Below are 227780 nucleotides of genomic sequence, written 5' to 3' on the forward strand. Positions count from 1 at the left end.
GACAAGCATGTACTATGGGCTATTGGGGTGAGGTCTGGTTTGGGGAAACAAGAGCAGGTTAGGTGGCGATTGAGTTGGACTGTAAACTGGCCTGAGGCTAATGGGTAATATCAGACTGTTGAAGTAACACTGGTTCCCAGATTTCAGGAAACAGGAGTCCTAGTTAGGCATGGGCTGAGTTAAATTGTGACTTGAGCAGTGTCCAATAGGTATAAGATCTCTGAAGAAGAATCAAGCGTCCTCACTGGTTGTAGCTAAATAGAAAACTGTAAACAGAACAGTGTCCAAAAAGTCACTTGGGGCTGTTGGAGAATAGGTTCTGTTTGAGGGGAAACAGATGTCCTGAGGGACACTAGGCTGACTGGACTGTAACCTGGGCGGGTGGATGAGATATGACCTGGGCAGGTCCACGTCCTCATCAGGCGAGGATCTGGCCTGAGCCAGCCCGTCTGGGGACGGCAGGAAACACAGCTGGGAACAGGCCACCAAGGAGCGGCTCACCTGGGCGTACCTGGACCCAAGAGTCCGCGCGCTTCCGCGCCAGGAGAGCTGGCCCCGCCCCCCAACCAATGGCGGCGCAGAGGTCCGCGGAGGCGGGCTCTGATTGGGCCAGAGGGGTTGGTGTGGCGCGCCGGACAGCTAAGGCGCTCGGCCTGCGGGAGGCGCTGAGCGCTCGGCTACGCGGGGCGCGGCGCGGGCGGAAGTGGCGACGCTGGCGTCCCCTGGGCCTGCGGCTGGCGGCAGTGACGGCCCCGGCGCTGACGGCGGCGGCCCGGGGGGCGGCGTGGACGCCCGCGGCGCCGGCTGGGGCATCACCGCGGGCCTCGACCCCGAAATGGCGCTGCTGGCGGAACACCTGCTGAAGCCTCTGCCCGCTGACAAGCAGATCGAGACCGGGCCCTTCCTCGAGGCGGTGTCTCACCTGCCTCCCTTCTTTGGTGAGCGAGGGTGAAGGGGGGAGCTGGCCGGCAGTCCTGTCCCAGAGCGCTCCCAGGCGCCTGCATCCTCCCGAGCATTGCCAAACCATCCCTTTCCTGGACACCCCAACTCCTACTTCCCCAGGCGTCCGAGATCCCTTTTTCCTTCAGGCACCCCAGATCTCCCCTGTTCCAGACCGCTTCCAAATGCTCTCTCCCCGGAACGTATCACCTCCTTCATTTTTTCTCAGACATCTCCAAACCCTCTGTCTCCCCAGACATCTCACATTCCAACATATCCTTCAGACCGCGGCAGTTTTTCAGTCCCTGTGCACCCCAATCGTCCATCTCCCCACAAACACCCCTTACTCTTCTAAATCCCCAATTCTCCATCTCCCCCCTTCCCCCCAAGTCCTTCATTCATCACCCCATCATCCCCTTCTTCTCTCAAATAGCTCCCCTTAAAACGAATCCCCTCACTTAATAAACCCCACTTTTTTGTGTCTCCCAGCCTCTTCCTCATGGAACCTTCCTTGAGAACCCTTCTTTCCTCAGAATTCCCTCATTCCAGATCAGAGACACCCACCCCTACCCCCACTCCAAGGGCAGGAAGCCTGTCAAGATGAGGAGAGGGCTTTTGAAGATGGATTTGCAAAACTCTGGAGCCCTTTCCTGGGGAGAATCACCTAAAGTTTTCCCTCTGCTTGGAATAGGGGGTCTGAACCAGGGGGGGCTGCTCTGTGTGGTGACATCAGACACTGGATGCCTGGCATGGACTCTAAAAGAAAAAGACCCCTCCCCCATGTGTCCTGCCCTGGGAGGTCATAGGAGCCCTGGAGGCGGCACTAAGTTGGTTGCAGACCCTCCTTTCTCCTGTCCCTCAGCCCAGCCCATGCCCAGGACGGAAAATGGGAAATAGAAGACAGTACCATCTACCCCTGCCCTTTGCCTTTCTGGTCCTGAGTAAAGGGTGCAACCTGAGCTCAGCTTTCTTGTCTTCCATGTGGGCTTGCCCAGTGCCCCGCCCTGCTGGTTCACTTGGTGGCCTCCCAGGAAGAGACCAGTCCCCAGGGCAGAGTCCAGCTGAAGCCCGCAAACTCATGGGACCTTGACACTGGCTTGGACTGAAGGGATGTGGCACCCAAGGTGGTCACTCCTTTTACTCCCTAGTGGGTGACCAGGGCTTGCTGTGGGCATTAGTTCCTGCAGTGCTGTGGGCTCTGGGGTGGCTGTGGCTACTTGGAGGTGTATCCCCAATCCCCTCCTCCACCTCTTGAGCCTCAGCGGCCCCATCTGTGAAGTGGGCATGATGATCTCCTAGGCTAGCAGCGAGGAGTAAATGAATGAGGTGGTGTGTGTAAAATTCTGAGGCTTTAATTGCCAAATAGATCTTAGCTCTTGGAGTGGTTGTTATACAAGTTCTTGGATTCTGTTTTGTTTCTTTCATAGAATAGATGATTGATTAATCCATATTGAGTGAGCACCGTGGGCTGGTTGGTGTGATTCTCAGACCTGGGTCTTTTATGTCCACTGCTACATCCCCAGTACCCAGAAGAGTTGCTGGCACCCAGTAGGTGCTCCATCAGTACTTGTTAACAAAACATTCTTGTTATTGATATCACTGTGTTGTGATAACACTGAATCTCTTCTAGGCAGGAGCTTGGGAGCTGTCTGGTTTTAGCGTTGGGGCGTTCTCTATTTCTGTGACAGTCTTGCCCCCTTTTACCTCTCTAAACATTTGTCCCAAACAAGGATTCGGAATTCAGAATCATTTTAAGCTAGTCTTTCTCAACTGAAGGCAGCTTTGATGCTGCTCAGAGGACATCTGGCAATGTCTAGAGACATTTTTAGTTGTCATAACTTGGGGAGGGGGGCACGGGGAGATGCTCCTGGCATCTAGTGGGGAGAGGCCAGGGATGCTGCAAAATATCCTCCCATGCCCGTCACAGCCCCCACCATAGCTGAACAAGGTGGAGAAACCCCAAGTTCAGCTCTGCGGCCTTTTCCTCCCTCACCTGCAGCAAGGTTGCCCATCTGTTCTGCATTTGAGGCTACCTTCATTTTATGTGATTATCTGGAGGGTTTTAGAGGAGAGGGGGTAGTGGCAGCTGGAGCCAGCAGTGATCTGGTGCCTGGGCTGAAGAGCATCCCCCTCTCCCTTTCCCGATCTCAAAAGACGCTTGTCTTCGCTGCCCGCCGTGTGCTCTGGGGTGTCACATCTGTTGACAGAAGCACTATTTATACAGAAGCCTCCATGGACTGACCCACAGAGGATAATTCTTAGCACTCTTAAAAAAAAAGAGGGGGGGGGGAATAATGCATTTTGAACCATAAGTCTCTTCTGGGGATAGTTTCTGCTGAGGGTTTAAAGTTCGAGAATGATGCCCCCACCTGTGGCTTTTCTCTGGCACTCAAGATTCGATGGAGACTTGCCATCAGCTCTGACACCGTGGCTTTGTCTAGATCTTGGGAGCGTCTGGTCCTCTGGATGATCTGGGTGGCATGTGTGTCTCTGGAATGGAGCAGGCCTGGGATTATGGACACAGGAAGTCTGAAAGGCATTATGGTGCCAGTTTCCTCCAAATCAGTGTTTCTCCACTGTGGCACTGCTGACACTTGGGGCTGGGCCTTTCTTTGGGGGTTGGGGGGGTTGTCTCTTGCCTTGTCAGATGTTTAGTGGCCTCCCTATCCTCCTTCTACCAGATGCCAGTGGCACCTCCTCTCTGCAAATTGTAACAACCAAACATATCTGTGGGGAAACAGAGTCACCCCTAGTTGAGAACTGCTGTTCTTGATATAAATATAGCGGAGGGCTGAAAGCTCTGTTCTTAAAAAGTATTTAATTCTGCAGGGAAGATCTGCTTCTCAAAGAAAAATCGAGCAAGAAGAAATGATAAATTAAAAATCTCCCCGCCATTTTATTGAGCATTTACTATGTGCTAAGTCCTTTAGGTGGATTACCTCACTTAATCCTCTCACGACCTTTTGAGGCAGAATAGGTGGTAGCATTGTTTTATAAAAGAGACTCAATGCTGATATTTCAGAGTATTTTTCAGACTCATTTATATCTTTATCTGTTTTTAAGGGAAAATGTATAAGCTATTTCTTTCACCAGCAATATAGCATAACCACCTTCTTATGTCAAACATCATTTTGCATAGCTGCTTAGAATTTCATCATTTGAATGTGGCCATAATTTATTTAATCAGTCCCCCAGCTGTTGGCTATTTGCCTTGCTTTTTTTTTCTCTAATAAACTGTGCTACAGTAAACATTCTTGCATATATTTCTTTGCATACTTCTTTGATTATTTCTAATTTTTTAGACGGGAAGCCCTGAGTTGCAGGGTGTGAAGGCTTTTAACCTGTCAGCACAACCGCATTTCTTAAACTTTTGCTGGGTGTGGTTCGGGACAGAATTGATTGGGCGTGATGAATGCAGATTCTTTGGGCTTCAAGTCAGATGTGGCTCAGAACCTCTGACTCCTGGGCTAGCTCTTCTTCCACACCTCCAGCCTCAGTCTTCTGAGCTGTACAGGTTTTGCTATGTCCACTTAGAGGTCAGCGCTTTGTCCATCTTCTTTCTCCACTTGACCTAGTAATCGGATCTCACCTCTGACTGATCAATTTGCAACTGACTTCTGTGAGGCCCCGCTCTCTCATCTTTTCCGTCAGTTACACAGCTGGTCTAGAACATTAACAATTGGAGGGAGGGAGAGGGAGAGACTCAGTTATCTTTTAGTCTGGTTACTCCCTGCCTAGAAGCCTCAGTGGTTGCCTATTACCCCGCCTTGAAATCTGTGCTGTAGCTTTTCTGAATGGCTTGCAGCCTCACACGCCAACACTTGCCTCTGGTGCTTTACCTGAGTCAGCCTCTCTGCTTGGCGTCCCACTTCTCTCCAGCCCACCGCCTTCTTTTCACCAGGCTGGGTTCCACTTATCCTTAAGGAATCAGCCTAGGGGGCCACCTCATCCTGACTCCCATAGGACCTCTCCCATTCTGACACTTTTGAGTTATTTCAGTGCCTAGCACTTGGTGAGCTAGTGATGTTTGTCAAGTGAATGCTTTTGGTTCTGTTCCCATTTTCCTGGGTTCTTTCTAAACAGTGTTCTGCTTTCTTTTCTCTTTCTAAGTTAAAATACAGAACTCACAGCCTGTACCCATGGCAGACATTCAAAATCAATCATGATACTGTTTTTCCTTTTGAGTCTAAACACAGCCTCAGCGTCTTTTTTCTTTCTTTCTTTTTTTTTTTTTTTTTTTTTTTTTTGTTGTTGTTGCTTTTTAGGGCCACACCTGTGGCATATGGAAGTTCCCAGGCTAGGGGTTGAATCAGAGCTACAGCTGCCGGCCTACACCCCAGCCATAGCAACATGGGATCCAAGCCACGTCTGCAGTGTACACCACAGTTCGCAGATCCTTCACCCACTGAGCGAGGCAAGGGATTGAACCCGTGTCATCATGGATACTAGTCAGATTGATTTCTGCTGTGCCACAATGGGAACTCCCTCAGCATCTTTCTGACCATGACTGCTCCAGGGCCATTAGAGTTGATGCATGAGGTGACACCTGTTTGCTCTCACTGTTTAGGGAGCAACCAAAGATGCAGGGGCCGAAAGTGATGACTTCCACTTCTCAGTTCTTGAGATTCAGATTTAGGGAGTTATTTTACTTTCTTCAGCCTTCTTAGTTTAATTAAATGAATGTCCATAGAATCAAGCCTCATGCATATCTGACTCATTAAACAGCTCTAGCATAACCCCAGAAAGTGTGGTTTTTGCAGCTCTTTGGTCCATTGCTTGCTCTGTTTGGGGGTGGGTGGGAAGGGGCAATTCTCCAGAAGCAGAGAATTATCCTGTTTTGCAGCCAGAGAAACCAATGCAGAGAGGTTACGTGACTTGCTCAGGGTCACACAGGCAGTGAGTGACCACAGAGCCAGAACTTGTGTTGGACTCCTTATGTGACACTTTGCCCTTGTTCTGCCTACTCTCCCGGCTTCCTGTCTGGTTGAGGAGAAGATCCCTAGAGGAGCCAGCCTGCTTGGCCACTGAAGAAATTCAGGAGCTCTGCTGGCTCCACAGTTACTTATCCAAGATGCTGGGAACCCCAGACCAGATAGGCAGGTTTCCTCCAAGCTGTGTGTCTTATAATCATCTTGGGCCCATGACTCCTGCTTATTTGAATGCAGATTTGATGACTGGGGTGTGGAAGTCATCCAGTGGGGAGGCCCCAGACAGGTCAGTTTTTCCTTTAATTGAGACATCACATTAACTGCCTAGAATCAGCCCCACCTGCACCCCTTGGTCTTTAAGAAGTTGTTCTTCCATGGAGTTCCTGCTGTGATGCAACAGGATCAGCAGCGTCTCTGGAGTGCTGGGCAAGTTCAATCCCCAGCCCGGCACAGTGGATTAGGGTCTGGCATTGCTGCAACTGTGGCTTGGATCTGATCCCTGGCTTGGGAACTCAATATGCTGCAGAGCGGCCAAAAAAAAAAAAAAAAAGTTTTTCCCATTGCAACAAGCACTTTTTGGGACTTGGGACCACTTACCATGTCTCTGCAATGCTTTTTCTTTTTTTTTAAAGGTGATCCAAATACTTGTTTAGTTTTCATTTTGTATAGAATAACGCAAGAAAGAGAAAGAAGAAACTATACTAACCCCTGTCCAGTAGCAGGTTACTTATCATTTTGGTTGAGTGTCTGTTGAGAGCTGAATTCTGCCTGAACTGGAAGCAGACTGTGTGCCTGGGAGAGACACTTCTAGGAGGAAGAAGCAATGTAGTTGCTGAGGGCTGGGGAGAAGCCACTTTCTGCAATGAGTTTTGCAGTTTTGAAAGGGCCTGCTTGGAGTTCCTGTTGTGGTGCAGCGGAAACAAATCCAGCTAGTAGTCATGAGGATTTGGGTTCAATCCCTGGCCTCACTCAGTGGGTTGGAGATTTGGTGTTGCTGTGAGCTGTGGTGTAGGTCGCAGACACGGCTCAGATCCCACGTTGCTGTGGCTGTGGTGTAGGCCGGCAGCTACAGCTCCAATTCAACCCCTAGTTTGGAACTTCCATATTCCGCTGGTGTGGCCCTAAAAAGCCAAAGAGAGAGAGAGGGAGAAGGGGCCTGCAGATTCCTCTCATCAGTTGGATGTGTGTTTGCAAGTAGTGAGTGAGGATTCATTAGCCTTGAGAAGCACCTACTGTGTGCCTGATGCCATGATGGTGAGTCCCTCATGAGCTCACCTGGCCCTGTAAGATCTGGAGAACACCTAATAGAGGGATGCCACTGTGTTATCCTGACCGTCTGTGTCACAGCCCACGGGTTGACTGCTTTAGAGGCTTAGAGGGGAAAAGTAACTTTGAACTGGGGTCTGCTGAGGCCCAGGGACTGAAATCTAAGATAGATGAATGGAAAGGAACATGGACATTGGGGAGTTCCCTGGTGGTTCAGTGGGTTAAGGATCTGGAGTTATCACTGCTGGGGTTCAGGTTGCTACTATGGCGTGGGTTCAGTCCCTGGCTTGGGAACTTCTGCATGCCATAGGCACGGCCAAAGGAGAAAAAAGAAACATGGATATTGGCATCAAGCAGAGCCAGCCTGTGCTTGAGTGCTGGTTTTAAGATGCCACAGCTGTGTGTCTGTGCCTAAGTTCTTCCCATCTCTGAGCCTGCACTCCCAACTGTAAAATGGGGGAGTTGGGCTTCCCAGGAGGGCCAGTGAAGGTGACCATCCAAAATGTGGCGTCCACTGCCCAGAATCACTCCATCTTTTTGCACAGGTGGGAAAGACAGCCTTCGATCTTTAAAAATGGCACCTCTTGCCACACAGCCCTTGGGAAACAAGGATCTTACACAAGGAAGCTGTCTCTGGCTCTTGGTGAACAGCTGCCAGGGCTTGGGGCCAGCCAGCTGCCTGGCTGCCAGAGCACTTCTCAGGTATACCTTCCAAGGGCCAGCACAGAGCACAGACCAATGGCGCCCACCTGCTGCGTTCCCCCAGCGATACTGATTCAATCCTCTTAATTCTTTGGGTTCAGAAAAGTCTGGCCCTGAGGTTAGGGGCTGAGGTCTGGCCTCTGCTCCTGGAGGGAAGAGGATGGAGAAGCAAGAGGGAAAAGACTCTGCCATCCACTCTGTCACTTGCTGGCTCACCCAGCACCCCTCATTTCTCAACTGCCTGGAAGAACAGGGCCCCACTGTGAATTGCATCCCAGGCTCCAGCAATGCGCCTGGCAGAGCGTAGGTACCCAGCCAATGTGGAACTTGAAAGGGAATGGAAAGAATGCCTGACAAAGAGCTTTGTAAAATGTAATGCATGGCCCCATCACAGCTAGCGTAATCCCTGTGTTTTTTTTTTTGTTTTTTTTTGTTTTGTTTTTTTTTGTCCTTTTGCCTTTTCTAGGGCTGCTCCCTTGGCATATGGAGGTTCCCAGGCTAGGGGTTCAATTGGAGCTGTAGTCGCCAGCTTACACCACAGCCACAGCAACATGGGATCTGAGCCGCGTCTGCGACCTACACCATAGCTCATGACAACACCGGATCCTTAACCCACTGAGCAAGGGCAGGGATCGAACCTACAACTTCATGGTTCCTAGTCAGATTCGTTAACCACTGTGCCATGACGGGAACTCCATAATCCCTGTTTTGAGTGACTCCCAGGTGCCAGGCATTGAACTAGCCAGTGTCTCACTTCTAATCCTTATCATGACCTTATGCATTAGGAGGAATTGGTGCCATTTTATAGAAGAGGAGACCAAGGTTCAGAGTGGTGAAGGGATTTGACTAGGTCATTCAGCTACTAAGTGGTCCATGGGGCTTTGAAGGGGGCCAGCCCTGCAACAAGTCTTCCAGAGCAAAAAGGGCCTTTTTGGGCTGTTTGTAGGGGAGGGGAAGTGATAGGACTTTCTCAACTGGCATGACAGTGTGCTTATTTCAATGAGCTTGTTAGAATGGAAACAGTTGGCTTCTAGTCTTAGGTTTCATTGTTTCAGTTTAAAAATGGCCCAGATAGATGTTAACTCCTTGTGTTACATTCTTGCAGTGTTGCTTGTATCAGCCCCCCCTTTTAAATAATTGTTATAGCTTTAACTGCATCTGAGCTTTTAAAAGTCATTGCCACTGATTAGCCCTCTCCAGGGGCCTATAAAACCTCTGCTTTCCACCCCTGCAATTCTGTGGCCAGCTCACACTTCCCCTAGCTCAGAAATGATTCATTTTTGTCTCTGCTGTCCCCCAGAGATCCTTCCCCTTCTGAGAGCTCAGACTTTAATGGTCAAGATTACATGTCAAGTCCTTATTTTATGACTGGAGGGTTCCTGCTTATTTTGCCTGTATCAATCAATTGATTATGCCTTCTTTCTCCACCTCTCTCGCCTCCCTCTTTTCCATTCTTCCTTTTTTTTTTTTTTTTTTTGGTCTCTTTAGGGCCGCACCCGTGGCATATGAAGGTTCCTAGGCTAAGGGTCTAACTAATCTAAACTACAGCTGCCAGCCTATGCCACAGCTCCAGCAACATCAGATCTGAGCGGCGTCTGCTACCTACACACCACAGCTCATGGCTGTGAGCTTAACCCACTGATCCTTAACCCACTGAGCGAGGCCAGGGATCGAACCTGCAACATCATGGTTGCCAGTAGGGATTTGTTTCTGCTGCACCACAATGGGAACTCCCTCTTTTGATTTCTTAATCATTGGGATCATTCTTTACTGGATTTCTTCTCTAAAGAATGAGGATGTAATTCATAATAATCATAATCATAAGGAATATTTTTTTTTAAAGTTGAGCCAGAAACTATGCTAAATCCTCTATTTATACAACCTCATTTAAGCCTTGCAACAACCTTATGAGGTGGAGTCCATTAGTAGCCTCATTTTATAAATGAGGAAACTTGTTGCTCAGAGAGGTTAACTCAATTCTCCCAGACTGCACAGCAAGCAAGAGAAATCATTTTCCCATTCACATTCCTACATCAAAGCAGGTTTTTTTTGTTTTTTTTTTTTGTCTTTTTGCTGTTTCTCGGGCCGCTCCCGCGGCATATGGAGGTTCCCAGGCTAGGGGTCGAATTGGAGCTGTAGCCTCCGGCCTACGCCAGAGCCACAGCAACTTGGGATCCGAGCCGTGTCTGCAACCTACACCACAGCTCACGGCAACGCCAGATCGTTAACCCACTGAGCAAGGGGCAGGGATCGAACCTGCAACCTCATGGTTCCTAGTTGGATTCGTTAACCACTGTGCCACGACGGGAACTCCAAGGCAGGTTTTTTATTTTTATTTTTATTCTTCCTTTCTCTTTCTCCTTCCTTCCTTCCTTCTTTCCTTCCTTCCTTCCTTCCTTCCTTCCTTCCTTTCTTTCTAGTGCACCCACAGCATGCAGAAGTTCCGGGGCCAGGGATCGAACCTGAGCGACAGAAATGACAACACCAGATCCTTAACCCACTGAGCCACCAGGGAACTCCCAAGGCTAGTTTTTGCCAAAAGGGACAATGATAGACAAAGAGAGTTGGTATGTCATGGGGGTGATTTTTATTTTTTATTATCTATCTATTTATTTATTTAATTTTTTGATTGCATACCCATGGCATGTGAAAGTTCCTGGGGCAGGGATCGAACCTGCACCAGGGCAGTGACCCAAGCCCCTGCAGCAACAATGCTAGATCCTTCACCCACTGCATCAGAAGAGAACTCCATGAGTGTGATTTTTAAAAGCAACTTTTTTTTTTTGGTTTTTTTGTTTGCCTTTTTAGGGCTGCACCTGCGGCATACAGAGGTTCCCAGGCTAGGGATTGAACTGGAGCTAAAGCTGCTGGCCTATGCTATAGCCACAGCAATGCAGGATCTGAACCCTGTCTTTGACCTACACCACAGCTCACAGCAATGCCAGATCCTTAACCCACTGTGCAAGGCCAGGGATTGAACCTGCTTCCTCATGGACACTAGTCAGATTTGTTTCCGCTGAGCCATGATGGAAACTTCAAAAGCAACATTTTGAATCATTTTGTAAACATTCTTTCCTCTTAGAAGAATTTAGAGTGGGAACTAGTTTTAGGAAGATGGGCATTCTCTGGTCTCTTATCCCTCAAAATAGGCCTTATTGCAAACTGAGCCAACATACACACACACCCCATGGATTAATAAATGATTCATCTCCATCAGCTGTAATTTGAGTGCCTCCATTGTGATCCTTGTAACCCAGGATCTGTAAAGTTAATCTACCCCATGTGTTTTATGATGAAGCCTTATTATCCAGCTATTGGGAAAAAAAAAAGATTTTGAAATAGAACCTCTCCTAACCAGGCTCTTAGCAAGATGACCCAGGCATCCTGTTTTTCCTTTTTCAAATAAGTATTTATGGGTTGGGTCAGGTATTCCCACACTGAATCACACAGGCTGGAAGTGAAGCTGTGCGTCTTTTTGTTCTGAAAGGAGAATTATTCCTGAGATGAACTGGGGGTGGGGGGGAGGGGAAAGGTGGGAGTGATTCTGTTGCCTTGTTGCCCAACATTGGTAGCATCATCTATGGGAAGAGATGGTTGTGGGAAAAGGCAGACACTGAGGGGCAGCTTGGATGGAAATTTCCAAACATGCATGTGCTGTGGTCTTGTTGGGAGCATAATGGCTGGGGCTTTCCAACTATATTGAGGCAGAAAAAAAAGAGGAAATTAATCTGATTCTGGGTGGCATATGGTGACTGTTGGCTTGCAGGGAATTGTGCCATCCAGGTGACCTCAGCCATCTGAACTATGGCAGAGACCCTGACAGAACTGTCGCAGGGGTCATGTACAGAAGGCTTGCTTGCTGCCCATTTCCTCTTATTTTGCAGGAGATGCTGACAGAGTTGGCTCTTTGTTTTTCAAGTATCTATTGCAGAATCCAGGCCTTGCAGGGAAAGCAGGAGGAAATGACCATCGGCTGTCCAGAGAGGTTTTTTAAAAAACTATGCAGAGCTGCCCTAAAATCCTCAACACATAGCATGGAGAGCCATTTAGGGAAGGGTTGAATGGGCCTGGAATGTCACTGGGTCACACTTTTATCACAATTATTCCTTTTGGGGGAGTTCCCGTCGTGGCGCAGTGGTTAACGAATCCGACTAGGAACCATGGGGTTGCGGGTTCGGTCCCTGCCCTTGCTCAGTGGGTTAACGATCTGGCGTTGCCGTGAGCTGTGGTGTAGGTTGCAGACGCGGCTCGGATCCCGCGTTGCTGTGGCTCTGGCGTAGGCCAGTGGCTACAGCTCCGTTTCAACCCCTAGCCTGGGAACCTCCATATGCCGCGGGAGCGGCCCAAGAAATAGCAACAACAACAACAACAAAAAGACAAAAGAGACAAAAAAGACAAAAAAGACAAAAAAAAAAAAAAAGAAATGTCATCTAAAAAAACAAAAAACAAAAAACAATTATTCCTTTTGATGATGGCCTAGTTTAGAAAACTGTGAATGTCTTGCTGTACGAAAGCAGGGCCATTTGTGTTACATTTTGATAATTTCCATCCAGAATGGTTGAACTAGAGAGACATTTAGTGACTCATATAATTTGGTAGATGGAAAATATTTCACTGTTTTATTTTCTTTTTATTGTTGAGGTTAAATGTCTTTTCATTTCTTCTGTTAACTGTCCATATTTGTATAAGCTTGTTCTTATTGATTTGTTAGAGCTCTTTACATATTAGGGATAATAGTTTTTGGTCTATGATATTTGTTACACAGATCACCCCCCTCCCCCAGTCAGTTTGCAATTTGGCTTTGATTGGTGGTGAGATTCTGGGGTAGGGAGTCCCCTTACACCTGCAAGTTTCTGGGTTTTATAGTCAGATTTGTATGTCTTTTCCTTATGCCTCTCAGGTTGAGTAACACGCTTAGAAAAACCTTATACACTAAACAGAAGGGATCATTTGCCACATGTTCCAGACAACCAAGTCTTAACTGTATTTAGAATCCCTGCCCTTTGCAGTTGGTCCTATGAAGTAAGACAGTGGGATAGTATCTGATTTTTCTTTTGTTTTTGAGGCAACTTCCTTTCACCCTGGAGGTAAGACAGTGAGCTAGAGAACCACCAAGCCTTCTCCCTCCCTTCTGGCAGGTTCTGGGTGGCATTTTAGAGAGCCTGTTTGCCGAGAAGGAAAAACAAGTTTGGGAAAACTGTAAAACAGGTCAAACGAGACAGATGATTTTGAGGCAGGGCTGCATTCTGTAGGAAAGGTAAAGTTGGATAACCTCCCAGAAATGTGTTGCATCCTATCCAGAGTGGGGCCAGCTTGAGTTTAAACTCTCAGGCCACTGGTTATAATCTTCTGTTTTTCTTGTCAGAGTCCTCTCGCTTTTATTGAGTTCCACAAACAGAAGGAAACATTCTAGAAAGGCTAGAGGGAGTGGTGAAGGCAGCCTTGGCTTTATTTATTTATTTATATTTATTTATTTTGTCTTTTTGCCATTTCTTGGGCCACTTCCGTGGCATATGGAGGTTCCCAGGCTAGGGGTCTAATTGAAACTATAGCTGCCAGCCTACGCCAGAGCCACAGCAACGCGGGATCTGAGCCGCATCTGCGACCTACACCACAGCTTACGGCAACACCGGATCCTTAACCCACTGAGCAAGGGGCAGGGATCGAACCCGCAACCTCATGGTTCCTAGTCAGATTTGTTAACCACTGCGCCATGATGGGAACTCCAGCCTTGGCTTTATAATCATGTCTGAGTGCCTGGCTCTCACCAGGTGACTCTGGGCAAGCCGCTTGGCTTTTCTGGGCCTGCACCAAAGGCAAACATAAACCCAGAGCCTTCTACAGGGCATGGTGAAGCCAGCCTCAGCTCACCTGGAGCACCTCCTGTTTGCCCAGCACCTCGAGACTCTGGGAAGTCAGGGGCCTGAGCCCCAGGTAGTCAAGTCACTTGTCCAAAATGACAGCAGGGCAGAGACCCAACCCCAGAACCAGGGCTCCGGAGCACCGTGTCGCCCCTCGTCTGGTCGCTGGTGTCCCCTTTCCAGATGCTGTCAACCCGACCCCAGTGTGCACAGTGATACACTTCCTGCCTGTGCCCCCTCCTTTTCTGAGGTCCATTTCCACCCCCAACTCATCCCTCTCTATTTCTGGTCTATTCCCAACTCCAGAAGTACATTCAGGCCCCACATCTTAACCCACAGTTTTGGTTTTGGTTTTCATTGTTGTTGTTGTTGTTCTTTTGGGCCTTGCCTGCAGCACATGTAAGTTCCCAGGCCAGGGTCAAACCTGCACCAAGGCAACAGCAATGCTGGATCCTTAACCCAGTGAGCCACCAGGGAATGCCACAATTGAGCAGAAGCCATGTCCCTGTACGGTGGTCACAGTGCATAGGAACAGCTGCCTTCGGGCCCAGCTCCTGCCACCCCACCACAGCAGGCCTCATGACCTGCACAGTATGCTGTTAGGAGAACACAAAACAAAAAGCCTTTCTCCCCCCATCAGGGGGATGGCTCAGAGCCGCACAAGAGCTGTTTTCAGAGCCAAGGAAACCGAATAACATTCTCTGTGTCTCTAAGATGCATGTCAAGCATCCTGAGTCACCGGGAAAAGCTAGGAAGCCACCCACGTGTGGTTGATGATACTCCGTCACCAAGCCCTGGTTCTGCATCTCCTTCACTTGAAAACCAGCCCAGTCCATTGCTGCATGGTCAAGAGGGGACAGTCATTAGTGGCAGAAAATCTTGACTCTCCTGCATGGTTATTTAATTCTAGATTATGTTGTCCTTTGAGGGAGCTGATGGTAGGTGTCCTGGGAGAGAACGTGTTCCAAGGCTTGCAAACTACACAGCCTCCCCAGGTTGGCCTCACAGGAGGAGGTCAGGGGAGATTAAAGGGTGGTTGGAGTCATTACCTAATGAATGCCCTTGGCAGCCCCCCCTGGGAGGCCACAGCACCCAAGATCCGGTAGGACAGGCCACCTGCACCCGCCACCTGGCACCTCAGAGCAGCTCCTGTGGTCACCCTTGGGAAGGCTCCCTTGGGGCCCCATGGAGAGAGAAGTGCCCAGTAGCTGAGGAGGATTCTTTTCCAGGGAGCCTGGAGCAGGGCAAGGCAGCTGCCAGGCCCCACAAGGGCTTGGGTTGGGAGGCAGGAGAGTAGAGGTGGTGGGGGTGCAGCAGAGTGTTCCCACTCAGCGGAGGTCCTAGGGGACCTGGTGGCTTCCAAGCCTGGGTGACATTTGTGAGTCATGCCACAAAGTCATCAGGATAATCAGAGTTGGAGTTCCTGCTATGGCACAACAGGCTCGGTGGTGTCTTGGAAGCACTGGGACAAGGGTTTGATCCCCAGGCTGGCACAGTGGGTTAGGAATCTGGTGTTGCCATAGCTGCAACTTGGGTCTCCGCGGTGGCTCGGATCTGATCCCTGGCCTGGGAACTCCATATGCCACGGCAGCCAAAAAAGAAAAGAAAAGGAAAGAAAAGGATGATCAGAGTTCATTTACTGAGGGTTCACGCATTGAGCACACTCATAAACAAGTTCCGTGCGTGGATTTTAATCCCTACAACAACCCTGTGAAGTAGGTACCGTTAATGCCCTGCTTGGCATGTGAGGAAACTGAGGCACATGGAGGCCAGGAGACCTGCTCAACTCCATTCAGACCCGGTCTGTCTGGATTTCGACCTTCTTTCCACTGGGTTCTGGGGTATTTCATCTATAATGTCTAATGCTCTTTCTTCAATGCACCTCTTTTAACAGCTGCGATAAGAATGTTCCAGGTGGCCAGCCAGGTGTGCTAGGTCACCTTGGGTGGAATTCAGCTGGCAGGTGTCCTCCCCCGTCCTCTGCTCCCATGCAGTCAGTTGGCACGCACACAGAGGCCTGTGCCTGGCCTGTGAACAAGGGGAAGCTGGCGCTGGTATCTCCCCGCCATGGGTTTGGTACCCACTTGTGGCCTGCTCAGGTGTCTCTGTGCCCTGGGCTCTGTACTGGGGACAGTAAGAGGTGGTAGGGAAGCACAGTTGTCTCTCTTCAGGCTCTGAGGGTGAGGTCCTTGTTGAGTCCGCTCAGGAGAGAACCAGCCCTTCCCTGTTTCCTCCGTGCCCAGCCCTCAGCAGTGAGTTCTGGGCTGTGGGATGACTCTGGTCCCTGTGGCAGCCAGCTGGGGGTCACAGAGGAGGGGGAGGAGGAGAGAGAGACCACGGGCTGCTTCCATGCCCCATGGAGTCCCGAGTTCCAGGCATTGCCAGTTTCCAGATCTGCATTTCATCAACTCAAAGGTCACGTATTTTAAGATACTCTGTTGTTTTGTGAACCACCAAGAAAGGAAAAATGTAGAGTTCCTGCTATGGTGCAATGGGATTGGCAGCATCTCTGGAGCACTCAGACACAGGGTCAATACTCTTTCTGGCACAGTGAGTTGAAGGATCCACGTTGTTGCAGCTGAGGCTTAGGTTGCAACTGCCACTGGCATAGGTTCCCTCGCCTGGGAACTCCATATGCCATGGGGCAGCCAAAAAAAAAGAAAGGAAAACTCCTCCAATTAAGAAATTCTGATTCCAGAGGTGAACAAAATATGTGTCCTGGAAGTGGGTTGTTTCAAGTCATTCTTGTAGCAGCTCTGATCAGTTATGTTGGCCCATTTGCTAGATGGGAAAGCTGAGCCCACTCATACCCAGCCCACATCCCCCATGTGTGCAGAGCAGATGTGGAGCCACACCTAATCATGCTCCATTAAGTAACTGGGATCCCACCGCCAGTGGGTTCTCCCAGGTCTTCTGCAGGGTCTCAGAACCATGGCACCTCTGGGTTTCCAGCTCACTTCTTCCTCATAAACTGGTGAATGAGAAGGTCATCTTTCATAAATCTGGCCCCTTTCCTCCCACCTCTTAAGATTCCTTGAGCTGGAGTTCCTGTTGCGGCTCAGCGGGGTAAGAACCCTCCTAGTATCCATGAGGATATGGGTTCAATTCCTGGCCTTGCTCAGTGGGTTAAGGATCCAGTGTTGCCATGAGCTGTGGTGTAGGTCACAGATGCGGCTCAGATCCCATGTTGCTGCGGCATAGGGTGGCAGTACAGCTCTGATTTGCCCCCTAGCCTAGGAATTTCCATATGCCCTTTTTAGGTGCGGCCCTAAAAAGAAAGAAAGAAAAAAGAAATGATTCCCTCGAGCTGCCTCCTGGCCAGCTGATTTGTTGGTGGTCATCAGCCTTGTTGGCCAAGATGGTTTCTCAGAACATTAGTCTGCAAGATACGCTACAGCTGTGCTGTCGAGTGCAGTTGCCACCAGGCACATGTGGCTATTTAAAATTTAAATGAATGAAAATTAAATAAAATTAACAATTTCATTCTTTGGTCATACTCATCACATTTCAAGTGCTCAATAGCCGCATGTGGCCCATATTAGTACAGATGGAGAAATTTTGTCCTAGGTAGAGAGGGTGCTGTAGACAAAAGGATTTGCCTCCTAGATAACACAGTTGCATTTTAAAGGCTTTGACAAGGCCTGCTTAAGAAACCGGTCTCACCTAGATCCCAGCGCTCAAAATTTACTTGCCCACGAACTGTTTTAATACCTACAAAGAGCTCCACCTTTCCCTAAACACACCAAATGACCTCCCCTTTTGTTCCTAGGCCTTCTTGACCCACGGAGGTCCTATCTATTGCCCTCACTGAGAAGCTAAATCTCTCTTCTTGTTTTTGTCCCCAGATTGCCTCGGCTCTCCAGTGTTTACTCCCATCAAGGCGGACATAAGTGGCAACATCACAGTACGTATTTGGCAGCCTCGGTACCCAAATCATGAATCTAATCTCACCCTGGTCACCAGTGTCCTGTTCCCTGCCACAAGTTCCCCAGACCAAGGATGGGGAAGGAGACATGGAAAACGGGCCTGGCCCCCAGCCTGTCAGACTCATGGCTCGAGGTCCTGGGGCCTCCTTTGCAGCCATGCCTTCCAGCCACAGATGAACAAGGACCACAGTCCAAAGGGTTGACCTGAGAGGGAATTTACTGATTCTTGTATTCACTCCACCCAACAAGAAATAAACTCTAAAGTCCACTGGTGCCCTGGCTTGGCCCTTCCCTTCCCCAATCCTGAGGGTTCCCAATAGCGTCCCCCAGCCACTGACCCTCTCCCTGCAAGGATCTACCATGGGGCTGATTCTGGGTCGTTATCCCCATTTTACAGATGGGGAAGCTGTGGCTCAGAGCCATTGAGGGACTCACAGCAAGAAGTAGCAGAGGAGGGATTCACATCTGAACTGCTTGGCTCCAACTCAGGAGCCTTCTTCCCAGACATCTTTGACTTCTAAGAGCCTATTTCCTTTTGTCCACAAAAGCGAAACTTTAGATATTTAGGTCTGAGGCGCTGTCAGTAAGCGGTTGGAGGACGTGGACTCTGGGGCCCGGCCAGTGCTGGAAGCCGCTCCCATCTGCACCATCTGTGTGACCCTGAGTGTGTCCCTTTCCCTCTCTGAGCCTCTGTTTCCTCCTCTGCAAATAGTTGCTGTGAGGATCAGATGAGGCTGCACCCGTAAATCACATCAAGCGACCTGGCTTATGGGAGGTGGTCAGTCAATGCAGACAGTCATGGTTGTTATTGTTATGGCAAGCCCTCCCCCTGCTCTCCCCTGCCCCCCTCCGTCCCTGGTCCTGGCACTGGTGGGCAGGAGAGGGAGGCTCAGGTGAGTGCTCCTCCGCCCAGCAGGCAGGGCGGCCTTTGATGGGGGCGGCCTTCCCAAGGGGGAAATCCCATGTGCTCTGTTTCAGAAAATCAAAGCCGTGTATGACACCAACCCCGCCAAGTTCCGGACCCTGCAGAACATCCTGGAGGTGGAGAAGGAAATGTACGGAGCAGAGTGGCCCAAAGTGGGGGCCACACTGGCGCTGATGTGGCTGAAAAGGTGATGGGCTGGGGGTGGGCAGGGTGTGTGTGGCTGGCGGGCCTGGGGTCCTGCTGTGCAGAAGGGGCACGTCCAACCCCACCACTGCCCCCTGGTGTCTGCTCTGACAGGGCAGGACAGTCACTCCCATCCTTTCACGTGGGTGCTCTTCTTGTGCATTGCTAGTTAGTAGTAGCAAAAAAGCCTCAGGGGCCAAGGCCTGCCTGCTGGTGACCCTTCCTTGCTTGTTCTAGCCCCGGCAGGGGCATAGCAAGCCTGCGTGTACCCTGGGCCTTGTCTAAGCTCTTTAGATGCCTGATTGTACTTTGTGTACTGTGAGCTAGGTGTGATGATTAGCCCCCTCTACTAAGCTGCTGGAGTTTCTAGAGGCTGAACCATGTGCCCAGGGCATGGGGCAGAGCTGGGACTGAGTTGCCAAGCACAGTTGTGCAGGTTGTGCACAAAGATGTCCTGTCTAGTAGGGCTGATCATATCACACTCATGGTAGATTTGTACATTATGACAGCTTCTTGACAGAAATGCAGCATTTTGAGGAGAAGGAACTCTAATTTGCATAGACCTGTCCTGTGGGCTGGGGCCAGGGTGCTGCAATATAGGATTTGAACTCAGATGATCTTACCCCAGAGTTGACAGCACTTTTTTTTTTTTTTGTCTTTTTAGGGCCTCACCCATGGCATATGGAAGTTCCCAGGCTGGGTGTCGAATCAGAGCTGTAGCCGCTGGCCTACACCACAGCCACAGCAAAGCAGGATCTGAGCCTTGTCTGTGACCTACACCACAGCTCACAACAAAGCCAGGTCCTTAACCCACTGAGCTGGGCTAGGGATCGAATCCTCATCCTCATGGATACTAGTCAGGTTCATTACTGCTGTGCCACAATGGGAACTCCAACCTGAGTTGACAGTACTTATAACCACCATGTGCGTTGTACTCACAGCATATCCTTGAAGCCACATACAATTGTTCTCTTACAGATAAAGCCAGTGAGCCTTGGCAAGGCCAGGCGGCTTGCTCGCTGAGCTCGCACTGCCCTCTGCAGGCTCCAGAATTCTTCTTTAGCTGTGTACACACCAGAGACCCTTGGCAGTAGCTCCAAAGCCAGGGGCCCATTCTTTGCCCCACAGATGTTCCCAACGTTGCCCTTTGTTTGGAGCCAGGAGCCAGGAGTGGGGTTGTTCCCCCGTCCCTCCATCCTCTGACACGAACAGAAAGAGCCCACTCCTTAGAGGGTGCGGCCTGCGTAGGCCTCCACGTGTAGGTGGGCTGTAATTAATACCCTCGTGGCTTCTTTATGACTTGCCCCTGCGAGCTGCCTATCAACAAGAAATTCACCCACCTGGAAGGAGAAACGCCCCTGAGTTCCTTCATTGGCAGGTGCTGTAGTTTTCTCAGGAAGAACAAGGCAGTGATGTTCAGACCAGTTAGACTGTGTCCAGATCAGGCGTGGGCAGAGCCAGGTAACTGGGAGGAGGGCAGATACAAGTGGATGTCACCCAGGCAAGCATGTAATAATCACCTGCTATGTGCTACACATGGCGCTGTATCCATGGGATGCTGTGTGGAGAGACATGGTCCCTTTTAGGGTATCATGGCCCCGGGCAGAGCCTTAAGTGGCTGGGTGGATCCTGACCGCAGGATAGCAGTGCTTGGAGCAGAGAGAAGTCAGGGAGGGCTTCCTGGAGGGGGAAGCACCACGCAGCCTCCAGGACTGAGCAGGAGGGTTCCAGGAGGAAGAGGCCTCGCAGAGGTGGGAGGGCAGGAGAGGCACAGCATATATGCCCCCACTCCCCACCCCCACCCCACTCTAGGAGGGTCTGGTCCAGCCAGGGCTCTGAATGCAAGGCTGAAATAGGGAGGGCCCAGGTGGGGTTGGACAAGGATGAGTTGCAGCCTCCTCAGGACTCCTGGGGAGTCACTGAAGGGCATGAAGGCCAGCAGCAATGGCGACAGATGGGGCTTGAAAAGGAATCACCCTAGCTGCTGGGTAGAGGGGGTGGTCATTAGGCCTGGGAGAAGCAGGGAGGTGGCCAACCAGGGTAGGAATTGCACCACAAGCTTACTCCCACACCCCAGGCTGATATCTGATGGCTGAGGGTTATGATTCAAGCATGGGGGATTTCTCTTCCCCTTATGGGTGATAAAGCTTAACTTTATCCCCTCAGTCCTTAGGCCCAGTGCTCCTGCCCCTGAGAACCCCCAACCTGATCTCCACCCCCTGCAGGGAGGGAGCAGAGGAGACCAGGTGGGGAGTGAGACAGGCTGAGTCCATATCCCGGCTGTTGGCTGTGCCTTTTTGGGGGGTACCTGAGTGTTCCCTTCTGTGAAGTGGGCAGATCGTGCCAATCTTGGCCTCAAAGGGCTGAGGGGAACAGGAGATGAGATAACCTGGATTAAAGGGCTGGCACTGACCCAATTTTCAGCCTGGTCGCCCTGCCATAGCCCACCTGCTTCTGGCTCCTGAGGCATCAGCCTACCCCGGGGGAAGGGCTCAGTGGCCCTTCAGAGGATGCAGGCCATGGCTCACGCTGTGATGGGGATGGGGAGCCCTTGGGTCAAAGCTGCCTATGTTCTCAGCCTGTCCCTGATCTGTGGTCCCTGAGCCCTTTGAGGACCAGCGCTGTGGATTCAGTCCTGTACTGCTTGGCCTCATTCCTTAAGCACTAATGGCCACATGCCCTCAGAACTGGGCAAAGCAGGCCTAGACCTTGCCATTGTAGCCTTAACTGCCCAGCAGAGACCATGGTCAGGCTCTGGTATAGACAGGGTCCTTGGGACGTGTGCGGTGAGCCAGTGGGTCATGTTACACGGAAGCCCGTGTAGACATGACAGTGGAGGAATAGCCTCCCCCTTTGGTGTAAACATATGCCTGGCTCACAGTAGGTGCTTAATCCAGAGTCTATCCGGGTCTCCACTGGGGCGTGCCTCCTATTGAACCGGTGTGGGCAGGGTCCTAAAGCACCCTCTCCTTTCTTGCTGCAGAGGCCTCCGCTTCATCCAGGTCTTCCTTCAGAGCATCTGTGACGGCGAGCGGGATGAGAACCACCCCAATCTCATCCGCGTCAATGCCACCAAGGCCTACGAGATGGCCCTCAAGAAGTACCACGGCTGGATTGTGCAGAAGATCTTCCAGGTAAAGTGCCCCTCGGGTGCCGCAGGTCTGCAGCTCGCCAGGCCTGCCCTCTGCTCCACGCTCTGTAGCTGCAGCCCACCCCCCCACCCCTCCTGCACCTGCATGTGCCCCCAGGGCACAGAGGGCTCCTGCATCTGTTCTGGGGGTGGGGAAGGCTGGTGCCCGGAGGGACCCCGTCACGTGGTGGGCATTACTTTGGGTGCTCCTTGGTGGTCCTGATGAGGGGCCTGATTGGGAGGCCACGGGGGAAACCAGGGCAGAGACTGAAGGCTGCAGGCTGAAAGTGGGCTGGCCTCATTGGCCCCTTGGATTCAGCTGGGACCGTTGCATTGGGGTCGGGGGAGGGCCCCGTGCCCGAGGGGGCGGCAGATGAAGGGCCATTGACTCACAAGACTCTTGGTGGCTTGTGTTGGGGTAAAAATGACCAGCTAGGCTGGTGCTAAAGGTCTGTGCCCAGGACCTGTGTCACATGGCAGAGACAGGCCCCCTGCGCCAGTTCTCATGGGAGTGAGGATGGGCCAGCAGTGGGAGCTGCAGAAAAAAGGGCAGCCACTGTACAGGTTGGCGAAGATGAGGGGGCAGCGAGAGCCAGGGCGGCCCAACAGTTGTAGGGCACTCCTAGTTCTCTCCACGCCCGCCTTCAGCACGAGGGTGATCTTCACAAATGCACTGCAATACTGTCCTGACCTCATTTCACAGATGAGGAAACTGACGCCCAGAGATGTTAAGTATCTTGCTAGAGGTCACACAGTAAGAATTGGGGGCTGGGATTCTACCTACCTGAGCCTCAGTATCTTCATCTTGCAAATGAATGTAAAATAGACCATATTGGAGTTCCCTGGTGTCCTAGCGGGTTAAGGATTTGGTGTGGTCACTGCTGTGGCTTGGGTTCCATCCCTGGCCCAGGAACTTCTGCATGCTGCAGGAAGCCAGGAAAAAAAAATAGGCCTTACCTCACAGGACCAGAGCTAGTATTATTTTAATTCTTTTTTTTTTTTTTTTTTTTTTTTTTGGGTCTTTTTACCTTTTCTAGGGCCGCTCCTGCAGCATATGGAGGTTCCCAGGCTAGGGGTCTAATTGGAGCTGTAGCCACTGGCCTTGGCCAGAGCCACAGCAACGCAGGATCCGAGCCGCGTCTGCGACCTACATCACAGCTCACGGGCAATGCCAGATCCTTAACCCACTGAACAAGGCCAGGGATCGAACCTGCAACCTCATGGTTCCTAGTCAGATTTGCTAACCACTGCGCCACGACGGGAACTCCTATTTTAATTCTAAATGATAGTGTTATTTTTACTTTTCTCACCCTGTCAAACTTGTAGCCTAAGGTTTTTATCTGGGTGCATCTTTTTCCTCCTAGCTTGGAAATTCTGTGCACTTCTGGTTCTCCCGACTTTTCACAATTGTCAGGGAAGTTCTGATATTTAGGGAAGTGTCGCCCTCTGAAGGACAAAAGAGGAACAGCATAGATTAGTCCTCCTTTCCAAGGCTTAGAAGGTGGATTTCAGGACGAAACTATTCACCTACTCCAGAGCAGGAAACCCAGAGGGAAGAGGCTTATCGACACCAGACACCTGCTGTGTGCCTGGTGCTATGGGGAGTACTTTGCACACTCTCCTTTGTCCATACAAAAGCAGCCTGATTGGGTGGGTGCCGTTATTATCCCCATTTTACAGATGAGGTGACTGAGGCTCAGAGAAGCTAAGTAACTTGCTCCAGGCTCCCCGCTAGTCAGCGACACAAGCTGGAATTTGAACCCAGGTCTGTCTGTCCCCAAAGCTGGTGTCCTTCCTGCTGTCCCTCACGGGAGTAGAAGGGTGTGTCTCCCTTTGCCTCTCCCGCCCAATGCCACGAAGAGCACAGACCCCTGCCCAGTACCCTGGACCTCGAGGGCACCCCCTCCCAGAACCCTGACATGCTGGCCTGGCGGCTCTGGGGGAGGGGGACCTGTCCACTAATGCTGTGCCACCTCGCCTCTTGCCCGTCTCAAGGCAGCGCTGTACGCGGCCCCCTACAAGTCCGACTTCCTCAAAGCGCTCTCCAAGGGCCAGAACGTGACGGAGGAGGAATGCCTGGAGAAAGTCCGCCTCTTCCTGGTCAACTACACGGCCACCATCGATGTCATCTATGAGATGTACACCAAGATGAATGCCGAGCTCAACTACAAGGTGTAGGCAAGCCCTGAGTGGGCACCAGGCCGTCTTCCCCTGATACCCAGCCCCCCTGCAGAAACAGGCAAACCTGAATCACTGTGAAGCCAGCCAGCCGGCTGCCCCAGACCTACAGTGCCCCCAGAGCGGCCCGGAATCGGGCTGGGGGCTGCAGGGGGCCGGCCCTGGTTTTTTAAAAGTCATTTTTGGGGTCTGTCCTACCAGAGCAATAAAGAACCATCTTACACCCGAATCTCCTTGGAATTTCACAGCAGCACAGACTGACTTTATGCCTTCATTTCAGTGTGGTTTAAAAAAAATCGATTAATGTTTCTAATAAATCAAGTCCTAGGGTTTTTTGTCCCCCCCCCCCGGCCCCCCTCCCCACAGAGCATGACTCTGGGGGATGTGGCCTTGTCCACCTCACTTTCGAAGCAGGCACGTGTCCTTCTGTGGATCTGGCTGAGTAATGTTTGGGGTATTTTAAGGACCTCAGTGAGGGGCTTTGATTTGAAATTATACAGGGCCCCTATTGTGGGAAATTTTTGTTTTTTTAAAGCAAACTGATGTGTTTTCTCATGTGGTTTGCACAGCCCAGCCTCACAGCACTGTCATTAGAGAGCCTGCTCTTTCTGTCTTTTGCCAGACAGTGTTTTTATAGCTAAAACCAACCAGCAAGCCTTTGATGACCAAGGGGGTATTTTAAAGCTATCAGGCACAAATAATTGACCAGAGATGACTGTATTTCCATTCTTCTGCATAATTATTTTCTTCAGGGACAGCTTTTCCAACCTAAGAAACTACCTACCATGTGTATTCTTTCGAGGGGGAGAGGATGAACCCAAGAACATGCCCTGCTGCCTTAACTGTCCTTCCTGGCGCTAAAAAGAGCTGTATTTTTTAAAGTGTTGGGGCAAACAAAGCAACCCCCAAAGAACTGATGTATGTGAAAAACCCAATGAGGAACAATTGGTGATTTTTATGCAGAAACTAAATAATCCTTAATAAATAAATCTCTATTTTGGAATCACATTGGAGTCCTGTTTTGTTCCTTGATTCTTCTGGATCAGAGGTTACCAGTGGAGACTAGCCCAGGACCTGTTTACTGGCCTCCTGGTCCTATTTTCTGGTTAAAAAAAATAGAACTAGTTGGAGTTCCTGCTGTGGCTCAACAGGATCTGCAGCACCAGGACGCAGGTTTCTAGCCCCATCCTGGCAAAGTGGGTTAAACTGCTTAGGTTGCAACTGCAGCTCCAATCTGATCCCTGGTCCTGAAACCCTATATGCCACAGGGAGGCCAAAAAAGAAGAAAAAATGAACTGATTGCCACATTGAGAAACCGGGGACATATCACAGAAAAATCTTGATTTTTAGCTTCTTTTGAAAGATTAGATGGCCGGGCAGGAGCTGAGAGATGATGGCCCCTTTGGCTGGATGGGACAAGTAGGTGGATATCTTCCATTTTGCCTCAGTCCCCACCAATCCCTGTTCCCTCTCCAAGCCTGTGACCATTGGTTATTTGCACTTTCTCAAGGACTGATGATTTTTCTGATAATACAGTTAAATATAGAGGGAAATATTCTATACTTCATTTCTGTTCCTACAGAGCTTGTAATCTAGTGGGAAAGATGGACTAGTAAATCAGTGACTGGCTTTTTAGGGACGCACCCGAGACATATGGAAGTTCCCTGGTGAGGGGTACAATCAGAGCTGCCAGTTTATGTCACAGCCACAGCAATGCAGGATCCGAGTCAAGTCTGCCACCTACAGCACAGCTCAGGGCAATGCCAGATCCTTAACCCACTGAGTGAGGCCAGAGATTGAACCTGCGTCCTCATGGATACTAGTCGGATTCGTTTCCGCTGAGCCACGATGGGAACTCCAGGATTCTTCCCTTTGAATATAAAATTCTGCCAACAACATCTCAAAATTCTGTATATTCCTTTAAAAAAGAGCTCTTAGAGTTCCTATTGTGGCTCAGCTGAACCCAACTAGTATCCATGAGGATGCAGGTTTGATCCCTGGCCTCCCTCAGTGGGTTAAGGATCCGGCGTTGCCACAAGTTGCTGCGAGGGTCACGGACGGGGCTGGATTCTCGCATTGCGAAGACTGTGACATAGGCCTGCAGCTGCAGCTCCAATTTAAAAACAAAACAAAACAAAACCACCTCTTCTTTGTGTGTGTGATGCCGAGTGTATTGTAATGTGATCGAGTGTTGGAGTCCTGGCTCTGTTATTTATCAGCCGAGTGACCTTAGATAAATCACTTCCCCTCTCCGAGCCTGTTTTCTCATCAGTACAATGGGGATGGAAACTAACAGTTCCCAGCTCAATGATACTCAGTGAAACCGCCTGGGCAGGCGCTTGCCTGCTAGTCATTCAGTGTGGACCCAATGATCATTTGCAGATGCTTATACGAGAATGGAGGAAGATTCCACACCCCGGGTTTAGTTGATCGGTTGATAGGTTCGTTTGGTTCGCGCCGCCTTCTCTTCGGCCTGTGCCCACCCCGCCCCGACCCCCGCGCCTGCGCATTGACCTCCTGCAGGTCTTGCGCGTTCCGGTAGGTGGCGCTGTTGGCACTGCGCCGCTGTGGCGGCAACAGAGCTGGGAGTATCCGCCTGTCCGCGCCCAAGGTGTGTGTTCCTTGCCCTCCTAACGTGTTCGGGGTATTTTCCAAAGGCTAAGTGAGGAGCCCTATTTGAACAGTGTTGCGAAAGTTCGAAGCCTCTCAGCCTGGATGTTTTGGGTTTCATGACGGTTGCTGAGTCAAAGGTATGTCCTGTTACTTATGCTACTATTCCTAATGCTACTTCCTGCAGCTCCTAATTCTGCTACTACTGCTTTACTGCTAGCACTAGCACCACCATCATCACCTCACAATTTTGGGGTTCAAGTCCAGGTTCTATAACTTTGTAGCTGTGTGATCATGGGAAATCAGTCCATCAGTCTGAGCCTCAGTTTCTGCACCTGTACAATGGGACAGGAACACCTCTACCTTGCAGGATTCCGTCAGACGTGTGTAAAATGCCTGGCACAGATGTTCAGTAAGTGGCACTTATTAATATATTTATCAGGATGCTGTGGCCTGCCAGAAGCTCCTGAGGGGCAACCTGGCCCCTTATGCCGTTAAACCAAACCACGTCCACTTACTCCTTATTGTGAAAGATATGGCAAGTCTAATGTCAACACAACAGCAGGAAAACCCCAGAAAATATCCTGCAGTCTGGCTGCTGTTCCTGGCTCTGCCTCAGTCTTCTGTGTGATTCTGAGCAAGTGCTTTCTCCCCTCTGGGCCTCAGTTTCCCTGCGGATAAAGTCAGGAGATTAGACAGTTCAAAGCTCCCTCCCACTCTATCAATCTACAGTGGGCTGTCCCTGCAACCAGTCCCTGGTTCGAATTTGTAGTTCAAGGAAATCAATGCTCCATCCGCAAGTGAGCACATTGGTTTCTCCTTGTGACTCATAGTGAGACCACCTGTACAAAGCACTTAGCACGAAGCTTGACACCTAGAGGGTGCTTGTTAAAGGGCAGCTAAGATGATGGTTCTTGATCTATCTCAGAGAGGAGTGTCTGGAAGGTGAGTCAGTCAACTCTGGTTTCCTGAGCACCTACTATACACGAGTCCCAAGACAGCCAAGGGTGCACCCTCCAAGGGGCTCATGGTCCACTGGAAGAGAGTTAGAGGGAGAGGGCAGGGAGAAACCCTCTGAGGAGGTGACATTTCAGCTGAGATCTGGGGTGGGGGAGGGGAAGAGCAGACAATGAAAAGAGGCTGGCAACAGCTGGTGCAAAGGCCCTGGGGCAGGAGAGAGAGCACCCTATTCTCAGGACGGAGAGCAAGGCCAAAGTGGCTGGAGCCTAGTGATCAAGGAGGGGAGGACCGTTCCAGATGAAACCTAGTAATTCTGAGGCCAATGTGAGTTTGGTTTTTGTTTTAAAGCAAGGGAAGTAATAAACCTCTATGAGTAGAGAGTGACAAAAACAATTCTCATTTTAAAAAGCTGTTAGCTCATCTCTCAGTGGGTCTCAGCTGCTCGCTCCCTTGTCCAATCTCTGCCTCTTCTTGGCAGGAAAAATTGAGACTTCATCACTTACAAGCCAGGAGTCTGGGGTCCTAGACCTCTGTGAAAGTTCTGGGCCTCTCAGCAAAGGGTTTATTCACTCCCCTCATAATTTTGGTCACCACTCTGGGGGCCTCCATGGATCCCCAGGAGCCCCCCGAGGGACCCCAGTTAGGAAACCAGGAATTACTCAGCCCCCACTGGCACCAGCCCCCACCCTGCCCCGCCCTCTTTAGGCCGCAACTGCAGAGAAAAGCTATCTTTGAAATGCCCGTGGCCAGCTGTGGCTCGGCCACACCCACAGGCCACCAAGCCTGCTGCCCAGCAAACTGGAATCACAGCCGGTGGCTGAGGGCTGGGAGAGGCTGTGCCCATGGCAACGGACCTCTGAGGGGAAGGGCTTCCTTCCCACCTGGCCTCAGGTTTCTGCCCCAGGGAGAATTCCAGAAGAGCCTCATTGAAGGTCCCTGGCAGGGCAGGGCCTCCAGTCTCTGAAACAAAATCCGGCTATTTGTGGGTCAGAGGCGGACAAACCAGCTGATTGTCCCCAGCTTCTTTGTGTTCTGTCTCGGTGGCTTCTGGGTAATTGTGGGAGGGTGTGATCTCCTGGGGTCTGCTGTCCTTTGGGGACGCTGCACCCTCCCCTCCCTCGCTGTATGACCTTGGGCAGGTTCCTTCACCTCTCTGAGTGTGCTTCCTCTCCTGTAGCTGGGAGGGAACCATGAGGGTCAAGCCCTATGCAGCTCCTGGCACACAGCAGGTGCTGCATAAATGCACAAAAGCCAGCCCTGGTATGCCCTCTTCCCCCTTCCCCCAGTCGTTTCTTTTCTTCACCACCCCACAACCCCATGCTCCCCAACCTCACCCAAGTGGATGCGAGTGAGCAGGGTTTCTGATGTCAGAGGTGAGGGGATGGAGGTACACGAGGCTGTGCCCGGTGGCTGCTCTAGGGGCTGGAGGGTGCTGTTTGAATTCATATGGTCCTGGGTTCAAATCCTGACTGTGTCCTCAGGCACGAGGCTTTCACCATGTGGCGCCTCTGTTTGTTCACCTGCAAAAAGGGCTGGAGGAGACCCACGCCTCTGAGGTGTATCAGGAGGAGGGGATGAGGCAGCCGGGGTCTGCAGGAGTCCAGCCCCACGTGGTGGCTTGGGCTGCACACCCACAACTCTGAAAAGCACACCAGGTCCTGAGGACACCAACTCTTGGCCTGAACCAAGCTCTGGAGCTATGAGGCCACCAGCTGGGCCAAGGGAGTGCCCATGGGAGACGGGGAGGGGAGAGGGCAGAGGCAGAGCAGCATGGGTAGGGAAAGAAATTTCTGCCTGGGATTGAGGGGGCCCATGCCAGGGATGTCGGTTGTTTTCTGGATTCAGTAGTTCTCATCTGTAAAATGGAGACACTGATGTCAACCTCACAAGATTCCTGGAAAGGAAGATGTAAGTAGCGTAAGGGAGCATCCTGGGGAGACCTGAGAGTGCTCAGAAGGGGGAGTTAGGTGGTCTTGGTGGGCAAACACGGTGGCCTCAGAGGACTGTTGACTGAGCATTACTGTGTCGACACTGCCCAGCCCTCAGGAGCATGACCCATCGTGTTTGATCCTCCCAACCAGGCAAGGTTGGGGGCCGTTACTATCTCCATGTCATAGATGAAGAAGTGAAGCTCAGAGAAGCAGGGTCACCTGCTTGAGGTCACACAGCTTAGGAATGTGGAAGAGTCACACCCAGATCCATTTGACTCCAGAGACCATGTTCTTTTTTTTCCATTTTAAAAAATTTTGGGAGTTCCCGTCATGGCTCAGTGGTTAACAAATCTGATTAGGAACCATGAGGTTGTGGGTTCGATCTCTGGCCTCCCTCAGTGGGTTATGGATCCAGCGTTGCTGTGGCTGTAGTGTAGGCCGGCAGCTACAACTCCAATTAGACCCCTAGACTGGGAACCTCCATATGCCGTGGGTGTGGCCCTAGAAAAAACAAAAATAGATAAGTAAATAAAAATTAAAAAAAAAACTTTTGTAACAGTTCTATTGAAATACAATTCACACACCATGAAATTCACTCATTTACAGCGTCCTATCCAGTGTTTTTTGTAGAGTCACAGATGGATGCAATTACGACCACAGTCAATTTGACATCGTTTTCATCATCCTAAAAAGAAACCCCATACCTTTTAGCCATCAGCCCTCTAAGCCTCCTCTCTCCCCCGCCCCTCACAACCCTCTGTCTCTATGGATTTACCTCTCGTGGACATTTCATATAAATGGAATCATACAATATATGGCCTTCGATGTTTGGCTTTTTTTTTTTCCGAGCCCATGGCATGTGGAAGTTCTCAGGCCAGGGATCCAAACCCACACCACAGCAGTGACCTGAGCTGCTGCAGTGACAACACCAAATCTTTAACCCACAAGGGAACTCCTGATGTAGGCTTTTGTCACTCCGTGTAATGTTTTCATGGTTCATCCATGTTGCATCAGGTGTGAACACTTCATTCTTTTTATTTTGAGCAATAGTCCATTGAATAAATATATCGCATTTAATTTATCCGCTCATCATTTGAGTCATTTCTCTTTTTGGCTATTATGAATAATACTGTTATGAACATTTGTATACAAGGTGTTTTTTTGTGTGTGTGTTCATATGATTTCATTTCTCCTGGCTGTATCCCTAGGCATGGAATTGCTGGGTCATATGTAACTCTATATTTAACCTTCTGAGGAACTGCCAAACTTTTCCACAGTGGCTGCACCATTTTCCATTCTCACCAGCAGTGTATGAAGGTCCAGGTTCCCCACTGTCCCCCAATCCTTGCTAACACATGTTATGACCTGTCTTTTTTGAGACCATGTTCTTCTTGACTGTGTTACACTGTCTAGAGTCTGCTGGACTGGGGTTCCAATCCTACAAGCTACAGGATCTCAGGCATGTGGCTTCTCTGTGTCCTTTTATAGCAAATGCATAAGAATCCCTCCCTCCTCGGCTATCAGGAGATGAACTGGCAGCATCAGGGCTATCTATGCCACCTGCAAAGTGAGATGCTCATGTCTTTTTTTTTTTTTTTTGCTTTTTAGGGCCACGCCTGCAACATATGGAGGTTCCCAGGCTAGGGGTCGAATCGGAGCTGCGGCTGCTGGCCACAGCCACAGCCATGCCAGGTCTGAACCATGTCTCTGACCTACACCACAGCTCACAGCAATGCCGGATCCTTAACCCACTGATAGTTGGGTTCGTTTCCACTGAGCCACAGCAGGAACGCCATGTCTTGTTCTTATAACCAGGGGTAGGGACAGGCGCACTAGGTATAAAGTCTCTGAGAGGCAAACCCATCTCTCTCCAGTGCCTTGCACTGATTATGGAAGGCAGCTAAGTGCAGGCCCTTGGTGCTACCCACGAACCTTCCTTAGTGGATGTGGCCGAGCCCCCCTCAGGCACTTGGCCTGCCTGTAGGCTCTAAAGGACTCTCCACCCACTTTCTTTGCTTTGTTTTTCTCTTCTCTTTTCTTGGCTGCGCCATGGCTTGCGGAAGTTCCTGGATCAGGTGTAGAACTTGTGCCACAGCAGTAACAACCCCAGGTCCTTAATCCACTGAGCCACAGGGAACTCTCTCCCCACCTGTTTTAAGGGCTTTGAAAATTTTTCGTCCCTAAGAGGAAAGGTTCTTTCTGTCAAGAATCTCTCCTCCTTCCAAGGCAGAGGCTGGAGTGTTTCACCAGCAACAAAAACAGTGAAATAAAAGCAGTCACATCCTAGCAGTGGCCCTGTTCATAGTTAGTCAAACAGTGTTTGCTGGGTGCCCTGAACACCTCATTTTTCCTATTTCCTGCTTCCCTGTGAGGCACGCCTGCGTGCTTTCAATCAACCAGTATTTTTCCCCAATTTTTCATCTGTTGTGGTAAGATACACATAACAAAATTTGCCATCGTAAGCCATTTGGAAGTATACAGTTCAGTGGCATTAAATGAATTCACGTTGTTGTGTAACCATCACCACCATCCATCTCCAGAACTCTTTTCATCTTGTAAAACCGACAGTTTGTACCCATTAAACTGTAACTCTGTTCTCCCCTCCCTACAGCTCAACCAGTATTTTATTTATTTTTTAATGATTTTAATTTTTTCCATTATTGTTGCTTTACAGTGTTCTGTCAGTTTCCTACTGTACAGCAAAGTGACCCAGTCACAAAAACATATATACATTATTTTTCACACATTATCCTCCATCGTGCTTGATCATAAGTGACTAGATATAGTTCCCAGTGCTATACAGCAGTTAACCAGTATTTTATTTATTTTATTTTTCGACCAGTATTTTATTTTATTTTATTTTATTTTTATTTTTTTTGTCTTTTGTCTTTTTGTTGTTGTTGCTATCTCTTGGGCCGCTTCCGCGGCATATGGAGGTTTCCAGGCTAGGGGTTGAATCGGAGCTGTAGCCACCGGCCTACACCAGAGCCACAGCAACGCGGGATCCGAGCCGCGTCTGCAACCTACACCACAGCTCATGGCAACGCCGGATCGTTAACCCACTGAGCAAGGGCAGGGACCGAACCCGCGACCTCATGGTTCCTAGTCGGATTCGTTAACCACTGCGCCACGACGGGAACTCCTCGACCAGTATTTTAAAAGCAACTACTAAGTGCCAGGTTCTGGCCCTGCAGCTGCACACAAGACTCCCTGGGTCCTTGCCTTGTGGAAACTGATACCCATTTTTCAGATAAGAAGACTGAGGCACTGAGTGGGAGAGGCTCTTGCTCACGGCTCCCACCTCATCAGCAGAGTTTGAACCCACAACTGGCCCAGAGGCCAGGATCTAGCCTCCAGGCCCAAGACGAATCACTTCCTTGCATGGGGGCCTCAATTGCCCAGTCTGTGAAATGGTGATCAGGAGAGAGTTGGGATAGCCACGCTGATGCTTCGGGCTCATGTCTTATCCCCTTAACTTTGACAAAGAACAAACAGCATCCTTGACCCTCCTGCTCCCTCCATTGACCCTCTACTAACCTCAGTTATCCCTGTCATTTCCTTCTTTCCTTCCTTTCTTCTCCTTCCCCTCCCCCTCTTCTCCCCCCCCCCTTTTTTTTTGCTTTTCAGGGCCACACCCATAGCATATGGAGGTTTCCAGGCTAGGGGTCCAATTGGAGCTACAGTTGCTGGCCTACACCACAGCCACAGCAAAGGGGGATCCTTAATCTGATAAGTGGAGGCCAGGGATCAAACCTGCAACCTCATGGTTCTTAGTTGGATTTGTTTGCACTGTGCCACGACAGGAACTCCTCCCTCTTCTTCTTTTTAAAGAAGAGCCTATCTGCAGAAATGGACTCCAGAGTAGCTATGCTCATGACTCCTCTGCTCCTGAATCTGGCCCCAGCCCCAGCCTGGAAGGCCCCCAACAGATGGGCTTTCCATCAGGGAAGTTTGAGTGGCCGTGTGTTTACATTCCTCGTTACCAGACTGCTTCCTCTCTGCTCTGTTTACGATCCTGGAAACCCAGAGGGAGATGTTTTTCCTCCCCATCCCCTCATGGAGGGGCCTTTGGAGAAGCCATGCTGCCTTCCAAGCCTCAGTTTCTCACCTGTAAAGTGGGCACAGCAGTCCCTCCCTCACGACCTAATGGAAAGAAGTTTTATTTGCTATTATCCCTGCCCCCCATGCTCAGTGAGTTCATTCTTAAGGTTTATTTTTTGGTAAATGTTTCACACTGGGGGTTTGAACACATCACTTCCATTAAGTTAAGGTTCTTTGTCTCCAGCAATTCTGAAATTCCTCTTTCTAGACACTGAACAATATCCCATAGGAGCTATTTCTTCTTGAAAGCTGAGGAGGAAAGACCACTGTCTTCCCAATGGGGGGAGTCAGCTCAATTTAGTAAAAACAATAATGATAAAAAGGGAAAAGAATGTTCCTTGAACTCTGCACAGACCTTGTGCTCCCAGCATCTTCACCATGTCATGAGTGGGGACATAGCTACGCCTCACTCTACACAGGGGACACTGAGGTGCAGCAAAGGGACTGGCTGCTTAGTTGGTGAGTCACAGAGCCAGGTCTTGGGCTCAGGAAGTCCGGCTTGAGGTCTCCAACCAGTCCCAGCAGAAGTGAGCTGCCCGTCCCATGGAGGTATTCAAGTGTCTGGGGTAGAAGGTGAGAATGCAATGGTGGGGCTCACCATCACCACCCAATTTAAAAAAGCAAGAGGAGTTCCCTCGGTGGCACAACAGATGGGCAGTGTGTCTGCAATGCCAAGACGCAGGTTTGATCCCCAACCCGGCACAATGGGTTCAAGGATCCAGCACTGTCAGCAGCTGCGGCAAAGACGGATCTGATCCGTGGCCTGGGAACTCCGTATGCCTGGAGGTGGCCAAAAGAGAAAATAACCAAACAACAACAACAACAACAAAAACCACACCGTGATCATTTACTTAGTGCCAGACTCTGTACTAGGCACTGGGTAACCAGGTGAAGTTACAAGGAGCTCACCCGGATTTAGTCCTGGACCGCCCTGTCTGTAACTCAGGTGCCTCCCCTACTGGACGTGGAGCTGCCTAAGAGCCGGGACCTGCTGAAGGTCTGTCTGAATTTTCTGCTGAATGAATGAATGAATGAGCGAAGGCTTGGAGGAATCAGCGAGCGGCCCGTTAAAGGATGAGGAAGCCAGGCTGGCGAAGTCAGGAGTCCGAGATCTCTCGATTCCAGCCAGCGCCCCCTCCACTAAGCTCCTGCCCCTCAACTAGGGATGCTGAGGCCCACCTTCCAGGTGTGGAAACTGAGGCCCCGCCTCCCCCCCCTCAGGGGCGGCCTGTCCGGGCGCGAGGTGGGCGGGGTGCGCCCGGGGGCGGCGCGCGGCTGTGGAACCTGAGCCCCGGGAGGAGGGACGCGGCGACGGCGGGCGGGCACGGGGCGGCTGCCGGGTTTCAGGAAGCGCCGCGTTCTCGGGGCCACCAGCGCCGAGCCCTCCGGGAGGTGAGTGGGGCCTGAGCCTTCGGGGCGGGGAACCCGGGAGGGATGGCTCGGCTAGGACCCCGAGCGCCCCCGGGCCCATCCTGACGGCAGCGGAGAGCCGGCCTGGGGCGCGGGACCCGCAGGGGGACTCATGGGTCCTGCACCGCTTCTCTGGTCTTCGGTTTTATTACCTGTGAAATGGGCGCCCATGGTGGGCTCTGGGGTTGCTGGTCTCTGGGATGGAGGACTGGGGACCAAACGCAGGAGGCCCTGCAGCCCACCTCTGGCTCACCCCTTTTTGGGGGGCTTGAGGGAGTTGGGGGTGCTGAGGTTTGCTTTTTGCCTGGCGGAGAGACTGGGAGTCTGGAGCTTCCAAAGGCCACTTCTTGGTTACTGAGTCCCAGAGAGAAGGCCCTTCCCCCCAACCCCCCCGTGAGGCAGGATAATCTTTAACCGCCCCTTCAGCTCTGTCCTGAGGAGTCTGGGAGGGTCTCTGAGGACCTGGAGAGACCTGCCCTGCCCCACATGCCAGGTGATTCCACCCACAGGCCCCTTAATTGAGCTCCCCGCCCCCCACCTGGCCCAGGCCCAGCCAGTTTCTCTATCTGTCCTCCCCATTTTGCAGATGAGGAAACTGAGGATCAGGTGGGGGGTGTAGCCAGGTGGAATTTAAACCCAGGGCTGCTCCCTGCCTGGCGCCCAGGGGGTGTCTTGGAAGGTGGCGGGCGGGGGGTGGGGTGCTTATGGCTGCCCTGTGTCTAGAACAGGGGTTTCTGCTTGGGGCCATGGTGGGGGCGTGCAGTTGTGTGTGAGCTTTGCTCTGGGATGCTAAAACCTGCTAGAAGGTTTAAGCTTCACCACTTTATCTCTGGGGCGAGGACAGCAGGGCAACTCAGTGAAGAGGTGGCGGGGTATGAGGGTCAGGCCAGGGTCATCTGTGAGGCTAAAAGTGGGGCCAGGAGTTCCTGTCATGGTGCAGCGGAAATGAATCCGACTAGGCACCATGAAGTCTTGGTTCTATCCCTGGCTTCACTCAGTGGGTTAAGGATCCAGTGTTGCTGTGGCTGTGGTGTAGGCTGGCAGCTGTAGCTCTGATTGGACCCCTAGCCTGGGAACCTCTATATGCCACTGGTGTGGCCCTAAAAAGCAAAAAAAAAAAAAAAAAAAGTGGGGCCACTGTGGCCCTGAACCCCTGCTCTGCCACCCACTACTTTGTGACCTTGGGCTCCTCCCTTAGCTGAGGGACAGAGAGCTCATCTGCAGAATGGAGGGGGTTAGGCTGAGGGTGACTCCCAGGACCAGGGTGAGGACAGCTGACCTGTGGGGGCCCCACACGGTACCTGGGGTCCCTGCCATCTCTATGCTTGTGTTGGTGGTTGTGGCCCCAAACATCTTTTTTTTTTTTTTTTCCTCAAATGTCTTAATGGAGGGAATGAAAAAAGGTAATTGACCATTTCCACATTTCTCCAGATCATTCTTTTTGAATAATGGTGGGAACCAGAGGGGCTGGGGACTCCTCTTTCTCACCTTTATTGGTAAGTCACAGGAAGGAGGGGCTCCCCCAAACAGTAAATGGCAGTCATAGACCAGGCAGGCTCAAGGTTGTAAAAAGCAGGATGGCGTTTTATATATATATATATATATATATATTTGTTTGTTTTGTCTTTTTAGGGCCGCACCCGCGGCACATGGAGGGGTCGAATCGGAGCTGTAGCTGCCCGCCACAGCCACAGAAATGCCAGATTCAAGCTGCGTCTGTGACCTACACCACAGCTCACAGCAATGCCAGATCCTTGACCCACTGAGCGAGGCCAGGGATTGAACCTACATCCTCATGGATGCTGGTCAGATTCGTTTCACTGAGTCATGATGGGAGCTCCAGGGTGGGGTCATCTTGAAGTGAGTTTTCCCAGGTGTAGGGAATGGTCACCTGAGGAAAATGATGCGAGAGAGAGCCCTGCATTGAAGATGAGGCCTGGGATTTCCCAAGCTAAATCCAGACCAGCCGCCTTATATCCTGGCCAGGGTCTGTGGATATAAGGCGGCTCCCACCTCATCTGGTGTGAGCGGGGCTTCAGCTATTTACTCTTTTGTCCATCACACCCTCCTGAGAAGCCACCCTGGGCCAGCCCTGGGCTGGGCACTGAGGTACCTCGGACCGCAGCCTAGCCCCAGCCCCAGGGGCATGAACTGGGTGCTCCAAGGGAGCCAGTGAGATGGGAGGGAGGCTGCCCCTCCTCACGGCTGCCTCATTGGGCCTGGGATTGCCCCAGTGCCAGCTGTGGTCTCCAGGCAGGCAGTACCCACACCCAACCAGCAAGCACCCAGCAAGCAAGCATGTACAGGAGGTAATGGGAATTAGGTGTTGCCGCTGAATGGGGGTCAGGAGAGCAGGGCTGCGGGTGGCCCTGTGACAGGATGCAGGATACTCTATCAAGGTGGCGTTTCAGGTGTTCCCTTCGTGGCTCAGCGGTTAGTGAGCCTGACTGGGGTCCATGAGGATGAGGGTTTGATCCCTGGCCTCTCTCAGTGGGTTAAGGATCTGGCGTTGCCTTGAGCTGTGGTGTAGGTCGCAGATGCAGCTTGGATCTGGCATTGCTATGGCTCTGGCGTAGGCTGGCAGCTGTAGCTCCTATCAGACCCCTAGCCTGGAAACCTCCATGTGCTGCGGGTGCAGCCCTAAAAAGACAGAAAGATCTGGAAAGAGCATTCAGACAGTGGACCTGACTTCACCCTGTCACCAAGTGGTAAAACTAGGGTTTGGAGAGCTGCGAAATTGCCCCATTTGCCTAGAGTATGTAACATGAACAGGAAGGACAAGGGATCAGACAGGCAGGGGCTGGGTCAGACCCAGAAGCCCTAAAAGTCTTCCCGGCTAGGCTGGGAAGTACAGGCCGGATGTGTGGTCTGGAAAGGCCTGCAGACTGGGAGCCAGGCAGGGAGTTGGGTCCTGGAGGGGGGCCGGTTGGGGGGAGTCATCCAGGCCCAAGGCGTGAGGCCCCAGGTAGGGACGAGAGGGGGCCGGCTGGAAGGTGGAGGAGAAAGAGAAATGCGAAGGCTGTGGCCTCTGTGCCTGGCACATGGTGCTCAGTAAATCTCTGTCGCATGGTTGAGTGCCCAACCACATCCTTTTGAGAGGGCTGGAGTCCTTTGAGGTCCCTCGTGCATTCCCGGGAGGGAGGGGGCCACATGGAGCTGGTGGCTCTAACCCCCTCCCCCAGGCCCCCCCGACCCGCTCTCTACCTCAGTTTCTCGAATTTGACTCTGAGAAAGACACTCCAGGCCCCTCCCCAACTCATGCGGACCTAGGGACCAGCTCATCTTCTTGTCACATCCAGGATCTGGGGGGCCAAGGGAACATTTCATGCCAGCAGGCTCTTCTGGAATGCTCTGCATTGCCAAGCTGGGATGGAATTTACCTGTTAAAGATTAATTCAGATCTCTTGAGATACTTGTGGTCCTGGGCCCTGCAGCTGCCGCTCTGAATTCTGGGTGCAAGATTCTGTCCAGCTTCAGCTAAACCTGGGCTGCGTTAGTGGTCATTACGATGGCAGCAAGGATTTATTGAGCGATAGACCCTGAGCCAGACACTCAGTAGATTTAGATGCAAAGCTATGCTGGTACCCTCAGAGAGAGGACCTGAGGTTGGGGTGACGAAGGCACTTGCCCAGCGTTCTCTCAGCTGGCAAGGGCCAGAACTGAGATCTGACCTCCATTTATCCAGTTCTAAAACCCATGCCCTTAACTTGCAAGGTGGTCTGAACCCATCTGTGTAGACCTGGGGTCATGAGAAGACAGTCCAGAGCTTAGAGATAAGAACCTGAATTGTTCAGACAGGCCTGGGCTTCAGTCCTAGGCCCGCTGCCTTCCCTCCAGAGGAGCCTGGGCAGGTCACCTCTTTGCTCTGAGCCTCCGTTTCCTCATCTGTCAAATGGTGCTCTTCTGTCCCCTCTTTGCAAGGACAGTCCAAGGCACACGAGTGGGGCTCTGAGCACCATCTTCTTCCTCATCCTGTCCCCTGGCCTGTTCCAGGGCACGTTTTCCTCCAGCTTGTCCCCAGGGCACCCTCCGAGAGCCCCTCTGTGCCAGGTGGGTAGGTGGAAGGTAGCAGGGGCAAAGCTAGACTTGCATTTGGACAACGGTTGCTGTCTTTTCAGCTCTGAAATATTTACGGGCATTGACTGAGTGCCAGAAGCTGTCAGAGTTTCCTACTTTCTTGATTTGATGCTTAAAAACAGGGCCAAAACCTAGCTACCTGCTTCAAACCCTCACTCTCAGTGAGTTCCCTTCCTCCTTGTGCCTCAGACAGTCTCCAGAGCGATGCTGACTCTTCAGAGTGTAACCAGTGTCTCTTGCCTGACATTCACCTTGATGCTGTCAGAGCATCACCCCTACTGGAGGTGGGCGGGGCAGGACTGCTGAGTCCCATTTTACAGCTAAGGAAACTGAGACTCAGAGAAAGAAGCAGTTTGCCTAGGGATTCCCTACTGGCCTTTGGAAGAGCTGGACCTGAAAGCCAGATTCCATTGACTCTGGTCCTCTTGGGTTCCCTGAAAAGCCCAGTGGCTGGCTCAGCTTTCTTCCTGGAAAGCTGCTCGCCTCTTCCTTCTTGGGAGTATGACCCACGCCTGTTCACATCCCAGCTCAGCCACTCACTGCTGTGTGACTTCAGGAAGTGACTTAACCTCTCGGGTCCTGGGGATGCCACCTGGGGTCTGCTGGAGTTCAGAGCTCTGCCAGTTGAGGGGAGCTTGTGTTATTCTGGCTGCCACTCCTGCCCCAGCTTGGACTTGCCTTGCCTTGGGTGCCCTTGGGTCCCTGTGAGCTGTCCCCCTGGCTGAGCAGGAATGAGGAAAGGAGGCCTGGCCCTCACTTTTACTGTGACTCGTATTTCCTTCCCATCTCTGAGCCCCTTCCTGTTCATCAGCTTCCCCTTTCTGCCCTGAGCCCTACCCACTGCTGGCTGTGTGACCACAAGCAGGTCACCCCACCTCTCTGAGCCTGTTTCCTCATCCATGCGGGAGGGTCACAGACACCACGCCAGTGGCATTGGGGCCCCTCCCCACTCGCAGGTCTGCCCCAGATGAGGTCAGAGGGCGGGAAAGGCTATGGAGGGAGGTGGTGGCGTGGGGGGCAGACAGGAGGGCCATTGACCAAATGGGAATACTCTTATTTTTCTTTGAGTGGTGAGTAACGGTCGCCCCTCCCGCCCCCACCCTGCCTGCCACACAAAGCGCTCCTCAGTCTCACTGGACGCCTGTTTTTCCCTGAGGGTGGAGTGGCCTGGCTTCCATCCGGCTGACCTGGAGGGCTGACCACCTCTGGGAGAGCTCCTCAAGGGGGGTGTACGGGGCCCCACTTCCAGCATGTGTCCTGATGGGCTCCACAGGCTCGGGGTGGGGGTCCCCAGTAAGCTGGGGCCAATTGACCTCAGGCGGAACCTGTTGGCCGTTTCACTCCTGTCCCTGTGCTCCTTGGCAGAGAAGAGGGGCTCAGGAATGCCTGTGGAGGGAGCACCCTGGTGGCCTAGTGGTTAAGGACTCTGCATTGTCATTGCTGTGGTGTGCATTTGATCCCTGTCTCAGGAACTTCCACGTGCCATGGTATGCCCCCCCCCAAAAAAAAGGAATATCTGTGGACAGAGAAATGGATGAAGGAAGGAATAAGTGTGCACAACAGATGAGCCAACAAGGGCGGGGGGGCATCAGGAGAACCTGCCTACTCAGATTCAGACTTGGGCAAGTGCCCTGGTCTCTCTGAGCCTCAGTTTCTTCATCTGCAAAATGGACCCATGATAGCTGTTGCCCTCACTGGGGAAGGGGGTGAATTGAACCTCCTGGGTCAGAGAGCCCAGCATGCAGTAGGTACTCAATACATTAACTGTTGAAGGATGAGTGGGGGTGGAATTTAGCTAGCTGGTTAGTTGGGTGGAGGTTCAGCTGTGACCATCTGCCTGCCCTACGGAGAATGATTTAGCTGTCTTTGATTCATTTGTATCCATGAGTTCGTTCATTCATTAATCCATCTGTTCATTTACTCAACAAGTATGTCTTGGACATCTCTGTGCCAGTCTCACTGGCAGGCAGTGGGACTCAGTGGTGACTGGAGCAGAAGAGGTCCCTGTCGTCTGGGAGCTGTGTGTGTTCCCACCATCTGGGGTTGCCCTCTATGAGGCTCTGACACCACAGCATCCAAGCAATCCAGGGGTGGGTCCTGTGATTAACTCCCTTTTAGAAATGAGGAAACTGAGGCTCAGAGAGGTGCAGTGATCCGCCTGGGGTCGCACAGCTACTAAGTGGCAAAGCCACGATTCAAACTCTAAGTCTGTCTGTGCCAGCCTGCCCCAGGGATTCCAAGGGGTGTTGCATTAGAAGAGTGACCCCAGGGAGAGGGCTGCATAGACTCTGAACTCAGATGGGTTTGAAAGCAGATGCTTGGAATATTCCCTTCCTGTTGAGTTGTGACCTTGGCTGGGTCTCTTGGTCTCTCTGAACCTCAGTTTGCTCATCTGTGAAATGGGGCCCCTCACCTCCATTTTCCCCAGATGTGCTTTATTCATCCGAGAATGGAGACAATGATGCCCACCTTCCAGAGTTATTTTTTGGATTAAGACAGATAGAAGGGGCTGTGACAGGTACCAAGGAGGGTAGGCACTACCGCGGGCTTCCAGGCTCTCCTCTCAGCCATAATTCCAAGCAGTTAGCCAGAGACAGTAGACTACTTTTGGCACAGACTGGATGGAGGCAAGGTGGGCCGGGGCAGAGAGAGAATCTCACACCGGTTTTCTGCTGCCTGGGGCTCCCTTCCCGGGCTCCTGCCTGACCCCTCCCTTCCCTAGGTATCTGCTCTCTTCTCTGACTTGGTAACCTTGGGGCCTTGGCCTGTGGGTATGAGGGATGGAGGGCTGTGTGTAGGTCTGGGTGGGTGTCCTGTCTCCTCTGGGCCTGTCTCCCAGCTGGGGAATGGAAGGGAGATGGGAATGAGGAGGGAAGAAAACCCTTTCAGAAGGCAGCATCTCCTTCGGAGCCAGGACGTCTGGGTCCCAGCCCGGCCTCCACCCTGACATCTCCCTAGCTGTAAATTGTGGGAAGGTTAACAATGAAAAAGCAGCTGCCGTTTTTTGAACACTTACTGTGCACCAGGTGCTATCCTAGACTCTTGATCAGTGATTCAGTCATTTATCCTCCATTGTCATTCAGTCCTCACAACAGCCCTTTGTTGTAGAAGCTACCATTTTAATTAGTTTTTTGGCTGCACCTGTGGCATGTGGGCATTCCCAGGCCAGGGATCGAACCTGCACCGCAGCAGCGATCAAGCTGCTGCAGTGACACCAGATCCTTAACCTGCTGCACCATATGGGAATGCCCATCATGTTTTTGTTTTGTTTTGTTTTTGTTTTTGTTTTGTCTTTTTGCCATTTCTTGGGCTGCTCCTGCAGCATATGGAGGTTCCCAGGCTAGGGGTCGAATTGGAGCTGTAGCCGCTGGCCTACGCCAGAGCCACAGCAATGCGGGATCCAAGCCGCGTCTGCAACCTACACCATAGCTCACGGCAACTCCGGATCCTTAACCCACTGAGCAAGGCCAGGAATCGAACCTGCATCCTCAGCGGATTCTAGTTGGATTTGTTAACCACTGCGCCACGATGGGAACTCCCATCATGTTATTTTTTTTAATTTAGAACGTGAATGTACTATCCAACCAGTAATTATAAAGCAGATACAAGTTCCCCCTTCCCGGGTGGCAGTAATTATTTCCACCATTTTACGGATGAAGAAACCGAGGCCCAGAGAGAAGTGTCTTGCCCCTGGCCACTCCACTGGGAAGTGGCAGGTGGGGAACAGAACATAGGTTGGGTGGTTTCTGAGGCGACAGAATCTTCCCTGGGGATCGTCTCTGTGCCTGTGTCTGTCCTCTGGAAGAGGGGCCGGGCTAGGGAGAAGGGGCCTCCATCCTTCTGGGCCGGAGCTGGGTAGCATCACGTTCCAAGCAGGGCTGAGTCAGAGACTTGGGGGCTGAGCTCTGATGGGAGGGCGTGAGGCAAGGGAAGAAGGAGCCGGAGCCTCCTGGGACAGGGATGTCGCATCCTTGAGCCCTTTCTATGTGCCAGCCCCTGTGCTGGAGCCTTTATGAGTGTCTAACCTCACGACATTCCACGTTGCTCTAAGGAAATTGAGGCTCAGGGAGGGGAAGTGACCTGCCTGAAGTCACCCAGCCTGGTAGTATTGAGGTATGATTCGCATGCAACTCACCCTTTGAGCGCGTGCAGTTCACTGGTTCTGTAGCGTGTTCAGAGGTATACAGACATCACCTCTGTCTCAGTACATTTTTGTCACCCCCACAGTGAACCCCATACCCATTAGCAGTCACTGTCCCCCCGACCCCCCAGCCACTGGCCGCCACTAACCTGCTTTCTCTTTCTATGGATATGTCTATTCTGGACATTTCATGGAAAGGGGATCCTCCCATGTGGCCTTTTGTGTTAAGAGGTGCAAGCTGCCTCCCTGCCTCCCAGGGGCTCCCACCCTAGGGCCAGGGACCGTGGAATTGACCGGGGGCCTGTGAGTGCTCGGAGGGGTGTTCGTGTGCATGTCAGAATCTCTCTGGCCAATAACTTGCCAAATGACCGAGTGACTGTCGTGGCCACACTGGCCTTGCCCTCTTTGAGGCCTGGTGAATCACCCTGGCCCTGCCCTGCCTGGGTGGTGTGAGCTGGAGGGGGCACCCTCCTGGGTGGGGGGACCCGGCAGGACACTGGGGCTCTGTCGGCCCCGGACAGGCAGGCACTGTGCAGCAAACAGGAAGCGGGCTGGGCCGAGACCTGCTAGGTAAACACGGGCTGGCTGGGGAAGGTGCCGGTCATGGCGGGATGATCCCTGCTGCTGCCGCCTGCCAGGCTCCGGGGAGCCTCAGGCAGCCTGGCAGACAGTGGCTTTCACTTGGCCAATGGGCTGAGCTGCCAGCGGCAGCTGCTCTGAGGTGACTGCCAGTCCCAGGCCCTGGGCGCCAACACTCTGCCCTCCCTGGAGTCATACCTTCCTTGGGCCTCAGTCTGCCTTTTCATCCCTCTCCTCCTAATAATGATAATGTAGTGACACTGATGGTGCTGGCAGTAGCCATCCACTAATCAGTGGCTACAGCTCTGATTCCACCCCTAGCCTGGAAACCTCCATATTGCCGCGGGAGCGGCCCTAGAAATGGCAAAAAGACAAGAAAAAAAAATGTATATATATATATAGGTAAGAAAACAGAGGCACAGAAGGGCCAGTGAACTTGCCCAGAGTCACACAGCTGCCCCAACCCCCAGAGGAGACCACTCTTCCTTCACCTCCACCTTTTTCTTCTCTCTTTTTTTTTTTTTTTTCTGTCTTTTTGCTATTTCTTGGGCCGCTCCTGCGGCATATGGAAGTTCCCAGGCTAGGGGTCCAATCGGAGCTGTAGCCACCGGCCTACGCCAGAGCCACAGCAACGCGGGATCCGAGCCGCGTCTGCAACCTACACTACAGCTCACTGCAACGCCGGATGGTTAACCCACTGAACAAGGGCAGGGACCGAACCCGCAACCTCATGGATGCTAGTCGGATTCATTAACCACTGCGCCACGACGGGAACTCCTCTTTTTTTTTTTTTTTTAATGTCTTTTCGTCCTTTTAGGGATATGGAGGTTCCCAGGCGAGGGTCTAATCAGAGCTGCAGCTGCCTGCCCACACCACAGCCACACCACCACCAGATCTGAGCCTCCTCCTTGACCTACACCACGGCTCACAGCAACACCGGATCCTTAACCCACTGAGCGAGGCCAGGGATCAAACCTGCAACCTCATGGTTCCTAGTCAGATTTGTTTTCGATGTGCCACAACAGGAACTCCCCTTTTTCTTCTTAAGTCCCTGTAAAGTATCTGCTGGAGGAGTAGGTCCTGGGGCCACAAAGGTCGTAGATCGGCTTCTGCCTCTCAGGAGCTGGGCAACCCTGAAAGAGTAACTTTACCTCTCTGAGCCTCAGTTTTCTCACCTGTAAGGTGGGGAGATCTTTTCTCTCTCTTGGTACCAGCAAACCTCGGGTTGTGTACTCCTAGTCCCTTCCCCATCCACACCATCCCTTCAGGACCGATCTAGAATGAGAGGCTATTCTGGGGTCCTGCAGGAAGTGGGGGCCCCCGGATTAGGCAGAGAGCCCCCGGAAGGAGGGAGGGGGAAGTGCACTGAGTCTGTCTGGGAGCAGAACTGTCCCCTGGTCTGCCTGCCCCCCCCATCCACCCACCTCCTCACCCACTCACGAATCTTTTCTTCTTCCTACTTTTCTTCTCCTAATGTCTCAGGCCCTGCCAGTCCTCAGTGCCCCCTGCACCTTCCCAGCTCCACACCCTCAAACTCGCCCTCTCTGCTCTTTTATCCCATTCCACTTTGTCAAGCCCAAGCCTGAATACCCCTCCTCTTGCAGCCTCTCCCTGTGCCCATCAGGATCACTGTGACTTCCTCCTGCCTCCTTTCAGCACTTCAGAGGCCCTTTGCCTTATAGTTTAAGAAAGCAAATATTTACTGATGCCTGGGCATGATGCTGAGTGCTGGGGAGACAGCAGACACAAAACAGTTGCTCCTTCATGGAACTAAAATTCTAGAGGAAAAGAGAATTTGGATAAAAGAATGATATAAGTAAAGATCAACGTTTAATTGTGAAGGAGTTCCCTGGTGGCCTAGAGGTTAAGGATCTGGCATTGTCACTGCAGTGGCTTTCGGTGCTGCAATGGCATGGGTTTGAAACCTGGCCTGGAACTTCTGCATGCTGTGGGCGTGGCCAAATAAAAAAGTTTAATCATGAAAAGCATTATGAGTTCCCGTTGTGGCTCAGTGGTTAACGAATCCGACTAGCATCCATGAGGACGTGGGTTTTATCCCTGGCCTCACTCAGTGTGTTAAGGATCTGGCATTGCTGTGAGCTGTGGTGTGGGTCGCTGACTCAGCTCGGATCCTGAGTTGCTGTGGCTGTGGTGTAGGCCAGCGGCTACAGCTCCGGTTCGACTCCTAGCCTGGGAACCTCCATATGCCACGGGTGCGACCCTAAAAAGACAACAAGACCAAAAAAAAAAAAAAAGAGAGACACTATAAAGGGAGGCACATGCTACTCTAAGAGTGAACACAAGGGAGCTGATTTAGACTTGGAGCGGGGAGGCAGGAAGGCTTTTCAGAGGAAGTACAGCTTCAGATGCCACCCTAAGAATGGGAGCTGGTGGAGGAAGAGCATCTCAGGCAGAGGGAACAGCCCAGGCAAAGGCCTGTGTGTGTGTGGGGGGGTGCACGGTGAGCCATCCCCCTTCTCTCCCAGACTGTGAGTTCAATGTGCTTCCCCTCTTTTATGCCTCCCTGGGTGCCCTGCACACAGGTGGGACTCAGCAAATGCCCATGAGAGTGCACTGATCTCAGCTCCCTGGAATTCTTTCCCTCTGGGGTGGAGCAACCCCTGCATGCCTAAACTTGCCCCCAGATTTAAGCAGCTTTCCTCGGCTGTGTAATCAGGAGGATGGGATTTGACAAGTACGTGCCAGGGTTTCCATGAGATCAGGCAAAGCCATGGGGTAGTGGAAAGGATGGACCCCTGCCTCCACTCTCTTCCCCGGGAACAGGGAAATGAAGCTAGAGACCTACCCCACCCCTGTGGAACCCGGGAGTCTCAGAGAGAAGACACCTGCAGTTCACCCAGTCTTGCAGTTTGCTATTTATCAAGGGCTTATCCGTGCCAGGTGCTTGACTCAATTCTTATAATCCTCACAGTGACCCAATTAAGAGCCCCAAGGGCAGGTGAGGCAAATAAGGCTCAGAGAGGCTAAGTAACTCGCTCAAGCTCACCCAGCTAATGAACAGTGCGTCTGGGAGCCAAGCCCCCATCTGTCTGACGTCAAAATGCAAGTTCTTTCCATGCCCGCCTCTCCCCGCCATGTGCCCCTTCTTCAGGGGAGGGAGTGCCCTGACTGATCCCCAGGGGTCATCAGAGCAGGATGCCTGATCTTCAGCCACATTTCTGGAGAGCCTGGTGTCTGACCCAGGCAGAGAGGAAGGAGTGGGGACCCTGGCTCAGTCCTATGCCTCCTCACCCTGCTCGGGACCCCTGCACCCCTGAACTCAGCCACCCTGAGCCTTTGCGGTCTAATGAGCTCTTTTTTTTTTTTTTTTTTTTTTTTTTTTTTTTTTTTGTCTTTTGTCTTTTTGTCGTTGCTATTTCTTGGGCCGCTCCCGCGGCATATGGAGGTTCCCAGGCTAGGGGTTGAATCGGAGCTGTAGCCACCGGCCTACGCCAGAGCCACAGCAACGCGGGATCCGAGCCGCGTCTGCAACCTACACCACAGCTCACGGCAATGCCGGATCATTTAACCCACTGAGCAAGGGCAGGGACCGAACCCGCAACCTCATGGATGCTAGTCGGATTCGTTAACCACTGCGCCACGACGGGAACTCCCTAATGAGCTCTTAACGCCACCAGACATGCCTCAGCTTCTTGATTTGTCTAGCTGTTCTCTTTTCCCACCAGGTCAGCCCCAGGAGGGTAGGAATTCTTTGTCTTGCTCACTTCTATGGCCTGAGACCTGGCACATAATAGGTGCTCAATAAATATTTGTTAAATATATAGGCGAATGGTTTCTAATCCTCCTTTTTTTTTTTTTTTAATGTCTACACCTGCAGCATATGGAAGTTCCAAGGCCAGGGATTGAATTTGACTGTGACCTATGCCACAGATGTGGCAATGGCAGACCCTTTAACCCATTGCGCTGGACTGGGAATTGAACCCACACTGTCACAGCAATCTGAGCTGCTACAATCTTAACCCACTGTGCCACAGTGGGAACTCCTCTAATCTTGCTCTTTGGGCTCTAAGATTTAGATCTCTATCTGTCCTGCCACAACTGTCTGTGTGTGGACTAGGTCTATTATATGTCTATAGCTAAATATATGTAGTTTTTTTTAAGCGTTTGGGTACTTAAAACAAAAACGCTTGAAATCTGATCCACTGTGTTAAATGAATACTGTGGTGACACAGTGTGTGGGGCTGTTCACACTCTGCAAACATGTCCTTCCTTGAGCCCCTGACACACATTGCGTGCTGCCAGCTGCAAAGGCGTTCCCAGGGGCTCGCAGTGGGCACATGCGCATGTGCGCACTCACAGGGCGCATCCAGAAGAAACAGACATTTCAACGGAGAGGAGATTCTAGAGGACTCTCAGCCTCGCTTCCCGCCCTGCACCCCTCCTTCCCCTTAAGTCTGGCATGGGTTTGGTATGTGTAATAACAGCCTTCAGGGCAAATTAGAACAGGGAGTGAGGCTCCATCCCCAACCACAGAGAACCGGGCAGTGTTGGGGAGGGGATTGCCACAGAGCAGGGTGTGTGTGTGTGTGTGTATACACATGTGTATGTGCATACTGGTGTGTATACATACGGGTGGTGTGGTGTGGAAGGAGTCCAAGGTCAGTCCAGAGGCCCTCTTCAAGGCCATTCACTCTGTGTGGAATCTCCAAGCCTCAGTTTCTTCAGCTGTAAAACGGGTGCAGTAACCCAGCTTTGCTCACCAGACTGGCAGATTCACTAAGGGGGAGAGGGGTGCGAGCGGGGTAGGGGTGGGGGGCGTCTGGTGAATGTTAACAGGAGCTGTGAATACCAGGCTACAGTAGTGCCACGTGTGTGTGCCAGGGTGGGGGGAGGGGGTGGAGGACAGGTAAACTGGGACCGTATCATAATTAAAGCATTTATCAAGCGCTTACTGGTTACCCAAGAGATAACTGCCCGTTACCGCAGCCCTATGGGATGGAAGCTGTTTTGCAAGCCTTATTTTATGGGTGGGGAGAACTAGGCTCTGAGAGGTTAACATGGGCTGGTAGATTCCCCCCGAGGCTGTTGTGCACCTTGAACAAGATACTGTAAAGGTTTGGCATGATACCTGGTCCCCGTCAACTGAGGGGTTAGGGTGATACACAGCCAACTGCCCGGATATGAATCCTGGCTCTTTCACCAACGTGCTGAATGGCCTCGGGCAAGTCACTTAACTTTTCTGAGCCTCAGTATCCTTACCTGTGAGTTGAGAATTAAAGCACCTGCCTCCAGGGCAGGTTTCTCATCCCCAGTACAATCGGATTTTCAGGCTGGGTCATTCCTTGTGGTGGGGACTGTCCTGGGCATTGTAGGATGTTGGATGGCATCCCTAGCCTTGACCCACTAGATGCCAGTAGCACAATGTGACAACCAAACATGTCTCCAGACATTGCAGAGTGTCCGTGGGGCACAGTATGGCCCCCTGCTGAGAACCGAGGATCTAGGGTTGCAGTGAGGACCCAGTGAGAGTGTGTGAAACACCTGGGCCCACAACGTTATCACGATAATGATGGGGTTTATTTCATAATTATAACTTCACCATAATTAATATGCTAATATTGATCCCTGTGTGCCTTGTGAAGCCTATGAGCTGTGAGTGAGTGGCTGAGGAGGATTTGAACCTGTGGCTGGGCTGACTCCAGATCCCCTATTGTGGAGCCCCCAGAAACCCTGGATGCTGTCTGGGTTGGGATTTCTTAAGGGAGGGGGTGCAGTCACAGTGGGGTTTGGAGGGGCCCTCCCAGCTGCCTCCTCTGGCCCCCACCTGAGTTGGGGGGTATCCTGCTCCATGCAGTGACGGGTGCCTTGGGAAGGGGTGCAGTTATTGGGGAGGTGTTGACAGCAAAAGCCCATGCCCAATTCCTCCTCTTCCCCTTACCGTGGGGTCCCCAGTAAGATGAACAGAACTGGACACCCCCTCCTCACCTCAGCACACCCCTATCCCTGCATCACAAAGCCCAGGCTCACGATGCTGCCACTAGGGGTCTCCCTCTCCCACCTGGCAAGTGGATGGGGGCTAATGTCCCCTGAGGTCCTACTAGATGTGGCACCGAGTAGGTGCTTCAAATTACTGAGGTCTTTGCCATCTCCCAAGAATTCTAGGAGGAGGTGGGATTATCCTGGTTTTCCAGGTGGGGAAACAGGCTCAGAGAGAGAAAGTGACTTGCCCAAGATCACACAGCTGCTAATTAAACAGGACTAAGACAGGAACCAGGTTTATCTGATTTCAGCATCAGTACTCCTGGCCCTTCCTTCCTCCTTTGATTATAATCATCGACAGCCCCTAACTTAATGTTTGGGTAGATCCTGGACACGCTGATCTCATTGAATTCTTCCTGCAAATGTATGAAAAACTACTCCCTGTACCTATTTTACAGCTGAGGAAACCAAGGCTTGGGTAGCTCAAATGACTTTTTCAAGGTCATGCTGCAGGTAAATAGCAGAGCTCAATTTAGAACTCAAGGCTAAAGACTCTAAAATCCAGGCCGTCCCTCCCTGCTGGTGCCTAGAGGAGGCCAGCCCCTGGCCGGAGCTCTGACCCTCTGTGTGCCCTGCTGTTCCCGCCAAGAGAGGCCTCTGGCAGTGCCCTAGCCTTCCCTCCTGGTAGCCACAAAACAAACAAGGTGGGAACCAATCTTTATTTTTTCTTCTGCTAATGCGCAGGGAGGGAGAGGCAGAGAAAAAGAGGGCTTTTCAGACTTTTCCCTGCAGCCCGGGTGGGATGGTAGGAGTTCCAGGAAACTCGCCCTTGGTGCTCAGCCCTCCCAGTGGTGTGCTGGGGAAGGTAGGGGCTGACAGCTAGCCAGCCAGCAGGGCCTCGCCCCTCCCTTGTCCTTGCTCCTGTCTAAACACTGGGCCTGGGAGCCAGAGTGCTGGGTTCAAGTCCACCTCTTCTCCTAACAAGATGGGTGACTTCCCTTCTTTTTTTTTTTTTTCTTTTCTCTTTTGGCTGCCCTGCGCACATGGATTTCCTGGGCCAGAGATCAGATCCGAGCCGCAGTTGCGACCTAAGCCCCAGCTGTGGCAACACCTGATCCCTAACCCACTGTGCCAGGCCGGGGATGGAACCTGAGTCCCAACCCTCCCAAGACACCGCTGATCCCATTGCACCACAGCGGGAATTCCCGACTTCCCCTCTTCAAGCTCCATTTTCCTCATCTGTGAAATGGGAACACATAATACCTTTGTCAGCAGGTCATTTGTCCATGGGGTGCCTTCCCGGGTGCGGGGGACAGTGCAGGAGTGAACAAGACAGATGCATTCCCTGTCTCTTGGGGCTCACAGCCCGGAAATTGACTAATCCCTCCAAGAAATGGTCAAGGAGGGCTTCCCAGAGGAAGGGACACAGGTTGGGAACACAGGTGGGTAGGCATTAACCAGGCAAAGAGGGAAGGAAAGGGCTCTGTGCTTGGCACTGGGAGGAGCAGGGTTTGTGCGCTGCAGGAAGGTAACTAAGGCCTTAGAACCTTGGTTTCCCATTCCATGAAATGGGGTCATAATGATGGTGCTGGGAAATTGAGGGCTGCTGGCTCCCCCAGTGGGGTTCACATAGTATTTTCTGAGCATCTCCGGTGCCTGAAGCATGTATTTAGTGGTTCTGTTTTAGTAGGTGTGGCCAGCACCATACTGGCCACTGGCATGTGTGCTCTGCTTCAGCACCCCCATTTCACGGGTGAGGAAACTGAGGCTGTGAACCATGGATGTCACATGATTGCTAAAGGCGGAGCTTGGGGAGTTCCCATTGTGGCACAGCTAGTATCCGTGAGGATACAGGTTTGATCCCTGGCCCCGCTCAGTGGGTTAAGGATCCCATGTTGCCATGGGCTGTGGTGTAGATCACAGATGCAGCTCAGATCTGGCGTTGCTGTGGCTGTGGTGTAGGCTGGCAGCTGCAACTCCGATTCAACCCCCTAGCCTGAGAACTTCCCTTTGCCACACCTGCAGCCCTAAAAATAAATAAATGCGGAGCTTGGATTTGAACCCTGACCTGGGGGCTCCAAAGCTGGTTTTATTGGCCATGAGGAAGCCCCAGGCTCCAGGTTTGGGGACCCAGTGTGACTCGGAGGCCCTTCCTTCTCCAGCTAGTGTCTAGCGCAGCAGGATGCAAGGAAGACTGGTGTTTCCAGGTCCCTGAAAGAGGCTCCTGTTGCAGCTCCTGCCGGGGGCTGGCAGCCAACCACATCTGGGAGTGGCCACCCTGTACCCCGTCATTACAACCGTGGCTTTGAAGCAGCTGGCAGCAATGCTGTTTGCCCACGTGGGAGGGGGCTTCCTGGAGCCGGCCTGACTCCCCTCCCGTTCCCTTGCAGGCTGAGCAGTACGGACAGGCAGCATGGTGGAGCCCAGCGAAGGTCCCCGTACAGGGCCTGGGGAGGTGGCCGAGCCCCCTGGGGATGAGAGTGGCACACCCGGTGGGGAGGCCTTCCCCCTCTCTTCGCTGGCCAACCTGTTTGAAGGGGAGGATGGCTCCCCCTCTCCCTCGCTGGCTGATCCTGGTCGCCCTACCGGCCCAGGCGATGGGCGACCAAACCTGCGCATGAAGTTCCAGGGTGCCTTCCGCAAGGGGGTGCCCAACCCCATTGACCTGCTGGAGTCCACCCTGTATGAGTCCTCAGTGGTGCCCGGGCCCAAGAAGGCGCCCATGGACTCACTCTTTGACTATGGCACCTATCGTCACCACCCCAGTGACAACAAGCGGTGGAGGAGGAAGGTCATAGAGTGAGTATTGCTGGCTGCCTGGCCAAGGGTCTCCTCCTCTGTATGGAATCTTTCTATCCATCCATCCACCTATTTGTCTACTTTTCCATATATTTGTCTCTTCATCCATCCATCCTTCCATCTATCCATACATCTATCCATTCATCTATTTATCCACCTGTTCGTTCATCCATCCATCCACCTATATGTCCATCTTTTTATATACCTGTTTATCCATCCATCCATCCACCTATTTGTCTACTTTTCCATATACTTGTCTCTTCATCCATCCATCCTTCCATCTATCCATCCCTCCATTTGTCCACCTGTCCATATACATGTCTCTTCATCCATCTATCCTTCCATCTATCCATACATCTATCCATCCACCCATTTGTCTACCTATTCGTTCATCCATCCATCCACCTATCCAACTTTTTATACAATTGTCTATTCATTCATCTATCTATCTGCTCATCCATCCATCCACCCACCCATCCATCCCTCCATTTGTCCACCTGTCCATGTACTCGTTCGTCTCTTCATCCATCCATCCTTCCATCTATCTATCCACCCAACATCTCATTCAAGTACCTAAATACCCATCTATCCACCTGTCATCTACCTGTCTATCCATTCGCCCATACAACCAACCTTCCATTTATCCATCATTTACTGACCCAAACATCCATCCATCCTCCCATGTACCCACTGTTTCTATTCATGCAGCCAGTCAGCTATCAAACTCTTCATAATTCATTTATTTCATTTCCATGTCTTTCATTCTTTCTCCTTCTCTGATCAGCAGCCCATCTTTCCATCTGTCCATCTGCTTGTCCAGTCCATCCATCCATCACACTTATTCAAATATCTATCTACTCATCCATCTGTCTGCTGTCTGTCCAGCTAGCCATCCATGAAAACTCCCAAGAACCCCTCTCAGGCCTCTGTGTGTGTTTGGAGGACAGTCTTAGAGTATGAAGCTGTCCCGTTGTCACCTAGTCCTCCTCATTCCCCTTGCTGATCACAGACTCTTTTCACCTTGGATTTACCCTTGGGCCCTTGGATGAAGCCCATTCCCCTCCTGAATCCTTGCTTGATCAGGAACTGTCTGCTTTATTTATTCACCAAGTCAATCCATGAATGTTTCTTGAGCACCCAGCACACATGCCTGCTAGGGAGGGTTGGCCCTGGGGCTTCAGGGCTGAGCCAGACTAGCTGCTACCCCTATTAAGTTTAGACACTGAGTAGCCTTCTCTGGCACCTTCAGTTTGGAGGGTGAGACAGCTGATAAACAAGCGAATAGATGATTCACTTTGCAGGAGGTGCTGCAGTGGGAGAGGGAGCCTATACAGGAAAGGTAGTCCAGGAGGGCGTCCTGGAGGAGCCAACATTTAAACTCAAAGCTGAGGGGTACAAAAAGACAACCACATGGTTTGGGGGGGGGGGCGTATTCCACATGGAGAGAAGTGCACATACGAGGGCCCAAGGCTAGAGAGGCTCGAAGAAACAGGGCCGCACAGTCCGCACACTGTGCTGGACAAACTGTATAACCTCCACTCAGGTGGAAACAGGCCCAGGGTAGCAAAGTGCCCCAGTGTCCCATCCCTCCAAGGTCCCATTGGAAGCTGGTGGGCTTTGTGTCTCCCTTTCCCCTCCCTCAGCCCCCCTTCCTCAAGCCCTTATCCCCAACCCTCTCCTGGACAACCAGGGCTAATGGCTTTGGAGGGACTGTGGAGGAGCTGGGACGTGGCTGAGTGGCTGAGGTCCTCAGAAACCCCAAAAGTGTTCTTTTCATTTCATTTTTTGGCGCAAAGTTTACAGTTCAGGAGTAGATAAAATGGGGGCAGCCCAGGTGCCCTCATTCAGGGGTTATACCAGCCTATGTGCCCCCAGTGTCAGAAAGCCCCTCTTCTCGACCTCCGCCTCCCCTCCTCCCATGCCCCATTGCTGGGGGCCCTGTCTCAGGATGGAAAGTCTGAGGCTGGAGCCCCACAGAGGGAGAGTGGTTGTCCCTTCCCTGGGCTAGCCCTGAAGCCGCACCTCTGTGTCCCCTTCCCCTGCAGTCCCACCTCCTCTCTGTCAGGGTTTGCTCCCGTCCCTTCTCCTCTGCTCCATCCCCAGATTTGCCACTTTCTCCTCTCCTGTCTTCATTTCAGATTCTTCCTGTGCCCCTATATGTGCCCGGCACTGAGTGGGTGAGGCCCATGGCACAGGGGGTCCCTGCCCCTAAGGTGCCCCTGGGCTGGTGCCGCTCTCAAAACCTCACACACAGCTGGTGTCCAATTAATGTTTATTGAATGACTAAATGAATGTCTTTTTTCCTCTCTCTTTCCATCGTTTCCCCCCTCCTCCAGTCCGCTCTGACTCGTTCTTTCTCCACCTATCTTCTAGCTCAACATTTCTCCCACACACACAGTGGGTGCTAAACAATAACAGGAATATCAGCTAATGTCTATTGGCTGTCTACTCTGGTAAGGCCTTGAACACTTTATGTGCTTGGCCTCATTTGTCTCAAATGTTTGTTGAATGAATAAATTAGTGAGTGAATGATTGAATAAATGATAGAACTGCTTCATCTGTTAGTCTAGTGTTCCTCCTTTATTTTCTTACTTCCTTTGTCTCTTCCAGTCTCTGGCTTATTAGTTCTCAGTAAATGACAAATGGATGGATGGATGGATGGGTAGAAGGGTGGGTGGATGGATGGGTGGATGGATGGATGGATGGATGGATGGATAGGAGGGTGGGTGAGTGGATGGGTGGGTGGTGGATGGATGGGTAGATCATCAATGGACAGATGGGGGGCTTGTGTGTTTCTTCCTGTCTGTCTCTACCCAAGGTCCTAGGTAGGATTTGTTGGCATAAAACATTCCTTTGTGTCTCCAGATGTCCCTCTCCCCTCAGTCTGGTCCCTCCCTAGCTGTGCCTCCCCAGTTCTTAGGTCCTAAGCCTAGAGACAGTGGGGTGGGCAGGAGATGAGCCCTCTTATTAGCCTACTTCCTCCTCCCTCTAGGAAGCAGCCGCAGAGCCCCAAAGCTCCTGCCCCCCAGCCGCCCCCCATCCTCAAAGTCTTCAACCGGCCTATCCTCTTTGACATCGTGTCTCGGGGCTCCACCACTGACCTGGATGGGCTGCTCCCCTTCTTGCTGACCCACAAGAAGCGTCTGACTGACGAAGAGTTCCGAGGTGAGCACCTGGGCAGGAATAGCAGACGGGCTAGCTGGGGATTGCGGGAGACCTGCACTGGGGGTCCCATTTCCCTTTGGCATCTTCCCTTGAGTCAGTGGGCTGCACTAGCCAGGAAGAGCACTGGACAGGGAGTCCGGTGCTATGTGTCCTTTACCATATAACTTAACCTCTCTGGACCCTTGCTGCCTTTCTTCATTTATTCATTCCACTTTTATTTATGAAAAGGTTAGTATCATAGGTAAGCAGAGTCTACCCAGCTGGGTTCAAGTCCTACCTTTACTACTTGAGGGGTGTGTGGCTTCTCTGAGCCTCAGTTTCTGCCCAGTTTTCTGGCTCCCTGCTCTAGGCTGAAACCCAGTCACTAGTGCCCATGGGACTTAGAGAGCTCATGGCCCAGAGAGCTCACCCTCCAGCCTTGTTCAGACTCAAAACCCCCACCTAAGCCCTTCCCTGCAAATTGGGGAAAGTGGCCTGTGAGCCCCTCCACCCAGGTCAGCCACCTGCTATGTGCCAGATACCAGGTAAACTGAAACTAACTGGCCATGTGACCCCACAAATCAATATAAAATGTCGAGAATTGTGGTACCTGCTAGAAAGGAGGATAGACTGGCCGTGTTAACAGCTCAGTGCTGATGAAGCTTCAAGGAGGTCAGGGGGCCATTTTTGGAGACTTTGGGTACTTAAAGTAAATTAAGTGCCAAAATAGGCTGACCGAGTCTGCAATATATATATATATTTTTTGTCTTTTTGCATTTTATTGAGCAGCTGCCATGACATATGGAGATTCCCAGGCTAGGGGTCTAATCGGAGCTGTAGCCACCGGCCTACGCCAGAGCCACAGCAACTCGGAATCCGAGCCATGTCTGCCACACACACCATAGCTCATGGCAAAGCCGGATCCTTAACCCACTGAGCAAGGGCAGGGATCGAACCCACAACCTCATGGTTCGTAGTCGGATTCGTTAACCACTGCGCCACGACGGGAACTCCATGCAATATATTTTTCACATATACGTTTATTAGTCAGATTCTTTGAACACCAAAATGATATAATGCTTTATCAAAAAAGAATTGCTAGGGAGTTCCCATCATGGCTCAGTGGAAACAAATCTGACTAGTATCCATGAGGTTGCAGGCTTGGTCCCTGGCCTCGCTCAGTGGGTTAAGGATCTGGCGTTGCCATGAGCTATGGTGTAGGCTGCAAATGCAGCTCAGATCCCGCATTGCTGCGGCTGTGGTGTAGGCTGGCAGCTGTAGCTCCAATTCGACTGCTAGCTTGGGAACTTCTATATGTCGTGGGTGTGGCCCTAAAAAGCAAAACAAAAACAAAACCCAACCGAATAAACAAAAAACAAAAAAAAAAAGAAAAGAATTACTGGACTTATAAAAAATATTCACTCATGCTGCCCAGCCAGATGGTGTGGCCTCACTTGTGGCGTAAGCTTAGAGTTGCGGAAGAGTTGTGCACCCTCTCTGCCTTCAGAGGGTCCCTGTGAAGGCGTGAATAATCTCATTTGGAGGTAATGCGTATTTAAGCCCCGGCCAAGTGGCCCTGCCTGGCCTCCTAAGTTCATCAGGTGAGAGTGGGGAGCTTTGGGATAGAGTGAATCCCAGTGAAACGGGGATCATGGTGCCTGTGACTTCAGCAGGCAGAGCAGTGCCAGGCTGGGCCTGCCAAGGCTTTTGGCTTCTCCAGGACTGAATAGGGGCGGTGGGGGGGAACCCCCAGGTGAGTGTGTCTGCATGAGCATGGGTGGAGGACTCTCAGGTTTGCAGGGGAAGGTCCCTGAAATTATATAGAATAATGCATGTGTAAAGGGGATTTACTGTGAGGCCCATTAATTAAGCTTGCTCTGGCCCCTTTTAACTTGGCCCTAATTTCGAGGTTGTAATTCTGTGTTTGTTTTCATAAATAGGATCCCCAATTGTGTAAGTCTCGGGCCTCACCAAAACCTGGATCTGCCCCTGCATGTTTTTATAACCAGAGGCTCATGAGCTCATTGATTCTCAAAGGAGTCAGTGGCCCTCCTGTGTGCCCCCCGCCCCAGCGCTCCCCAAAAATTTGACAGCCTCCAATTTGGCAATTAGGGGCCCTGGCTCCAGCTTTCCCCAGGGTCAGAGCCACTTTGCCACCTGGTGGTAGATTCCTGGAACTGCAACTCCTCATTCTGGGTAGCTGCTGTTCTTGGCATCCTCATCCCAGCACCCAGGCTGGCAGACCTTCACCCCAATTCAGCCTGGGCTGGGGGCTGTGGAAGTCCAAATCCAGGGTCTTGTTCCCCACTCAATACAAACCACTTAGGCACCTGTGGGTTGGAATTACCTGCAGTGCCCAGCTTGCCCCTTCATTGAATATTTATTAACTCAATGGGTGCTTATTGGTACCTACCAAGCGTCAGGCATTATGCTGGTGGGGGACAGAAATGGTGAGGGAAGCAAATATGACCCTGTCCTCAAATTGCTCTCAGTCTCCAGGGAAAGACTGATATTGAGCAAGCAATCACAGAAATAAGTACACAGTTACAAACTGTAATATGTATCCACAAAAAGGCTATATTGAGGATTTGACCTAATCAGGAAAATCTGGGAGAGCTTCCAGGAGGAGGTGACACTTGAGCTGAGTCCCAATGAATTGTTAACTCAAGTTAACCAAGTGAAAAGAGAGGGAGGAAGGACTAGAGAGGAGGTGAAGGAACAACATGTGCAAAGGCCCTGTGCCTGACCATCATCAGAGTTGGGCTCTGAGGTGACATCCAGTTGCTATGTGGAAAGTGGATTAAAGGACATCCAGAGGGGATGGTGGGAACAAGGCAGGTGTCCTGGGTATGTGAGAAAGATGGTGGTTAGGCCAGGTTGGTGGCAGTGCAGATGGAGAGGGGTGCAGTGTTTGGAAAAATAGGTAAAATGGGTAGGAATCCTGGGTGGGTGGGGGTTGGATATCGGGAGAAGGGAGGACGAAGACAAGAGTGACACAAAGATTTTTGGCTGGCTGGGTACACCCTCCTCTGAGAACGGGAACATACACAGACCTGATTGGTGTTTGGTGAGGGACCGATGACAAGATCAGTATGGATAATTGTGAGTTGCCTGACAATTAGAATACATACTGATTAAGGCTCACCTGAGTGGGTGTGTCTGGACAGAATCCCCAGGGCCCTCAGCTAGTATTCAGGGCCCCCTCCCCATTATGCAGATAGGGAGCTGGAGTTCCTTATCCATTCAATGCATAGTTACCTGGTGTCCACTCTGGGCTGGATGCCAGGGCTGTAGGGGGAAGCAGCCAGAATGAGGCTTGTCCAAGCAACCCCACCCCTAGGGCGGTGGGATTGGAATTCAGGTCTTTGCGAGTCTGCATTCTCCCCAGTGATTCTAAATATCTAGGGAGACCTTTAAGTCACCACTCGTGGAATAATAACCGCAGCAGTATTATTTATCCAGGTCTCTTAGCTGCCGGGCTCATCAACAAATATCTACTAGCTCATCAATTTCCCTTTGTAGCCTCAATTTAGCCAGACAGAAAGCAGAGAAAAGGTCATACAGAAACCCGGAACAAAGCCCCATTCAAACCCCAGGGGTCTTAGCTCCAGGGCAGGCACCTCAGCCCACACCTGCCTCTCCCATCCCCCATCCTGCTCCTGATCGCATTCCTGCATCCGGCCTTTTGGTCCTGCGTCTGCTTCACTGGGGAGTTCTCTTTTTATTGACTCGCTTTTTAAGATATAAATCAATTCATGTCACCATAAAAATTAATACAAGGGAAAGAAAATTGCAAAGAAACATTAGCAAGCGTTAGTGGGAGATGTTAAGGGACCATTAGTATCAAACGGAGACTGACTTCACAGCAGGGCTTTGACAAGGGGATGAAACCTTGCACACTCGAGCCTTTATTGTTATTATTGCTGCATCTGCAGAAACCCCAAAGTACTCGAAGGTAATTTCACATCCTAGGGTAATTTCATATCCACTGTGGCTCATGGCCTGCACTTTGGGGAACTCTGCATTCCCTCTGCTCCCCTCTAGGGGCGCTAGTGTAACCACTTCTTGGGAAAAGGATCTATGTTCCAACTGGCTGGCAAAGGCCACCCTGGGTCTGCTTTTAGAGGTTCACTGTCAGCATTAGCAGATTAAAGGCTCTGAGAAGTCCTGTAGGGAAGAAATGCAGTGGGTTTGGCTTAACCCAGCATTTCCCCTTTTATTCGATTTTTTTTTGAGGTTTCTTTTTTTAAAATGTTATATACACATATTTAGGGCCGCACCCGTGGCGTATAGAGGTTCCCAGGCTAGGGGTAAAGTTGGAGCTGTAGCTACTGGCCTACTTGCCAGAGCCACAGCAATGCCAGATCTGAGCCATGTCTGTGACCTACACCACAGCTCACAGCAACGCAGGATCCTTAACCCACTGAGTGAGGCCAGGTATTGAACCCTCAACCTCATGGTTCCTAGTCAGATTCATTTCTGCTGAGCCGTAATGGGAACTCCTTTTTTAAAATTTTTAAATGATTTTTATTTTTTCCATTATGGTCGGTTTATGGTGTTCTGTCCATTTCTACTGCACAGCATAGTCACCCAGTCACACACACACACACATATATATATACATTCTTTTTCTCATAGGATCCTCCATCATATTCCATCATAAGTGACTGGATATAGTTCCCTGTGTTATACAGCAGGATCTCATCACTTACCCACTCCAAATGCAATAGTTTGCATCTATTAACTCTTTTATTTGACTTTTAATATTTCCCCCCAGATATGCTTTGATAAATACCAATCTATAGGCTGGAAGGAACTTATGCTCTTCTGAGTTTATTTGACCTTCTCAGTATCATGCAGGGCAGGTAGGGAACAGGCTCAAAGAGGAGGAGTGATACGGCCAAGGCCTCTGGCTTCCTGCCCAGTGCCCTGTCCCCTGCTGCACAGCAGTTTGGGCCACCTGTACATCTCTCCCCCCAGAGCCGTCCACAGGGAAGACCTGTCTGCCCAAGGCCCTGCTGAACCTGAGCAATGGCCGCAACGACACGATCCCGGTGCTTCTGGACATTGCCGAGCGTACAGGCAACATGCGAGAATTCATCAACTCACCCTTCCGGGACATCTACTACCGAGGTGGGGCCCTGAGCCAGGCAGGAGTGGGGGCACCAGCCTCACTCATCTGATCCCCAAGCCTAGGAGCTTCAGATGAGGCCCCAAGGGCCAGCATGTCCCCAGGAAGCAAGTGTTGAATGAATTAACAGACGAAAGAACAAGAACTTCTTTGATATTCTGAGTTTCAGAATCCAAGGTCCCAAGGGCCCTAGATGCAATGAGCATCAAATGGGCCATGAACCTGGGAATGTGGGCCCCAGATGCTCTGGTTCTGGATACTCTGAGGCTCTAAGGTAATAGTTCTGTGAGTCAACAGCTCTAAAAGGCAGAAGTGTCACCAGTCCCAGCTCCCTGGGTCTAAATTCTGAGATCTATGAATCCAACTTGACCTTTCAGATTCCTGGATGTGCAGATTCAAAGGCTGTGAATTTTATGTCCTGGGTACCCAGTGTTGTGAGACCATGATGCCGTTGTCACCTCTAGGATGAAAGCCGCTTATGGTCAGACAAGTCCCACACTTGGGATTCTAGAAGTCGGATCTCCCTTTGAGCCTAAGATCCCATCTGATTGCATGATGCAGCAGGTCTGGGACTTCAGGCCTCAGAAACTCCACATCCAGGAATGTCTGAAGGTCCCTTTGCTGCTCTGGGGTGGATTTCTACCTTCTGTACCCCAGTGCCCCCCATGCCTGGTCAGGTCTGTGCCCCCGATGACTGTCCCCCACTCCCTCCAAGGCCAGACCGCCCTGCACATTGCCATCGAGCGCCGCTGCAAACACTATGTGGAGCTCCTGGTGGCCCAAGGTGCTGACGTCCACGCTCAGGCCCGGGGGCGCTTCTTCCAGCCCAAGGATGAAGGAGGCTATTTCTATTTCGGTGAGGAGGGGCCTAGTGGGGGCTGGGCACTTGTGGGAGAAGCTGGGGGTGACATGGTGGTGGCTACAGCCCCAGCCCCTCCCCAAACACCCGAGTCTGCGCTGGCTGTGGGCCTGGACAGTGCCTGGTGCACAGGCGGCCACCTTGCTTGTCTTGGTCATAGCAGCCTTGCCTTTGAGGGGTAGAGTGTCACCTCACTTTCCTGAGCCTCAATTTCCCCATCTGTACAATGGGGAAGTGATGGGATCAGAGGGTTGCAATGGGGTGTACCTTCAGTCCAACTTAAGCTGGGACTGAGGGTCAGATGGCAGGGCCATTACCACCATGTGCCAGTTGGACCCGTGAAAGATTTTAAATTTCACTACTGCTTAAAGGCACATCTTATTTGGAGTTCCCGTTTTAGCTCAGTAGGTTAAGAACCCGACTAATATCCATGAGGATGCAAGTTTGGCCCCACTCAGTATGTTAAGGATCTGGCTTAGCCGTGAGCTGTGGTGTAGACATGGCTCGGATCCCATGTTGCTGTGGCTGTGGTATAGGCTGGCAGCTGCAGCTCCAATTTGACCCCTAGCCTGGGAACTCCTGTATGCCACGGGTGTAGCCCTAAAAAGACAAAAAAAAAAAAAAGCTAATGTTACTTGGGGTTCACGGACAAAGTCCCTCAAGGAATCCCTCACAGGCTTCAAGTTGCATGGCCACCCCCCCAGTAGCTTCCCCCGTCTCTCCGGAGCATCACCCCAGACAGAAGCTGTCAGCCAGGGCACATCCACTTTGACCGTGGGTGCCATGTCCTTCATCTGGGCATCTGCCCCCGAGTGTCCACAGGCAGAGCCCCCCACTCCAGGCCCTTGTCACTGACCTTCCCGCATCCACCCCTGGCTGCAGGAGAGCTGCCCCTATCGCTGGCTGCCTGCACCAACCAGCCCCACATCGTCAATTACCTGACGGAGAACCCGCACAAGAAGGCGGACATGCGGCGCCAGGACTCCCGTGGCAACACGGTGCTGCATGCGCTGGTGGCCATCGCTGACAACACCCGTGAGAACACCAAGTTTGTCACCAAGATGTACGACCTGCTGCTGCTCAAGTGTGCCCGCCTCTTCCCTGACAGCAACCTGGAAGCCGTGCTCAACAACGACGGCCTCTCGCCCCTCATGATGGCTGCCAAGACGGGCAAGATTGGGGTGAGGGCAGGGCTGGGTGGCACCCATTCTTACTCCTCTACACACACAAACACATTCTTATTAATATGCACACCCACCTCCCATCCTGCCAACCCTGGTGTGTGGCTGTCACAGCTCAGAAACCTGCTATGGCTCCCTATTGTCTAGCCAAGCTCTATTCACTTTCAACCCAGAGCCTCTCTCCTCACCCCACCCCACCAGATGCTCACTGCCTGCTCCAACCAGCCAGGGCAAGCCACCGATAGAGAACTGAGTCCCAGAGCTCCAGCCCTGCAGTCCCCCCTCCCTCCATGGTTGGGGTCCTGGCTCAGCCCCTGACCTGCTGAGTGGCTGTGTGCCAGTTCCTGCCCTCTCTGGCCTAAAGCAGGATTTCTCAGCCTGGGTATTACTGACTTTGGGGGCTGGAGGATTTGGGGGCTGGGGCTGATCTGTGCCATTGTGGGATGTTTAACTACATCCCTGGCCTTGACCTGCTAGATGCCGGTAGTGCCCCCTCTACCAATCGTGACAACCCCAAATGTCTCTGGACATTGCCAAATTGTCCCCTGGGGGTCACCATCCCCTGACTGAGAACCAAAGCTGGGGTTCTCTGTAGTCAGAAGCACCTGTGTCCAAGGCCGGGCTTGGCTACTTCCCAGCCTGTGACCTCAGGCATCTTACTTCTTTGCGCCTCAGCTTCCTTGTCTGTAAAATGGGGATAATACAGCAGCCCTGTGCTATCGTGTTCTGACAGCTCAATGAGGTGATCCACTTAAAGCTGTTAAGAAAATCCTGAGATGGGTAATAAGTTCTCAATAAATGGTGGGGATTCTTATTCCTCTATTAAAAGTATAGCAAAAGTTACTGAAATTGCAGTTATACCAGAGTCCTGGAAAATGGCTGTTTTTTGTTTTTGTTTTTGTTTTTTGCTGCATCCTCGTCATGTAAATTTCCTGGGCCAGAGATCGAGCATGTACCAAAGCGGAGTCCTGAGCCACTGCAGTGACAGTGCTGGATCCTTAACCTACTGAGCTACCAGGGAACTCCCAAGGCCTGGGTTTAAATTCTGCCTTTGTCCTGTGGAACCCTGTGGCCCTAGGTGACTCTCACCCTTCTCTGTTTCTCAGTTTCCCTATGTGTAAGCCAGAGACAGTAGGAGTTGTAATAGGAAAGGCCGAATAGGATAATTATTACTAGAGATTTAACTGATCAATAAAGTTGATTAATTCTGTTTTCGTCACATAAAGAGGATACTCATTACAACTCAGATCTTTTTTTTTTTTTTTGCTTTTTAGGGCTGCACTTGTGGCATATGGAGGTTCCTAGGCTAAGGGTCTAATCAGAGCTACAGCTGCTGGCCTACACCACAGCCACGTCTGCAACGTGGGGTCCAAGCCACGTCTGCAACCTACACCACCACGTCTGCACCCCCACCTACAGCTCTTGGCAACTCCAGATACTTAACCCACTGAGCGAGGCCAGGGATCAAACCCACAACCTCATCGTTCCTAGTTGGATTCATTTCCACTGCACCACAGTGGGAACTCCACAACTCAGATTTTTAAGACTGACCTGGGCTGAGTCTGGCTTCCGCTAACTGCGTGGCCTCAGGGGACATCCTTCTTTTCTCTGAGCCTGTTGGCTCATCTGTCAACTAATATGGTAAGCACAAGAATGAAACGAGGTGACGTGAGGCATGCAGCAGGTGCTCAGTAAATATTTGCCCTCCCCTCCATCCTGTTCTCTGGGGAGGCACTGTGTGATGGGGTCCCTCTGATGTGAGTGGCTAAGCAGCAGTGCCCCCCAGGACCCCTTAACCCTCCCTTCTCCCATGCAGATCTTTCAGCACATCATCCGTCGGGAGGTGACAGATGAGGACACCAGGCATCTGTCCCGCAAGTTCAAGGACTGGGCCTATGGGCCTGTGTATTCCTCGCTCTATGACCTCTCCTCCCTGGACACGTGTGGGGAAGAGGCCTCCGTGCTGGAGATCCTGGTGTACAACAGCAAGATCGAGGTGGGCACTAGGGCAGGGGACAGGGCCCAGGGGAGGAGGGGCCCACAGCAGTGGCAGCAGTGGGTCCCCAAACTGAGTGCAAGAGAAGGGTTCCATCTAGTGCCTAGAACAGCATCTGGAACTTGGGGGGAAGTGGGAGCATTGTAAGGGTCAGGCTTCAGGGGCAGGCAGGACTGGATCAGGATATTGGCTCTGTAACTTACATGCTGTGTGACTCAGGACAAGGTGCCCAACCTCTCTGAGTCCCAGCTTCCTCTTTTGTAACATGAGGATAAGGATAGAGCATACCCCACTGGCTTGCTAGGAAGCCCAGATAAATTTGTCTTAGAAGAGCCTGGCACTGGGTAAACATTATGTGTCAGCTATTATCATTAGTATTCATTATATGAAGTTTTTGAAAGCTCTTTTTTTTCACTTAGCAGTATTTTATGAACCTCGTTCTGCACCATTAAATATTCCTCTGCAGTATCATTGCTGCGTGGAAATGGACCTCATTCCTATCAACCATTCCTCTATTCTTGGTCATTTGGGTTTGTTTCCGCATCTAACTATCAGGAATAACACTGCACTGGCAACTTTGTGGCTATGTAATTGCACAAATCCTTGATGATAAAGAAAATCAAGTTGTTAAAGGGACAGGACACTGTACAAATGGAGCAGAAAGTGCTGGGGCCTGGGTGCAAAAGGTTTCACTTCCAGCCCCGGCTCTGTGAGGGTGGACAGATGCCTTCCCTTGCTGGATCTTACTTCCTTCATCTTTGAAATTAGTGACCAACTTGATTTACCTTAGAGATGATGGGAGGTTTGGCATCTCTGCTGCAAACTCTGATTGATTGGTAGTGTCTGCCCAGGGAGCTATCCAAAGGATTATTGTGCAGGACTCAATTACTGATGTCTGCCCTGGGTTCAGAATTGAAAAATTGTAGTGGGTCACATGTTTATCATCTTTAGGCTAAATGTCCCAACCCCACTTCCTGAATTATAATTTCTTTTTATTTTTTATTAATGATTTTTATTTTTTCCATTTTAGTTGGTTTACAGTGTTCTGTCAATTCTTACTGTACAGCAAAGTGACACACACACACATATATATATTCTTTTTCTCACATTATCCTCCATCATGTTCCATCACAAGTGACTAGATATAGTTCCCCATGCTGTAAAGCAGGATTTCATGGCTTATCCACTCCAAATTCAGTAGTTTGCATCTATTAACCCCAGACTCCCAGTCCATCCCTCTCCCTCCCCTGAATCAGAATTTCTGAGGTCAGAGCCCAGGGACTTATATTTTTAACAAGCTGCATAGCTGATTTTGCTGCCAGCAGCTCAGCTCCGTCCACAGATTGGAGTTTGGGGAAACCACAAGAAGAGATTTCTTTTAGGCGCTTTCGAGCCCTGAGTCCTATGACTCTAGAAGAGTCTGGAAAGGCAAGTTGGGGCGGAATTGGGCAGAGCCTCAAAGGCCCAGAAGTTTGAGTATCACTGAAGAATGGTTAGGAGGAAGAATGCTCTCAGAGCAGACGGTGGGGAAGGCATGCTGGACTCAGACTGTTTGGCCCCGAACCAGCCTGACTGGCCCCCGACCACCCCGCCTCCCACAGAACCGCCACGAGATGCTGGCCGTGGAACCCATCAATGAACTGCTGCGGGACAAGTGGCGCAAGTTCGGGGCAGTTTCCTTCTACATCAATGTGGTCTCCTATCTGTGTGCCATGGTCATCTTTACCCTCACCGCTTACTACCAGCCTCTGGAGGGCACGGTGAGTGACCATGCACCAGGCAGGAGCTGGGGCGTAGCTGGGTCCCCTGTGGGAGGGACTGGAGAGGGCTTAGGAACAGGATGGTGGGTGCTCTGTACATCCAGGGGAAGAGAATGAGGGAAGAGGTGCCATAGGACCCAGATGGTTGGGGTCTTGGGGAACATCTGGACCTGGGGCCAGGTGTTAGAAGGGCTGGGTGAGGACTCGCACATCCCCTGTCCCCCAGCCACCATATCCTTACCACACCACGGTGGACTACCTGAGGCTGGCCGGTGAGATCATCACACTCTTCACTGGGGTCCTGTTCTTTTTCACCAACGTGAGTGCTTGGCCCCCCACCCTACACACCTGCTCGCCCCCCTCCTTCTCTTCCTCCACCTCTTTTAGCTCCTCTCTTCTCCCCTTGTCACTCCTGCTGGCTCCATCTCTCTCATGCCCCCGCCTCCAGATCAAAGACTTGTTCATGAAGAAATGCCCTGGAGTGAATTCTCTCTTCATTGATGGCTCCTTCCAGTTACTCTAGTGAGTAGAGGTCCCCAGACTGGTGGCTTCTGGGTGAGGAAGGTGGGCTTGGGCAGGGACACTGCACAGGTTTGGTGGTGGTGGGAGTGGCTCTGCTGGAGTGAATTCACCCAGCCTGAACATCTGCAGCCCAAAGTCAAGACAAGGTCACTATCAAGCAAAAGGATCTACTGGGTAAAGCAAGATTCTGGTTGCTAGAGAGTTATCACCATGCACACCACAGATAAAAATAATCTAACCTCCTTTGCTTGTGATTCATTGCTAATGTCTGCCAGGAGTGCCCATGTTAAGAATCTTGAGGCTGTGTCTGTGTTTAATGGGAGCGAGTGCTGGGATTGATTAATGATGTCTGCCTAGGGCACAGGATGAGTTGCTGCATGTGTGTTATATCTTTTCCCGTATCCTTAGAGAACAATGAAATTCCCTTAGCCACAAAATCTCCACTGAATCCCACTGAATCTTTCTCTAGCAATTCTGAATCACATCACTTTGGGATCTGGGAGGGCCTCAGGGCCATTACACACACATCAGCTGCCAATTAATTGGGTGTTCTGGTTAACAGAATGCTGGAGAACCCGGTGAATCCATGTGGTTTCTCTGCTGCGGGTCATCGGGATGTCCTGGTACCTAGAGGGCTCAAGGGCATGCCTCCCCCTCCAGGACCTCATTGTCCCCTTTCCCCTCTGGCGGTCTCCACTGCCCTGTAGCTTCATCTACTCTGTGCTGGTGATTGTCTCCGCGGGCCTCTACCTGGCGGGGATTGAGGCCTACCTGGCCGTCATGGTCTTTGCCTTGGTCCTGGGCTGGATGAATGCCCTGTACTTCACCCGTGGGCTGAAGCTGACAGGGACCTATAGCATCATGATCCAGAAGGTAAGGAGCAGGGCACCCACTGGACACACATATGCAGACAGTGCCAGGGCCCTGAGGACATGGGGGCACCGTGGTGGCCGCAGGCAGGGCCTGGACATCGGCGGGGTGTGGGTAGGGGGAACAAAGTGGATCTGGAGGGAAGACTTGAGATGAGGAGTGGGGCAAGTGAGAAACCACATGTCTCATCTTTGCCTCCGTATCCCCGCCGGGGCCTTTAGATCCTCTTCAAAGATCTTTTCCGTTTCCTGCTGGTCTACTTGCTCTTCATGATCGGCTACGCTTCAGGTGAGCTCTGGGTGCCTGGGTGAGCCTGGCAGGGGCGGTACCAGGGCTGGATCAGCCACCATAAAGCGTGTGTTTGTAGACTCCTCACTGGGTGCCCGTCCCTGCTTCATTCAATTCCCCCAGTAAGTCTGTAAGGTAAGTGTCTTTATTACCACCTTTTACAGATAAGGAAACTGAGCTTTAGGAAGGTTAAATGTGAATTCCTGCTGTGGTGCAACAGGACTGGTGTTGCCAGGTTGCAGGTTTGATCCCCTGCATGGCACAGAGGGTTAAAGGATCTGGCATTGCTGCAGCTGCAGTGTAGGTTGCAATGGCGGCTTAGATCTGACCGCTGGTTCAGGAACTCCATAGGCCACAGGGCAGCCAAAAATGAAAAGAAAAAGAAAGGTTAAATAACTTGTCCAAATGCAAAAGCATGGATGTGATAAAACTGGCATATTAGCTATGGTTGCAAAAGGAGCACCCAAAACTTAGTGGCTTAAAACAACCATTTATCATTACTCTCAAAGCTGTGGGTCAGCTGGGTGCTTGTGGTCACCCGGGCCAGATTTGGCTAATCTTTTTTTGGAGGGGCTGTTCCTGCAGCATGCAGAAGTTCCCAGGCCAGGGATCAAACTGAGCCACAGCAATGGCAATGCTAGATCCTTAACCATTAGCCTACCAGGGAACTCCATATTTGGCTAATCCTGATGGGCTCCCGTGTCTGTGCTCCGCTGGCAGGTTGGCTACCAGCTGACTAGTGTAGCTAGGGTGGCCTCCGTTGGGTTGACTTTACTATCTTCCCCAGGGTCACTCATTTCCAGCCAGCTAGCTGGAACTTGGTCAGTGGTGGTCTGAGGTTCCCAGAATGTGAGCAGAAGTGTTCAAGGTCTCTGCCTGGCCCGGCATCGCTTCTGGCTCACCCTCTTGGCCAAAGCAAGTTTCAAGGCCCGCCTTGATTCAAAGCATGGGGAAATAGACTCTATCCTCTTGGTGGAAGGAGCTACAAAGCCACATTGAAGGGGTGTGGATATGAGGGAGGACACATTTTAATCATTAATCGAGCAGCCTGGGCTGCTCAGCACTGGCTCCTTCCTTGATGTCATGATGCCTTGGGACCTTAGTGACACAGGTCATTGGGGAAAGATTAGGGATGGGGAAATTAATCAAGGGGTTGGGCTGGCCTGGTGATCTGCCATCCAGTGACCAGTATCCGAAAGGGAGTGGCCAACCCAGGCTTCACCAGGCTGCAGTCACATCTGAGGAGGTTGGTCTGGGAATCAGCACTGGCAGCAGGAGTCTGATGGTGGTGATATTTTGACCCTGATAATGCCAAGGCTCTGTGTGGATTATTTTGGAGAAGAACTGTGGCCTTAGCTTAGCTGGGGAGAGAGGGACATGGTCTAACTGCCCCTCCAAGGAGTAGGCCTCGAAAGGACTCGCCCTAGTGCAGTGGTTTGGGAGTAGGGTCAAGTCTGGCCTTACTGCAGTCCTAAATATAGAAACTGAAGCAGAAGCTTAGGTGAAAGTAGCAACTTAGTAGTCAGCTTTGTCCAAGGGCTTCTGCTAGGGAACACCAGATCCCTATTCTCTCTTTTTTTTCTCTTTTATTTTCTCACTGTACAGCAAGGGGATCAAGTTATCCTTACATGTATACATTTTTTCCCCCACCCTTTGTTCTGTTGCAACATGAGTATCTAGACATAGTTCTCAAACAGATCCCTATTCTGATGCTGACATATCCCAAACATGGCACATGTGCTACTGTTTCCCACTCTTGTGCCCTTGACAGACATTGCTAATGGATTACAGATGTGTTTTTCTGATAAGTTAGACAAGGTCTTGGAATTCAGGGAGCTCCCTGGTGGCCTACTTCATTAAGGAGCTGGCATTGTTGTTGCTGTGGTTTGGGTCACTGCTGTGGCTTGGGTTTTATTCCTGGCCTGGGAACTTCTGCATGCCATGGGTGCAGCCAGAAAAAAAAAATCCTTCTCAACATGTTTCAGCAGCCACTATATAATTGAATAGCATTAGTATATGGATTGGAACCTGCTTACTATAATCCCAGGCTGAAGGCACCATGACACTGTACATTCCACTGACTGAAGGGACTCCGTCCCCCTCATGCTCCCTGACCTGGATGATTTTGGAGCAGTTGTTGATGCTAAACAGTGTTGAGAAGGACTCTGAGGCTTTGTCTAGGCTTAGTGGGCAGGGATGAGCACCATGATCAGTTTGAGATGTCTGGAGGGGGTGAGGCCTTAGGGAGCACAGCTTCTGGGGCAGGCAAGACAAATACCTAATTTCACCTTCCACCCTTCCTCTCTGAGCTGGTGCTGGTTGGGAAATAGGAGCACTCAAGAGAGTCTGCCCCCAATGCTGGCATTCCAGGCTCCCAAGACTTCTAAGAACAAGAGGCTTGGCACTGTGAACATTTGGAGTCAGATAATTCTCTATGGAAGGGACGGTCCTGTGAGTGGTGGGATGTCTAGCAGCATCCCTTGGTATTTACCCACTAGAGGGGGCCAGTAGTACCCCCTTCCACCTATGACAACCAAAAATGTCTCTAGACCTGCCAAAGGTGCCTGGGGGAAAATTACCTCTGGTTGGGAGTTCCTGCTGCAGCTCAGCGGTTATGAACCTGACTAGTATCCATGAGGATGCAAGTTTGATCCCTGGCCTCGCTAAGTGGGTTAAGGATCTGGCGTTGCTGTGAGCTGTGGTGTAGGTCGCAGATGTGGCTTGAATCTGACATTGCTGTGGCTGTGGTGTAGACTGTAGTTCCGACTTGACCCCTAGCCTGGGAACTTTCATATGCTGCAGGTGCAGCCCTAAAAAAAAAAAAAAAAAAAATTACCCCTGGTTGAGAATCACCACACTAGGTCCTAGGACCTTCTTCCTTGTTAGCAAGAGCTTATGGAAAGAGTGAAGGCTTTGGCTGCAGGGGAACCTGGGTTCAACCACTGGCTTGGCTTCCTTGCTGGGTAAGCTTGGGCCAGTGCTCTCCCCTTGCCGGGCCTTAGCGCTCCCTTCCAGCAAATGGGAACAGTCCTCCCACTTCTCAGCCGGCATCCTCACCCTCGGGGGCCGTCACCGCTCTCCCTCCCACAGCCCTGGTCTCCCTCCTGAACCCATGTGCCAACATGAAGGTGTGCAGTGAGGACCACACCAACTGCACAGTGCCCACGTACCCCTCGTGCCGCGACAGCGAGACCTTCAGCACCTTCCTCCTGGACCTCTTCAAGCTGACCATCGGCATGGGCGACCTGGAGATGCTGAGCAGCACCAAGTACCCCGTGGTCTTCATTATCCTGCTCGTCACATACATCATCCTCACGTTCGTGCTACTCCTCAACATGCTCATCGCCCTCATGGGGGAGACGGTGGGCCAGGTCTCCAAGGAGAGCAAGCACATCTGGAAGCTGCAGGTGAGGCCCCGGCACCCCCATCCCTGGCCCGCCAGCCACTCATTCTTGTCCTTCTAAGGTGGGGCAACCTGACCCACGGTACCCCCTTGGCCTTCCAATGAGCCAAACCATCTCCTTCTGCCTCCACTTCCCTGTCTGTAAAATGGGCACAAAAGGCTGCAGTCTGTTTCGCAGAACCACCTAGCGCATTTCCAGGTGGTTTCTTGCCTGACCACCAGCTGTGGGCTTAGGATTCCCTTGTGGTCCAGTTCTCAGAATACAGTCAGCTTCATCCAGCTCCACTGAGTGAGCTCTGTCAGCACCGGAAATGCTCAGAGCATCGCATTTCAGTGGGGGTCCTGCACTGAGCCCAGGGGGCAGCTTTCATGCCCCACCCTGGCCCAAGAGACAAGACCGGCATGGATACAGGCCACCCCAGAGCGGGAAGCGTCAGCATTCTCATCCAAGGGGCTTTTACAGCCCAGGCGTAACTTCCAGGCTCTAACTCCCCTGGAAGCAGATGTGGATGATGTTGAAGCAGGGCTCACGGGCACTGGGCAGCTGCTGCCTTTGCTTCCCACCGGTTCCTGCCCAATCCTAGAGAGCAGGGGCTTGAGGGGAGGTGCACAGCCCACCTGGCCACATGCAGTGCAAGAACTGGGGTTCCCAGTAAATGATGTCTCCATAAGGCAGCACCCACATTTACCATGACTTGGTGCATTTCCAGGAGATGTACAATGAGGGAAAAACCCTCCACAGTCTTCTTCCCAGGTCTGGGTCTCAGGGAGCCATCTGACTTGCTCTTAAACCTTTATCCATGCCCCTTAATTTCCAAGGCCTCAGTTTCCCCGCTGGGTGTAACTCTTAAGATGCAAACTGGCAGCCTGTGGACTAGATTTGACCAGCAAAGATTTTTTTCTGCATCAGCATATTTTTATTTTTAAATTTTTATTTATTTATTTATTTTTTGCTTTTTAGGGCTGCACCTGCAGCATATGGAGTTTCCCAAATCGGAGCTGTAGCCTATACCACAGCCATAGCAACATGGGATCCAATCCCTATCTGCATCCTACACCACAGCTCATGGCAATGCCGGATCCTTAACCCACTGAGCAGGTCCAGGGATTGAACCTGCAGCCTTATGGTTCCTAGTTGGATTTGTTTCTGCTGTGCCACAATGGGAACTCCACCATATTTTAAAATAATTAATGCAAAAAAGTATAAATTTAGTTATTTTGGCCACACCCTTGGCATGTGGGAATTCCTGGGCCAGGGATCGAATCCATGCCACAGCATTGGCCCAAGCTGCTGCAGTGACCATGCCAGATCCTTAACCCCCTGTGCCACAAGGGAACTCCCAAAAATTGTAAATAGAAAAATCCAGACTTCTGGCCTTTCTTGGAAAGTTGGAAGCCTGGCAGGGCAAGCCCATGTTCCTGCCTGGCACTGCTCAGGTGGATGAGGGGTGGCTCCCCACTTTTCACTGGGTGAGGGGCCTGCACTCCCTGGTCTGCCCAAGCCCCCCTACCCCCGGTGATACCCAGTGCCAAGTGGACACTAGGTGTCCTGGGGCCCTGGCTGCTGATGACCCTGCTTCCCTCATCTTCCCCTGTGGGTGTTTGAGTCAATAACCCTGTTTCCAGGGGCTGTGGGAGCTGGGAACCTAGTTCTCTGCCCACTCCAGCCCATAGCGTCATTTCTGCCAGTAGAGCAGTTAGGCGAGGCTGGGGGCCGCTCACCCACAGCCCGCCCGCCTCCCTCCCGCAGTGGGCCACCACCATCCTGGACATCGAGCGCTCCTTCCCTGTGTTCCTGAGGAAGGCCTTCCGCTCTGGCGAGATGGTGACAGTGGGCAAGAGCTCGGACGGCACCCCAGACCGCAGGTGGTGCTTCAGGTAAAGCTGGGCCTGGTGGGCCCATTGGGCCCATTGGGCCGCCTCATGTGTTCTACCCATTGCAACTTCCCGAGCCACTGAGGCCCAGATGGGCCTGACCAGAACTCAGTTCCTCTGGCTGAGCCAGGGTAAGTTAGTTCAGTTCTCAGCCTCGGTTTCTTCATCTGTGAAATGGGAACAGTGATGGCATCATTCCCTCGGCCAGCCCCTGACACACAGTGAGACAGACATCCCTGTGCATCCAGTGTTACTGCTCCTCTGTCTCTTGCTGGAGGAGGCAGAGGCTCGGAGGCAGTGCTCATCATAGGGCATTACCCTCTATGGATGAAATAATGGGGTGGGAGTCCCCACTGTGGTGCCACGGGGTTGGCAGCGTCTCTGCAGTGCTAGGATGCAGGTTCCATCCCCTGCTGGTGCAGTGGGTTAAAGGATCCCATGTTGCCACAACTGTGGCTCGGATCTGATTCCTGGCCTGGGAATTCCATAGGCCATGGGACAGCCAAAAAAAGAAAAAAAGGGTGGGTTTCAGGGGGAAGCTGAGGATGTTACCCGGATGCATGGGAATGCCAGCTTCTTAGGGGAACCCCAGGCTGACTCTTTTAAGAGGACTCATCCTATGTAACGTGATTGCCAGCACAGAGCATAAGCGTCACGTTTGGTGTCAGAAAAAGTCAGTTTCCACTATGACAGTCCCCACCCCACAGGCCAGCTAGTCAATCCTATTCCACTTGAATTTGAAGTTCAAGTCCTGACTCTGTGATTTATCAGCTTTGTGACTTTGGACAAAGAGTTTAACAAGCCTCAGTTTCCTCATCTGTAAAAAGGGAGCTTCCTTATTGGGGCCTGACCCATAGCAGTTGCTCAAAAAAAAAAAAAAAAAAAAAAAAAAAGGAAATGGAGTGAAAATAACTAAAAATAATTTCAGAAAGAAAAAATATCAAGCCAATCGGGGACCAAGAGGCTATAACCTGACTTTCGGACATGATTTATGAGGGTGACCAATAATAAGAGTGAGAGTATCAAGGAGTCCGTCCATCCGCAGATGAATGGATGTGTATCCATACAAAGTATGATGTGTCCACACAACAGAATATTATTCAGCCGTAAAAAAGGAAGGCAGTACTGATCCAGGTTACATTGTGGATAAACCTTGATGCTAAATGAAAGCAGGCAGACCCAAAGCCACATACTGAATGAGTCTACTTACATGAAATGTCCAGAATAGGTCAATCTATAGAGGCAGGAAGTAGAACAGAGGTTACCAGGGGCTGGCGGGAAGAGGAAAGGGGAGTTATGACTTAATAGGTACGGAATTTCTGTTTGGGGTGATGAAATGTTTCAGAAGTAGATAGCGGTGGGAGTTCCCTGGTGGCTCAGTGGATTAAGGATCCAGTGTTGTCACTGCTGCAGCTCGATCCCTGGCCTGGGAACTTTCACATGCCATAGGCACAGCCAAAAAAAAAAGATAAGTGGTGATGGTTGCACAACCTTTGGAATGTGTTTAATGCCACTGAATTGTATACTTATAAATGCTTTAATTTGGCAAAGTTTATGTTCTAAATAGTCTACCAAAACAAAAAAAGGAGAAGACGGAGTTCCCATCATGGCTCAGTGGTTAACGAATCCGACTAGGAACCATGGAGTTGTGGGTTCGATCCCTGGCCTTGCTCAGTGGGTTGAGGATCCAGCATTGCCATGAGCTGTGGTGTAGGTTGCAGATGCGGCGTGGATCCCGCGTTGCTGTGGCTCTGGTGTAGGCCGGTGGCTACAGCTCCGATTAGACCCCTAGCCTGGGAACCTCCATATGCCTTGGGAGTGGCCCAAGAAATGGCAAAAAGACAAAAAAAAAAAAAAAAGAGGGAGTGCTGGGAGGCTAGAGCAGGGAAGCTGCCTGGGGGCGGGGAAGGGGTGCAGTCTCCCAGGGGTGCCCTGTGACCCTCGCTCTGCTGTGGCCCCACCAGGGTAGACGAGGTGAACTGGTCTCACTGGAACCAGAACTTGGGCATCATTAACGAGGACCCAGGCAAGAACGAGAGCTACCAGTATTACGGCTTCTCACACACCGTGGGCCGCCTCCGGAGGGGTGAGTGGTCAGGGAGAAGTGGGGGGAGACTCAGGGCACAGAGTGGGGGGGGGCCCTGGGCATTCTCGACACTAATTTGCTCTGAGCAGTCCTGTCCCCTTTCTGGGACTCAGTGTTCACATCAGTAGAATGGGAGGGTCTGATGGGCTGGCTGCTGAGCTTCCTCTGCTGCTTGCAAATGCCTGGGGCCCCTCGCACCTGAGACACGGTGGAGAGGACACAGGTGCTGAGGCTTCCTGACTGGGGATTGAAGTGATTCTTCCATTTATTCCAGTGTGCTCCTGGGTGGATTCTGTGACATCTCTGAGCCTCAGTTTCCACCTCTGTAACATAGGGATAATAAGCCTCCCCTTTTAAAACACTGGGGAGGGCCTGGTGCACAGAAGGTGCTCACTGCATGCACGCGCACTCTCCACCCACCCTCACCCCTCCCTCCGCCGTGTTCACCATAGATCGCTGGTCCTCAGTGGTGCCCCGCGTGGTGGAGCTGAACAAGAACTCGAACCCGGATGAGGTGGTGGTGCCTCTGGATAACATGGGGAAACCCAGCTGCGACGGCCACCAGCAGAGTTATCCCCCCAAGTGGAGGACTGACGATGCCCCCCTGTAAGGGCTGCAGGCAGAGCATGTCTCCTCCACTGCCCATTTCTAGTCTGCCTGCATTTCAGGGGTGTCCCCTGGGGGGTCCCCCCAGTGCCCTCTTTCAACCCCCAGAGGTGAGGGCCAGGCAGACATGCCGGGGAGGCCCCAGGACCCTCTGGTCCCCAGGCCCTGGCCTCCAGCCCCATCCCTACCCTGGGCACAGGGCTCCTGGCCACCTGTCTCACTCCCATGGAGTCACGTAAGCAACCCCAGGGCCTCTCTGCCTGCAGGGGCTCAGACCCCTGCCTCTCCATTTATTTATTTGCTCTGCTCTCAGGAAAGCGTCACGACCCCTTCCCCAAGCTGGAGCCTGGCAGGGGCCTCTGGACCCAGTCCCGGGTGCACTGCCGACTAAGCCCCTGGCCCCACCCTGCACCCTGGGCTGCACAGGCCATCCCGTGCTGAAGTGTGGTGGCTTTGCCGAAGGGTCGTGCCCTTGAGGTGGGCCGTGCCTTCTGTGTGTTCTGTAGAATTGTTGGTGCTCAATAAATGTTCACAGATGGTAGAGATGGGGATGAGGGTGGGGATGAGGGTGGGGATGATGGTGGGAAGAGTGGTAACGGGCATGGGAGAGCTAAGAAATTCCTGCGTGTGTGTTCAGAGGTGGGAGGATGGGGACAGGGAGGAGAGCAGGGGCAGTAGTAATGACCAAGGTGGTGTTGAGGGGGATGGTTGGGGGGCTGGACTTGGGGTGGGTGGGGCTGTGAACGTGGGCTGGAGCTGAAGACTGAGCTGCTTCCCTTACGAGGGCAGCTGTTCTCCCCACAGTCACTCTCTACTGCCTGTCACGCCCAGGGGAGCTCCAAGCCTCTGTGCATGAGAAGGAAGCCCCGAAACACCCCATCCTGCTACTCCACCCTGGAGCAGAGGAACCTGCTGCCAGCTCCTTGGTTCTGGCTCAGACTGGGTCTTATCTCCCCTCTGAAGCTTCAGTTGAGAAGAGCTTGGGTCCCAGAGGATCAGACCAAGGACAGCTGTAGTGGGAGAAACACAGAGCATGAAGTCTGTGGATCTGGGTTGGTACTCTACCCAAGCTCTGCCACTGGGTCACTTTACTTCTTTGGGTCTCCATGTCCCCGTCTGTCAGAAGTACATCAACTACTTGAAGGATAGGAATCTATTTAGCTCTCTGAGAATGAAGGGGAGACTAATTGTGTTACCACTAAGGATGGTTGGGGGGCACCAACCTTCTCACAGACCCATTCTTTCCATCCCCCTCTACCTGAAAGTGCCTTCCAGGGACTGATGGCCTCTCCTCTCGGTCCAGGGATGACCCAGCTTTTCCCAGGGCTCCATGCTTCCTCATTCCAACTCAACACACGCAGAGGGTCCTCATCCAGCATTCTCAGTGGGAGTCCCAAGAGCCTTTCTGATTGGATGGACCTGAGTCACATATCATGTCTGAGCCAATCCCATGGCTGGGGGATGGGATGCCCTCTCTGGCTGAGCCAAGCTTTCTGGGTAATGGTGGCTAGGTCCTAAATGCTGAGCCTCAGTGTGCTCATCTGTAGAATGGGGCACAGCATTTGTCAAGTGATTCCCTGGGCTTCTCAAAGAAGAGATGGTTGTGGTTGTGGTGTTCCTATAGTTATATGTTTAGGACAGCAAGTCACAGAAAACTCAGGCTGACTTGAAGAAAAGAATGTTTATTGTCTCAGCAGGAAGTCCCAAGTTAGGGAGGGCAGTACGGTTGGTTAATTCAGCCTCTGTGATTCATTAAGGGTTCTGCCAGCTCATATAGACCTTCAAGCATTTATCAGGAACTGTGCTAGGCACCACCCACGGGTGTGCTGGCTTTTTCCTTACACGGATCAAGGACACAAGATGGTGCCACTGTTTCAAGTATTACATCCAGATTCAGCAGCACCCAGAGGAAGGAGAGATGGTTCTTTCTGTGTATCTTTTTATGAGGGAGAAAAACTTCCTGATATCCCCCAGCCAACCTCCCCTCTTGTATTATTGGCCAGAATTGTGTCACGTGGCCATTGCTTCAGCCAACCAGCAGGCTGGAAGCAGCAGTTGTGCTAAAGTAGCAGAGGACAACAGGGAGAAAGGTAGTTTCCCCAATTTGGTCTGGGTTCTTTGGGAAAGGGGGCGGGGGGAACCAATATTGCCTAGCCAGCCAGTAATATGGGCTACAGGCTTTTTTTCCTGGATGCCCACTATCCACCTTGTCTTTCCAGTGGGGGGGTGTGCAACAATGTCACAGAAAATGGCATTGTGGGGCTATAAAGAGGTCATTTCTCTAGGGGGATTTGTGATGGGTGGGCCCACAAAATAAAAACTTTCTCAACTCAAAGGGACTCCATAATTTTTTTTCCTTTTTTTTTTTTTTTTTCTTTTAAGGCCATACCCGTAGCATATGGAGGTTCCCAGGTTAGGGGTCTAATCAGAGCTACAACTGCCGGCCTACACCACAGCCACAGCAATGCCAGATCTTTAACCCACTGAGTGAGGCCAGGGATCGAACCTGCATCCTTATGGATGCTAGTCAAATTTGTTAACGGCTGAGCCATGACGGGAATTCTGGCACTCCATAAATTATTGAGGTGAATGCTTAATTCATTTTTTTGAGATAATGAAATAATAATAAATGAATAATTTCCTCTGAGGACACTTTTAGGTAAATATATAGGAACTTTTTCAACTGTGATTTTCTAAATATTTGATGGTTTGGGTGTCGATTTTCTATAACTCAAGAACTGTTTAGGGGAAATTTAAAATATTTTCAAGTTGTTGAGATTTTGTTTGTTCGTATAAGATCTTAAAGATGACTTTTCCCAGTGTCCTTCAAAGTATGGGGCATGTACTGGTGGTGTGCCAGAATATCTTCAGGGGACCCACTGGACAAAGAATCACTTGGAGGAAAACATCCCTCCTGATTATGACATAGTCTCAGTTTGATGCTTCTGGGTTTTAATACCTTCCCAACACTCGTGAATCTCTCTTGAACGGAGAAAAACCTGAGGCTCAAGATCTCTGAAAGGCAGAGCTAGAATCAGGGATGGCATTAGCTCCTCCTGGACCACAGGGACTGAGGATGGAGAGGGTAAGTTCCGAGGAAAGCTGGAATGTGCTAGACTGTGTCAATGGCCCTGATTCTTCCCTTCAGCCATTCCTTTGTAACTCTGTCTTCCCACAGTGGGCAAAGCATGGCCTTGCACCCCTGGGCTTGGCCATGTGACTTGTTTGAACCAATGGGATGTCAGCAGATAAGCCAGATGGAGGATGAGAGAGACATGGAACAGAGCTATTTTTTTTTTTTTTTTTTTTTTTTTTTGGTATGGCATTGAGTTTTTGCCTTTTTTTTTTTTTTTTCAAGTGCAGTAATCAATTTTGTGGCAAATAGCTACTGGATATAGACAGTAGAAGAAAGAGTAACTAGAACCCGGTCAGGCCAAAAAACCTGACTGTCCACTGCACTCCGTGTTATAGATGAGGAAACTGAGACTCAGAGAGGGGAAACTTGCCCAGGGCATCTGGCTGGTGAGTGGTGGGGGCAGGATTCGAACCCAGGTATTCTGCCCTCAGACCCCATCTTGGAGAGAAAACCCTCTGACCCTGAGGGGTGAGAGATGATGAGGCCAGATCACTTCTGCTATGGGTGAAGACCCTGGCTGTCACCTGCCACTTCTGCTGAGCCGCCGAGACTGTCAGTTTGAACATACCCCTAACTTTATTCCAAGAAGGATTTCTTATTATGTGCGTGTGTGTGTATTTAATAATGATAAAGCACTTGTATGTCATATTTGACAGCAGGGCTTTTTTCATCCCCAGTTTAAAGCACTACTGGGAAATAATTAGTGCTACCAGAGTCAAAAACAATGGGACCCCATCAGAAAAGACAGTCTCAGAAACTCTCAGATCTTAATTGAACAATTACCTCTTATGCCTATGAATAGTTCATTATTACATGCCCTGTTATTATTAGCTGTTATTATTGTTTTAGATGAATGCTGGGGATTTTTTTTTTTTTAATCAAAAGCCATTTTCAACCATACTGTTCGTCTGCCTCTGCGTACCCATGCTTCTGACATTTCCGAATGTAATCATGTCGTAGTCGGCAGTCAGTCTCCGCACCGAGCCTGGATAACAGTGCGTTCTGATCGCTTCAGTTGTTTGGATGGGGTGGTTAAATACTCCAGGTCTCTGTTCATCACAGTCCTCTGTTATTAATTTTTGACTCCTTGGCAAAAGCATTTGCATAAGAATCAGGCACTTTCCATCTTTTATTTTTCAGGAATCCCAAATCATCAGGGACAATGGGGAGATCCTGGTTCTTCCCCAGCTTTTGAGACAGAAACAAAAGGGGGTGGTAGTGATGGAACCAGACAACAGGATAGAAGGAGGTGGGGACCCAAGCCCTAGGGCTGGAGGGTGGGGGGCTGGATCAGGAGAGGCCAGGCCAGGAGTCTGGGGTTCTTGGAGAGAAACATGAACAGAAGGAAACAGATGAGCACACATACGGTATCTGCCATGTGTTAGGCGCTGTGTTCAGTGTCTGGCATTCATATTTCAGAACTAAGCGTGGGCGCTCATGGACTGGCGTGGATGCCTCTCCGCAAGTCTTGACTTCTTCCTTATTCATGGCACCTCGTTTTGTTTAGAGTTCTCCACTGTGCTTTACAGTCATGGACTTCCCTGGGGCAGCCAGCATGACGCTATCTATGTATCAATATAGGAATAACCACGTAAACCAACTCTGGCCCATGAGACAAAAGGGGAAGTGTGCTGAAGGAGGAGGAATTCTGGGAAATAAGAGAAATATAAGAAACAGTGTCTTCTTTGCTGGGCACTGTCAGGCCTGGATGTGATGCCTGGAATAGCAGCAGCCATTTTGCAACCATGAAGGGGCTTGGTGGAACAGAAAGATGAAAAGGATATGAGTCTTTGATGATACCAATGTGCAACTGAATTCACCAACCCTGGAGCCACCCTACCACAGATCTTAGGAGCCACCCTACCACAGATCTTACGATTGTTTGAAATTACCATTTTTTCCCCTTATTTATACCATGAGTAGGGGTTCCTATTACTTTGCCACAATCATGAAGATAGAAGAACAAATTTTTCTGCCTATTTTAAAGCTGGAGAAAGTGAGACCCAATGAAGTAAACGCTTTTGCCTAAGTACATACAGTCTGGATTGTGATGGAGTCAGAATTCGAATCCTCTTTTAAGGAGGAAAGCCCTGCTGGGGGGAGGGGGCAGGATTTTTTTTTTTTTTTAATTTAGCAATTTAGTCTTTCCACAGCTGGGGCACGTTCTATTTCTCTACAGCAACAGGCCGTGATGGCTTTTACCAGGTGCAGGCAGGACAGGTTGTGTGGAGCTGAGACTAAAACCCAGGTCCCCATATCCCAGCTCAGAGTCTTCTCGGCACATCAAGGTGTTCAATGACATCAGAGACTCCCCCTCCATCTCAGTCCCCCTCAGATAGGGATACGCCCACTGGATCTCCCAGATCCGCCTTGGCCTCTGCAGGGTGGGGCAGCTGATCCTGGAGACTGGCCACCAGGGGCTGCTGTAGTCACATCCAGGAACCTCCACGGAGGCGGTCTGTGGGAAACTTGGATGAGCTTCCCATTAGGTGTGCCCTGAGGCTGTAAGACTCAGGAAATCGGACAACCACCTTTCCCACCAGGAGAAAAAGGGGCCCATATCTGCCTCTATAAAGTCTAGGACTAGTGGCTGTGTGTCCTCAAGCAAGTTGCCTCCCTTCTCTGAACCACACTTTGCTCATTTTCAAAATAGGGGAAACTGAATTCCATTATGGCTCGGTGCTTAATGAACCCGACTATTATCCATGAAGATGTAGGTTCAATCCCTGGCCTTGCTCAGCAGGTTAAGGATCCGGCGTTGCCTTGAGCTGCAGTGTAGGTTGCAGACGTGTCTTGGATCCCGAGTTGCTGTGGCTGTGGCGTAGGCCGGCGTCTATAGCTCCAATTGGACCCCTAGCCTGGGAACTTCCATATGCTGTGGATGTGGCCCTGAAAAGACAAAATATTAAAAAAAAAAAAAAAAAAGGTATCATGGGTACTGCTCAAACATGGGCTTTCTCTCTCTCCCTGGGGGGGTCTTCCCCCTCCTTGGGGCCTAGCTCAACATGGGGGACAAAGACCAATTAGGACACGAGGCTCAACAGCTCCAGGTCAGGGTTGGATTCCAGTTCCTGCTCTGCTGCAAACCCATTAGGAGCCTTTGTGTTGCAGTTGTGGAAACAGGCCCCCTGAGGAGAAGGGACTTAGTTTCCCCAACTGCAACACATGGGGTAGGACTCAGGATTTTCTGAAGCCCTTGGGATGCTAACAGAAACAAAAACTTAGGTGACCAGTAAAAGTTAGGGAAATGCTGGGTTAAAGCTGGAGGGGTATCTTGCCTGTAGGACTTTTCAGAGCCTTTAATTTGCTAACGTGATCTGTGCATCTCCAAGGTAGAGGTGGGGAGGGGGAGAAAGGCATCTGTGTCAAACTCTTTTAACCTAGAAACCCACTTTCCAAGGTGAAAATCAGCCAGAGTAGGTAATGACAGAAATAATACATGGAACGGGCTCCATGCTGCTTGGTGGATTAGACCACCCATCTCTTGTGTTCAACCCCACACATGCTTTGTAATATTAGTCTTACTTTACAGTTGAGAAATAAGTGTCTTAAAGAGGGGCAGTCACTAGCCAAAGGCCACACACTGGGGGGTGGGGGACGCAGCCTCAGGACTGGAACCCCTGAGCCCCACTGCTGTGGGAGGGGATCCCCACTAACAGGACTAATTTGCCCTGTCATTTTTTTTTTTCTGTCTTTTTAGGGCTGCACCTGCGGCATATGGAATTTCCCAAGCTAGGGGTCGAAATGGAGCTACAGCTGCTGATCTACCCCACAGCCACAGCAACACAGGATCCTTAACTCACTGAGCGAAGCCAGGGATCAAACCTGCGTCCTCATGGATACTAGTCAGATTCATTACCTCTGAGCCATGACAGGAACTCCCCTTTTTTCTTTCTTTTTTTCCCTGTCATCCTGATCACACATCACATGATGCTGTCCCAGTCCTTCAAATGCCACGGCTCACTTTAACAGAGGCTCAGAGAACTGGAGTTGAGACTCAGAGATGTCACCACACAAGTCACCCAGGGTCACACATGGAGTCTGTAGGAGACTGAGATTAGTTTTCTTGCTTAGTCCCTTCCCCCTGCCACTCTCTGGTGAGCTGGTGATGGTAGTGATTTAAACAAGAAAGCTCTGGTCTACTGGGCTCACCTGCCCCCATGCTTGGACTCCACCTTCCAGCAGGCAGCATAGGAGCCCCCCTGGCAAGTGTGTGGGCCCTTTAAGAGCACCCTGGACGCGCATGCGCAGTGCAGCGCCAGGCACCCAGGCGCACGTGGAATCCCAGGCACAGCTCAGAAGTTGCTGCTTCGAGGCAACGCAGCGGTGGAAGTGGGAGCTGGACTAAAGGCCGGCATGAATGAAGAAACACGGAGCCACCCTGGAAAGGTGAGTATCCCCCACCCACATGGATTCTCTCCACTAAGATGTTCGCCGAAGCCGTCCCGCCCCCGCTCCACGCCTCTGGAAAATGGGGTGACCTTCTAATTGTTGTTATGACAGGAAGGGGTAGTAATGAAGGCGGTTTGGGGCCAGCCATGCGTCGCTGCTGAATTGGATGGCCCAGCTTTAAGGGGGATGAACCCCCAAACAGCTACACGGAGAGGAAGAGGAATCTAGCGTCCGAAAGTAAAGGCTTGCAGGTCTGGTGGGAGGGTGTTAGGGGCCGGGATGGATGGGAGCGTCTCCCTTTTTCCTCCTTCACCCAGCATGAAGTTCCAGCAGAGGTGTGGGAGTGGGGCCTGGGCCTGCTTCTGGAGCCAAATAAGCCATATTTGGGGGTCCCTGGTGGTTTTCTAGTCTTTGCATAGCACTGCAGTGTAAGAGCTTAGACTCTGAATCGGAAGGCCCCTGTTACAGCCCAGCTGCTTCTCTGCTCTCCTTCCTCAGCTGTGTGATTTTGGGCAGTGACCGTGCTTCTCTGGGCCTCACTGGCCTCACCTGTGAGGTGGGACCATGCGCCTGAATCACCTGCACCTGAACAGTTGTGAGGCGTCAACACCGTTTAGCGCTGAGCCTGGTGGTAGGTCTGCCTCCAGTAACCAGGCTGTTGGTTAACAGTGACAGTGACACTGTTTGTGGTTATCACCTGTGTGATATGGAACAAAAGTGGTTGTATAAAGCACAAGGGTGAGGCTGGAGAGTGATGAGGCTGGAGGGCCCTCTGAGATCAGTTAGCTCACCCCCCAGGGAGAAGAAAAGGGGCGAGGCAGCTGGGGAGCTGGTGCTAGGACAGGGCCGGAACTCCCCCCGGACCCAGGCCTGGACCAGCTGTGCCCTGTGCCCCCACCTGCTCTGCTCGCAGACCCATCCCTCAGAGTTATAGGGGCAGGTCCTCAGCCCAGATCTCCGGATGTGAGGGACCTGGCCTGGAGGGTGGCTCCAGTCTTGACTTTGTCCCCTTCCCTGACGTCCCAGTGTGGGTGGGCCTGGTGTGTGGCCCCAGGACAAGGGGAACTGGGCTACCCGGAGGTGGTGCTGAGGTGGCAGCTGAGCCACAGGGTACCCCACCCAGCCCCAAACCTGACTATAGGGCCTGCTGGTCTGCTCTCTTGTGAACCCACACTGTGCTGTAGGCTCCCTGAAGTCTGTCTCTGGTTTTGGTGCTGCTGCCTTTGGGGATGGACTGGTTCAGGGTTAAAGTGGCAGTGGTAGGATGTGGACTCATGTCTAGTTCACCGGAGGCCGGGTGGCCCTGGGCACTGTGATGCCCCCAGGCCTGCTTCAGTGTTGCTTGAGGAGCCAGGGTGTGGGCCTTGATGCCAGAACCTGGCTCCCTCTTTTACCATCCTCGTGGGCAGCCGTTTCTTAGATTCTCTGTGTCCTCATCTGTAAAACGGGGATGATTTTTTTACATACCTGAGGGGATTGTTCTCAGTTATGTGAGGTCAGAAGCACACTTTGTTTACATCCTGTTTGTGATGACTCCCGGTGGCCTTCCACACGGTGTGGACTCCCTGGCTGGTTGCCCAGCGGGACGCCTGTTCCTGCTTTCCGGGACACGCATGATGCATTTGGATCAGTGACCCAGCTCAGCAGGGCCCAGATCCCCACATGGACACAGCCTCTTCCACTCAGAGCCTCTGTGTCTGCCAGGCTCAGGGATCTAGCCTTAGGGATATGTCCCCATTGTCCCTCCTCCACCCAGAACCTTGTCACGCCAGGCATCTGGACAGGGCTCCATGCATGGGGTGGGGGGAGAGGCCTGAGTCAGACTGGGGGCTCCCCACTTCCCCTCTGTTCAGACGCCTGGGAGAAGGGGGGACAGGACATGAGGGAGAGTCCTTGCTGTGGGGTTTGGAACCCCAACTTTCCACAGACTTGCTGTGTGACCTCAGGCAGGTCGCTTCACATTTCTGAGCCTCAGCTTCTTCCTCTAGGACACCCCCTCCCTTGCAAGCAGTGGTGAGGCTCCAGTGAGATGCTGTGTATAGAATACCCAGCACACAGTAAGTGCCTGATAAATGATGAGACTCCTGAGGCAGGGGTGATCTCCTGACATCCCCAGGCACCAGGGCACAGGGCGGGTGTCTGCTGGGGGTGGCCAGGCAGATGGCCGCTGCTTTGGCCTGAACCTAGCCATGCTGCCTCCAGGGAGGCATTGGTGTGCCAGGCACAGAGGAAGAGCTGGGAAGGTATTTAGTGATGCAGGGGGCTGCCAGCCCCAGATCACCTCTGTACCACTCAGGGAACAAGCCAGAGGGGCCCGGCCTCAGTTCTGTCTTGGCTGCTCTCTGGACCCATTGCTGGCCCAATTGAGTGGCTGACACATCAACAGGGTAAATGATGATGTCCACTTAGAAAGAGCTGGAGGAGTAAATGAAACATCGCATACAAAGTGGCCCAGAGCAGGAGGTGCCAGGAGGCTTCTGAGGGCGCCAAGCCAGTTAGCAGGGGAGGGGACAGCTAGTTTTACTCCTAAAGGGGAGGAAGGAAGAAGGAACAAAAACAAGAGCTACAAAACAATCCCACAGCTGAGACACCATCTGTGTTTTCCTTTTTTTTTTTTCTTTCTCTTCGTTTTTAAAACAATATAGTGCAGACTGCACTTCTCACAGTAGAATATAATGGTCAATTTTAGTATAAAAAAAAAACATTCTCAGAGATTTGTAAATGCACTTAGTGCTTGAACAGGCCTTGGAGAGAGATACAGTACCGCTTCCAGAGTGCCAGAGGGGCCAGGACTTGGGGAAAATCAGGCTTCGGGGACCTAATGGGGGGGCCCCTGCCTGCCTTTCCCCTCATGGTGTGGGGCAGGCCTTGGAGGGCGGCTTGCAGGAAGGGAGTTGCATTGGCTCTCCCGATTAAAACCAGCAGGTAGCCCCCTTGCTAGGAGAACCCCTGAAGGAGGCAGGGTCTGATCCCTCTGACATTGTAGCCCCTGTGGTGCCTTTGTGCGAATAGGTAAATGGTGCCCCTTCCTCGAGATTCAGAAAATTGCTGTAATAAATATACAAGTTTAGGATGCAAGTGGTGTCTCCTTGGATGAGTTGCCCTTGTGCAGTACATAGCCTGCACAACTGTGCCCAGCAGCCCTGTACGATGTACTGGAGGGAAGAGGGCAGGTGGCAGTCCAGGTTTTGGAGGATGGCGATGGGATTCTGGGTTGGGAAGGAATGGTGGGGAGGAGAAGAGAGCCTAGGAAAGGAGGAGCAGGGGGACCAGTGGTCCAGAGCCTCTATTGGATTAGAGGACTGGGCAGTGAGGGGCGCTGTGGGCCCAGTGACTTCCTGTAGGTCCCCTCTGCTCTTTTTCTGGGAGGCTGGGGAGCTTGCGTCGGGGAGAAACTGGCTGAGCCCTGGGGGCTGCTTTGTCCCTACGCTGACTCTAGACCAGCCTATTCACATTTCCTCCTGCATCCCACTGTAGCCGGAGCCCCTCTCCTGGAGAGCCAGGAACCACCATTCCTGTGTTTAAATGGTTCCTCTCTCCCTGCTCTGCCAGCTTGGATGGAGGAAGATGTGGACGTCAGTGGCTGCCCTGGGCCCTCCCCGCATCCCGGGGCAGACCACCCTGGGTGGGGAGGGACCTTGGCGAGTGAGGTCACCTTGCCACTCCCCATCGGGTGGCCACATGGCAGCAGCCAGCCCGGCTTCCCTATGGGCATCCCCGGGCACTCGGACACAGGGCAGGGCTGGCCCCCCTACGTGCCGCCCACCCTGTTCTGCAGCCTGCCTCCCCCCCTGGCGCCCCGTCAGTCTGTGCATCTGTCGGGCAGGCCTTATCTGTAGACGGGCAGGCGGATGTGGGCGTGCTGGTGGTCGAGCAGCCGGGGCACAGCCACCGTCTCGTAGCCCTTGCCGAGCATCTGCTCCTTGATGCAGGGCGGCCGGATGTCGTTGATGAGATACTCCAGCGACTGCAGGGAGCTGCTCAGCACGGCCGTGTTGCACACGCTCTTGCTGGGTAGGCCTGAGAGGGTCTCCGCTGGGGGCCCCGCCAGCTCCCTGGCTGCCCCCGGCCCCAGCTCGGTCACCGCCACTGCCGCCGCCGCTGGGTTGTAGCAGTCGCTGGTGGGGGTCACCAGCACGCTGTTCCAGGGGGTGGCGAAGTACTGGCCCACGGTGAAGCTGGCGGGCAGCCCCACGCCGCAGTTAAGGGGTGACCCGCTAGCCCGCTCATACACCCGTCCTGCACAGGATTCAGGGGACTTGCTGGCCACTGCACCACCACTGTACGCCCTCAGTGGCTGGGGTGGTGGTGGGGGCGGCTTCTGTGGCCACAGCAGGTAATCCAGGCCACCCTCCGCGTACCCCGCAGGCTTGGTGGCCCCAGCCAACGTCAAGGCCGGTGTGCTTCCCTGGCCCAGCTCGGTGCCTTTGCGGCAGTCGGGCAGGCCGGCGGTGGCCGAGTAGGCCATGCTGGGGAAGCTGGGCATGGGGCCATGCTTGGCCGGGCTGGGGTGGGGAACGGCCACGGCCTGGCAGGCGGCAGGCGCGGCGCCCGGGGCCTGGCACTGCTGGTTGAGCTGGTAGAGGATGCTGTGGATGGAGGGCAGGTTGGAGGGCGGCAGGGGCAGGCCGCGGCCGGGCAGGGGGATGACAGAGGCGGCGGTGGCGGCGGCCGCGGGCAGGCCGGGCGGCGGGGCGGGCACCTCGGGCGGCTTGGGGTAGGCCAGGGGCCCCAGAGTGCTGGGTGCTGGATAGGGCGCGATGCCCACCTGCACGGCGGCTGGCGACAGCTTGGTCCGCTTGCCCTCGGCGCTCTTGAGCACGCTTTTGGCGGGCCCAGCAGGCGCAGCAGCGCCGGAGGAGGAGACGGCGGCCTTGACGATGGCCAGCAGGCCCTGGTAGCCGGCCGTGTGCTGCGGGTAGGGGCTGTAGCGCTGGCCGCTGGTGTCATAGCCGTTGACGGTGCGGCTGAGGTGCTTGTGCTGGGGCACGCGGATGTTGGTGGGGAAGATCTTGATGGAGAGCGGGCTGTTGGCCACCTTCTCGGCATAGGCGTCCAGCTCGGCCGGGCTCGGGTAGCGGGAGGAATGCATGGAGCTGCCCACTGTCTCGCCTGCGGGGACAAGGAATGGGAGGAAGCCCAAGTGAGAGTGGATCCGGCGACACAGGGGTGCCCAGAAGCCACACTGCTCACTGCTCCCAGGAAGGACTCACCAGCCGCCCCACCTCCATCTTTTCTCCTTAGGTCACTCGCTCCTTTACTCCCTCCTTCTAAGGTTTTAAGACTTTAAAACTTCTAAAGTTGACGCTCTGGATCAAAGTGTCAAGGGCGTAAAGGAAATGGCACACATGGTAGCGCACTGTACTTTCAGCAACGGGACCAGTACACACTCAGGGGACACTGAGGTCAGGGGAGAGGCCGGTGCCAGTGCCCCGAGGGCCCCCGTCAGTAACCATGCCAAGCAGCGGGGACTCCTGGTACTGGCACAGGTGAGCTGGAACCCTGCAGCATGTGCTCATTGGCACTGCTGGGTCGCCACCCCTTAAGGCTCTTTGAGATTCATTGGGCTGGCATCAGGGCAGTCCATTCTTTCGTATGGCTGTGTGGTGTTCACTGTGACTACATCGCAGTTTGCTCGTCCTTCCTGCTGTCTATGCCATTTGGGTCATTTCTGGCCTGGGGCTGATACAAGTAGTGCTGTGGCCCCTGGGGCATGGATTCAGTGAGTCCTGCTAGGAATAGGCCCAGGAGCAGAGCTGCTGGGACACAGGGGAGGCCAGAATGTTCAATTCAGGGGAAAATGGCCAACAGATTGCCAAAGAGACTGTTCTGGCCACGCTCCCTGCGCAGAGCACGGGTGTTTCAGGGGCTCCATACTCTCTGTGCCACCTGCGTGGCGCTGCCTTTCATTGTAAGACCACCCTGGTGAGTGTTCATTCCTCCCACCCCTTCACTGGTGCTCTTTTTCCCCATCTGTAAAATGGGATGATGATGGCTCAGTGAACAGAGTCCAGGCCTGGAGCTGGAGAAGCTGCTGCTGTTGGTTTTCATCCTGATGCCTGTAGTTCCTCCTTCAACCAACAGGCAGCTGAGAAGGAGGGATTTTGCTCCTGAAGGCTGCCCATCTCCTCCCAGGGTCTGCTTTCCTCCCCGCCCTGTGGGTACTCCTGGGGCCCAGTAGCGACTCCCAAGGGAAACTTGGAGGGGGGTGTTCACCACTCTGAGCCTCAGTTTCCTCATCTGTAAAATGGGGCTATGCTGCTGCTAACACTACCTCCCAGAGTGGCCGTGAGGGTTTAACGATCCTTGCAGTGGATCCATAGCAGAAGTGGGTCTCTTTAAGTGTGGTAAGACCTTTCCCTGTCTCCCGGGCACAAGCATCTTCCCAGGAGAGGAAGGGGCAAGGTTTGTGCTCGGGTGGGCATGGCACTGTGGCTGGGACAGAGTATAGACCCCCACTACCTTCCTGAGGAGGCTATACACCACATCCCACCTTTCCTGTGTCTCATCCCTGACCCCCTTCGTGGGCTCGCAGCCAGCCTGAGCAAAATGCGTGCTGAGATGGAGGAGGTGCAGGCAGCATGGGGATGTGGGGGAGCCTTAACCCCGGGGGCTTCAGAGACTGCATTCTGGAAGAAAGAGCATCCCTGCTAAGGTGATGGTGACAAGGGTGAGGAAGGAGGAGAGGAGAAATTTTACACGGGCAAAGCTCTAGAGGGGAGGTAGCCTGTCCCAGGTGGGAGCTATGAACCCAGGGAGGAGAGAAGCCCAGAGTGGACACGTGGGGGGAGGGGAGACCATGATAAGCAGCTCAGGAGGGTGCTGGGCCTGAGCAGGGCGTTTTCCCTGTGGGGCAGTGGCTCTCAGTGGTTCTGCCCCCAAGGCACACAGGCAATGTCTGGAGAAGGGTTCAGTTTCTCATAACATGGTGAGAGGGTGCTACTGGCATCTAGGGTGCACGGGTCAGGGATGCTGCTAAACAGCCTCCAGTGCACAGGCAAGGACCCCACCAAGATAACTGTCTGACCGTGGTGTCATTAGTAGTATGCTGGGAGCCCCGGGCCTTGGCAGCTGTGGGGCAGGGCAGGCCTCCTTGTTAGGAAGATCACTGCCTGGGCCCCAAGGTGTGGGGCTGGGCTCTGGCCTGGGCAGGGCAGCAGAGAGCAAAGAGGTCGTCAGTCAACACCAGGTACCCTAGGGCAGGGCCTCCCCATCCCTGGGCCTCACTTGGGCAGGGCAGGTGGAGCCGACCCTGGACCCCCATCCTGACCCTGCCTGGGGCAGCCCCCCTCCTAAGTGGCCTAAAATAAACTCAGTGTGGAGAATGGAAATGTCACTTTGGCCAACGGGGGAATCTTTCTCTGAGATTGGATTTAAACTACATTATACAAGCAATTTCATGGGCACTTAGCGCCGCTCGGAGAGTCCCGCAAAAAAGGGACCAGCTCTTCATTTACCAGCCATAAATCAGCAGTTGCTATAATGAGCACAAAAATGTCACTTTTATGCAATTTTACAGATGAACAAAACTGGTGAAATTAACTGTGGTAACCTACTATAGTCAGCAAAAGCAGCTGCCGGGGGAAAAAAAATTATATCTGTATGTATTTTTGTTCCCCTTAAACTCTCTTCCCAAGCAAGTTTCTGCCATTGTGGTGTGAAAACTCATTTGTCCTCACCATTATACTTTCATTTGGAGTTTATCTTGAGTATCCAATGAGCCACCAACTGTGAAAATGATTAAATCTACAAAATCTATCTAATGGATGGAATAAATTAGGTGTTTAAAACCTTAAGAAGAAGACGAAAAAAGGAGCAATGCCTGTTACTAGTTCCCATTCGTTGAAAGAAGGGTCCAGCCCCCCGCTGGTCAGCAGGGTGGGTTGGTCCCTCCAGCGTTTGTTGGAGCCAATGGCCCTGTGACACGGAGGCTGTCCTTTGGCGAGCGCTTCATCTGTGCAAGGCTCCGTGCCTGGAGTTTTCCCTAATGCCTCTTGTCTGGAGCATTGGACAGCTCCAAGAGGTGGGAGGTGGTCCCATTTTATAGATAAGGGAGCAGACAGGTTGTGGCATTTGGCAGGTGACTTCTGAGATCTGTCCCTGACCCCAGTGATCCTGACCTCATGGTGCCCACGCCAATGGGGCTGACCTGTGTGACCTATAAGATACTGTGGAAGTGAAGGAGTGTGACATCGGGGCTGCATCTCAAAAGGCTTTGTTGCTTCCTCCCCTCACTCTCTCTCGGCTCACTGGCTCTGGGGAAGCAGCTGCCCGTGAGGACGCTGGAGCGGCCTGTGGGGAGGTCCACAAGGAGGTGGACTCCTGCCAGCAGCCTCAGAAGCCTCCTTGGAAGCATGTCCTCCAGCCCGGTTGAGCCTTCAGATGACTGCAGCCCCTGCCAACATCTGCCTGCAGCCTCATGAGACACAGAGCGGAACTACCGGGCCAAGCAGCTCCTGATCCAGGAAACCATCCAAGATTATTTTAGGCCACTAAGTTTTGGAGCAACTTCCTGCCTGGCAATAGAGACCTAATCCAGGCCCTCACTTGCCAGAGGAGGAAATGGGGACTCAGGGTTTCCCAGGAACGCACAACCGGCAGGGGCAGAGCTGGGGTTTGGATCCAGCCTATGTGCCTCCCACATCATCGTCACCCTGTCTGTGCCCAAGGCTGAAGCTGGGAGACTCAGGAGGGCCCCCTTCTTGTTCCACAGAATGAGGAGGCAGAGTGTCCAGAGGAGGGACCTTGGAGGCAGCCTGGAGGCTCAGAGAGGCGGAAAGGGACCCATCAGGAGCCACATGGCTGGGCGGCTCTCATGCCTGCCCTCACCTTCTAGAGACTTGCCCACTGGCGGCCTGGGCAGGCCTCTCTGGACATGTGCTTGCCTTTGGGTGGGCGTGGACCCAGAGTCACCCAGGGTCCCCCCAAGAGTTGCGTCTCAAACCTGGCCCATCTCGGTGCCCCTGTAAGCTCTGCCTCACAGCTTGTTCCTTGAAGGCCTTTCTCCTGAGCCACCCCAGGTGCCTCAGACCCACCCCTGGTGCCTTTTCCACTGGGGTACAGTGGCTGTGGGCCGGTGTGGGGATGGTCTCTGGCCACTTGAGCCAGGCTGGGCCCCTGACGTTCACTTGGTGAAGGCCCCAGAGGTGTCTTGGGGAGACCCTGGAGGTGGGCCCAGCCACCAGTGTTCAGTGCAATTGCGCAGCACCGTTTTGGCAAATGTAATGACCCAAAAAAGGCCTTACGGGAAGGAACCAGCCAAGCAAGCTGTGCCAGGGCAGGCTTCTAAGCAATAGTGGGGGGGCAGGGGAGCAGTGTTCATGGGCTTGTGAACCCCATGGGCCCCCTGGGTCCCTGATTCCCCAAGTTGGCCTAGGGGACCCCAGCGGAGGTTCCTTCAGTGCCCAGTTCATTCCGACTGCCCGGGCTCATCCTTCTCCCCACCAGACTGGGCTCCCGGACCCGGCTTATTCATTGGCGCCCCCACCACCCACAGGACATGTAGTAGGAGCTCAGGAATGGTGTGCTGAGTGAGGGATGGCGCTGTGGCCGGAAGGACCCATTCAGCTTGGGAGCCCCTGTTCACAGTACTTGGAGAGTTGGTCCTGGGAGAAGCTAAGCCAGAGGCAGCCCTGCGGCCCCCAGAAAAGCCCTGCCCCCCACCAGCCCTGCTCCCCCAATGTTTTCTGAGCTCCACCTGTGCGCAGGTGCCATCCTGGTGGTGGAGGGCAGTCAGAGAAAACCAAAGTCCCTGCCCTCATGGAGCTGACGTCCAGCCGGGGGTGACAGTACATTACATGTCAGGGGACAGTGGGCCCTGTGAACAAGCAGGGAGCAGGTATGTAGTGTTAGATTGTGTCCACAGCTCTCTGGCCCTCTTTCCACACAGAGAGGAGCCAAACTTTCCTTTACTTGAACTAACTCAGCAACTCCATTCTACTGAACGGAATGCGGCAGAGGTGGCACTGGTGACTGTCCTGGCTCCATCCTGAAGGTGTGTGGCTTCCGCCTAGAGACCCTAGTGGGTCTCTCTCAGGATGCCTACTCCTGGAGCCCAGGCTGTGTGGAGAGGCTACGTGTGGCTTTTTTAGCTGGCAGCTGCCTGGTGAGTGAGGGAGGGGGCCTTCCAAAGACCCCAGCTTGGGTCTACCAGCAGGCCCCCTCCCCAGTGACATCATGGAGCAGATACCACCCCATGGTGCCCTGTCTACGTCCTGAGCATATGAGATGGCTGTGGGCGGCCACTGAGCTTTGGGGTAATTTGTTACGCAGCAGAGTAACCAGGACAGCAGGGGTGGGGGTAGAGAGGGACGGGATGGAGGGGCGCTTGGTTTGCTTGGGGATCAGCGCAGGAGGCTTTCCTGACAAGGTGGCTTTTCAGGGGGTGGAAGGAGGTGAGGGCGAGCCGCCTGGATGTCTGATGGGAGAGGGATCTCGGCAGTGGAGGCAGGAGAGGCTGAAGGGAGTGGGCGGGTGCCTGTCGGTCAGTGGAGCCAGTGGGGGACGGTCCTAGGAGATGGTCCTGAGAGGCAGGGGACGTTCAGTGCAAATTGGCCTGTGCCACTGAGACACCCAGCTTTGCTCCACATTGGAGGGCTGGGAGCAGAGAAGGGATGTGACCTGATGTAGGTTTTGATGGGACCCCCCACTCCCCCAAGCCACTGGGTGGAAAAGAGGAAGAAAGACATTAGGAGGAAACCTTCCTGGGAGCAACCTGACTGTTCCCTGGAGATAGAGCACCCAACTGGCCCCCAGCAGAAACCTGCCGTGCTGGACACTCACATGGAGTTTTGTGAAGGCTCTAACGATTGGGGAAATGGGTATAGTGCAGGGGTGTGGAAAGAGGAGGTTCCAAAGGGGGCTGTGCTGCACACGCCCCCATCTCCCTCCTTCTCTAAGGTAAAGGAGTTCTGTTGTGGCTCAGTGGATTACAAACCCGACTCGTATCCAAGAGGATGTGGGTTCGATCCCTGGCCCTGGTCAGTGGGTTGAGGATCTAGCTTTGCTGAGAGCTGTGGTGTAGGTCATGGATTCAGCTTGGATCTGGCGTTGCTGTGACTGTGGTGTAGGCTGGCAGCTGCAGCTCTGATTGGACCCCTGGCCCGGGAATTTTCATATGCCGTGGGCGTGGCCCTTAAAAAAAAAGACTTTAAAGAAAAAAGCTCGGATGCCAACAGCAGCTGGCCTGGGAAAGGGGCATTTTTTCTTTTCTCTGTGCTTTTCGGTATTTGCTGGTGGCCAGCCTTGCCCGAGTACTCCTTCAGGATTTGGGGAAGGGCAGGCACAGGTGCCCATACCTCCCAGGGTCCAGCCTGCCCTTGGCCTCTGCCTCACGCGGCCCTGCTTCAAAGCATCCTCTGCTTGCCTTGGCCTTGAGCAGCCTGAGGCTCCCTGGCTCCCCGTGTCATCGGGCAGCGTCTGCTCCTGGGCAGAGCACAGGGGCTGGTTGGTGCCTTTTGAGAAGGCGTCACGGTCAGATCCCAGCTTTGCCACACATGATGTGGTTCCAGGCAGGCCCCTGCCCCTCTCTGCACCTTGGTTTCCTCTTGTGTAAAATGGGGATGATCCTGTGCCTGCCACAGTTGTTGGTGATGAATTCACTTACGGTCTCTGCTGCCTTGCCTCTCTCAGCAAAACCCTCCCATGAGCCCCCATTCGTGTGAAGTCTGAGCTGCTCAGGGCCACCTGGCCCTGACCTCCCTCGCAGCACCCCCACAAACCCCTGGATGTCTGCATGGTGTCGCCGGGCCTCCTCTCCTGCTGATGGTCCCCATCTGTGGGGTGCTGCCTCTGGGCCTGGCACTGCCCCAGTCACCCAGGGCCTCGCCCTTCTCCAGTCCCATGGTGGCCTCTGAAGGTGGGCCCTGCGTTTCAGAAGAGGTTGGATATTCAGGGAACCAGAGTATCAAGTCGGGGTTGCAAACACAAATCCCCGCCTGCTTTTGCTGACTGCTGGTGCACAGAGGCCCAGGCAGGGCAAGGATTGAGGTGGACAAGGCATGCCCCACCCAGATGGGCTCTCTTTTCAAACAGTGTTCAGACCCCAGCAGGACAAACCACACACCGTGGGCAGGTTGTGGCTTGTGAGCCACCAATGTGAGACCTCTGGTGGCAGAGAAAGGATCCCTGAGCCAGGATTTAAGCCCCGGGCATGTCCTCTGGGCTGCTGCCCTCCACCTCTGGGCGCCACGGATGCTGTGGCTAGACTGGTCTTTCAGGTCGGTGCTGATGGCCTGGACCCCCTGCTCTTCTGCTCTGTGTCTCTCTCTCCCCTGCCCCACACCCCGGGAAGAAGTGCTCCATCTCCGGGTCTCCCCACCCCCACGCCACCCAGTACCCGATCAGGAGGGGTGAATCTGGGATGGGATAGAAGTGTCCATGCAGCTCCTGATGCACAGCAGGCGCCTGAATTGCACACCAGGAGGATGAAGAGGTGCTGCTTACACCCCATGGTCTGCCGGCTCTGAGCCTCCTGGTCAAAGCCAAGGTGCATCCCCCCGCCCCAGGCAGCCTTCCTTGCCTGCCCCCCAGCACTCCCCTGCTGTCACTGTTGACTTGTTTCCTGGGTGGATTGGGGGCCTTTGCGGGCAGACCCTGGATCCCGTGTGCAGACACAAAGGTGGCCCCCAGTGAGCAGGGCCACCCCCGCTTTTGCCCCCTGCCTGCCTGCGGTGGCCCCTGTGAGAACCTCGTTGGGAAATTTAAAAGGCTGCCTGGCTGGCTGGCAGTGCGGGCGAGCGTTGCTGCCATTAAGTTAATGTTATGGACGTTTTACAGGTGTGTTAAATAGACGCAGTTCTTAACGAGTATATTAAGCCAATTAAAAGCAGCCCTTTGAGTGGGATTTAATGTTGCTACAGGGAGACACAAGAGTGGGCCTCGGCAGCCCCCTGCCTCCCGGATGCTGGAGGGGGGCCCAGGCAGGGGAGGGTTCTGCTGCGGAGACCATGGAGGGGTGATCAGCTCGGGCTCCGGCTGGAGGCCGTCCAGCTTGGCCACTTGCTATGGGTGACCTTGGGCAGCCCCTGAACCGTGAGCCTCAGTTTCTCATCTGCAAGGGGCTGAAGGGGTGGGCACGTCAGGGGCAGCTCAGGTCAGTGTGATGCTCTGCACTGGCAGGGGGCGTGGTACCTGCTCAGGGGGCAGGTGGAGGTGGGAAGGGGTGGCCCAAGCTCCAGGCTTCTCTGTGGGAGCCCAGTCAGCTACCGGACAGACGCCAGCCCCTGTCCAGCCAACAGCTTCCTACTGACCACTGCATTGCCCGCCCCCTCCCCAGAGTTGTTCCCTCAGTGGGCCTCAGACTTTCTGACTGTAAAATGGGGCTTTCCCAGGGCAGGGGTGGGAGACTTAAAGGTGTGCCAGGCATCTGAACACAGTAGGTGCTTTGTGAATGCCACTTCTTTCTCATGCTGTCGTAGATTTTGCCTTCTGCCTCCTCCCTAACAGTATCTGTGCTGAAATGGAGGCCAGGGAGGGGGGGGGTCCAGGACAGGAGGGGGCCCCTGGGCATAGGACCTCGCCTGGCCCACAGGGAGGAGCAGCCCACATCTGCATTCCCCTTTGCTGCTGACATTCTGCCCTTGGAGGTGGCAGCCTTTTGAATGCTCAATTAACGTGACACTAATTAGCTGGTGGTACCGGCAGAATCCCTAATGAGGACGCCCAGGAAGGGGGCAGGGGAAGGCAGCAGGGCCAGGGCATCGCAGCTGTTCTCTGGCCTCTGCTGGGAGGGAGGGGGGAAGGGGCAGCGCGGTTGCCAGCCCCCCGACCTGCTTCCAGCCTCAGTCCACTGCCCGGCTGGCAGCCCCAGGGCCTTGGAGGTCAGACCCAGGTGTGAATCCAGGTGCCCCAGTTCCCAGCTGGGGGACCTTAAGGGAGTGACCCCAGCTCCCTGTTTCTCCCAAGTGAAGATGAAATGAGAGGATATGTGTCAGAAGGCTTGGTACACAGTGGTGCTCAGACAAGGCTGGCTGCCTGCCTTCTAGTTCTTTCCGGGCCAGACCAGGCACTGCAGGGTAGGGGTCATCACTGGGCACCACACAAAGGCCCTTCCTCTCATTCTCTGAGCGTGTGTGCACACGTGTCCAAGCTCACACACACACGCTCAGATGCCTAGGGTCACACGTGGGAGCCACGTATGCCCAGATATTCAGGGACATGCTACACCCGCAGAGGTAAGTCATTCACATTAAAAAGCAAGAAGTAAAACTATCTCTATTCATAGATGACATAATCTTGCACAGAGAAAATCCAATGAAAAATCTACTAAAAAAAAAAAAACATTAGAATAAACAAGTCAGCAAGTGTGCAGGATATGAAGGTCAATATAGAGAAATCAATTGTATTTCTATACATTCACAATGAAAAATCCCAAATGAAATTAAGAAAATGGTTCCATATACAAGAGCATTGGGGAAAAAAAAAAAACAACTTAGAATTAAATTTAACAAAAAAGCAAAAGTTATAATCTGAAAATTTTTTTTGAAAGAAATTAAAAAAGATTTAAATAAATGGGAAGATGTCACACATTCCTGGATTGGAAGACTTAAGATCAAGATGGGAGTTCCTGTCATGGTGCAGTGGTTAACAAATCCGACTAGGAACCATGAGGTTGGGGGTTCGGTCCCTGCCCTTGCTCAGTGGGTTAATGATCCGGCGTTGCCGTGAGCTATGGTGTAGGTTGCAGACGCGGCTCGGATCCTGCGTTGCTGTGGCTCTGGCATAGGCCAGCGGCTACAGCTCCGATTGGACCCCTAGCCTGGGAACCTCCATATGCCGCGGGAGCGGCCCAAAGAAATAGCAAAAAGACAAAACAAACAAACAAAAAAGATCAAGATGGTAATATTCCCTAAACTAGTCTGCAGAGCCAGCACCATCCCTACCAAAATCCCAGATGGCTTGTTTGCAGAAATTGACAGCTGATGCTAAAAATCAGGGGACTCGGAAGACCCAAAATAACTTGAAAAAAGACAAATTTGGACAATCACATTTCTGGTTTTGGCATAGCCAAAAAAAAAAAAAAAAAAAAAAAAAAAAACCCTCAAAATGAATCACAGATCTGAGTGTAGGAGCTACAACTAGAAAACTCTTAGAAACACAGAAATTTTTGCAATGTAGGGTTAAGCAAAAGCCTTTTTAGATACAAAACCAAAAGCACAAGTAACAAATGTTCCCTTCATTAAAATTAAAACCTTTTTTTTTAACGGCCACACCTGTGGCATATGGACGTTCCCAGGCCAGGGACTGAGTCCGAGCCACAGCTATGGCAACGCCAGATGCTTTAACTTACTGTGCTGGGTCAGGGATCAAACCCACACCTCCACAACGACCTGAGCTGCTGCAGTTGGATTTTTTTTTTTTTTTTTTGTCTTTTGTCTTTTTTTGTCTTTTGTTGTTGTTGTTGTTGCTATTTCTTGGGCCGCTCCCGCGGCATATGGAGGTTCCCAGGCTAGGGGTCGAATCGGAGCTGTAGCCACCGGCCTACGCCAGGGCCACAGCAACGCGGGATCCGAGCCGCGTCTGCAACCTACACCACAGCTCACGGCAACGCCGGATCGTTAACCCACTGAGCAAGGGCAGGGACCGAACCCGCAACCTCATGGTTCCTAGTCGGATTCGTTAACCACTGTGCCATGATGGGAACTCCCCTGCAGTTGGATTCTTAATTGACTGTGCCACAGTGGGAACACCAAAATTAAAACCTTTTCTACTTCAAAAGACATCAAGAGGAAAGTGGAAAAAGCAACCCTAGAATGGGAGAAAATATTTGTGAACCATGAATCCGAAAAGGGATTTGTATCTAGAAAATATAATGTTGTTACAACTTAATAAAAAGATAAGCCAATTTTAAAAAAATGGGCAAAAGAGCAGAACAGACATTTCTTCAGAGAAGATATACAAAGGCCTCTAAGCACATAAAAACGATGCTCACCATCCTTAGCCGTTAGGGAGATGCACATCACAGTCACAGTGAGATACCATGTCATCTGCACTAGAATGGCTGGACTCAAAAAGACTGATGCTAACAAGGGTTGTGAGATGTGGAGAAATTGGAACCCTCAGACCCCGCTGATGGAAGTGTCGGATGGCACAACTGCTTTGGGAACCAGTTTGGCAGTTCCTCTAAAAAGTAAGCATAGAATTATGATGTGACCCATCACTTCCACTCCCCAGTATATACTGCAAGAGAAGGGAAAACCTGTATCCACACAGAAACTTTTCTTTTTTTTTTTTTTTTTTTTTTTTTTTTTTGTCTTTTTGTCTTTCTAGGGCTGCACTCGGGGCATATGGAGGCTTCCAGGCTCGGGTCCAATCAGAGCTGTAGCCGCTGGCCTACACCAGAGCCACAGCAATGTGGGACCCGAGCCGCATCTGCGACCTACACCACAGCTCATGGCAACGCCAAATGCTTAACCCACTGAGCAAGGCCAGGGATCAAACCCTCAACCTCATGGTTCCTAGTCGGATTCCTTAACCACTGAGCCACGACGGGAACTCCAACATGCAGAAACGTGTACACAAATGTTCAGAGCAGCATGATTCATAATTTCCAAAAATGTGGAAACCACACAAACATCCACCAGCTATACCTGGATAAACAAAACACGGCATATCCATACAATGGAATGTTACGCGGCAATAATAAGATTGAATTACTGACACCTGCTATAACGTAGATGAACCTTGAAAACATACTACGTAAACATGCCAGACACAGAAGGCCACATATTCTGATTCCATTTATATGAAATGTTCAAAATAGGTAAATCCAGAGAGACAGAAAGTAGCTTAATAGTTTGTCTAGGGCTGTGAGGGGGCTGAGGGGTAGGTGGGGAGTGACTGCTATGGGGTACTGGGTTTCTTTTGGGGGTCATGAGCAAATGGTTCGGAATTTGGTATTGATGATGGTTGCACAACTCTGAATTGATGCTAGTAAGTAGTCATTGGTACAGTTTGAAGAGGTGAATTGTATACCTGTTACTATACAGGTGAGACTTTCCAAAAAAAAAAAAATTCTTTTTTTTATCAGTATCTTTGTGTAAAATGTATTTTCCAACTCTCTGTTAAGGGTATAGAGCCTGCGGCCTGTTTTTGTAAATAAAGTTTTATTGGAACCTAGCCACGCATACTCATTTCCGCGTGTCTGTGGCAGTTTTCAAGCTACAAGGCCGCAGAGCTGAGTAGTTGCAACAGAACCTGTAGGGTCTGCAAGGCCGAAAATAGCGGTGCTTTACAGGAAAAGTTGGCCCACTGCGGCTATAGGGGAGTGGAATTGTGTTTGCTGATGTTCTATCAGCAAATCTTGCTGAGTTCTTCTCTTGCCGTTTCTATGCAGTTTTATTTCTAATCCTTAAAACGTATTAATTCTCCCTGTCTTCCTGAGCCAGCCAGGACCTCTGTACAGTGTGGAAAGGCAGTGATTTGGGTCTTTGTCCCCCTCTGATTTTATCATTCTGGGGGTTGGTTTTCAGTGGAATGCGGTGGATCCTCTGTGATAGAAGGAAAGTACCTGCCATCCCGGTTTGCTAAGAGCTTGTTTTTATTTGTTCCGTCATAAAAGGGGGCTAACTCTATCCGGCCCTGTCCCAGCCGTCACTTCCACGTTGCTGTCCTCCCTTGGGCTTGGTGGGGGAGGCCCCAGACTGTCCCTCCATCCCCCAGGCTGCACTCGGCAACTGCTACATAATTGAATCTGCTGTGCAGCCAGTGGTGAGTTTTTAATTTTATTGGAATTTTAAATTGCTTTGTTTCTTCCGTATTTTATTAGTGTCAGTGGAAGCAGCTGCACCTGCAAGAATGCTCGTGGGGGCAGTGGAGCCAGCTTTGGGGTTCGGGGTGTCAGGTGGGGAGGAGCGGGAGTTGGGGGGAGACCTGCTCCCTCCTCCTCTTGGGTTTGCAAGCCCTTCGAAGCTTCCTCTGTGAAGACGAGAGAGACAGGCTGGAGAACTTCCTATCCCTTTGTGGTGTAGGTGCGGGTAGAGGGGTCCTACCCTCTGAGAGAGATGGAAGCAGGTAAAGGTTTTTGTTTGTTTTTTCAGGGCTGCACCTGCGGCACGAGGAGGGTCCCAGGCCAGGGGTCCATCAGAGCTGCAGCTGCCGGCCTGCACCAGAGCCACAGCAACACCAGATCTGAGCTGCGTCTGCGACCTGCACCACAGCCCACGGCAATGCCAGATCCTTAACCCACTGAGCGAGGCCAGGGATGGAACCCACATTTTCAGAGACTATGTAGGGTCCTTAACACGCTGAGGCACAACGGGACTCCTAGGTAAAGGGTTTGAGTCTGCTGCCAGGCCCTGGGGGTTCTGTCTTGTTCTTATTTGCACATCACAGCAGAGAAAACTAAGGCCCAGAGAAGGCCAGTCACTCATGCGGCCAAGACAGAACACTCAGCCCATTCAGGGCACAGCCAGGCCATCTTGGTGGCAAAGCCTGTGCCCTGTGCACGGTGGGTAGAGCAGGGCCGTCCCGCCACCCTCACCCTCAGGGGACTAGCCTGAGGCACAGCGGGGCTGCTTCCCTCACCCAGGCTCTGGCCAGGTGAGGGTGGAGCCTTACACTGATCTCCTGGGGTGGCTGCCTCAGCGCCCCCCTCCCCAGAGGACAGGTCCCTGAGTACATGCACCCCTGGCTCCCACAGTGCCTCCCCCGGGCCTTCTGCCTGGCCCGTACTTTCAGCCGTGTGCCTGACTCAAAGTTTGTGTGTCTGAACCCTAATGAGAAAGACAAATACTTATCAGGGGCACCATCCTGACCAGCTGAGAAAGCCAGGCTTCTGTCCCAGGAGTGGGCGGGTCCCGTTTGGGACCCAGGGACTGGACCCTGCTGGGAGTAGCCCAGGATTTTATGGCCTGAGGTGGGGAAGGGGGAGTGGACTTTTCCTCCCCCCTACATCTTTTCCTTTCTCTCCAGGTCACTTTCTTGGGTCACCTGGAATAGGCTACAACTGCCAGCCACCCCGGCTCCTCTGCCTCACTGACCTCAGGTCCCAGAGGGGTGAACTGCAGACTCAGGCCTCAGGTTCGTTGGGGCCATGTTCTCGGTGCTCGTGGCAGCCCATCCTCATGCAGCCAGGCCACTCTGATCCCATTTCACAGGAAGAAGAGGGAGGAGGGGCTCAGGCTGGGCCACATCTTCTCCCTTTTTTTTTTTTTTGGTCTTTTTAGGGCCACACCTGAGGCATATGGAAGTTGCCAGGCTACGGATCAAATGGGCGCTACAGCTGCCAGCCTACACCACAGCAACACCAGATCCAAGCCGCATCTGTGACCTACACCACAGCTCATGGCAACACTGGATCCTTAACCCACTGAGCAAGGCCAGGGATCAAACCCACATCGTCATGGATACTAGCTGGGTATGTTACCACTGAGCTATGCTGGGAACCCCTCTGCCACTGGGTTTTTGACATTATCACATATTGCCAGAGCTTATGGCTTCTTAAGTCCATCTGATCTGACCCCTCACTTTACAGAAGGGAGAACACACACCCCAAGAGGCTGATTGACTCATCCAAGGTCATGCTACACGTTCCCCAGTCAAGACCCTTCTCCTTTGGTGAGAAACACAGTGCAGCCTGAGGTCTGGTCATGCAGCTCAAGGCCAGCCCTTCCTGTCTCAGTCAGTGCTGCCTGGGGGCCACAGGGACAGGAGGGTCAGCCTGGGCTTGAATGCCCAGGAGCCTTGTCTAGGCCTTGACCGGGGCCGCAAGGCGCCCAATTCAATTTGCTTATCTCCCTTCCTGCCTCTCTCTTTCCTGTGCTCTTCAATTACAGAGTCGGTGTCTTTTCCAGTAAGTGCATAGATGCCAAGGGTCTGAGTGGGCAGCGGAAGCCCACATTCTCTAGTTCCAGCCTTGGAAAGAAGGACCAGCCCAGGACATGGTGCCCATAGGGCAAGACAGGAAATCCTGCACCTGGATGGTAGCAATCAGAGGCTAAAATGCAGTTTGTTTGAGCCAGCAATCCCACCCTGGAAGAGTCTTTTTGCACAGATATTCACACAGGTAACAAAGATGATGTTCACGGCAGCACTGTTCGGAATAGCAAGAGACTAGAAACAACCTAAATGTCCTCCAGCGGGGAGATGGTTAAAAACACTGTGTTCCTCTGTACAGTGGAATACAACGAGGGCGGTGGGGGGGAATCATCTCCAAGATGTATCGGGCGGGGTGGGGTAGGGGGAGGCCAGGAGCTGAGACGCGTGTCAGGGTGCGAATGTTCACGGAAAAGGTGCTTTACTGCCCCTGCTACACGCACGCCTGTTTCAGGAGGGTGTTTTAAGAAACTGGGAAGGAGAGTTATTTTTCACTGTAAATTCTCATGCTTCTTGAATTTTTCCATGGACAATCTATTCAGTGAAGTAGCTAATTTTATAAAAGAGAATGTGCTCTCCCTGGAGGCCATGGAAAAGGAGGGAAGGGGGCTGTGCCTGGAAAATGTTTTTCCTTGAAACCGAAAGCTATGCCAGATGATCTGTCATTGTTCCGTTTTTGATGAGGCAGACAAATATTTCTCTAAACCCCTATCTCTGAACGAACACCATCAGAGGACCTTCAGTTCTGAGGATGTCAGTGTAACATCTTCGAACCCCCTTGTCTTTCTGGAAATAGCCTCCAGAGGCAAGTTAATCAAAATTGAACCAGCACAGGACCTAATCAAAATATATCAGAAAAGTAAAAGGCAAAACATAAGGAACGGTTGGCAAAATCCACTTTCCGTCAGAAAAACGTGGCCCCCGAAGAGGTGAGGATTATGGCCCAATATTTCATTGTGAAGGAAACAATGTTATAAGCAACTGTCTCTATAAAGCAACAAATGCAAAGAGTAGGGGAAGAAAAACTTAGGAGAAAGGGAACGAGCACGGGGGCAGGGGCGGGGGAGGCAGCGTCACAGAAAACAGGACGACAAGTGAGCAAAATGAAAGGAAATGAGGAGTCAGGCATAATCAGAAGAGGGGACACAGGGCAGATGGGCAGAAGACGGCCAATCTGCGCTTAGCTAGAGTCCCCAAAAGAAGGAAATGGAATAGAAGCCATGGATCTGCCTGTCGAAAGGCACAGACTGTTCCAGGAAAACCAGTCTGAACGGTCAACTCCAAGACACAGGCTGCTAAAGTAACGACATGAGTGACGTGGAAAGATCAAAATGAAATATAAAGGAGGAAGAATCAGGCTTTCACTTCTCCATGGCAACATTCAACATTAGACTAGAACAACGTCTACAAGAACTCCTCAAGGAAACAGAGTGACCCAGGGATTATTTCTTTTTTGCTCATTCAAGTCGAAAAGTCAACAGACAGACCCTTCTGAATGTGTGGGAATTCCAGGAGTGTTGTTTACAGGAGACACAAACTGAGGGCAACTTCAGATGATGGAAGAACAAGGCAAAAGGACTGGTGGTGAGCCCAGACCCTGTTTATCTCAGATGGAAATGACTGGTGATGCGACCGGACGCTAACCTCACAAGCCCTACGAATAGGTAATGGTATCTCACTAAGAAGAGCGGGCGTGGGGAAAGAGGGGGACAGGAATCTAAGTACATAGTGTCCTCCTTTTTAAGAGCTGGAATCAAAAGATATTTAAAGCTGATGTCAGGTCACAGAGCTTTAAAAGGATGAAGTGAACTCTGAGAAACTGTTGTAAAGAGAAAAATAAAATATGCTAAGTTCATGATTATGTTCCTCTTAGGGTCGATGGAATTGATGCTGTTCCCAAGAAACAGAGAATTAGGGGATTATTTAACATGACACCACTAGATCAAGGATACCAGCCTTCCCTATGATTAGTAGGTACACAAAACAGAGACCGTAGATCACACAGGGAAAGACGTTTCAAAGCCATTAAGAGAAAGCACAGCATGACTGAACTAAGACCTGACATCGTTATATCAGTAAATGTAAATGGGCTAAACTCTCCTATTAAAAATTTTTAAAAGGCATTTAGATTGGATCACAAAGCTTAATTCAACTCTATGTTCTATGAGTCACATTTAAACAAAGTAATTCAGAAGGTTGAAATAAAAGGATTGGCAAAGGTTTCAAGAAAAACACGAGTTACAAAAGCATCTTAATAGGCAGTTACCATCTTAGTAGATAAAACCAAATCCAGGCCAAAAAGAATTAAATACAGCAAAGAAGGATGCAATTCACTATTAAGATTTAAGGTATTAATATCTGTGCATTAAATAACATTATTGCATCACCATTCCTAAGGCCAAAGCTTTAGGTACTACAAGAAGAAATAGACTGACACACGTTAGTGGTAGGCATCTGATTCATTTCTCTATCCATGACAGGTAAGTAAGGATACACAAGATCTAACTAATGTGATCAGTGAGGTAAATACAGCTGGAAAATACCAAACTCTGAATCATGAAAACAAAGCCACAACTTTTCAAATCCCCATTAAAAGTCACAAAACTTGCAAAGTGACCATCGATTATAGCACAAAGAGAGGACTTCACTGAAGTCCAAAAAAGTAGAAATCATAGACCATATTCTCTGATTATGAGGCAAGAGAACTATAACTAACAAAACGCAAAAGCACCTACTACCTGGGTGGATAGATGGAACTCAAATGATACTGAAATCAAAGCCCAAATTATAAACTATCTAGAAAATACTGATAATAAAAATACTATATATTAAAACCTATAGGATATAGCCAAAGCAGTGCTCAGAGGATTCAGAGCCTTAATTTTTCTTTTTTTCTTGCTTAGCACTGTGAAGATTTAAGTTTCTCAAGAAATTTGTTTTGGCTACGCCCACGGCGTACAGGTTCTTGGGCTAGGCATTGAACCTGTGTCACAGCAGCAGCCCAGGCCACAGCAGTGACAATGCCGGCTCCTTAACCTGCTGAGCCACCAGGGAGATTTTAAAAAGGAAAGCAGGAGGAAGATTTTAATCAAGACAAATGCATAAATTAATGAACTAGAAACCAGAAAAGGGTAATTACTAATAAATGGATCTCCTAAAAATGGTTCTGTGGGAGAGGGGGAATAGATAACCTCATTAGCTAACTAACCTAATTTTAAAAATGGGGAGGGGAGCACAATATATACAATGTAAGAAACAAGGGTGAGATAATTATTTAAAAGAATTTAAATTATTTTGTGCAACGTATGCAAATATATTTGAAGACCTAGATAAAATGGATGCTTTTCTAGAGAAACATAATTTACCAAATGCATTCAAGAACAACTAGATCATGGAGTTCCCGTCGTGGCTCAGTGGTTAAAGAATCCGACTAGGAACCATGAGGTTGCGGGTTCCATCCTTGGCCTTGCTCAGTGGGTTAAGGATCTGGAGTTGCTGTGAGCTGTGGTGTAGGTTGCAGCCTCAGCTGGGATCCCAAGTTGCTGTGGCCCTGGCGTAGGCCAGCGGCTACAGCTCTGATTCGACCCCTAGCCTGGGAGTCTCCATATGCCGCGGGAGCGGCCCAAGAAATGGCAAAAAGACAAAAAAAAAAAAAAAAAAAGGAACAGCTAGATCAATTATTACAGAAGAAATAGTATGCCTCAGAGCTATCTATCCAGCTGCTCCATGAATGCACTAACTCAGACGGCTTCATGAAGGATCAATCAATCTTTAAAAAACAGTCCATTTCTACTTAATGTGATATTAAGCACAAAGAAGGAAAGCCTCCATTGTCTTTATGAAGCAAGTGTAAACGCTGCTAGCAAAACTCAACAGACTGTTCCCCAAAAAAAGAAAACTAAAAAAAAAAAAAAAAAAAGACTATTCTCACTGATAAAATTGAGGCAAAACACCTAAAAAAATTAGAAAATCCAATCTCACAGTATAACAAAGCCTTTATCATGACCAAGTGGGAACTAACCAGGAATGCAAGGATGGTTCACTATTAAGAACTCTATATCATTATTCATATTAATAGATCAAAGGGGAAAAAATACCAGTTTCACATACACTGAGAAGTCATTTGGTAAAGTTCAAATTCCATTCCTGATTTTTAAAATTCTTAATAAAACAAGAATAGATGGACGCTTATTTAATCTGATGAAATATCTGCCCCTAAACCAGCATTTTGTGTAATGAGGAAATCCTAGAAGCTTCTTGTTAAAGTCAGACAAAGCAAGAATGTCGCCACTATTGTTTTTCATTGTTCCAGGGACAGTAGCCAACACTATTAAATAAAACAGAGGTATCAAGGTATAAAACTTGCAAAGAAGGAGGTCAAATTACCATTTGCAAATGATTTGATAGTATAACTGGAAAACCTAAGAGAATAAATTGAAAAAGCATTACAGACATTAAAAGAGTTCAGTAAGGTGGCAGGAGTTAACTGCCTTTATATAAACAACCTCTCTTTATGGAAGAAAAGACTAGCCAAGAAAGGTTAACTTTCCAAAGGAAGTAAACTTCTAAAACGTGCAAGATCTAAATGAAGGGAAATACTAAGACATTCCAAGGGACACAAAAGTCTGAACAAACAGAAAGGTATAGATCATGTTATTGGAGGGAAAGACATCACTGTAAAAATGCCATCTTTTCCTAAATTATAAATCTCATGCAATAGCAAAACAGGATTTTTTTTTTTAACCTAGATAAGTTGATTCCATAGTCCAGACAGAAAACCAGAAATTCTGTGTAAGAGAGTGGAGAAAGCAAGGAGCAAGAAGCACCACCAGATATTAAAATGTATTAGGGAGTTCCCATCGTGGCTCCACAGAAATGAATCTGACTAGTATCCATGAGGACACAGGTTCGATCCCTGGCCTTGCTCAGCGGGTTAAGGATCTGGCGTTGCCATCAGCTGTGGTGTAGGTCTCAGAGGCAGTAGGATTTGGCATTGTTGTGGCTGTGCCCCAGGCTGGCTGTGGCAGCTCTGGTTTGACTCCTTGCCTGGGAAATTCCCTATGCTCCCGGTGCGCCCCTAAAAAGAAAAAAAAAAAAGTATTATATACACACTACAACATGGATGCATTTTGAAAACTATGCAAAGGGAAAGAGGCCAGTCACAAAAGGCCACAGACTAAATGAGTTCCTTACAGAAATCCAGAACAGGGGAATCTATAGAGAAAGGGCGAGGGAGTGACTGCTGATGGGGAAGGGGTTTCTTTCTTTCTTTTTTTTTTTCTTTTTAGGGCTGCACCCACGGCATATGGAAGTTCCCAGGCTAGGGGTTGAATCAGAGCTTCAGCTGCCAGCCTACGCCACAGCCACAGAAACACAAGATCCGAGCTGCAGCTGCCACCTACGCCATGGCTCACGGCAACGCCAGATCCCTGACCCACTGAGTGAGCCCAGGGATCAAACCGGCATCCTAATGGATACTAGTTGGATACATTCCCGCTCTGCCACAACAGGAACTCCCAGGGATTTCTTAAGGTGATAAAAATACTCTAAAATGAACTGTGCTGGAGTTCCCATCGTGGCGCAGTGGTTAACAAATCTGACTAGGAACCATGAGGTTGCGGGTTCGGTCCCTGCCCTTGCTCAGTGGGTTAAGATCCGGCGTTGCCATGAGCTCTGGTGTAGGTTGCAGACGTGGCTTGGATCCCGCGTTGCTGTGGCTCTGGCGTAGACTGGCGGCTGCAGCTCCGATTCGACCCCTAGCCTGGGAACCTCCATATGCCGCGGGAGCGGCCCAATAAATACCAAAAAGACAATAAATAAATAAATAAATAAAATGAACTGTGCTGATGGTTGCAAAATTCTGTAAATATACTAACAACCTCTGAATGGTACACTTCAAATGGGTGGACTGTATATATGGTATGTCAATAATATCTCAATGAAGCCATCAGAATTTTATTTATTTATTTATTTATTGTCTTTTTGCTATTTCTTGGGCTGCTCCCGCGGCCACGTGGAGATTCCCAGGCTAGGGGTCCAACCGGAGCCGCAGCCACCGGCCTATGCCAGAGCCACAGCAACACAGGATCCGAGCCGCGTCTGCAACCCACACCACAGCCCACAGCAATGCCGGATCGTCAACCCACTGAGCAAGGCCAGGGACTGAACCCGCAACCCCATGGTTCCCAGTCGGATTCGTCAACCACCACGCCACAACGGGAACTCCCGTATTTTAAAATGCATTATATTGCTGCAATAGTTAACAGTATTGCACTGATATTTGAATACACTTGGATCCATACCTCACACTTTACACCAGATAAAGTACCAATCGGAGATCATATATATTTTAAGTTAAGCCATTAAATCAGAAGAAACCCTGGGGAAGTTTTTTTTTTTTTTTTTAATCTCTGCATGAGAAAGGATATTCTAAGTATGACACAAAATCCAAAGGCCATAAAAAGAAATACTGACAATTTCACTTCATGAAAATACCTCCATGGCAGAAATAAAGACAAATGACAACTTGGGGAAGACATCTGCAATTCATATGATAGAAGTCTAATTCCATCATATACAAAGAGCTCCTACAAATCAATAAAGACAAATGGAAAAAATGGACCAAGAAGATGTGAATAGATAAATCAGTCAAGCCACATCTGTCAAAATTACAAATGCACATACCTTTAACCTTCCCACTTGTAGAGGTTTACACTATAGTTTCATTCACACCTTTGTGACACACAGTGACAGAGTTTGTTGCTGTACTGCTTGGGATGGCAACAGGTTCATATAGGTCTCCTTAGGGGACTGGTCAAATAAACTTTGGATCATCCATGCTATGAAAAGCTATATGGCAAAAGAATGAGGAAGCTCTTTAGTTGCTGACATATAGGATGTATTGCTAGGTGAAAAAAGGTGTAGGACAGTAGGTAAAATATGTGTATATACACATATTTGCTGGGATGTGCAAAACACATCTGGGAGGACACACAGGAGGCTGATAACATTGGCTGCCTCTGGAAGGAGACAGGGCTATGCAACAGTGGGGAGAAAAAGGCTTTTGTCTCTGTAGCCCTTCATTTCTTTTGAATACTGGACCACATGAATCTATTATACTGTGTCTAAAGATAAAGACATATTGAAAAAAGCAACAGCAGTAAGCACAATGATAAATGGCAACTGAACCTGTGCTAGGATAAAGGCAATAGGGAAGGGTAGGGACTGTGGTGCACTGGAGGTGGGTATCCCCCTTTAAAAAGGCAGTGGTTCCATTCGAACCAATAGTGCAATACAGGCATATGGGCTTCTGTTACCAGATCCTCTGATATGATGTTCAAGAGACACTAGATCCGGATTTTTATACAAATCTCCCTGATTTTAAATGTTTCTAAATACTTCAAAAAGAAACCCAATGGTGGATAAAAATAATCAGATCAGAGGGCTCAGTCCCTGTCCTAGATGGCAAAGGAGGACAGACCCTTGGAGGTCCCTAAGTCCAGCTCCTTGATCTGACACACCGAAAAAACACGGCCCAGAGAGGGACAGGACGTGCCCAAGATCACACAGCATTGCAGGCTCCAAGCCAGAATCCTGTTCAGAACTACACCCGATCCTTGAATAATGTAGGGGTCCATTCAAGTATAAATTATAGTTGGCCCTCCGTATCCTTGGTTCTTCTACATCCATGGATTCAACTAACTACGGACCCGATAATACTGAAGTATTTACTGCTGAAGCATATCTATGTCTAAGTGGACCTGCACATTTCAAACCCGTATTGTTCAAGGACCAGCTATATTTGCTTCCCCTTTATCCTGCTCTGCCGATGCAGGACCATGAAGATCAGAGGCAGACATGGTGGGGTTGCAGAGAAGTGCTGGGGTTGGGGCTGTGGTGCTGGTAGTGGTCAGAGAGGCCTGTTGGAAGGTCATGCTTTGTGGAAGTCAGCTGGACAAAGGGAGGCAGCACAGCATGGGGAAGGCCTGGGAGACACGGCTGGTCCAAAGCGGGGTCATGGTGGGCAGACGTAGATGGCCTGTGCTGGGGTTGGGGAGCTCAGTGTATCCAGGGGGGAGCCAGCCTGGGTGACTTGGAGAGGGTAGAGGAAGGGGCGGGGCCGGGGACACACAGGGGCGTGTCACTCACACTTGCGCAGCTCCAGGCTCTTGGTCGGGCAAGCCAGGTGTTGGCCTGGGGCGTTCTGGGTCCTCTGCAGACAGGCCAGCATGGCTGAGCTGGGGGCCTGTGGCAGGGCGCGTTCTGCGGCAGGGTCCCTGTGAGGACAGAGACAGACAAGGTGCTGGTGATGCAGGGCCACCTCCCACCTACTCGGACTGGGAATCACTGCCAGCAACCCGCCCTGCACAGTGTAGGGGTCTGTGTGTGCTTCCAGACACCCTCAGGCCTGCTCAGATCCTCACCCCCTCTGTGCTCCCTCAGCAGGCTGTCCTCCCAGGGGTGGTGGCCTCCAGCTGTGTTGTAACCACCTGCCAGCAAATCTGTACCAACCCCCATCAAGGGCAAAGACCCCATCAGGTCATCTCTGGAACCGACACAGGGGGGTGCCCAGGAACTGCCACTGATGGAAGTATTGGTCTGCCCCCTGCCTGGAGTGTTCTTACAGCACCCCTGGAGGAGGGGTTTGGGAGGGTGACCCTGGGAGGATAGGGGGTGCTCCAACCCTGACTGGGTCTGAACCTGGCCTTGGTCTCAGACTGAGCCCTGAGCCCAGGCCCCAAGGTCCATCAGGGCTCCCTGGCCAAGCTGCCTACCCCAGATGTAAAGGGTAGGGCCACCCCGGGCAGCACTGCCCTGTCAGGCTGTGGAGAGGTCCCCCATAGGTGGCAGTTCAGACATGGCTCCGCACAGGTTCACGTCTGTCACTCATCCAGACTCACATGGAAATGAGCATCTTCTTCACACAACCCAGCTTCCCAGGAACCCAGGGCCTGCCCTGGATGGACGGGGAGAGGGTGGGAGGTTTCTGGCCAGAAAGGAGAAGGTGGGCCCAGGTGTGGGTTCAACTTGGACCTTCCTAATGTCCTGCCAGCTTGGGCGCTTCTGTCCCCACCCCACCCCCTCCCCCAGGGCCTGAGCTGCTAAGCTGGGCTAGTTTTAAAAAAGAAGGCGGAGGTGGAGGGGGGTGTTGGAGGGGGGTGTTGAAAGGGATGAAAGGGAAGTTATTTAATACTAAACAGGTGTCTGGAGCCCTAAATTCTGCCGCTTTCTTCTAATAATGAAGTATTCATGAGGAAAAGCCTTTTTTCACTACTTTCTTAAGATACTAATTTCACAACAAGCTCCTTGTTACCACGCAATTATTCCAATCTTGTATTTCCCCGAGACGGTAGCAGCCTCCTGTCTGTCCTGGACTCTCAGTAAATGAAAGACAATCACGTAACCACCTTTCATTATGCTCTATTTTACTTTCAGCAAAGGTAGCCTGAAAGAAATGATTTACTCTGAAAGGGACTTTTATTCAGTTTCAAAACCAATTTTCTCCTATTACTGTCTCAGAAAAAAAAAAAAAAAAGAAAGTGGGGGGTGGATGGGGGAGGGTCGGTGGTTCTCATAACCCCCTCCCCCCAGTCGCCAGCCTTAACGCAGCGACTCAATAAAAGCTGCGGTATCCACTTCCTGGCTTTGATTTCTGGTAATTTTAAAATATGCCATTACAATCAGGCAGAAATTATACAGTTTAAAAAGGGAATGAAGTGGGGCTTATTGCAGGAATGAAAGCCCTTGACTGCAGGAACGAGGCGCCGCTCCTAGGGGACTTGGGACGTGAGCGGGCATTGGGAGTGGGCCTCTCTGGGGCCCTCTGGGTCACACCTACACACACGGGGAGTGGTCCCCTCGGATACCGGGGACACGCGGACACACTGCCCGCCATGCGGCACAGGTGCATGGTGGTGCGTGCGCAATACGTACATTTCCCTGAAGACAGGGCGGGCACACCTAGCCTAAGCCCCGCCTCCCCGGAGTGACACGCCCCTCCTCACCCTCTGGCTCATCCTCATCCGAGGACACGGATGATTGTGTGCCCGCCTAGAGGGTAAGAGGCCTGTGGCGACCCTGGCAGCCCAGACCCTCGCCCCAACTCCAACCCCCAAACAGCGGCCACTTGCTCCCCTGACACCAGGGTTAGAGGACAGAGGGAATGGCCAGGGAAGGCCAGCCTGCTGCAGGGCCCAGGCAAGACCTCTCCCTCCATAGATGGGAGAGGCTAGAGAGAAGCAGGCCTGTCTTCTCACCACTGGGCTATACTGCTGCCCACAGGAAGGAGGGAGGCCAGCCACCAGGCATGCAGAGGAAACCAGGGCTGGAAGCCTAGAACCAGCACCTGCTGTGTGACTCCACAGGAACTACTGCCCTCTCTGGGCCTTATAAAGCACCTCCATGATCCCTCCCCTGTCATCTTTCTCCAGGATCCTGGCCAAACCCAGCCCCATCTTGGGAGGTCCTCCCAATCTTCAGCCTTTCATCAGGTGCCAGGGGCCCCAAATCCCAGCCCCTCTCCAGCCATCCCCCCACCTCCCTGGGGCCATGCCTCCCAGCCCCAGGCAGGCTGGAGGCTGCACTGCTTATTGAGTGAGGGGCAGGGTGCCTATTCTGGGGCCTCTCTGGACCCCATCAACTGCCCTCCCAGTAGGGCTCTGGTTTTCACAGTGACCTGACAGTGGATGTGCAGGCAGTTCTGGCCCATCTTGGGGCCATAGAGGATTCCTCAGAGGAGATGGATCCACATTAAGCCCTCACTTCAGCTTTCCTGGTACAGCCACCAGGATCACTGCACCTCTTGCTTCTGGAGGCCCAGGAGCCTGAGAGACAGGCCTCACTTGGTGAGGAGGAATTTCTTTCTCAACACTCCCAATCCCCCCAACTCAGAGCCTCTTCTCCCAGAAACCCCATGCCCTGCTGCTCAGGCAGGAGTAGGGGGGGGGCAGTGTGGGAGGGGGACAGGGCCAGCTCTATACCATCTGCATCATCTACGAAAAAGACAAATAGAGCAGAGCCCTCTTGTTGGCCTTAAAATGTTTCTCTGGCCTCAGAATGAAGCCTAACCCTCCTCACCTGGCCCTCAAGGCCACTATGAGCTGCCCCCCAGCCTCCAGTCTCTCCTAGCCTTCCCTCCACTCTGGCAGGCTCACGCCTCCAAGCTTTTGCTGGTGCTGGTCCCTCTGCCTACAGCACGGCCACTTGATCCATTTTAACTCAGACTCTGGCTCCCCTCCCCTGGGCATCCCTGCTCACAGCCCTAATCACACTGAGTTGTAATTGCCAATTTTCATGTCTCTTTTTCTCCACTGGACTGTGAGTTTCTCTGGGGCAAGGACCATGTCTTATTTGTCTCTTTCTCCCCACAGCCTGGCAAAGAGTAATCACTTAATAAATAGGTGTTGAATGAATGGCTGAATCCATGAATTGGTTATTGTCAGATGAAGGGACTGAGGCCCAGAGAAGTCAAGCGTCCTGCACAAGGTCACACAGCAAGCTAGAGACAGGACTGGGGCAGGTGCTTAAAATACTCATGATCTTCCCATGACTCCACCCTGTCCCCCTGCCCCCTCTCTGCTTGGCATCATCCCTTCTGCAGAAAGCCAGCCCCTCAGAGCTCCCACCCCGACTCATTACTCCCCCAGCCACTGGCCATCCTGGGAGCGCTGCTCATTTTTGAAACTCTATCTGCAAATCGGGCTGTTTATAAGCCCAAGGTCTTTTGTGACTTTAATAATAAAAAGGGGGGAGGGGGGGAATGTCGCAAGCCTCAATGATTAGAATGCTTTGGCACCGTCCCCGTCCCCGACATAGGGGCTGATAAGACGCCTTATCTCGGCGGCACCCCTAGGAAAAGGTCCCCTCCACCAGATAACGCCCCCAGCTGTCGATATGCCCTTTCATAGCTGAGGATTTAGATAAAGGAAATGTGACAGGGGAGGAGGGGAAAGAAAGGAAGGAACTTTCCAAGTCCGAGGAGGAATTGAGTCTGTGCTGCACTGCACGCCTTGGCAGAACAATACACAGCAGAAGGATGTCTAAAGGCTGTCTTTATTTTTATTAAAAGAACAGGGAATTGGGGCCTTTGGCCCTGCCCACCTTTTGTCATCTTTTCCAGCCTGTCTGGCTGCAGGGGCTGTTGGGGAGCCACCCCCAGCACCCCCCACACCTCCAGGGCGAACAGGGAGCTTGGAAATAACAGTATGCGTGTTACTGCTAATAATAGCACCGCACACTTACTGAATGCTCCCTCTGGGCCATGCCGCATCTGCATCCTGTCTGTTATTCCTTACCGCATCCTCCTAGCTGCTTCTGGGGTGGCTTCTGTTTTTAGCCGCATTTCACAGATTAGGAAACAGAGAGGGGAAGTAATCTGCCTAAGGTCACACAGCTTTTAGATGACAGAGCCTGAGGATGTCAACCCCAGCCAGCCCCTCAGCCCCACACCGTCGGCCTCCACTCCAGCCCTGGTTCCCTCATGGTGTGGCGGGGGAGGGTGCATTAGCCTCCAGCTCCCAGACAGCTGGGCAGGAAGGAACAGCAGCCAAGTACTGCTTCTCCTCAGTGCCAAGACTTTGATTCTGCTCCAGGAGGGGCTGGGACCACAGAGAGGGAGATGAGAGGAGGAGAAGGAGGAAGGGGGTCTCCCAGGAAGCCACTTACTCATCTCATAAACATTCACAGAGGACAACATGTGAGGCCTTTTGTGGGCAGGACAATACTGAGATGGCTAAAGCAAGGCCCTGCCTCTGCGAGGGAACCATTCCTGGGTGGCTGTCATTTATCCAGCCATTCAGTCACTCATTCAGTCAGGCAGCAAACACTCCCTGAGCATCTCTGGGGGGGCAGCATCATGCCAGGTGCTGGGAGTATGGAAATTGGTGACAAAAGAGCACCCAACCAGAACTGCCTTCCTTCTCCCAGGTCCAGCCTGTTACAAGTGGACTTTCCTGGCCTCTGTCTCCAGCCTCTGATACTTCCCTGTAGCAGCAGGCTGGCAGAACTTTCCCCATGCATCCTGCAGCTCAGCAGCCTGCCCCTCGATGGGCTGGGCTGGCCTTGGGGTGGGCAGACTCCAAGGACATACTTGTGTTGTACAGCAGGGCGAGGCTGTGACCCTGTGAAGGCCATGGGCAGTGTCACTGCCAGCCCCTCATCCTTCCTTCCTCCCTGGTGCCGCCCACTCTGGCCTCTGTGGCTCCACTCAAGGCCAAAGACTGGTTGTGGCTTAGAGGAGAAGGTCATGCCATGCCTTTCTGGAGTCCAGTGGGGCTAGGAGTTCAGAGGAGAGGGCCGGTCCGGAAAGCTTAGGGTTGTACCTGCCAGGGAGGGGCCAAGCCCTGAGATTCTGATGGCCTGAGTGACCTTAAGGAAGTCACAGCCCTTCTCTGACTCTGTTTCCCTCACTGAATCTTGATGGCGAGTGACCTTCAAGCCTGAATACAAGGGGATATTACCACGTGGCTTTCAAGCACGATCCAGTGCACTAGCTGTGTGCAAGCCACAGGCCTGAATCTACCCAAAGGGGGGTTCTAGACGCAGTCTGTCCTTGAGGGACTTGGGATCCTGAGTGAGGATGAGACAGGAAGCTGGTAAAAACCAACATGTTAAGTGCCAGGTAGACAGTCAGGATTCTGAATTCCCAAAAAATAGGCGGAGGAGATGCCTGCCATTCCTGTGGCCTCACAACCTTCACTGGGAGGGGCCAGGAGCCCTCCCACAGTTCTCACCTCCAACCCCTCTTTCACCCTATCCTGGCCCTGGAGTCTGCCCCCAAATGCAGGGAAGACTTCGAAGCAGAAGCAGGAGGACCAGAGCCTGGGGAGGGGAATGAGCCCTGGATTGCCAGCCTGGGAGAGCAGGGGTCAGATCCAGCTGTGTGGCCCCAAATGGGGTCCTTCTCTGGATCCCTTTCCATCACCACAAAGCCTCAGAAAGCTCGATGCCCCTTCAACTGCCCTTGGCCAGGACAGAGGGCGGAGGGACCCTTGCCCAGGAGCGCCGTGGGGCATCTGGGTGCACAGCCCTCTTACGACAGCCGGATCCCCTGTCTCTTTCTTTCAGTCCTCTGCCTCTAGGTCTGTGCCTTGCTCCATCTGCCTCAACATCCTGGCTCTCCCCTTCCTCTTCACTGCTGTCTCCTTTCTTGCTCCCCTCCTGACCCCACTCTCCCCTATCTTTCCCCCCTCTGCCCCTCCCAACTCAGTCTCTCTGCAAGGCAGCCAGAAGGCCAACCCCACCCCCTCCTGCCGCTCCCTCCCCCATTTCTGTTCCAAGCCCGAGCCTGAGGCCTTCCAGGGGACCCTGTTAATAATTAAATGTTAATCTAAAAAGCAATTTGAGCTGCGGCTAGGCAGATCTGGTTAGAGATTACATTAGCATGGAGGAGGCGAGGGTAATTTTCTTTAACCCCTCTCCTGATCTCTCAAGCCCGGGAATCTTCAAGTCACACTGGCACTGCTGATTAAACTGGCGCAGGGCTTGGCTGTGGATAAGGGGCCTGTGAAAAGTGATTATTTCCCACTGCCATTTGGGTCGCAGCACCAGAAAGGGGATTTTCACTTTCTTTTTTTAAGGTTGGGGTGGGGGGGAGGGTACTGCCCCCTTCCAAGAGGAGGCCTCCTTGATGGCCAGGATTACCCAAGATTACCGCTGCATCCAACCCTACCCCCACAGGCCAGAGGTCTCTCTAAAATGCAAATTGGGCTACAGAGCATAACCTGGCTCCCTCTGATACCAGGACAGAGGTGCCAGCCGCCTGCCTGGGAGAAAACACCCCTCCATTTAATTGCCAGCTCCTAGTTCCTTGCACCTTTTCAGGGCCTGGCCCTAGGCGGGGCGCTGGAGCCACAGATGCTGGTGGTTCTGGGCCACAGAGGAGACCAAAGGGTGAACCACCAATCATAAATTCTGGATGGCAGGCAGCAGAGTCCGGAGGCGAGCATCCCTCCTGACACGCCTCTCACCTACACACTTGCAGGCCTTTGCCCTGCAATCCCTTCTGCTTGAAAACCCTTGAAATTCTACTCTATGTTCAACTGAAGTCACGTTCCCCAAAGGTTTCTTGCAGACATACAAGATGCCTAATAAATCTTTGATGAATAATGGAATGGAGTACCTCGTAGGGCTCTCCCTCATCCCTCCTCCGTGGGTTCACGGTGCCATGACCAGTGCCCATGCATAGTAGGCCCTCAGAAAACAGTCTCACGAAGGAAGAGTGGGCAAGAGGCTGGCCCAGGAAACTGGGGCAAGGACGGGCTCAGGAAGCATCTGACTGGGACACAGGAGCTGCTGTCTGGGGTGGGCGGCTGTGCCAGGGCCCTTCAGCACCACGGCCAGCTCCCACTGCCTGCAACCGGGAGAAAGGGGCTGGGTGGAGCCTGGGAGCCTAATGACGTCTGTCGCCATGGGAACTACCTTGAGGTTATTTTCCCTGGGCAGCACTCCAATCTCTAGGGACACTGTGACAGATTAAGTACCTACTGTGTGTCAGGTCTTCTGCTGGATGCTGAGGTGGATGCCAGGAGATGGGTGTGTGCGTCAGAGGGGCAATTACAAGGCAGAGAGTCATGCACTTGATGGGGCCACCCTACCTAGCCTGGGTGTCAAGACAAAGGGACAGCCCTGCTGCCTTATAAGGAGGGTGACGGTATTGTGTCCCAGGCTTCAGAACCAGATGCTTGAGCTTTGTCCTTTAACTAAATCCCAGAATTATCCCTTCACTCTGTGGCCTTGGGCACATGCCTTCATCTCTTTGAGCCTTGCTTTCGTGTTCTGAAAAAGGGGTTAATTCCTTACCACGGCTTAGTACAAATAAAGCGCTAGGGTAACAGCAGTAACTCACTAAGTGGTAGCTGTTATTAGTATCGTTTACAATTATTATCAACAGGTAAGTAGGAAATAGCCAAGTGAAGAAGGCAGGGAGCTACACAGGCAAGTGTAGAGGGACCTGAAAGAAAGTGGGGAGTTAACCTAAAGCAGCGCTAGGCTGCTGGAGGAGAAACTCAGAGCACCTCCTTTGTGCCAGGCCAGGCAGGGTCACCAGGACAGAGGGGACAGGGGCAGGGTTCCCCAAGCCTCAAGGTGGGGAAATCTGACTCCTGTGGACAAGTGCTGGTTCAGGGCAAGGAGAGGCTAAGAGCAGGTGCTGGGTGCAAGGGTAAGTGAGAGGCTCATGAAGGCTTGAAAGCCGGCCCCTCAGTGACGGGGTGAGATGGGCAGTCACTGCCACCAGCAGCAGACCTGGCTGGCTCTCTCCCAGCGACCTGCACCTGCACCACAGTACCTAGGGAGTGAATGGGGTGTGTGTGTGTGTGTGTGTGTGTGTGTGTGCGCTGTCATGCAAATGCATACTGGAGAAGCCCCCGCTGGGAGAGCAAAGCCCCCAAATCTCAGAACCCCCTACCCAGCTTCCCTGAGAGCCAGATCCCAGGGAGGATGTCAAGGGCAGGGACCCACCCTGCAAGTCATTTGTTCCCCTCCTAGTTCTGATCTAGGTAGGCTCCTTAAGGGCAAGTGGCAGTCACCTTCCAGCAAAGGGGTGGGGTGGGGGCGGGGGTGAAGCCGGGAGCCAATACCAAGTGTCATCAACACTATGATACAGATCATGGGGCTGGGGGCTCCAGCAGAAGGGCTCCAGTCCAGCAGTTTGGGAGGTCATGGAACCTTCCGGGAGAAGCAACGTGTTCAGAGGACTGCAGGGCTGGTGGGTATGGGAGAAGCAACATTGTGCAAAGGGCACGGGTAAGCCCCACTGCAGCGCCCAAGCCATCCTCTCACCTCCTCCCCTGCCTGCTCCCCAGGTCCCCGCCTTCACAACTCAGGGTTAACCCTGGCACAGGGAAGGAGAAAATCTAATACTCAGAGCACTAATAGGAGCTGGTTTTTATTTTTAGTGCTCCCCATGGGCTCAGCACTTTACAGACTTCACCTCATTTAACCAGCCCCAAGCCTGGCAGGAGAGAGGTGATTACCGCGTTCTGGGTACAGGTGAGGAAACAGAGGCCCAAGGCGGGGAGGGGCTTCCAGAGGCAGCAGGAACCCAGCAGAAGAGGCGGTGCGAGGATTAGACCCTGGGGGTAGGGGAAGAACAGAGGAAGGCTGGGCCCTGGAGGAAAGGAGCCCTTAGGGAAGAAAAGCTTAGGAGGGGGGCGGGGCGGAGCGGCTGGTGGGAGATAAAAGCAGGCTGTGAGCGCTGGTCTTTAAGCCAGGGATCAACAGATGCTTCTGGGGGTCAGGCTGGGGCAGAAGATGAGTGGAGCCTTCTAGGCAGGGTTGGAGACACAGGACAGGGCCCAGCAAGAGCACAAACATAAATGTATTAACCCCTGAGAAGCAAACCCCACTCTTAAGTGGGCCAGGTCTCCCATTCTGCCCTTGCTGTGGTGGAGATGGGGGCTGCAGGGTCCCCAAGCCCTTCTCTGGTGGGGGAGCTCCCTCCGTGTCATCTGGCCACAGGGCACTGTGATTTCAGATCTGGGGTGCAGGGGCCAGGCCACGTGAGTTCAATCCCAGCTGTGCCACTGTCTCTGGGGTGTTTGATTTTTCCTCTTCGTGCTTCTCTGTATTTATAATTTTTCTATGGTAAATATGCCATCAATTCTGTTTTTTAAAAATAACTTTTCAGAAGGGATTTCAACCCCTGGCCACCTGGAGACAAGGAGCTGGGGTGCACTGTAAATTCACTGACTTGACAGGGAGCAGCTGCTTGGGGAGGGTGGAGGTGGGTGGAGAGAGAGGCAGGATGAGGGGAAGGCCCAGAAGTTTTGAAATCCAGGACAGACAGACAGACAGATGCAGTCAGCTTTCTGGGAAGCAAATCGGGCCTAGCTGACCCTCCAGCAGGTCCACTGCTCTTACCACGTGCCCCAGCACCCCAGGTTCCACCCTGCAGGCTGAGATTTTCTAGGTGGAACTCACTTCCTTCCCCACTCAGGACTCCCCCACTGGCCTCCTAGGTCTGTCTGTCTTTCTTTCTTTCTGTCTTTCTTTCCTTTTCTTTTCTTTCTCTCTCTCTGTCTCTCTCTGTCTGTCTGTCTCTCTCTCTCTCTCTCTTTCTTTCTTTCTTTTGTCTTTTTAGGGCCGCAAATGCTGCATATGGAGGTTCCCGGGCTAGGGGTTGAATTGGAGTGGTAGCCACTAGCCTACACCACAGCAACAGCAACGCCAGATCCTAGCTGCATCTGTGACCCACACCATAGCTCAGGGCAATGCCGGATCCTTGAACCCACTGAGCAAGGCCAGGGATCCAACCCACATCCTCATGGATACTGGTTGGGTTCCTAACCCACTGAGCCACAAAGGGAACTCCCTCTCCAAGCCATTTCTAACAACATCCTGAGGCCCTGCAGGAACCCCTTCCCCACTCCATACCCACCTTGTCCCTCTCCCCTTGCTCACCTGGTCCTCTAACAGGCCAACCTTGGTCTCACCCCAGGGCCTTAGCAATTAGTTTTGTCTCTACCTAAATACTCTCTACATCCAGTGCTCTCTAAGAGAAATAATGTCATAAATTTTCTAGTGCTCACAGGGGGAATTATGTTTAATAATGTATTTTATTTAATCCAATATATTCAAAATACTATCACTTCAACATGTAATCAATATTCAAAAATTACGAATGGGGTATTTTATATTCTTTTTTTCAGAGTAAGTCTTTGAAGTCTGGGGCGGGGGAGGGCATTGTTCAACCTAGAGGACATCTCAGTTCAGGTGGGGTGGTACTCTGACCGGCTCTGTCTCCTCATTCACGCCTCTTCCAAGAGGCCCTCCTTGACCACTCCGTCTACGCTGGCAACCCTCTGCCCCAGCCACTATCCCGTCCCCGCTGTAGTTCCTGCGCTGTCATTACCACTTTGAAATTATCTTATTGATGAATGGAGGGGGCACACAGTAGGTGCTCAGGGTGGGCAGGTGGTAGGGGATGGTGGCAGGGGTGGCAGCCTGGGGCCCTTGCCCACCTACCTCATTCCAAATGCTACTCTCGGTGACCAGAAGCAGAGGCCTGTGTGTGTGTATGTACATGGGGAGGGGGGAGACATGTATACGCGCGCACGCACGCACACACACACACACACACACCCCTCCACTCCCTCCCCCTGCTTCTGAAAAGCGGGCCCAGAAGATGGGCCTCCTTTCAAAATCAGCCCGGTGCAGAAAAACGGCTGTGACAGCACAAAGCCGAGATTGAATCAGCGACGGGCCCGATTGCCTGGTGACGGTTACAAATGATCTGATGTGGAAAAGACGGGATCAGATGTGTGCAGAACAACGGCTGCTCCGAGCCCCCACACGCCAGACAATGGGCTGCTGCGCGGCCGGGCGGGCAGGTGGCTCCCAGAAGCCCAGGCTGGAACGTGCCGATCAGTGCGGGGCCCGGGACAGGCTTGGCTGTGTCCAGGCACCAGCTCACGTGAGCCCTGCTTGGCCAGGATGGTCATTTATGCCCCAGTGCCCTACACCTGGGAAGGATGGTCCCGATGCGAGACCCAGCTCTGGGCAGCTCAATGATGCCGGAATTTTTCTTCATCAGACTTGCCATTCTCAAATATTAAAAGAGGGATATTACTTTTGTCATGGGGGAGGAAAAAGAACCTTCTCCCCACTTTTTGCACCCCACCGGCCCTCAGCTTCACGCCCCCTGCCACACACAGCTCCATACAGCACCCAACCAGTTCCCACCCTATTTACAAGGGCAAGGCGGGGGTTTGAACCTCCAAGTGTATTTCGCTCCGGCTCTCAACCATCTCATACTGAATGTCATCCTACCTCGACCCTCTCCACAACCTGGTAGGAAGAGGCTGGGTTCAGAGAGACAGACTGCCTTGCCCAGAGGTGCACAGCTGGTAGGCGGCCAAGCCTGGAACCCCAGATCCGAGCCACATCTGTGACCTACACCACAGCTTGTGGCAACACTGCATCCTTGAACCCACTGAGTGAGGCTAGGGATCCTACCCACATCCTCATGGATACTAGTTGGGTTCTTAACCCATTGAGCCACCGACAGGAACTCACTCTTCAAGGAATTTCTTTCTTTCTTTTTTTTTTTTTTTTTTTTGGTCTTTTTTGTCTTTTCAGGGCTGCACTCATGGCATATGGAGGTTCCCAGGCTAGGGGTCCAGCTGGAGCTGGAGCCACTGGCCTATGCCACAGCTAAGCAATGCCGGATCCAAGCCGTATCTATGACCTACACCACAGCTCACGACAACACCAGATCCTTCACCCACTGAGCAAGGCCAGGGATCACGCCTGAGTCTTCATGGATGCTAGTCGGGTTTGTTAACTGCTGAGCCACTGCGGGACCTCCTCCAAAGAATTTCTAACAACATCCTCTGAGGCCCTGCAGGAACCCCTTCCCCACTCCATACCCACCCTGTCCCTTTCCCCTTGCTCACCTGGTCCTCTAACAGGGGCTTAGAGGACCGGTCTCTAGTCTTCCCACTCCCAGGCCAGGCACAGAGCAGATGCTCAAAAAATCACTACTGAACAAACAGAGGACGCACTGGGGCCTTTCCTTTCCCATCACTCCCTGCAGGCCCGGGGCGCACAGCTCCTCTCCGTCATCTGCTCTGGCCCCTGGGGTCTCTCCCACCTGGTTTCACTACACAGTTTACCACTTCAAGCCAACAACCCCCTCTGCACGCCTGGAACACCTGGACCCCCAGAGGACAGAGCGGGTGTTCCTCAACGTAGGTGGGTGCGCAGAGCATGGGCTGGAGGCAAAGCAAACCCCACCCCAAGCAGTGTCCTGGAGGCCCAAGGGCTGGGAAGCTTCTGGAAGAGAGGGAGGGCCTCTTCCTCAGGAGGTCTGGGCAGGGGGCTGCTTCATCCAGCAGTGACCACGTGCTGGAGCCATGTCTCAGCCTCAAGGCCCTCCTGAGAGGTGTGGGCATGGCCACGCCTCCTACTCTCAGGAAGGAGGGGCCAGAGGCCGAGGGTCTGTCTGAGGTCACCTGGTGGGGTCTGGACATGAAGTCAGGTCTGCGGGACTCTTAAGCCTGAGGCTAGGCCAGGCCAAGGGAAGGCTGGGATTCCAAGTGGGCACCCACTGTCCCACGAAGCCCCCTTGGGGTGAGCACTGGGTGGGTGCGACTGTAGGTGAGGCTGATGGATGCCAAAGGGGCCGTCCTGAGGCCAATGAAGTTAATCCTCCACCATCACCAACAGGATGGTGTCCCACTGGTCCATACTCTCCAGACTTTCGAGGCACTACCCCTGTGGGCACCACGAACACTGTGGGCACCTGGTGGCAGCCAGGAAGGGCCAGAGAGCACCAGGGCTAAAGCACACACCAGAACCGTTGTGACTGAACCCCAGCTCTGCCACTTACCAAAAGGACTCTCTTTAAGTCACTGAGTTCCCTGGGGCCTCAGTTTCTCCATCGGAAAAATGGGGCTAGAAATTCCCCTTCCTCACTTGGCCAATGGGGAGGACTAAGCCAGGGGATCTAAGTATCAATTATGGTCACTGGCTGTGCCCTGGGTGCCCAGAGCGCTGGCAATGTCCGCCCTCAGCTTCCACCGTCATGGGCAGAGACGGCAGTAAGGAGATGGAAAGGTGAAGGGATTTGTCTGTGGTCCTGAGGGGTGAGGGAGAGGGGCCTGGGGACCACTGAGCTCCAAGATCTTAAATCCTAACTCCTTCTAGCACTGTTTCTCCTCCTACTCCCAGGAACAGGCCTCCGATGTGCCCAGGGCAAGGTGGGGCCCAGGGGAAGGCGCCATTCACCCAAGCTCTCCTGGGGACCCGCTGTGTGCCAGGCAGCAGAACATGGGAACAACTCAGACACAGCAGGATGATCAGGCACACACGCCCAGCAACCCTAGCCCCGGGGCAGACGGGGCTTCGAAGGAGCCAGATAAGAGGGGTCCTTCCCAGGGTGATCAGCTTCTGAGGAGGAAGCCTCTGGTCTCCTTGACTGCATGCTCGTGCTCCAAGGGGCAAGGTAGGGCAGCACCTGGCCGGAGCCCAAAGGCACCCAGCAGGGGCTTCTTGGATAAGCCAGGCCTTGTAGGGTCAACTGACCCCACCTGGTGTGGGGCTGGGCAGGGGGAGGGAGAAGGCATTCGGAGGAGGGACCCCTGTCTCACAGGCAGATGCCAGAGGTAGTACTCTGCAGTCAGTCACCTGCTGAGTCTCCTAACCTCCCTGAGAGGGGACTATTATTATCCCCATCTTCCAGGAGGGGAAACTGAGGCACAGAGAGGGAAAGCCACTTGCCCAAAGCCATCCAGTGAGGGACAGGTAGACCAGGGATTTGAACTTATATCCATGGGGGTCTGCCACCCTGACCACCACACACACAACATGAGACAGCATGCAGGGCAGGGGTGGGGTGTGGGAGGGAAGGATGGACAAAGGCTGGAGGGGCTGGGGGTGGTGGTGGAGGGGCTCTGATGGCCAGGCTGAGGTCTAGCACGTCACCCACAGACAAGATGGAGCCACAGAGAAGATGTGGTGGTGGTTACAGGGAAGATGTCAGAAGTGGTCTCTAGGTTCAAAGCCCAGTTCTTCCACTTGCCAGCTGTGCAGCCTTGGGCAAGTCAGCTAACTTCTCTGTGCTTCAGCTTCCCCATCTGAAGGAAGGGGTTCAGATCACTGAGGCTGAATTCTGGCATACAATGAATTTCACGTTTATCACATCCGAAAAGAAAAAAAGCATAAAGAAAGTGAAAGCCAGTGGACTGAAACAGTGCCCAGCCAGGTATGGGGACAATCAAGTCATTGAACCTATGCCACATTTTGGCCCTGGGCAGTAGGCCCAGCCTGGTCCTGCCCAGCCCTGCCAGGTGGGTTCTAGTCCTAGAGAGGGGGTGGCGGCGGCATCTCGGAGCCTCGCCAGGGCATGCGCCAGCATGTGCGTGTGCGCGGCTGTGTGTGTTGCTGCAGCAGCTTCTATGCAAACATGTTAATTTGTTTTCATTTTGTGTTTTTTTTCCCTCGCAGGATAATTGGGTGAGTTTGAAGTCTTGGCGAGGCTGCTGATTATAGCTATTTGGGTGGTGCCCTCGTGGGGCTCGGGCCCTGCCTCCTGCCTCTGGCGGTGAAGGCGGCGCCTGGGGGTGTCTTCAGGGGAGCGCTGAGCGGCTGGCTATTCGGTTTGAGGGGCTCTTGCGGGCTGGGAACGGGGATGGGGACGGTGAGACATCCTGGGACCCCCATCATTCCGTCCACCCAGACAATGCTGAGTCACTGAAGGGTACAAATCCCCCCATCAACATCTTCTCTTTGCCCTGTCTGTTGCAGTTAAAAAAAAAAAAAAAAATTGTGACACGGTTGCCAATATTGAAAAGAAGAGAACTATAATTTCATCTAAAATTCTCATTGTCTGGTTTGTCTTAAAAACAAACTAACTAAAAGTGGCAGCTCTGGAGCCCACACACAAGGCCCAGTGGCAGCTGCTGTGATCACTGTGTCACCTGGTTGGCCCTTTGGGCACCTGAATTTTCCACCCGGGAGAAGGGCACAGGTTTTGGGGTCAGATGGTTCAAGGTTCCGAGAGAAGCTCAGCAGAAGCTGTGTGACCTCAGCCGGCATCTGCCTTCCTGAGCTGCGTCTCATCAGTAAACCCCTGCCTGGCCCTGGAAGGATTAAACTGAGATGGCCGATTTTTCAGGAGCACGGTAAAGGCTCGGAAGTGTCTGTTCCCTTGGGGAGAGGAGGGAGAGCTGGAGTGGGACCTGCCAGCTCCTTGGATGTCCTGCACTTGACCCCATCCCCGGACATGCAGTCTGTCACTGTTTGTATCTATTTCTCCGGCTAGGCTGGCTGGGGCCCAGATCCTGACGGCCAAGGCTGCATCTTTGTTTAGACTTCACTGAAGGCCTACTATGTGCCCCAGAGAGCTGGGAGAAGGTGAAGAGGCTTGGGGCTCCCGCATTGGCAAGCAGACTGCAGGAGGAGAGGGGGCTCCAAGCCCTTTTACGGAAGAAGGAGAGCTGGAGTCACCTGCAGAGGGGGCATGTGTGTGCCCCATGAGCGTTGGGTGGGGAAGGCACGACCAGTGGGAGCCCTGGCCAGAGCAAAGGCACAGAGCAGGAATGGCCTGGAGGGTGTAAGCTGGCCCAGGTTGCTGGCCTGGGCTGCGGGTGGCCAAGTGGCTTTTGGGGGCTTCCTGTGGGTGGGTCTGGGCCTCCCACAGGGCTGGGCTCACAGGCAGGATGTGGTCAGTGTCTGCAGTGGACAGCTGCCCGACAGGCCAGGTGGGGGTCAGGAGACCCTAAGAGCTGAGAAGCTACCTTCACTGTGTTCCTGGGCTCCTTAGGGCCCGGGGCCCCTTGACAAGCCACTTCAGCTCTCTGAGCCTCAGTCTGCTTACCTGCAAAATGGAGCTATGGCAGGGGCCCAGTGAGCCAATCCCTGCCATGTGCTTGTGCTCCTAAGAGTTACTCTCACATCCCTGCCACCTCATCACTGCCTTGTCCTCTCACCTCTCCCAGGAGGTAGAAGGGGTGCCTGGAAACCCCAGGCCGTGTTTATGCAGCCTGAGTATGTACAGGTGTCGAGCTCGGTGAGCTGGCCTACATCCCCCAGTGCTCCCTGGGGTATATACTCTTTGATTCACATTTTTTTTTTCTTTTTGGCTGCCCTGAGGCACATGGAGTTCCCGGGCCAAGGATCAGATCTGAGCCACAGTGTTGACCTAAGCCACAGCTGCAGCAACACCGGATCCTTAACTCACTGTGCTGGGCTGGGGAACCCACATCCTAGTGCTCCCAAGATGCCACCAATCTGGTTGCGCCACAGCGGGAACTCCTCATTCTCATGTTTAAGCTAAGGGGATCAAATGCTTAATGGGTAGGGCAGCCCTTGACAGGGTCCTGGGTTTGGTCTCCTCTAAAGCTGCAGCCGCTGCCCAGAGACTGGCCAGGATGGAGGGATGGAAATGGCTGCCCGAGACCCTGCTGCCCAGGCAACAAAGACAGCCAGCTGCCTTCCTCAGGCCACCCCAGCAACTGAGGCAGCACCTCACCTCACAGCCCTGGGTCCCGGGCACGAAGGGCAACTCCATGGGAAGAAATGGCTTTGAAGTTGGCCAAATCCTGGCCCCAGAACCAGCTGCTTGTGATGGACAGACACCTGTCTCCTCTGAGCTTCAGTGCCTTCATCTATAACATGGGACTACTGCCCTTGACCTGCAGGGTGGGTGGAGGGTCTGGCCCAGTGCTGGCACATAGTAGGCCCACAAAAAATCAGGTTACGGGCTCCCTTTAGCATCTCTAGCAGCCAGGGTCCCCAGGAAACAAGAGGAAGGCAGATAATGGTGGAAGGAGGTGGCAGGGAGATGACAGACGCCACGGCCAGTCCCCTGGCATGGCAGCAGGCCTCTGTGGAGGGTTCAGGCCTCCCCAGTCACGCAGGGTGCCAGCTGGCAGCACCCCCTCCCCCACTGAGCACCACACAAAGGGGCCTCTATTCCCGCTCTGAGCATTTGTCCCTAGCTGGCTGGGCTGCACTACCCTCTCCCCACTCCACTGGCCGCCCTGCCTGGCCAGTGCGTAGCCTACCCAAGCCTACACAAAGGCCAGTGTGTCCCTGCTGAGCCAGCCTGGCCTCAGGAGACCCCATCCCAGAGAGCTAGAGAGCTCCAAAGGGTCCTGGGGAGGTTTTGTGGATGTGGCCAGGGCTCACATCCAGACAATGACGGGAAAGGGGCTAGAAAGGCAGGAAAAGGGCTTCAGAGCAGCCGAACCTGAATCTGGCTCCAGCTTCCCCACCTCCTAGCTCTGCAGCCCTAGATCAGTTTGGACCTCAGTTTTTGCATCTGTACAATGGAGGCATTAATGACAATGTGCTCAGCTTCCTGGGCTCCAGGGGGTTTGGTTAAGTACATGTGACCGGCGTGCAGTCAGCGGCTTCCTTGGCCTTGGTGGCCCTTGTCCTCCGTGTCTCCCTCCTCAGCCCAAACCTGGAAGCCTGGAGAGCTCGGCCCCTGGGGAGGGAGAGGGAACAGCATCCCCTGTGGACCACTACCCTCTCCACACTCCATCCAGCAAGGGCCGCGTGTGCTGGCGCTGATGCTCAGGCCGGGATCTGAGCCCCTTCCTGCCCCTGGCCCATCTGCAGGCAGTATGATGGCAGCTGCTACAGTTTATGAAAACACCTACTGTGTGCTGGAGACTTTCAGCTCCATCATCTCCTTTCAACCCTACAGCTAACCCTGGAAGACACAACAGGATGGGCTCTAGCCACCCAGGTCCATCCATCCTGTCTCCACCACTTCCAGCTGTGAGATGCGAAGCATCCTGCTCCCTGTCATTAAGAAGAGCAGCCTGTCCTCAAAGGGTTCAGGTAGTAGTGAAATGAGAAGAAGCCTGCTTTGAGCCTGCAGCCCAGAGCCTGGCCCCAGCAAGCCTGAAATCCTGACCTAGTGGCCTAAGAGTCCCAACTCACAGGTGGGGAAAGTATGACACAACTGGCAAGTGGCATGGTGCCTGGCATGCAGGGGAAGAGCGATCAGCCTGCTGGATCATTTGAGGAGACAGAATTGGGATTCGAAGCCAAAGCCTGGTGGACCCCTCTTCAGTCCTTGAGAATTTTGCAAGTGCATTTTAGCAGGTTTTTCCTTTCCTTGTTTCACAGCCATCCTTTAGCCTGTGAAGGTGGGGACGGAGGTCTGGGCCCAGAGTCTGACCCGTCTCGCTGGCTGACCCCCAGGAGCCCTGCCCCTGCCACACAAAGTCCCCCTTCCCCCCTCCCACCAGCTCGGGGCGGCCAACTGAACAGCAGAATCCCAAGTAATTAAGCCGGCGCGCACCATCCGGGCGCCCGGGAACACTGTGGAGTTTCCCTTTTATGTTTATAGCAATTGTATGAAAATGTGCAACATGGAGCGGCACCAGCTGACAAATGAGACGAAACAGACAGGATTCCGGGCCGGCTTTTTTCCGGGCCTGATTGGCATTAATTGTGAGCGTTTACAAAGCACAACTCGGCGCCTGACATTTGCTTCAAGCGAACGTTTCCTTCTAATAGTTTTAATGATTACGACGGAGCTGGTGATCACTGCTGGGCGGGGAATGGGCTGCCTGGTGCCTGGCCTGGGTTCCTGCCAGGGGCCTGGCTGGCCTGTGCTTGCCGGGGTCCCAGGGGGCCCCACTCCCCCCACCCCCCACCTGTTGCAAGAGGGCCACACTGAGTACCTGGCCTCAGGGCCTCGGTCATCAGGACCCCAGCATGGGGTCTGGCAGCTGGCACACGCTGCCAAGCTGCCAGTTTACGAAGTTGATGGGGAAACCCACAGGCACAGGAATCCTGGGGGAGGGCCGGACGAGGGCAGGGCTTGCCGGCCTGGCTCTGAGGCTGGAGGGGCTGACTTTCCCCAGCTTACAGGGGACTAGGAAGGACCTCACAAACACTGCCTGCTGTTTCCTTGCCCTGTGACCTTGGCTGAATCCCTTCCCTGCCTCTGGGCCTAACCTTACTCATCTACCATATGAGGGCCAGGGACATGGTCAGACCAGAGTTCCAGTCCCAGCTCTGGCCTTTTTCCAGCTGCATGACCTTAGGAGAGTCCCTCCCTCTCTCTGAGCCTCCGTTTTCCCCATCAGTAGAATGGAGTTCATAATCCCCACAGTTTGCAGAGCAGTTTCTAGACTCTAACAGAAAGGGTTTTTAGGAGTTCCCTTTGTGGGGCAGCAGAAATGAGTCTGACTAGTATCCGTGAGGATGTGGGTTTGTTCCCTGGCCTCGCTCAGTGAGTTAAGGATCCGGCATTGCTGTGAGCTGTGGTGTAGGTTGCAGACGTGGCTGGGATCTGGCGTTGCTGTGGCTGTGGCCTAAGTGGGCGGCTGCAGCTCCGATTAGATCCCTAGCCTGGGAACCTCCATATGCCGCACGTGCAGCCCTAAAAAGAAAAAAAAAAAAGAAAGAAAGAAAGGGTTTTTAACAAACCCTGAGTTTCTGGTGGGCCAGGAGCCTGTGCCTCATGCCCTCCCCAGAGAGCCCTCCATATACCTCACTCACGCTCATGCATTCATTCACTCACTCACTCATTCATTCAACATCAAATGTCTTGATAAGGCACTTGGGAAGACATCAGTGAACAAAGACCCTGCCTTGAGGAAGAGATATGACAGATATAGAGGCTCTTAACTACATTGTAGCTTCCACTTCTTTTTTTTTTTTTTTTTCTTTTTATGGCTGCATCATCCCAGGCTAGGGGTTGAATTGGAGCTACAGCCGCTGGCCTACACCACAGCCACAGCAACTTCAGATCCGAGCCACGTCTGCAACCTACACTACAGCTCATGGCAAAGCCAGATCCTTAACCCACTACGTGAGGCCAGGGATCGAACCTGCATCCTCATGGATACTAGTCAGATTCTTAACCCACTGAGCCACAGTGGGAACTCTCTTGCTTCCACTTCTTATCTCCATTTTACAGAGGAAAAAACTGAGGCACAGAAAAGGGAGAAACAACAGGGTGACATCCCCAAGTTGGGATGAGGTGGTACAGCAATGGAACCCCGGCAGGCTGCCCCAGAGGGGAGTGCTCTCAGAAACCCCATGCCCAGGCCATGCAGGCCCCAGATGGAAGACCCCTCTGAGGTCCCAAGAAGGGCTGGCCCCTCGGGTGGGGCTCATCTTCTGAGCTGGGATGGGGACCACAGCAGAGGCTGGGACCACTGGGAGGAGGGGAGTCTATGAAGCTTGGGCAGCCTGGGGGAATGAATTCCTGCAGTTGTTTCCTGGGCTAGCAATGGAAGTTGAGGTGTCTCATCCGTGAACCCCACAGCACTGCTCAGGCCCACGTTTCCATGGACACTGGGCAGTCCCCACTCCTGGGCATGTCCCGCTCTAGGCAACAGCACTGGCAAGGTGGCCCAGAAAGAACCTCGGGTATGCAGACAGCTCTACAGCACAGGCAAAGGCCTGGAGCCCAGAGAACACCCAGTGGGTCTAGGAACCTCTGGCAGTTTGCTGAGGCCAAAAAAAGCCTCCTCTCAGCAGTCAGGCCCCTGGGGCCCACTCATCCCACCCCACCCAGCCCCCTGACTTTGCCTGGCCCTCCCTGAAGGAAGCCCCCAGGATGGGTCCCAGCTCCCTGCATGGCTCTCTAGCCAGAAAAACCCTGGCAACTTGTTTCTTTTGGAGTCAGTTTGGGGGATGGGGTGGCGAGAAGCACTTTTTTTAAGGGGGATTTTTTTTTTTTTTCATTTTGCATATGGTGGCACAGATGGGCCCATGATCCATAAAAACTGTTTGCAATTAAACTCCCACTTTGCATGGCTGGATTTGTCAGTTGTCTGAACCACAAGCGCAGGGCTCCACACTGATGAGGAGATGGGACGTGGGGCAGAGTGGGGCCACATTCTGCAAGATGGGTTGGAGGCCCAGGAACCTGCTCCGGGCTTGTGGCCCAAGTGGATAGGGTGCTGAGGCAGCCATGCCAGCTTCCTCTCCGGGCATCTCCCAGCCCTCGCCAGGAGTCGGAGTGTGGCCAGGCATCTGGGGTGGAGCTTGGCGGGGTTTCCCTGCCCAGCAGAGACTTGGCCAGTACTGGGTGCCCCGGCGGCAGGGGTAATGAGGGTGTGAAGAGTGGAGGCAATCACCCCTCAGCCCCTGCCAGAGACTGGGGCTGGGACCCATCACAGGCGGGAAGGTGGTCGGCCAGAGTGAGCCATAACGGGGGTCCAGCAGGCAAAGCACGACATCAGGTTCAAGGCTGAGGAGCCAGAACCTCTGGCCCAGTTGGCACAAAGGATCTTGGGTGGTGCCAGGAAGAGTTGACAGAACTGGCTCCTTCCTCATCCCCAGGGGAACTGGCCCAGCCTCCTTGTGCCTCTTTGAAGCAGGCAGGGAAGTCAAGGTGGTCACTAAGAATAGTTCAAGGGCCTGGGCTTCCGTTTGCCCACCTAAGGGGCTTTCTGCATTGCCAAAGGCTTCCAAAATAGGGGTGAAGGGCCTGCATCCCTTCCACCGCTCCTGGCCTCAAAACACCAGCCTGCCACCCCAGCTGCCACCCCAGCACGCCTGCTTATTTGGGTTAACAAATGCATCATTTGGCTTTGGGAAATCCTGAGTTCACTAATAATTGTTCCCTGATGAAAAGAAATAAGGCCCCGATACCCCCTTCCCCCCCAACCCCCTCCAAGCTGGGAAAGAAAAGTCATAAAAATAGCTTGTTATCTCACCTATTGAGGCTCCGACTGGATGTTACTGCTAATTGGGTATAACATCCTTGTCTTGTTCTCTTAGAAGCTAAATCAAGAAAGCGCCACTGCTGCGAACTAATTATATCTCCGGCCTGCAGCCTGCAGCTTGTCTCTCCCTTTATTGAGTTAAAAAATGGTCACGAACCTTCATCTTTTATCCCCCCAAGCACTGGGTCCAGGCTGCCTGCCACGCCTGGTGGCGAGGAGAGGGGACAGCCCTGAGGGAAGGTCTAGGAGGGCTTTGGGGACAGGTAGCAGGGTCAGAGGGGCCAGGAGGGAAGGCCCTGCTCCAGCTACCTGCATGCCTCCCTCCCCTGGCCCCCACCCCTAGGCCTGGTGTGCAACTTTTCCTGGAGAGAGGGACCCTGGCCTCTCTTCTTACAGCTGGGCCCACGGGGATGTCAGAGACATTTCAGTCTGATGGGCATTTTCATTTGTTTATGCATTCAACGAACATTTCTTGGATGCCAACCTACTATATGCCTGGCAAGGGTCTAGGCTAAAGCTTCCAGTAGACCAGGGGTAGCCCAAGCACCTGCTGACATCACCCTAGGTTTGTGGAGGTGGTGAATAAATACACTTAGACAGGATGGATCATTCCTCTGCTCCAAGAGCTGCCAACTAGTTCCTGACTAAGGGAGGGCAGAGTCTAAATGCAAACCACCCCTGGCTCCCTCCTTGGTCCCCTCACCCTGCCACATTCCAGCCACACCCAGCCATACACTAGTCCCTTAACCTCAAAACTCTTGCCTGTGGTCTCTAAGCTGCTTCTCATACTGTTCCCTCCACCTAAAAGGGCCCCCCTTCCCTTTCCCAGAAGGCCCAGCTCTGCCTGTCAGAAGTCCACCAGTCTTCAAGGCTTTGGCTTTTAAGGACACCTCCTCCAAGAAGACTGCCTGGACTGTTCCCAGGCTGTGGACTTCAAGACCTGGTTTTGGATGCCAGCTCAGCCACTCAGCAAGTGCAAAACCCTGCAGTGCTTACCGGCTCTTAGCTTCGGTTTCCACATCTGTAAAATGGGTTAAGACTTCTTCCTAGTGGTGCTGAGAGGCACACTGCAGATGCCCTGGTGAATGATGAATGAGAGGGCACCCGGGAAGGACCTGGCTCTCAGGAAGAGCTTGATAAATGCTACTATTATTATCCAGACCTAAAAGTATTCAGAATCTGCCTGGAGTAATCCACACTGAGTATGTGCTGGGCTCTGTGGATGGGGACACAGGTCTTCCTGGGAGTTGGAGGAAGGTAACAGACTCTCATGCCTAAACCTTTCTCATGGCTGAAGACGAATCCATATAGAGATGGGCAAAAGGGACCCCTGAGCTCATTGAGACCAGGCTGGCAAGCAGGCTTTCTACTCCTAGGCCCTGCTGATTGACTGGTACTGCCTGCCCAGAGCCCTGGCAAGAACCCAAGGTCAGGGGAAGAACTCAGTGGGGGAAGGGGGCAGCAATTGATTGGTGATGTCTGCCAAGGGCACAGCAGTGTAAGGCAAAACCAGACCTGCCATGGATTTGCAATCCTTGACATTTTACAGAGGACACAGCTGAGGCCTGGCTGGAGTGGAGGGGGGCTTGCTCAAGGTCGTGAACTCATAAAAGCAACAGCTGGCCCAGAACTGGGTCCCCTTAGCTCCTGCCCAAGGACGCTCTGCAACAGACCCACCCACCCCAGTGCCCTTACAGGCAGAGGACAGGCAAAAGCTCATGAGGATAATTCTGTTGACTTGCCATGTGGCCCTGGGCTGTCGCTTCCCCTTGCTGAGCCTCAGATTCTTTGTTTGCATAACAGGGACAAAGACATCCTTCCCCTAACCATATGAGGATTAAAACGCCAAAGCGGGAAGCTCTGTTTGGCATGCAGTAGATGCCAGCAGTGTCCTGTGATTCCCTAATAGGCAAAGGTGTTTAAAGGGAAGTCCCTAAAGCTAGCAATGGAAAGTGGCTCCTCCTCCAGGGAGTCCTCCGTGGCTACTACAGCTGGAAGTAGGAATTTCCACCTCTGACTTCCAAGTGGACTTTGAAAGACTAGGGGCCTCCGAGGGCAGGGGCTGTATCTGGCTTGTTCACGACTGGCTGTCCCCCCGCTCCTGACACAGTGCCTGCACACTGTGAATTCCTCTATTGTTGTGACCTACCCACTGTCCTGTGATGGTGTGTGTGAGGCCTCACCACCTTTCAAGGCAACTGGGCTTGTTCATCTTTGCATCCCCAGCACCTGGCAGGGAGCCTGGCATGGAGCAGTGAATCTCCCTGAATAAGCGGATGAATAAAGAGCAAAAATAGCAGTTCCTGTTTACTGCCCACTTGCTGTCGGTGCCTGCCAAGCCTCACAGCTGCCCTCCAAAGTGGACCCCAGCCCATCTGACAGATGAAGAGACTGAGGTCACACAGATGCTGAGGGGCAAAGCTGAGCACCCAGGTCAGGCCTGGGGACTGTAGTCAGGAGGCCCTGCCACCTCTGTCTCTCCCAGCGCCCAGCTCAGGCCTGGACCCCGCTGGGCAGCTGCCCCTGCCTTGGCAGCAAATCCTGGAGGAGACAGCTGGTGGCTGGACTTCTCTCCTTCTCCTCCAAGGGAGGCCCCCTCCCTACAGACTCTAGGTCATTAAGTTCTGAGTCATTAAGTCCCCATCCCCAGGAGCCTGTTCACAGCCAGCTTCAGCCTTACCCCTTGACCTCCCAGGCCTTTGTCCCCTGTGCCCTCTGCACAATGGCAGGGGCTCCCAGGGCCCCAAACAGCTGCTGTGGCTGGGATGCTGCTCTGCTGAGGAGCCAGGATGACTGGCTGGGGCCAGTGCATGAGCCCACCTGGATCTGAAAGGCTCAGTCGAGCTCCGCCCAGCACTCTACATACTCAAGCTCATCCCACCGACAAGCCTGTGAGAAAACTGCTATTACACCCTAAACAGATGAGGGCAGTGAGGCCCAGAGAGGAAAAGAGACTTTCTGAGGACACACAGCCAGAGAGAATGGAGCCAGGCTTCCATCCCAGGCTGCAACTCCCTAGCCCCTATAAAGGCTATGCACACCCAGATCACAGCATACCCTTCACCGCCAGACACCTTCACTGGCTTCTGGCTGCTCTCCCCCTGGCCAAGTCAGGTACTTAGCTCATCACTTAAGGCCTGAACGCTCTCTTAGCTTATCTCCCTTCCACCTCTGCCCTCTTTTTTTCTGGTCGCACCTGCAGCATATGGAAGTTCCCAGGCTAGGGATTGAACTGGAGCTACAGCTGTTGGCCTAAGCCATGGCCACAGCAATGCCAGATCCAAGCCCCATCTGGGACTTATACCACAACTCACAGCAATGCCTGATTCTTAACCCACTGAGTGGAGCCAGGGATTGAACCCACATCCTCATGGATACTAGTCAGGTCCATAACCTGCTGAGTCACAACGAGAACTCCCAACCTCTGCGTCTTATAAACTCTCCTGGCCATGCCTCTGGGTTCTCAAACTCCCTCTGCCAGTGACATTCCCGTATGTTCCATGCTGGGCAGATCTACCCAATCCGCAGGGCCCAGAGCAAAAGCCTCCTCTGTCAGGAAGCCCTCCACGGCCAGCTGCAGTTTCCCCCTCCTCAGTGTTTGTCCTCCAGTCCTGCTCTGGCTCCGTCCAGAACTCAAGTCAGTTGCTGGCTCATCTTACTTTCCATAGAGGCTGTGGGCCATCTGATCCCTTAGAACTCTGCCCCCAGACAGTGGCCAGCAGGGCGCCCTCACCGAGGCTGGTGCCCGTTTCCCAAATGGAACCACAGAGAAGTTGGGGACAGCAGAGCCGGAAGCCGTGCTTGCCCTTTCACCCTCTTCTCACTGCCCATGCTGCACCCTCATTTCTGGCCATCAACAGACCTTACACTTCGGCCCCTCCCTGGCTATGTGACCTGGGGCCATAATGTAACCTCCCTGTGCCCGTTTCCTCCTTGGTAAAATGGGGGGAGTAACAGCAGGTGCCTTTCTTAGGGCTATGACATAAACCTGGGAGGTACCAGGCAGGAATGATTATCAGTATTATTTCAGTTTGCACTACCACTCCAGTGGCCAATGCATGAATTTAAGGGTTAGAGAGACTTAGGCCCGACCACTTATTCAGAGCAAGCCCCTCATGCACAGGCCCTCTATTTTTCCCATCTCTGAAATGGTACTAAGCCCAGGAATGCAACAGCCCCCTCCCGCGTCCATGACCCATCTTTTGTTCCAGGCACGCAGTAGACACTCGGATATTTCTCAAGTGAGGTACCAACGGTCCAGGTGGAAGGAATCCATCCCCCTCTAGCCTCCTCCCCCACCCCCAGCTTCCAGAATCCCCTTCCCCACACCCGGCCTGAGCAGACTAAAATAGTCATTAGGCAGATTTCAAAAGATGTCAGTAGCTTATAATTATAGTCGACATCCTTCTGAGATAAAAGTGATTACCTTGGATGCAAATCACTTAGCAACCAATCAGGGCGGTGGGCGGCGCCCGCGGAGGTGACCGGCCGGCGCGCGGCCCTCCTCCCGCAGCCCGCTCCGCATAGGCAGAGAAAGCGCACAATAGCTCTTGACACCCAAATGGGTTAACACAATAAAGGCGGCTCCGGCCGCTGCTGGGGGAGAGCAGCAATTCCCGGCCCGCGGGAGGTAATAAAGCGGCCCTTTTGTGCGCGCCTCCCGTTCTCACCCCCGCCCCAGCCCAGAGGAATCTCCGCCTGATTGAATTACGGTTCATGAATATGAGCTGCTCCCGCTCGCTTCCTCCGGTTTGTGAGGGGCTGGAAGGAGGAGGGAGCAGAAGGAAGATTGGGGAGGGGGCCCCCTGCAAGCCCCAGCCCCCCAGGAGCTCAGATGGGAGCCACGTGTGCTCACCACGTGGGGTGCCCTGGGTAGGTGGGAGGGAGACCGGGCAGAGGCAGCTGGAAGGGTGGGGGTCCCTGAGCTGCCTTAGGGTCTTTGATTGGTGGCTCCAAGAGGGACTGAGAGGGCCATTCGAGGCCCCCGTTTTGAGGACAAGGCTACCAGTGGCGGTGAGAATGTGCATTTACTGAGGGCTTACTGTATGCCACTGCCTGTGGTCCCCTCACTGAATCCTTACCACCACCCTGGGCAGTGAATGCTATTATAAGTTCCCTCTCACAGATGAGGAAGCTGAGGCTCAGAGAGGCAAAGCTACTCAGCCAAGGTCACACAGCCAACAAAGGTGGACCTCACTCCACAACCTGGTTCTTTTTTTTTTTTTTTTTCAGGCTACACCTGAGTCAGATGGAGGTTCCCAAAAGCTGCCTGCCTACACCACAGCCACACCAGAACTGAGCCATGTCTGCGATCTACACCACAGCTCAAAGCAACATGGATCCTTAACTCACTGAGCGAGGCCAGGGATTGAACCTGAAACCTCATGGTTTCTAGTCAGATTTGCTTCTGCTGCACCGCAATGGGAACTCCACAACCTGGCTCTTCATCATGGGCCATTGGGCTTTAAGAAACATTGCCCAGCCCAGCGCCAGTCCAGAGCAACTGCAAAGCTCAGAAGGGATAGGGGATGGGCAAGCTTACGTGGAATTAGACTGATGATAAGGATTACTGTGGGTGGGAGGTTGGGAGCTAACCTTGAGAGAGGAGATTGCCCGGAGACCTGAGAAGGTCCCCCCCTGCCCCCACTGGACTGGAAGGGATGTCCAGGGTCACTGTCCCTGTTAAGGAAGCCCTCACTGGATCCTCTCCCCTGCTTAAATCGGTCCCATGACCTAAGCCTCCAGGACACACCCACCCCAGGGCCACCCCTGCCCCTCATCCAGCATACCCCAGCACTCACAGGCCTGCAACATGGCCACTCCCGATGCCCAGAGAACTCTTCCACTCCCGTGCATGGCAGGTCCCTATCCTTTCTGAGAGTCACAGGGCACCTCTGGGTCCAGAGCCCAAATTGCCACTGCCCCCATCTACATCCTTAACGTCTCCATCAGCTGAGTGCCTACCAAGAGGGTCCCCAGAATGGCTGAGGGCAGCCTCACACCCCTCCCCGAGGTGAGCTCGGAGGGGACAGTTGCTAAGAAGACCTAGGCAGCTCTCCCAACCCTTCTGGCAGGGGGGCTTCTTGCCACACCTTTCTGACCCCAGTGCTGGAGAAAGAGGGGCGAGGGGAGCAGGCTGCCCACAGGCTGGGACAGAAGTCGCTACTACTCTACTCAATACTGTCCTAAAGGTAATGGGGACGCAGGACTCAAACCCAGGTTTCAGCGTGGCAAGGCTTCTCAGTGAGGCCAGACTCCCTCCATAGCGGATAGCCCCTGACTCTTACTTTGTCCAAAAAGTGGGGGTGCCTCCACTCCACCCACAGAAGGGGGCGAGAAGACCCTGGCAGTCCGGGGCCAAGCCAATTCAGAGCCAAACCTCTGCAGCTGCCTGGCTGAGCACGCACAGCCTGTCACTGCCTCTGCTGGAACCTCAGTTTCCTTCTCTGTAAAATGGGGCACAGCACATGAGCTCCTTCAAGGAGTAACCGAGATCCTGTAAAATGCCTGGCACATAGGGAGATGCTGGGTAAGCTGGCACTCCCTCCCGCTTGTCGCCTGGTGCTGTTGCCAAGCCTAGGGAAGGGAACAGAAGGAATTGCCCAATTCTGACAGCCTTTCCCTCCGCCTTGGCTGTGGAAGTGTAAATACTCCACGGAGGACCTCCAACTGCCTGTGTTTGTAGATCTCTGGCGCGCACTCTGAGTTTGTTTCTAAACTGGGAAGCTTCGAGAGGCAGCGCAAACAGCCCTTCTGCCCACCTCTCCCACTTCTCCCCCCATCTGCTGCTGCTCTGTCCTTGGAAGCCTGTGTGTTTAACGACACCATTTCAGCTGGAAATATCCTCTCCCTGCCAAGCCCCCCAAAGCGGCTCCACCGATATTTATTGACCTGTTAATTTAGCTAGAGAGCCTGAAATGGGGCGGGGGGGGGGGGAAAGGGGGAAAGATGCTCACTGCGTAGAGACTGGGGCCTGGCTTCTCATAATGACCCCCCCACACACTCCCCTCTGCTGTCACCCCACCCCATGCCACTGAAGCAATGACACAGTGCTCTAACCTTTTTCTAGAAATGTGATCACAGCAGTTTCACCCACATCTGACACTGGCAGCAATTGCTGGAAGAAACTTAGACGAGGAATCAAAAAGCCAGCAGCAGGATGCTGGCTAGGGGTTCTCTGGGCCTTCACAAGGATTGGGGCCAGGGCTGGGGTGTGGTGGGGTGGAGAGGGCCAGCACCTGACCCACATCAAAGCTGGCCCCTGGCAGGGGCAGGCTCACTCAGATCTTAGCCCTGATGGGCCTGACTGGCCCTCCATTCACTTAATAAGCACCACACTATGCTTGTCAAAACCATCTAAACACTGAGAGGAGAGTGGGGCAGTTGGGATTTCAGGCTTGGCCAAGGGCGGTCATCTGGGAGTTGAGGAGCAGGGGAAGCCCTGGACTGGAGGGGCAGCAAGCAGCAGCTCCTCTGCACCTTCCCTGGCTGAGGGCAGGTCACCCCTGCTTTCCTGGGCACAAGTAGGGCTAGGGGCCGGCATCTCTCTGGGGACCCTGGGAACTCCAGCGTGCTGGCTGGGGTGCAGGGAGATCTCTGCAGCACCCCTTTTGAAAGCAGAAAGTTGCTCTACTCCGGAGTCCTGCGCCCCCAGGCACTGCCAGGCTACAGGGGCAAAGCTGAACACCTGTCTTTGCGGGGAGGAGCCACAGCAGGGACAGCTGGCATTGCCTCCCTCCCTACCCCTTTGGGGATTTAGGTCAGAGGACTGCAGGTGGGGGTGGGGAAAGTCGCTTTCACCCCTCCACTACCCAAAGGCATCCAGCCTCATTCCAGGTTACCACCACTCTGCCCCCTCCGGCCTGGGGGAGGGGGTGTGCAGACAAGTCACGTCGCCAAGGCAACCCCAGTGACATCAGAGGTCTGGCAGTGACGTCACAGCCGTGGCCCCACTGGGGAACCCCTCTTTCCTGCGAGTTTTTGGTAGGAACGCCGGCGGTAAGGGGGACCCTGCTACTGCCTAGCCTCAGCACAATCCTCAATACAGCCACCTGCGTGGTCGGGACTCTGCAGTACCTCTCTAAGCTGATGTCCCTGGAAGATTTCAGAGGCTAGTTGGGAGAAGCCCAAGGTGTCCCATTCTGGGAGGCCCCCCAACCCCTCTAAGATGCTAGAGTTGCCAGGGAATTTTCAGATGACTGAGCTGCTACCTTTGTTGGCTTTAGAGGTGGGGTGACCTTTCCTCTCCAGCACACGCCCCACCCAGAACTCCACCGGAGTCCTCACGACGGGCCTCCAGGGTCAGCTCCGGCCGGGAGGCCGGACTAGGCAAGTTGTGTGTGGGGAGGTGGGGGCGGGGGGAGGGTAAGACAAGGGGCATCGCTGCTTCAGGATCCCCAACAGCCCAGGGCCTCTTTTTTTCAATCCGGCTGCCCCGACGCCAGCCCAGCGGGTGCCCCCAGCTCTGCCCCGGAACCCTGCCCCGCGGAACTCACCGAATCAGCCAGGCCGTCGAAGGACACCAGGTCTCAGCGGCCACAACTCTCCTCTCGCCGGGTCGCAGCCATGCAGAGGTGGCAAAGGCTGCCTGAGGAATCCCCCCTTGGGGGCCGACGCCTCCCTCCAGGTGGGAAAGAACGCTGTCGGTGAGGTCGATCCAGGCGCCGGCTCGCGCCGTCCGAAGTCGAGGGTGGGGATTCTCTCGGCTCAGTGGGGGTCGCGCCCGCCCGCGACCCGGGCCGCGCGGGCGCTCAGGCAGCGCATCCTCCCCGGGGCCTGTGCTCACCGCGTCCGGCGGGCGGCGCTGTGCCTCCCCTCCGGGTCCAGCTTAGGGCTGCAGCTCCGCCCGGCGCCGCTCCCCCGGGCGCCCTCTCCGCCCGCACCAGGAGCCCGGCGGCCGCGGCCCCTCTCGCCGGCCCCAGCAGCAGCCTGTCTTTGTTGCTTCCTCTCGCTCGACCGCCTGCCGGTGGGTTGCAGCCCCCAGGTTCGCCTGGGGTGGGGGGGGTCGTCTCCTCTGAGGTTGAACGCACCTGCAGCGGCCCGGCTCCTCGCTGGGCATGCACCGGCCCCCGCAGGTTGCAAAGAACGGCGGCGAGAATGCACCAGCCCCTCCTCCTCCTGCTCGGAGCCCCGGGTGTTGGGGGAGGGGAAGCCGGAGAGCAGCGGCAAGCCGCTGTGGTGGCAGCGGGCGGTGGAGGCTCGGGTGCAGCCCCGGGGGCCTCGGCGCCGAGAAATAACCAGTCCAGGTGGCGCAGGGTGGATGTGGAGACGGCCCGGAGGATGGTGCACTGGGCGTGCGAGCTCCGGAGCTGCAGCAGGGACGGCTCGCGCTGGGCTCTCACGCGCCCCTGGCCCCGGGCGGCGCGCGGGGGCTCCCGGGGCCTTAGCCTCTCACCGCCTGACGCACGCCAGCGCCTCGTCTCGCTTCGGGCCCAGGTGCCGCGCGCCGCGCCCTACAGGCGGCGTACCCGGCTCTTCGCCTCCCCCGGGCGCCGCGCAGAGCCTCTTCGCGGAGTCACCAGCCCGGCTGTCCCGCCCGCTGCTCCGCTCCGGCCCGACTGACAGGCTCTAACGCCGGCAGCGGCAGCCGCGTCTCGCCCCCTGCCCGCCCCCTAAGGTCTGGCCCAATCAGCGGCGGCCAAGAGGCGGTTACCAGGGTGACGCGGAGCCGCGTCCTGCGGGGGGCGGGGCCGGGGGCCGCCACGCGCGCTTTTCGCGGCAAAATTCAAAGGCCGGCAGGGCGGCTCTCCAACCTCCTCCCCCAAGCCGGGGCGAGGCGGGGTCTGCGTCTCAAGGACTACAACTCCCGTCATGCAGCGCACCGGCGCCGATCGTAGGATCCCCGACTGGGGCCAGAGGGCATGCTGGTATTTGTAGTTCCTTTTTTCGGGAAACAGGAGTGAAAACCCAGTACCATTTTATTGAGCACATATTTGGTAGCACAAGCTAGGTGCACTGTCTGCATTGTTTCACTTCATTTTGGAAACGCTCAATGAGGAATTTGTTAAAAATAATAAAGATGATAAAAGACACTAGCACTAGTGTAACTGAGTACTTTTCTTAATCCTTATACACAATCCTGTGAGGTAGGTATTATCACCCCCATTTTACAGATGAGGAAACTGATGTAGCAGGTACTATCATTATACTCCCACCTTACAGAGGAAATTGAGGCTAAGAGAGGTGAAGCGACACTCCAGAGTGTTTTACTCCAGTTCATATTGTTGGCAGTGGTGGATTTTTGCCATCACAGTTGAGATCTGTGGAGCCCTTACTATGTATTACCAGGCATAGTGCTGAGCTCTTTGTAAGATCTATCTCACAGAATCCTCACCACACACGTGGTAGATAGGAACCGGTATTCTTCTTCCTCCACCGACTGGGAAACTGAAGCACAGAACCACCTGGGCCCAAATTTTGATTCCATAAAATGACACTGCACCTTGCCTTTTACTTTCTAAGCAGCTTCACAGGTTCTCATTTGTTCTGCCTGATAGCCCGCAGGTGGCTCGTTTAGCAGGCCCATTTTACAGCTGGAGAAATTGAGCCCTGGGAGGGATAATTCCTCAGTTGCCATGTGTCCATCACACAGCAAGTTGGGGAGCCAGCTTTCCAGGAAGGATCTCAGGGTCCCTAAAACAATGCAAAGTGGCAGTCAGAACTCCTCCCACCTGGCTCAGACTGTGTCCAGTAAGTGCTCAGTAAATGCCATCTATGGCGATACAGATGAGGGGAGATCTAGAGACTCTCATGAATGTACCTAGTGGGATGAGCTGATTATAGTTGAGCCCCAGTCAATTTCTAGGAGCCAACTCACCCCTAAGCCACCAGGGAGCTCCAGCACTGGCCCAAGTAGGGCATCCACTGTCTTATCTAGGACAGAAGCTGGCCCTGTTTCAAGCTTCCTGTTCCCAGCAGCTCCCTGCTCTATTTCTCCCCTGCTGCCCCACCCAAATCTCTAGGAGTTTGGGAGTTGGGGTTGGGGGTGGGAATTCACCTGGAAACATGATCTGGTCACCAGCTGCTTCAGCTCCTGGGCTGCCCGCCAGAGCTGCCAGTGACGTCAGGGCAGGTTGCCCAGGTGACCTGCTGGGTGGACTGGGCGTGGACAGGTGGGAAGGATGCTTAGTGGAGTCAGGCCAGGTGCAGGGTGAGGGACAGCCACGGGGATCAAAACCCTGGGAAGTAAGAGAGGACAGCTGGGGGAGAAGAAGGCAGAGAGCCACACCATAACCTTTGCAAAGTTTGGGATTTTTTTCCATCAGAGGTTACCATGACTTGACACCTACTATGTGCCAAAGTGCATACTCAGTGCTAGTTATATCACACGTTTCTACCTCCTTTTACCCTCACAGCCACCCTGTGAAGTCTATTCCCTTATTATCCACATCTTACAGCCAAGGAAGGCCATGTGACTTGTGCAAGGTCACGCGATGACAGATCAGAGTCCCAAACACCAGAGGCCCTGACCTTGATTTATCCGTACTCTGTGCCAGCCACTGAATGACTGGGTGTGACTTGAGGGCAAGTTTCTTCTCCTCTCTGGACCTCAGTTTCCTTTGCTCTAAAATGGAGGACGGGGTTCATAACACAGCCTTGCCAGTCAGACTCTGCAGCTGGCTCCCCCTCCCACCATGTGATCCCAAAGTATGGAGTGTGGGGTGGGGGAGGTGGGGGGGTTGGCTTAGATGATCGAAAAAGGCCCCTCCTCCTCCGAAGGTCTGTGAGTTCAAGACGTGCTAAATGGGATTTCAGGCAGCCAGCCAGCTCGAGGGTAGCCGTACAGGTAACTTAGTCTTCCTGCTGGCCCTACACTCCACCAGGCAGGTGAATGTCCCAAGAGATACTCAGCCTCAGGCCTTACACAGACTCAGTGCCACACCACTCCCCACAGCTCACCTCCCTGAGGTCAGACCTTCATGCCAGTGCCCTTGAGCCCACACTCCCCCAGTCCTCAGCCTTGACCCAGCCTTTCCTTGCTCTTGGTCATGCCGATAACTCTGCATTATGTGAATGGAGACAGTGTCAAGATGGATTTGCCACAGTTCAGAGAACCACAGGGCGGGCCAGCTCCTGAATGTTGTGTTGGCTCCAGCCAGGGGGTCCAAGAGGCCCCAAGGGGGAAAGGGGACAGAGAGAACCTCGTTCCTTACTGCCCTGTATGTGCCCTACACTTCAGCTTTGTTAAAATACCTGCCCAGCCTCCCAGGTGTCACTCTGGCCTTCAGGCCTCTGCCCAGGCTGTCCCCTCCACCCAGAATGTCCTTCCTTCCAGGTAGTTGACCCTTTCTTCTTCAGATTTCAGTTAGACTGCCACCTCCTCCAGGAAGCCTTCCCTGACTACTGCCCTCCAGGCTGGAGAGCTTCCCCTTTCACAGATGCACCGGGTCTGTGTTATGATGGCCGCTTATTTGGGAGGCTTCCTCATCAACCTGAGGGCTCTGTGAGGACAGGGGCTGTATTTGAACTGCTTTATCCCCAGCACGAGCCTAGCATACGGTCAGCGCACAATAAAAGTCCGTTGAATTAATCTCAGAATCAAGGGATGAATGTGGCCCAGGTTTCTATTTTGTTTTCTTATAGAGGGGGAGCAGGGAGAGGAGGAGGGAGAGCAATCAGACGGACTGGGTTTCCATCCTGAACTCTTCAGGTTACTAGCCATGTCACTCATCTGCTCAGTGCCTCACTTTCCTATCTGTGAAATGGGGTTAATTGCCGCATCCACACTGCTCAGGGGGCCTGGGGCTCATGCCTTACTCACTGAGGCCTGATTATTTCCCCTTTAACTCTGCTCATTCATTCATTCATCATTTCCTAAGGACCCTCACTGGGCAAGCCACTGGAGATTCAGCAGTAACCCAGACACGGTCCCTGGCCTCGTGGAGCTCAATTTCATGGAGGACAGACAAGGCGACTAGTAGTTATCACCCAGGGTGACAGGGAAGGGAAAAGCCCAAGGCAGGAACCTGACCCAGCTGGTGGGCCAGTGATGGCGAAAAGGATGATCAGCTGTCCCGGGGGGAACGAGTAGGAGGACGACAAGGTGAGAGGTGAGGGGGAAAGTGCTCCTGGCAAAGGTAACTGCCAGCGCAAAGGCCCACTGTCCCACGTGAACGTCCCCAGAGTGGAGGTGGGTCAGAGGCTGAGCTGAGGCTGGGGAGGGAGGCGCGGAGGCCGAGACGGAGCCTTTATCCTGGAAGGGGGAGCAGGCCTGCCCCAGCCTCCCTCCCCAGCCCCCGGTTGCCTCACCTGCCCTCATTGCTGTAATCTAGGCCAGAGCCTGGAGGGAGCCGAGCCCCCATTGGTGCACGCCACGTAGGTTTTTCAGAGATAATTTAATCAGAGCTATTAATAAGCAGAAAAAGAAAGAGCTCTTTATGCTCCTTCTGGAGAAAAGGAGAAAGAAGAAGCACGTGTAACCTTGTTACTCACCCCGCCCTGCCCCTCCCCCACCACTTCAGTACCTGGAGCCTCAGCGGGGCAGGTCTGGGGGATGGGGCAAGGAGACCAGTGGAGAGGGGCCCAGGGAGCTTCAGGGACCAGCCCCACCAAGGTCCCGGACCACAGCCCACCCTCACGTGCCCCTAGTCATTTTGCCTCCTCTTGGTTGCTCGGAGGTGCCAAACTGCTTCCCACCTCAAGGCCTGTGAATGAGCTGTTTCCTCTGCCCAGACCACTCTTCCTTCTGATCTTTACCTGGCTGGCTCATTATCATACTTTAGGTCTCAGTTTAAATGTCACCTCCTCAGAGAAGCCCTCCCTGACTAACCCATCTGCCGTCCTTCCTAGAGCACCTCCCTTTTGCTTGTCCTTTCCGCAAACTTATCACTGTTGGGAACTCTCTGAGCCCTGTGGGTTGACTTATTTCCTGTCTCCCCATCTAGACTGTCAGCTCTGGGAAGGGCAGGACTCTGTCACTGTCTTCATTGCTATGTCCCCAGCACCTTGAATAATTCCGGACACATACCAGAGTCTCTGTCAGTATTTGTAGATGGTGGGAGCAGCCTGGGTTGTTGGGAGGGGAACCAGAATTTAGGGGGTGGGCATCCACTTGGGAGACCCCTCAGAGAATCCAGGAAGCATGAAACGCTCCCCACCCTTTGTTTCACCACTGGGGACCAGGAGGCCCTGGGGAAGTCACTTGCCCAAAATCACATGATAAGTTTGGGCCAGAGATGGGACTTAAACTCAGCCCCTTTGGGGAGCACACAGTCCCATAGGAGTCTCTTCTCAAACACCAGCTCTGTGTTGAGGAGGATTCTGAAGCCTCATCCAGACTTTCCACAGGGAATCATTGCTACCATTGATTAGAGACGTCTGCCGGAGTCTGGGTTGGTGATTCCTGTGAAGGGAGTTTGAAAGCGCACTGGGAGTCAGGAAGCTTTGTTCCTTCCATCAGCACCACTGTCTCATCACATGACCCACTAGACAAATCAGCCAACTTCCCTGGGCCTCAGTTTACGCATTTGAAAATTGGGATGCTCTACCATAGCCCTGCCTATCTTAAGGACCATAATGAGAAAATAGGCATAACATTTCCAAAGCCTAGGAGTTCCCGTGGTGGCTCAGCAGTAACGAACCTGACTAGTATCCATGAGGATGCAGGTTCAATCCCTGGCCTTGCTCAGTGGGTTAAGGATCTGGCGTCGCCATGAGCTGTGGTGTAGGTCACAGATGTGGCTCGGCTCTGGTGTTGCTGTGGCTGGGGTGTAGGCTGGCAGCTGTAGCTCCAATTTGACCCCTAGCCTGGGAATCTCCATATGGTGCAGGTGCAGCCCTAAAAAAAAAAAATATATATATATATATATATATTTCTGCAGCCTCTGTGCTCTTTACAAGCATAATCAATGATTATTATTGTAAAATATAGCAACAATAGTAAAAATAATATCCATCTAGCAAGGACCCTGCTATGAACCAGGGACTACCTCAGGTGCTTCTCATATGTGAGGTATAAACCTTGTAACAAGCCGTGAAGAGGAACCACTGCCCTCTGTTACAGATGTAGACCCAGAGGTGGGGTCGGTGGCCTTGCTCAAGGTGGCCCAGAGCTCTTGAGTAGGTGGGACTAGGACTTGAACCCTCGTGGGTCTCTGCATGGAGATTTTCTGACTTAGCAGGAGGCCTTGACAAACTGGAGACAGTGGCTGGAAGTGGGAGGTTGTCCTGGGGACCCCCTCAAGGGCGACCCCTCCCCCCAAGGTCATCTCTGCTCTCAGGCCAGCTGGGCCTGGTTCTCTCAGGCTCTGAATGGCAGGGAGATTTCCAGGGGATTAACCCAGGCCGCCCTCCCCACCCCTGGCCTGGAAAGGCCAGCAGGCCCTCTCAAGCCTGCCTGGCAGATCTCCTTTTGTACAAAAAGTTATTGACTTATCAAGGTTAAAATACATCCAGTGCAGGCCAATAAAACAGGGATACCGCAGCATCCTGGCTGTCATGTGCAGCCTGGTTTTCATGGCAACAGGCCCTCTTCTGCACATGAAACGGTTCAGTTGTGCAAAGTTCAGGCGTTACATAAACAGGGAGTTAACAACAGCGGCAGAAATCAATGTCTGGCCAGGCATGGCCTGGGGAGATAGCATTGATTGGGCCTTGCCGTCGATAGGCTGGGTCCCTGTTTCCTGCCCAGTTGCCTTGGGCTCCCTCCCCATGGCCCCAGCCTCTGGCTCAGACCCAGGGAGCTCCAGGAAGGTGCCTCCGCCCTTGCCCCAGAGCCCCTTTCTGGCTGGGATCCAGCAGGGAGGGGATCTGCTAAGCTGTCTGCAGCCGTTTTGTAAACCATTATTGCTCGGAGACGCCATTCCATGCCTTAAAATATGTTCACGCCATTGTTAATGGAGAAAGCATCCCTTCGCCTTTTAAGCTGTCCTTGTGACAAGGAACAATCCCACTGTCTCTGTGTTTAGCCATCAAAACCGCCCATACATCAAGATGGGACCTAAGGGGGTGAAACAGACCAGGATAAGAAATTAAAGTGGCTGTGCAGCCTGGGGTAAGTCACTTCACCTCTCTGAGCCTTGGCTTTCTGCTTTCCAAAATGGCAAGCATAACAGCCCCAACTTCATGGGTACAGGGAGGAAGAAATCAGGGGACACAGGCGAAGTCCCTAGTTTAGGGCCAGTGTTGAAAAACTAACGCTCTGTGTCCCTCTTTTACTGCAGATTCTAGAAGACACCCTGACAGAGCAGAGAAGGGCAGAGAACTAGAGAGTGATATTTGGGTTCAAATCCCACCTCCAATGTTACCTGTGTGACCTTGGCGAGTCACATCACCACTCTGAGCCTGGGCCCTCATTCCCTGACATGAAATGGGGAAAGTGCCTTTGCCAGAGTGAAGGGTGAATGGAAGGAACTCACCCACGCGAATGTTCTGGGCAAACAGACAGTGCCCAGTAAAGATCTTTCACATCCGATCCTTCCTCCAGGGGTCCAAGGTCAGATCTACCCGCCCTCCCCAGATGGAAACTCTCACGGGCTTTCTCTCTGGAAACAGAGGGTTCCAGGGGAAAGAGTTGTTTGTTTCACTTACTGGAAGATTCTTAAGGACAGGGGGCTGGTCTTATTCATCATTATTGGATCAAGAATTGGCACAGAACCTAGGTATACAGCAAGAGCTCCGTACATGTGTGTTGAGCAAAGTTAAACTCCCCTGGAGAGCTGGGTGGGCAGGGGGGTAGCTCGGAGACAAGAGGCGACTAGGATGATTTAAGATGGCTGGGGGCAGGGGGGCTTCTAGCCACGCTGGGTATGGCAGAGAGGGCCAACTCAGCGCTGAAATTCACACCCCCTTCCCTGGGTGAAATGCACTCAGGAAAATAGCTGAGAGCAATATTTCCAGGCATGGCTGAATAGCTTTTCCCAATGAGATGTGAGCAGATATGCTGCAAGGAGTGAATGTGCCTTTTCTCTATAAGCTTTCTCTCCTGCCTTAAGGCAGATGATCAATCGTTTTAGGTCAGGACAGGGCCAAAGATGTTTGGAGCCTGGGTCCCTAAATCACTTGTGGAGGAAATCTGCCCATCTGTTGACCAACAACACAGGCTCTGAACTGTTAGGTGAGAAATGAACCTCTGTTGAGTTTATGCCCCTAAGATACGGGGGTCTATTTGTTACAGCAGCTGGTGTTGCCATCACGAATTCGCAGGGCTTCCTGGGAAGGACTCAGACCCACTCCTTCCCCCAGCACAGTCCTGAGTCATAGAATTTTGCAGAGCTGTGAAGGGGTCCTTATTTGATAAGGGAAGTGTGGTAGAATATTAATGGTAGAATCTGGGTGGTGGATATTTGAGTGTTCATTGGAAATGTCTTTAAACTTTGCTGTGGGTTTGAAATGTTTCATAATAAAATGATTGAAAAAATATCTATGCCTATATTTTCAAAATCTTTCTAGGAACCTTAGGGTGTTAGAAAGATGCCTCAGGGACCACTAATAAGTGGTGGGGGTGGACAGAGGGAGCGGGAAAAGACAGAGCTCTGGGGTTCACACTCTACAACTCGCCTCACCAATTTCAACCAAAGCACATTCAATTTCATCTCTTTTTCATCTCGGTGCTCAGTGCATGATTTAATTAAAAAAAAAAATGCTTTCCACTGTTCCAACAATAAAGGTTTGAAAACCATTGTGTTCTGCCCTCTCATGTGGCCGATGGGAAAGTGAAGTCCAGAGAAGGGAAGGGACTTGCTCCAGGTCACACAACGAGCCAATGGCTGAGCAGGAATTCAAACCCAAGTCTCCTGGTGCCCAGGGTAGAGTTTTTCTCCATGGTTTTCTGGAGGGTCTCTGGGGGTCTCGACGCTGGAGGCTGCTGGGAGGCAAGTAGGGAGCCAGAGCCCTCTGCCTTTAGCTGTCATATGTTGGGCTCCAAGGTATTTGACCAAATGGTCCTAAAAGTGGGGAGTGGCTGTCCTAAAATGGTCCCAAATGGTCCTAAAAATGGGTGAGGACTTTGGTGGGGCCAAGTGTTTCTAGGAATGGGACCTTCCCCCTCCATCCCACCACTGCCCCCTTCCCTGTAGTTGTGGTGGGAAGATGGATGGGGGGAGCCAGGGCTGGGACAGACCACTGGGGAATGATGGATATGGTCCCCAACCAGAAGTCCCCAGGGTCATCTGGGGTCATGAGCAGAGGTGAGAGGTCACCTGGCTGGGGCCTGTGAGTCATCAAAGGACAGGGACAAGGAGTTGGCCTAGAGGTCCAAGGGCTGGTGATGAAGGGGTGGGAGGTGAACCTGGAACTCCTCGAGTACTAGCTGTATCATTCATTCATTCCATGACCCCAGTGTGCCAGGTCCTAGCTGGGTGCTGGAGGCTCCAGGATAAGCAGGCATCATTCCTTCGGGGGTGGGGGGCAAGTGGAAAGTAAAGAACAGCACCACCTCGCCCTACCTGTAGCAAAAGACCAGCCATGTGACCTTGGAAAGGTCCCATCATCCCTCTGAGCTTCAGTTTCCCCATCCAGAAAATGAGGATATCTGTAGTTCCAAACTGACAACGTATGTGACACTTTTGGCACAGAGCTCAGTGGGGAGAAATGATGGCTCTCTTCCCCAGAATTCCAACTGAAAGAGAAGAGACGGGGAGTTCTTGTCGTGGCTCAATGGTTAATGAACCAACTAGTATAATTGTGGACCAGGGTTGGATCCCTGGCCTCGCTCAATGGGTTAAGGACCCGGCGTTGCCGTGGACTGTGGTGTAGGTCACAGATGAGACTTGGATCCTGTGTTGCTGTGGCTGTGGCTGTGGCCAGCAGCTACAGCTCTGATTGGACCCCTAGCCTGGGAACCTCCGTATGCAATGGGTGCGGCCTAAAAAAGACCAAAAAAAAAAAAAAAAAAAAGAGAGAGAGAGAGAGAAGAGAAGGGCTCCCTTATCCCATCTGGCCTGTTTCTGGTAAGACTTACCAGCTGTGTGATGGTGGGCCAGTCACTCCCCTTTCTGGGCCTTGGTTTTCTCCTCCGTAAAATAAGCATAATAACAAGAGCAACTGCTTTATCTAATGGTTAGGAGGTCGCATTGAGGTGTCAAGGAGTTAATATTCGAAAGTATTTAGACCAGTGCCTGGTCCACAGCTAACACTCAGTGAATGCTAACCTTCGCTATTAGGGCTATGGTGGATTCTGAGTCTGTCAAAGCAGTGGTGACGCTATTGGTGAATATTGACCTAGTGCTAGTAGAGGACTGGTGATCCTCTAAACCCAGTCTGTGCCTGTGTGCCAAGTCTGGCCCAGCCGGGGGAAATGCCTGGGGCACTGGCATGGATTAGTTTTGCTATCCCATCTGGGTTCGATGAGAACAGTGATGCAATTGATTGGCGATGCCTGCCGTGGGCATGGGAGGGGAGAGTGAAGGGGGCACATCCTCTATTAGCCATTCCTGTTGCCGGCCCAATCCCTCCCCTTGCAGAGATGGGGAAATGAAGGCTTGGAGAAGAAAACAAGACTTACTCAAGGCCACACAGGCAGTCACAGACTGGGCTCTTCTTCCTGCCTCCCCGATTCCTTGCTGAGCCCTGGTCTATGTCATTTCATCCTGTGGAGAAAAGTCATTATTTCTCCATTACATTTCCCAGCCTGTTTTCTGGAAGGGAGTTAATTGATTTAAACTTTTCCAGGATGATTCTCCCTCCTCCCCTCCCCTGGGCCCCCGATTCTATTATCGCTCTGCCTCTCGGAAATGAGTAGGTGGCATCTGCTAGGACGGGCACAGGGGTCTCTAGGTGGGGGCCTCCGAGCGGGTCTGGAGTGTGTGGACCTTGCCTGGGGCTGGGTCTTCTGGGGACCTCCACATTTAATGACAGGAATGCACCAGGACTCACAGGTGTGGTATTCTTATCCTCAGAGGGGCTGTGCTCTGTGCTACGGGCAGCTCAGAGCACTCACTGGCTCTTCACATCCGTCCAACTTACTGAAGGGGAAACCAAGGCACAGGCATGGTCCCAGGGCTTAGATTCAAACTCAAGACCCCCTGGCCCCAATTTCTTTACTCTCTACTATTAATATCATTCCTCCTTGGCTTCGTAAAATTTGGGTCACCCCAAATGCCTTTTCAGATTCTCACTCCAGTCCTGTGAACTTGGCCAAGGGTTGATCATCGATACCCATTGGATAAATGAGAAAACTGAGGTAAAAAGTTAGGGGAGTGATTGATCCTGAGTCACATAGCCAGGGAGGCCAAGGGTCTGTCCTTTGTCCCTACAGGGAAGAAGCAGGACAAGAGAGGCTCAGAGTGGGGCTGGCCACGAGGGTCCTCTTGGCCGATTCATCTTCCAAGCTGAAATATTTATTTACGCACCCCATTTAATCAGGATAGGCTGTAATTAGCGGCAGATTTGTACCTCCTGCCTGTGGTATTATTTATTTCAGGTTCCGGGCGGCCACCTCCCTGGGCCATGTGTGCACTGGGCCTGGATTTCAATCAGATGGGGCCAGCAGAGCTGTCCCCAGGGACCTCGTGCAGGGATGCCCCTCTCGGAATGATAAATGAGCCCACAGACAGCAGAAATGCTGCCCAGCTGCTCCGGGGAGGGAGAGGCTGGCGTGCATGGGGTGGCAAAGGGGATGTTCTCACCCATCCCAAGATCCTGTCACTGAGGAACTCCCCCTCCCCCAGTGCCACACAATAGGCTGGCAGTCCCCCAACCAGAAATGGACAAGTGAGATGGTCCCGTGCAGGCCCCCTGCAGTCCTGCTTCTAGAATCGTAAGGCTGGAAGGAACTCAGAAGGGCTGCCAGTCCCTGTAGTGGTCTGCCAGTCTTTGTAGCTGTCTGTCTGTCTTGGGAAAGGCTTTTACATCAGCATTGCTCAGCTTTGACTGTGGGGCACACCGGATTCTGTTCACAGTCCCTGTGGCTGAGAAGTTCCTGCTACTATTGAACGCTTGTTAAGGTAAAAGCATTTGCAGCTCTGTCCCCTAGGTGATCCCATGAATGACATTCTGTCACTGTCAAGAGGAGGTGGAAGATATGGGAAGGGCGGGGAGTGTGGGCAGGGGTTCTTTGGATGCTGGAGGGAGTGGAAGAGAAAAAAAACCCTAAACTTTATTGAGGCCTCCTGTGCTAAGACCTTTATCTGTGTTTGGGTGAATTTTTTATTTTTATGGCCACATCTGTGGCATATGGAAGTTCCTGGGCCAGGGACTGAATCCCAGCTGAAGCTTTGACCTGTGCTACGGTTGTGGCAATGCTGGATCTTTAAGCCACTGTGCTGGGCCAGGGATTGAACCCGTATTTCTGCAGTGACCTGAGCTTCTGTAGTCAGATCCTTAACTTGCTATACCACAGCAGGAACTCCTGGGTGAGTTTTTTTATTTTATCTTTTTATTTTTTTGTCTTTTTAGAGCCACACCCACGGCATATGGAGGTTCCCAAGCTAGAGGTCGAATCAGAGCCACAGCTGCCAGCCTACACCACCCCCACAGCAACACATGATCCGAGTCGTGCCTGTGACCTACACCACAGCTTACGGCAATGCCATATCTCTAACCCACTGAGGGAGGCCAGGGATTGAACCTGTGTCCTCATGGATACTAGTCAGGTTCTTTAACTACTGAGCCACAACGGGAACTCCAATTGGGTAAGTTATTTAATCTTTTGGTTCCTCTGTTTGCTCAACTGTAGAATGGGGGTGATATCTCCCGAGATTGCTATGAAGATTAAAAGAATTAATACACGCAGAGTCCCTGAAAGTAGCCGACACACAGTCGGTGCTCAGTAATCATGCACTCTTGTTCTTATTTGGTGGTTGATTCTTACTGGAACCTGGCATGTCAGATCCCCGCCATTTTACAGATGAGGAAACTGAGGCCAAACCTTGCTCATCATCCTTTTCTAGACGAGAGAACCAAGGCTTGGGATGCCAGGGAGCCCTTGAGGGCTGCCCCCTGCATGGCGAGGGCTCAGCTCTTCCTCCAGAAAGTGGGGACCTAGGTCCTGACCTTTCTGGGTGTTTGGGAATCAAGTGATGGCATGTCTGGGAGGCACCCAGAGGGGCCCGGCAGGAAGAGGGGCCCAGTCGGGCATTGGAAGCCCATCCTCTGGGCCCAGAGGAGCTGGGTCCTGGGGTTGGTTCACAGGCATTCGAGGCGAATGTTTCTCGGGTTGAGAAATGATCACAGCGAAGCAGGCACAGCTCCCATGGGTCCACTGCCAATTAGGCCAGATGCCCGCAGGGACATCCCATTGTCCCTGGCCTAGTTGGGACGGGGTTTGTGGCTGAGCCTCCCCCAGGCACCGCTGCTTCCAGGCCAGCTACCCTAATGAGGTCAGTGAGAGACATGGCTGTAACAGGTGTGTGAGATCACTTCATCGGGGTCTCATTTTGCAGATAAGGAAACTGAGACTCAGCGGGGAGAAGTGACTTGCTGATGACCAGTTCCCCGGTGCCCACATCCACCAAGATGGTCCAGCTCCAAAGTGTCTCTGCAGGTGGCCTTGATCAAGTTCCTCAGCCCCTCTGAGCCTCCCTTGCATCTGGTGCCATAATGGGAATAATAGCAGCTGGGGGTGGGGGCGGGGCCCAGTGAAGGTGAGGATCACGTGGTGCTGGACACACCTGCAGCTCAGAGGATGCTGATCTTGAAACAGAGGAGTGCTGTGCGAGGGTCCCTTCTGTGTCTGCATCCTGTGCCCTCTCAACATTTCCAGGCTCTTCTCTCTGCCTGAAATGTCCTTCCTGGCCCCGCTTTCGAGGCTGACTTTTACTCATTGTTTGCACCCCAGCTCAGTTGGCACCTCTACCGCAAATCGCTCACTGCTCCTCCTCCGCGTACAGGTTGAACCCCACCCCTGCGCTCCCAGCCTGGCCCTGACCACTCTGGACTGTGCCTGCCTCCTCACTATCAGCTCCGCATGGCAGGGGCCCCGGTTATCCGGCAGTGCTGGCGTCCAGCGTGGGGTCTGGCACGTGGCAGGTGCTAATAAACGTTTGACCAGTGACTCACTCGCTGCCTGAATGCCGGAACTCCTGAATGAAATTCACCAGCATGCTGATACGGCCTGAATGAATGTTTGTGTCCTCCCCAAATTCATATGTTGAAAACCCAAGGTCCAAGATGATGGTATTTGGAGGTGGGGTCTTTGGGAGGTGATGAGGTCATGACGCAGAGCCCTCGCGAATGGGATTAGTGCCCTCATAAAAGAGGCCCCAGAGTTCCTTGGTGGCCTAGTGGCTGGGGACTCGGTGTTGCCACTGCTGTAGCTCAAGTTGACTCCCTAGCCTGGGAACTTCCACCTGCCCTGGGTGTGGCTAAAAAATCAATCAATAAAAGAGCCCCCAGATCCCTGGCCTGTTTAGCCCTGTGAGAGAGAAGTCCGCAGCCTGAAAGAGCGCCCTCTCCTGACCAGAACTGTGAGAAATAAACTGTAGAATAATACTAGAATAATAATAAACTCCAGAACTGTGAGAAATAAACTATATACCACTCAGACAGTAGCGTTACAGCAGCCCCAGTGGACTAAGACAGGTGCCCACCCACCCTGGCTCCCCAACCCTCATCCTTCTCAGAGAACCAGGAAGCTGGCAGCTTGGTGGCAGCAGCTAAATTTGCATCCCCGGTAACAGGAGCTGCCCAGATGTAAAACCAGGTTCTCACTTCTGGGAGCGCACTTGCTTTGTCCAGAATGGCTGGGTCAGGTGGATGCTGTTGGGGAGAAACCAGCTTTGGGTGGCCCACCTTTGGGTCTCCCACAGGGGCAGTAGAAGAGGCTGGTCTGGAATTGGCCAGGCCCGGGTTCCAATTCCAGCCCTGGCACCATCCAGCCAGGTGATCACAGGCAAATGCCTTCACCACTCAGGGCCATTTCTCATCTATGAAGTGGACGTGCTGTCACCTGAAAGCGGCTGTGCGTGTTTCAGAAAGGCCCTCAGATGGGGCAGGGGGCTTTATGGCCCCAAGAAAGGGCCCCCAGCTCCCAGTGTGCTGGGTGTACAGACCCTACCAATCCTATCCTCCCTCCTACACTGATGCTGAGCTCTCCCTCTGGAAATTTCCACTGTGAGAAGAGCCAAAAGCATCCACCAGCATTTACCGAGCACCTACTATAGTCCAGGGCCTTGATCTTCTTGTACACCCTGGAGCCTCCCCACTGTGCCCATTTTACAGATGCAGAAATTGAGGCTCAGAGAGGGAGGACAAGGGCCCAAAGGCACACAGCTGGGAAGGGCTGGACACAAGATTTAAACTCACATCCCCCTGGCTCTGGAAACAGCCTTTCCTTGGACGATGGCTCGTGGCCCCTATGACTGTGCAGAAAAAACCCACCTCCCAACTGGGACTCGCAGATATGAGGGTAGAAAGGGAAGTTATTTGAGGGGGAGTGGGAGCCTGATAAAGAAAAGAAGCCCCCTTCTTTTATTAATAATAATTATTACTATTAATCTGTCTAATAATAACACGTTTCAAAACTTTACCACATGCCATGCCCACCGAGGACTCCCAACCACTCTTTTAGGACATGTTCAAAGTGTATCCCCATTGTACAGATGAAGAAACTGAGTCTCAGAGAGGTGACGTGATTTTCTGGAAGTTGCTGAGCTTGGAAGTGGCAGTGATGTGATTTGAACCCCAGCAATGCCAAAGCTCCTTGGCCAGGGTCCTTGCACAGAGATAACATCAGGGAATGTCTGTGGGTTTTTTTGTTTGTTTTTTTTTTGGTCTTTTTTTTTTTTTTTTTTTTTTTTTTTTTTTGCTATTTCTTCCGGCCGCTCCTGCGGCATATGGAGGTTCCCAGGCTAGGGGTCGAATAGGAGCTGTAGCCACTGGCCTACACCAGAGCCACAGCAACGCGGGATCCGAGCCACGTCTGCAACCTACACCACAGCTCACGGCAACGCTGGATCCTTAACCCACTGAGCAAGGCCAGGGATCGAACCCGCAACCTCATGGTTCCTAGTCGGATTCGTTAACCACTGTGCCATGACGGGAACTCCATCAGGAAATGTCTGTTGATTGACTGATTGATAGAACGAATGAGAGACGAAATGATTTACTGAGCGAATGGCCAGTTCTAGGATGCCTGCTGGGGGCTGGCAGGGGGCTGGAGAGGGTGCATCAAATCCAACCCAGGCTGCCTTCTGACCTCCTACAGGGACTCCAGTCTTTTGCCTCTTGGGGTTGGGGGTGGGTGGTTATCCAGTGGGCAGATCAGGGGTGGGGGCTGAACTCTCTCCAGCCTCTGTCCTGCCCCCCAGTGCTCACACTCTTGGTGACTTATTGTTTAACTTTACAAGCCCCTTGGCTTTTATGAGGGTTATTTATAAAGCTCTGGGCTTTGATCCACAGCATAAAAAAAGCAAACTCCTCTGTCTGAAAATGTCAATGAGGATTAGGGGAGCCTTTGAAGTCCCCTCCCTGCAGGCAGCACCCTCCCAGCTTCCCTTCCAAAGGGCCTCCACGCCTGGGAGCCCCAGCAGGGCCGGAGGGGCCCTCCTTTGGGGTGGAAGTGGCCCCTAGGCAGATGAGTGACAGGTAGGGGTCCCCTCCCCCTGGAGCGTTCCACCCAGATGGGCACTCTCCCAATTCCAGGCAGGACTGGGACTCCCTGTTCTCCAGATGTTGGCAACATTTGTCTCTCATGTTTATGGACAGCCAGAGGCAGCTATCTTGTGTCCCTGAACCCAGCAGTAGGGACTATGGGGTTTTAAAGAATGGATTATTATTACTGGCTTGTGGGGAGGGAGTGGGCAGGGAATGTAAGCAGCCAGGTGAACAAGAAAGAAGAGCTCTTTCTCTTTTCTTCTGGCCTCGCCCCTGGCATGGGGAAGTGCCAGGCCAGGGATGGAAGCTGTAACATAGCAGTGAAAACATCAGCTCCCTAACCCATAAGACCACCAGGGAACTCCAAGAAGAGCTCTTAGTGAGGCAGGCGGCTATCCCTTCCTCCTCTCCTTGGGGTCTAACCTTCTACTCTGCCTTATAGGGAGAGACCCCCTCGTTTGTCTCCTTTCTATCAGGTGACAGCTGGAGGGGCTTATTTATTTTCATTTTTTTGTCTTTTTAGGGCCGCACCCGCAGCATATGGAAGGTCCCAGGCTGCAGGTAGAATTGGAGCTACAGCTGCTGGCCTATACCACAGCCACAGCAATGCAGGATCCGAGCCGCATCTGCGACCTACACCACAGCTCATGGCAATGCTGGATCCTTAACCCACTGAGCGAGGCCAGGGATTGAACCTGCATCCTCACGGATATTATGTCAGGTTCTTAACCTGCTGAGCCACAATGGGAACTCCCAGAGGGGTTAGCTCATGGGGACTGTGAAGAGAGGGACCCGATAGTCCAGAGAAGCAGCCGTGTTCTCTGCACACACACCCCCCCCAACCTGGCTCCTCTCCAACATTCACTGTGGCCTGGCCACTTCCTAGGATGCCTCCTCTCTCATTCTCTGGATCTTACCGGACCTCCAAGCAACTCAGTAGCCACAGCAGGTGAGGAGGTGAAGTCCCAGCTTGCCCTGCCTCTGAGCTGTGGGATCTTGAGCAAGCCCATGCCCTCTCTGAGCTGCCCTTTCCCTATATCCAAGACAGGGAGCCTCATACCATGCAAGGCTGTGTGGGGATCAAAGGAGGTTGTTCCAGGAGTTCCCTAGTGATGCAGCGGGTCAAGGGATCTGGTGTGGTCACTACTGTGTGCGGGTTCAATCCCTGGCCCGGGAATTACTGCATGCCTCTGGAAAAGGAAGGAGGTCTTTCCTGGAAGCACGTGGAATGCTTGGCAGCTCTAGAAGCAGCCAGTGGTCCCTCCTGCCTCCCTTCTTCAGACTCAGCTTCCTTTCTCAAGGCTCAAAGGAGGCAAAGCTAGGGCCCCAGGGGAGAAGGACCTCAGCCAAGGCTGCCTGCTTGGCGCTCTGCCCAGCTCTCTCCTAGAAGAAAGGCCTGGCCTCAGCTGGTGGAGGAGGTTTGGACTACTGTGACCATCCACAGCGATGGCCTCACTGCCACCTCCTTTACCTGCACCTTCTAAAGGTCACTGACAAGGGATGTGGTTTTTCCTTTCATGAGGCTTTATGGCAATAAAGTGGTAGTGGGGGTGTGCAGGGCAGAGGGCTGTGTGTGTGAGGGTGAGGGACCAGGACAGAGGAGACAAGAATGGAGGAGGTGGGGCCGTGTGAGATGGCATGTGACCAGGAGAGAAATGGTGAGCAAATAAAGACACCTGGTGTGGGAGTTCCCATTGCAACTCAGCAGAAATGAATCTGACTAGTATCCATGAAGATGCAGGTTCGATCCCTGGCCTCACTCAGTGGATTAAGGATACGGCATTGCCATGAGCTGTGGTGTAGGTCACAGATGAGGCTCAGATCAGGCATTGCTGTGGCTTGGCATAGGCCAGCAACTACAGCTCTGATTCGACCCCTAGCCTGGGAATCTCCATATGCTGCAGGTACGGCCCTATAAAGGCCAAAAAAAAAAAAAAAAAAAAAAAAAAAAAAAAAAAAAAGGAGAAAAAAGAAACCTGGTCTGCTCAGACCATGGAGTAGTACTCAGCCGTAGAAAGGAACACTCTTGATGTGAGCAACAACATATGTGAATCTCAAAAAAAATTATGCAATTGCACCTGCTTTGCCATCTGCTAAAAGCTTCCTCTCTCCCTGAGGGCACCCTCCCCACCAGGCCCTTTATCTGGCTAAACTCTCCCTCTCATCCTTCAGAACCAGATCCAAAAGAATACACTGTATGATTTAACATGTATGAAATTTTAAAAGAGGCAAAACTATAGTGGCGGAGAGCTGACTGGTGGTGGCTGGGGGCCAAAGTGTGGGGGATGGGAATTGACCACAAACCCTCAGGAGGAAACGATGGAGGGTGATAGACATGTTTCTTTATCTGGACTGTGGTGTTATTTCCATGATTACATGTGTATAGAAATCATATGCATCCCTGTATACTTGTATACTCATCAAATGCATGTTTAACATCACGAATTTTGTAGTATGTGAGTTACACTTCAGTAAAAGCTAAAAAAATTAAAGTAAAAAAAAACCCCACATGCAAGTAGAAGACAATTCATTGTTATGGAAGACGAAGAAGAAAAAGCAAACGAGTAAAACTAGCGATCTTCATTTCAGCTCCCTGTTTTGTGCATTCAGGCTTTCATTCATTCACTCACTCACTCAACTGATTTTATTTTATTTTATTTGTCTTTTTAGGGCCGCCCCCTCTGCATATGGAAGTTCCCAGGCTAGGGGTCAAATCAGAGCTTCAGCTGCCAGCCTATGCCACAGCCATAGCAACACCAGATCTGAACAGCATCTGTGACTTACACCACAGCTCACGGCAACACCAGATCCTGAACCCACTGAGCGAGGCCAGGGATCGAACCTGCATCCTCATGGATACTGGTCATATTCACTTCCACTGAGCCAAAATGGGAACTCTGACTGTAGCTACTTTAACAAACAAGTGTTTGTGTGTAACTGTCTAGAAACATTTTCTAGATATACTTTGTGGTTAGGTAGTTGTGAACACACAACAGCCTATTCTGCCCATTTTCTCCTGACCCAACAGTCCAGCCTAGAAAGACTTAGGCATGAGTTCACACCTCCTCCATGCTTTTTAAAGGCTGTATAGCAGTTCATTAAACGATGGACCAAATTTATTAAACCTGTCCTCTTTTGACAGACACTTCACTAGGCTCTGCATTTAAAAAAAAAATTACACACAACACTGCTGTGAACATCCTCGTGCCTGCAAGTGGGCTTAGACACAGGGTATATTCCTGTGGGTCAAAGAATCTTTTTGAAAAAAATGTAAATCTCTCAAGTCAGCCTTATTCTCAATATGTGGGGTGTTTTCACCCTTCTCAGAAAGTAGACCCAAATCCCTACTTACGCTGACAAGCTGCAATGTCCTGCTCCTACCAACGCCCCCCCCCCTGCTTCCTCTCACTCTGTGCTCCAGACACACTCATCTCTGCTCTACCACAGGACCTTTGCACCTGCTATGTCATCTACCTGCAAAGCTTTCTTCCTCCTCCTTGTCCCCTTCACCCAGCTGAACTCCCTCTTATTCTTCAGAGTTTATCCTCCAGGAAGCACTTCCTCCTCCAGGGAGCCTTCCCTGATTGCTCTGACTGGACATGTGTCTATTACAGCTTTCAGAGAGCCCCCATTCTTTCAGAGCACTGATGTCCATTTATAAAAAAATTTTTTTTTTGGCTAGGATCCTGTAAACAATGCCTGTCTCCCCATGAGACTGTGAGCTCCACGGGGCAGAGATGGGGTCTTGGATTGGACCCTGGGACCAGGATGGGTGTGCAAGTAGTTGTTTCAGGAATTGATCTCAAGGGAGATGAGTAAGGGCATGGGGGAAGCAGGACAGGGAAGAGGAGGAAGCCAAGCATGGTGCAATTCCAGGCAAAGCCCTATGGAGGGTGACTTCAGCCTGATTGGGACCTTAGGAATGGCGAGTTATCCTGACTCGAGGCAAAGGAGCTGGACTTCCACCTGCATTGTCAGCCACTGGCTAGAAACTGCCCCAGCTTGGGGGCAATGGGGCATATAAACTCCCTGGCTCTGGGCACATGCTCACAATATAGCTGCAGTGGCCTGAGGAGGACAGGTCTTTGAAGGAGTCACAAATGTGGACAAATGGGGGAAAAGCACACAAAAGCTGGGGGAAGGGCATATAGAAATGGTCAAAAAGGCCCCAGTGGCCTGTGACTGCACCCACCCCGAATGAGGTCTTTTTTCTTCACTATCCCAAGCACCCAGCATAGATAGCGCTTGGCACAAAGCGTGCACTCAGGAAAGACTTGGTCAATCAGTGAATGAATGAAAGAATGGACACGAGTGTAAGGATAACATTCGTCCAGTAGCAGACCTAGGCATGGTCAACTAAAACCTGTCACTCACCATCTGCCTCTACAAGGATGAAGTCACTAGCACTATAGCCACTGACCTTTGGCATCTCCTGAAAGGAGCTCAGGGTGAAGATCAGGAAGGAGGTGCTCTGTGCTCTGGGAAAAACTGGCAGAACAGCCCTTCAGAAAGTTAGATATTTTCAGGAGAAGCTTTTTTTTTTTTTTGGTCTCTGTAGAGCCACACCCACAGCATATGTAAGTTCCCAGGCTAGAGGTCAAATAAGAGCTGTAGCTGCCGGCCTACACCACAGCCACAGCAATGTGGGATCCAAGCCATGTCTGTCACCTACACCACAGCTCACAAAAATGCCGGATCCTTAACTCACTGAGCGAGGACAGGGATCGAACCTGCATCCTCATGGATACTAGTCAGGTTTGTTACCACTGAGCCAAGATGGGAACTCCTGAACTCATCAAACTCATCATTTCTTTTCTTTTTCTTTTCTTTTCTTTTTCTTTCTTTCTTTTTTTTTTTTTTTTTTTTTTTTTGTCTTTTTAGGGCCACACCCATGGCATATGCATATGGAAGTTCCCAGGCTAGGGGTCGAATCAGAGCTGTAGCCTCCAGCCTACACCACAGCCACAGCAATGCCAGATCCTTAACCATTGAGCAAGACCAGGGATAGAACCTGCAACCTCATGGTTCCTAGCTGGATTCGTTTCTGTTGCACTATGACGGGAACTCCCAGAACTCATCATTTCTTAATGTTTTACTATTATCTATGCCGTTACGGTTGTTTCCCTCTCTTGTGTCTATATGGTGTAAATACAACATAACTAGTATCTCTCTACCTCTCCCCAATTCCACATTCACCAAAACATTGGTGACTTTGGAATCAGAGTATTGACACCACGGAAATTGGCATGTGCTACAAATAGGGTTTCATTGATCTCATGCTGTTGATTACGCAAACTTAGCAAGTAATGGGAAAAATGTTAACAACACAGATCAAACTCGAAATTGTGTTGTGTTTCTAGCTCTTAAATGTGACTAGCATGCAACATTGAGGAAATATTCTTCCAGGATTCAAAAACCATCATGCAATTCACATCACTGACAATTGAGTGAAGTTCTGACATACATCTCCATTGTCTCACTCTCAGCTCACCCATTAACACTTAAATGAAAATATCAACTATACTTGTTCATCAAATCCAACCCCAGGCTGGCTATTGATACCAGAGCTTCACAAATTTCAGTGAAAGCATTTTTGGAAGAATTAGTTGGCTCCATGAAATTTACAAGAAAGACTATTGTCTGTTTCACTCTTATTTCTAAATTGTGTGCCACACATCAGTATCAATACGATATATATCAATAAAGATGATCGCTATAATTTTTTTGTCCTTTTTTTTTTTTTTTTTTTGCCTTTTCTAGGGCCGCTCGCACTTCATATGGAGGTTCCCAGGCTAGGGGTCCAATCAGAGCTGTAGTCGCCGGCCTATGCCAGAGCCACAGCAACGCAGGATCTGAGCCACATCTGCAACCTACACCACAGCTCACGGCAACACTGGATCCTTAACCCACTGAGCAAGGCCAGGGATCGAACCCTCAACATCATGGTTCCTAGCCGGATTCGTTAACCACTGCGCCACGACGGGAACTCCTGATCGCTATAATTATGAAGACACCCACGCATAACGCATGTACTTTATTTCCCCCCCTCCACCGAGAGCTCAGACTAAGCCACTGTGATTGGCAGACTGGGTGGAATGCAAGGGACAGAGTGCCTGAGAAGTTCAATTTGGGGATGAGGCCCGGTTCAGAGAGTCCAGGAGCCTGAATGCCAAGCTCAGAGAAGGAGATGCCCAGCTCTAAGTTACACAGCCAGGAAGTGGCAGAGTTGAGTTAATCAGAAGGTTGGTGTGGGGCCTGCCCTTCTGTCCTGGGTCCTCTGCTCCCTTCTCCTGCCCAAGGCTCCAGGTCACTGATCTTAGAGGCAGATCTGGGGTCATTTGGGTCTGGGATGTTAACCCAGCCCAGCCCCCAGGATCCATAAGCAGAGGCATTTGTCAGGTCTCTGAGTGCCAATTAGGGGCATGAGCCTGATTAGTCACTGTGGCCTGGCAGATTTGGGGGAATTAATCAGGCCAGAAGTAGTGGCAGGGACGGGGCGGAAGAGAAGGGGAGGGGAGAGGGGAGCAGGGGGCTGTGTCCCCAGGAGCCCGGTGATCCATCCTTACAAGTGGATTTCAGGCCTGCTCCTGGGAGATGCCATTGGTGGAGAAGGAAGGGGAGCAGATATTCTGGGGGACCCGGAGGGCCTGTCCACTCTTCTTTAGAAAGATTGTACAGGTTTTTGATGGAGGTGGCTCAGGAAATGACCACAGATGGGGCCCTGACTCCCATGGCTGGATTTCAGAGGTCAGATGCAGGTGGGAGATGGGACCCGGGTGCCACAGCAGGGGAGGCTCCAGGGCAACTGGGTCCCCACCCCCTTCCTCCCCAGCCCCACTTGCCTGGGAAAATGTCAGGGATTGTCTCTCAGCTGCTGAGGCTGGGCTGGCTCGTCCTGGCAGGGGGACCCCATGGGATCTGGCCTCAGCAGTGTCCTCTTAGCAGCCAGGCAGTATTTCTCAGCTCCTGCCAGTGTGTTTCCCTTTAAAATGTGTTTCCTCCAGGATTGCTGGGAGCCCATCTGGGGGCTTTGTTGGAGTTAGAAAAGGTAGCCCTGCTCTGGGCAGACACAGGAGGCAAAAGCACCCTCTGGGTACCAAAAGGCTACACTTTCCCCAGGCCCTTGGTTCAAGACCCAGCTAATGGACCGCAAACTGAATTTCAGATGGATTCCACCCTCAATCACATTCCCTCAAGCAGGTGCCCCTGGCAGGGGTGGGGGAGGGAGGCCCAACCTGAAACAGTGTATCCTGCAGTCCTATCCCCATCTTCAGACCCCAGGGACTGCCTCAGTCCCCTGTGACTCCATGGAAAGAGCAAGGGCTCCTGAACCAACAAGCTCCATATCCAAATTCCAGCACTGCCTCTAGCTCTGTGTGGGCTCTCCCCCTTTCCTCTCTGGCCTCAGTTTCCTCATCTCTAAAATGGGGACAATAATAGGTCTTCCATCCCAGGTTTCAGAGATGACACAAGTAGATGACACAAGCAGCCACGTGTGGCCCCGCCTATGTGCTCAATACCCACCTGGGCTTTATTGCCTGGTTCCAGCCCAGGTCCTCCACTGCACCCTCCTAAGAACCAGGCCCGATCATCTCCATCCCTGCAGCAGAAGACCTGAGGACCTAGGAATCTTGAGCTAAGGAGGCAGACACCAGGAGACCAGATCCAGCCCTCAGAGCAGTGGTCCTTGGCTTTTGAGAGTCAGGATCCCCTCTGGGTATTTGATAGAAACTATGGGGAGTTTGCATTGTGGCTCAGTGGGTTAAGAACCTGATATAGTGTCCATGAAGATGGAATTTGATCCCTGGCCTCACTCAGTGGGTTGAGGAACCAGCATTGCTGTGAGCTGAGGTGTAGTTCACAGATGCAGCTCTGATTGGACCCCTAGCCTGGGAATCTCCATATGCCACTGGTGTGGCCCTAAAAAAAACAACTATAGATTCTTTACCCAGAAAAATTTCTCTGAAAGCAACTATAATAAATTTTTTTTTTCGTCTTTTTGCCATTTCCTGGGCCACTCCCACAGCATATGGAGGTTCCCAGGCTAGGGGTCGAATCGGAGTTATAGCTGCTGGCCTACGCCAGAGCCATAGCAACGTGGGATCCGAGCCACGTCTGCAACCCACACCTCAGCTCACGGCAATGCCGGATCCTTAACCCACTGAGCAAGGCCAGGGATCGAACCTGCAACCTCATGGTTCCTAGTCGGATTTGTTAACCACTGTGCCACAACGGGAACTCCCCCCAAATTATTTTAATATCAAAAAGAAAAAAATGCCTCTGCACACAGAGTTTTACATATTACTTCAAGGTTTTATGAACACGGTAAAACCGATCGTGGACCCAAAAGAACTTCCACTCTAGAAGCAGCAGGCTCTGTTCCCCATCCCTGGGTGGGGAGGGGGGGGCATCAGGGTACTGGATTCTTCCAGGGCAAGATAAGAAGGACGTTGGCTGGAGTTCCCTTTGTGGCTCATGGTCCACAAATCCTGACTAGAATCCATGAGGATGAGAGTTTGATCCCTGGCCTCACTTAGTGGGTTAAAGATCCAGTGTTGCTATGATTTGTGGTGTAGGTTGCAGACACGGCTCAGATCTGGCGTTGCTGTGGCTATAGTGCAGGCCAGCAGCTGTAGCTCCAATTAGACCCCTAGCCTGGGAACCTCCATATGCCAAAGGTGTGGCCCTAAAAAGTAAAAAAAAAAAAAAAAAAAAAAAAAGTCGTTGGCATCTAATGGGCTGACTTTACATATATCAGCTCATCTAAGGCTCTCAGCAACATTGTGGGGTAGTAAGTGTTTCTATTTTACAGATGAGGAAACTGAGACTCAAAAGGCTAAGAGACAAGATCACAGCTAGAGACAAAGCCAGGACCTGAGGCTGTCTGATTTCAAGGCTGTTCTGCTAGATGAGGCTGAGGCTCCTTCCCAGAGGGCAAAGGTCTGGGTTGTGCCTCTGCAGGGAGAACAAGGATGTCAAAAGCTGGCTTTTCTGGCTGGACTCTAAGTGCTGGGGAATGTCGACTGCTCTGTGCCCCACTCCTCACGCACCCTCCTTTGCCCCCAAGGATGCCAGAGTCTGATTTACTGCTGCGGCCACAAGACATTCAGCCTCCATCCTCCAGCTTATCGAGGCTTTGTCCCTGGATCAAGTCAGATCCAATGAGCCTTTTCCTGGGAGAATCACCCACCAGGGTCCACAACGTGATAGAGCCCTTGGCAGTCACTAGTTGAGAAAGAGTCACATGTGGACTGTCTCTGGGCAGAATCACTGTCAAGAAACTGATCCATCATGTTGTCCCTGGTTGTTCTATGTCATATGGATTCTAGAATGGCCCAGGGGACACATCCCTTTCAGGATTCAGACCTGAGAAAAACCTCTCTTTCTGGAAAACCCATAGTTTTAATGCTCTTACTCTTGGCTTTTGGTAGACAATGAGAACTAGGAAAACAAACTTGTTTGCTTTTTTGCCATGGCTTCTGGGAAGCTCAGGACCAGGCTTAGATTTGGGGGCTTTTTTTGTTTGTTTTTTGTCTTTTTAGGGCCACACTTGTGGCACATGGAGGTTCCTAGGCTAGGGGTCGAATCAGAGCTACAGCTGCCGGCCTACACCATGGCCACAGCCACGCCAGATCCAAGCTGCATCTGTGACCTATGCTGCAGCTCATGGCAATGCCAGATCCTTAATCACTGGGTGGGGCCAAGAATTGAACCTGTGTCCTCATAGACCTGAATCCTATGTCGCGTTCTTAACCCACTAAGCCACAAGAAGAACTCCTCTGAAGATCTTTACATTTTCCCATTGGCCCTGTGGGGCCCAGGAAATGGAATCGGAGATGATTATGGGCCTGGAAACTCAGGACCACCTTGGGAAATTCAAGGAGTGAAAACAGGGAGTTCCTGTCATGGCACAGGGGAAACAAATCTGACTAGGAACCATGAGGTTGTGGATTGGATCCCTGGCCTCGCTCAGTGGGTTAAGGATCCGGTGTTGCCGTGAGCTGTGGTGTAGGTCACAGACATGGCTCGGATCTGGAGTTGCTGTGTCTGTGGCATAGGCCGGCGGCTACAGCTCCCATTCGACCCCTAGTCTGGGAACCTCCATATGCCGTGGTAGCAGCCCTAAAAAGCAAAAAAAAAAAAAAAAAAAAAAAAGAGTGAAAACACTTAGATCTCAGTTCCAATTCCAACCCCTGTTAAGGGACTTTGTCCAAGTTTCTGGACTTTTCTGAGCCTGTTTCTTTCTTTGAATAAAAAGGAGAAATGATAATATAGACTGATATGAGGATGAAAGAGCACGTAAAATGCCTGGCACATAGTCAGGGCATAATAAATGCGTGCTACTCTTTTTTTTTTTTTTTTGTCTTTTTGCCTTTTCTAGGACTGCTCCTGCGGCATATGGAGGTTCCCAGGCTAGGGGTCGAATCAGAGCTGTAGCCACCAGCCTACACCAGAGTCATAGCAACGCAGGATCTGAGCCACGTCTGCGACCACACCACAGCTCACAGCAATGCCAGATCCTTAACCCACTGAGCAAGGCCAGGGATTGAACCTGCAACCTCATGGTTCCTAGTCGGATTCGTTAACCACTGAGCCACAACAGGAACTCCAAATGTGCACTACTCTTACTGCCTTCTGTCAGCCATGAGCAATTATCTCAAGTCCTAAGCCTGGAAGTCAGTGGATGACTGAGAGATGAGGAGTATTTCTGGTCCCAGCAAAGGGAGGCACTGAAACCAGAAGTCAACATCTACCAATCCATTCACTTACAAGTCTGTCCATCCACCTATCCACATATCCACCCACCCACCTACTAACCCAAACATCCACCCATTTATCCATCCATCCATCCATCAATTCCATCCATCCATCTACCAGCTTGCCCATTCACCCATCCACCACCAACCTGCTCATCCATCCATCCACCTACCATTCCACCCATTCATCCATCCAACAACCACAAACCCATGTCTATCTATCCATATAACCCTCTCACCCATCCATCCATCCATTCATCTGTCCATCCTTTCATCACCCATCCTTCCACATAGCCCACTATTCCTTAGCACTTTCTCAGGGCTCATTTCTAGAGATAAAAAAGAGAATAAAGCATAATCTTGCTATTAAGAACTTCTAGTCTCTAGGGGAAGACGATATAGCTAGTTAGATTATTTTCTCATATCTGTCTTTCCCGCCCCACTCCAGGGTATCAGGAAGAGAAATGTGGGAAACGTTGCCTATTAAATCCCTCTCTGGGTGACTCACTACTCACACTACTAGCACATTACAATATTTGACAAGTCCTGTAGTCAAGATCTCTTTTAAACCACTATTACCCCAAATGACTTGCCTCTGGAACCTATTTTAAGAGGACTGCCTGTTAAAATCCCATAGAATGAGATCGTCTCAGAATAGATTTTGGGAAACGCTGATAAACCAAGGAAGAAAATACCAGGTGTCATTTAAAAATCACTGACTAGTTTTGGATTAGAACCCAAAGTATAAAATAAATATCTATGAGTCCATAGGGATAGAAATAAATCACTGAATAAATAAACAAAAGAGAGAATATACACGTCTCCTGTGCAGAAGAATTCTAAATAGGAGTTCCTGCTGTGGCACAGTGGGTTAACAATCTGACTGCAGTGCCTTGGGTTGCTGTGGAGACACGGGTTTAATCCCCAGGCCAGCACAGTGGGTTAAAGGATCCAGCGCTGCAGCAGCTGTGGTGTAAGTTGCAGCCGCAGCTCAGATTTGGTCCTTGACCCAGGAACTTCCATGTGCTGCAAGTGCAGCCATAAAACAAGAAAATGAATTCCAAATAATTTACATACATACTCTGCCATCAAGGAGGAGGGAGCATTACTCCCTACTCCTTACGTGGGGAGTGCCATAATGACTTCCTTCTCATGAGGACAGGATGCAGCCATAAAAAAAGAACGAAATGGTGCCATTTGCAGCAACAGGGGTGGACCTAAAGATTCTCATACTAAAAGAAATTGGAAAGAGAAAGACAAATACCATATGATATGACCTATATGCGGAATCTAAAATAGGACAAAAATGGGAGTTCCTGTCGTGGCTCAGTGGTAATGAACTTGACTAGGATCCACGAGGATACAGGTTCAATCCCTGGCCTTGCTCAGTGGGTTAAGTATCTGGCATTGCTGTGAGCTGTGGTGTAGGTCACAGACACGGCTTGGATCTGGCTTTGCTGTGGCTGTGGTGTAGGCCAGCAGCTATAGCTCCTATTCGAGCCCTAGCCTGAGAACCTCCATAAGCTGTGGGTGCAGCCCTAAAAAGCACACGCACACAAAATATGACACAAACAAACTTATCTATGAAACAGAAACAGACACACAGACATGTGTGTGGTTGCCAAGGGGGAGGGATGGAGGAGGGAAGGATTGGGAGTTTGGGATAAGCAGAGACAAACTATTATTTGTCGAATGGATAAATGACAAGATCCTACTGCATAGCACAGGGAACTATATTCAATACCCTATGATAAACCATAATGGAAAAGAAAATGAAAAAGAATACATATATACATATAATTGAATCACTTTGCTGTACGGCAGAAATTAACCCAACATTGTAATCAGCTAAAACTTCAATGAAACACATTTTAAAAATAAAGAGGACAGTATGGAAAGGAGAGGAAAAGTAACTTTAAAGTGGACAAGGCTGGCAAATGCCCCAGCCACATGATCAAGCTTAAGATCAACAATGACATGTCAAATTCATAGTCTGTCCCCTTAATGGGATGTGATGAGAATGGCATCTGTGGTCTTCCTCCCCCAAACACATAACCTCAGCCTAGTTATGAGAAAGATATTGGACAGATCCCAAGTGAGGTACATTGTACAAAATGCCTGACTCGTACTCAAATTCTCAAGGTCATCAAAAACAAGGAAGTCTGAGAAACTGTCACAGCCAAGAGGACAGTGATGAGAAGTGATGACTGAATTTTTTTTATTTATTTATTTTTTTGGCTGCACCCAGGGCATGTGAAAGTTTCTGGGCCAGGGATCGAACCTGTGCCACAACCCGGAACCACGGCAGTGACAACACTGGATTCTTAACCCACTAAGGCACTAGGGAACTCCTGGTGACCACACAGAATATGGTCTGCTGGGTGGGATCCTGGTACTGAAAAAGGACATTAGTTAAAAACTAAAGAAGTCTCAATAAAGAATAGACTTTGGTTAAGAATAACATCAGTATCAGTACTGGCTCATGATTGTGACAAATGGCCCATACAAATGTAGGATGTTAATAACATGGGAAACTGGGTGTGGGGAACACGGGAACTCCCTGAACTATCTATGTCATTTTTCTGTAAGTTCAAAATGGTTCTGAGATTTAAAGTTATTTTAAAAATAAGTAGACACATGAGTAAGTAGAACTTCAAACAAGTAAGGTTGGGGGAACAGCCCAGGAGAGACAATACATCCTGGTTAGGAGGGGACCTCTGAAATCAGAGCAGTCTGGGTTCTCTGTCTTACTTACTGTGTGACCTTGAGTAAGTTGCTTAATCTCTCTGAGCTTCAGTTTCTTCATCTGTAAAATGGAGATTTTAAAATGCCAACTTTTGTCTAGTCACTTATGATGGAACATGTAATGTGAGAAAAAAGACAGAGTTCCCGTAATGGCACAGCAGAAACGAATCCCACTAGGAACCATGAGGTTGCAGGTTCAATCCCTGGCCTTGCTCAGTGGGTTAAGGATCTGGAGTTGCTGTGAGCTGTGGTGTAGGCCGGCGGCTACAGCTCCAATTCGACCCCTAGCCTGGGAACCTCCATATGCTGCGGGTGCAGCCCTAGAAAGAAAAAAAGCAAAAACAAAACAATAGAATGTATCCATGTATGTGTAACTGGGTCACCATGCTGTACAGAAGAAAAAAAAAAAAAAAAACCAGGTAAAAATTTAAATAAATAAATAAAACAAAACAAAATGCTGACTTTTACTTCCTTGATTTGGATTAAATGAGGCAAGGTAGGAGTTCCTGCTGTGGTGCAATGGGATCTGCAGCCTCTCCGGAGAGCTGGGAGGCAGTTTTGATACCTGGCCATAGCACAGTAGGTTAAGGATCTGACTGGCAGAGGGTCCACGACCACAGCTTGGATTTGACCCCTGGCTGGGAACTCCATATGCCATGGGGCAAGCAAAAAAAAAAAAAAAAAAAAGGCAAGGTATGTAAAGAACTAGGCACCAATAAACAGCCTGGGATGATTAAATCTACCATATTTTATTTTGGCAGGGTACCTGGAGGATCTTGGAAGGCTGCAGGGCATAGGGATATTGTCACCAAGCCTTAGAGAACTGGTAGGATTTGGATGGGAATGGGGGTGGGGGGGTCAGTTTTTCCTAAGCAGAGAGGTCTCTTCTTTTATTCTTAACTCCTACCCTTTGGTTCCAGAGCAGGGCTAAGCAGCCTGGGGGGACAGAGACTTCCCAGATAGGTCCCTGGCTTCCCACCCCAGTTATGGCCCTGGCTGGCTCTCCGTCTGTCAGGGTCTCTGGGCTAAGTAATCACTAATTCCTCCCTGATGAAGCACCTGTATCTGTAAGCAAATGAGTTGGCAGGTGGCGGCCCAGATAAAATATGACCTGATCAGCAGGGGATGTGCTTACCAGTCGACAGGCAGCCCATCCTGCTGCCGGGTGCCCAGAGGCCTCCCGGATAAAGCACAAATCGCTGGTGCCATGGAGAGAGCAGGAGGCACCAGGAGGGTGATTGACACCCTGTTCCATCCCCAGCTGCAGGCCTTTGGACACATTTTCAGTAACCTGTGGCAAAGAACCAGGTCTGGAAATCAGGAGACCAGAGGAGTTCATTCTCGCTCCACCCTAGACTTGCTGTGGGGCCTTGAGCAAGTTGCTTTCCCTCTCTGGGCCTTGGTTCTCAACTGTGTCAAATAAGAATTGTTCCTTGGAGTTCCCGTTGTGGCTCAGTGGGTTAAGAACCTGACTAGTATCCATGAGGATGCAGGTTTCATCCCTGGCCTTGCTCAGTGGGATAAGGATCCAGTATTGCCATGAGCGGTGATACAGGTTGCAGACGTAGCTCAGATCTGGCATTGCTGTGGCTGTGGTGTAGGCCTGCAGCTGCAGCTCTGATTCAATCCCTAGCCTGGGAACTTCTATATGGCACAGGTACAGCCATAAAAAGAAAAAAAAATGTGTTCCTCTTCCCCTTCCCCTTATTGGTTTGCTGTGAAGATCAGAGGAAAAACTGTTAAGGAAAAACATAATATTTGTTAATATCTTGATTATTACTGCTGTTACTCTGTTGCTTCCTGGAAGCCCTAGTGAGCAGAGCTCTGAGCTGGTAAATTTCTGGTGGGCTGGTAGTTTCAGGGAATTACCTTTAAGGCTATAGTACCTATTGACAGAAAACCAATCAAAGACTTTCCTAAGGAGGCAACATGATATATGAAAAAGCACAGGTTCTGAAGGCATCAGAATGTGGTTTGATTCCCACGGCTGCCACTCATTAGCTGAAGGCACTTGGGCAAGTGACATCCCGCCTCTGAGCCTCAGTGAACTCACCTATAAAGCAGAGTGAAGAGTATAATCTTTTAGGTTGTGGTTATGAGGTTTAGATGAGATTACATTCCAGAGCAGCTGGCTCATAAGTTGCTGCCTGATAAAGGTTAGTTCTTTGAGGCTGAACCAGGTTGACAAATCAAATTTTCTAACTTTCTACTCAGCTCTTTGCTGAGAGCTCAGAAAGCCTTGGGGGCCTCTCCAGGCTCCTGTGAGCTGACTCACCGCCCCATCCCCAGTCTCCACCCCCCGCCCCACCAGAAGATTTCTGCAACCCAGACCTGCAAGAAGACCCCTTGGGAAGTGCTCCAGCCCAGGGGCTGCGGAGACTGCATGATGAAGACAGAGCCGTTTGCTAATACCATGTGGCTGCTGTGACAGTCTGTTAATGCCATTTACAACGTGCTGTAATTATGTCTCACACATGCTGGCGGCCCAGCCAGCAGGAACGTTCCCTAGGAGGGGCCTCGGAAAGATTCCTTTAGCGGGGTGGGAGACTGGGCTTTCTCAGGAGGCTGGGGACTAGGGGGTTCGAAGTCACTGTGAAGGAGGAAGAATTCCTTGCCCATCCCTACCTGGCTCCCCTGGGCACCTAAGAAAGAGCTCACCCCTTCTCGGACCAGTGGTTCTTACCCTGAATTGATGTGGAACTTTGGGCAAGTCATGGCTCCTCTCTGTCTCAGTATCTCCTTTGTACAATAAAGATATGGAGAAAGGTGAGGGAAATGCACTAGAGCAGTAGTTCCTCACATTTCCTGTAGGAACTCCTCCCCCCAAATGCCCATACTCACATCTGATCACAATGTAGCCTTCATTTTAGGAGGCTCGTGGGCCTCTGAGGTCCATCATAAAGCTCCGAGGACCCCAGGTCAAGAATCTCAATGTAGATCATTCCATGGACCTACTACCAATATGTTTCAGCCAATTTCACCATCTGGGGTCTGAGGTTGCTGTCTGCTGAATGTTGCTGCCATGTTGTTTGGGACATAGGTGTTCGTGACAGTTAGCTACTCACTCCAGATTAGACTTCTTATCAGAAAGTACCCAGACTTGTCTCTTAAGGCTTTTTTTTTTTTGCCTTGAATTTAATGGGCCAGCTAATTTCTACAATGCTGCCCAAACTCTGGGATTCTAGGATCTTTGCTAGTTGGTAATTCTCCTTGAGGTTTGATGAAAAGAACTCAGCTTTGGAGAGGTCTGAGTTAGAATTTCTCTATACCTCCTTGCTGGCAAACCACCAGCTTCCCTGAGCCTCTGCTGCTCCTTCCAGAAACCTGGTTGTCCTGTCACTGTATCAGTGCCTCTCAGGTGCCTAGCAAAGAGTAAGCATCCAAAACATGCCGGTTTTTCTGCCCGCATCACCCACCACCACCGCACTGAGCTCAGACCCTCCACTCCCCTTCCCAGAGAGAGCTGAGAACGAGCCTTGGGGAAAAGCTCTCGGGAATGAAGAAGCCTATTTCCAAGTCATTAGTCCCCCAGTGTCGGGCTGCAGGATGGATTTTGATCAAGAGCAGGGTGACATTTGGCAAAAGTTGCTGATGAGGGATTGAATGATTAATCGTCATGACAACCAGGCTGGAGTAATGACAGGGATGCGATGGCGCCCGAGTTAAACACAAAGCGGCCCTGCGAGCCAGGGCGGTAAATTACTAGGCATGTCACCACTGCGCTTTTGGAGAAAGCGGCCGTGCGTTCCTAATGAGAGGTTAACTGTGTCCCCAAAGTAATTACAGCCGATTGAAGAGGTGGCTGGTAATTAGAGGATTAGCAGTGATGAGGCTCACCTGCATGGTTGCCATGGTGATGGAGGGTGGGTGGGGTAGTGTGGCAAGGAGGGTCCAGACTCCTCCCCAAGGCAGGTGCCAAAGGCCTGGCTAGTGTACCAGCCTTGGTGGCCACCACTGACCGACAGGCAGGGAACTCATGGGCAAGCCCCAAGGTTCTGCCTCTATTGGCTGGGCCTCAGTCTTCCCATCTGTAAAATGAGGACTTGAACCCATTTGAGAACATATAATTCTGGAACATGTCAAGTGACATCTCTCTTGGAATTCAAATAGTCTTTAACTTGCATCCGCCTTCCAGGCCTGGCATTGCTGGGACCCAGGAATTCACACACAAATTCCACTTTTTGTCTGAGTGACTCAAGCCAATCATCTGATCACGAGCCTGTTTCCTCATCTCTAAAATGAAAATAAATGGAGTTTCCTTTGTGGCGAAGTGGTTAATGGACCTGACTAGGATCCATGATGCAGGTTCGTTCCCTGGCCTCGCGAAGTAGGTTAAAGACCTGGCATTGCCGTGAGCTGTGGTGTAGGCTGCAGACGCAACTCAGATCCCGCACTGCTGTAGCTGTGGCATCGGCAGGCAGTTGAGCCCCGATTTGACCCCTAGCCTGGGAACCTCCATATGCCACAAGTGCAGCCCTCAAATCAAATCAAATCAAATCAATGAATCAATAAAAATGAGAATAATAATGGTTCCTACCTCTGAGGGTTGTCTGGAGAATAAAGGGAAATAACCACACAGCATCTAGAACAGCGCCTGGCCACCGCAAGCATTCTATAAACGTTCGTGGTGATGGTCGCCTTTGCCATCATCTCTCCTCTCCATGGACCTGGGGTAGCTGGGGCAGGGAGGGGACAGGGGCCTTAACTCTGTGCTGGAAAATGGGCTGAATCCTCCTACAAGTGACAGACAACAGGAACTCCAGGGGAAGGAAGTAGGCACTCACTTTTTGCTCACTTGCTGTGCATCTTTGTTCAGGTCCCATTGCCTCTCTGAGCCTCCGATTCCTGCCTGCCTAAGCATTCTGTTGAGTCATGAAACGCTGGATGTTGGAGCAAGTACTATAAGCCAGACCCTCATCATGGACTTTACAGATGTTTAATTTGACCCACTGCCACCACCTCAGGAGAAAACGAAGGCTCAGAGAGGTGCAGTGACTAGCCCAGAGGCACACAGTGTGAGAGAGTCAAGATAGAAACCAAGTCAGGCTGAATTTGTCCTTACCTTAGGAGGAAGCCTGTTTACCTCTCAAGAAGTCAGGCCCACCACCTCCATCTAAGGGAGCTAGGCACCCACCATGGGCGGAACTTCGAGAGAGGTCTCCCTGGGATTGGCCAGGGCTGGTATGACGTCATGAAGGCGGGGCCATGGCCACTGAAATGCGTGCAGGGACCTGCCCTGGCGCTGCTGGAGTCTGCACGCCCAAGGCTCTGGTTTGAGGTGCTTCGAAGTGGGGAGAACGACTGTGAACACCCCAAACCAGCTCAGCTGCTGGTGACGCCTGGCATCCAGGGCACAGGACTTGGTGAACCGCCAAGTGCAGTGGCTTAATTATTCCATCCATAAATGATAAGCCCCGTTCATTTCCAGGCCTTCATGACAAATTTATGGCCTTACTTAATGTGCTAGCTGCCTGACCTTCCCCGGATCTCAGGGAAACTGGGGGTGCTTCCTGGAGGGCACAACGGGCGATTCTTGCTGCCATAGCCCCTGGGCCACGCATTCACTCCACGGCTCCCAGGAGCCCCACTCAGGTCAGCTGGCCTATTGCCATTTGCAAACACATTTTTCTCTGCTTTGCTTCTGGGAGGTGCTGGAGCTTAAGCTAAAGACAACAATTCTAGAGTCAACAAAGACCGAGGTTCTAGTCCCAACTCTGCTACCTTAAGTGCATATGAGTAGGTGTGGGTGTGGGTGTGAGTGTGGGTGCCTGTGTGTATTGCAGGGGAGTCTCTGCCTGGGCTTCCTGGTTACGAGGTGAAATGAAATACAACCTCGTGGTTCAGTGGTTAACGAATCTGACTAGGAACCATGAGGTTTCGGGTTCAATCCCTGGCCTCGCTCAGTGGGTTAAGGAATCTGGCGTTGCCGTGAGCTGTGGTGTAGGTCACAGACAAGGCTCGAATCCCGAGTTGCTGTGGCTGTGGTGTAGGCCAGTGGCTACAGCTCTGATTAGACCCCTAGCCTGGGAATGTCCATATGCCGCGAGTGTGGCCATAGAAAAAGGTAAAAAGCCAAAAAAAAGGGTGGGGGGGCAGTGAGATACAACAGATGGGAAATGTTTAGTGTGTAGTAAATACTCTAGATAGGGCAGAAGTTATTGCAGCTTTGGGATTTTCATGTACAGTTGCATGTTCTTTTTTTGGACCTGCTGCTTGGGGCCTGGTGACCCTGGGATAGGTTACATCTTGAAGCAGAAAGCACCAGGTTTGGCCACCAGGAACCTGCTTCTGCTCTGAGTAGAGAAGGATGCAGAAAATGCTGGCTCTGTAAAGCCCAGCCAAATAACCAGAAGCCTGGTTCCAGAGTCACTCATCTCCAACTCTGCTCTGGCCTGGGTGACTCAGGCCTTCCCCTTGATCTCCTCACTTGTCACAGAACCTGCCAGCACAGAGGTTCCAGCATAATTGAGGAGGAGCAGAATCACTTTGGGGCAAGGGCTAATTTTTGCCATCCAGCCTAAAAGCCTCCAGGCTCCGAGAGGGGTGTGAATGCAATTCACCAAACCACAGGCCCTCAAAGCCAGCAGGGGCCTCAGAGAGCACCCCCTCTAGGCACACACGTCACAGATGAGGATGCTCTCACATGGCTGCCACGAGTGAAGTGCTTACTGTACACCAGGCGCCACGGTCACAGCTGACTCTCTATTGTGTGATTCTGTCCACACCACACCAAGGATGGGTCAGGGATGACTAACCATATTTTACAAAGGAGGAAAACAGAGGCCAAGAGAGGTCCAGAGACTCGGGCAAGGCTACACAGCACCACCTGCCTCCAGGTCCAGGCCCTTCCTGCCTGGCTGTATCATATGTATTTGCATGCTCATGCATATGTATGTCTCCCGTGCGTGCATGTTTGTGTGGAGGTGCCAATATAAGGGTGTGGGTGACCACCCACCTATGCATGTACCCACTGTCCTTGGGCACGTCATCCATGAAGCATGTCTCCCAACTCTCTGTCCAGGGTTCTTTTGCCCCTACCCAGTGCCTTTCTGCAAAGAGCTGACTGGTGGAGTTCCCTTCGTGGCTCAGCAGTTAATGATCCCAACGAGGATCCATGAGGACCCGGGTTCAATCACTGGCCTCACTCAGTAGGTTAAGGATCCAGTGTTGCTGTGAGCTGTAGTGTAGGTCACAGACATGGCTTGGATCTGGCATTGCTGTGGCTATGACATAGGCTGGCAGCTGTTGCTCTGATTCGACCCCTAGCCTAGGAACTTCCATATGCCGCTGGTGCAGCCCTAAAAAGACAAAAACAAAAACAAAACAAAACAAAAAGAGCTGACTGGTGATGGGAGCTTTCAGCTTGGGGAGTGCCTGTCTTCCCATAGTCTTAGGGAATCAGCTTTAATTTGCATGCATATTTGCATGCCAGTGTGGCCACTCCCTCAGCAAGGACTGTGCCTGTAACTTCACCTTAGCCTTCCATTGGAGGTTCAGTTTCTGCAAGTTCATTTCTATTCTTTTTTTTTTTTTTTTTTTGTCTTTTTGCTATTTCTTGGGCCACTCCTGCGGCATATGGAGGTTCCCAGGCTAGGGGTCGAATCGGAGCTGTAGCCACTGGCCTACGCCAGAGCCACAGCAACGCGGGATCCGAGCCGCGTCTGCAACCTACACCACAGCTCACGGCAACGCTGGATCGTTAACCCACTGAGCAAGGGCAGAGACCGAACCCGCAACCTCATGGTTTCTAGCCGGATTCGTTAACCACTGCGCCACAACGGGAACTCCTCATTTCTATTCTTATGCCCATTGGGTGGATCACGAAAGTGAGACTTTGCTGGGCCCAGGATCATGCTGCCAGTAAGTGGCAGAACCAAGGTCTGATTCTTGGTTTGGGGTTGCCAAATCCAGTAGTCTTTCCCCGATACCAACCTGCCTGCAGCCTTGAGCTGGGCATGGAGGAGTGAACAGTCAGGAGGGACTTTGGGGAGAAGAGGCCGTGGAGCCCTGGAAGGTTCAGGATGGGTTGAGGAAGAAGAGATGGGAGGGCAGGGGCAGGGTGTGTGTGTGTGTGTTAGGAGTACATAGGTGTAGAAAGGTGTGTTTAATCATCTTGCAACAAAATGATTCAGAGCTTATTAGGTGACAAGCACATATACAACAATAATAATAACACAGCAAATACATATCTACTGCTTATGGTATACCAGGCAAGTGATTTCTATTAATTCATTTAATCCCCACAACAACCCTATGAGATGGTAACACTATCATTCCCATTTTACATAAGGGGAAACAGAGACACAGAGAGGTTAAGTAAGCTGCTTGAGGTCACACAGCTGGTAAGTGCCAGAACTGGGATTCAGACCCAAGCCATCTCCCTCTCAACTTAGGAGACCTTGCTGAGTTGCTCTACTGCTCTCAGCCTAGGAAGACACATGAGGATGTGTGTGTGCCTTAGCATAGGCTACTACAAAAGTACCATAGACTGGGTGTCCTTAAACACCAGAAATTTATTTTCTCATAGTTTAGAGGCCAAGAAGTCCAAGATCAAGGTGCTAGCCTACCCAGCTCCTGATGAGAGCTCTCTCTTCCTGGCTTGTGCTGCCTTCTTGCTGTGTGCTCACATGGCCTTTCCCTGGTTCACATGCAAGGAGAAAGATAGATTTCTTTTTCTAGTGTCTGTTCTAGGAAAGGCACTAATCCCATCATGAGGGCTCCACCCTCATGACCTCATTTAACCCTAATTACTTCCCAAAGACATCCCCTCCAAATCCCATCAGCACATTATGGGTTAGAGCTTCAACATATGAATTTAGGGGGATGGGGGACACAGGCCTCCAGTCCATAACAGTGTGTATGCTGCAGACCTGTGCACATGTACAGGCATGAGTGGGCATGTACACATAAGTGTGTCTGCATGTCCATGCAAGCATTTTATGTATATGTGCATGTTCATGTAAATCTGCCTATGGATATATAAGGATGTGGATGTCTACACATGTGCATATTAGCATGAGCTGTGTCTGTGTATATGTACCTCGGGGTGTGTGTGCTCTCTGATAAGAGGCAGGAAACCTCATCTGAGGTCCACTCCTCTGCCAGTTGGTCCAAGAGCCCTGTGAAAAACGGGGTCACACAAAGGGAGCTAAGGTGGGACTTGGGGAGCTAGGGCCTAAGAGCTAGTGCTCCCTGGAATGTGGGGGAGGGGACTCCCCAGCTGCTCATGCCTGTCACTCTGGCCTCCAGGAGACATTAATAATAGATCAGCAAATTCCAAATGTAAATAGGGCAATCAGGCCCCAAAACACAGACATTCATCACCCAGATACAAATTACACTGCCGGCCCTGATGTAATTACCGGAGTTCAGCTCGATGCATGAGCTACCCCCACCCTGTACCCCTGCACGTTGTTTGTGCTGCTGTTCTTCCCTGAGGAGGCTCTCCAGTCTGACCCCACAGGGTCTTTCTGGCCACAGCCAGTTGTCTTAAACAGATATAAAGATAGAAGACCCATGGGATCCTTGTGCTTTGATGGCAGAGCCCTGAAGGTCATGGAGGCAGACACCAGACAACAAATCTGCTTCAGTTCTGTCGCTAGTCTTGAAATGATTTGGTCCATGATGCTGCGCAAGTCCCTCACCCTTTCTGAGGCTCAGTTGCCTCTTCTATGCAAAGGAGCTAACAATACAGTATGGTGTTAGAGCTTTGGGTTTTACAGTCAGAAGAACCTGGGTTTGAATCCCACCCTAATCACTCTTGAGCTGGCAGACTTTGGGAAAGTTTCTTCCCCACTCTGAGCCTAACTCCTTCATGGGTAAAGTAGATAGAATAATGCCTTTCTTACGGAATTATTCTGGGTAGAGAATGAAATAATATTTTTTCTTTTAATTGGTGAATTTAACTCATTCACATTTATTGTGATCATATTATATAAATTATATGCCAACAACATACAAATAGATCAAAAAATCTATAGCCATATACAGTGATTATATAACTATGTAATCACATGGCTGGACTCTTTCTTGCTGCATTTGTTTTGTTTCCTATGTTATCAGTCTTCCTTATATTTCCTTCTTTCCCATGGCCTTTATATGACTAATCTATTACTCCCACACTTGGTGGCCTGCCACAATAACCACTTAGTATCTCATAGTTTCTGTGGGTCCGGGGAGCAACTTAGCTGGGCGGTTCTGGCTCAGGGCCTCTCATGAGGTTGTAGCCATCGAGTCGGCCAGGGCGGCAGCCTCGACTGAAGGCGCAATGAGATTGGAGGTTCCACTCCCCAAGGTGGCTCCTCAGTTCCTCACCATGTGGAGGTCCCCTTAGGATTGCTCGAGTGTCCTCATGAGAGGGCTACTGGCTTCCCCTAGAGCAAGTGACCTAAAAGAGCAAGGTGGAGGCTCTAATGTCCTTTAATGACTGAGCCTTGGAAGACACAAGCTGTCACATCTGCAATGTTGGTTATACAGGTCAGTCTTTTCATGCGAGAGAGGACTACATGATGGGTGAATACCGGGAGGCCGGGATCACTAAGGGCTGACTTGGAGCCTGGCTACCCCACCTGTCTTGTGTTAGATTGAATGATAATATATGCAAAGGACTTAGCCCAGGAATGGGGAGAAAGTTACTAATCCTTGTGAACCCAATGCCCAACACAGTGCACGACACAGACTAAGCATTCACAAGAACTAGATGGCAAGAAAAGGACTGTTGCAGAATCGGGTCTCCTCTCCCCAAAGCCATTTCCTACAGGCCAGCAGACCAGTCGCTACTGGTAAGCCCACATCCTTCTTTGCTGCTGTCCAGGCCTTGGCTCAGGATGGGCTGAGAGATGGAGACCCAGGAGCTCCTGCCTTCTCCAAATCAGAGAGGAGAGTCTAGACCGAAGGCAGTTTCCAGGCCTGTCTCATCCCAACTTTACATTGATCAGTAATTAAACACAGCCTCCAATTACTATAACGTTTGGCGAGGCACCAAGCTTGTGTGGAACCTTGCAATAAACATCTGCTTTATAAATTGCTTCTCAGCGCAGTGTGCACCAGCAGGGTTCTTGGGGGTTGGAGAGAGAGAGAAATCAGTGCTTTGGGAAAGGGAGGAGAGGTTAGGGCAGGAAAGAGACAAGAGGAGAGGTGAGAGGGAGGGATGAGGAGGCGAGAGGGAGAGAGGGGAGAGGCTGTCCTTTCAGGACGTGGTGGGTCGCGAAGGGCCCAATCATTCCTCCGTGACCTTCACCCCCTCCAATGCGGAGGCCCGGCATTCAACCCAGAGCAGAGGAGCCCTTGTCTCTTGAGATTCTGTCACATATCTAATGCAAATTACTTTTCTGTTGCTTTTTATTTTACTGAATCCCATAACATCCCACTCATCTGCTATCTACATTTAAGAGGGAGAAACATAAAGACATATTTGCTGCACCAGCAGCCCCTGTTGGGGGTGAGTATTCCCCAGGCTATGGGGGGGGGGTGGTCACTGTTTCCTACTGCGGGCCTGGACCCCCCCCCCACTATATGCACTGTCCTCTGAGAAATGAGCCTGTGCACCCCACTTTGTCTCCTGCAGGGCCTTGCTCAGGGAGGCCACAAGGAAAGGGAAACCCCAGGATCGGGAATTAGATGAAACTGGGCTGCACTTTGGCTCAGCTCATGGGAGGCTTTGGGCAAACGACTTGGCTTTTCTGGGCCTCTATTTCTGCACCCGTGAAATGGGCATAACACCCCCTTCGGAGGTTTGGGGAGGATTACAGGAGTTGTGGAGGCAGGCCCCGGGGTCAAGCCTTTTCCTCTTGAGCCTCATCTGAAAATGAGGAGCTAAGAGGATCAGCCCACAGAGGTGCTGCAAAGACAGTTTGATTGACCTGCCATCCCCCAGCCCGCCTGTTTGTCCACCCAGCTCTGGGGGAGGAGGAAGACTTCCAGCGAGCGGGATGGGCAGAAAGAGGAAGAATGTCCGAGGCCAAACTGCCTGCCCGAGGGACCCCACCCCTCACCCACAGCCCCGCTCCTGCCAGCGGCTCAGGGCAGCTGACATGAAATGCAATATCATGTGTTGCACTCGTAACTGGCCACGTTGCTATCGCTTTCGGGTCCGAAACCCCGCCAGGGAGGTGAGGCGTGCCCTCTCTCTTATTCCATCCACACTGGTCAGGTGAGATGTGAGATGAGGTGAGCGGAGCCGCCTTCTGCCTCTATGCCCAGGTAAGCTGCCCAAGTGCCTGAGAGCTCCCTCGCCCCTTAGAAACCCATTCCTTTCGATGAACATTTGTCCTCTTTAAAAATGAAGAAGGCTGGCAGAGGGAGTATGCCTATCTTAGCAAGAAATCATTTATGAAAGGAGCTAGTCTGGGAGTAAGTGGGGGTGTTCAGCCAAGGGCCCAGACCATAGCAAACAGTTGATGAATGAATGAAGGAAGGCAGGCTTCCCTCCGCTTGGCGCTGGCATCTCTTTACAACAGGTGCTGTTGCTGTATGGGAGTCCGGCTGCACTCGGAACCTTCTCCTGACACAGGAAGCTCCACTGGCTGGAGGGCAGCCTGGTCGAGCTCCAGACACCTCCACGCCCTGGAACATTCCCCTCGGAACTCCAACTCAAACTCACGTCCCAAAAACTTCGCTAGGGATCTCACTGCCTGTACGGCACGACTCTGAGGTCACTCTCCAGAAAATGCTAAGTCACACGTCAGCAATTGCCAATGAGTTCTGTAAAAGCTTACCTTGCCCAATCAGGATGTTCCTCCAGGAAACCAGCGCCGCAGGCGAAGTTTTCTTCGGGCAGGGCTGTTGGCCCAAGGCAGCACACAGGTGCTCCTCTGAGCAGGAATGTGCCAGAATAATAATGAGGGTTCACCCGGGCCAGGTGTTAGGCGCTGCCTAAATGCTTTCACGTGGAGCAACTCATCTGGTACTGCCAGCCCTCCAAGGAGGTAGGTCTAGCAAATGGAGACTCCGAGGTAAAGGGATGTGCCCCAGGTTCCAAAGCTGCTGGGGACCAGAGCAGGGATTTGAACCCAGAACGTCTTCCTCCAGAGCCTGGGCACCAAAGCCCTGTACTAAACTGCTTACCTGTGGTTCCAAATTTTCTTTTCTTTTTTTGCTTTTTGGGGCCACACCTGCAGCCTATGGAAGTTCCTAGGCTAGGGGTCAAATCAGAGCTGCAGCTTCTGGCCTGCGCCACAGCCACAGCAACGTGGAATCTGAGCTGTGTCTGTGACCTACACTACAGCTCACAGCAACGCCGGATCCTTAACCCACGGAGCGAGGCCAGGGATTGAACCTGCATCTTCATGGATACTATTTCAGTTCATAACCTGCTGAGCCACAATGGGAACTCCCCCGAATTTTCTTAATGCTTAGCAACCAAAACCAAATACGGAAATAAATTGGATGTAGGGTTCATACAAGACAGCACCTGTCATTCCTAACTCCTGATTTCAAATGTCTGTGTCTGTCAAAGCAACTTCATTGGTCTTCCTAACTGAATTTAGGAATAAAATCCATCATCTTATTTAACCCATCTTTGGTTGCAAGTGATAGAAAACCCAGCTGGCTGGAGCATAAATGGCTCCTGCAACAAACACCTCCAGAGGTAGGGCTGGCTTCAGGCACAGTGTGATTCAGGGGCTCTCAGGATGGAACCAGGGCTCAAGTTTTTGCCACCTCTCAGCTCTGCCTTTCAGGGTATCGGCTTCATTCTTAGACTCCGAGGGTAAATGCTGGCAGTTCTAGGCTTCTCCCACCTCCATCCCAGGTTCAAATCCAGGAGGAAAAAGACTTTCTTTCCCTCTAGAGTTTGCATGGAAGTCACAAGCCTACTGGCCCACAATGGTCACAGTCTGGCCTCTGAGCCTTTCCTTGTGGCCAGGGGATGTCTTTGGTGTTGGGTCTGTACCACATCTGGTGCGGATGGGTAGGGGAGAGCTGGGGGAGGGTGTATAGGAAGGTCAGGATGTTATCACCAAAAGGAGAAAGGATGCAGGATAACCAGAAGACTGCAAACAGCCACTGAATATATGTCACACTTTGACACTTATAATGTTCTCATTCCTGTTTTACACATATTGGACTTCCACCTAAGATTCCATTTTTATACCAAAAAGCCATTTGAGGGTCATTTGAACTAGCTTCATGGGGTCTGTCACAGGGATGGGTATTAATTCACCAAATGGGAGGGTGTGTAAGGAGTTGCCATCTCTCAATGGGATGATAATTATAATGTTAAAATTACTATTCCCTGTAAGCTTGCTCTGTATATACTATTTTTTAATTGAAGTACAGTTGATTGACAACATTGTGTTAGTTTCAAGTGAACATCATAGGGATTCAGGTTTTTTTCCCCCCAGATTATCTGTATGTACTATTAACATCCAGTATTGCTGGAGGAAGTTGATTCTCAGAGAAGTTAAGTGCCTTCCTAATGTCACTCAGCTGGTAAAGGGACAACTAACAACAAGAACCAGATCTGCTTGACACCAGAGCCAATATTTTCTTGTTTAAAATTCTGTATTATATTTTGTATATTTACAGACATAGTCATTGATGGGTGTGAAAAACTCAAACCATACAGGTTATAAAGGAAAAAATTAAAGTACCCTCCTGAAAGCTGAACATTTTGAGTTAAAACTTAAAATATATAAAATTCCTACTATACATAGTAAAAAGTAAATTAAGCTAATGCAAAACTGAATGAAATGAAAATCAAAAACTGTCCCCGTCCTCAGTTCTTTGGTCTCACTTCCCAGAGAGAATCACCTAAATGGATGTTTGTGTGAATCTATGTACTTTTCATGCCCATCAAGTACATATATGTTTCTTTTATGTAAATGAGAGCACACTATAAATTGTCCCATAACTTGTTTTTTCCGCTCTCTTCTCTACTGGTCCAAACAGGCTGATCTCATTCTTTTTCTTAACTGCATAGTATTCCACTCAAGTGGCTGTATTATAATGTACATTTAACCAGCGCCCTGTGGATGGATATACAAGTTGTTTCCAGTTTTATGTTTGTTTTTAAAGGTTGCCATGGACATCCTTGTGCTTTCCTCTTTGCCCATTTGGATGCACAGATTCGGCTGTAACCACCTGTCCACAGCCCTTGGCTGTGTGGCCACTCTCCCTGCCAAGTTTGCCTTCCCCACCAACTTCTGCTTTGGGAAAAGCAGCGAGGCTGGGCCAGCCTTGACCGCCTGGGGAGTGTGAAGGGGCCTCCCCTCCTTACATTCCAGCCAGGCTCTTCCTGTCTCCTCCAAAGGCCCAGTTTGGAGCTCTCAGCGTCTCTCTGTGATGAAATAATTTACATTTTCTGTTCTTTTTCTTCTTTCTTTTTCAGCAAAATGGGGGCACTTAAAGTGAAATATTTCTTGCCACGCTGTTAACAAGGATTCATAAGTGAACTGTTCACCTTGTCTGTCGGCAGGCAGTTAGGAAAAATCAATAGCGCACAGAGGAACCCTGCTCCTCCTGTCTGATGCTGTCTGTTCAGTGTTGTGGGAGGGTGGGAGCACCCTGGCCCCTCAAGCACACTACTGGGAGCCCGGTGTGCCTGCAAACACAGGGGCTCTGGGCCCAGGTGACCGGGTCCAAGGCCATGCAGAGAGCTGTCATTTGATGCAGGCTAAGCTGTCTTGGCCCTACACCCTGACTGCTTTCTTCTCCAATACCACCACGAGAGCATGGGTCGTAGGTCACATCTTCTAGGAAACTTGTCCGGACTGATGCATTCACTCATTCACTCAACAAACACATACAGAGGCCCCTACTATGTGGCAGGCCCTTGCTGGGCATACAAAGGGGACTCAACATGGTCCCAGTTTTTACGGTGGAGAAGACAGACAGGAATTCAGCAAAGAGAAGGTATACTTCTGCAGGGGATACTCAGAGACTGTTGAGACCTGGAGGGGGCCCCTGACCTGGGCTAAAGGGTGGGGGGTGCTCGGAGAGGATCTGTATCTCTGCTCAGAGCCCAGGAAGCCTGGGGGCCAGCCAGACGGAGTACAGGAGGAAGGCCATGCCAAGCAGAAGGAACAGCCCATGCAAGGGCCCAGAGGCAAGGGAAGGGAAGGCAGGTGGACCTGAGGCATCAGAGGTTTGGTCTGACTGGACTGCATGGTCAGAAAGGAGGTGGCATGGGAAAGTGGGCAGTGGCCGGGCACAGAGGGCTTGCGGACCCCACAGAGGAATGGGATCTAACAGAGGCTGATACCTCTGGATGGTGGTATTTGGGGGTGGGTTTTAATTTGTCTTTGAAATGCCCTCTAATTTCTTAATTTTTCTATTATGAACATGCATTACTTTTGTAATAATTTTAAAATAACAATAAAACTTACAGCAGAGGGGAAAAAAGAAGTTAGAGAAGTAGTAATCATAGTGATCATGGCAGCAATAGTAACAGCAGTATAGGTAACAGTAGTAAGAGCAGCCATAGTGGTGATAATTACAATAAGAGCAGTAATACTGGAAGTAATAGTAGTGGTAGCAGTAGTGGTGGTATCAATGGTAGTAATAGTGGCAATAGTAATTGTGTGTGGTAATAGTAGTAACAGTACTGGGAGTGGCAGTAACAGCGGGGGTGGCAATAGCAAGAGTGGTAACAGTAGTAATAATAGCAGCAATAGTGGTAGTTAGAAAAGTAACAGTACTGGTGGCAGTAACAGTAGTGGTCATTATACTAGTAAGAGTGGTAGTAATAGTAGTAGCAGTGATAGTAATAGTGCTAACTGCCCTGAAGGGAGAGGCCTCTCACCACTTTCCCAACATCCAGAACCTTGGTTGTCTCTCTTCCCAGCTCTCAGAATCCTCAACAGTCAGAATGTTCTTCTTTCTCTTTTGTTTACTCCACTTCCTCATTCACCACCCACCCACCTATCCATCCATCCACCCATCTCTCCCTTATCCATCCACTCTCCTGCTTTCAGTTTTTGCTATAAAAATTTTCCTTGGTTAAGGTTCATCACATGTTAATTTCTGAGTAGTGGGATTTTGAGTGTTTTGTTTTACCTCTAGACTTTGTACTTTTCCATAATGTCTGAATTTTTAAACCACGCATCCATCATATGTGTTAATGGGGTATAAATGAGGTATTCAGGAGCTCCTGTCATGGCTCAGTGGTTAACAAATCCGACTAGGAACCATGAGGTTGCAGGTTCAATCCCTGGTCTTGCTCAGTGGGTTAAGGATCCGGCGTTGCCGTGAGCTGTGGTGTAGGTCACAGACGTGGCTTGGATCCCGTGTTGCTGTGGCTGTGGTGTACACCAGTGGCTACAGCTCTGATTAGACCCCTAGCCTGGGAACCTCCATATGCCTTGGGAATGGCCCTAGAAAAGGCAAAAGACCAAAAAAAAAAAAAAAAAAGAGGTATTCATAAAAACAAACAAGCACACTAGAAAGAAAAAACACACCGAAGATTTCAAAATGCTGTCTCTGGTGGAAGTCAGCCGCCATGGAAGAAGCCCGACTGCTCTGAGATGGCCATGCTGTGAGGAAGCCCAACTAGCTTAGTGGAGAGGCTGCATTGTGGGGAGGGAGATAGCCAGCCAGCTGTCCCAGCCATTATGCTCAGGCACCAGACCTGCGAGTGAAAGAGCCATGGTGGACATTTCAGCCCAGCATGGGCAACTTGGAGAATAACCAAGCAGCCCATCTGACAGATCTGGAACCCTGGACATATTTCTAGTCTTTCATACCACTCCAAATTAGGACCCAGTCATAGGTGACCAAACACAAGATATCCCTTCTGTGCCCTGCCCAGGTCAACACACTGAACCTGTTATCTTTTAAAAACACACACAGCCATGCACAGAACCGGCCTGATTAGAGTCAAAAGGGTGAAAAGAGCCAGATTAAATATGTGTTGATTATGCGAGCTTGTGCTCCTATTTATTTCTCATAAATAAGACATGAGCCCTGTTTTCCACCCCCAACACACACACACATACGCACACGCACATACACACACACACTTCCTGGGGGTGATATTTATTGTATGCAAATCAGAAACTGAACTGGGAGGAGAAGTAATCACCAGTTTATCAGATGGCAAGTGGATCAGGCAGAAAATAATAACCCTGGGTAACAGGACCACATCAATATGAAAGGCGATGACGACACAGACCTGTGTCTGGATTTGCCATGCCCTGGACAGGTCAAGGGCTGGACTTGGGACCCATGGCCCCCTGCCTGCTCAGGTCGGCTGGGCCCCCTCTGCTCCACCTACCCGGTAACTGGGGGGAGGGAACCACGACATTCACAAAGCAGCAGCAGGAGGAAGACAGCAGTTACCTGCCTGCCTGAGCTCCGGCAGCTGTTTGTAGGAAAGACAGCGCAGCAGGCAGCCGAACCCAGACCAAGTTCAAGTGCAGGATCTGCTGCTCCTCCCTGTGTGACCTTGAGCAAGCTGCTGCCCTTCGCTGGGCCCCCATCTCTTCATAGGCTGCTGGGAGCACAAGAGGACTCAGGCGTGTCTTGGAATCACCCTAGACCCTTCTTTCTTCCTCACCCTCCGCCCCTGTTTTTGCTTCCTAATGTTTCCTGAGTGTGGACACTGCCTGGCACCCTGGGAGGGCCTGATACATGCTATGTCATTATCCAGTCATCACTAAGGGCTCACGACCTCTCCCAGACTGACCCACACACGGGTTTCCCTCCATCCTCTCTAATCCATTCCTCCCCCGCCAGGGCAGAGAGAGGGCTCTTTCTCATGTCAAAATCCCATCATCACATCACTCCCTTGCTCAACAGCCTGCTGTGGCTCCTTAGTGCCCTCCACACGAGAAATCCACATTCCTCCCCTTCCCCTCCCCGCCAAGGACTTCTGGTCCAGGCTCAGCTGACCTCGGCGGCCTCCTTCACCATGCCACAGCCTCTGGGATCTTTTTTTTGGGTCCTTAAACAACCCTGAGCCTGTTCCCGGCCCAAGGCCTTTGCCCTTGTTGTGCCCTTTGCCTGGAATCTTTAGCCCCGGGTTCCTTTTCCATGAGGCCACTTAAATGTCACCTCCCCAAGGAAACCGCTCCATCTAAATTAGGTCCCCTGCCGGCTATTCGCCCTCTCTGAAAACCTTGTCAGTTTCCTTCGTGACACTGCTCACAATTTGTCACAATGTTATTTATTTGGGTTTACTGGAATGTGGCTTCTCGCCAGCAGGCTGTGCGCTTCAGAGAGCAGGGACTGAGTCTGTTTTGCTCACGACAGTGGCCCCTGAGCTGCTGCACACGTAGCCACTTCACAGATGCCCTGTGAGGGGCCAATGGCCACTGTGGATATGACTGGGGGGTTGGACAGGGCAGAGGGGTGCTCTGGGCTGGGGATTGTGCTTCTCGTCCCCATCCTTGGCTCCTTGCCAACTCCAGGGCCCCCCCAGGGATGTTTTCCTGCCTCTCCCTAATGGCCTGACATACAGGGTCCTGGTGATAAACCTCCCTCTGATAAAAGATGCAAAACTAACATCTGGCGGTTAATTAATAAAGAGCAGCGGTGTTTGGCTGGGGCACACGGTGTGCTGATGCTGGCATTTTCTTCTCCCGCCCCAAGAGATGCTGACGCCGTGTGTGAAAACAGGGGGGAAAAGATCAATTTGGAGCGGTCCCTGCTGATGAGGCTCCCGAGGGGCGACACCCCCATGCTCCCTCTTTAGGGGGCTGATGCACAGCCCTCCACTGAAGGTGCATGGGTGGCAGGGTGAGGGTGGGGGGAATCTCAATTATTGAGTACCTGTTATGTGCCAATCCAGATATCCTGGAAGCCCTGGGAGGTAATGTCTCAACTCCCTTTTCTGTACAAGGGAACAGAGGCTCAGATGCCTGTTCCCCGAACCTAGGCTCCTCCTCCTTAAGAAGTAGGGGTGCTGGGAAGCCACAGGGCCCTTGTCACAAATGCAGACTCCAGGGCCCAGCATCCAGGCTTGCCGGTCCAGGCTGGGCCCGGGAGTCTGTATTCGTAATAAGTGCCCCATAGGATTCTGGAGCAGGAAGAACAGGTAGGTTGCCTGGGAACACACAGGTCTTGTTGGGCAGACATGGCCCAGAGAGGGGAAGGGACTTGATCAAGGCCACACCGCAAAGCAGGCAGGTTCCTGCCCAGATCCTCTGACTGCTCCTGGCCCCAGGGCTTCCCAGCTGCCTCTACCTGGCCTCTTGGAAGAGAAAGGACCCAGCTTTCCAGCTGTAGTGACTGCCTGCAAGGACTGGGTCACTGAAATATTAATTGAGCTTATGTTCAATTATAACTTGGGGCACCTTGGCAGACCTGGCCCCCAACCTCTGCTGAATGTGAGCACCAAGGTGATCTTAAGCAAGGGGGTGGGGGACCCCTCTGGCTCCGTAGGCTTCTGGGGCCAGGCAAGTGGTTGTCAGAGGTCCTATTTGAAGGGATGGGGGGCATGAGAGCGGGGCAGTTCTCTGCATTGACCAGGAGGCCTTAGGGGTGGGGACAGGGGGTGGAGAGAGGTCAGCAAGATGGGCCGGAATGGTGGAGGGTCTTGAAGCTCCGGAGAGGGACAGACAGGGCTGCGTGAGATTGAGATCAGAACAACGTATGTCCAAATCCTAGCTCCTTCTCCAACTCTCTATGGGGCTATGGAGGGTCTCTCCTGGAGACAGCACCAAAGAGACCCCCACCTCCCCCAGGAGCCACGGTAAAGAGAAAGCCAGGCGCTGGCTGTGGACTGAGCCTGGGGGACAGCCCAGAGCTACAGAGAGGCTTGGATTCCAGGCCAACAGGTACAAACCTTAGCCGCCCAGCTTTTGGGCTGTGTGAACTCCTCTGGGACTCAGTTTCCCCATCATCTCTAGTCACAGGGTTCTTAACAGAGTTAAACAATATAAAATCCTTAGCACAGGACCAATGCAGAATCAAAGCTGACACACTATTGCATAGCAGGTGTGTGGTTGTCTCATTACTACTATTCCGGTGTTATATTGAGAGCATGTGGGTACATGCTGCTTACTTGTCTTGCGGTTTCCAATGCCGGCTGAGCCCACCACGCTCCCTGGGGCCCCCCTGCTCCAGGACCCCTGTTTGCTCGCCCATCTCTGGGGGGGTAGCATGGTCATCCGCTGTGGCAGGGGGCGCCAGCCAGCCCTGACTCTCTTGGCATAATTGAATTGCTACTGACTTGCCCTTGTGACTCTGGTCCACAGCCATGATAAGACTCTAAGGGCTGAGCGGGCTCCCACCTTGGAGACCGAGAACTGGGGGCTCGTGGGGATTATAGGATATGTGTGTACTTGGGGTTCCTGGCTCTGCCACTGACTTGCTGCCATGTAGACCAAGTCCCTTATCCCTTACCTTCTCTGGGACCCAGTCTCCACCCCAAGTCAGTAGCTCTGTCTGTGACTGGGTTGGGAGGTGGGGTAAGAGTGGGGAAGGAAAAAAGAACCTGGTTTGGGGCTTACTTGAGACTGTGTTCCCACTTCCCCTAGTCCTGGCCCATTTTTTTCCCTGACCCCCCTCCCTTCTAGCTCCCTCATCAGCAGCTAACATTCACCTCCTGCAAAGTAAATCTTGGCATCAACCCCATTTTTCAGCTGGGCAAACTGGGGCTCAGAGAGGTAAGATAATGTGCTCAAGCGGGAAGTACCAGATCCCGGCCTTGAACCCACGTCTGCGTGCCTTTCATTCGATCCCTACCCTCCCTACTCTCCTGCCGTACTTTCTTCCCCTAGGCCTGGACCAGAAGTTGGGGAGACCCCCTCCCCATGTTTTCTGCTTTCCTAGCCGCCACCCTCCTCCGCTGCCCCCTCTCATGGCTGCCCTGGGCAATCAGTTTCTTCAGATATGATTTGGGATTCTAATGAACGGAATGATTTGGCATTTAAATAATTATCCACTCTCTGTTAGTGGTGCTGAGTCGGGAGAAATTTCCGCATCTTATTTATGAATATGGTTTCTCCCCCTCATCGGGCAGAGACTTCCGAGCCCACCCGCTCCCAGCGCCTCCTCTCTTAAATGCCTTTTCAGCACCCGTTTCCAGTGGAGACCCCCCCCCCAACACGAGCCCCTAAGTGCCTATTAACAACTTGCCTCTTCCGCTATCAGCCCCCCGTTCACGCCCCTTTTTATCTTTACATTTCAATATCATTACAAATCCTAGTGTTATTCAAATTGCATCAATTATTCAATTTCTCCTCCCTGAGTGGAGGCAGCGGCTTCCCAGTGGTTGAGCAGGAAAAAGCAGAGGCCTTTCAAGGAGGGTTTGAAATTCACGGGGGATTCGGCTGTGTTCCATTAACCTGGGCTTTTTGGCTCCCACAAACCGTGGAATTGATTAAAACACACGCGCAGTTTCAATTTGGTTTGGGGAGAAAAGCCTGCTGCCGAGAAGCACTGAAGGGATGGTTTGGGAGATAAAAAGCTTTTGCTGCCCTGTGATATTCATTCATCGACCATTGATTGAGTTCCTGCTGTAAGAGTGGCTACCATTTGCGGAGCACTTACTGTGTGCAGGACACCACTTGAAGCTCTTCTTAGAGGATACCGCTGTTACCCAGCAAGGGCTGGCTGCCCGAGGCGCACAGGAGCCAATACATGGCATCAGCTTTTGAAGAAAGGAAGACCTTTATTGCCACGTCGACCTGCAAGGAGACAGGAGGCAGAGCTCAAATCTATCTCCGCGATCTGGGGCTGGGGCTGAAATGGAAAGGGTTAGGGGAACCTCAAACTTGGAAGCTGATTGCATAGTCTTGCATCAGTCCCAATAAGCTGCTGGTGGGAGCCACATTGCCTTATTGACAGACTTCTTTGATAAAGGGCTCCAGTGGCAACATTTCTACACTTTAAGTTCCTTAGGCTGAAGATGCCTGGTTCTGGGATCATCCTGGAGACATGGGCTCCCGTTTTGCACATGTGCAGTGCTGTCTGTAGAATAACTCCAAGTCTGATTCATCAACAACCTTGTTTTAAGGAAGCAAAACCAGTTTAAGCTGGTCAGTGTTTCACCTGCTGCCTCACAACCTCCAATCTTCAAGAACCTGGAGGTAGTGAGCGTTATAATCACCCACTTTACAGATGAGAAAACTGAGGCTCAGAGAAGGGCAGTCTCTAGCCCAGGGCTACAAAGTGGTGGAGACTGGTTTTTGCCTTCAGGGCTGAGCCTATTAACCATTATGCCATCAGCTATGGTTGTAGGGTTTGGGTGACCCCAAGGAATAGCTAGAGGAAGTGGAAAGAAAAGAGAATTACTTCTTCTCACAGGGCCTGTTTTTGAAGACTCACATGAGAAATCACTTATATCTCATGACCAAGTTAATTTTTTTTCCCTAAGCAAGTGGCAGTTTCCTAGCCTATGGACACTAAGGGTCATATAATGGTCACATTTCTCTCTTTGCTGTGGTTGCCAGAAAACTGTGATCCAGACGTGCAGCTCACTGCCAGCAACCGTACAAGACCTTACCCCCCATCCCATCCCATCATCCTGTCCTCTCATCTAGGTGTATATTTGAAAGCCACTTCTAAGCCTTTTTGATAGGAGGCCAGATATGTGTCTTTTTTTTTTTCTTTTTGGCTGTGGTATGTAGCGGCTTGACGTGGGATCTCAGTTCCCATACCAGGGACTGAACCCAGGCTGCAGTGGTTAAAGTGCTGAATCTTAACCACTAGACCACCAGGGAACTCCTATAAGTGCCTTTTTATTATTTTTTTATTTTTTTGGCCTTTTGCCTTTTATAGGGCTGCACCTGTGACATATGGAGGTTCCCAGGCTAGGGGTTTCATCGGAGCTGTAGCTGCCAAGCCTATGCCAGAGCCACAGCAACGCGGGATCCAAACCATGTCTGCAACCTATACCACAGCTCACGGCAACGCTGGATCCTTAACCCACTGAGCAAGGCCAGGGATCAAACCTGCAACCTCATGGTTCTTAGATTCCTTAACCACTGAGCCACGATGGGAACTCCAAAGTGCCTTTTTCAAAAAAGACTTTTAAGCATCCTTTATGAACCAGGCACTTTACCCAAGTCTTTATTTAACCTTGGCAAGGGGATTATTGTCACTTTATGGATGATGAAACTGAGGAACAGAGAGGCCACGTTGCCTAAGGACACACAGTAAGTGGTAGAGCCAGGAAGGAAATACAGTCTGTAGGCCTTCTCTTCCCATGACCCAGGGGATACTGAGACCAGGGAATGTGGTCCCTCCCCAGGCTCTGACATCGCTGCTCTAGATCTCGGTCTGGTAGGAAGACGTCATGGAAAGAGCATTCAATCATGAGTCAGCAGGCGTGTGACCTTCCTGTCTCTAAGCCTTGGTTTCTCCACTGAACAGGGCTGAGCTGCCCTACAAAGCTCCATGCAGCTCTGACCTGGTATCACTCCTTTTCTGCCTATTCTACTGATGTATCCGCCGGCATCTGAGCCTGGCTGCACCTCTGAGTCAGAGCTGTCACTCCCTGAGGCAGGTATACTCTCTGGGGAGCTGTGTCACTGGTTCCCAGGGTTTCCTGATGCCACAGACAGAAGGATGGAGAAGCTGTGGTGGTGACAGGGCTGTGACATGTGCCTCCTACACAGCCACCTGCGTGCTTTGTGATCCTGGGTCCCCAGGCAGGCAGCACCTTCCTGGTAAGACAGGACCTCCCTGGATGGGGACAGAGGAGGAGTGAGGGTGCCCAAAGGCTTAGATCTGGGTAGGACTTAGCCCTTTCCTGAGGGTTCTAGGAAGGTCTGACCTCCAAGCAGGTAGGTGGCGGCACAGAGGCAGATGAGGAAGAGGTGCTGGAGACTGGCGGCAGAGAGGGACTCCCCAAGAGAAAGGGATCTCATTTACTGAGCACCTACTAAGTGCATCACCTTTTACCAGAGACTGCACACTGGCAGTCCACAGACCAAACTCGGGCCACAAACATGGTAGGCTTTGACCCACCTTATGGTTTTTAAAAGCCTGAGTTCATGTCTAGCACTTAAAAATAGGGACATCTATATAAAATCAGAATTTAGGGTTCTCAAGAAGTAGAACTACTTTAGGAAGTCTCCTTCACATCATCTGCCTGGCCCCTGTGGGCGTCTGAGTGTCTAAGCCACTCTTATAACCATGATTGCCTTCTGGCTAAGTATTATCCCCATTTTACAGATGAAGAAACTGAGTGTCTCAAGGCACCCATCACACCAAGTCCCACAACACGTTAGCAGTAGAGTCAAGATTTAACCCCATCCCTCAGTCCCTGCTGCTTCCACTGCCCCACACTCTCTCCCACCTAAGGAGTCTAGAACAGGCAGCCCCAGCAGCCTCCTTTACCAGTGGATCTGTGCTCCTATCTGCAAAGTGAATGGCTTCTGAAGTCCTTTCCAGATCTAACGTAGGGTGTAGCAAACTGAATGTGGCTTCCTTGGGGCTGGCACCAGGAAGCTAACCAATCACCCTGAGTGTTCAGACTCTGTGCTGGGGATTTTAAACATGCCATCCCATTTAACCCTCACAGCTTTGCTGGAGGTTGGTTCTCCCATTATGCCCATTTAACAGATTAAGAAACTGAGGCTCTTCATCACTCTCAATGGTCCAGCCCCCTGGCTTCTTTTTAGCTCTTTGATGGTATCCTGCACTCTTCCTACCACAGGGCCTTTGCCCATGCTGTCCCCTTTGCCTGGAATGCCTTCCACCCTCCCACATGCAATCCTTTGAGTCTTCCCTGATTCTCTGAACAAATTCCGGTGCCCTCTGTTATTGCCTCTGAGCGCTCCGGGTATGCTTCATAGTGTTAATAATGACAGTAACTCAAGTTAAGACATCACACACTTTCCATGAGCCAGGCTCTGTCCAAAGCACTTTAATTACATTATCTCAATCCTTTCACAACCCTCTGAAGTGGCTGCGATGATTATCCTCATTTTACAGATGAGGACATTGAGGCACAGAGAGGTTAAGTAACGTGCCCAAAGTCACACAGCTAGTGTTGACATTTTTACCTTAAGTTGTATGACTGACTGACATCTTCAGGGACTATGTCCCGGGGAACATGTTCTTGATAAATAAATATCCTTTAAATGAATGACCACACTAGGATTACGGCTCCAAATTTCATGTCCATAACCATGGGGGTATATGACTGTCACCTTCCTCCCCTGCCAATGTCTCACCCCTGGAGGTGCCCTCAGTCCCCATCTGATTTCAGGTAGTGCTGAGTTCTCAGGACTCCTCCACCTCTGCCCCCATTGTCCCCGGGCAAAAAGAGAAAGGGACCAGTGACGTAGTGCGGTTCAGCACCACGGACAGCAGCCCTGCCCAGCTTACACCAGCAACCCTCAGAGGCTGGGGCTGTGAACGGGCCTCTGGGAAATTCCCAAGAAGACCCCACCCCTCCAGCCCCCTCCTTCCTCACCGCCCTCCCTGAGCCAGTTTACTGCCAATGACATTCAGATAAATGGCTGCTGTCAGCCAGGCCGGTCCCACAGAAAGGCGTGTCGGGTGATGTATGGCACCATCTTCTGGAACCACAGGATCCACTGCTCAGGAGCTCCAAGGGGGCTGCTCCCCTACCCCCACCAGCCTCCGACCCTCGGCTACATCTGGGCTTTGGATCCCCCTCCTATCCAGCCCTGGGGATGAGTTCCCCGTCAGACACAATTACTAGGGTCTTTAATCACATGCTGTTAAAACCCTGGCCCAGTCCCCTACTCTCTGGGCTGCTATGCAGCCCCAAACCCAACCTTCATGCCTGTCTGCCTAGGTATGCCCTCCTGGATTATTCAGGGGCTCGGGGGGCTGTGTGGGCAGTGGCCACTGGACTCTCAGCTTCTGGGTTCAAAGGGGGGGGAGACCCAGCCCAGCCCTGCCACCAATAGGACAGCTAATAAAACTCTGGTTTATGATCCCTTCACTTGACTCAGATGATATGGAGGGACTGGGGCATGTAATGAAGCTGCTGCCCCTGGGACCTTTGCTCCATGTCCTTTGGGAAGAGCAGAGGTATCTGAAGCCACTCACTCCTCACGTCAGGGGCACCAAAATACTCTCTCCAGCCCCCGCCCTTTTGCCAGCTGCCAGTTTTGGCACTAGGTCTGTCATCTTTAAAATGAGATTAACAATAATAATAGCTAACATGCACACTGTAATGTTCAAATGCCTTCTAAGCTGTAAAACCCCTGCCATAATATTTAAAAGTAGGGGCCCAAGTATTCAATTGCATACAGTTCAAAGTCATGTATGACATTAACCAGGTGACCAGAGCCAGCCGACAGGGAGTTCTGGGGAACTAATTTTATCATATTCAAACTTGCATAGCCAGGTTTTTCATTTGGTCCTTGCAATGACCATCTGAGATAGTCACTTTATCCCATTTCACAGACAAGGTAGACTGAGGCCCCCAGAGTTTCACAAACTTGCCCAAAGACATATAGCCTGTAAGTTGCAGGGCTGGGATTTGAACCCAGGAGACAGGGTTCCAGAGTCCCAGCTGTAGCATCCACCTCAGACCACCTCCCAGAGTGAGGGTGAAGATTCAGTGGGAACTGGCAGGCACAGAAATCTCTTCTCACCTTGCCCTGGTACCAATATCACCAACCCCTCTTAGGAGCATCAGCAGACTCTCCTGTGGCCCTCAGGGGCTAATCTAGCCTAAGCATTTCTCTCCCAACACCTCTGGAAGAATCTAATAGCCTTTCCTACCTCCTGGTCCTGAATCATGGGGGATCTGCTTCCCCACTCCTCGGGCACCCACTTGGTCACCCCTTCCTGGCAGAGGAAATGAGAAAAAGTAGTCCATAGCTTTAAACTCTACTGGTGAAAAACAAGGAAAGTGCACCATGCATGCAGGCAAATAAAGACAAATGCCTCCACAGACTTTGTTCATTTTTTTTAAAAAAGGACTTTTTGAGTACCTACTGTGCGCCTACACTGTGCTGAAGGAAACAGTTTTTAAATGCTCTTAAGAGCTTATTGTGGGTCTTAGTCAGCTGGGGCAGCAGTAACGAGATATCATAGTCTGGGGGGCTTAAACAACTGGCTTAAACAACTTAAAAAGTTCTGGGGAGCAGAAGTCCAAGATCAAGGTGCCAGCATCGTCAGCTTCTGGTGAGAGCCCTTGTCCTGGCTTGTAAATGGCTGCCTTCCCACTGTGTCCCTACATGACTGGTCTCTTCTTAGAAGGGCACCAATCCCATCAGGAGGGCTCCACCCTCACAACCTCATCTAAACCTAATTATTTCCAAAGGCCCCACCTCCAAGTACTATCACATTGGGAGGTAGGGCTTCAACCTAGGAATCTGGGGGTGGGAACAATTCCATCCATAGCACTAAAATTTCTGGAAGGCAGAAATTTTACATGGACGATCAGATGGTCTAATTCTCCTCCTGGACTCACCAAAAATTTTCTAAGCCCTGATATAAATGAGGCACCTTTCTGGGCACTGAGTTCACAGCAGACAAGTTTCCTGCCTTCAGTGAAGGGTGATGATAATAAAAAAGAAAGACAGCCAGCAAAATCAATACACCGAAGGAAATCAAACATGGTAACGTGAAAAAGAGTGATGAAGGGGTCAGGAAGGACATTGCAACGAGAGGACCAGTGAGTTGAGACATAAAGGATGAGAAGCTGGCCCTGGGAAGATCTGAGGGAACAGCATTCCAGGTGAAGGGAACAGCAAAGGCAAAGGTCTTGAGATGGAAAGGAACTGGGGATGCTGGGGGAATCAGGAGAGGGCTAAGGTGGCTCAAACAAGAGTAGGGACAAGCACAGTCCATTGTCCCTTGGACCAGTTCTGTGCCTCTTGGACAGAAAAAACGATGAATGGCAGGGAACAAAAGAGGAGAGGGGGCAGCCAGCATGGCTTGCTCTGCGGTGCCTGTATCGGTCTGCTTGGGCTGCTCTAACAAAATACCATATATGGAGGGAGGGGGGTTAAATAACAGAAATTTATTTTCTCACAGTTCTGGATGCTGGAAGTCTGAGATCAAGGTGTTGGTAGTTCTGATTTTTCAGAGCCTCTCTCCTTGGTGGGTAGACAGCCGTTTTCTCCTCCCTGTGTCTTCGCATGGGCTTCTCTGGTGTCCTGATCATTTCTTATAAGGACACAAGAAAAAAAAAAAAGAGAGAGAGAGAGAGAGTTCTCTTCTGGTACAGCAGGTGAAAGATCTGGCATCACTGCAGTGGTTTGGGTCACTACTGTGGTGTGGGTTTGATCCCTGGCCTGGGAACTTCCACATGCCACAGGTACAGCCAAAAAAAAAAAAAAAAAACCAAACACCAGTCATATTGGAATGGGCATGACCCACACAGCCTCGTTTTACCTTCATTCTCTGTATAAAGGGTCTATTCCCTTATGCACACACATTCGGAGTTACTGGGGGTTAGGACTTGAACATAAGAATTTGGGGGTGGGGACACAAGTCAGTGCATCGCAGTGCCCCACCCATAACCTCTCACCATCCCCCCATACTACCTGGGCACATCTTAGCCCAGCCTCTCTACCTGAGGGTTTTCTCTGAAGCCTGCTTTGCCACTTGTAGGCCAAAGCAGGGGAATCATGTTCCCTGGAGCACCCCTAGAGGTAATGGGAGTTGATCTGTAAATATCCCAGCTCCCAGTTCCTTGAGCTGGTGTATTTCACGCTGTGTCCCAGAGGTCTCTGGCAGGGTTAACCTCACTTGGTGAGTGGGAGTTGGGTTTTATAACATGCCTTTGATTGGCGGCCTCCTTCCCTGTCTCACTTCACCACTCCCTTCCTGGTGGGTGCTTAGTCTCCAAAATAAACAACTTGCAGGCTTTCAAACCCATCTCAGGGTCTGGGGAAGCAGCAGCTGGAAGGGGTGACTGGTCCCTCTGTGCCCACAGGAGCCCGGAGGTCTGAAGTCTGCTAACAAGCATCACTGGAGAGGGGCAGTCCAGCGTGAACGGGGTCCTGCTGATGAAGCCACAATCACACCCACCATCTACAGGAAGCTGCTTCTCCCCCAGGCATCCTGTCAGAGCTTTACTAGCTTCCTCTTAGTAAAGCCCACCCACAGGTCTCTGAGGATCGAGTACTATGCTTAGCATCCCTCTTACAGATAAGAAAGTGAGGCTCAGAAAAGTTGAGTCATTTCCCTGAAGATGCAGAGCCTGGTTCTCAACCAATACTCTATCTACTGCCCTGCAAGGTTGGGGCCTCAGATGCCCTGTGTCCCAACTGCTCAAAGTGGCAGGTGCTCAGGGCCCCCTTGGTGCTGGCCGGAGCAGTGACAACTCCCCCCCACACAGCTGGGACCCGTTATCTGTTTTGCGCACTGCCTGCGCCCGTCAGGGTAATGGACTGTGCTTGTCCTAGTGGAGGTGGCCTCTGGCAGGGATGATGTATGAGGCGCTATTGTTTGATATGAATGCATTAGGCGACATTCCCGATAAAGACTTTACCAGCAGAGCTGTGCTGGCTGGCAGCAGCCCCCATGGAGGGAGGGGGCAGAGGCAGGAGCCTGAGTCCCCATCAAGCAGGGCTCTGGGGACCTGCCTTCAGGCAGGCAGAGGCCAGGTCACTCTTGCTTTCAAACTTCTGAGTCCTGAGTCACATGACTCACAGCCTTACAAGCAGCAGGGTGTAGACCCTGGGTTTCCCACTTCAGAAAGTACCAGAATTGGCTTGGGCGCTGGCTAACAATACAGAGCCTTGGGTACCAATTCAGACTCATTGAAACAGCATCTCCTGGGATCCTGCCTTTGCAAACCAGTTCCCTCGAGGGATTTAATACAGCAGGGACCAGGCCCAAACGTGGTCCACACAATGGTCTGGGATGAAGAGAATGGGGCTTAAAGTCAGAAGCCTCTGGCTTTGAGTCTGAGCTTCTCTGAGAGGCAGCAGGGAAATCAGGCAGGTCACCAAGGCTCAACAAACCTGTTTCAGAGTTCCTGCTCTGGCATAACAGGATCGGCGGCATCTTGGGAGCACTGGGATGCAACAGGTTCAATCCCCAGCCTGGCACAGTGAGTTAAGGATCCAGTGCTGCTGAAGCTGTGGCTTAGGTCATGACTGTGGCTCAGATCTCTGGCCTGGGAACTCCATATGATGCAGGGTGGCCAAAAATAAATAAATAAATAAAGCCTGTTTCCCAATCTGTAACATGGACACAGTAGTGATACCTACTGTAGCTGCCTCCAGGGGCTCAAGAGGCTGCCTGTGCTCTATCCACACACTCACGGGTCCCAGGCACCTGGTAACATTGACCCTCTCCATTTTAACCTGGGGGCTTGCTGCGCACACCACACTTATCTTCATCCTGATGCTCCAGGGGAACCCAAGGACCCTCTGAGGAATGGGGATCCCTTTGGGGGCTAGAAGATCCTTCAAAGCATCTACTCCATGAATCAGTTATTTTGAGTGGGGCCAGGGCAGGGAGGGGGCATCTGCTGTTCACACACTGGGGATGCAGAGGAGAATGGAATCCAGGTGCTGCCCCCAGAGGATGCCAAAGGGGGGAGGGTCCTCCCCTGGGGACAATCCGAAGGGTCCCCACATGGACAAAGTGACCCAGGGCTCTGGGAGGCCCGAGGACAGAGAGGCTGGGTTACCCAGGAGGGATGCCACAGATGAGGAGGTGGGTTTTGAGTGGGTTGGAAGCAAGAGTGGCTTCAGCCGTAGAGGGGAGCTCACGACCAAGCTAAGTCTCTCCGGCCCCATGGCTCACACACTGAGCATCTGGGTGCCTATGTTTGTGCTTCAACTTACCTGGGACCCAGGGTGTCCAGACATTTGGCCAAACATTATTCTGGGTGTTTTATGTGAAGGTGTTTCTGGATGAGCTTAGCATCTGAATTGTGGTCTGAGGACCAGCAAACTGCCCTCCCTGGCATGGCTGGGCCTTATCCAGTCCACTGAGGAGCTCTCTCTCCCTCTGTACCGACTGACTGTCTGAGCTGGGACATCCATCTCCTCCCACCTTCCAAGTCAGACACGGACTGCAGCTCACCCCATCGACTCTCCTGAGTCTCCAGCTTACTGACTTTGGGTCTTGGGACATGTCAGCCTCCATAACTGCATGAGCCAATACCACACACACACACACACACACACACACACACACACCCCTCCTATTGGTTCTATTTCTCTGGAGAACCTCATACAGTGAGAAAGTCCTGCCCTCAGGTTGCTGACCCTCTAGAGCGGACAGGAAGACATGGAGCAAATAAAGATAGAAAATGTCACAGCTTTACATGGATGAGCAGTGAAGACATGATGCTAAGTGAAAGAAGCCAGATACAAAAGGCCGCATGGTGTATGATTCCATCTGCATGAAGTGTTCAGAACAGTCCACAGAGGCAGAGAGTAGCCTGGTGGTTCCCTGGAGCTGGACAAGATGGGTGATGACTGCTGATAAAATTTCCTTTCTTTTTTTTTTTTTTTTTTTTTTTTTTTTTTTTGTCTTTTTAGGGCTGAGGCATATTGAGGTTCCCAGGCCAGGGGCCAAATTGGAGCTGCAGGTGCCGCCTACGCCACAGCCACAGCAACACATGATCCGAGTCGTGTCTGCGACTTACACCACAGCTCATGGTGATGCTGGATCCTTAACCCATTGAGCAAGGCCAGGGATTGAACCCGTGTCCTCATGGATTGTAGTCGTATTCGTTACCGCTGAGCCACAACAGGATGGGGTTTCTTTTAGGGGGAGATGAAGAGATTCTGGAATTAGATAGTGGTGTTGGTCACACAACTTGGCAAATGTCCTAAAACCCATGGAATGATACACTTTAAACGGGTGAATCTTATGGGGTGTGAATTATATTTCAATTCTACAAAAAATTGTAAAGTCATGGATTATGAAGGAACAGGACAGAAGCTAAGGGAGGGTAGAGGGGTAGATGTAGCCCGAGAGGGCCAGGGGCCAGGCTGGTGGGTTCTGAGAGCCCCTGGAAGACTCTGGCTGCTCACCGAGGGAGATGGGAGCCATGGTGAGCTCTTGAGCAGAGGAAGGAATGCTGTCCATCCCTGGAAAGTCTCCACCTGGTAGCTGTGTTGACAACAGACTAAGGGGGGCAAGGGTGGGAGCAGGAAGCCCAGTGACCAGTATGAGAGGACAGGGTTTGGAGATGGACTGGCTGGGAGGTGTGAGAGCAAGAGGGAGCCAAAAGTGACACTGAGGTTTGGGCCTCGGAGCGTGGACACTGCTGCAGGATGAAACTGCTGCTGATGGGGAGGGGGAAGCCATGGATGGGGCGGGATGAGGCTGCAGGGTGTCCGTAGGTCAGGTCCTGCAGGAGAGTCCAAGCACCCAGCTGGACACTTGATCCTAGAAACTGGGGGTGAGGCGTGGACAGGGGACAGGAGCGGGGCTGTCCCAGCACAGAGATGGTAGTTACAGTCTAAGACAGGATGAGACCGCCAAGGACCAGAGAGGTCAAGAAACCTGTCTAGACTCACCCAGCCAGCGCACAAGAGCTGGGGCCAAGATCCCCCAGGTCTCTTTGATTCTCAGGGACATACTTTTTCCTAGTCACGCCTCCCCAAAGAGCTCTTCCTTCAAACGTCTCAGCGCTTCTCATCCACGCCACCACCGTGCCCTTGGGTCCTCAGCCAGGATGACCAGCCCCACCTCAGCTCTACGTGCTGAGAACCTGCCCATCTTTCAATCAATAGCCATTCAACAACATGCATGGGTGCAACTGTGGCATGCCTGGTATGGTGCTAGCGGCTGTGGTTCAGCCTGAACCAGACAGACATAGTGCCTGTGCTTGGGGAGCAAATTTCCAAATGCCCCACCCTGGAAACCTACCTCCTTGATCTCTTAGGACACCTACCACAGTCTGCAGCCAAGTTCAGCTGTTCCATGGCTGCCTCCCCCACTGGAGGGCAAGCACCTCAGTCCCACTCATCTCATGTTCCCACTGCTTGGTGGCTGGCATGTAGTAGGTGCTCAAGAAATGGCCTGTGAAACTGAATGAATGAGTAGGTGAGTAAGAGAGTGTGAAAGCGCTGGTCATGTTTACAGTAGGTGCTTAAGACTGTAACAATCCATGGTGGCCCTGTTGATTGAGCCAGGAGGGGGAAAGGAGGTTCTGGTTCCTATACATTGACCTTGGGTTGTGGGGAGAGGCTTCCTTCCCCCTGTATTCACACACACATGCAGACATGCTGACACTCACGCACACATGTGTATATGCGTGCACTCATATGCTTATTTACATGAAGGCACACACATGCATGCAACACCCTTTCTTGATCAGGTGCAGGGTGAGTCAGTGAGGATGAGGAAGAGTTGAAACCCTCTTTTTTTTTTTTTTTTTTTTTTGGTTTTTAGGGCCGTACCTGCAGCATATGGAGGTTCCCAGGCTAGGGGTCCAATAGGAGCTACAGCAACGCGGGATCCGAGCCAGGCCCGTGACCTACACCACAGCTCATGGCAATGCTGGATCCTTAACCCACTGAGCAAGGCTAGGGATGGAGCCTGAAACCTCATGGCTCCTGTCAGATTTGTTTCCGCCACATCACAGTGGGAACTCCCAGACATCTCTTAATAGTACCATCTCAGCCACTCAGTTTCTTCATCCGTAAAATTGGGATGATACAAATCACCCTCAGAAAGACAAGGTCAAGGTTAGATGAAGTGGAATGAGTTAATTTATGTAAAGGCCTGGTCCATGGGGCTTCTGGCTCCCCCGACCCCTGGTGGGTTCTGGGACCCCCAGTGTGGGGTGGGGGATGGAGGGAGCATGGAGAAGAGTATGAAGCTGGCCCTGTGACCCAGGGACTCTTAGCCACTTGGTCTTGCTGCTCCTTTCCTCCACCCTCCAGAGATGCCGCATCCCTAGGCCACTTTTCAGAGTTTGCCCCTGCTATGTCCACCTCTCTTAACATGCCGATTGCCCCATCCAGGAAGAGGGCCCCGTGTCCCACGTGTCCTGAGAACACACACATTTCAGCAGAAGCTTCTAACTCGGTGATGTTAACAGTAGGGGTTTCAGGCATGTCCGGGACCAGCGTCTGTCCTCCTGCCCACCCCAAACCCACCCCAGGTTCAGCAGGAAACAGACTACAGCATGGTGGCTGCAGATGTGATTGTTAGGCCTAATTTATGCTCCGTTTACACAGGCCCCAGATGTCACAAGCTCCTCTGTGGATTTACTCAAATGCCAGGGAAGGAGACAAAGGGCTGGGGCCGAGGCTGCAGTCCCTTCCCCCCAGCCTGCCTCCTCTTCTGGTCTGAGGACCAGCTCTGAGGACGGCATCCAACATGTGGCCCCCAGCCCAGTCCCCTAAGGCTTCTACCCCATGTTTCAGTCAGAGACTTAGATTCATGAGACCAGGAAGCCCACACCAGAGCCAGCTCTAGAGCCAAAGAGGTGCTTATTAAATGCCTCTGGGGGAGCTCCTTGTCATGGCACAGCAGAAACGAATCCGACTAGGAACCATGAGGTTGTGGGTTCAACCCCTGGCCTTGCTCAGTGGGTTAAGGATCTGGCGTTGCCGTGAGCTGTGGTGTAGGTCACAGATGTGGCTTGGATTCCATGTTGCTGTGGCTAAGGTGTAGGCTGGCCGCTGTAGCTCCGATTGGACCCCTAGCCTAGGAACCTCTGTATGCTGCAGGTGCGGCCCTAAAAAGCTAAATAAATAAATAAATGCCTCTGGGAATGAGCTAACAGTGCACCCATGGCTGCGGTGGGTAGAACTGTGTCCCCCCCATGATATGATGAGGCTCTAACCCCCAGCACCAGTAATGTGACTATATTTGGAGATGGGATCTTTGCAAATGTTAAGACGAGCTCATACTGAATTGGGGTGGGCTCTAAATCCAATGATTGGTGTCATAAGTTGAGACAGATGCAAAGAGGAGGATACCAGAGGTGACGCATCTGCTCTCCAAAGGACACTAAGGATTATTGGCAATCACCAGAATCTAGGAGAAGGCATGGAACGGTTTTAACCTCAGAGACCCAAGAAGTAACTAACTGTATTGACACCTTGATTTCAGACGTCTAACATCCAGAACTCTGAGAGAACACAGTTCTGCTTTAAGCCCCACTCCCACCCCCATTTGCAGTATTTGGTTACAGCAGCCCTAGGACACTGACACAGCAGGGTGAGGATGTGCAGGTCAGCTGGCCAGCCCGGCCAAGGAATCTTCCTTTGAGGCTCCCGAGTCTCCTCCCACAGGCCTTCTAGGTGGGGCTGCCCCTGTCCCCCACCCAAAGGACCAGACTGGCCCCTCCCCAGTCTCCCTGGGAGTCTCAGCCTTGTTCCATCCACCCATTCTCCACCTAGCAACCAAGGGAATCTTCCCAACTTCCAGCCTGGTGCCTGCATCCATTCCCACCTTCCACTTACCCCTCCACCCACTGCAATCTAGGCCACCCATGCCCTGAGAATGCTCTCCCCAACCCCTGGGTGTGCCCCAGCCCTATCTCACAGACCTTGCCAGGACACCACTCTTCTAACTCCCTCCTCCTTTTGAGTCTGAGATTCCTTCTTTCTTGTTTTCCTCCTGCCTCCCCAAACATGACTGCTTAGTTGTCTACATGTGCAGCCACCTCCTTTCCTGCCTGTCTCTTGAACACAGGACTCATTCTTTTCCTTCTTTGCTTCTCCCTGCATATCTGGTGATGGTGTTTGTGACAGTGATGATGGTGGCAATGATATGGTGATGGTGTGGTGGGGATGATGGTGATGCTGCTGGTAGTGATGGTGGTAATGATGGTGACAGTGGTAATGCTGCTGGTAGTGATGCTGGTGATGCCGGTGGTAGTAATGATGGTGATGGTGGCTGATGGTGGTCCTGATGGTGATGTAGTGGTAATGGTGATGGTGTAATGTCATGATTGTGATAGTGGTGATGATGGGGGATGATGGTGGTAATGTTGGTGATAATAGTGGTTGATGGCGATGATGGTGGTTGTGATGATGGTGGCAGTGGTGATGGTGGTGATACAGTGGTGGGAGTGGTTATGGGGGTAGTGGTGCTGCTGTTAAGAGATTCTCTCAAAGGAAGAAACACTCCCAAGTTCATTCTATGAGGCCACCATCACCCTGATACCAAAACCAGACAAAGAAAAAAAGAGAAAATTATCACTGAAAAAGAAAATTACAGGTGAATATTATTGATGAACATAAACACAAACATCCTCAACAAATTATTAGCAAACTGAATCCAACAATACATTGAAAGGATCATACACCATGATCAAGTGGGATTTATCCCAGGGATGTAAGACTTCTTTAATATACACAAATCAATCTATGTGATACACCACATTAACAAACTGAAAATGAAAAATGTATGGTCATCACAATAGATACAGAAAAAGCTTCTGACAAAATTCAATACCCATTTATGATAAAAACTATCCAGAAAGTGGACATAGAGGGAATCTACCTCAAATAATAAAGGCCATATATGACAAATACACAGCTAACACCATTCTCAATAGTGAAAAGTTGAAAGCATTTCCACTAAGATCAGGAACAAGACAAGGATATCCACACTCACCACTTTTATTCAACATTGTTTTGGAAGTCCTAGCTATGATGATCAGAAAAGAAAAAGAAATAAAGAGAATCAAAATTGAAAAAGAATAAGTAAAGCTGTCACTGTTTGCAGATGACATGATACTATACATAGAAAATCCTAAAAATGCTACCAAAAAACTACTAGAGCTCATTGATGAATTTGGTAAAGTTGCAGGATACCAAATTAACACACAGAAATCTCTTGCCTTCCTATACACTAACAATGAAAGATCAGAAAGAGAAATTAAGGAAACAACCCCATTTATCATCACTCAAAGAGAATAAAATACTTAGGAATAAACCCACCCAAAGAGGCAGAAGAACTGTACTCTGAAAACTGTAAGATGCTGATGAAATAAATCAAAGATAACACTAACAGGTGGAAAGATATACCATACTCTTGGATTGGAACAATCAATATTGTCAAAATGACTATAGGCAAAATGACCCAAGGCAATTTACAGATTCAGTGCAATCCCTATTAAATTACCAATGGCATTTTTCACAGAACTAGAACAAAAAAATTAAGTTTGCATGGAAACACAGAAGACCCCAAATAGCCAAAGTAGTCCAGAGAAAGAGAAATGGAATTGGAGGAATCAGATTCCCTGACTTCAGACTATACTACAAAGCTACACTAATCAAAATAGCATAGTACCAGCATAAAAACAGAAACATAGATTAATGGAATAGGATAGAAAGCCCAGAAATAAACCCAGGCACCTACAGTCAACTGATCTACAACAAAGGAAGCAAGATATACAATGGGGAAGGACAGTCTCTTCAATAAATGGTCCTGGGAAAACTGGATCTTTAAAAGAATGAAGTTAGAACATTCTCTTACACCATACACAAAAATAAACTCAGGATGGATTAAAGACCTAAATGTAAGGCTGGATCCTATGAAACTCTTAGAGGAAAACATAGGCAGAAAACTCTTTGACATAAATTACAGCAATATCTTTTTGGATCCACCTCTTAAAGTAATGAAAATAAAAACAAAAACAGGAGTTCCCATTGTGGCTCAGTGGTTAATGAATCCGACTAGGAACCATGAGGTTGCGGGTTCGATCCCTGGCCTTGCTCAGTGGGTTAAGGATCTGGCGTTGCCGTGAGCTGTGGTGTAGGTTGCAGACGCAGCTTGGATCCAGCGTTGCTGTGGCTCAGATTTGGTGTTGCTGTGGCTGTGGCATAGGCTGGTGGCTACAGTTCCAATTCAACCCCTAGCCTGGGAACCTCCATATGCCATGGGAGCAGCACAAGAAATGGCAAAAAGACAAAAAAAAAAAAAACCAAAAACAAATAAATGGGACCTACTTAAAGTAAAAGCTTTTGCACAGCAAAGGAAACTACACCCAAAAACCCACAGAATGGAAGAAAATCTGCAAATGAAGTGACTGACAAGAGATTAACCTCCAAAATGTAAAAACATCTCATTCAGCTTTATATATAAATATAACAACACAATAAAAAAATGGCCAGAAGATCTAAACAGACATTTCTCCAAAGAAGACAGACAGATGGCCAAAAAGCACATGAAAAGATGCTCGACATCACTAACAATTAGAGAAGTGCAAATCAAAACTATAATGAGGTATCAACTCACACCAGTCAGAATTGCCATCATCAAAGTCTACAAACTAATGCTGGAACGGTGTGGAGAAAAGGGAACCCTCCCACACTGCTGGTGGGAATGTAAATTGGCACAACAATTATGGAAAACAGAGAGTCCTTAAAAAACTAAATAAAGAACTGCCATATGATCCAACAGTCCCAGCTGGGCATATATTCAGAGAAAACCATAATTTGAAAAGATACATGCACCCAAATGTTCACTGAAGTACTGTTTATAATAGCCAAGACATGGAAGCAACCTAAATGTCCAACAGAGGACTGGATGAAGATATAGTACGTATACACGATGGAATATTACTCAGTCATAAAAAGGAAATAATGCCATTGGCAGCAACATAGATGGAGCTAAAAATGATTATACTAAGGGAAGTTAAGTCAAAGACAAATATATAGATCACTAATATGTGGAATCTAATAAAAATGATACAAAAGAACTTCTTCACAAAACAGAAACAGATTCAAAGCTTTCAAAACCAAACTTATGGTTACCAAAGGGAAAATGTGGCAGAGAGGAATAAACCAGGAGGTTGGGATTAACATATACCCACTACTATATCTAAAATAGATAAGTAACAAGGATCTAATGTACAGCACAGGGAAATCTACTCAATACTGTGTAATAACCTATATGGGAAAAGAGTCTGAAAAGGAATGGATATATGTATAAGCATAACTTTTTTTTTTTTTTTTTTTTTTTTTAGGGCCCCCATGTGCGGCATAAGGAAGTTCCCAGCCTAGGGGTTGAATTAGAGCTGCTTAACCCACTGAGGGAGGCCAGGGATCAAACCCACCTCCTAGTGGATACAAGTTGGGTTCGTTACTGCTGAGCCACAAAGGGAACTCCATGTATAGGTATAATTGGTTCACTTTGCTGTACACCTGAAACTAACACAGCATTGTAAATCAACTATACTCCAATAAATAATATAAAATAAAGAGAAAGTCGGGAGTTCCTGTCGTGGTGCAGTGGAAATGAATCCAACTGGTTGCAGGTTCAATCCCTGGCCTTGCTCAGAAGGTTGAGGATCTGGTGTTGCCGTGGGCCATGGTGTAGGTCTTGGATGCAGCTCAGGTCCTGCATTGTTGTGGCTGTGGTGTGGGCCAGCGGCTGTATCTCCGATTCGATCTCTAGCCTGGGAACCTCCATGTGCCACGGGTGCGGCCCTAAAAAAAGAAAAAAAGGAGAGAAAAAAAAAAGAGGGAGTTTCTTAACACAGAAAGCACACCAGGCGAGGCTGTGTTGAAGCCTTAGTTGGCCCTAGGTGTTAAACCTACCATGTTTTCACACCTTCTTCTCTCTCCTTTTTTGTCTTTCCTCATTTCCTAATACACATATGTATATACACTATTCTCGTTTTCTAGAGCTGCCATAACAAAGTACCACAAACTGGGTAACTTAAAACAACAGAAATAGAGTTCCCATTGTGTCTCAGCAAGTTGAGAATCCGACATAGTATCCATGAGAATGTGAGTTCGACCCTTGGCCTCACTCACTGGCTTAAGGATCTGGCGTTGCGGTGAGCTGTGGTGTAGGTCACAGATGTGGCTCAGATCCCACGTTGCTGTGGCTGTGGTGTAGGCTGGCGGCTATAGCTCCGATTCGACCCCTAGCCTGGGAACCTCCATATGCCACAGGTGTGGCCCTACAAAGACAAAAACAAAAAACCAAAAGACACTCCCAAGACCAGAAATGTATTCTTTCACAGTTCTGGCTTCCAGAACTTCTGGAAATCAGAAGCTTCTGATTTCTGGAAGCCAGAACTTCTGGAAGCCAGCAGTCCAAAGTCAGGGTGTCAGCAGAGCTATCTTCCCTCTGAGGTGCTGGGTGGAACCCTCCCTGGCCTCTTCCTACCTTCTGGTGGTGGCCTGGAATCCCTGGTTTGCAGCAGCACCCCTCCAATCTCTGCCTCTGTTATTGCAGGGCATTTCCCTTGTGTGTCTGTCTTTCGTCCTCTTCCTAAAAGGGCACCAGTCTTATGGGATTAGGGCCCACCCTAGTGACCTCACCTTAACTTGATTATATCTGCAAAGACTCCATTTCCAAAATGGTCACCTTCACAGGTATTGGGGGTTAGGACATATCTTTTGGGGGGAGGGGGACACAACACAACACACTCACTTCTCTGCACGTTTCCCTCCAGCTTTTATAATTTTCCTACTCCATCCTTTGAACTATCAAACATTTGCCTCTGGTTCCTCTTACCTTGTCCGTTTCGCCTTCTTTCTCTCCTTTCCTTCCTTCTTTCTCTTACGTCCTTTATTTATTTATTTAATTTTCTTTTTGGCCGCCCCGTGGCATATGGAGCTCCCGGGCTAGGGATCAGAATCGAGCCACAGCCTCTAACTAGGTCGCAACTGTGGCAACGCGGGATCCTTAACCCACTGTGCCGGCAGGGATTGAACTCGTATCCCAGCGATCCCAAGACGCTGCTGAGCCCATTGCACCACAGCGGGAGCTCCCTTTTAAGCATTTATTAAGGGCTGCCCTCGGCCAAACTCTGCTGGGGAAGTGGAGACCCAGAGACGGAGGTGGCACCCTGTGGTCCCCGTCTTCAAGGAGCACACGGTCCAGAAGAGAGAGTGAAGTCCCACAGGCCACTGGCCAAGCAGCCTCAGGAGGGCTTGGACCGGGACTCAGGGCGCTGAGGGCACAGTTGAGCCAGCCTGTCCTTGGTCCTCTGTGCCCCTCCTCACCTCTGGGGCCATCTCACCTCCCGCCCACCTGCACTGTTCACACACCCACCTGGTCGGGAGCCTTGGGACAGCAAAAGTTTCTGGTAGACTCGCAGGCCGCCTGGCCCCTTGCGCATGCGCACCTTTCACCCTCCCACTTCCTCTGCGCATCTCTCATTAGAGAGGGTGAAGATTGCCCAGCCTGTCTCTGGGCTTTGCGCTGAAAGGGCTAAATGATATGCTGACACCTTAATTGCGGCCCGTTGTCACGGAGCGCTGCGGAAATTGTCTGAGTGATCCCTGGAGAATGGGCGCTAACAGGCCCCGGCAGAACCTTTGATTCCCTGTGGCAGACTGGAAAATGACACAAATGATGGCTCGCTGCTACCACAGCCCTTGGGTGACACGGGGGCGGGGGTGGGGCAGGGGTGTGGTGTGGTGGGTGGGGACCATCCTTCTCACCATCTACCTGTGTGGTTGCCACAGGCGGGATGGGGGGGTGGGGGGAGGGGGAGGCTCTCGTGGTGGTCTCATTCCTGTAACCCTCTCCTGCTGGGTCCTGTGCATCTCAATCCACTGAGAGAGGCTTTGCGCAGGCATATAACCTCCATGGAGATCCCCACACAACACAGCTGGGTGAGGACTCCTATGCTCCCATTATACAGATGAGTAAACCAAGGTCTTGAGAGTTTAAGTCACCTGCCCCAGCTCACCTGCGTGCACAGGGCAGAGCAGGCAACTGGGCCAGGGCCACTGCAGGACACTGCCACTGTAGGGATGGCAGCTCCAGGCCCAGAGGTGTGGGATTTGCCAAGGTCACTCAGGCCACCCTCGGGCCACCTGCACCAGGGAGTGGCCAGGATCCAGGCCCCAGGCCCCCCACAACTTTCCACCAGGGTACCAATTTGCAAAGTGTATCTGAGGTAGATGTCAACAATAATAATACAATAACTACAATGACCTGTCACTGAGGTTGATGAAGCTGGGGCTCTGGGACTTGCAGCCCCAGAGGAACTTCAGCTCTTCAATGGAGGCACCCCCTTTGTGAGGATCCTGTGGGCTGGCGCCACACAAGCCCAGCAGTTGGGAAGCAGGGAAGCTATTTGCCCCTCCCCTCCCCTGCCAGTCCACAGCCAAGGAGCAGTGCCTGCAAATGAAAGGAGGGAGGCTAGGGCCCCCTTGAAGCCAGGCCTCTGACCATGCCCACCATGGGGACAACCCTCTCTCTGCAATCATTTTGGGGTGAGCAAGGGGCAGGGATGGGCATCTGATAATCCGGACTTTATTTTTATTTTTTTGACCATGCCCTCGGCAAGTGGAAGTTCCTGGGCCAGGGATCGAACTCAAGCCACAGCAGTGACAGTGCTAGATCCCTAACCACTAAGCCACCAGGGAACTACTCTGGATTTAAAAAATCTGGCTGTCGTAATGGCATCACAGCAGAGGGGGGCCTCCTGACATCACTAACTGGCTGCATCAGCTGGAAAAGGAGTGAGGGCTTCTCTGTGCAGAAGACACATTCACTTGGCACCCCCAGGATGGGCAGAACTTGGGGCAGGGACCCCAGAGAGGTGTGCAAGAGCTGATTGACAGGTCCCAGCCTGGGAAGAGGGACAGGGTAGCAGGAGAGGTGGCAGGTGCCCTCACAAGCTCTTCTAGGGCAGCCATGGACTGTGATTATTGTCCCATTCTCTTCCCAGGGACCCACCCCCCATGTGAAGGCTGCTCTGCCACCCAAGCCCAGCTCCATCTCCATGGGGGAGGAGGGAGAGGCAGGGTGGGGTGGGGGAAGCCATCTGAAAAGCTCAGCCTCTGTGCCCTGTACTTTCATAAGCCCGAGGAGCTGAATGTTAGCCCACTTCATGGATGAGGAAACTGAGTCCCCACATTGCACATCTCTTTGGCAAAATCGCCAAGCACCCGCTTTGTGCCAGGGGCTGTTCTGGGCACTGGAGCCACATAAGGGGACGAGACAGAGGATCCCAGCCATCTGGGACTCTCACCCATAAACGGAACCTGGCTTCTCACCACATCTCATAGCAGCCAGGAAGAGGCACAGGCAGGCTGGAAGCAGGCTGAGGGATGGGACTTCATCCAGCAGATTGGAGGCTGGGCCTGTGACTTCTGCAAGTGACTTTGCTTCCTGAGGCCTCAGTGTTCTCATTTGCAAAATAGGGGCTGTAATGACACCTCCCTCCCGGGGCCACATAGTTGGTGCCATCAAGCCTGGCTCTTCCACCCCATCTCCTGCTGGCAGGGACGGCACCACGGGACAGTCAGCACCGCATCTCCAGGGCCTCTCCACACCCAGTATTCCAGGCAGTGGGAACAGCAGGTGTGAAGGCCCAGAGGCTTAAGGGAGCATGCGCAGAATACTCAAAGGAAGAAAGGGAGGGAGGCGGGGGTGAGAGAGACTCACTGGGACCCCTGGCTCTGTGAGGAGGGGGCTGGGAGGGTGGAGATGGAGCAGCCCACAGGACAGCCCTGAGTAGCCCCTTCCCAGAGGCGGAACCAGCTCCCAGCCACTTCCCCTGTCCTGTGACCCCATGGTAGGAGGGTGTCAGGCCCACACAGCCGGGATCCCCTAACCCGCTCTCCCTTCGACTTCTCTGTCCCCCTCCCAGCTGTCTCTCCCATGCCCTGTGAGTGTTAATCACAGCAGATGGAAAATTTAGGCGAGACTAAATTTTAATGAGACATCTCGGGATGTCTTAAGCTGCATTTAAAAGCCCCTAAGCTGCCTGCGACAGGGGGACCCGTGTTAGGCAGGGTAAATATTTACAGCTCCACCTGAAAAGCCGGGCCCATTTTTCATGCAGGATTTTAACAATATAGATCATGCCGAGAGTAAGACATAAATAGAGGGGAATGAAACCATGGGCGGCCACAGCGCCAGGCCCTGAATTATGGATATGAACCTGTCCCCAACTTCTTGTTTTTAATTAAAAAGCCCTTTTCAGTAATTCCATTAAAAGGCGGATGTGGTTTGAGAGTCTCTTGCTCATTCTCTTTAAATTATGAAATGTACCCTCAGCTCCTTCTGGTTTCAGGGGGCAAGAGGACAGGAGTCAGGGGGCTCTTCGGGTTCAGGAGGCAACAGGTCAGGCCCAGCCAAGGTTCTGGGTCCTGAGCCTCCTCACTGCCATCCACTCCTTCCCAGCCCTAAGCCTCGGCCAGACTTGATCCTGTGTACCTGCTGTGTGCTGGGAGCTTCTATCTCCACCATCCCTCCTGCTACGCACCATGCCAGGCAGGTCAGGATGAGAGTGCCTAGTGTATGGAGGAGAGGAAGCAGAATCTCAGAGAGGGGAAGGAATGGGCCTAAAGACACACAGCAAATAGAAGGTGAAGCTGGAACTCGGACCCAGGGCCACCTGACCCCAAGTCTCCTGCCTTTGCCACCTCCTCCGAGGATAGAGAGGGACAGGAATCCCCATCCTGTTCACTGGAAGGATCTGGTGAAGGATGGGCCCCCCCTGGGGACTTGATCAGCATGGACCTGAAATCCAGGGAGAGGGAATCTCTGGGCCCTTGCTCTGCATGAGGGTCTGGGCCAGGAGATGGGGATTCAGAGCTGGGAAGTGCACCTTGCCTGCCCTGGAGGAACACACAGAACCCTCCTCTCTGCTTATCTGAATCTTTCTTCCTCCTGGATGAATTCCCCAGCCATCTTCCCTCCTACTGTCTGCTGTTTCTCCATCTACCTGCTACCTAGACCCGCATCTGAGAGTCACCTATCCATCCTTCCACTCATCTCATTTCCTGTGTCCATCCATCCACCCATCTACCCATCCACACATCTATCCATCCACCCACCCATCTGTCCTTCCACCCATCATGAAAAGGAACTGACACATCTTAAGCCATTACTATGTGTCATTCACTGTGTCTCCCTCATCTAATTCTAACAGCATCTGTGCCAAGTAAAATCTATCATCTTCATTTTACAGATGGAGAAATGGAAGCTCTGAGATGTTTAAAGTCGCTTGCCCAGAGGCAAGGGAATGGAGAGCTAGTTATAGACTTTCAGGCACAGTGAGAGGCCACTCATCCTTGGGGGTGTGAGCCCGGAATGCGAGACCTTCCAAATCCCACCATGTGGATGGGCTGCCTGCTCCCTCTCTCCCACCACCACGTGTGAGCTCACCGGCCCCCTGTCCCTTGTTCCTAGGCCAGGCAGTGGCTTCTAGGGCCATCTCTCGTCCCCAGAGTGGTGCAGGGAGAGGCAGGCCCCCAAACACAGGGTGCTATTGTGCCCCACCCCTGGGAAGCACAAGCTTCCCATTGTCTGAAGGAAGCTGCAGGTGGGCTCTGAGCTGCTCCTGAACCCCAGTGCCTGTTATCTGGCTGGGGCTGTCACCATTGTGTGGCCACAGTGGCCCTTTGTCTCTGACAGTCTCTCTCTCTTTGCCAGCCCAGCCTCCCTGACCCCACCATGGTGATTTGCACTCAGGATGGTAGAGAGATTGGGGAGGGGTGGGAGAGAGCACTGGCTTGGGGGTCTGGACTCCCCAACACATTACATCCCCTCTCTGAGCCTCTGTTCCCCATCTAAGAGGGATCATCCCTCCCGCCACACCCCATCCACACTGGAGAAAACAGTACGGGACATAGGGGTTGTTCTGAGTATAGATTTGCTCTAAGTCTCTTAATCTCTTGCTGTGTGGCCTTGAGCAAGTCATTTGCCCTCTCTGAACCTGTTTCCGTACCTGCAAAGTGAAAATAACAGAGGGCCTGCCTCCGAGGAGATGCAACACACAAAGAGCTTGGCCCAGGGCCCAAGCTAGGAGACCAAAGTTGCCATTTCTGTCACCATTGGTGGTGGCAGCAGCAGCCCCCTGACCACCACAGAGCTCTGTGCCATGCAAGGCAGACGGCTATTTCTGCTGCCCTTCCAAAACCTCAAGCTCTTTCTTTTTTTTTTTTTTGTCTTTTCTAGGGTTGCTCCCACGAAATATGGAGATTCCCAGGCTAGACGTCCAATCGGAGCTGTGGCCACCGGACTACGCCAGAGCCACAGCAACGCCAGATCCGAGCCACGTCTGCAAACTATACCACAGCTCACAGCAACACCGATGCTTAATCCACTGAGCAAGGCCAGGGATCGATCCCGCAACGTCATGGTTCCTAGTCAGATTCGTTAACCACTGAGCCATGATGGGAACTCCACCTCAAGCCCTTTCTTACATCATCTCATGTCTCAGGCCAGAGAAGTTAAACATCTAAGGTCACACTGTGAGGGGACATCGGTCAGGCTCAAAGATCCCATCCCAAGTTCCTTATCCTCCAATTTGGGAGGGTTCAGCTGGGCTGTGGGCACCTTGGGGGCAGGAGCTAAGCCTCAGGGCTCAGCATCCAAGGGTTGTCTGATGGGGATGCTCCCGGCCTGAGCACATCTATTCACTGTGCTTGGTGAGGGCAGGGAATTTTTTTGGTTTTTGTTTTTTAGGCCTGCACCAGTAACATATAGTTCCCCGGCTAGGGATCGAATTGGACCTGCATCCGCTGGCCTATGCCACAGCCAGAGCAACACTGGATCTGAGGTACATCTGCGACCTACACCACAGCTCATGGCAATGGTGGATTCTTAACTCACTGAGCAAGGCCAGGGATCGAACCCACATCCTCATGGATCCTAGTTGGGTTTGTTACCACTGAGCCATGACGGGAACTCCCAAGGGCAGGGAATTGATTGAATCCCCAGTGCTTGGAACAGGCTCAGCTCTTTGGAGCTTGATAAGTGGATGCGATGGGGGGAGGGTCCTGGGAGCCCCACAGAGGTATCAGACATGGCTGGGATGGTGTCTGGCCTGGGATGCCGGGCTCTACCACTGACACCGCTGAGGACAGAGTAACTGGTGAGAGATGCCCCTTGGTGTGGAGAGACGATAAGACGACATGGGATCAGCCCAGCCCAGGGGCAGGCACCCTGGTCAGTGTGGCTGAGGACTGCAGTCTTTGTGGCTGCTTCCCCAACCTGGGGGCTCAGGCCCCAAAGTCCAGGCATGGCCAGGTATATGGGCAGGGTGGTTGGGGCTGCAGAGATGGGGCCAGCAGCCAGCAAGCTCTGCCAGCACTCAGTGCCCAGCACGGGCTCCTGGGTCTGAGAACTATCCTGATACAGCCCCTTACAGGGGACAGCAGCACCTGGGCATGACAAGGTCACCTGAAAGTGTCATGAGACATGGATAGAGGGTGTCATATAAACAACTTAGGGTCACATGATCATGGCCCAGAGACATGGAAAAACAGTGGAACTGGGACAGTGTCACCCCAGTAGACCCAGTGCCCACGGCATTCACAGCCATAGCTTACCAGACACAATATCACACACAGTATGGAACACACCCCAACTGTCATACAGCAACAGGAGTGGCCATACACACACACAGTTGCCTTTTTTTTGTGTGTGTGTGTCTTTTTGCCTTTTCTAGGGCCGCTCCTGTGGCATATGGAGGTTCCCAGGTTAGGGGTCTAATCGGACCTGTAGATGCCGGCCTATACCAGAGCCACAGCAACTCGGGATCCGAGCCGCATCTGCAAACTACACCACAGCTCACGGCAACGCCGGATCCTTAACCCACTGAGCAAGGCCAGGGATCGAACCCACAACCTCATGGTTCCTAGTCGGATTTGCTAACCACTGAGCAACGACGGGAACTCCCACAGTTGCATTCTTGATCTCACTGCGGGGGCAGAGAGGCCAGGCCCTCCCATAGGCATGCAGACCAGGTGTGAACCCTGGCCCCACCCCCTTCTGTGGTTCCCCCCTCCCCTCCTCCCCTGAGAAGGGAGAGGGAACCGCCACCCCCTAGGATACTGAGAAGCTTGGGTGAAATAATGCTCAGAGGAGGACGGCAGAGGGCTGGCACATGGCAGGCACTCAATAAAGGCCTTTACTTACAGTGTGGTTGTGGCTGTGGAAGGCCCAGCTTCGGGTGAGGCACGCCAGCCTCTGGTTCTCCACGGCAGCCCTTGGATGCGGGGCCTGTGGGATCACCAGGCACGGAAGCCCCTCGGGAAATTGGGGGCTGGCCTGGGGCGGGGAGCGGTGTGGAGGGGAGGAACCCAGGCCACCCACTCACTCCTGCAAGTGAGGCTGACTGGGTAGCAGCATCACCTTGGATGGGGGCCACCTGTGTCCTAGAGGGCTGACCACGCCCCTTCCCACAGGGTGCTGTATCTCTGATCACACCCCTTCCCACAGGGTCATGTATCTACCAGCGTGGACCATGCTCTGGAAGCCGCCTTCCCAGAGTCCCCTTCCTTGACAGCCCTGAGCCTCCTTCCAAGGTCTGGAGGGCCTCTTCCCAGGTCCATCGGAGGTCCATCCTCCCAGGACAAATCTGCCACCAATGTGAGCATGCCCAGGCCAGGAAGTGTCTGGGAGGTTGGTGTGGACCCCGCAGGCTGGTGTTCCCATGTGTGTGAGTGAGGCCCCTCCTGTTCTGGACACGGCCCATGACGGGAAGAGAAGACTCAGTGGGCTGGGGATAGGACCACCATTTGTACCCAATCTAGACCCTTATGCATGTATCATGCAGGCCTGGCAAGAGGTGCTCCCGACCCTCAAACCACTCCCCTCCTGAAGATCGCCAGAAGCCTGCCTGTCAGAGGAAACTTCCCCTCCCAGCAAGTGACGTTCTGGACCTGGGACTCTGTCCAGCTTCAAACCCCATCAGGCTCACACACCCCAGCCCTGCTATGAGAGTCCCACCTCCCACATGGGTGCACAGAGGATGCAAGTCTATAGCTCGACTGGGAGCCCCAGGCAGACAATGCTGCCCAACCCAGGGCTCGGGGAGTAGAATCTAGGTCCAATCTAGGAACACCTCAAGACTCAGAAACTCCAGCAGGCCTGGGTTCAAATCATAGCCCCATTTGGTACTGGCTGTGTGACATCCGGAAAACTCATGAGCCTCTCTGTGCCATAGTTTCCAGTCTTTTGGAAACCTGCCTTCCAGGGATGTTGTCCGGATGAAATGTAATCATGGCTTTAAATTCTCCCCATACCCATCTACACCGAAGTCCTTGGCTAGGCCTGGGGAAGTGTTTGCTGAATGGGGTATTTTACTTCATTTTATTTTATTTTTTGTCTTCTTTAGGGCTGCTCCCCTCTGCATATGGAAGTTCCCAGGCTAGGGGTCGAATCAGAGCTGCAGCTGTTGGCCTACACCACAGCCACAGCCACAGCAACGTGGGATCTGAGCCGTGTCTGCGACCTACACCACAGCTCATGACAATGCCGGATTCTTAACCCACTGAGTGGGGCCAGGGATCAAGCCCGCATCCTCTTGGATCCTAGTCAGGTTCCGTTACCATTGAGCCAGAACGGGAACTCTGAAAGGACGATTTTAAAAGACAATCTGAAAAGTGGGGCCAAAGGAAGCCACAGACCTCCGCCTAGTCCCCGGCTCCTGAATCCCTCCCTCTGTGCAGCTGCAGCCCCTTCCTGGGGTGGGGACCCCCTGCCCCGTTCCGAGCCCCTCCCCAAGCCACAGGAGGCCCAGACACATGTTCAGAGGGGGCATTATCTGTGCTCAGTTGACTGTAAACGTTTAAGCGGAATTGACTGTGTACTCAGCCACTTTCAAACACAACTAATCTTCATCGGGGCGACGGGAAGTGAAATATGTTATTGTCGGCAGCAGTAAATTACCCGTGCCAGAGCTGGCTCGTGAGGCATTACGGGCCGCGGCCGGCGCACTCCTTCACCCAGCCGCCACCCGCCCGCAATCCATTACCGCAAACAGCCCTGGTCACCTCCTTGCCAGCCCGAGGGACGTGGGGCCAGCTGCTGGCTGCCCGGGCCTGGCCCCCGCCCACTGTGGGCAGCAGGGTGAGAAGCAGGCTGGTGGGGGAGGCAGGGCCTGGCTCTGTGCCACTCTGCCTCCCAGATGCCTGGGCAGGAGCCATGAGAAAACCCTGGGCCAGTGGATTCTCAGAGGTCGGCGACCAGATGGGGTGATGGGGGGGGGCAGACAGGGAAAGGGATTTGGTCTGGGGCCTTCTGAGCCTCAGTTTCTGCATCTGGAAAATGGAGAGGTTCATTCATTGTTTCACAGTTTGGCAAATCTCTTTAACATCTGGTCTATCAACACAGCTGGGTTCCCCCACCTGCCTCTGCATTTCAATCTGCTGCACCATGTAGTTTTGGTGGAAGCGTGTGAAAAATATCTGACCTGGCCCAGATACGGAGCTAGAAAAGGGAAGTTCGTCATCGCCTTCTCAGATCATTATGGATAGTCTTCTTTGATACTAAACTAAAAAGCCTTCTGTGGTGGTTTGTGAAAGGTTAGCTGCCATCTGGCTCCAAAGCCACATCCATGAACTCCAATGCTCTGTTAAATGAAACCCCCTGATCTGTTTTACGCTTTGAATGGATCCTTTACTCATTTTGAAACACCTTGCATTGGTCATGGGGAAGATACTGGTTTACTGAGGTATGTAGCTCTTCTGAATGTTGACATATTTCATGGTACAATATAAAAAAAAAAAAAAAAAAAAAAAAAAAAAAGAAGTCACATTCGCTATTACCACCCAGCTCTTCAGGAACGTCTTTCAGCAGGAAGCTGTCAAAGCCAGGGTGGCAGGTACAAGTTCTCCAAAATTCAAAGTTTTTCTTGAAAGTCAAATTTTATCATCGGTTACAAATACTGCCAGTTGACAGGTGACTTTAAACATTTTCGAGAAAATATCTGCCAAATTGCCAAGCCTGTGAGGCTATGGTTTTGTCTCTGAGTAAAAATTTCCAGGGAAAATGATACTCTGTGAAAAAAATGGCTAGCATGGCTTGTAGCTCAGGTCACATGGTGCTTTCCTGGAGCAACTGATGGTAACGGGAAGGGCCGTTCCAGGGTGCTTCTTGTTTTGTCACAGAGTATTTAAAAGATGTGTACTAGAAGTTGAGGTTTTTTTGTTTGTTTTTTTTGTTTTTGTTTTTGCCATACCTTCGGAATGTGGAAGTTCCCCGGCCAGAGATTGAACCCGTGCCACAGCAGCGACCTGAGCCACAGCAGTGACAACACCAGATCCTTAACCCACTGAGCCACCAGGGAACTCCAGAAGCTGAGATTTTTTAAAAAAATTAATAATTTTACTTTTCATCCAGAACATTCTTAAGTGAAACCAGCTTTTAAATTTTTGACCGAGAGAGTGTTTGGCATCAAGAATGCAATGGTCCCTGGGAGTTCCCATTGTGGCTCAGTGGAAATGAATCTGACTGGCATCCATGAGGACACAGGTCCAATCCCTGGCCTTGCTCAGTGGGTTAAGGCTCTGGAGTTGTCGTGAGCTGTGGTGTAGGTTGCAGATTCAGCTCGGATCTGGCGTTGCTGTGGCTGTGGCGTAAGCCAGTGGCTACAGCTCCGATTGGATCCCTAGCCTGGGAACGTCCATATGCTACTGTGCGGCCCTAAGAAGACAAAAAAAAAAACAAAAACAAAAACAAAAAAACAAGAATACAATGGTCCCTATTCCAGACTGGTGTCACTGCAGTGATTCATGCTATGAGGCCAGTGGGTTTTACGTATCCATAACTTTTATACCATCAACGCAGTGAAAAAGGAAAATAAGGACTTAGGATTATTTTGAAAATGGTCTTGATCTCACAGGTCCCCTGAAAAGTGTCCTCAAAGGTCCATGGAACACACTTTGAGAACCACTGATGCAGTGTGATGATACCAGGGCTGCCAGGGGCGCTGGAAGATGTGGATGAAGTCTGATGGGCTAACAGACCTTGAGGAGCTGCTGTCCATCATCAGGTGCCTCTGTCCCTGTCCCCATCATCAGGGGCCGATGCCCCCGCCTTTGAGGGGAGAGTGTTCTCCCTCCCCAAACCCAGCTCCGCCCCATTCCTAACTCTAAGTGAAGCTACTGATGGACACCTGCTGGCTCTTTCCAGATCCTGTCCAAAGTCAGGTTCTTCCTGAACATAAGCCTGCAGCAGAATCATGTCTCCCTCCTCTGAACCTCCTGTCCAGCCATTCTCTCCCTTCCAGCCTCCCCTGTCTCCCAGCACCTTCCTCAGACATAATAAGCCCCTGATAGGCTAACAGTGGTTAGCAGGCCAGCGGATCCTGGGAGATCCTGCTCTGAATCCCAGAACATGGATATATGCCCAAGAGCTGAGCACCAGGGACCAGCACCCTGGGGGGGCCTGGGATGGGTGGGGCTTGGAGGAGAAGAAGGGCTGACACGTTCTCTGAGGGCCGACGCAGACAAAACTGTGACCTTGATGAAACTTACATTTGAGGTCCTTCTTGCTGTGTGACCTTTGGCGAGTCACTTAACCTCTCTGGGCCATGGTTTCTTCATATGTCAAGTGAAGAGTTTGGCTCGATCCCTGAGACTCCTTACAGCTCTCAAATTCTATGAGTCAATGATATTCACATGCTAAGGATCCACGACGTTAACTGACGCTCCAACCTCCTGTGAGAGGAACATTCACGCTTTCCAGGCGACTGACATTTGAACATAGCATGGTTTTGACATTCCAATGTCCTATGACATCATCCAGCGACACTGACATCAAACAGTCTCTGCTGCTAACACGTGAAAAGACATCCTGCTGACATTCACAGGGGCTGTGGCTGACATTGAACATTCCATGACATCAGTGTGAACTAAGTGCCAGCTGTGTGCTGGTCATGCCAACAACCCAGGGAAACTCACGAGTCCATAAACTGTCCCTTCTCAGAACTTTCCTTTCCAGGAGTCTAGACCCTCATGATGGCACCAGAGAATGGTTTGGGGACATTAGTGGTCTCCATCTCCCATGGTCCATTCTCTTACACGAAGGGTTGGATTTATCTCAACATAATTCAAAGGCAACTTCCGTACATGTCCCATGCCCTCTTCCAACCTCTTCTGTCCCACTAGGATCCAGAGCCATTGCTGCTATAGCTGTAGTTCCCTAAGATTCTCTACTCCTCAATTTCCACCCAGAGCCTTGCCAGCCGGACCATGCTGGGGGACACTGAGGAGAAACCAAGGCTCAGGCTGGGACCCCCAAGGGGCCATGGAAGAATGTCCCAGGACCATGCTTCGGCTCCCTCCTCCCGCCCCCTTGTCCCTCTGGCAGCAGCTGGGGCTCCTGGCAGCCTCTAGGGCAGAGGAGGCAGTCTCCAGGGTGATGCCCACTCCTTTCCCCCAGGCTGTTGCCCAGACAAAGATCCCAAGCCCCCATTGGTTTTGCTTCTCCTGCCTCTCTTTAAAAAAAAATGAAGAAAGAAAGAAAGAGAAAAAGAAGGAAAGGAATTCCTGCAAGTTGAACAATCCTTGTGTTGGATTTGGGAGATGTTATTCCTAGTGACAGACAAGGGCAATTATCTGCAATCCGCCAGCAGTTTTAGCCTAATTTCATTACTGCTGTGCAATTCTCCCTGAGCTGCTAGTCTATCAATGTCTTGCAGAACGGATTAGCGGGCACTTTCTTCATCTTCAAATGAATTTTAGCTGTCATGCCCTTGATGAATAGAGCAGGGACTGGCGGCTGACCTGGGCCAGGGAGTGGCCAGGGGGCGGCAGGCAGGCAGGCAGGCAGGCGGCCTGGGGGCCTGGCGGGAGGTGAGGTGTTTGGGGGGCTGGGGTAGATCTGGGAGGTGAGTGGAGGTGGAGGCACCAGAGTCGTCCAGCCTTCCTGGGCCCCACCAGGCACAGGGCTTAGGGCTGTGTGGACCCACCTACCAGCTCTGCACACCAAGCACCCACCCCATCTAAGGGCAGCTTCCCCGGCCCCAGGCTGAGGGTACAGGAGGGGCTCCCTTTGGGGAGGGTGTGGCCAACTGATATCAGGGGCCCTGTCTGCAGCCCTCTGGGTCACTCCCTGCCACAGCACCCCAAACTCTGGAAACTTCTGCTTTGAGTTCATCTCCCCGAGACCCATGGACCCCAGAGGAGTGAAGTCCAGCGCTGTCTTGTCACTGCCGGGTCCCCAGAGTCCAGCTCGCAGGAAATGCTCTGTCAGTTTTTGCCACAGGATAGATGACTCTCAGCTTCGCTGCAGCTTGGGTTGGGGGCTGGCACAGGCCTGGTGCATGGCAGGAGCCTAATCGCTATCAGAGGAATGGGTGATGCTGCGGTAGCTGATGAGGGAGAGGGTGGCGAGGGGCAGAAGGGGATGCTGTGGGGACCACTTCCTGGGTGTCTCACTCTGCTGGGTGTTGGCTGATGTGGCCTCAGTTAATCTCAAGGAGGTGGAGCCGCCAATTCTAGGGCACAAGCAAGCTGGGAGCTGGCGAACCCAGGCGGGTCTGGTCATCCTTTGGGACCCCTAAGGAGCACTGTTTCGGGAGCACTAATGCGAAGTGAGACTGATG

General features: G+C 51.8%; 3 protein-coding genes and 2 long non-coding RNA genes across 17 annotated transcripts; 3 read left to right on the forward strand and 2 right to left on the reverse strand.

Moving 5' to 3' along the window:
* Positions 1-667: 667 nt before the first annotated feature.
* On the forward strand, positions 668-25046 carry GLTP (glycolipid transfer protein). 2 transcript variants are annotated; one of them, XM_084993098.1, is made up of 5 exons: positions 668-938; positions 17542-17600; positions 18601-18734; positions 21714-21864; positions 23541-25044. In XM_084993098.1, exons 1-5 carry the CDS (start codon positions 836-838, stop codon positions 23547-23549), a joined length of 456 nt encoding a protein of 151 aa, XP_084849224.1. In that variant the 5' UTR covers positions 668-835; the 3' UTR covers positions 23550-25044.
* A 9933-nt stretch (positions 25047-34979) lies between these two features.
* TRPV4 (transient receptor potential cation channel subfamily V member 4) lies at positions 34980-76848 on the forward strand. 5 transcript variants are annotated; one of them, XM_084992536.1, is made up of 17 exons: positions 34980-35032; positions 36683-36855; positions 52178-52586; positions 55579-55751; positions 60711-60863; positions 61577-61717; positions 62603-62901; positions 64718-64897; positions 66499-66657; positions 66884-66976; positions 67106-67179; positions 67887-68052; positions 68271-68337; positions 71428-71744; positions 73491-73618; positions 75580-75701; positions 76154-76848. In XM_084992536.1, the coding sequence occupies exons 3-17, from the start codon at positions 52201-52203 to the stop codon at positions 76309-76311; spliced, it is 2616 nt and encodes an 871-aa protein (XP_084848662.1). In that variant the 5' UTR covers positions 34980-35032; positions 36683-36855; positions 52178-52200; the 3' UTR covers positions 76312-76848.
* Positions 76849-83625: 6777 nt separating this feature from the next.
* Positions 83626-105511, forward strand: LOC146396612 (uncharacterized). Of its 2 annotated transcripts, XR_014826980.1 has the most exons (3): positions 83626-83832; positions 102748-102855; positions 103611-105511. It is a non-coding gene; the product is annotated as an uncharacterized LOC146396612 (long non-coding RNA). The 2 variants fall into 2 exon arrangements; XR_014826979.1 differs by lacking the exon at positions 83626-83832 and having other exon boundaries at positions 100065-102855.
* Positions 86431-143352, reverse strand: FAM222A (family with sequence similarity 222 member A). 2 transcript variants are annotated; one of them, XM_084995595.1, is made up of 3 exons: positions 142289-143352; positions 111799-111926; positions 86431-88947 (listed from the first exon to the last, which is right to left on the reverse strand). In XM_084995595.1, exons 2-3 carry the CDS (start codon positions 111878-111880, stop codon positions 87665-87667), a joined length of 1365 nt encoding a protein of 454 aa, XP_084851721.1. In that variant the 5' UTR covers positions 111881-111926; positions 142289-143352; the 3' UTR covers positions 86431-87664. The 2 variants fall into 2 exon arrangements, with proteins under 2 accessions (XP_084851721.1, XP_084851720.1); XM_084995594.1 differs by lacking the exons at positions 111799-111926; positions 142289-143352 and adding an exon at positions 93533-93743.
* A 3760-nt stretch (positions 143353-147112) lies between these two features.
* Positions 147113-225891, reverse strand: LOC110256742 (uncharacterized). Of its 6 annotated transcripts, none has more exons than XR_014826965.1 (6): positions 225709-225891; positions 201615-201748; positions 195197-195333; positions 153235-153319; positions 152692-152743; positions 147113-148134 (listed from the first exon to the last, which is right to left on the reverse strand). It is a non-coding gene; the product is annotated as an uncharacterized LOC110256742 (long non-coding RNA). The 6 variants fall into 6 exon arrangements; XR_014826964.1 differs by lacking the exons at positions 147113-148134; positions 152692-152743; positions 153235-153319; positions 225709-225891 and adding exons at positions 188073-190331; positions 206451-206586; positions 217655-217731; positions 219171-219272; XR_014826962.1 differs by lacking the exons at positions 147113-148134; positions 152692-152743; positions 153235-153319; positions 225709-225891 and adding exons at positions 187249-190331; positions 191046-191195; positions 206451-206586.
* Between the last annotated feature and the right edge of the window lie 1889 nt (positions 225892-227780).

Source organism: Sus scrofa, chromosome 14 (genome assembly GCF_054392235.1).
Source record: "Sus scrofa isolate SSC_HxYL_T2T_F1_AM1 chromosome 14, Sscrofa_HxYL_maternal_Yorkshire_Landrace_v2.0, whole genome shotgun sequence".
Classification (NCBI taxonomy): domain Eukaryota; kingdom Metazoa; phylum Chordata; class Mammalia; order Artiodactyla; family Suidae; genus Sus; species Sus scrofa.

Excerpts from the sequence above, each read along its gene's own strand:
- GLTP (XM_084993098.1), top strand. The coding sequence starts at position 836 with ATGGCGCTGCTGGCGGAACACCTGCTGAAGCCTCTGCCCGCTGACAAG. Across the intron at positions 939-17,541 it reads TCACCTGCCTCCCTTCTTTG|ATTGCCTCGGCTCTCCAGTG; the intron begins GTGAGCGAGGGT and ends TTTTGTCCCCAG. Across the intron at positions 18,735-21,713 it reads GCGCTGATGTGGCTGAAAAG|AGGCCTCCGCTTCATCCAGG; the intron begins GTGATGGGCTGG and ends TTCTTGCTGCAG.
- FAM222A (XM_084995594.1), bottom strand. The coding sequence starts at position 93,629 with ATGTACTGTCACCCCCGGCTGGACGTCAGCTCCATGAGGGCAGGGACT. Across the intron at positions 88,948-93,532 it reads AGGATGGCACCTGCGCACAG|GCGAGACAGTGGGCAGCTCC; the intron begins GTGGAGCTCAGA and ends TTGTCCCCGCAG.
- TRPV4 (XM_084992536.1), top strand. The coding sequence starts at position 52,201 with ATGGTGGAGCCCAGCGAAGGTCCCCGTACAGGGCCTGGGGAGGTGGCC. Across the intron at positions 61,718-62,602 it reads AGGAGGCTATTTCTATTTCG|GAGAGCTGCCCCTATCGCTG; the intron begins GTGAGGAGGGGC and ends CCCTGGCTGCAG. Across the intron at positions 75,702-76,153 it reads CGTGGGCCGCCTCCGGAGGG|ATCGCTGGTCCTCAGTGGTG; the intron begins GTGAGTGGTCAG and ends TGTTCACCATAG.